The sequence below is a fragment of the Periophthalmus magnuspinnatus genome, chromosome 1 (genome assembly GCF_009829125.3).
Source record: "Periophthalmus magnuspinnatus isolate fPerMag1 chromosome 1, fPerMag1.2.pri, whole genome shotgun sequence".
NCBI classification, from domain to species: Eukaryota; Metazoa; Chordata; class Actinopteri; order Gobiiformes; family Gobiidae; genus Periophthalmus; species Periophthalmus magnuspinnatus.
In genome coordinates, this window is record NC_047126.1 from 33,647,358 (window position 1) to 33,935,715 (window position 288,358).

The following is a 288,358-nucleotide window of genomic DNA, read 5'->3' on the forward strand; positions in this document are numbered from 1 at the left end:
GAATTAAGACCTATTCATTCTCTCAATCTGAGGGGAAATTACAACCAGTTAGGGACTCGGTAATAACTTGACTATAGTCAAAAGTCTTTGTGGTGGTTTATTAAAACAGGCAGGTTAAAGCATTGAAATATAGTAGAAGCTCAAATTTCAACATTCACCCAAACAGCGATGTACAAAACTTAACCAGTGAGGTAGTTAAAATGGCATTCAACTTTACTCAGCCAAAACTATAACTTGCTATAGTGGTTCAAGATATCTACTTTCAACTGGCACGTGGGATGCAATTGTCAGTGTGCCAGCTTCAAATAAAGTTACTGTTGGTTCAGATCTTACTATGAAGATGTGTAGATTGTCTAGTCAGTGGGGTGATCAGCACCTTTGGGAATGGCTATAACGCAGGGCCCGGTTGATCCAAACAATGTGTAAGTGGAGTATCTCGTACCGTCCCTGGCAAGTTTCCGAGGGGCCGCTATACCGGACGAGGTCTCAGGCACTGCAGTCTCCACAGAGGGATGGTACTGGTATCTCGATTCCGATGCAGTGGTCTTCGCAGATGACGTTGGAGGTGCCCAGGCATCCGGCTGCCACCGGGTTCGCATCAGGACTCTGCAGTCTCTCCTGCAGTCTTTGAGGAGTTGGAAGACTGTTTGCTTGCGCTTAAGAAGGATTTTATTCCATGCTGAGGGCAACTCTCAGAATGGTTAACTCGCACGGTCTTCAGCAAAAAGAAAAGTAACTAGAGGTTTAGGGAAGTTCAGTGATTAAATATTTTGGATCCAAAGAAAAAATAAATATAAAAAATAAATATTACACTTTTGACTAGATGGTAAAAATCTGTGGCGTATGAAAAAGACAAGAATGGGAAGAAGACAAAAAACAATAGAGACCCATGGGCTGTTTGCGCAGTGGTTTTGCTGCTGCCTCTGTGGATGTAACGTACGCAAATTTGGTTGCGTTTGCGCTAATATTTTATTCTATGGCTTAAAGGTGAATCCCATCACATTTATACAACAATTAGGGGTTACACAGGAATCACCTGTGGTCATTGGTAAACCTTGGTTTACCAATAACTCTCCTGTAATGAAATCACAGCATTAACATGGAAGATACAACTGAGTGGGTGACGTATTCGACAAAATAGATATCATAAAGTGTGACAAGTGTATTATTGAAAAATTGTCCCATTTAGACATATCATGTTTGAATGATCCTCTATTTATCAGTCCAACAAGTAAGTAGGATTTTAAACCAGTTCATAGTTTTCTAAGATGTTCTAAGAAGATCCTTGGCGCCATTTCTCTGGCTGATAAGAAGAATTAGGACATGTGTGTGAATTATGGCTGTTTTACCTGACCAGAGAGGTAATGTACGAGCAGATTCATGGTGGCATCTGTCCTGCTGAGAATACACAAAATTCTGTTCATGTAGATCCCTTTAGTCCAGGGGTCTCAAACTTAAATTAAAGCCACAAGCGGCGATGATGGCCCTCGCCCCCCGCGCAACCGCCCCCCCATGCAACCGCCTGGGGTCAGCCACCGCCCCCCACGCACCACTCTCCCCACCCGGCCACCCCCCTGCCGCTATCCACCCCCCTTCACACAGTTTCTACATATGTGTGGACATCGCATTATAATGACGGTCCATGGCTTTGAACTGGCAACCTCGTGCACAATACAGGTATGATGTAATGGACTTTTTTTGCCCCTTGTGAGGTTCACAATTATCTCCCCAAGTTTCATGCCAATCGGACAAAGTTGTGTCTTTTACCTGGCCTGAAGGGAGCGCTATAGAGGTCACTGGCCACGTGCTCATTATGTTTCTCTTTTCACAGTTTTATTCTGTATCAGTGATTAGAATTTGAGCTTTTTAGGCTGATCAATGTGTCTGTGAGAGGGAATCAATTATGCAGGAAAGCAGTCATATTTTGACAGTGTGCTGTGCATAAACCAAAAAGAATATTCCCAAAAAGTGGATGTTTATTGACAATAATCATGTGTACATGCTGTATGTGGAGTTTGAGGTAATTTGGATGAAAAACCTAGGACTAGATAGGTTTCATTTGCACTTAAGGAAAAGTCGTGTAGGAATTTAAATCCAATGATGAAGTCATATTTTGAGGGCGTCCTACTCATGAACCATAAAGAATATCCCCAAAACGTGGATGATTATTGACAATTATTGTCAATAATCATCCACGTTGATTATTGGATGATTAATACAAACATGCTGTATGTGGAGTTTGATGTAATTCGGATGAAAAACCTAGGAGTAGATATGATTCATAGACATGCAAGTCAAAGTGCCAAGTGCCAATTTCTTTTCAATTCATTGCGCCCCTGGTGGCCAACAGTGGAAAATAACCCATGGCCATAATGTAATTTTTTGTTTCTTCTGAGACCATGAAAATTTTCACCAAGCCGGTCGATTCTATACCCCCATGTGAGACTTTTCGTGAATGTTCAGGGGGTGAAAAATGCAATTGTTTTGGCAGAAAAACGAAGAACAATGTTAATATGCAGTGTGGCCCTGGGCTGTGTGGCCCTGACTCCATATGAGAGGGGTCTGTGGCTTAGCACTGGCAACCACGTACATAATACAGGTATGGTGTAATTGACTTTTTTGCCCCTTTTAATGCCCACAATTATCTCCCCAAGTTTCATGCCAATCGGACAAAGTTGTGTCTTTTACCTGTACAGTGGGGGCGCTATGGAGGTCACTGGCCACATGTTTATTATGGTTCTCTATTCACAGTATTATTCCACATCAGTGATTAGAATTTGAGCTTTTTAGGATGGTCCATGTGTCTGTGAGAGGGAATCAAATATGCAGGAAAGCAGTCATATTTTGACAGTGTGCTGTGCATAAACCAGAAAGAATATTCCCAAACCGTAGATGTTTATTGACAATAATCATGTGTACATGCTGTATGTGCAGTTTGAGATAATTTGGATGAAAAACCTAGGACTAGATAGGTTTCATTTGCACTTAAGGAAAAGTCGTGTAGGAATTTAAATCCAATTAAAACTGCAAGCAGTGATAAAGGCCCTCGCCACCCCTTGCGACCGCGGGGTACATGCCACCGCGGAGATCCTACATTTCGTTCCCGCTTACTTCGCTCCTCCCCCCAAAATCAGCGACTGAATAATACTACTCCATTCATTCCAATGGGAACATTAATCACATTGTCACGCCTGAACGGTTGGAAATAGAGGTATGTCTTCATTGGCTTTTTTGTTCATTATGATGAGAGGAATATGTGTACCAAATTTCAATGGTCTATGACGGAGTAAATATTTTTCATCCTATTTAACCAAAACCCATGTATTTCAATGAGAACTGTCAGACGTTGCCATGGCAACACCTTTAAAAATAGAGGTATGGTGTCATTGACTTTTTTGTTCAGTATCCAAATAGGGATGTTCATGCCAAATTTCAAATGTTTGTGACAAAGTAATTTTTTTACATGCCATTTAAAAATTTCAAGGGGGCGCTGTGGAGCAATGTAATATTTGATATGTGTAAATTGCATATGTATGCAGTCAGATCAAAAATTTGAACAAAATGTATATTAATGCCGGGAAATAGGATACTGCATGTGTGAGTTATGCTCACTTTAGCACGTCAAAATATAGCTTTTTTCTTTGATTGGTGGCCACACCCATATTTTATGATGTAGAAAAATCCAAGATAGTTTCCTGTAATCCCACATGTGTCTAGTTCATTTTCACCAATTTGCAAGTTTCTTGAATGAAAATCCAAGGCGCAAAAAATCCAAATGTGAGAGGTAAAATGTTGGAAAAATGAGGTTCCGCCCACAATGGCCGATTTCCTGTAGGGTTTAGGGTGGGGTCATAATATTTATTTATTTATTTATTTAGAAAAGGGACAGTGCATATTAATGAACATAAGATACATATGTAAATATGCCAGATTTTAGCCACAGGCTAGTTTCCATCTGTTGTCCCTGGACAGGTTGATGGTCACATTTAACATAAAATACCACATACACAAAATACAGTCAAATACAGAAAAAGGACAGAAGCCAAGTCAAAAACATAAACTCAGGAGGGTTACTACAACTTTTAAAGTGCTATGTGTATTGCACAAGTCCTAAAGTGCTGTGTTTATTGCACGAGTTCTAAAGTGCTAAGTGTATTGCACGAGTTCTAAAGTGCTAAGTGTATTGCACGAGTTCTAAAGTGCTAAGTGTATTGCACGAGTTCTAAAGTGCTAAGTGTATTGCACGAGTTCTAAAGTGCTAGGTGTATTGCACAAGTTCTAAAGTGCAAAGTGTATTGCACATAACCTAAAGTGCTATGTGTATTGCACAAGTCCTAAAGTGCTGTGTTTATTGCACGAGTTCTAAAGTGCTAAGTGTATTGCACGAGTTCTAAAGTGCTAAGTGTATTGCACGAGTTCTAAAGTGCTAAGTGTATTGCACGAGTTCTAAAGTGCTAAGTGTATTGCACGAGTTCTAAAGTGCTAGGTGTATTGCACAAGTTCTAAAGTGCAAAGTGTATTGCACATAACCTAAAGTGCAAGGTGTATTGTACAAGTCCTATAAGTCGAGTATTTTATGTAAAGCTAAAACTGAGTAACTATGAATTGTGTTCACATGTTTGTGTTGATCTAAGCCACTCCTTTAAATACCTTTTAAATGTAGTAAAAGTGGGTGCCTCCCTTACAAAAGTGGGAAGACTGTTCCACTGTACACAACCTTTAAATGACAGAACATTTTGACCAAAAGTAGTTCTTCTCACAGGAACCTCACAGTCACCCCTGCTTGTGGCTCTGGTTGTTCGTGATGCAGTTTTGTATTTAATGTGTTCTTTTAGATAATATAATTTTTTACTTGTCTTGACATGTTCTATGTTTGTACCAAATTTAATTTGTCTACGATGAAAAAGGTCTCTCATTGCCGTAATGTATTTCAAATTTTGAGGTGGCGCTATTGAGTCATTTTGACACGTTAATTTTTTTTTCACATGAAAATACAACTTGTTTTGCCAATCTTGAATTTTAGGCCATAGTTTGATGAGTGTAGAGCATCTATTTAGTCTACAACAAAGTGCAGTACTCTGAACTCCATTCATTCCAATGACACATTTATTATGTTACCACGGTAACATAGTTGAAAATAGAGGTATGTTCTCATTGGCTTTTTTGTTCCGTAAGATGAGAGGAATATGTGTACCAAATTTCAAATGTTTATGTCAAAGTAATTTTTTTGGTCCAATTCAAAAGTTCAAGGGGGCGCTGTGGAGCAATTTATTGTCTGACCTGTGTAAATTGTATATCTATGTGTTCAGATCAACTGTTTGAATAAAAAAGTATATTCATGCCGGAACGTAGGACACTAACTGTGTGAGTTACATGCAATTAAAAACTTTACAAAATGGCTTTTTTCTTTGCAGGCTGGCCACACCCACATTTTATAACTTAGAAAATTCCAAAAGAGTTGCTTATAATCCCACATGTGTATAGTTCATTTTGACCAATTTTCATGTTTCTCGAATGAAAATTCGAGGTGTAAAAAATTCAAATGTGAGAGGTAAAATTTTGGAAAAATGGGGTTCTGCCCATAATGGCCGACTTCCTGTAGGGTTTAGGGTGGGGTCATAATATAATTTTTTACTTGTCTTGACATGTTCTATGTTTGTACCAAATTTCATTTGTCTACAATGAAAAAGGTCTCTCATTGCCGTAATGTATTTCAAATTTTGAGGTGGCGCTATTGAGTCATTTTGATACGTTAATTTTTTGGAACATCAAAATACAAAATTCTTTGCCAACCTTGGATTTTAGGCCATAGTTTGATGAGTGTAGAGCATCTATTTAGTCTACAACAAAGTCCAGTACTCTGAACCCCATTCATTTCAATGACACATTTATTATGTTACCACGGTAACATAGTTTTAGACAGAGGTATGTTCTCATTGGCTTTTTTGTTCAGTTTGCCAAGTCAAATGTCCATGCCGAATTTCAAATGTTTATGTCAAAGTAATTTTTTTGGTCCAATTCAAAATTTCAAGGGGGCGCTGTGGAGCAATATAATGTCTGACCTATGCAAATTCTATATGTATGTGTTCAGATCCACGTTTTGAAAGAAATGTATATTAATAATAATGGAAACGCATTTTCCACCCATTATTTTTCTCCTAAACCATAACAGCTACAGTCATGTGACTTTCTCACATTGTGTCCCATCACAAATAAGGCCCCTGTGAATTTTTTCACACGTCCACGACAAATCGCTTGTCTTCTACGAATTTTTGAAAGTGCCTTGATTTGCATACCATTGCGTTCAGCTCACAAATGTGCAATAAACACTGTATTAGCGTTTTCCCAAAAAAAAATGTGTGAAAGATAAATATTTTATTGAAATATTGCAAAAATTGTGATTTTGTTGAAAATTCACCCTGACCACACCCAAAGTCATAATCAAAATATAATTGTTCATCTTTAATCACACATGGGTTTAGTGGGATAGCGGGGCCATAATATCATTTTTGTCATGTCCCGACATGTACTATTTTTTTATGTGAGTTTCGGATTTTTACGTCGACTTTTTTCCGAGTCGGGCTCCCATTGGCCCCATGAAAATCAAAGTTTGAGGTGGCGCTACCGAGTCATCTTTCGTTATTTTTTCTCGGGGTCTTTTGTGACAATTAGAGCTCGTCGAGTTTTTGACACCACTCACTGCCATGTCGGGGCGTGTTTACTACTTTGCCATTTTCCAGGTTTCGGACGCGGTTTTAATGAGTCCCTCGACGGGACGGAGTCTCAGGCTTCGGGCCTAATAATGGAAATTTTTTTTCCACCCATTATTTTTCTCCTAAACAATAACAGCTACAGTCATGTGACTTTCTCACATTGTGCCCCATCACAAATAAGGCCCCTGTGATTTTTTTCACACGTCCACGTCAAAGCGTTTGTCTTCTATGAATTTTTGAAAATGAAATTTGAAGAGGGCGCTAGAGAGCCATTTTTTGAGAGAGTGCCTTGATTTGCATATCACTGCGTTCAGCTCACAAATGTGCATAAACGCTGTATTAGCGTTTTCCTAACAAAAAATGTGTGAAAGAGAAATAGTTTTTTGAAATATTCCAAAATTTGCGATTTTGTTGAAAATTCACCCTGACCACACCCAAAGTCATAATCAAAATGTAATTGATAATCTTTAATCACACATGGGTTTAGTGGGATTTGGCCAAATTTGACGTGTTTCTGATGAAAACTGTACGAGAAAATGTCCTGAATGTGAGGGTATGCACTTTTGTCATTCCCGGGTTTGATCCAATATGGCCGACTTCCTGTACATTTTAGGGCGGGGCCATAATATCATTTTTGTTATGTCCCGACATGTTCTATTTTTTGATGTGAGTTTCGGATTTTTACGTCGACTTTTTTCCGAGTCGGGCTCCCATTGGCCCCATGAAAATCAAAGTTTGAGGTGGCGCTACCGAGTCGTCTTTCGTTATTATTTCTCGGGGTCTTTTGTGACAATTAGAGCTCGTCGAGTTCTAATTTTTGATACCACTCACTGCCATGTCGGGGCGTGTTTACTACTTGATTTTTGCCATTTTCCACGCTCCGGACGCGGTTTTAATGAGTCCCTCGCCGGGACGGAGTCCCACGCTCGGGCCTAATAATAATAATAATAATAATGGAAACGCATTTTCCAACCATTATTTTTCTCCTAAACCATAACAGCTACAGTCATGTGACTTTCTCACATTGTGCCCCATCACAAATAAGGCCCCTGTGAATTTTTTTACAAGTCCACGACAAATCGATTGTCTTCTACGAATTTTTGAAAATGAAATTTGAAGAGGGCGCTAAAGAGCCAGACGTTGCCATGCGTTCAGCTCACAAATGTGCATAAACGCTGTATTAGCATTTTCCCAACAAAAGATGTGTGAAAGAGAAATATTTTATTGAAATATTGCAAAAATTGCGATTTTGTTTAAAATTCACCCTGACCACACCCAAAGTCATAATCAAAATGTAATTGATAATCTTTAATCACACATGGGTTTAGAGGGATTTGGCCAAATTTGAAGTGTTTGTGATGAAAACTGGGCGAGAAAATGTCCTCAATGCGAGGGTGTGCACTTTTGTCGTTCCCGGGTTTCATCCAATATGGCCGGCGTCCTGTACATTTTAGGGCGGGGCCATAATATCATTTTTGTCATGTCCCGACATGTACTATTTTTTGATGTGAGTTTCGGATTTTTACATCGACTTTTTTCCGAGTCGGGCTCCCATTGGCCCCATGAAAATGAAAGTTTGAGGTGGCGCTACCGAGTCGTCTTTCGTTATTTTTTCTCGGGGTCTTTTGTGACAATTAGAGCTCGTGGAGTTCTAATTTTTGACACCACTCACTGCCATGTCGGGGCGTGTTTACTACTTGATTTTTGCCATTTTCCACGCTCCGGACGCGGTTTTAATGAGTCCCTCGCCGGGACGGAGTCCCACGCTCGGGCCTAATAATAATAATAATAATAATGGAAACGCATTTTCCAACCATTATTTTTCTCCTAAACCATAACAGCTACAGTCATGTGACTTTCTCACATTGTGCCCCATCACAAATAAGGCCCATGTGAATTTTTTCACAATTCCACAACAAATCGTTTGTCTACTACGAATTTTTGAAAATGAAATTTCAAGAGGGCGCTAGAGAGCCATTTTGTGAGAGAGTGCCTTGATTTGCATATCATTGCGTTCAGCTCACAAATGTGCATAAACGCTGTATTAGCGTTTTCCCAACAAAAAATGTGTGAAAGAGAAATATTTTTTTGAAATATTCCAAAAATTGAGATTTTGTTGAAAATTCACCCTGACCACACCCAAAGTCATAATCAACATGTAATTGATAATCTTTAATCACACATGGGTTTAGTGGGATTTGGCCAAATTTGAAGTGTTTGTGATGAAAACTGTGCAAGAAAATGTCCTGATTGTGAGAGTGTGCACTTTTGTCATTCCCGGGTTTGATCCAATATGGCCAACTTCCTGTACATTTTAGGGCGGGGCCATAATATCATTTTTGTCATGTCCCGACATGTACTATTTTTTGATGTGAGTATCAGATTTTTAAGTTGACTTTTTTCCGAGTCGGGCTCCCATTGGCCCCATAAAATCAAAGTTTGAGGGGGCGCTTTGGACCGATATAAAGTCTGACCTGTGTAAATTGTATATCTATGTGTTCAGATCAACATTTTCAATAAAAAAGTATAGTCATGCCGGGACGTAGGACACTAACTGTGTGAGTTACATGCAATTAAAAACTTTTAAAAATGGCTTTTTTTCTTTGCAGGCTGGCCACACCCACATTTTATTACTTAGAAAATTCCAAAAGAGTTGCCTATAATCCCACATTGGTCTAGTTCATTTTGACCAATTTGCAAGTTTTTTGAATGAAAATCCAAGGCGCAAAAAATCCAAATGTGAGAGGTAAAATTTTGAAAAAATGAGGTTACGCCCACAATGGCCGACTTCCTGTAGGGTTTAGGGTGGGGTCATCATGTAATTTTTTACTTGTCTTGGTATGTTCTATGTTTATACCAAATTTCATTTGTCTACGATGAAAAAGGTCTCTCATTGCCGTAATGTATTTCAAATTTTGAGGTGGCGCTATTGAGTCATTTTGATACATTAATTTTTTTCCACATGAAAATACAACTTGTTTTGCCAATCTTGAATTTTAGGCCATAGTTTGATGAGTGTAGAGCATCTATTTAGTCTATAACAAAGTCCAGTACTCTGAACCCCATTCATTTCAATGACACATTTATTATGTTACCACGGTAACATAGTTGAAAATAGAGGTATGTTCTCATTGACTTTTTTGTTCAGTATAGCAATAGGGATGTCCATGCAAAATTTCAAATGTTTATGTCAAAGTAATTTTTTTGGTCCAATTCAAAAGTTCAAGGGGGCGCTGTGGAGCAATTTATTGTCTGACCTGTGTAAATTGTATATCTATGTGTTCAGATCAACAATTTGAATAAAAAAGTATATTCCCGCCGGGACATTGGACACTAACTGTGTGAGTTACACGCATTTAAATCCTTAAAAAAACATCTTTTTTCTTTGCAGGTTGGCCACACCCACATTTTATAACTTAGAAAATTCCAAAAGAGTAGCTTATAATCCCACATGGGTCTAGTACATTTTGACCAATTTACATGTTTCTTGAATGAAAATCCGAGGCGCAAAAAATTCAAATGTGAGAGGTAAAATTTTGAAAAAATGAGGTTCTGCCCACAATGGCCGACTTCCTGTAGGGTTTAGGGTGGGGTCATAATCTAATTTTTTACTTGTATTGACATGTTCTATGTATGTACTAAATTTCATTTGTCTACGATGAAAAAGGTCTCTCATTGCCGCAATGTATTTCAAATTTTGAGGTGGCGCTATTGAGTCATTTTCATACGTTAATTTTTTTTAACATTAAAATAATAAATTTTTCACCAACCTTAAATTTTGGGTCCAATAAAATTGTCTTTTCGTTAACGTTCAGGGGGTCAAAAGTGGATTCAAAGTCGCGAGCAAAATAATAATGATAATAATAATGGAAACGCATTTTCCACCCATTATTTTTCTCCTAAACAATAACAGCTACAGTCATGTGACTTTCTCACATTGTGCCCCATCACAAATAAGGCCCCTGTGAATTTTTTCACAAATCTACGACAAATCGTTTGTCTTCGACGAATTTTTGAAAATGAAATTTGAAGAGGGCGCTAGAGAGCCATTTTGTGAGAGAGTGCCTTGATTTGCATATCATTGCGTTCAGCTTACAAATGTGCATAAACGCTGTATTAGCGTTTTCCCAACACAAAATGTGTGAAAGAGAAATATTTTTTTTAATATTCAAAAAATTGCAATTTTGTTGAAAATTCACCCTGACCACACCCAAAGTCATAATCAAAATGTAATTGATAATCTTGAATCACACATGGGTTTAGTGGGATTTGACCAAATTTGAAGTGTTTGTGATGAAAACTGTGCAAGAAAATGTCCTGATTGTGAGAGTGTGCACTTTTGTCATTCCCGGGTTTGATCCAATATGGCCAACTTCCTGTACATTTTAGGGCGGGGTCATAATATCATTTTTGTCATGTCCCGACATGTTCTATTTTTGGATGTGAGTATCAGATTTTTACGTTGACTTTTTTCCGAGTCGGGCTCCCATTGGCCCCATGAAAATCAAAGTTTGAGGTGACGCTACCGAGTCGTCTTTCGTTATTTTTTCTCGGGGTCTTTTGTGACAATTAGAGCTCATCGAGTTCTAATTTTTGACACCACTCACTGCCATGTCGGGGCGTGTTTACTACTTGATTTTTGCCATTTTCCATGCTCCGGACACGGTTTTAATGAGTCCCTCGCTGGGACGGAGTCCCAGGCTCGGGCCTAATAAGAAGAAGAAACCAAGGAAGAACAATGCCCCTCGCCATCACTTCGTGAGTGGAGAGGGCCAATAATAATAAGAAGAAACCGAGGAAGAACAATGCCCCTCGCCATCACTTCGTGAGTGGCGAGGGGCATTGTTCTTCCTGTTCTTCCTCACTTTGTGAGTGGCGAGGGCCAATAATAATAAGAAAAAGAAACCCAACAAGAACAATGCCCCTAATGCCAATTATCTGGGGGCCGCAGGAGTGTTTGAGGTTTACCAATTTGGCAGATCCTTCTACATGGAACATGGTAATGCCACACTAACATTAAACTTTCATATTGTCCTGCAGGTCAAAAATATCGTCTTGTGGGCCGCAATTGGCTCCTGGGCCACGAGTTTGAGACTCCTGCTTTAGTCCATCTGTGAGAAACAGGGTTTTATGACCAAGTATTCAGGCTCTCTTCCCCTACATCCTACTATTGCAAAAACTACAGTATACTTATGTTATGACAGTTTTTGTTCTCAAAGCTGTGATAAATCTGGCAGCACCCGCTAGACAACTTCTTGCATTTCCCCGACCTTTTCTTTTGCTCATGTTTGTGAAAATGCTATGTTTTGCATAGTCGTTCACTCATAGGAGCAAAACTGCACTGCAATCTATCAAGGGTTAGCTCATGTGCTAAAAATGGAGCAAAAACCTTTTCTCACACACACTGAAGAAGATTTGCTCCTGTGAGAGAATTAATATGCAAAACATAGCATTTTCACCAACATGCGCAAAATAAAGAGAAAGAAATGCAAAAATGCAAATGAAGTTTTTTAGTGGGTGCTGACAGATTTTTTGCAACTATGAGAGCAAAAATTGCATGATAACATAGCACATTGGAGAGATGGGGACAATTTTTTTTTTTTACAAAGGAGCTAATGCAATTTCTGCATCAGTAAGGCTTGATTTTAAAGGCTTTAAAACTACCCAAAGCATTTACATGTTATTTTCAAAGTAGCAGAAATAAAATAAACTCTTTACCTTCACCACTTTGGCCCTGTCCACTGACCCAGAGCATTCCACAGCTGCTGTCCATCAAACTGGGCTTTCACACTTGTGAAAATGTCCTAAAAACTCCTCCATGTCCGGGAGACTGTGGGGTCTATTCATCCTGTATGAGGCACAATGTGCGTCCCTGTCCCTGCACCGCTCGATCATTCGTACATGGATTTCTGCAACCCGTCATCAGGCATTTAAGTCCAAACATAGACTGAATAAAGAAGTGGACTAGGCATTTGGATACAGTCAAAGATCATCGAGGCTAGCAGTTATAGTGGACAATCCATATTTGGAATTGCGACCACAAGTATCTTAGCAACCAAAGAGCCAATCCGGAGCCAGGATGTTGAAGGTAACACCTCTTCCCTTCCACACTGCTGGTTTAGTCAGGAGCAGGTGCTGTCAATCAAACCTGTTGCTAACACTAGCAAAAGCCACCTCAGGAAGAGAATGCGCCTGATTTGTGTCCTATTAATGCTCATATCTTGATTTAACGACACAATAGCGAAATAAAAATGTCAGGATCATGTAGGGCTGGTTAAAACAAACATTTTTAAGACCAAAATGACGGGTCTGGCCACAGCAATTACAAAGAGAGGGGTTTCTCAATACAAAGTGAATTGGAGCCTTAAAATCTTTGGGTAAATTTTCTACAAGCAGTTGAGAATGTACACTGCCATCTCAGTCACACTGTGTGAATTATTTATGGAAATGGGTCTCATATTTCAGATTATGTGTTCATGTTTTTTTTCTAAATTCTATGAAATTTAACCAATGAAAGTCAGACATTGCTTTTCAACTATGCTTCAGCAGATTTTTTTTTTTTTTTTTTAACTCATGAAACAGGCCTGGACAAAAATGATGGTACCCTTAACTTAATATTTTGTTGCACAACCCTCTGAGGCAACCACTGCCATCAAACAATTCCTATAACTGTCCATGAGACTTCTGCACCTCTCAGCAAGTATTTTGGCCCACTCCTCAAGAGCAAACTGCTCCAGTTGTCTCAGGTTTGAAGGGTGCCTTTTCCAGACAGCATGTTTAAGCTCATTCCAAAGATGCTCAATAGGATTTAGGTCGAGGCTCATAGAAAGCCACTTTAGAATAGTCCAATGTTTCCCTCTTAACCATTCTTGGGTGTTTTTAGCTGTGTGTCTGGGGTCATTACTCAAGTAATTGTCACTGTTTTTAACAGTGACAGTTACTTGAGTAAAATTTATAGTTACTCTTCCCAACTACATTAAGTTCATAAATTAGTTACATACACAGGACTTCAGAAGTAGTTCCAAATACTCAAGTAATTGTACTTTTTTTAATGTCATTCAAAAACATAGGAGTCCCAGTTGTCCCCATCCATGGTTCTCACTGCTGTGTCTGTTCTATTCTACAGCTATATACAGTACAGCGGCACTGTATGGCTTGCTCTGATTGCTTTTAGTTCTGAGAGTATAGTGGATTACAACTGAAGTTTTTTGTGGAAAAGACTGATCTAAAATACTACTAAAATTGCATTATAAAGTAATTTGTATTTTTCAAGCATACATATACATGTTTGAACCAAAATCACCATGTGATGCTGCTGAATCCTACATGTGTCAGTGATTAAGAAAATAAAATTGGAGAACAAAGTAAGTACAGAGAAATGGACATGTATCAGGGGATGGTGAAAACGGGGATTGACTGGCAAAATGGTGTCTTGAAAATAAGCAATTATGACTCCAGTTACAACTTTGAGCTGGTAAATGAGAATAAAAAACAACTATGACATGTTTAAAAGCTCTTAAAAAAAGTTTTACATGAGTAAATATGTTCTTCTCTTTCCAATGCTAATTTTAATCTATTGGACCTCTTGTTTTTACTTTATGGAAATATATGAAAGATTTTTACTTTAAATTCCATAAACATGACCTATCTGTGTCCCCAGATATTATGAGGTAAATATGTTCAAATCAAATATAACTTTTATTGATTGCAATCATAATTCTGATTTATTCTTAATTACAAAAACATTGGACATGATTGCTGATTTACTGTTTAGGTCCTCAAGATGATTATCTAGTCAGAAAGCAGAATGAGCGTCACATTTGCTGTGTGTATGAGAATGGGGAAAAACTTGTATATGTTTTCTATCTTCAGATTAGGGCACTGGCACCAGGTTGACTTGTGATAACACCCTTTTTAAAACAGGCCACAGGCCACACCCACTCTACCAAGTCACGCTCACTCTGACAAGCCACACCCACTTTTTTTTCATACACAAACTGCAGGTGACAGCCACTCTCTCAGGCAACACCCACTTTGCCATGTCACGCCCACTCTATGCCACTCATAGTAAAGTCTGTGGCTGAGATAGCTTCCGTTTTTCTCAATATGTGCCTATTTTGCACACAGATTAAGTTCAAAAATAGGTAACAAATAAGTAACATAATAAACTATATGTAACCACTGAGCCACATAGCTTCTGCTCTTATGCTGTGTGTTTAGTTGGTAATGTATGGAGGACACAGAGAGGGTGCACAAACTTGAACATTAGTTTTATTCAATAAATATTTCTAATATTTTCACGGGGGACCTGCACTTCCACTCAAATGTTGGGTGATTTGTGACAGACCTTGCTGTTCTAGGCTTGTGAACTGTTTGGCTTAAATATTGATATGTTTTCTACACTCTTTGTCCATCACTCAGGCAAAGCGCAATTTATCTAGAATGAGCCACACCCACCCTGCCACTTCATCCACACTATATGATTGTGTTAGTATGCTAGTGCTATTGCCTGAGTACATTTTTGGTTACTTTTTTACTTCTGCAAATGCCCAAGTCCCTCCTCAAATGTTGAGATAGCGCAGCCAGCTGTTTGGGGAAATGCTGTTTCCTCTGTTGTAACAGTCAAACTTCCTGACTGTGCTATCACTTCAGTGCTAGCAACAACATGTCTGTGCCCCAGCAGCTCCGTGATGAGAGGTACGTTCACTTCAAATGTGACTCTAGCTTATGTCTTTGGTCATTTCTGTGTAATGTTGTCATGATAGAAAAAATGTTAAACTCCGTTTTGATACTAAGGAATATGCTCGATACCAATTTTGATACCACAATGATATTAAAAACAAACTTTCCTTACACAGTATAATGTTATTTTTAACATTAAAAGTCCCATATCAATTTTCTGATCTATGTTATAATGTTATCACAAACATACCCGGAGTTCACGCAAACTCTGCCTCAAACAGAAAACATCTCTGTTCCATCTTGTGATATCATGTGGTTATACAGGAAGTGTTGCACTTTGTTTTTAAACTACATACACTTTCACCAGAATAATTTGGAGAATTTCAGACCTGGAATTGCCAATCTCTACTAAACTAAAGGTAAAAGGTAGCTGATAACTTGAAAACTACTGCTTCATACATCATAAGGTGGAACATTTTGGGCTTTGGAGACAGACTAATAATAAAGGGTTAAATTAAACAATCACAATTCTAGGTATTTTTAGGATGAGGTAACAACATTCTTAAAGTTCAGAAGAGTGAGCAAGTGTAGGAGATATGGTCATACCCCACAGACGTACCCCCTTTGGTCAGATGGTCCTGTCTGTCCGAGGTGGGAACCTGTGGAATAGCCTCCCTTTAACTCTGAGGGAGTGCCCAACATATAATTCATTTAAGGCTCAACTGAAAAACTGGCTCTGGGCAAACCAAACTTGCACACACTAAGTGCCAGGCTGTTTATTATATACTGTGTATCCTTTATGGACCGTTTTAGTATTGTATGCTGCATGTGGGTCTGGATAATGAGCTGAGTGAATGTTAGTGGAGTTTTGTGCAAAGTGACTAAGATTGTAATATTGTATGGTTGGAAAATTGTATTTAAGGCCTGATCATTGTTTAATGTAAATTTTATTGTTGTTGTATTTTTGATCCCTGTGACCATGACCCGTAGGACTATGGATGGAAATTAGCCGTATGGTTACAATCCGGTGTGTTTACATTCGTGCTTTTGTCATGTATGTTCATTAACATGCACTGTCCCAATCAAATAAACAAATAAATAAATAAATAAAATAAATAAATAAAAGTAATATAGCAAGTGTAATATAGGCCCTTTAAATAATAGTACTTTCTTTTATATTGCCATGTAGTGTTATGTCTATGTAATCCCTGTCATCCCAGTTGTCCATGGGTGTATACAAGTCAATGTGTCTTATACTTGTTCTGATACAGCTCAAAATCATTCTAAAACTATTCAGGAAAGGTTCATTTCTGTTCTGTGAATGAGACTTTTTTAAATATCTATACCTGCTCAAATGAGTATCTAGTTTCAATACTAGCTTTAGCATTGATTAGTTTCTGATTTTTGATACTTTTGTCAACCTTAGTTTGGTGTTTTAAACTTTGTGGTTTCTAGTGACTTTGAGCAGCTCCCTGATGATGTCCCTGTCACAGCCACCATAGCTGACATTGAGGAGAAAAAGGGCTTCATTGACTATTATGTAAGTTACTAAATTGTGTGTGTGTTATGTGTTTATGCTCATAAGTATAGTTTCTGTTCAGTACCATTTGATGATGTCACAATTTCAAATGGTGGGTCTATGTAACTCTATGGCAGATTCACTGTTTTTGAAAGAAATATCCAAAATAAAAAGCCATAAACATTTAACCTTATCATTATTTGTTTGGGATTGGCTCCACAAACGTGTCATATCAGTCTTGTGGCTTTTGCAATCTCTCCCAGGCCCTATTCAAATTTTCCATATGATTAGCTGTAAAATTCTGTGCCTATGCGCAAACACGACAATTCTCCATAGATATACAAAAGCCTGATACAAATCTGTGCACAACAACTTGAACATGTACACTGATTGTGCACTTGGAGTGGAGAGAAAAAGGGTAGGGAGATTCACAGCGTCAAAAGCAAAAGTGAAACTTGTAAAACATGTTAATATGTTGTTTTTGTAGATTAAAGCATTTATAAGAATATCTGTGTAAACCCTCAGTCATCCAGGTCTGATCCATATCAAAAGATCAAAAGAGTGAAGACGTTTTGCTGCTCATCCAAGCCGCTTCTTCAGTTCCGGTCAGAATGCTGGTGACTACTGACTTATATCTATCTGAAGGGAGGGGCTAACTACACTGAAACACCTGTTGTCTCCAGTTTCAGCTGTAACTACCTTATTCAACCCTTAACGACCCTGCTATTGGTCTCATTGTTCTGGGTCTGAGGATGGAGTTATAGATGGGGGAGAGATTGGTACATCTTTTGGAATAGCTGTTTAGTTTAGTCAGACCTGTTCCCGGTGCATGTTGGACTCCACCAGGGCTGCCCTTTGTCACCAGTTCTGTTCATTATATTTATGGACAGAATTTCTAGGCGCAGCCAGGGGCTGGAGGGGGTCTGGTTTGGGAACCACAGGATTTCATCTCTGCTGTTTGCAGATGATGTTGTCCTGATGGCTTCTTCGAGCCAGGACCTGCAGCAGGTACTGGGGCGGTTTGCAACCGAGTGTGAAGTGGCTGGGATGAGAATCAGCTCCTCCAAATCCGAGGTCATGGTTCTCGACCGGAAAAAGGTGGTTTGCCCTCTCCAGGTGGGTGGTGAGTCTCTGCCTCAAGTGGAGGAGTTCAAGTATCTCAGGGTCTTGTTCACGAGTGAGGGAAGGATGGAGCGTGAGATTGACAAGCGGATCGGTGCAGCGTCTGCAGTGATGCGGTCGCTGTATCGGACTGTTGTGGTGAAGAAGGAGCTGAGTCCAAAGGCGAAGCTCTTGATTTACCGGTCAATCTACGTTCCTACCCTCACCTATGGTCATGAGCTCTGGGTAATGACCGAAAGGACAAGGTCGCCGATACAAGCGGCTGAAATGGGCTTCCTCCGTAGGGTGGCCGCGCACCCTTAGGGATAGGGTGAGGAGCTCGGTCACACGGGAGGAGCTCGGAGTAGAGCCACTGCTCCTACATGTCGAGAGGAACCTGTTGAGGTGGCTCGGGCATCTGCTCAGGATGCCTCCTGGACGCCTCCCTAGGGAGGTGTTCTGGGCATGTCCCACCGGGAGGAGGCCCCGGGAAGACCTAGGACACGCTGGAGGGACTATGTCTCTCGGCTGGCCTGGGAACACCTTGGGGTCCCACCGGAGGAGCTGGAGGACCTGTCCGGAGTGAGGGAAGTCTGGGAGTCCCTGCTTAGACTGCTGCCCCCGTGACCCGGCCCCGGATAAGTGGAAGAAAATGGATGGATGGATGTTTTAGTTTCTCCAATATAACGCTCACTGCACTCTTCACTACACTGAATGGAGTAGACTACATTACTTTGTACCAACACTGGTGTGAGAGTTCCTCTGGACCCCAGTCCTTGCTGAACTTGAAGAAATAATGCTGTACTGTATGGCCATCAGGGACTGTGCAATACTACATACACATAGGCTTTGGGAATATGCAACACTGCTCATAGGTAGGCTCCAGCGAAGGTACAATATCTTTGGGCACTTACAGTGAGTAGGCTTCAGGGAATGTGCAATATATATATATATATATATATATATATATATATATATATATATATATATATTGGCACAGACAGTTATAGGCTTCAGGGAGTGCAAAATTATCAAATGTTGAATGGTTGTTTTTCTTATGAACTGCAATAATTGATGTGTCCACTGTGTGTGTACTGTATGTCATATCTCTCTATATGTGGCATGAGTTCCCTTGTCCCAAGACAAATTTCTCCCAAGGGAGACAGTAAAGGCTAATCTAAGCCAATCAGTCGGCCGTACATCTTCATCTCAAAGCCACTAACCACTCCTTCGAAGATAGTGACGTTCATTTCTTAACCAGAGAAAAGAAATGGTTTGAGAGGAGAGTTAAATAAGCTATTTTTGTTAGGAAAGAGAATCCTTCCTTAAACAGGACACAGAACAATGAGAACAATAGCAGGGTCATTAAGGGCTGAATAAGGTAGTTTCATCTGAAACTGGAAACAATAGACGTTTACAGTTTCAGTGTAGTTAGCCCCCCCTTCAGATACATATAAGGCAGTGGCCACCAGCAATCTGACCAGAACTTGAATTTGCTATTTATAAAAATAAAAGGTGATAAATAAATATGGTGATCTAAATATGTTATGTGTTAGCCCCCATAGAAGTTAAACAACCTCTTTAAAAAGCACATTCCACCAGATTTACTGATTCTATCCTAATAACGGATATGGTGCTTGCAAAATAAAACTCCTTTATACTCAGTAGCATAGAAACAATTAAAATTTGAATTATTTAAAATGAAAATCCACACAAATAATTTAATAAATTATTGTTTCCAGATATTTGTGATTGAGGTGAAGACTAAAGGAGGCAGCAAGTACCTGATCTACAGGAGGTACAGGGAGTTCTTGCAGCTTCACCAGATCTTGGAGTCCAAGTACTCTGCAGACGGCTCAGAAAGTCCAGCCCCGGGCACGTGGAGCCTGCCCACTCTGCCAGGTCACACCCACTCTGACAGGCCACACCCACTATCTCAGGCCACACCCACTCTACCAGGTCACACTCACTGTGACAGGCCACACCCTCTCGTTTTTCATACACAAACTGCAGGTGACAGCCACTCTCTCTGGCCACAACCATGCCATTGCCATGTCACGCCCACTCTATGCCACTCATAACACGTTCTGTGGCTGAGATAGCTTCCCTGTTTTGCACACAGATCAGGTTAAAAAATAGGTAACATAAAAAACTATATGCAACCACTGAGCCACATAGCTTCTGTGTGTTTAGTTGGTGATGTATGGAGGACACAGAGAGGGTGCACAAACTTGAACATTAGTTTTATTCAACAAATATTTCAAATATTTTCATGGGGGACCTGCACTTCCACTCAAATGTTGGGCAATTTGTGGCAGACCTTGCTGTTCTAGGCTCGTGAACTGTTTGGCTTAAATATTGACATGTTTTCTACACTCTTTGTCCATCACTCAGGCAAAGCGCAATTTATCTAGAATGAGCCACACCCACCTCGCCACTTCATCCACACTATTGCCCCCCCCCCCATTATTATTAAATAATTACATTATTATTATTATTATTATTATTATTATTATTATTATTATTATTATTATTATTATTATTATTAATTGTATCCTTATTTGAACTATACATATTGTTGGAACAACTGATTGAACCATTTGATACTGAAAAAATAAAATAAAATAATGAAATTTAATTAAATATCAAATAAAAAAATAAAATTAAATAAACTGGTTGCTGGTTTAAGTGACATTCACAAAGCGGGATGATTGTTGGCAATATTTGGCACGTTTATGCTGAAAAAACTCCAGCGTCTTATCAGCGTAACTGAGGTGTAATGAGGTGGCGCCTTAATTTATTTGGCTTCATACTGTTCGCTGCCAACTTTTTCAGACACAGCAGACACCAGTCTGTCCTCGTTTCCCACCGGAGTCACGGTGAAGCCAAGTGCTAAATATGCTTCATCAGACTTCCTCGTCTTACTTTTCGGGTGACTTTCTTGCGTCTTATTACCTCCGTCTGTCTTCGCCTTTCTTTTCATCCCTGTAAAAATGTTTTCCATAGTGACTCTTTGGCAAAACTGTTTCTTGTTCACTGCCCTGTCACGATCTGTTCGCTCTCTCCTGTTCTTTGCTGTGTGCACGCTGTGTATGCGTTATCTACAGTACCTACAGCAGGGGTCACCAACCTTTTTTAACCTGAGAGCTACTTTATGGCACTGAGTCGTACGAAGGGCGACCAGTTTGAGACGCTCTTCTGAAATAACACATTTTCTCAGTTTGCCTTTAGTTATACATTATTAATAATGATAAATGATAATCATCTATGTGAACACACTGATCACGTTACAAGACACTGATCACATTAATGATTTCTCAAAATAATTATCAACAATGAGCAAGGAGGGAAACAGATATCAGTATTCAGCACTTTAACTTTACTGATCTTAGTAATTGTTAAATTTCCAGATGACACTTACATCACTACATCTCATAGGAAAAGTGTCCCATTTTCACTATCCACTGAAAAACCTTTTTAACAAAACATAAATAATATACATTGCACCATGTTTCATAAAGTTATCAATTATGTAATGTTAAAGAAAAATAAGCTTACATATTTTTAAATAACTCTAACTTTAAGTGACTTTTTCACCGGTGTCGTGAAAAAAGCCTGTTGTTTCCACAAAGCTGCGTTTAGCTCTGGGCTTGTTCTGCCCATAGTGCGCGTCCCAGTGGGGAGTGCGCGTCCCCGTGGGGAGTGCGTGTCCCCGTGGGGAGTTAGTGTGGATTTTGTGAGACGTAGGCTGTGTCCCAATTCACCCACCTGGCCTTAGAATCACCATTGGAAGGGCGGTTCGAAGGGCAGTGACGTAATTTCCGGCACGACAAGGGCTGTCCCATTTCAACCCACCCTACTGAATGCGGCCGACAAACCTGCCCTTCCCTTTGCACCGTTTCCATGGAGATCAGACGTGATCTCCATGGATCTCCGTGCACACTTCACGCACTTCTATATCCCGTCATGCACCGCGCCTACGCAAAAAAGAGAAGAAAATGGAGTCCGTTGCGCAATATACGTTCAAATGTTCGTACTGGTTTACCTCATCTACAACAGTGTGACATGAAACTGTTAAATCTGAATAAAGATCTGTACAGTGTGTTTGATGATTAAAAGGAGTTACATGGAATAAAGGAATGTGCAGTTATTGCTAGACAATAAGAAGACATTATTATCATAAAAAATTATTACTGCAATAAGAATAATGTAAGAATCTTCGTTTCTATTGTAAGCGTCAAAGACCAAGAGACTGAAACATAAAGTCAGAAGGATTTGATGAGTTGCACACAGGTAATGTGAACAATGAAGCAACGGACTCTGAGGAAAGGACAGAAGAGAGTCCTGAGACATGCACAAAATCTTCATGTGTTCCGGTACATTCCATATGTCTGTGCCCCTCGTGGGCACGTGTCATTTACTTTCGTGTTAGTAAATCAAGACCTAGTGATGTAGCGCTGCACTGATAGAAAATACCTTATAATAATCAGATGAAAAGAACTGGCACGGCATAGAAGGGAAACAGTGCCCTCTACTGTTATTAAAGTGGTGTAGCCACTGGCCAAGATACCGAACCATTAAACTGCAATATCCCACTATATGTACAACTAATCAGTGTTCTCTGGTTTATAGACTATGAATGTAGAAATGATATTGTTACCTCTGTCTCTGTTATTACGTTTTCACAAGGTATATTTTGTTTAAGTTATGAAGTAGCTACAATTGAGTAAAAAAATCACCTCGAACGTTATATTTGCCTATTGATATTCAATCTAAACAGAAAGAAACGGCTGTGACGACGATATCTTGACTTTTTTTCTATTAAATAATAAATCATTAAAAACAACGTACGTAATGTACGTATCGTACGTTCAAAGACAGCGGTGGAAGTGCGGTCCGTGGTGTGGGCCTGTCCCACTTCAGCAAGATGGAGACTACACTGAGGAGGGCAGATTCTCGACCGGAACCTTGAAACTACACTTTTGAAGAGTACTTCGTAAGGACCCTTGAAGGGTGCATTTGGCGAATTGAGACACAGCCGTAGTGAAGTGTCCCTCCACATTGTGTCTTTGCCGTCACCACAGTCGCTCCGCAGATGAGAGACGCACAGGTTTCTTTTACTGTCTTAAATCGTTGGGAAAGTGATGTCTTTATTTTCTACCATGTTTTGGAGTAAGAAACTGCATTCAGCGCATCCTCACAGCGCTCGCGAGGGGAGCACTGGTTTTGTCACACGCACAATACTGACCTTTGAAGTGAGTAGGTCAAAGTTCACTTTAACTTATCTAAACTTCACGTATAATGAACATATGTTTAAAATATTGTCATTTTTAAATCTATATAAACGCAAGAGTGATAAAAAAAAATAGCAACAGAATAAAATTAAATTTTAGATGCAGCTCATTAGTGAGTTGTGCTATTTTTAGAACCGTCTGCGGGCGACTCATGTGGGGCTTGGGGGCAACATGGCGCCCGCGGGCACAGGGTTGGTGACCCCTGACCTACAGTGTCATAAGCGCCCCCCTCCCCCCGCCCCACTATTTGAGAAGCACTGATCTAGAGTGAGCTACGCCCACCCTGCCACTTTATCCACGCTATATGACTGTGTTGGTATGCCAGTGCTTTTATTGGGAATGACCAACTGAAGACGTTGGTGATGTGACATGTGTGAATGAGTTGGCTCTTTTGAACGGTTCCTTAAGGTGAACAGTTGAATCCGGATCTCATTTTTAAAACAGCTGAATCTTTTTCTGATATGTGTACATTTTTATATTGATTTACATAGAACATAGAACCAACACAAGATTCAGCACAGAAGCAGAGCAGGTGGCTCAAGTAAGTCGTTTGAATGGCTTTTTGAAACGAATGGATCGGATAGATTCAAATCCCAAATTACTAAATTCTAAATAATAAACTAAGACTCTTATAATATAATATATATAATCTGTTCTCTCTACATAACAATGTTTGAGGTAATAACTCATACAGAAGGTACTAACAACTAAACCTTTTGCTATTCAACAAGGCACATTGTTACTTGGAATCATGGGAAATCAACTGCCTTTTACTATCCCAGATACTTTATTTTCTGTCATGGTGTAATTTCAAGACTAACAGAAAAGCAAACAGTAGGGAGAGATTGGAGAACTAAAAGGAAACAACTGACACTTTCCCACACGTAATTTTTCAGTCATGCTACAATGGAGCTCCACAGTTTCATCCAATTCCAAGTCTGCCCTGGTTCCGGAAGTAAACTTTCCATTCATTATTTCTATAGATTTTTCACAAATTCAAATATTAAGAGTTCATCGTGGAGGCTAAACAGCTACGTGCCAACTAATATCCATAATGTGGTTGTTTGAAGTTCAAAAAGCACATTTAAAACAAAAAAAATGGTGAAATGCTTTAATAACTTGATGGTTTAAAAAGTTTCAGAAACAGATTTTAAATACAATTATACATTTTGTGGCCATATACTTACACTTCTAAGTTCAAACTAAAACATATTTCCTCACTCATGGTTAATCTGGTACAGACCCTTTAATAGGCTTTGCATGTTTGTTTGTTTTTTCCTTCAAGCCACTTTGAAATGCTACTTTACAAATCATAAGTGATGCAACTAAAATTTTGAATTTGCCTTTAGGTAAAATATATATTGGCAACAAGAGAGATATTGCAGAAAACAGAATTCCTGAACTCAACGTGTACATGAAGGTAGGTCTATCTTGGCCACAGAAGCTCACACTACAGCAAACATACGCAAACACATATACATGCACACACACACACACACACACACACACACCCCGACACACCCCCACACCCCCACAGATGTCTGATGATCCTGGGATCCATTGTAACCACTCCTCCAGTTTGGGGATCACTGCTCTGATGACCACGGGCACCACTGATACCTTCACCTTCCAGGCCTTCTTCAGCTCTTCTATGAGCCCCTGGCATTTCTCTAGTTTCTCATGTTCCTTTTTCCTGATATTCCCATCACTTTGTACTGCGATACCACAACGGCTTTGCTCTGTTTATCCACCACCACAATGTCCGGTTGGTTTGCCATCACCATTCTGTCAGTATGTATCTGGAAGTCCTACAGGATCTTGGCTCGATCATTCTCCACTACCTTTGGAGGTGTTTCCCACCTTGATCTTAGGATTTCCAGTCCGTACTCTGCATAGATGTTTCTGTACACTATGCCCGCCACTTGGTTATGCCGCTCCATGTATGCTTTCCCTGCCAGCATCTTACACCCTGCAGTTATGTGCTGAATTGTCTCAGGGGCCTCTTTGCACAGCCTACACCTTGGGTCTTGTCTGGTGTGGTAGCTCTGGGCCTCTATTGCCCTGGTGCTCAAGGCCTGCTCCTGTGCAGCCAGGATGAGTGCCTCTGTGCTGTCCTTCAGACCAGCTCTCTCAAGTCATTGGTAGGATTTCTTGATGTCAGCCACTTCAGTTATGTTCCAGTGGTACATCCCATATATATATATATATATATATATATATATATATATATATATATATATATATATATATATATATGTGGCGGCTCGCTGGGAGGTGGGAAAGCAGTATAATAATACTGGCCGACACAGAGATTTACTTTTTAGAGGCTGATGCAATATATTGAAAGTGACCAGATATACAAACAAATACCCAATATTTACAAATCTACAGAACAAATAGAATGTCAAGCTTGAAATGAATTTTGTCTTTTTTTTTGCAATACACTGGCTTCATTCTTCACCACAAAAATCCAACTTATCCACCAACAGTTAACCCCGTCCTCTGCTATAACTTTACCTTTCACTGTATCTCCTCCTGCCTTTATCTCTCCTTTGTCTTCATTCACTCTGCCCTCTGTCAATCAAATCTCCATCCTTATTCAAAAATCCGAAACTTCCTCCTGTCAGCTTGACCCTCTACCCACAGTCCTCGTTAAAGCTACTCTTCCATCTCTGGCTCCTCTCATCACTAACATAATCCATGCTTCCCTCACCTCTGGAACTGTTCCCTCTCCTCTGAAAACTGCTGCTGTCACTCCTATCCTCAAAAAACCTGGATCTGATCCCACTGACCTCAATAATTTCCGTCCCATTTCTAATCTCCCATTCATCTCAAAAATCCTTGAAAAAAACAATTTCTGCTCAACTTCACTCTCACCTGTCCTCCAATAACCTGTATGAACAATTCCAATCTGGCTTCCGTCCTCTCCACAGCACTGAAACGACTCTACTCAAAATCACTAATGACCTTCTTCTCTCTGCTGACTCTGGTTTAGTATCCATCCTCCTTCTGCTTGACCTAAGCTCAGCCTTTGACACCATTTCTCATTCCATCCTTCTGAACAGACTCTCTTCTATTGGCATCACTGGCACAGCCCTCACATGGTTTCACTCTTATCTTTCTGACCGCACTCAGTTTATTCAGCTCAAATCTTTCACTCCTCATCCAGTCTCTATCTCCACAGGTGTTCCCCAGGGTTCTGTCCTCGGTCCCCTCCTATTCATCATCTATCTCCTCCCCCTTGGCCACATTTTCCAGAAACACCACATCCACTTCCACTGCTATGCAGATGACACCCAGCTCTACCTCTCTGGCAAACCAAACTCATCACTCCCACCATCAACCCTTCTTATCTGTATCAATGAAGTCAAATCCTGGTTCACCTCCAATTTTCTTAAACTCAATAGCAATAAAACTGAACTTCTCCTTGTCGGCACCAAATCCACCCTAAACAAAATCAACAATTTCTCCATACCCATTGACGGCTCCTCCATCTCTCCTTCCCCTCAGGTTAAGAGTCTGGGTGTCATCCTCGATAGCACTCTCTCCTTCACTTCTCACATTAATAACATCACCCGCTCCGCCTGTTTTCACCTACGCAACATTAATCGTCTCCGGCCCTCCCTCACACCACAGTCCACAGCCGTACTTGTACACAGCCTCGTCACTTCTCGCCTAGATTACTGCAATTCTCTTCTCTTTGGTCTCCCACAAAAAACACTCCATAAACTTCAGCTGGTTCAGAATTCAGCAGCTCGCATCATCACACGCACCTCTTCCATCAACCACATCACACCCATCATACAGCAACTTCATTGGCTCCCTATCTCACACCGCATCCAATATAAAATCCTGCTCCACACATTCAAAGGCATCCATAACCTTGCACCTCCATACCTCTCAGACCTCCTCCATATTGCCACACCCGCTCGCTCTCTCCGCTCCTCTTCCTCTCTCCATCTCTCTGTTCCCTCAGCCCGGCTTGTCACCGTGGGGAGCAGGGCCTTCAGCCGCTCTGCTCCCCAGCTCTGGAACTCTCTCCCCCCTGACCTCCGCAATACTGACACACTCTCACACTTCAAATCCAACCTCAAAACCCACTTGTTCAGACTGGCATATTCTTTATAATCCACACCTGCCCTTTCCTTTTTCAATGTTTTTTATCTGAATGCTTTTAACTGTATGTTCTTAAATGTTGATTTTAACTGTCTGTATATGTATATATTGTATGTAAGGTGACCTTGAGTGCCCAGAAAGGCACCCTATAAATAAAAAGTATTATTATTATTATTATTATTATTATTATTATTATTAATATTTAACCTTTGAGTTAAGTTAAATTAAGTGCACTTCTTGGATTAGAGCTCATTTTACAATAAACACAATGCAACAATTGAAGTAACAACTCCCCAAAACAAGAGGCACACAACGGAAAAAGATTCACAATAAACAAAAATGATTTGCCACTGATGTGGGCTTAATTGTCCATAGGATAATCCAGATTGTCTATGTGTTGATAAAGGTCCTTGAGGCTATGGATGTGTGAGTGTGATTGAGTCTTTGGGAGTGACAGGCTTCAACAGTCTCCTATCAGACCGCAGAGGGATATAGAGTTGAATGTGTGATGTTCAGGTTCTTTGTAGGACTCCTAGGTCACCATCGGATATGGTACCCAACTCGGGCACACTCGGCCTATATTAGACAGACAGGACCAACGTTTAGCAAAATGCTATCGCTATTATTTAGCATTAGCTAGCTTAGTTTAGGTGAGCAGTCAGTGTGCACAAAGTTTCAAGTAAAGATACTGTTTGCATAAATACAACGATAGGCAGTTTACAACTGGCTCAACTAAAGTGCACTGAAAAAAACAGACAACCTCTTGGCTTTAAGTTGCTTTGGCCAAGGAACAAAAGGGTACATTATCTTAAAATTAACTTAAATTGGCTACATTAGCACAACAATGCACCTGTCAATGATATATTGACAGGTGAAACAAGGTGCAAGATTGTGATGCTAATGCTCCATAGGAAACAACCAAGCAGACAGACTCACCAAATCCTCCGTTTATATTGGCCATAGCGGTCTATACCCAGCGTCTGTGGTGGTGGTAAGGGCTCCTCCAAGTTGTAGCAAGGGATTTAGAACACGGATGGCATTATTTATGGCAAAAATGGTGAATATCTGTGCAGCTGTCCTGTTGCGCTTTCCTCCCTATTCTGGCAGGAGAGGAACACAGCTACATTGTATGGAGGGCTACTACCACACGATTGGTCGAGATGGTCACATCAGTGAAACAAAGTCATGTGGCGTTTTCACTGACACATAGAAAATGGGGATTTATATATTTCACTGCAGGTTAATGTATTTTACACCTGGGTTACATACAGGGGTAGGGAGTATTATCTATGTCATAAGGTCAGTTGTTGTACAGGTGTAGGGAGTATTATCTATGACATAAGTTGAGTTGTTGTACAGGTGTATGGAGTATTATCTGTGACATAAGATGAGTTGTTATACAATAGTAGGCAGTATTATTTATGGCATAAAGTGTATTGTTGTACAGTTGTATGGGTTATAAGGTTATATATTAAATAAGGTGGGTTGTTGTGGGGAGTATTATCTAAGACATAAGGAGAGTTGTTGTACAGTTGTAGAGCATATTATCTATGACATAGGATGAGTTGTTGTACAGGTGTAGGGAATATTATTTATGACATAAGGCAGGGGTCGGCAACCCCCGGCTCTGGTGCCGCATGCGGCTCTTTCATCCGTATATTGCGGCTCTGCGTGGCTTGGGAAAATAAATTTTAAATATTTAATTGAAGTGCATTTTATTTGTGTTAGTTATTTTTTATTGTAGTTTAAATTATATTTTCTTATTTTTCGTTGATCAAAATAATCGTCACACTCGCGGAACAATCTTAAAAACTAACACCGTTCACGCCTCACAGACACAGTTCACAGCCCAGCGTAAAGACACAGCCCTGATTTTCAGACACTGTGCAGAGGTTCAGGAGCAGGAGAATCTTCTCTGATGTAACTTTCGCCCGTCCCTAATGACGCACTAATAAACTCATTCGTAGATACATCATGAAAATCCTGAGAGGAAATCGCCACAGAAATCTATTTGATGTAGTGGCAAGTTTATTATCTGCTCTTGTCTCCGCAATGACGTATCACGTGTAACACATCAGACACGATGCACAAAAGTAGAGCCACAAGCGAGTGAAAATGAGCCAAAACAAAAGTCTTTGGAGAGCTTTTTAACAAAGGGGAAAAGGCCAACTGAGGAACCAGAAGAGGAGCCTACAACCTCCAAGAAAAAGAAAGATAAATTTAACAGACAACACCAGGAGTCCTACTTAAAATATGGGTTTGTCGCTACAGGTGACTCTCACGCGCAGAGTCCATCCATCCATTTTCTTCTGCTTATTCGGAGCCGGGTCGTGGGGGCAGCAGTCTAAGCAGGGACTTCCAGACTTCCCTCACCCCAGACACGTCCTCCAGCTCCTCCGGTGGGACCCCAAGGCATTCCCAGGCCAGCCGAGAGACATAGTCCCTCCAGCGTGTCCTGGGTCTTCCCCGGGGCCTCCTCCCGGTGGGACATGCCCAGAACACCTCCCTAGGGAGGCATCCTGAGCAGATGCCCGAGCCACCTCAGCTGGCTTCTCTCAATGTGTAGGAGCAGCGGCTCTACTCCGAGCTCCTTCCGTGTGACTGAGCTCCTCACCCTATCCCTAAGGGTGCGCCCGGCCACTCTGCGGAGGAAACCCATTTCGGCCGCTTGTATCCGCGATCTTGTCCTTTCGGTCATTACCCAGAGCTCATGACCATAGGTGAGGGTAGGAACGTAGATTGACCGGTATATCGAGAGCTTTGCCTTCCGGCTCAGCTCTTTCTTCACCACAACGGACCGATACAGCGACCGCATCACTGCAGATTCTGCACCGATCCGCCTGTCAATCTCACGCTCCATCCTTCCCTCACTCGTGAACAAGACCCCGAGATACTTGAACTCCTCCACTTGGGGCAGAGACTCACCACCCAACCGGAGAGGGCAAAACACCTTTTTCCAGTCGAGAACCATGGCCTCGGATTTAGAGGAGCTGATTCTCATCCCAGCCACTTCACACTCGGCTGCAAACCGCCCCAGTGCCTGCTGCAGGTCCTGGCTCGATGAAGCCATCAGGACGACATCATCCGCAAACAGCAGAGATGAAATCCTGTGGTTCCCGAACCAGACCCCCTCCGGCCCCTGGCTGCGCCTAGAAATTCTGTCCATAAATATAATGAACAGAACCGGTGACAAAGGGCAGCCCTGGCGGAGTCCAACATGCAACGGGAACAGGTCTGACGCAGAGTCCGCTCTGCGTAATATGCGGAGGAAAAGCGAATTAGGCAATGAAACCTTCAAAACTGCTTTGGCACATGGAGACAAAGCACCTGGGAAGACTAAAAGATAAGATTTAGAGTTTTTGCGTGTTAAAGGTTGCCAACCCCTGACATAAGGTGTGTTGTTGTACAGTTGTATGGATTATAAAGCTATCTATGAAATAAGGTGGGTTGTGGGGAGCATTATCTATGACATGAGGTGAGTTGTTGTATAGTTGTATGGATTATAAGTTATCTATGACATAAGGTGGGTGGTTTTACAGTTGTAGGGAGTATTACGTATGAAATAAGGTTAGTTGTAGGGATTATTCCATCCATCCATTTTCTTCTGCTTATCAGAATCAGAATCAGAAGACTTTTATTGCCATAGTCTGTGAACACAGTTCACAAACTAGGAACTTGATACGGTGAAAAAGTGCAACATAAACACACTGAATAAATACAAATACAAATAAGGGCATGCACAAAGGTAAAAAGATATGCTTAAAAAATCAAATGAAATACTTAAAGGGAGAAAATATGTACAATAGCAGCATCAGAACAACAGTGCAAAGTGGCTTATTAAAGTGACCGGTGTTATAAAGTGTCCAGTATAGTGCAGATATTATAAAGTGTTCATGAGACAAACAGCAGAGGGGAAGAAACTGTTCTTATGGCGAGAGGTTCTGGTCCCAATAGACCATAGCCTCCTGCCAGAGGGAAGTGGCTCAAATAGTCCATGTCCAGGGTGAGAGGTGTCAGTTGCTATACGGCCTGCTCGCCCCCGAGTCCTGGAGACGTACAGGTCCTGTATAGATGGAAGGCTGCAGCCAATCACCTTCTCAGCAGAGCGCACAATGCGCTGCAGTCTCTGTCTGTCCCTGGCAGTGGCCCCAGCGAACCACACAGTGATGGAGGAGGTGAGGATGGACTCAATGATGGAAGTGTAAAACTGCACCATCATCTGGACTGGCAGCTTGCGTTTCCTCAGCTGCCGCAGGTGGAACATCCTCTGCTGGGCTTTCTTGATGAGGGAGCTGATGGTCGGCTCCCACTTGAGATCCTGGGTGATGCAGGTGCCCAGGAAGCGGAAAGAGTCCACAGTGGTGATGGGGGAGTCCGTCAGGGTGAGGGGAGGCAGGGGGGCTGTGACTTTCCTGAAGTCCACGATCATCTCCACTGTCTTCTGGGCGTTGAGCTCCAGGTTGTTGCTGCTGCACCAGGACACCAGCCGGTCCACCTCCCTCCTGTAGGCAGACTCGTCGCTGTCCGAGATGAGTCCGATGAGGGTGGTGTCATCCGCAAACTTAACCAGTTTGACGGAGTCGTTGTTGGAGGTGCAGCAGTTGGTGTACAGGGAGAAGAGCAGGGGAGAAAGTACACAGCCCTGTGGAGTTCCTGTGCTGATAGTCCGAGTGTCCCAGACATTCTTCCCCAGCCGCACGCGCTGTCTCCTGTCTGTCAGGATGTCAGTGATCCACCTGCAGGTGGAGTCAGGCACGTTGAGCTGAGCGAGCTTGTCCTGGAGCAGAGCAGGGAGGATGGTGTTGAATGCAGAGCTGAAGTCCACAAACAGGATCCTGGCGTAGGTTCCCGGGGAGTCCAGATGCTGGAGGATAAAGTGAAGGGCCAGGTTAATGGCGTCGTCCACAGACCGATTGGCTCTGTAGGCAAACTGCAGAGGGTCCAGGAGGGGGGAGGTGAAGGACTTGAGGTGGTGCAGGACCAGGCGCTCAAATGACTTCATGACTACAGACGTCAGCGCCACAGGTCTGTAGTCATTAAGTCCAGTGATCCTGGGCTTCTTGGGGACGGGGACAATGGTGGACAGCTTGAAGCAGGCTGGGACGTGACATGACTCCAGGAAGGTGTTAAAAATGTCCGTGAAGACAGGAGCCAGTTCCTCAGCACAGTGTCTAAGGGTGGAAGGAGAGACACCGTCTGGGCCCGCGGCCTTACGGGGATTCTGCTTCCTGAAAAGCTTAGTCACGTCCTGCTCCACAACTGTGAGGGCAGTGGGGGAGGAGGGGGGGTCCGAGGTGGGTTTGGAGGTAATGTCCATGATGGTGGGGGAGGAGGGGGAGGGGTGTGAAACTTCAAACCTTGCATAAAAAGCCGTTTAACTTTTCTGCTAGTTGTTTGTTGTCCACGGCGGGAGGGGCTTTGGGCCTGTAGTTGGTGATTTGCCTAAGCCCTCTCCAGACAGAAGCAGAGTCGTTGGTAGGAGAATTGCTGCTCCAGACGTGTATTGTATTTCGCTTTAGCCTTTTCCACCTCTTTGCTAAACGCATACTTGCAACGCCTGTAGCCTTCACGATCTCCTGCCCTGAAAGCCATCTCCTTTTCCCTCCTCAAATGTCTAAGTCTGGGTGTGAACCAGGGTTTGTCGTTGTTAAAAGTCACCCTGGTGCATGATGGAATGATGCTGTCCTCACAGAACTGAATGTATGACGTCACAGTGTCTGTGTACTCATCCAAACTGTCTGTGGCAGCCTTGAACACATCCCAGTCTGTAGTGTCCAAACACGTGCGAAGCTCCTCCACAGCCTCACTGGTCCACTTCTTAGAAGTCCTCACAGCAGGTTTGGAGAGTTTCAGCCGTTGTTTGTAAGCAGGGATGAGGTGAACCATGACGTGATCAGAGAATCCTAGAGGAGCGCGGGGCACGGCTCTGTAGGCTCCACTGACTGTTGTGTAACAGTGATCTAGCGTCTTCTGCTCTCTCGTCGGGCAATTAATAAACTGTTTATATTTGGGCAGTTCCTGGCTCAGATTTCCTTTATTAAATCCCCAGGATGATCAGTAAAGAGTCCGGGAAGGTTCGCTCCACATCCAGAATCTGCTCCGTGAGCACGCGCTGAGCCTCGTGCGTGTCCGCGCACGGAGGGATGTAACAGCAGCAAGAATGAATGAAGTGAACTCACGTGGAGAATAGAAAGGCCTACAGTTAATGAAAAGATATTCCACGGCGGGGAGAGCAGTGTTGGGAGATCACAGTCACATCCGTACACCAGGCGTTGTTGATGAAGAAACAGACACCTCCACCTTTCGTCTTTCCCCCGGAGAGTCCCCGTTGTCTGTCCGCGCGGAGGAGTTGGAATCCCTCCAGTTGAAGCGCACAGTCCGGGATACGCTCATTGAGCCATGTCCTCCGTGAAGCATAAGACGCAAGAGGAAGAGAAGTCTTGTTTCTCCTCATCAGCAGCGCCAGTTCGTCCGTCTTGTTGCTGAGTGACGCGAACATTAGACAGGAAAATTCCAGGTAGGGGCGTGCGAGCGCCGCGTCTCCGGAGGCGCACCAAGGGCCCCCTGCCCGCTTTCCTCGTCTTCGGCGTCTCACTCTTTTGGCCAAAGAGGTGAACAAAATCTACTGCAGGAACTAAAAAGACCGGCAGTAGATCGACAGGAGTGGTAGTTCTGATGGATAAGAGCTCTTCACGGGTGTAAGAGCACGCGAACACAGGACAAACGCACAAAAACAAAAAAACACACAGCGCACCAAATCACCAGGGCGACCGTACGTGGCGCCATCTTGGATCAATATCCGGGGCTGGTTGCAGGGCAACAGCCTAAGTAGGGACTCCCAGATTTCCCTCAACCCAGACACATCCTCCAGCTCCTCCAGTGGGACCCCCAAGGCCCTGGAGCCTCCTTCTGTGGGCACGTCCCACCAGAAGGAGGCTCAGGGCCTTGGGGTCCCACTGATGAGGGCTGGAGGATGTGTCTGGGTTGAGGGAAATCTGGGAGTCCCTACTTAGGCTGTTGCCCTGCAACCAGCCCCGGATATTGATCCAAGATGGCGCCACGTACGGTCGCCCTGGTGATTTGGTGCGCTGTGTGTTTTTTTGTTTTTGTGCGTTTGTCCTGTGTTCGCGTGCTCTTACACCCGTGAAGAGCTCTTATCCATCAGAACTACCACTCCTGTCGATCTACTGCCGGTCTTTTTAGTTCCTGCAGTAGATTTTGTTCACTCTTTGGCCAAAAGAGTGAGACGCCGAAGACGAGGAAAGCGGGCAGGGGCCTTGGTGCGCCTCCGGAGACGCGGCGCTCGCACGCCCCCTACTGGAATTTCCTGTCTAATGTTCGCTCACTCAGGCAACAAGACGGACGAACTGGCGCTGCTGATGAGGAGAAACAAAGACTTCTCTTCCTCTTGCGTCTTATGCTTCACGGAGACATGGCTCAATGAGCGTATCCCGGACTGTGCGCTTCAACTGGAGGGATTCCAACTCCTCCGCGCGGACAGACAACGGGGACTCTCCGGGGGAAAGACGAAAGGTGGAGGTGTCTGTTTCTTCATCAACAACGCCTGGTGTACGGATGTGACTGTGATCTCCCAACACTGCTCTCCCGCCGTGGAATATCTTTTCATTAACTGTAGGCCTTTCTATTCTCCACGTGAGTTCACTTCATTCATTCTTGCTGCTGTTTACATCCCTCCGTGCGCGGACACGCACGAGGCTCAGCGCGTGCTCACGGAGCAGATTCTGGATGTGGAGCGAACCTTCCCGGACTCTTTACTGATCATCCTGGGGGATTTAATAAAGGAAATCTGAGCCAGGAACTGCCCAAATATAAACAGTTTATTAATTGCCCGACGAGAGAGCAGAAGACGCTAGATCACTGTTACACAACAGTCAGTGGAGCCTACAGAGCCGTGCCCCGCGCTCCTCTAGGATTCTCTGATCACGTCATGGTTCACCTCATCCCTGCTTACAAACAACGGCTGAAACTCTCCAAACCTGCTGTGAGGACTTCTAAGAAGTGGACCAGTGAGGCTGTGGAGGAGCTTCGCACGTGTTTGGACACTACAGACTGGGATGTGTTCAAGGCTGCCACAGACAGTTTGGATGAGTACACAGACACTGTGACGTCATACATTCAGTTCTGTGAGGACAGCATCATCCATCATGCACCAGGGTGACTTTTAACAACGACAAACCCTGGTTCACACCCAGACTTAGACATTTGAGGAGGGAAAAGGAGATGGCTTTCAGGGCAGGAGATCGTGAAGGCTACAGGCGTTGCAAGTATGCGTTTAGCAAAGAGGTGGAAAAGGCTAAAGCGAAATACAATACACGTCTGGAGCAGCAATTCTCCACCAACGACTCTGCTTCTGTCTGGAGAGGGCTTAGGCAAATCACCAACTACAGGCCCAAAGCCCCTCCCGCCGTGGGACAACAAACAACTAGCAGAAAAGTTAAACGGCTTTTATGCAAGGTTTGAAGTTTCACACCCCTCCCCCTCCTCCCCCACCATCATGGACATTACCTCCAAACCCACCTCGGACCCCCCCTCCTCCCCACTGCCCTCACAGTTGTGGAGCAGGACGTGACTAAGCTTTTCAGGAAGCAGAATCCCGTAAGGCCGCGGGCCCAGACGGTGTCTCTCCTTCCACCCTTAGACACTGTGCTGAGGAACTGGCTCCTGTCTTCACGGACATTTTTAACACCTTCCTGGAGTCATGTCACGTCCCAGCCTGCTTCAAGCTGTCCACCATTGTCCCCGTCCCCAAGAAGCCCAGGATCACTGGACTTAATGACTACAGACCTGTGGCGCTGACGTCTGTAGTCATGAAGTCATTTGAGCGCCTGGTCCTGCACCACCTCAAGTCCTTCACCTCCCCCCTCCTGGACCCTCTGCAGTTTGCCTACAGAGCCAATCGGTCTGTGGACGACGCCATTAACCTGGCCCTTCACTTTATCCTCCAGCATCTGGACTCCCCGGGAACCTACGCCAGGATCCTGTTTGTGGACTTCAGCTCTGCATTCAACACCATCCTCCCTGCTCTGCTCCAGGACAAGCTCGCTCAGCTCAACGTGCCTGACTCCACCTGCAGGTGGATCACTGACATCCTGACAGACAGGAGACAGCGCGTGCGGCTGGGGAAGAATGTCTGGGACACTCGGACTATCAGCACAGGAACTCCACAGGGCTGTGTACTTTCTCCCCTGCTCTTCTCCCTGTACACCAACTGCTGCACCTCCAACAACGACTCCGTCAAACTGGTTAAGTTTGCGGATGACACCACCCCTCATCGGACTCATCTCGGACAGCGACGAGTCTGCCTACAGGAGGGAGGTGGACCGGCTGGTGTCCTGGTGCAGCAGCAACAACCTGGAGCTCACCGCCCAGAAGACAGTGGAGATGATCGTGGACTTCAGGAAAGTCACAGCCCCCCTGCCTCCCCTCACCCTGACGGACTCCCCCATCACCACTGTGGACTCTTTCCGCTTCCTGGGCACCTGCATCACCCAGGATCTCAAGTGGGAGCCGACCATCAGCTCCCTCATCAAGAAAGCCCAGCAGAGGATGTTCCACCTGCGGCAGCTGAGGAAACGCAAGCTGCCAGTCCAGATGATGGTGCAGTTTTACACTTCCATCATTGAGTCCATCCTCACCTCCTCCATCACTGTGTGGTTCGCTGGGGCCACTGCCAGGGACAGACAGAGACTGCAGCGCATTGTGCGCTCTGCTGAGAAGGTGATTGGCTGCAAGCCTTCCATCTATACAGGACCTGTACGTCTCCAGGACTCGGGGGCGAGCAGGCCGTATAGCAACTGACACCTCTCACCCTGGACATGGACTATTTGAGCCACTTCCCTCTGGCAGGAGGCTATGGTCTATTGGGACCAGAACCTCTCGCCATAAGAACAGTTTCTTCCCCTCTGCTGTTTGTCTCATGAACACTTTATAATATCTGCACTATACTGGACACTTTATAACACCGGTCACTTTAATAAGCCACTTTGCACTGTTGTTCTGATGCTGCTATTGTACATATTTTCTCCCTTTAAGTATTTCATTTGATTTTTTAAGCATATCTTTTTACCTTTGTGCATGCCCTTATTTGTATTTGTATTTATTCAGTGTGTTTATGTTGCACTTTTTCACCGTATCAAGTTCCTAGTTTGTGAACTGTGTCACAGACTATGGCAATAAAAGTCTTCTGATTCTGATTCTGATAAGCAGAAGAAAATGGATGGATGGAATAATCCCTACAACTAACCTTATTTCATACGTAATACTCCCTACAACTGTAAAACCACCCACCTTATGTCATAGATAACTTATAATCCATACAACTATACAACAACTCACCTCATGTCATAGATAATGCTCCCCACAACCCACCTTATTTCATAGATAGCTTTATAATCCATACAACTGTACAACAACACACCTTATGTCAGGGGTTGGCAACCTTTAACACGCAAAAACTCTAAATCTTATCTTTTAGTCTTCCCAGGTGCTTTGTCTCCATGTGCCAAAGCAGTTTTGAAGGTTTCATTGCCTAATTCGCTTTTCCTCCGCATATTACGCAGAGCGGACTCTGCGTCAGACCTGTTCCCGTTGCATGTTGGACTCCGCCAGGGCTGCCCTTTGTCACCGGTTCTGTTCATTATATTTATGGACAGAATTTCTAGGCGCAGCCAGGGGCCGGAGGGGGTCTGGTTCGGGAACCACAGGATTTCATCTCTGCTGTTTGCGGATGATGTCGTCCTGATGGCTTCATCGAGCCAGGACCTGCAGCAGGCACTGGGGCGGTTTGCAGCCGAGTGTGAAGTGGCTGGGATGAGAATCAGCTCCTCTAATCCGAGGCCATGGTTCTCGACTGGAAAAAGGTGTTTTGCCCTCTCCGGTTGGGTGGTGAGTCTCTGCCCCAAGTGGAGGAGTTCAAGTATCTCGGGGTCTTGTTCACGAGTGAGGGAAGGATGGAGCGTGAGATTGACAGGCGGATCGGTGCAGAATCTGCAGTGATGCGGTCGCTGTATCGGTCCGTTGTGGTGAAGAAAGAGCTGAGCCGGAAGGCAAAGCTCTCGATATACCGGTCAATCTACGTTCCTACCCTCACTTATGGTCATGAGCTCTGGGTAATGACCGAAAGGACAAGATCGCGGATACAAGCGGCCGAAATGGGTTTCCTCCGCAGAGTGGCCGGGCGCACCCTTAGGGATAGGGTGAGGAGCTCAGTCACACGGAAGGAGCTCGGAGTAGAGCCGCTGCTCCTACACATTGAGAGAAGCCAGCTGAGGTGGCTCGGGCATCTGCTCAGGATGCCTCCCTAGGGAGGTGTTCTGGGCATGTCCCACCGGGAGGAGGCCCCGGGGAAGACCCAGGACACGCTGGAGGGACTATGTCTCTCGGCTGCCTGGGAATGCCTTGGGGTCCCACCGGAGGAGCTGGAGGACGTGTCTGGGGTGAGGGAAGTCTGGAAGTCCCTGCTTAGACTGCTGCCCCCACGACCCGGCTCCGAATAAGCAGAAGAAAATGGATGGATGGACTCTGCGCGTGAGAGTCACCTGTAGCGACAAACCCATATTTTAAGTAGGACTCCTGGTGTTGTCTGTTAAATTTATCTTTCTTTTTCTTGGAGGTTGTAGGCTCCTCTTCTGGTTCCTCAGTTGGCCTTTTCCCCTTTGTTAAAAAGCTCTCCAAAGACTTTTGTTTTGGCTCATTTTCACTCGCTTGTGGCTCTACTTTTGTGCATCGTGTCTGATGTGTTACACGTGATACGTCATTGCGGAGACAAGAGCAGATAATAAACTTGCCACTACATCAAATAGATTTCTGTGGCGATTTCCTCTCAGGATTTTTCATGATGTATCTACGAATGAGTTTATTAGTGCGTCATTAGGGACGGGCGAAAGTTACATCAGAGAAGATTCTCCTGCTCCTGACCTCTGCACAGTGTCTGAAAATCAGGGCTGTGTCTTTACGCTGGGCTGTGAACTGTGTCTGTGAGGCGTGAACGGTGTTAGTTTTTAAGATTGTTCCGCGAGTGTGACGATTATTTTGATCAACGAAAAATAAGAAAATATAATTTAAACTACAATAAAAATAACTAACACAAATAAAATGCACTTCAATTAAATATTTAAAATTTATTTTCCCAAGCCACGCAGAGCCGCAATATACGGATGAAAGAGCCGCATGCGGCACCAGAGCCGGGGGTTGCCGACCCCTGCCTTATGTCATAAATAATATTCCCTACACCTGTACAACAACTCATCCTATGTCATAGATAATATGCTCTACAACTGTACAACAACTCTCCTTATGTCTTAGATAATACTCCCACAACAACCCACCTTATTTAATATATAACCTTATAACCCATACAACTGTACAACAATACACTTTATGCCATAAATAATACTGCCTACTATTGTATAACAACTCATCTTATGTCACAGATAATACTCCATACACCTGTACAACAACTCAACTTATGTCATAGATAATACTCCCTACACCTGTACAACAACTGACCTTATGACATAGATAATACTCCCTACCCCTGTATGTAACCCAGGTGTAAAATACATTAACCTGCAGTGAAATATATAAATCCCCATTTTCTATGTGTCAGTGAAAACGCCACATGACTTTGTTTCACTGATGTGACCATCTCGACCAATCGTGTGGTAGTAGCCCTCCATACAATGTAGCTGTGTTCCTCTCCTGCCAGAATAGGGAGGAAAGCGCAACAGGACAGCTGCACAGATATTCACCATTTTTGCCATAAATAATGCCATCGTGTTCTAAATCCCTTGCTACAACTTGGAGGAGCCCTTACCACCACCACAGACGCTGGGTATAGACCGCTATGGCCAATATAAACGGAGGATTTGGTGAGTCTGTCTGCTTGGTTGTTTCCTATGGAGCATTAGCATCACAATCTTGCACCTTGTTTCACCTGTCAATATATCATTGACAGGTGCATTGTTGTGCTAATGTAGCCAATTTAAGTTAATTTTAAGATAATGTACCCTTTGTTCCTTGGCCAAAGCAACTTAAAGCCAAGAGGTTGTCTGTTTTTTTCAGTGCACTTTAGTTGAGCCAGTTGTAAACTGCCTATCGTTGTATTTATGCAAACAGTATCTTTACTTGAAACTTTGTGCACACTGACTGCTCACCTAAACTAAGCTAGCTAATGCTAAATAATAGCGATAGCATTTTGCTAAACGTTGGTCCTGTCTGTCTAATATAGGCCGAGTGTGCCCGAGTTGGGTACCATATCCGATGGTGACCTAGGAGTCCTACAAAGAACCTGAACATCACACATTCAACTCTATATCCCTCTGCGGTCTGATAGGAGACTGTTGAAGCCTGTCACTCCCAAAGACTCAATCACACTCACACATCCATAGCCTCAAGGACCTTTATCAACACATAGACAATCTGGATTATCCTATGGACAATTAAGCCCACATCAGTGGCAAATCATTTTTGTTTATTGTGAATCTTTTTCCGTTGTGTGCCTCTTGTTTTGGGAGTTGTTACTTCAATTGTTGCATTGTGTTTATTGTAAATGAGCTCTAATCCAAGAAGTGCACTTAATTTAACTTAACTCAAAGGTTAAATATTAATAATAATAATAATAATAATAATAATAATAATACTTTTTATTTATAGGGTGCCTTTCTGGGCACTCAAGGTCACCTTACATACAATATATACATATACAGACAGTTAAAATCAACATTTAAGAACATACAGTTAAAAGCATTCAGATAAAAACATTGAAAAAGGAAAGGGCAGGTGTGGATTATAAAGAATATGCCAGTCTGAACAAGTGGGTTTTGAGGTTGGATTTGAAGTGTGAGAGTGTGTCAGTATTGCGGAGGTCAGGGGGGAGAGAGTTCCAGAGCTGGGGAGCAGAGCGGCTGAAGGCCCTGCTCCCCACGGTGACAAGCCGGGCTGAGGGAACAGAGAGATGGAGAGAGGAAGAGGAGCGGAGAGAGCGAGCGGGTGTGGCAATATGGAGGAGGTCTGAGAGGTATGGAGGTGCAAGGTTATGGATGCCTTTGAATGTGTGGAGCAGGATTTTATATTGGATGCGGTGTGAGATAGGGAGCCAATGAAGTTGCTGTATGATGGGTGTGATGTGGTTGATGGAAGAGGTGCGTGTGATGATGCGAGCTGCTGAATTCTGAACCAGCTGAAGTTTATGGAGTGTTTTTTGTGGGGAGACCAAAGAGAAGAGAATTGCAGTAATCTAGGCGAGAAGTGACGAGGCTGTGTACAAGTACGGCTGTGGACTGTGGTGTGAGGGAGGGCCGGAGACGATTAATGTTGCGTAGGTGAAAACAGGCGGAGCGGGTGATGTTATTAATGTGAGAAGTGAAGGAGAGAGTGCTATCGAGGATGACACCCAGACTCTTAACCTGAGGGGAAGGAGAGATGGAGGAGCCGTCAATGGGTATGGAGAAATTGTTGATTTTGTTTAGGGTGGATTTGGTGCCGACAAGGAGAAGTTCAGTTTTATTGCTATTGAGTTTAAGAAAATTGGAGGTGAACCAGGATTTGACTTCATTGATACAGATAAGAAGGGTTGATGGTGGGAGTGATGAGTTTGGTTTGCCAGAGAGGTAGAGCTGGGTGTCATCTGCATAGCAGTGGAAGTGGATGTGGTGTTTCTGGAAAATGTGGCCAAGGGGGAGGAGATAGATGATGAATAGGAGGGGACCGAGGACAGAACCCTGGGGAACACCTGTGGAGATAGAGACTGGATGAGGAGTGAAAGATTTGAGCTGAATAAACTGAGTGCGGTCAGAAAGATAAGAGTGAAACCATGTGAGGGCTGTGCCAGTGATGCCAATAGAAGAGAGTCTGTTCAGAAGGATGGAATGAGAAATGGTGTCAAAGGCTGAGCTTAGGTCAAGCAGAAGGAGGATGGATACTAAACCAGAGTCAGCAGAGAGAAGAAGGTCATTAGTGATTTTGAGTAGAGTCGTTTCAGTGCTGTGGAGAGGACGGAAGCCAGATTGGAATTGTTCATACAGGTTATTGGAGGACAGGTGAGAGTGAAGTTGAGCAGAAATTGTTTTTTTCAAGGATTTTTGAGATGAATGGGAGATTAGAAATGGGACGGAAATTATTGAGGTCAGTGGGATCAGATCCAGGTTTTTTGAGGATAGGAGTGACAGCAGCAGTTTTCAGAGGAGAGGGAACAGTTCCAGAGGTGAGGGAAGCATGGATTATGTTAGTGATGAGAGGAGCCAGAGATGGAAGAGTAGCTTTAACGAGGACTGTGGGTAGAGGGTCAAGCTGACAGGAGGAAGTTTCGGATTTTTGAATAAGGATGGAGATTTGATTGACAGAGGGCAGAGTGAATGAAGACAAAGGAGAGATAAAGGCAGGAGGAGATACAGTGAAAGGTAAAGTTATAGCAGAGGACGGGGTTAACTGTTGGTGGATAAGTTGGATTTTTGTGGTGAAGAATGAAGCCAGTGTATTGCAAAAAAAAAGACAAAATTCATTTCAAGCTTGACATTCTATTTGTTCTGTAGATTTGTAAATATTGGGTATTTGTTTGTATATCTGGTCACTTTCAATATATTGCATCAGCCTCTAAAAGTAAATCTCTGTGTCGGCCAGTATTATTATACTGCTTTCCCACCTCCCAGCGAGCCGCCACATATATATATATATATATATATATATATATATATATATATATATATATATATATATATATATATATGGGATGTACCACTGGAACATAACTGAAGTGGCTGACATCAAGAAATCCTACCAATGACTTGAGAGAGCTGGTCTGAAGGACAGCACAGAGGCACTCATCCTGGCTGCACAGGAGCAGGCCTTGAGCACCAGGGCAATAGAGGCCCAGAGCTACCACACCAGACAAGACCCAAGGTGTAGGCTGTGCAAAGAGGCCCCTGAGACAATTCAGCACATAACTGCAGGGTGTAAGATGCTGGCAGGGAAAGCATACATGGAGCGGCATAACCAAGTGGCGGGCATAGTGTACAGAAACATCTATGCAGAGTACGGACTGGAAATCCTAAGATCAAGGTGGGAAACACCTCCAAAGGTAGTGGAGAATGATCGAGCCAAGATCCTGTAGGACTTCCAGATACATACTGACAGAATGGTGATGGCAAACCAACCGGACATTGTGGTGGTGGATAAACAGAGCAAAGCCGTTGTGGTATCGCAGTACAAAGTGATGGGAATATCAGGAAAAAGGAACATGAGAAACTAGAGAAATTGCCAGGGGCTCATAGAAGAGCTGAAGAAGGCCTGGAAGGTGAAGGTATCAGTGGTGCCGTGGTCATCAGAGCAGTGATCCCCAAACTGGAGGAGTGGTTACAATGGATCCCAGGATCATCAGACATCTGTGGGGGTGTGGGGGTGTGTCGGGGTGTGTGTGTGTGTGTGTGTGTGTGTGTGCATGTATATGTGTTTGCGTATGTTTGCTGTAGTGTGAGCTTCTGTGGCCAAGATAGACCTACCTTCATGTACACGTTGAGTTCAGGAATTCTGTTTTCTGCAATATCTCTCTTGTTGCCAATATATATTTTACCTAAAGGCAAATTCAAAATTTTAGTTGCATCACTTATGATTTGTAAAGTAGCATTTCAAAGTGGCTTGAAGGAAAAAACAAACAAACATGCAAAGCCTATTAAAGGGTCTGTACCAGATTAACCATGAGTGAGGAAATATGTTTTAGTTTGAACTTAGAAGTGTAAGTATATGGCCACAAAATGTATAATTGTATTTAAAATCTGTTTCTGAAACTTTTTAAACCATCAAGTTATTAAAGCATTTCACCATTTTTTTGTTTTAAATGTGCTTTTTGAACTTCAAACAACCACATTATGGATATTAGTTGGCACGTAGCTGTTTAGCCTCCACGATGAACTCTTAATATTTGAATTTGTGAAAAATCTATAGAAATAATGAATGGAAAGTTTACTTCCGGAACCAGGGCAGACTTGGAATTGGATGAAACTGTGGAGCTCCATTGTAGCATGACTGAAAAATTACGTGTGGGAAAGTGTCAGTTGTTTCCTTTTAGTTCTCCAATCTCTCCCTACTGTTTGCTTTTCTGTTAGTCTTGAAATTACACCATGACAGAAAATAAAGTATCTGGGATAGTAAAAGGCAGTTGATTTCCATGATTCCAAGTAACAATGTGCCTTGTTGAATAGCAAAAGGTTTAGTTGTTAGTACCTTCTGTATGAGTTATTACCTCAAACATTGTTATGTAGAGAGAACAGATTATATATATTATATTATAAGAGTCTTAGTTTATTATTTAGAATTTAGTAATTTGGGATTTGAATCTATCCGATCCATTCGTTTCAAAAAGCCATTCAAACGACTTACTTGAGCCACCTGCTCTGCTTCTGTGCTGAATCTTGTGTTGGTTCTATGTTCTATGTAAATCAATATAAAAATGTACACATATCAGAAAAAGATTCAGCTGTTTTAAAAATGAGATCCGGATTCAACTGTTCACCTTAAGGAACCGTTCAAAAGAGCCAACTCATTCACACATGTCACATCACCAACGTCTTCAGTTGGTCATTCCCAATAAAAGCACTGGCATACCAACACAGTCATATAGCGTGGATAAAGTGGCAGGGTGGGCGTAGCTCACTCTAGATCAGTGCTTCTCAAATAGTGGGGCGGGGGGAGGGGGGCGCTTATGACACTGTAGGTCAGGGGTCACCAACCCTGTGCCCGCGGGCGCCATGTTGCCCCCAAGCCCCACATGAGTCGCCCGCAGACGGTTCTAAAATAGCACAACTCACTAATGAGCTGCATCTAAAATTTAATTTTATTCTGTTGCTATTTTTTTTTATCACTCTTGCGTTTATATAGATTTAAAAATGACAATATTTTAAACATATGTTCATTATACGTGAAGTTTAGATAAGTTAAAGTGAACTTTGACCTACTCACTTCAAAGGTCAGTATTGTGCGTGTGACAAAACCAGTGCTCCCCTCGCGAGCGCTGTGAGGATGCGCTGAATGCAGTTTCTTACTCCAAAACATGGTAGAAAATAAAGACATCACTTTCCCAACGATTTAAGACAGTAAAAGAAACCTGTGCGTCTCTCATCTGCGGAGCGACTGTGGTGACGGCAAAGACACAATGTGGAGGGACACTTCACTACGGCTGTGTCTCAATTCGCCAAATGCACCCTTCAAGGGTCCTTACGAAGTACTCTTCAAAAGTGTAGTTTCAAGGTTCCGGTCGAGAATCTGCCCTCCTCAGTGTAGTCTCCATCTTGCTGAAGTGGGACAGGCCCACACCACGGACCGCACTTCCACCGCTGTCTTTGAACGTACGATACGTACATTACGTACGTTGTTTTTAATGATTTATTATTTAATAGAAAAAAAGTCAAGATATCGTCGTCACAGCCGTTTCTTTCTGTTTAGATTGAATATCAATAGGCAAATATAACGTTCGAGGTGATTTTTTTACTCAATTGTAGCTACTTCATAACTTAAACAAATATACCTTGTGAAAACGTAATAACAGAGACAGAGGTAACAATATCATTTCTACATTCATAGTCTATAAACCAGAGAACACTGATTAGTTGTACATATAGTGGGATATTGCAGTTTAATGGTTCGGTATCTTGGCCAGTGGCTACACCACTTTAATAACAGTAGAGGGCACTGTTTCCCTTCTATGCCGTGCCAGTTCTTTTCATCTGATTATTATAAGGTATTTTCTATCAGTGCAGCGCTACATCACTAGGTCTTGATTTACTAACACGAAAGTAAATGACACGTGCCCACGAGGGGCACAGACATATGGAATGTACCGGAACACATGAAGATTTTGTGCATGTCTCAGGACTCTCTTCTGTCCTTTCCTCAGAGTCCGTTGCTTCATTGTTCACATTACCTGTGTGCAACTCATCAAATCCTTCTGACTTTATGTTTCAGTCTCTTGGTCTTTGACGCTTACAATAGAAACGAAGATTCTTACATTATTCTTATTGCAGTAATAATTTTTTATGATAATAATGTCTTCTTATTGTCTAGCAATAACTGCACATTCCTTTATTCCATGTAACTCCTTTTAATCATCAAACACACTGTACAGATCTTTATTCAGATTTAACAGTTTCATGTCACACTGTTGTAGATGAGGTAAACCAGTACGAACATTTGAACGTATATTGCGCAAACGGACTCCATTTTCTTCTCTTTTTTGCGTAGGCGCGGTGCATGACGGGATATAGAAGTGCGTGAAGTGGTGCACGGCGATCCATGGAGATCACGTCTGATCTCCATGGAAACGGTGCAAAGGGAAGGGCAGGTTTGTCGGCCGCATTCAGTAGGGTGGGTTGAAATGGGACAGCCCTTGTCGTGCCGGAAATTACGTCACTGCCCTTCGAACCGCCCTTCCAATGGTGATTCTAAGGCCAGGTGGGTGAATTGGGACACAGCCTACGTCTCACAAAATCCACACTAACTCCCCACGGGGACACGCACTCCCCACGGGGACGCGCACTCCCCACTGGGACGCGCACTATGGGCAGAACAAGCCCAGAGCTAAACGCAGCTTTGTGGAAACAACAGGCTTTTTTCACGACACCGGTGAAAAAGTCACTTAAAGTTAGAGTTATTTAAAAATATGTAAGCTTATTTTTCTTTAACATTACATAATTGATAACTTTATGAAACATGGTGCAATGTATATTATTTATGTTTTGTTAAAAAGGTTTTTTCAGTGGATAGTGAAAATGGGACACTTTTCCTATGAGATGTAGTGATGTAAGTGTCATCTGGAAATTTAACAATTACTAAGATCAGTAAAGTTAAAGTGCTGAATACTGATATCTGTTTCCCTCCTTGCTCATTGTTGATAATTATTTTGAGAAATCATTAATGTGATCAGTGTCTTGTAACGTGATCAGTGTGTTCACATAGATGATTATCATTTATCATTATTAATAATGTATAACTAAAGGCAAACTGAGAAAATGTGTTATTTCAGAAGAGCGTCTCAAACTGGTCGCCCTTCGTACGACTCAGTGCCATAAAGTAGCTCTCAGGTTAAAAAAGGTTGGTGACCCCTGCTGTAGGTACTGTAGATAACGCATACACAGCGTGCACACAGCAAAGAACAGGAGAGAGCGAACAGATCGTGACAGGGCAGTGAACAAGAAACAGTTTTGCCAAAGAGTCACTATGGAAAACATTTTTACAGGGATGAAAAGAAAGGCGAAGACAGACGGAGGTAATAAGACGCAAGAAAGTCACCCGAAAGTAAGACGAGGAAGTCTGATGAAGCATATTTAGCACTTGGCTTCACCGTGACTCCGGTGGGAAACGAGGACAGACTGGTGTCTGCTGTGTCTGAAAAGTTGGCAGCGAACAGTATGAAGCCAAATAAATTAAGGCGCCACCTCATTACACCTCAGTTACGCTGATAAGACGCTGGAGTTTTTTCAGCATAAACGTGCCAAATATTGCCAACAATCATCCCGCTTTGTGAATGTCACTTAAACCAGCAACCAGTTTATTTAATTTTATTTTTTTATTTGATATTTAATTAAATTTCATTATTTTATTTTATTTTTTCAGTATCAAATGGTTCAATCAGTTGTTCCAACAATATGTATAGTTCAAATAAGGATACAATTAATAATAATAATAATAATAATAATAATAATAATAATAATAATAATAATAATAATAATAATGTAATTATTTAATAATAATGGGGGGGGGGGGCAATAGTGTGGATGAAGTGGCGAGGTGGGTGTGGCTCATTCTAGATAAATTGCGCTTTGCCTGAGTGATGGACAAAGAGTGTAGAAAACATGTCAATATTTAAGCCAAACAGTTCACGAGCCTAGAACAGCAAGGTCTGCCACAAATTGCCCAACATTTGAGTGGAAGTGCAGGTCCCCCATGAAAATATTTGAAATATTTGTTGAATAAAACTAATGTTCAAGTTTGTGCACCCTCTCTGTGTCCTCCATACATCACCAACTAAACACACAGAAGCTATGTGGCTCAGTGGTTGCATATAGTTTTTTATGTTACCTATTTTTTAACCTGATCTGTGTGCAAAACAGGGAAGCTATCTCAGCCACAGAACGTGTTATGAGTGGCATAGAGTGGGCGTGACATGGCAATGGCATGGTTGTGGCCAGAGAGAGTGGCTGTCACCTGCAGTTTGTGTATGAAAAACGAGAGGGTGTGGCCTGTCACAGTGAGTGTGACCTGGTAGAGTGGGTGTGGCCTGAGATAGTGGGTGTGGCCTGTCAGAGTGGGTGTGACCTGGCAGAGTGGGCAGGCTCCACGTGCCCGGGGCTGGACTTTCTGAGCCGTCTGCAGAGTACTTGGACTCCAAGATCTGGTGAAGCTGCAAGAACTCCCTGTACCTCCTGTAGATCAGGTACTTGCTGCCTCCTTTAGTCTTCACCTCAATCACAAATATCTGGAAACAATAATTTATTAAATTATTTGTGTGGATTTTCATTTTAAATAATTCAAATTTTAATTGTTTCTATGCTACTGAGTATAAAGGAGTTTTATTTTGCAAGCACCATATCCGTTATTAGGATAGAATCAGTAAATCTGGTGGAATGTGCTTTTTAAAGAGGTTGTTTAACTTCTATGGGGGCTAACACATAACATATTTAGATCACCATATTTATTTATCACCTTTTATTTTTATAATAGCAAATTCAAGTTCTGGTCAGATTGCTGGTGGCCACTGCCTTATATGTATCTGAAGGGGGGGCTAACTACACTGAAACTGTAACGTCTATTGTTTCCAGTTTCAGATGAAACTACCTTATTCAGCCCTTAATGACCCTGCTATTGTTCTCATTGTTCTGTGTCCTGTTTAAGGAAGGATTCTCTTTCCTAACAAAAATAGCTTATTTAACTCTCCTCTCAAACCATTTCTTTTCTCTGGTTAAGAAATGAACGTCACTATCTTCGAAGGAGTGGTTAGTGGCTTTGAGATGAAGATGTACGGCCGACTGATTGGCTTAGATTAGCCTTTACTGTCTCCCTTGGGAGAAATTTGTCTTGGGACAAGGGAACTCATGCCACATATAGAGAGATATGACATACAGTACACACACAGTGGACACATCAATTATTGCAGTTCATAAGAAAAACAACCATTCAACATTTGATAATTTTGCACTCCCTGAAGCCTATAACTGTCTGTGCCAATATATATATATATATATATATATATATATATATATATATATATATATTGGCACAGACAGTTATAGGCTTCAGGGAGTGCAAAATTATCAAATGTTGAATGGTTGTTTTTCTTATGAACTGCAATAATTGATGTGTCCACTGTGTGTGTACTGTATGTCATATCTCTCTATATGTGGCATGAGTTCCCTTGTCCCAAGACAAATTTCTCCCAAGGGAGACAGTAAAGGCTAATCTAAGCCAATCAGTCGGCCGTACATCTTCATCTCAAAGCCACTAACCACTCCTTCGAAGATAGTGACGTTCATTTCTTAACCAGAGAAAAGAAATGGTTTGAGAGGAGAGTTAAATAAGCTATTTTTGTTAGGAAAGAGAATCCTTCCTTAAACAGGACACAGAACAATGAGAACAATAGCAGGGTCATTAAGGGCTGAATAAGGTAGTTTCATCTGAAACTGGAAACAATAGACGTTTACAGTTTCAGTGTAGTTAGCCCCCCCTTCAGATACATATAAGGCAGTGGCCACCAGCAATCTGACCAGAACTTGAATTTGCTATTTATAAAAATAAAAGGTGATAAATAAATATGGTGATCTAAATATGTTATGTGTTAGCCCCCATAGAAGTTAAACAACCTCTTTAAAAAGCACATTCCACCAGATTTACTGATTCTATCCTAATAACGGATATGGTGCTTGCAAAATAAAACTCCTTTATACTCAGTAGCATAGAAACAATTAAAATTTGAATTATTTAAAATGAAAATCCACACAAATAATTTAATAAATTATTGTTTCCAGATATTTGTGATTGAGGTGAAGACTAAAGGAGGCAGCAAGTACCTGATCTACAGGAGGTACAGGGAGTTCTTGCAGCTTCACCAGATCTTGGAGTCCAAGTACTCTGCAGACGGCTCAGAAAGTCCAGCCCCGGGCACGTGGAGCCTGCCCACTCTGCCAGGTCACACCCACTCTGACAGGCCACACCCACTATCTCAGGCCACACCCACTCTACCAGGTCACACTCACTGTGACAGGCCACACCCTCTCGTTTTTCATACACAAACTGCAGGTGACAGCCACTCTCTCTGGCCACAACCATGCCATTGCCATGTCACGCCCACTCTATGCCACTCATAACACGTTCTGTGGCTGAGATAGCTTCCCTGTTTTGCACACAGATCAGGTTAAAAAATAGGTAACATAAAAAACTATATGCAACCACTGAGCCACATAGCTTCTGTGTGTTTAGTTGGTGATGTATGGAGGACACAGAGAGGGTGCACAAACTTGAACATTAGTTTTATTCAACAAATATTTCAAATATTTTCATGGGGGACCTGCACTTCCACTCAAATGTTGGGCAATTTGTGGCAGACCTTGCTGTTCTAGGCTCGTGAACTGTTTGGCTTAAATATTGACATGTTTTCTACACTCTTTGTCCATCACTCAGGCAAAGCGCAATTTATCTAGAATGAGCCACACCCACCTCGCCACTTCATCCACACTATTGCCCCCCCCCCCATTATTATTAAATAATTACATTATTATTATTATTATTATTATTATTATTATTATTATTATTATTATTATTATTATTATTATTAATTGTATCCTTATTTGAACTATACATATTGTTGGAACAACTGATTGAACCATTTGATACTGAAAAAATAAAATAAAATAATGAAATTTAATTAAATATCAAATAAAAAAATAAAATTAAATAAACTGGTTGCTGGTTTAAGTGACATTCACAAAGCGGGATGATTGTTGGCAATATTTGGCACGTTTATGCTGAAAAAACTCCAGCGTCTTATCAGCGTAACTGAGGTGTAATGAGGTGGCGCCTTAATTTATTTGGCTTCATACTGTTCGCTGCCAACTTTTTCAGACACAGCAGACACCAGTCTGTCCTCGTTTCCCACCGGAGTCACGGTGAAGCCAAGTGCTAAATATGCTTCATCAGACTTCCTCGTCTTACTTTTCGGGTGACTTTCTTGCGTCTTATTACCTCCGTCTGTCTTCGCCTTTCTTTTCATCCCTGTAAAAATGTTTTCCATAGTGACTCTTTGGCAAAACTGTTTCTTGTTCACTGCCCTGTCACGATCTGTTCGCTCTCTCCTGTTCTTTGCTGTGTGCACGCTGTGTATGCGTTATCTACAGTACCTACAGCAGGGGTCACCAACCTTTTTTAACCTGAGAGCTACTTTATGGCACTGAGTCGTACGAAGGGCGACCAGTTTGAGACGCTCTTCTGAAATAACACATTTTCTCAGTTTGCCTTTAGTTATACATTATTAATAATGATAAATGATAATCATCTATGTGAACACACTGATCACGTTACAAGACACTGATCACATTAATGATTTCTCAAAATAATTATCAACAATGAGCAAGGAGGGAAACAGATATCAGTATTCAGCACTTTAACTTTACTGATCTTAGTAATTGTTAAATTTCCAGATGACACTTACATCACTACATCTCATAGGAAAAGTGTCCCATTTTCACTATCCACTGAAAAACCTTTTTAACAAAACATAAATAATATACATTGCACCATGTTTCATAAAGTTATCAATTATGTAATGTTAAAGAAAAATAAGCTTACATATTTTTAAATAACTCTAACTTTAAGTGACTTTTTCACCGGTGTCGTGAAAAAAGCCTGTTGTTTCCACAAAGCTGCGTTTAGCTCTGGGCTTGTTCTGCCCATAGTGCGCGTCCCAGTGGGGAGTGCGCGTCCCCGTGGGGAGTGCGTGTCCCCGTGGGGAGTTAGTGTGGATTTTGTGAGACGTAGGCTGTGTCCCAATTCACCCACCTGGCCTTAGAATCACCATTGGAAGGGCGGTTCGAAGGGCAGTGACGTAATTTCCGGCACGACAAGGGCTGTCCCATTTCAACCCACCCTACTGAATGCGGCCGACAAACCTGCCCTTCCCTTTGCACCGTTTCCATGGAGATCAGACGTGATCTCCATGGATCTCCGTGCACACTTCACGCACTTCTATATCCCGTCATGCACCGCGCCTACGCAAAAAAGAGAAGAAAATGGAGTCCGTTGCGCAATATACGTTCAAATGTTCGTACTGGTTTACCTCATCTACAACAGTGTGACATGAAACTGTTAAATCTGAATAAAGATCTGTACAGTGTGTTTGATGATTAAAAGGAGTTACATGGAATAAAGGAATGTGCAGTTATTGCTAGACAATAAGAAGACATTATTATCATAAAAAATTATTACTGCAATAAGAATAATGTAAGAATCTTCGTTTCTATTGTAAGCGTCAAAGACCAAGAGACTGAAACATAAAGTCAGAAGGATTTGATGAGTTGCACACAGGTAATGTGAACAATGAAGCAACGGACTCTGAGGAAAGGACAGAAGAGAGTCCTGAGACATGCACAAAATCTTCATGTGTTCCGGTACATTCCATATGTCTGTGCCCCTCGTGGGCACGTGTCATTTACTTTCGTGTTAGTAAATCAAGACCTAGTGATGTAGCGCTGCACTGATAGAAAATACCTTATAATAATCAGATGAAAAGAACTGGCACGGCATAGAAGGGAAACAGTGCCCTCTACTGTTATTAAAGTGGTGTAGCCACTGGCCAAGATACCGAACCATTAAACTGCAATATCCCACTATATGTACAACTAATCAGTGTTCTCTGGTTTATAGACTATGAATGTAGAAATGATATTGTTACCTCTGTCTCTGTTATTACGTTTTCACAAGGTATATTTTGTTTAAGTTATGAAGTAGCTACAATTGAGTAAAAAAATCACCTCGAACGTTATATTTGCCTATTGATATTCAATCTAAACAGAAAGAAACGGCTGTGACGACGATATCTTGACTTTTTTTCTATTAAATAATAAATCATTAAAAACAACGTACGTAATGTACGTATCGTACGTTCAAAGACAGCGGTGGAAGTGCGGTCCGTGGTGTGGGCCTGTCCCACTTCAGCAAGATGGAGACTACACTGAGGAGGGCAGATTCTCGACCGGAACCTTGAAACTACACTTTTGAAGAGTACTTCGTAAGGACCCTTGAAGGGTGCATTTGGCGAATTGAGACACAGCCGTAGTGAAGTGTCCCTCCACATTGTGTCTTTGCCGTCACCACAGTCGCTCCGCAGATGAGAGACGCACAGGTTTCTTTTACTGTCTTAAATCGTTGGGAAAGTGATGTCTTTATTTTCTACCATGTTTTGGAGTAAGAAACTGCATTCAGCGCATCCTCACAGCGCTCGCGAGGGGAGCACTGGTTTTGTCACACGCACAATACTGACCTTTGAAGTGAGTAGGTCAAAGTTCACTTTAACTTATCTAAACTTCACGTATAATGAACATATGTTTAAAATATTGTCATTTTTAAATCTATATAAACGCAAGAGTGATAAAAAAAAATAGCAACAGAATAAAATTAAATTTTAGATGCAGCTCATTAGTGAGTTGTGCTATTTTTAGAACCGTCTGCGGGCGACTCATGTGGGGCTTGGGGGCAACATGGCGCCCGCGGGCACAGGGTTGGTGACCCCTGACCTACAGTGTCATAAGCGCCCCCCTCCCCCCGCCCCACTATTTGAGAAGCACTGATCTAGAGTGAGCTACGCCCACCCTGCCACTTTATCCACGCTATATGACTGTGTTGGTATGCCAGTGCTTTTATTGGGAATGACCAACTGAAGACGTTGGTGATGTGACATGTGTGAATGAGTTGGCTCTTTTGAACGGTTCCTTAAGGTGAACAGTTGAATCCGGATCTCATTTTTAAAACAGCTGAATCTTTTTCTGATATGTGTACATTTTTATATTGATTTACATAGAACATAGAACCAACACAAGATTCAGCACAGAAGCAGAGCAGGTGGCTCAAGTAAGTCGTTTGAATGGCTTTTTGAAACGAATGGATCGGATAGATTCAAATCCCAAATTACTAAATTCTAAATAATAAACTAAGACTCTTATAATATAATATATATAATCTGTTCTCTCTACATAACAATGTTTGAGGTAATAACTCATACAGAAGGTACTAACAACTAAACCTTTTGCTATTCAACAAGGCACATTGTTACTTGGAATCATGGGAAATCAACTGCCTTTTACTATCCCAGATACTTTATTTTCTGTCATGGTGTAATTTCAAGACTAACAGAAAAGCAAACAGTAGGGAGAGATTGGAGAACTAAAAGGAAACAACTGACACTTTCCCACACGTAATTTTTCAGTCATGCTACAATGGAGCTCCACAGTTTCATCCAATTCCAAGTCTGCCCTGGTTCCGGAAGTAAACTTTCCATTCATTATTTCTATAGATTTTTCACAAATTCAAATATTAAGAGTTCATCGTGGAGGCTAAACAGCTACGTGCCAACTAATATCCATAATGTGGTTGTTTGAAGTTCAAAAAGCACATTTAAAACAAAAAAAATGGTGAAATGCTTTAATAACTTGATGGTTTAAAAAGTTTCAGAAACAGATTTTAAATACAATTATACATTTTGTGGCCATATACTTACACTTCTAAGTTCAAACTAAAACATATTTCCTCACTCATGGTTAATCTGGTACAGACCCTTTAATAGGCTTTGCATGTTTGTTTGTTTTTTCCTTCAAGCCACTTTGAAATGCTACTTTACAAATCATAAGTGATGCAACTAAAATTTTGAATTTGCCTTTAGGTAAAATATATATTGGCAACAAGAGAGATATTGCAGAAAACAGAATTCCTGAACTCAACGTGTACATGAAGGTAGGTCTATCTTGGCCACAGAAGCTCACACTACAGCAAACATACGCAAACACATATACATGCACACACACACACACACACACACACACACACCCCGACACACCCCCACACCCCCACAGATGTCTGATGATCCTGGGATCCATTGTAACCACTCCTCCAGTTTGGGGATCACTGCTCTGATGACCACGGGCACCACTGATACCTTCACCTTCCAGGCCTTCTTCAGCTCTTCTATGAGCCCCTGGCATTTCTCTAGTTTCTCATGTTCCTTTTTCCTGATATTCCCATCACTTTGTACTGCGATACCACAACGGCTTTGCTCTGTTTATCCACCACCACAATGTCCGGTTGGTTTGCCATCACCATTCTGTCAGTATGTATCTGGAAGTCCTACAGGATCTTGGCTCGATCATTCTCCACTACCTTTGGAGGTGTTTCCCACCTTGATCTTAGGATTTCCAGTCCGTACTCTGCATAGATGTTTCTGTACACTATGCCCGCCACTTGGTTATGCCGCTCCATGTATGCTTTCCCTGCCAGCATCTTACACCCTGCAGTTATGTGCTGAATTGTCTCAGGGGCCTCTTTGCACAGCCTACACCTTGGGTCTTGTCTGGTGTGGTAGCTCTGGGCCTCTATTGCCCTGGTGCTCAAGGCCTGCTCCTGTGCAGCCAGGATGAGTGCCTCTGTGCTGTCCTTCAGACCAGCTCTCTCAAGTCATTGGTAGGATTTCTTGATGTCAGCCACTTCAGTTATGTTCCAGTGGTACATCCCATATATATATATATATATATATATATATATATATATATATATATATATATATATATATATATATGTGGCGGCTCGCTGGGAGGTGGGAAAGCAGTATAATAATACTGGCCGACACAGAGATTTACTTTTTAGAGGCTGATGCAATATATTGAAAGTGACCAGATATACAAACAAATACCCAATATTTACAAATCTACAGAACAAATAGAATGTCAAGCTTGAAATGAATTTTGTCTTTTTTTTTGCAATACACTGGCTTCATTCTTCACCACAAAAATCCAACTTATCCACCAACAGTTAACCCCGTCCTCTGCTATAACTTTACCTTTCACTGTATCTCCTCCTGCCTTTATCTCTCCTTTGTCTTCATTCACTCTGCCCTCTGTCAATCAAATCTCCATCCTTATTCAAAAATCCGAAACTTCCTCCTGTCAGCTTGACCCTCTACCCACAGTCCTCGTTAAAGCTACTCTTCCATCTCTGGCTCCTCTCATCACTAACATAATCCATGCTTCCCTCACCTCTGGAACTGTTCCCTCTCCTCTGAAAACTGCTGCTGTCACTCCTATCCTCAAAAAACCTGGATCTGATCCCACTGACCTCAATAATTTCCGTCCCATTTCTAATCTCCCATTCATCTCAAAAATCCTTGAAAAAACAATTTCTGCTCAACTTCACTCTCACCTGTCCTCCAATAACCTGTATGAACAATTCCAATCTGGCTTCCGTCCTCTCCACAGCACTGAAACGACTCTACTCAAAATCACTAATGACCTTCTTCTCTCTGCTGACTCTGGTTTAGTATCCATCCTCCTTCTGCTTGACCTAAGCTCAGCCTTTGACACCATTTCTCATTCCATCCTTCTGAACAGACTCTCTTCTATTGGCATCACTGGCACAGCCCTCACATGGTTTCACTCTTATCTTTCTGACCGCACTCAGTTTATTCAGCTCAAATCTTTCACTCCTCATCCAGTCTCTATCTCCACAGGTGTTCCCCAGGGTTCTGTCCTCGGTCCCCTCCTATTCATCATCTATCTCCTCCCCCTTGGCCACATTTTCCAGAAACACCACATCCACTTCCACTGCTATGCAGATGACACCCAGCTCTACCTCTCTGGCAAACCAAACTCATCACTCCCACCATCAACCCTTCTTATCTGTATCAATGAAGTCAAATCCTGGTTCACCTCCAATTTTCTTAAACTCAATAGCAATAAAACTGAACTTCTCCTTGTCGGCACCAAATCCACCCTAAACAAAATCAACAATTTCTCCATACCCATTGACGGCTCCTCCATCTCTCCTTCCCCTCAGGTTAAGAGTCTGGGTGTCATCCTCGATAGCACTCTCTCCTTCACTTCTCACATTAATAACATCACCCGCTCCGCCTGTTTTCACCTACGCAACATTAATCGTCTCCGGCCCTCCCTCACACCACAGTCCACAGCCGTACTTGTACACAGCCTCGTCACTTCTCGCCTAGATTACTGCAATTCTCTTCTCTTTGGTCTCCCACAAAAAACACTCCATAAACTTCAGCTGGTTCAGAATTCAGCAGCTCGCATCATCACACGCACCTCTTCCATCAACCACATCACACCCATCATACAGCAACTTCATTGGCTCCCTATCTCACACCGCATCCAATATAAAATCCTGCTCCACACATTCAAAGGCATCCATAACCTTGCACCTCCATACCTCTCAGACCTCCTCCATATTGCCACACCCGCTCGCTCTCTCCGCTCCTCTTCCTCTCTCCATCTCTCTGTTCCCTCAGCCCGGCTTGTCACCGTGGGGAGCAGGGCCTTCAGCCGCTCTGCTCCCCAGCTCTGGAACTCTCTCCCCCCTGACCTCCGCAATACTGACACACTCTCACACTTCAAATCCAACCTCAAAACCCACTTGTTCAGACTGGCATATTCTTTATAATCCACACCTGCCCTTTCCTTTTTCAATGTTTTTTATCTGAATGCTTTTAACTGTATGTTCTTAAATGTTGATTTTAACTGTCTGTATATGTATATATTGTATGTAAGGTGACCTTGAGTGCCCAGAAAGGCACCCTATAAATAAAAAGTATTATTATTATTATTATTATTATTATTATTATTAATATTTAACCTTTGAGTTAAGTTAAATTAAGTGCACTTCTTGGATTAGAGCTCATTTTACAATAAACACAATGCAACAATTGAAGTAACAACTCCCCAAAACAAGAGGCACACAACGGAAAAAGATTCACAATAAACAAAAATGATTTGCCACTGATGTGGGCTTAATTGTCCATAGGATAATCCAGATTGTCTATGTGTTGATAAAGGTCCTTGAGGCTATGGATGTGTGAGTGTGATTGAGTCTTTGGGAGTGACAGGCTTCAACAGTCTCCTATCAGACCGCAGAGGGATATAGAGTTGAATGTGTGATGTTCAGGTTCTTTGTAGGACTCCTAGGTCACCATCGGATATGGTACCCAACTCGGGCACACTCGGCCTATATTAGACAGACAGGACCAACGTTTAGCAAAATGCTATCGCTATTATTTAGCATTAGCTAGCTTAGTTTAGGTGAGCAGTCAGTGTGCACAAAGTTTCAAGTAAAGATACTGTTTGCATAAATACAACGATAGGCAGTTTACAACTGGCTCAACTAAAGTGCACTGAAAAAAACAGACAACCTCTTGGCTTTAAGTTGCTTTGGCCAAGGAACAAAAGGGTACATTATCTTAAAATTAACTTAAATTGGCTACATTAGCACAACAATGCACCTGTCAATGATATATTGACAGGTGAAACAAGGTGCAAGATTGTGATGCTAATGCTCCATAGGAAACAACCAAGCAGACAGACTCACCAAATCCTCCGTTTATATTGGCCATAGCGGTCTATACCCAGCGTCTGTGGTGGTGGTAAGGGCTCCTCCAAGTTGTAGCAAGGGATTTAGAACACGGATGGCATTATTTATGGCAAAAATGGTGAATATCTGTGCAGCTGTCCTGTTGCGCTTTCCTCCCTATTCTGGCAGGAGAGGAACACAGCTACATTGTATGGAGGGCTACTACCACACGATTGGTCGAGATGGTCACATCAGTGAAACAAAGTCATGTGGCGTTTTCACTGACACATAGAAAATGGGGATTTATATATTTCACTGCAGGTTAATGTATTTTACACCTGGGTTACATACAGGGGTAGGGAGTATTATCTATGTCATAAGGTCAGTTGTTGTACAGGTGTAGGGAGTATTATCTATGACATAAGTTGAGTTGTTGTACAGGTGTATGGAGTATTATCTGTGACATAAGATGAGTTGTTATACAATAGTAGGCAGTATTATTTATGGCATAAAGTGTATTGTTGTACAGTTGTATGGGTTATAAGGTTATATATTAAATAAGGTGGGTTGTTGTGGGGAGTATTATCTAAGACATAAGGAGAGTTGTTGTACAGTTGTAGAGCATATTATCTATGACATAGGATGAGTTGTTGTACAGGTGTAGGGAATATTATTTATGACATAAGGCAGGGGTCGGCAACCCCCGGCTCTGGTGCCGCATGCGGCTCTTTCATCCGTATATTGCGGCTCTGCGTGGCTTGGGAAAATAAATTTTAAATATTTAATTGAAGTGCATTTTATTTGTGTTAGTTATTTTTTATTGTAGTTTAAATTATATTTTCTTATTTTTCGTTGATCAAAATAATCGTCACACTCGCGGAACAATCTTAAAAACTAACACCGTTCACGCCTCACAGACACAGTTCACAGCCCAGCGTAAAGACACAGCCCTGATTTTCAGACACTGTGCAGAGGTTCAGGAGCAGGAGAATCTTCTCTGATGTAACTTTCGCCCGTCCCTAATGACGCACTAATAAACTCATTCGTAGATACATCATGAAAATCCTGAGAGGAAATCGCCACAGAAATCTATTTGATGTAGTGGCAAGTTTATTATCTGCTCTTGTCTCCGCAATGACGTATCACGTGTAACACATCAGACACGATGCACAAAAGTAGAGCCACAAGCGAGTGAAAATGAGCCAAAACAAAAGTCTTTGGAGAGCTTTTTAACAAAGGGGAAAAGGCCAACTGAGGAACCAGAAGAGGAGCCTACAACCTCCAAGAAAAAGAAAGATAAATTTAACAGACAACACCAGGAGTCCTACTTAAAATATGGGTTTGTCGCTACAGGTGACTCTCACGCGCAGAGTCCATCCATCCATTTTCTTCTGCTTATTCGGAGCCGGGTCGTGGGGGCAGCAGTCTAAGCAGGGACTTCCAGACTTCCCTCACCCCAGACACGTCCTCCAGCTCCTCCGGTGGGACCCCAAGGCATTCCCAGGCCAGCCGAGAGACATAGTCCCTCCAGCGTGTCCTGGGTCTTCCCCGGGGCCTCCTCCCGGTGGGACATGCCCAGAACACCTCCCTAGGGAGGCATCCTGAGCAGATGCCCGAGCCACCTCAGCTGGCTTCTCTCAATGTGTAGGAGCAGCGGCTCTACTCCGAGCTCCTTCCGTGTGACTGAGCTCCTCACCCTATCCCTAAGGGTGCGCCCGGCCACTCTGCGGAGGAAACCCATTTCGGCCGCTTGTATCCGCGATCTTGTCCTTTCGGTCATTACCCAGAGCTCATGACCATAGGTGAGGGTAGGAACGTAGATTGACCGGTATATCGAGAGCTTTGCCTTCCGGCTCAGCTCTTTCTTCACCACAACGGACCGATACAGCGACCGCATCACTGCAGATTCTGCACCGATCCGCCTGTCAATCTCACGCTCCATCCTTCCCTCACTCGTGAACAAGACCCCGAGATACTTGAACTCCTCCACTTGGGGCAGAGACTCACCACCCAACCGGAGAGGGCAAAACACCTTTTTCCAGTCGAGAACCATGGCCTCGGATTTAGAGGAGCTGATTCTCATCCCAGCCACTTCACACTCGGCTGCAAACCGCCCCAGTGCCTGCTGCAGGTCCTGGCTCGATGAAGCCATCAGGACGACATCATCCGCAAACAGCAGAGATGAAATCCTGTGGTTCCCGAACCAGACCCCCTCCGGCCCCTGGCTGCGCCTAGAAATTCTGTCCATAAATATAATGAACAGAACCGGTGACAAAGGGCAGCCCTGGCGGAGTCCAACATGCAACGGGAACAGGTCTGACGCAGAGTCCGCTCTGCGTAATATGCGGAGGAAAAGCGAATTAGGCAATGAAACCTTCAAAACTGCTTTGGCACATGGAGACAAAGCACCTGGGAAGACTAAAAGATAAGATTTAGAGTTTTTGCGTGTTAAAGGTTGCCAACCCCTGACATAAGGTGTGTTGTTGTACAGTTGTATGGATTATAAAGCTATCTATGAAATAAGGTGGGTTGTGGGGAGCATTATCTATGACATGAGGTGAGTTGTTGTATAGTTGTATGGATTATAAGTTATCTATGACATAAGGTGGGTGGTTTTACAGTTGTAGGGAGTATTACGTATGAAATAAGGTTAGTTGTAGGGATTATTCCATCCATCCATTTTCTTCTGCTTATCAGAATCAGAATCAGAAGACTTTTATTGCCATAGTCTGTGAACACAGTTCACAAACTAGGAACTTGATACGGTGAAAAAGTGCAACATAAACACACTGAATAAATACAAATACAAATAAGGGCATGCACAAAGGTAAAAAGATATGCTTAAAAAATCAAATGAAATACTTAAAGGGAGAAAATATGTACAATAGCAGCATCAGAACAACAGTGCAAAGTGGCTTATTAAAGTGACCGGTGTTATAAAGTGTCCAGTATAGTGCAGATATTATAAAGTGTTCATGAGACAAACAGCAGAGGGGAAGAAACTGTTCTTATGGCGAGAGGTTCTGGTCCCAATAGACCATAGCCTCCTGCCAGAGGGAAGTGGCTCAAATAGTCCATGTCCAGGGTGAGAGGTGTCAGTTGCTATACGGCCTGCTCGCCCCCGAGTCCTGGAGACGTACAGGTCCTGTATAGATGGAAGGCTGCAGCCAATCACCTTCTCAGCAGAGCGCACAATGCGCTGCAGTCTCTGTCTGTCCCTGGCAGTGGCCCCAGCGAACCACACAGTGATGGAGGAGGTGAGGATGGACTCAATGATGGAAGTGTAAAACTGCACCATCATCTGGACTGGCAGCTTGCGTTTCCTCAGCTGCCGCAGGTGGAACATCCTCTGCTGGGCTTTCTTGATGAGGGAGCTGATGGTCGGCTCCCACTTGAGATCCTGGGTGATGCAGGTGCCCAGGAAGCGGAAAGAGTCCACAGTGGTGATGGGGGAGTCCGTCAGGGTGAGGGGAGGCAGGGGGGCTGTGACTTTCCTGAAGTCCACGATCATCTCCACTGTCTTCTGGGCGTTGAGCTCCAGGTTGTTGCTGCTGCACCAGGACACCAGCCGGTCCACCTCCCTCCTGTAGGCAGACTCGTCGCTGTCCGAGATGAGTCCGATGAGGGTGGTGTCATCCGCAAACTTAACCAGTTTGACGGAGTCGTTGTTGGAGGTGCAGCAGTTGGTGTACAGGGAGAAGAGCAGGGGAGAAAGTACACAGCCCTGTGGAGTTCCTGTGCTGATAGTCCGAGTGTCCCAGACATTCTTCCCCAGCCGCACGCGCTGTCTCCTGTCTGTCAGGATGTCAGTGATCCACCTGCAGGTGGAGTCAGGCACGTTGAGCTGAGCGAGCTTGTCCTGGAGCAGAGCAGGGAGGATGGTGTTGAATGCAGAGCTGAAGTCCACAAACAGGATCCTGGCGTAGGTTCCCGGGGAGTCCAGATGCTGGAGGATAAAGTGAAGGGCCAGGTTAATGGCGTCGTCCACAGACCGATTGGCTCTGTAGGCAAACTGCAGAGGGTCCAGGAGGGGGGAGGTGAAGGACTTGAGGTGGTGCAGGACCAGGCGCTCAAATGACTTCATGACTACAGACGTCAGCGCCACAGGTCTGTAGTCATTAAGTCCAGTGATCCTGGGCTTCTTGGGGACGGGGACAATGGTGGACAGCTTGAAGCAGGCTGGGACGTGACATGACTCCAGGAAGGTGTTAAAAATGTCCGTGAAGACAGGAGCCAGTTCCTCAGCACAGTGTCTAAGGGTGGAAGGAGAGACACCGTCTGGGCCCGCGGCCTTACGGGGATTCTGCTTCCTGAAAAGCTTAGTCACGTCCTGCTCCACAACTGTGAGGGCAGTGGGGGAGGAGGGGGGGTCCGAGGTGGGTTTGGAGGTAATGTCCATGATGGTGGGGGAGGAGGGGGAGGGGTGTGAAACTTCAAACCTTGCATAAAAGCCGTTTAACTTTTCTGCTAGTTGTTTGTTGTCCACGGCGGGAGGGGCTTTGGGCCTGTAGTTGGTGATTTGCCTAAGCCCTCTCCAGACAGAAGCAGAGTCGTTGGTGGAGAATTGCTGCTCCAGACGTGTATTGTATTTCGCTTTAGCCTTTTCCACCTCTTTGCTAAACGCATACTTGCAACGCCTGTAGCCTTCACGATCTCCTGCCCTGAAAGCCATCTCCTTTTCCCTCCTCAAATGTCTAAGTCTGGGTGTGAACCAGGGTTTGTCGTTGTTAAAAGTCACCCTGGTGCATGATGGAATGATGCTGTCCTCACAGAACTGAATGTATGACGTCACAGTGTCTGTGTACTCATCCAAACTGTCTGTGGCAGCCTTGAACACATCCCAGTCTGTAGTGTCCAAACACGTGCGAAGCTCCTCCACAGCCTCACTGGTCCACTTCTTAGAAGTCCTCACAGCAGGTTTGGAGAGTTTCAGCCGTTGTTTGTAAGCAGGGATGAGGTGAACCATGACGTGATCAGAGAATCCTAGAGGAGCGCGGGGCACGGCTCTGTAGGCTCCACTGACTGTTGTGTAACAGTGATCTAGCGTCTTCTGCTCTCTCGTCGGGCAATTAATAAACTGTTTATATTTGGGCAGTTCCTGGCTCAGATTTCCTTTATTAAAATCCCCCAGGATGATCAGTAAAGAGTCCGGGAAGGTTCGCTCCACATCCAGAATCTGCTCCGTGAGCACGCGCTGAGCCTCGTGCGTGTCCGCGCACGGAGGGATGTAAACAGCAGCAAGAATGAATGAAGTGAACTCACGTGGAGAATAGAAAGGCCTACAGTTAATGAAAAGATATTCCACGGCGGGAGAGCAGTGTTGGGAGATCACAGTCACATCCGTACACCAGGCGTTGTTGATGAAGAAACAGACACCTCCACCTTTCGTCTTTCCCCCGGAGAGTCCCCGTTGTCTGTCCGCGCGGAGGAGTTGGAATCCCTCCAGTTGAAGCGCACAGTCCGGGATACGCTCATTGAGCCATGTCTCCGTGAAGCATAAGACGCAAGAGGAAGAGAAGTCTTTGTTTCTCCTCATCAGCAGCGCCAGTTCGTCCGTCTTGTTGCTGAGTGAGCGAACATTAGACAGGAAAATTCCAGGTAGGGGCGTGCGAGCGCCGCGTCTCCGGAGGCGCACCAAGGCCCCTGCCCGCTTTCCTCGTCTTCGGCGTCTCACTCTTTTGGCCAAAGAGTGAACAAAATCTACTGCAGGAACTAAAAAGACCGGCAGTAGATCGACAGGAGTGGTAGTTCTGATGGATAAGAGCTCTTCACGGGTGTAAGAGCACGCGAACACAGGACAAACGCACAAAAACAAAAAAACACACAGCGCACCAAATCACCAGGGCGACCGTACGTGGCGCCATCTTGGATCAATATCCGGGGCTGGGTTGCAGGGCAACAGCCTAAGTAGGGACTCCCAGATTTCCCTCAACCCAGACACATCCTCCAGCTCCTCCAGTGGGACCCCAAGGCCCTGAGCCTCCTTCTGGTGGGACGTGCCCACCAGAAGGAGGCCCAAGGCCCCTGGGACATGTCACCTCCCCAGGGAGGCGTCCAGGATAGCCGGTATTATCTATGACAAGGTGAGTTGTTGTTCAGTTGTAGGGAGTATTATCTATGACATAAGGTTGAGTCATTGTATAGTTGCATAGATGGAGTATGGTATAATGTAGTCCTGTATCTTTTACTGTCTGTGTCGAGCTGTAGGAGTCAGGATGCAAACACATGGATTTCTGGTCCATAGCAAAAGACAAAGTTTAAATCTACCAACTGGACAAATCGTTGTAAGAGTGAAGACATTTCGCTGCTCATCCGAGCTGCTTCTTCAGTTCTGGTTAGATTGCTGGTGGCCACTGCCTTATATGTATCTGAAGGGAGGGGTTAGCTACACTGAAACTCTAAACATCTATTGTCTCCAGTTTCATCTGAAACTATCCTATTCAGCCTTTAATGACCCTGCTATTGTTCTCATTGTTCTGGGTTATATATGGGGGAGAGATTATGTCTCAGGCCCTCATTCCTGTTTGTGTCCTGGTATTAAAATTTCAAACTCAATTCCAATACTAAGGCTACTTAATTCAGATTCTGATACCACAATGATAGAAAAAAAAATAAAATTTTACAATAGAAGGTGATTTTCAACATTAAATGGTAATGTTGTTTGTTTTTTTTTACAACATGACTTTATATCTGTGTAATCCCTCAATAGCCCAGGTAGGTTCCATAGTAGACCATGGGTGGACCCTGGTCTATATTGGTTCAGGTTCATTTCTCTCCTATGAATGCGACTCAAATGAGTATTTAGTTTTGATATAACTATAAGTATCTTTTGACAACCCGTGTAAATCTTTGCAGAAGTTGCTGGCTCTTCAGTGGCTGCTTTTGGATGAAGCACTGCGCATGTTCTTCTATCAGAGTGAAGTGGACCGTATGCAACAGCCACGGGCCCTCAGGAGACTGCGTCCACCAACACGCAAAGTGTAATACTACCAGTCCTCCCTCTGTACCACATACAGGTTTACCTCTTGGTTTATGGTTAATACCTGTGTAATTAGTGGGCCTACCCATATGAAGCAAAAACTGGCACAATCAGATTAATATGTCAACTTTGTGAACCACATCCCTAACAAATGATAATTTGGCTCGGATGACAATAGGAACTGGCCCTTAGGTTGTAATTTTACTGGACAAATCTAATCAATATCACTTTATTTGTCCCCAAGGGGCAATTTAAGCACATTTAGTAGTAAAATACAATAATAGAAAAGGTAAAAGAAAAGTCTCAGTGCAGCTCCACAGGCAGGGTCATCAGGTACAGTGTTAGGGCAGTTTGAGGAGACCTCACTCATCCCTCAGGACAAAAATGTCCCTGTTCTGTATCCTGGAGCATCACAGCAGCCTCCAAGGGGAGGCAGGTGGACTCTGGAGACACAACAGAAAAGCCCTCTCTCCTTCTCTTTCACTCTGTTCTGTTGTTTCAGTCAGTGATGAGAAGGGACATTCCTTTGAAGTGTTTCCTCTGGAACAAAAAGACCTGCCATATTCGGTGTACAAAGCTTGTAAAAAGTCTGTAGCATTTCAGAACTAGCAGGCTAGCATAGCTATCTACAAGTAGGGTCACCATGGATACAGGAAAAAAACACTCAAATAATACAATTCAATCATTTTTTATATCCATGTATTTCCCTTGTCTGGAAAATGGTCAAATTGCTTTCCAAGTTTTCAGGACATGTGGACTCACCTTCACTCTGTGTGCAATGTTTGTAGGAGAACTGTCAAAGACAAGATGGATCTGTTATCTTCCCCAAGAGCTGAGGTAAAACACATGCACACTGGTACACACATAGCTGTAGATCACTCTGGTTATATATATATATATATATATATATATATATATATATATATATATATATATATATATATATATATATGATAAAAAAAGAGGCTACATTTACATCTGTTTAATTAAAAAATGTTTGAGTAGCCAGTGTAGCTTCTGTTTTTTCCTTTTTACCTAATAGTGGTCATACAATAGTGAAACGTCTAAGTATACACATGAAATGTACAGGACCTTTGGCATTGTTCTTTCCTACATTATCTGCTGCGCCTTAGTAAACTGTGGCCCCTCTCCCAATAACTGTCACTGCTGCTGTCAGGCTTGTCATTTCGGTCTTAAAATGTTCGGATTAACCCGCTCTACATAAGCCTGGTATTTTTTTATTTTGCTATTGTACCCGTAAATCAAGAAATGAACATAAATAACAGACAAGTCAGGCGACACAATGGGAAGCAATCACCAAATCCAAGCAAAGGTGTAGTATGTAACCTTTCTAGTCGAATGTCTGCCAGCTGCTTGTGTCTTCATGCAGATGTCATTACTTTGCTTTGAATGTACCACAGCACAACCACAGCACAACATTTAACTTTCCATGGTGATCAGTAAGTGATGCCAATAGGTCGAGTAATTGATCCAATCTGTGTAGAGGTGGGCCCACTTAAAAAAAAAAGTGTATGCTTTTCAAGGCATTTTTAAGCTATAAAACTCAAGTAATTGAATTCATGTTAAGTATAAAAAGAGATATTATGCAGATATAACTTTCAGACAAGTTTGATAACATTGCTCAGATGGCATTTATTGGGGCCCCACTCTGAAGTCAGGCCTGGGGTGGGTGCTCAACATTGAGCATCTGGTGACTGGGCCTTACTCCACAGGGCCCGGCCAGGGACAGCCCAAAGGAGCGACGTGGGGGTCGTCCTCTGGTGGACCCTCCAGCTGCAATAGGATCCATAGGGGGCCGGTGTAGAGAGAGCTAGGCAGCAGTTGAAGGCTAGGACCTCGTGGACTAGATCTCTAAACAGTTCTCCGGATAAGGAGAGCTCTCTGTCTTTAACTTGTTGCGGCAGCAACCCCCAAAGCCGATGGACTCTTGACGAGTACTTCTCGTCGCCGAAGCAAAAACTTGGGGTTGGGAGGAATTCGGGGAGGCCATGGAGGAGGACCATCGGTCAGACTCAACGAAATTCTGGCAAAGCATATGACACCTCAGGAGAGGGAAACAGTGTTTCACCAACACTGTTTAGAGAGCTACTGACCTCAAGTGGAGGAGTTCAAGTATTTCGGGGTCTTGTTCACGAGTGAGGGACGGATGGAGCATGAGATTGACAGGCGGATTGGTGCAGCGTCTGCAGTGATGTGGTCGCTGTAACGGACCGTTGTGGTAAAGAAGGAGCTGAGCCGGAAGGCAAAGCTCTTGACTGACCAGTCTACGTTCCTACCCTCACCTATGTCATGAGCTTTGGGTGATGACCAAAAGGACAAGATCGCGGATACAAGCAGCCGAAATGAGTTTCCTCCGCAGGGTGGCTGGGCGCTCCCATAGAGATAGGGTGAGGAGCTCAGTCACACAAGAGGAGCTCAGAGTAGAGCCGCTGCTCCTCCACGTTGAGAGGAGCCAGTTGAAGTGGCTTGGGCATCTATTCCGGAGACGAAGTGTTCAGGGCTAATACAGTTTGGAGTACATAGTTCACCAGAGCAGGCCAGAGTGTAGGAGACAGAAAAGGGTGCACTTTATGTGCTGCATGTGCGCTTCTGGTCGAGCCGAAGTGGGCGGTGCTAACATGGGCAGGTGTGCGTGCACATATGTGTGTAAAGGCGACACTCACCTCAGGCACAGGTGCTAAGAGTCAGGCCCGGATAATCATAATTTTTGTTGACTGCCAGTTTTACCATCAGTTTTACCTCCATTTACTCATCTTACCATAGTCTGTTGTATCCATCCAGGTCCATTTTCTCTGTTGCGCTACTGATAACTCTGTGTGTTCGCCAAATAAATCACCACAAAACACATGTTGTATCTCAGCGTATTTATTTGCAATAATCTACCAGCCACAAAGCTACAACTCACTCTGGCTCTCAACGCTCTTCTCTCTTATATATATACTCTTATCTATATAAGAGTATATATATAAGAGAGAAGAGCGTTGAGAGCCAGGTGTGTGGCCTTCCTAATCAAGTCCAGTCAGTATAATTAAACACAGCTGGACTCCATTGAAGGTGTAGAACCATCTCAGGGATAATCAGAAGACACAGACAGCACCCGAGTTAGATATATGAGGGTCACAGCAAAGGGTCTGAATACTTACGGCCATGTGATATTTCAGTTTTTCTTTTTTAATAAATCTGCAAAAATGTCAACAATTTCATGTTTCTCTTTCAGTATGGGGTGATGTGTGTATATTAATGAGGAAAAATTAACTTAAATGATTTTAGCAAATGGCTGCAATATAAAAAAGAGTGAAAAATTCAAGTGGGTCTGAACACTTTCCATACCCACTGTAGGTGGCATACCATCTCCAGAAAGTTTTGTACTGTACATTAAATGAAATATTGTGCAACTATTCCGGTAAAGACATATTTTCCACAGAGAAAAGCAGATATCTCCACAGCAGTGCAAAGGTGTAGTCCATCTTAGATTTTGAAGCAATCCTGTATCCCCGTGGCTATTTGCAGCTCACTGGTCTCATGGATCTCATACTGGTGGTTCTGTGCTGCAGGTTCTGTTTGATTTCCGGGGAAGTGGAAACGCTGAGCTTAACCTACAAAGGGGCCAACTGGTGTTCCTGCTGCGCCAGGTTAATGCAGACTGGCTGGAGGTGAGACAGATACAAATCATCCCCTTTGGACCTGAATAGTCAAGTACTGAGGGTCAATACATACAACAGTTTAAAATATAGTTGTATCAAGTTCCAGTCAAGTTTGGGGAAAAAAGAAGAAAAATTGTTGAAAATCTCAGGAAGTAGCACTGAGTCCTGAAAAGGAATCCCTCTTTCTATGTCATCAATACAGCAGATTATACAGTTTACACTATTCACTTTACTAAAGCATAGTTAGCATAATTAGAATTAAATCAGACCTATTCTCTATCAAGCTTTTAAGCATGTTATAGTTGTTTCTTCATTTATTTTCAAGGAGTCATATTGCCAATGAACTCACTGGCATATGCCCACTATGATGTACATTTTATGAATGATTGTGTGAAGGATTTGGCAGCATTGCATAATCATTTTGGTTCAAATGAAAAAAAGCTTCTTTTTATACTTTATTTTAATTAATTGTTAAAATGTGTATATTTAATTAATTAATGTGCAAATTATAACACAGTGATCATGGACTGTATAAAGAAGTGCGCTAAATGAGTGTGACATCACCCATAGCTTTCAGCTTCAGTCAAATGAAGTTTATCGAGGCTAGCAGTTATAGGGGCAAATTTAGAGCCAAGTTCCACATTTCCACAACCAACCAAAGAGCCAATCCGGAGTGAGGCTTTTGAAGGAAACGCCCACCCGCACCGCTGGTTTAGCAGGGAACAGGCACTTGGCAGCGCTGACCTGTTGCTAAGGCTAGTGGGAGTGATCTCGGGGAAAGAAAGTGTCTGATTTGTCTCATATTAATGTTCATATCTTGATATACAGATAAAATAGGAAAATAAAAACCCCAGGATCATGTAGAGTGTGTTAATACGAACATTTTAAGACCAAAATGATTAGGCTTCTGCAGCAATTAGAGTCAGGGGTGACAATTTTTCAATGTAAAGTGATTTTCCATGAGTCAATGGAGCTGGAAGTGCACCCATGATCACTTCCTATTTGGAAAGCTATGGCTAGTGCATCAGCTATATCCATTTATATGTACAGTCTATGATAATGATCCATGGGTGTCATAGATTGTAAGTATATAGCAGACAAAAGCACAATAAGTCTTCTTTAAGATCCGTTTTTAGTCACGTTTATTGTTTGACTTCCTGGTTGAGCAGAGGCAGCAGATGTTAAGAAGGGTGAAAACCTGTCTATATTGCACAAAAGTTATATTTAATATTATATTTAGCAAATGAGAACACTTTGATTCCTTGTGTGTAAATGCATGCATGTTTCTGCATTTTGGAATGAGTTTTCCATGTTGATGACATAAGGTAGAGCAGGTATTTCATTTTAGAACTCAGCGCCTCTTCCTTCCTCTTCCTCTTCCACTTAACTGATGTAAAACTATGATAAATATTGCCCACAGGTACTATCCCACCGAACCAAGTCAGAACTGTTCAAAACATGTTTTTTGCTTTTTGGCCCCATTTGAGTCTTCTTTTGTAATGAATATACTATTTGGTGGACTGATACTTGTGATAAATATTCACCAGTGTAAGTAGTGAAGTAAGATTTGAAAATGAGACAAAGTAGCACTGAGTTCTAAAACATATGACCTCACACTAGAATTTTCATGTAATTTGCAGGTCCCTCCTTCAGGCCAAATAAGAGTCAGGTTTGTGGAGATGCAAGCTCACTCGCAGTAAAGATGCATGTTCTTCAGTGCAATAAACAACCAAAATGAAAAAACATGCATTTATTTTTTGGCCATAAAAGTGTACTTTGCTACTTGAAAGACATCCACAGTGAGGCGGTGTCTTAAAGAGAGGGTATTTTACTTCTATGGGGTATTACCTGCTAACAGATAACCTATTTAGATCACCATGTTATCTTTTACTGTTTTTGAAAATGCTATATTCAAAAACAATGCATTAACATGTTTTATAAGTTTCACTTTCATTTTTGATGCTCTGAGTCCCTCTCTCTTTGCTTTGAGCTTTAAGTCACTCCCCCTTCAGAGCCCTATCACAACACAATGAGCATCCATCTAATGAAACTTCTGCACAAAGTATCAGTTGTATCAGTAAAGTATCAGTTGCAGTTGTTATAAAGATTTTGTATATTTATGGAGAATTGTCATGTGGGAGCATGGATGTGCATTGAGCATTTTACAGAATCTTATAGCTAACCATAAGGAGGGTTCAAATAGGGGACAGGAGCGATCACTAAAATACTCAAACATACGTGGACAGCATCTAAAACCTCTTCAGGCATGTTTTTGATGAGGGAACAATTTTATAACATGGTAGAAAGCTAAAACAAATATTTTTTATTACCCACCTGAGTTTATGTTTTGTCTGAGTAGGGCACGGTGAATGAGCAGACCGGCATCTTCCCACAATCCTTTGTTCAGATCATCAAGCCCCTCTCCCCCTCGGACTGTGACGGTGAGGGAGGCCACGCCTACAGCTGCCTCCGCTGTTTCCTCCTCCGACCCGATGCCACAGATGCAAGGTCAGTATTGGAGTGTTGTGGAACATTTATGGTGGTGTACCTGATTTTTACTGTCTTAAACATGAAAAAAATAGTACAAGTTCCTTTTTAAACAGTTTACAGTTCTCCAAAGTTATTCCTCACTAACCTTATGTATTCCGAGCATCCAAATTTTTCACTGTGATGAGTTTTTTAAGCACTTTACACAACTCTTAGAGAACGGAGTGGAGTTTTGCTGCTAACATCTAGCATGCTAGCGCACACTTGGAAAATGGGCACATTTTTATATAGTGCTTTTACACTTCCGAGGCACTTTACAGCTTTTTACAGCAAGGAACCACTCAACACCATACATCACTGGAGTAGAGGTAGGTTAAGCATCTTGTCCAATGACACAACAACAGTCTTCATCTGTGGGAGTTGGAATTGCACCACCAGCCTGTGGGTCAATGGATCTGACTGTTCTATTAGTGACATTTATGTCAAGATCAAAATTCGAACCGCCAACCTCCCGGATCAGTGAACACTCTACTAACAGAGGTACTGCTGCCCTCTCACCTTAATCACTCAATCACTGACTAGATACAGATAGCACATATCTGTACTGTAGCAAGTCACATTTCGCTCAAATACAAGAAAATGTAATTAATTTATATATGAACTTAAATACACCCAAATTCTGCATACTTAGGCTGAGTTTTTTTCTCAAACTGAAAAAAATACTCATTTGGATTATTTCAGACCTGGAATAGCCAATCTCTACTGGAGTAAAGGTAAACGGAGCTGTCAACTTGAAAACTACGGTTTCATGGCATCACAAGGTAGAACAAAGCATTCTGAGCTTTAGAGACATAGACAGACTAAAAATAACATGTCAATAAAACAAAACACAACTCCAGTGTTTTTGAGGAGGTAATAACATTATATCATGTCTTAAAGCTCACAAACATCCATTTTGTGTAATACAGTATCGGACCTTTAAAGGGTCCATATGCTGAGAAAACCAGAGATACAGGATACAGTTAAAAACTATTTGGGAACTTCCTTTCCAAATACTGACTACTAACTGTATGGATGCAGCATGTTGGAATTGGCAGCCAAACAGATTTTGGTATTTCCAAAGAATATATACAATATAAAAAACGCTGAAGTTATTTAATTTGAGCCATCTTTAACTTGAACTATTTTGACATTGAGACTTAAAGTGTGAAGCATAAACAAAACTTGAGTCACAATACTCACTTTTTCTATTATATTACTCAAGTATCAGTGTTATACATTATTTATCAAAAGGACGTAAAAGTACGTTACTCGCTCACAGCAGCTCACAAATTACACAACGCACAACCAGTCAAATGTTGGACACTCTTTTTCATTTGTTTCTTTTTTTTATTATTATTATTCTGTACACTGTAGATTCTCAGTGAAACATCAAAACTATGAATGACACGTGTGGAATGTAGAGAACAAACAACTTAAAAAAAACAAACAAAAAAAACCTCAAAACTTGTTCTAGATTTTTATCTTTTACCCTTTGCTTTGATCACTGCATTGCACTTTTGGCATTTCTTGACCCTGACAATGCATACCAGTGAAGTGAAAACCATTTCTGGAGACTTCATCATGAAATCATTGACAGAAAGCTAAAAGTTTATAGCGCTGTTGCAGGATAGCTACTTTGAGCATTTCAATCTAAATATTCATTGTCAAATAATTCCATGCATCTTGCATCATATGTCTGATGTCTTCTGAATGTATCTAAAATGTAGAAAGTAGTAATAAATATTGAGATTTTGGCTGGTAGTGTAAGCCAGTGTTTTCCAACCAGGGGTACTATGGGGTACCTATGGGGTAAATCAAGAGCTTTGGTTTTCGATTCAGCTTCCTCTTTACCACAACAGACCGATGCAGCAACCGCATTACTCCAGACACTGCACCGATCTGCTTGTCAATGTCACGCTCCATCCTTCCCTCACTCGTGAACAAGACTCCAAAATACTTGAACTCCTCCACTTGAAACAGGGACTCTCCACTCACCCAGAGAGGGCAAGCCACGTTTTTCTGGTTGAGAACCATGGCCTTGGATTTAGAGGAGCTGTTTTTCATCCCAGCCGTTTCATACCTGCATACAGCACCAGCGCCTGCTGCAGGTCCTGGTTCGATGAAGCGATCAGGACAACATCATCTGCAAACTGCAGAGATAAGATCCTGTGGTTCCCAAATCGGACCCCTTCCAGCCTCTGGCTGCACCTAGAAATTCTGTCCATAAAAACAATGAACAGAACCAGTGAAAAAGGGAAAAGGTCCGGGAACAGGTCTGGCTCATTGTCAGCAATGTGAACGCAGCTCCTGCTCCGGTCACACAGGGACCGGACGGCCCTTAGCAAAGGGCCCCAAACCCCATATTCCAGGAGCATTCCCCACAGGGTATCCCGAGGGACATGGTCGTATGCCTTCTCCAGGATCCACAAAGCACATGTGGATTGGTTGGGTAAACTCCTATGAACCGTCAAGTACCCGATGATGAATATAGAGCTGGTAAAGTGTTCTGCGACCTGGGCGAAAACAACACTGCTCCTCCTGATTCTGAGGTTTGACACTGGCACTGAATGTTATTTGAATATAAAATATTTGTTGTAGTACATTTTACATCCTTATTTAAATAAGAAAATATAACAGTTATGACTGGCATTGTGCGTGTAAAGAGATTTAGAATTACTAAAGAAACTCTGGTACTGTTAATAGGGGGTATTCAGAGTGTGAGACAACTCTAAGGGTGTACACAAGACATAAATGATGGGACCCACTGGTGTAAGAAGTACTTTCAACAAAATGTGAATAAATTGGTAATAACACAAAATAAACTGAAAAATATTTATGTACAAATTCTTGTTTGACAGCACTTGAACTGGCTTTGGGAGATCATTAGCCTCGATAGCCCCTTTATCAACTTATCGTTCAATATATGACAGCTGGAACAATATATTTTTGTGCTCAGTATTTATCGTGTGTACATTTTATTTACATTAATGGGGAGATTTTTGTTTTAGTTGTAATACAATAAGATTTTAACTTTACAGAGTTGAATAAGTCACTTATATCTGTTTATGTTGTAACTCAGGCTTTGAAATATACTCTCTATTTTTTTAATGGTTTACTAGGATTATCCCCCTTTATTGTTATTGTGTCAAAGGCATAAAATAGTTTCAGTATTATTGTTTATCATTATATTTTTCTGTAGCAATATATTGTGCTTCAAAATGTGTTGTTGTAACAGGCCTAAAGAACCATGCACACGAGAGAGTGGAGACAGTGCAGTACTATGTAACTGCCTGCACCTTAACTTGATTTGTCTCATTTGTATGTGACAGATGTGATTGTGTGTCCTACAGAGACGTGTGTGTGCAGGAGGCCCTGGGGAGTCAGCCCACCTTCAAGGAGCTGCTGTCCCGCATGAGGTGGGCACACTCACGCAGGTCACCCTTACACCGACCATGATAATGCTGTGTTTGCATTCTAGAATATGGTGATGTTATAATCTCGGAGGGCAGGGCCCTGTATAACTTTATGGGTGATTCTTTTTTTTTTTAAAGAAATATGCAAACTCCTAATCCGCAAATGTTGAACCTCTTTGGTATTCATTCGGGATTTTTGTCTTGTCACTTGCATGGCACCACTTTCTGAATCCATTGTGGGCAAATAATTTAGGTTTAGTTTATACCAAACTTTGTGCCGGTTTTTGTTTCATGTGGATAGTGGCCCAGTAATTGCAAAGATATTAAACGGCCTATATTACGCTATTTTCTGATCTATGTTATAATGTGGTTTCCTCATCAGAAACATACCTGGAGTTGTGTTTTGTTTCATTCACACGTTTAACAGACAAACCCTATATATTAAAACTCCAACTTTATGACATAAGCTCCAGAGATATAGACAGACTAATAAACAAAGATTATTCAAAAATGTGTGAATGAAGCAAAACACTAGTCCAGGTATGTTTTTGACATGCTAACAGCATTATAACATGGCTTAAACCCAACAAGAAACCATTTTATGTAATATAGGACCTTTAACATAAACAAGGTAAACAAATCTGCAATCTGTCAGTTAAACAGCAAATACCACCATATAATGCTGGCCTGTCTCCAGCTCATTGTAAACTATAGGGATTCTACTGTTTCTCTGTGTTGTCAACCTATTCACATCCACATAGTCAGCACATTTACATGAGAAAAATCAGACCCCTAGAATAATCAGTTAACTCAATAATTAGATCAGAATCAGAATCAGAATCAGAAGACTTTTATTGCCATAGTCTGTGAACACAGTTCACAAACTAGGAACTTGATACGGTGAAAAAGTGCAACATAAACACACTGAATAAATACAAATACAAATAAGAGCATGCACAAAGTTAAAAAGATATGCTTAGAAAAATCAAATGAAATACTTAAAGGGAAAAAATATGTACAATAGCAGCATCAGAACAACAGTGCAAAGTGGCTTATTAAAGTGACCGGTGTTATAAAGTGTCCAGTTTAGTGCAGATATTATAGAGTGTTCATGAGACAAACAGCAGAGGGGAAGAAACTGTTCTTATGGCGAGAGGTTCTGGTCCCAATGGACCGTAGCCTCCTGCCAGAGGGAAGTGGCTCAAATAGTCCATGTCCAGGGTGAGAGGTGTCAGCTGCTATACGGCCTGCTCGCCCCCGAGTCCTGGAGACGTACAGGTCCTGTATAGATGGAAGGCTGCAGCCAATCACCTTCTCAGCAGAGCGCACAATGCGCTGCAGTCTCTGTCTGTCCCTGGCAGTGGCCCCAGCGAACCACACAGATGTGGTTCTAATGCGTGATCTAATGCGTGGTGAGTTTCCATGTACTAGGGTCAGAAAATAAATACATTTTAGAATAACTATTGTATCTTTACTTTACAAAGTTTGCCACACAAACTTTTTTGCATAATTTCAATAATCTGATAACACCAGAAAGTCAGTTAAAGGTCCTATGTTATGTAAAATTGACTCTTCTGAGCTTTAAGCTAAGTTAGAATGTTGTTACCTCCTCAAAAACATACTCAGAGTTGTGTTTGTTTTATTCACACATGTTTGAGTAATCCTGGTTTAATTGTCTGTCTACATCTCAAAAACTCAATATTCTCCATTTCACTTTGTGATGTCATGAAGATAACTCTTTTTACCTTAAGTCAGGGGTCTCAAGTAAGTTGAGTAACTTACCTGGCGGCCACTGTCTAGAGTCTAAGACTCACTGTCTTGAGTCTAGGTGAGGGTAGGCTGTATCAGGTTTTCCACAAGAAAAGAAAAAAAATCCAATCTTCTCAAATCTCTATAATAATAATAATAATAATAATAATAATAATAATAATAATAATAATAATAATAATAATAATAATAAAAACTGCAAGCAGTGATAAAGGCTCTCGCCACCCCTTGCGACCTCTCGTTCCCACTTACATCGCCCCTCCCCCCAAAAGCTTTTTCACACCTGCAGGGTTTGAAATAGCATGGCATTTTTGTTCAGTATGATGAATGGAAATTTCAGTGGTCTATGACACACTTTTTTTTTTTTTTCATCCCAGTTAACCAAAACCCATGTATTTCAAAGAGAAATGTCAGATGTTGCCATGGCAACACGCTTCCAAATAGAAGTATGTTCCCATTGGCTTTTTTGTTAATGGGAATAGGGATGTCTATGTCAAATTTCAAATGTTTTTGACAAACACATTTTTTGGGTCCCATTCAAAATTTCAAGGTGGCGCTGTAGAGCAATGTATTGTATATCATATACATATGTATATCATTACATTCAGATCATCATTGTGACCAAAATGTATATTAATGCAGGGCAATAGGACACTGCGAGATTGAGTTACATGCAATTTAATACTTTAAAAAAATGGCATTTTTGTTTAAAGGTTGGCCACACCCACAAATTTAGCAAAATTCAAGAGAGTAGCCTATAATCCCACATGGGTCTAGGTCATTGTGATGAATTTGTGAGGGTTAAAATTTAGAAGAAAAAAAAAGGGTTCCATCCACAATGGCTGACTTCCTGTAGGGTTTTTTGATTTTGATATTTCAGGTGGCGCTATTGAGGGATTTTACAACACGTTTATTTGGGGGGGGGGGGGGGGGGGGGTTCATGAAAAAAAAAAATTGTCAACCATGAATTCTAGGCCATAGTTGGATTAGTGTAGAGTATCTGTTTAGTCTACACAAAAGTCCAGTTCTCTGAACCCCATGTATTTCAATGACAGATTTCTTATGTTACCATGGTAACATGGTTGCAGACAGAGGTATGTCCTTATTGGCTTTTTTATTCAGTATCGCAAGATGGATGTACACACTAAATTTCAAATGTTTGTGACAAATTTTTGTGGGTTCCATTCAAAGTTTCAAGGGGGTGTTGTAGAACAATGTAATGTCTGACCTATGGAAATTGTATATAAATGTGTTCAGATAACCATTTTGAACAAAATGTATATTAAAGCCAGACAATAGGACACTGCATGTTTGAGTTATGTGCAATGTAATACTTCAAAAAAGGGCTTTTTTCTTTGCAGGCTAGCCACACCCACATTTTCTGACTATGGCAAAATTCAAGAGAGTGGCCAATAATCCCACATTCATTTTGACCAATTTGCAAGTTTCTTGAATGAAATCCATGACGTAAAAAATTCAAATGTGAGAGTTAAAATTTTGCAAAAATGGGGTTCCGCCCACAATGGCCTACTTCCTGTAGGGTTTAGGGTGGGTCTATATAATTTTTTACTTGTCTTGACATGTTCTATGGTTTTACCAAATTTCATTTGTCTACAATGAAAAAGGTCTCTCATTGCTGTGATGTATTTTGATTTTTGAGGTGGCGCTACTGAGTCATTTTAAAACATAATTTTTTTATTTAAAAAATACATTTTTCACCAACCTTGAATTTTGGTTCCAGTAAAATTTACTTTTCATTAACGTTCAGGGGGTCAAAAATAGCCTCAAGGCAGAAAGAAAAATAATAAAGAGGAAGAATAATAATTAAAACTGCAAGGCCCTTGCCACCCGTTGCGACCGTGGGGTACGCGCCACCGCGAAGATCCTACCTTTCACCGCTTACATCGCCCCTCCTCCCAAAATCAGCGTCTCAGTAATACTACTCCATTCATTCGAATGAGACCATTTATGACATTGTCACGCCTGAACGGTTGGAAATAGAGGTCTATCTTTATTGGCTTTTTTGTTCAGTATGAACAAAAAAGCCAATGAAGTACCAAATTTCAATGGTCTATGACAAAGTAATAATTTTTCATCCCAGTTATCCAAAACTCATGTATTTCAATGAGAAATGTTAGACGTTGCCATGGCAACACCTTTGAAAATAGAGGTATATTCTCATTGGCTTTCAAAAGTTTGTGACAAAGTAATTTTTTGTGTGCCATTAAAAAGTTCAAGGGGGCGCTGTGGAGCAATGTAATGTTTGACATATGTAAATTGCATATCTATGCACTCAGATCAAGATTTTGAACAAAACGTATATTAATGCCGGGAAATAAGAGAACTGCATGTCTGAGTTACGGGCCATTTAAAACAAAAAAACCCCGTCCTTTTTCTTTGCAGGCTGGCCACATCCACATTTTATAACTTAAAAAAATTCAGGAGAGTAGCCTATAATCCCACATGGATCTCATTCATTTTGACCAATTTGCAAGTTTCTTGAATGAAAATCCGAGGCACAAAAAATGCAAATGTGAGATGTAAAATGCGTGTTTGCTACTTGATTTTTGCCATTTTCCATGCTCCGGGCATGGTTTTAATGAGTCCCTCGCCGGGCCATTTTCCCAGGCTCGGGTCTAATAATAATGGAAATTTTTTCCACCCATTATTTTTCTCCTAAACTATAAGAGATAGGCCCCTGTGAATTTTTTACAAGTCCACGACAAATAGATTGTCTTCTATGAATTTTTGAAAATGAAATTTGAAGAGGGCACTAGAGAGCCATTTTATGAAATAGTGCCACGATTTGCATATCATTGCGTTCAGCTCACAAATGTGCATAAATGCTGTATTAGCGATTTCCCAACAAAAAATGTGTGAAAGAGAAATATTTTATTGAATTATTCAAAAAATTGCAATTTTGTTGAAAATTCACCCTGACCACAGCCAAAGTCAAATTCAAAATGTAATTGATAATCTTTAATGACACATGCGTTTAGTGGGATTTGACTAAATTTGAAGTGTTTGCGATGAAAACTGCACGAGGAGATGTCCTGAATGCGAGGGTGTGCACTTTTGTCATTCCCAGGTTTGATCCAATATGGCCGACTTCCTGTACATTTTAGGGCGGGGCCATAATATCATTTTTGTCATGTCCCCATGTTCTATTTTTTGATGTGAGTTTCAGGTTTTTACATTGACTTTTTTCTGAGTCGGCCCCATGAAAATCAAAGTTTGAGGTGGTGCTACCAAGTCGTCTTTCGTTATTTTTTTTTCAAATCTTTTGTGACAATTAGAGCTTGTCAAGTTCTAATTTTTGACACCACTCACTGGCATGTCGGGGCATGTTTACTACTTGATTTTTGCCATTTTCCATGCTCCGGACGCGGTTTTAATGAGTCCCTCGCCAGGACGCTTTCCTGGGCTTGAGCCTAATAATAATAATGGAAACGCATTTTCCACCCATTATTTTTCTCCTAAGCCATAACAGCTACAGTCATGTGACTTTCTCACATTGTGCCCCATCACAAATAAGGCCTCTGTGAATTCATAAGTTCATAAGTCCACGACAAATCGGTTGTCTTCTACGAAATTTTGAAAATGAAATTTGAAGAGGGCACTAGAGAGCCATTTTGTGAGATAATAATATGATTTGCATATCATTGTGTTCAGCTCACAAATATACATAAACGCTGTATTAGCGTTTTCCCAACAAAAAATGTGTGAAAGAGATTTTTTTTTTTTTTTTTTTGAAATATTCCAAAAATTGCGATTTTGTTGAAAATTCACCATGACCACACCCAAAGTCATATTCAAAATGTAATTGATAATCTTTAATTACACAAGGGTTTAGTGGGATTAGGCCAAATTTGAAGTGTTTGTGATGAAAATTGTGTGAGGCGATGTCCTGAATGTCAGGGTGTGCACTTTTGTCATTCCCGGGTTTGATCCTGTACATTTTAGGGCGGGGCCATAATATCATTTTTGTCACGTCCTGACATGTTCTATTTTTTTATGTGAGTTTCAGATTTTTACGTTGACTTTTTTCCGAGTCGTGCTCCCATTGGCCCCATGAAAATCAAAGTTTGTGGTGGCGCTACCCAGTCGCCTTTCGTTATTTTTTCTCGGGGTCTTTTGTGACAATTAGAGCTCTTCGAGTTCTAATTTTTGACACCATTCACTGCAAATGTCAGGGCGTGTTTACTACTTGATTTTTGCCATTTTCCATGCTCCTGAATGCGGTTTTAATGAGTCCCTCGCCATTGTCCCAGGCTTGGGCCTAATAATGGAATTTTTTTTCTCACCCATTATTTTTGTCTTAAACATAAAAGCTATAGTCATGTGACTTTCTCACATTGTGCCCCATCACAAATGAGGCCCCTGTGAATTTGTTTGTATGTCCACAACAAATTGATTGTTGTATATGAATTTTTGAAAATGAAATTTGAAGAGGGAGTTAGAGAGCCACTTTGGGAGATATTACCATGATTTGCATATCATTACGTTCAGCACGCAAATCTGCATAAATACTGTATTAGCTTTTTCCCAACAAAAAAATGCATGAAAGAGAAATATTTTTTCTGAAATATTAAAAAAAATTTGATTTTATTGAAAATTACCCATGACCACACTCAAAGTCATATTGAAAATGTAATTGATAATCTTTAACTGCACAAGGATGATTCAAAATATATATTCAAGTTATATTATGTTATCTCACTGTTCATTTTAAAGGTACTGTAGGTACTGTAATGTTCACTCTTATTATAATCATTATATTCATTTCAACTATGTAAACTATGTAATCTGCACTAATGTTTGTTCTTGAGTCTTGCAGAAAATGTCTTTTGAAAGTTGCAGGATCCCACAGGAAGAAGGTTACTCTGAAACAGAAACATCTTGGGAATGACCTTTGGAAATGCAAAAACAAAATATATTTCTCTGTGAATTTCGTCATATGTTTTTATACTGCTGGCAAAGTATGTAAAGTATGTCCCCCATCCCTTGAGAACGCATTTGTAACTAGGGTCCCTAACTAAATAAAAGGAGGAGAAAGACGGTCGAGACTTCAGAAAGGAGTGAGGTTGTAAACTGAAGGTTTTGCTTCCCCGCTCTTTCTCCTCAGTATTGAGACAACATTTTTGACCATTATTAGTCAAATTTTTCTTTATGTTATTTATTGTTACCAGTAGATTGGATTCGGTTTTGGCTAAGGTTAGGAGCTCTGCCTGCCTACCTGCCCATATATTTGACCTATATGCTTTACCATCCCCACTGTTGATACATGTGAGACACCATGTGTCAAAATTGCTGCATATTTATTGTCACATCATACATCATCTTACTCAATGGATGGGTGATTTCAGCATAATTAGCTATCCATTGTCTACAGTAATTAGTTAATCCTAGAAATGACATCATTTGTCTCTTTGTTTGAGGTTTTGGTGCTTTAAGTATAGCCTCTTTACGTCCTGCTACTATTGTACGGCCTCCAGCACTCAAACTATGTCCTAAATACTTCACTGTATTTTTGCAAAGTTGAAGCTTATTTTTACTCACTTTATGGCCATTTTCTGCTAGGAATTTTAGTAGAGCAATTGAATCAATTTCACATGATTTTCTATCTGGAGAAGCCAAAAGTATGTCATCCACATACAGAAGTACTTGGCTTCCTTTAGGTGGGTTAAATTTTGCTAGGTTAGCCGACATTGCCTGTGAGTATATTGTTCCTCAAAAGTAAATGCAAACCAGAATTGACTATCTTTATCTATAGGGACAGAGAAGAAAGCATTACTAATGTCTACAACTGTAAATACCTCAGCATCTGATCTGAGTGAATTCAATAGTGTGTGTGCATCTGGCACACACCGTGCTCGCTGAATTACTGCATTATTTACAGCTTGTAGGTCCTGTACCATTCTCCATCCTGTAGATGGTGCTTGTTTTTTCACAGGAAATATTGGACTATTACAAGGTGAATCATCACACTCCACTATTACCCCTGCTTGTTTTAAGCTTTCTATTTCTGGTCTAATCCCCTCTATAGCATCAGGTTTTAATTTATACTGTTTCACACAAGGTCAGTATTCAGATTTGGGTCTAATTGTTACCGGTATTACCCCTTTAATCAGACCTACATCAGATGGCCCTTTTGACCACAAACACTGTGGTACATCACTTAATATGGCCTCTTCCTCTTGTGTAAGTTCTAATGCATGTCAGGGAAACAGTTCTTCCTCATCATCTGGGTGAATAACATATAAGTTGTTGGTCTGAACTTCATCAAGACCCAACAAATTTAACGGGCAATCAGGGAAATACAATACAGCAAGTTTTATTGTCTTTCCCTTCGGATCTTGTATCATGACAGGTTTTGTCAGTGAAACATGTGTAATTTCTCCATTTGCTGCTCTTCCCACTGTGTATCATATGTGGGACTTTAGTTTTCATGGTGGTTTTGCACGCACCAGTATCACACAAGAAAGAAATTTGTACCCCATTAACTAGTAGAGTAACTTTTGGTAAGGTGCGTCTGCACCCTAATGCAGCTTGTAAATCAACTAGTATTTTTCCTTCCTGTGGTTTTTCTTTGTCATAAGCCTGTTGATCTTTTGACTAGGGACTCTAACCCCATCAGCAGGACTCTAACCTGCTTCACTATCAGGACTTTAACCTGATATAGCCGTTAACCTTTTGCCTTACTTCTAGTTTGTGTAGTTCTCATCTGGTGTAATAGCTCTGTTGCCTCTTGATACGGGTGATACGGGGGCGGGGGCGCTTGTTGCTCCCCTCCCGCTACTGCTCCCTCTATCTCGGCTTGACCTTGCTGTACCGGTGTTTCTGGCTGAGCCGCTATTACAGTGGTGAAATCATCTTCCTCCTTTATATTAAGCATAATTTGTTGCTTACGTTTTGCCTCTGTTTGGCCTTTTTCTCTGGCTTGTGCCAATTCCAACCATCTTTCCAAATGATAGTATAGTATAGTATAGTATAGTATAGTATAGTATAGTATAGTATAGTATAGTATAGTATAGTATAGTATAGTATAGTATAGTATAGTATAGTATGATAGATAGTTTACACATATCATATTCTTTATTTTTGCAGTTTTCCTGTATTTTATTTTGTATTTTATTTTGGAGCTCCATTATTTTAGAAGATTTTAACTCACCTTCAAATTTATATTTTGTTACCCACAAATCAAACTGTGTACATTTTTCTGGATATTTTGCGTGCACGGCTTTTCAGTCTTTTACCTTCAGTCTATCTTTTGGCATCAATTTTGTAGTTTTATTTCCCATTTTTATTTCCTCAAATTTAGTCCAGCTTTTAACTCCTAGGGAGGTCTCTATCGCTGGAATACAACAACAGGTTGGTATGAGTGATTAGTGTGGTATCTCTCACTTTAGCCTCAGCAGGCGGAGAAATCTTGCCTCTGCATCCACAGAAATACACCGTATTTCCCCAACCTTTTTGGTATGAGATTCGTCACCTAGTGGTTCAGAATCTCCACTCACACGTCTCTCTCTCACACACCCTTGCTTTTTTATTTACTTCCCACGGTTTTGTACCGGCCAGTAAAATGTCACTATTTTACTCGGTAACGGGACTCCGCATCCGTCCCTCTTGTCACGGTTTTGTACCAGCCAGTAAAATATCACTATTTTACTCGGTAACGGGACTCCGTATCCGTCCCTCTTAGTACTACTACTACTATTAGTATTAGTAGGTTTTAGTACCTAATTGGAGCCTAGGATAATTAGGGTCATACCGTTTTTTAAAGTCTTGTCTCTCTCTCCCTCGGTATCCCGTCAACCTTTAGACTTCAAAAGATATCGAGAGAGCCAGTCCTGGAAAAGGTCTCGAATGCTGTGGCCACAGTCTCTCCTGGGTCTCCGACATCCGCTGGAGTCCTCCGGTATATTGGGATCCGGCTCGAAGGACCAAGTTGATAGGTTCACAACCTATATTACTGTTCAAAAGAGAAGAGAAGACAAGAGAGATTATTTTGCCTCCCCGCTCTTTCTCCTCAATATTGAGACAAAATAATCTCTCTTGTCTTCTCTTCTCTTTTGAACAGTAATATAGGTTGTGAACCTATGAAAGGGTTTTATGGGATATAGCCAAATTTGAAGTGTTTGTGATGAAAATTATGTGAGGAGATGTCCTGAATGCGAGGGTTCACTTTTGTTGTTCCCGGATTTGATCCAACAAGGCTGACTTCCGGTACATTTGAGGGCGGGGCCATAATATAATTTTTGTCATGTCCTGACATGTTGTATTTTTGGATGCAAGTTTCAGATTTTTACCATGACTTACCTGGTGTTTGATATGCATTGGGCCAATGCAGATCAAAGATTGAGGTGGCTACTCTTCTTCTATTAAATAATAAATAATTAAAAATAAAACTGTAATTATTTCAGCAACGTAACGTAACAAAAGCTACGTAATGTAAGAGCACAGACAGTGGTTGAAGTACGCACCGTGTCTCATTTCAGAACATAGGTGGCTACACCTACTAGGGACTGTTAGTGCTGATGGACAGGTGTGGCTATGTGACCGCAGACTACATTAGACTGCACTGAGCCCCTTACTTTTCTTCTATCCCACTGTGTGATTTATTTTGTCAGAGAGAGAGAGAGAGAGATACTTCATATTAACTCTGATGTGTTACTCATTGAGAAATATTTCTCTGCTTGCGTCAAGCCTGGTGTTTTCTATTTAGTGAGTAGAATTTAGCCAAAATCTGCAAAGTTTGTGTGTTAAACGTGTGAATGAAACAAAGACAACTCCAGGCATGTTTGTGATGAGGGAACAACATTAGAGCAGATCAGAAAATGCCATAATATTGGCTCTTTAATGATCAGATTGTTGTGTGCATGTAAAAATATCCACTGTCACTGTCACCATCTCAAGAGAGTAATACAACGAAATGCCAGAGCCAATAAATTAGATTTTGTATTTATCAAAATGCACATAATGCACACAGAAACATTGGCTTAGTGTACATGTACACCAAAATCTAATACTTTGCAGCTGATCAACATCCCCTGGGGGTGTGATGCTAACTATACTCTCTGCTCTGTTTGAGCCCTGTTCAATTTTATCCTGAGCTTTATTTTAACACAATCTGAGCAGAAAAGGCTGGTTTAATTGGAACTGCAAAAGGTGAGATGATTTGTGCTCTTTAAAAAGTCTCTCACATATAAAATTACAGTAAAAGTTGGTAATTTTATGTGTTAGCACATACAATTAGCGCATAATTTTATGTGCTAACTAGCTTTTTAGTTAGCTAATACTAACTAAAAGCTAGTTAGCATTAGCCAACAGTTTTTCAGTTAGTCACTCTCAACTTTTGTTGAAAATTAGGACCATAAAAGCTTGTATTGATCACAGGCTCCTGAAAATGTGTTTTTTTAGAGACAATCTTCAATGTTTTTTGGGAGTATTTGCTACTGTGTCTTCATGGTGACTGCTGAACATTCTACCATAGAGATACATGTAGAACATCCCCAGCATGATGTCACTGCAAAGTATCAATTATTTGATTTCTGGACTTTCATGATTATCTAAATGAAAAATGAAAAATCATATGTGAGTAATCAGAGGAACTATGATCAGAGAAGAGACTTTAAAACTTGAAATAATCCGGTTTGGAGTGTGCATGTAAGCACAGCCATTGATTCTGCCTTCTGTTGTTCATTTCAGTTCAATTCAATACATTTTTGTAAAGCCCAAAATCACAGCAGCAGTTGCCTCTTAGGGCTTTACAGGATCATTGATTTAACCAGCAGAGTTTGTGGTCTGTAGGGCAGTGTCTAACCCTGCACTGGTCTGTAGGACAGTGTAGGACAGTGTCTAAGCCTGCCTTGGTCTGTAGGACTGTGTAGGACAGTGTCCAACCCTTCGCTAGCCTGTAGGACAGTGTAGGTCAGTGTCTACCCCTGTAGGACAGTGTCTAACCCTGGCAGTGGTCTGTAGGATAGTGTTGGACAGTGTCTAACCCTGCTGTGGTCTGTAGGACAGTGTTCCAGGAGGAGGACATCTCTCTGAACTACAGGGATGAAGACAAGGAGCTGGTGAGGATTCTGGACGATGAGGACGTTCGGCTGATGATCCGACAGAGCAGAATGCACCCGAGCTCAGAGCACCGGCCTGTCAACCAATTCCCCTGGGAGCTGCATGTGACCCTGACCTCTGACCTCTCCATGTACGCCCCCTACAGACAGGAGGGGGAGCAGGTGTGTGCCTGAGGTCATGAGGGTTATGCATATACATGTCACATTTTACATTTTACAATTCATTTCATATTAAAGCACACCTATTGTGCAAAATCAACTTTTTAGAGCTTTTAACCTTGTTTCCTTCTCATTTACTCTCTCGAAGTTGTATTAAGCATGTTTTGTGCATGTTTGAGTAATCTTTATTCTTTTGTATTTAAGATGTCACTGCTCCAATCAATTTTGACTACCACCGGCACACGCAACTATTTTTTAGATGAATATTGCAATTTCAAATGTTCATATTACAACATAATGACACACAGTTGTTAGAAATGATGACTGTATAGCAGATAGCACTATATGTCTTCATCTGAATAAATGTTTGTACAATCTTGTATGAAATATATCAGATTCCCTCTCACCCTTTGTATCCAATGTTTGAAATAGTATGGGATAATAAAAATAGTAATAAATGAATAATGGCTTGTTTGTTTGGGGCGTAAATGTGGTTCAAACAAGAAATAAAGGCATAGTAAATGTGTTCACTAACCCTCATTTTTTGTTATAAGTGCGTAATTATGAGCATGTTTATTAGATTTTGATTTAGAAAAAAGGAATTAAACATAACCCATTATTCACTTGGTCACCCTATAGTAGTATAACAAGGCAGCTTATCCATGCTCTTACAAATGTATTAACACTCACATGGTTCCTTGTTAATTAAGGTATTTAAACTTATCTACATGCCTTGTAAGCTCAAAAGTGACCACCGACCACGCGGTTCCGGAACAAAATTATATATATATATATATATATATATATATATATATATATATATATATATATATATATATATATATATATATATATATATATATGAAGTTGGAAAGCTTGCTCGGGATAGAATCTGTCAATTCTGTCAATCCATCAAATTATCAAAGCATTTCGTCTAATCTTGCATTTTAAACGGCATTTGTGTACTTAAAGAAGAGCATTACGGCTTATCGTTAAGGAGACTGTGGTTAAGGAGATGAAAACATGTGGAACAATTGTATTTCAACATTTATACTTTTTTATGACTGCAATTTGGCGCCCTCTCCACCAGATGGCGCCCAAGCGATCACCTGGTTCGCCTGTGCCCAGAGCCGACCCTGTGTCTAAATGAAACAAAACAGGTATGTTTTTATGAGGTAATAACATTATAGCATGGCTTAAAGCTCACCAAAGTAAATGTTGCGTACTATAGGAGCGTTCTCAGACAGTACCATAGCCGAGTCTTGGCCCTTCCCTTCCCACTCGCCGGAACATTTCGGAAAACAGCCGCGATTAGACAGTTGGGTTGTTGCGTTGGAGGTCAGACCGGTGCGTGGCTACGAAGCGGCTCTCTCGCGCAAACTCTCTTTAGGAACATTCCTGGGTCCCGCTGCGGAGAGCTGGAGCGCTAATGTTTGTTCAGGTGCAGGAGACACGGGGACGCGCTCTACTCAGGGGCGCGCACCGTGGCCGTGTTACCGCCCGCTCCCGCAACTGTGTTTATTCTGTCCGTTTTTTCAACGCTGCTGTGGGCTGCAGTGGGCCGCTCCACGGGCTTACAACGCGACGTCCCGCACCGTGACCTCGCGTGGACCAAGGTGAACCGCGCGAGGAGCACACTTTGAATCAGATCTGGTGCGCGCGCTGTCTGGATACTCCACTTTCTGTAGGACGCGCACAAAAGCTGCCTGATGCGAGCTTTGGACGAACCCTCTCCATGAAGGTAACTTCTTAACTACCCCACAAATGCGATCATAAAGTCTTTGAATAACAGATAAGATGGTGATTTTATTAGATAAGAATCATTTGCTGTCCATATTAAGCCTAGATCTGCGTGTTTCTTGTTATCACTACCAGCTAAAGTACACACTGCAATGGTTACTGTGTAGAGGACTGCTTTAGATTTGAGCAGACACTGATGCTGTATAATTTCATAGTAATGGGCTCGACACACAGGAAGCGACTAACGACAGCGTGCAGCGACACTCATCGCATAGGCTTTAAAATCGAACACACGGGCAGCGACAAACTGCAGCAACTAGCGGCAGCTTGTCACGTCGCGCTCTGCTCCAGAGCAGATCGCGAGCCTCCTACACGTCTGATTGGCTGTTTATTTGGAGGGAATTTTGAGGTTAATAGCGGTAGATGGGAAAAAGACGCTAAAAAGAAATCTGTAAAGTTTTGCTTCATTTCACTAAAATATTACAATTGGTTGCACTCTACAAAACTAAAAAAAAGCGATCCTGGGTCCACCCTATTCTGCAGCTAATTCTGTTTAATGTAAAACCCTTAAATAAATATATAGATTTTTTAATGTTGAATCAGTCTTTAATGCATTTGGTTATTAGCCTCCATAAATTTATCTGAATTAACAAATTTGCGCATGTTAACTTGCCACTCATATTCACCCTGGCACCAACGAGTTCCCAGGCAGCTGCTTTGTTTGATATATCTCAGTAGTCTCTTTGCGATATGTCAAAAAGAATTGGGAAATCCGACACCGTGAGTATAATTTTCTCCTCCATGATGTTTCTGAAGTGGACAGTGCATTGGCTCGTCGATCAAACTCTCGCTGATTGGCTGTTGTGCAGGCGACAGCGATAAAAGTAGAACATTTTTCAACTTTCATTAGTCGCATCGCAGGCCCGCGTGTGCACGTCGACATGCACGAGCGCGAGGTTTTCACGTGCATGACTTTCGCTTGTCGTGGAGGTGGGAGAGACGAGCGATTTTCGCAGTGTTGCACAGGTACCATTGAAAATAAATGGAGAGCGAGCGACGTTGCTCCCCGTGTGTCGAGCCCATAAGACTGCAGCATTTGCTTTCATGCACATGTATATGGTTGATATCTCTGTAATATCCTCACAAAACAAAAGATGGCATATATTTCATGCCCAGCAAATAATACATAAAATCGTAAATCAGTCAAAATGGGTGGAGGGCTGATCATGACAAATATATACACCTTTATATTTCTGGATCATCCCGGTAGCAGTCATTGGAAATGTGCTTAAATTGGGCTAAATTTGATCTGTAAGTGGTAGTTGAGGTTCAAAAAGCGAAATTAATCTAAAGTGCAGATATGTAACTTCATACACCTGCAGAACCTCTCCTTCACATAGCAAGGCCCCGGACCCTCCTGTCCCTCACCTGCACAGAGTCTAGAGGACAGCCCAGGACCCCCTGTCCCTCACCTCCTGCACAGAGTCTAGAGGACAGCCCAGGACCCTCTGCCCCTAACTTTTCTTCTCATCTTTACATGATTCCAGCCAGATCACTGAAGATGGCTGATTCCACCACAGGAAAAGGTCAGGAAGTCGACCTCTAGTTCCACCTGTGCGTAAAGTCCAGAGTAGTAATAGAAAGAAGACAATCTGATCCGATTCAGCATTTTTATGCTTGTAGATTTCAGACAGCAATGCTGCACTCAGAGTAAGACTGGAACCTAGTTTCCCTCTCACAATGTTAGCAGGATATTCTATAAGTAATGCACACACTTGTTTACTTGTTTTTGGCTCAGAATCTTGTAATTTTGAGAGCTGCCAGTGCCACGTCTCCTTCAGCTCTGCATTCCTGCTCCTCACTCTTCTCTCTTCTGCTGAGTCAGATCTGTCCTCTCCCGGCTTTATTCTCACTCCTGGCTGTGTGACATTATTACCTACAGTTTTCACTTTGTGCTTTGACCCATTCTGTGCTTCAGCTTGTGCTTTGACCCATTCTTCACTGAGGCAACCTTTCTGGCACAGTGGGATCTTGGGTAGAGCCCTCGAACATCTTGCTGTGAGGGGACATGCTAACCAAGTCTCTAAAGTTAGGCTGCACAATTTTGGGGAAAAATCTAACATGAAGTATTGCAGTTGCAAGGTTTATATTCACAAAGTAAGATTCTGTTCAGAGTACACATTATAAACAACTCTAGGAGCATTGACATTTGTTAAAGAGGGGGTATTTTACTTCTATGGGGTAATAACTGCTAACACATAACATATTTAGATCACTATGTTACCTTTTAATTTTTTGAAAATGCTATATTCGCCGAATAAAAAATATTAACATATTAAATAAGTTTCTCTTGTGTTTTTGATGCTCTGAGTCCCCCCTCCCTTTGCTCCACGCACTAAGTCACTCCCCCCCAGAGCCCTATCACAACACAATCAGCTGCATCCCACTAATGAAACTGCTGCACATTGCATCAGGTTTGTCAAGTTGCAGGGTAGAGTTTTGTATCATGTTTTTGTATGTTTATGGATATTTTTTTGTGTGGGAGCATGGAACCACTTCAGGCATGTTTTTTGATGACATTTTAACAAGGTGGAGGCATTAAAAAAAAAAAAAATCAATTTTTCCATAATACTTTGAAGAGAAGAATCCCTTGCATTTCAGAACATGTTTGTAGAGGTCTAAACTACAGGTACATGATTTTAATTTAAAAAGACAGGATATTGTGTTCTTTGCAGAGAACATTCTATTATCTAAATAAATTCAGCCTTTGTGATCAGCTATCTAAAATAGTGATTTAAATAGTGGGTATTTTGCGGAATCATTGTTTTTTGTTTTTGTTTTTTTTTTTAGCTTTCTGCTATGTTGTAATATTCCCTTATCAAAAACTTGCCTGAGAAGGTTTTATATGTCATCCATGCATGTTTGAGTATGTTGAGTATGCATATTTTAGCGATCTCTCCCTGGCCCTATTTGACCCCTCCTTACAGTTAGCTGTAAGATTGTGCAGTGCTCCACCCACAAGCTTACATCATCCGTGCTCCCACATGACAATTCTCCATTAACATACAAAAACATGATACAAAACTATACACAACAACTTGACAAACCTGATGTGATGTGCAGTACTTTCATTAGCGGAATGCACACTGATTGTGTTCTGGTAGCTCTCTGAAGGGGGAGTCTCAAAAATAAAAGCAAAATTTATAAAACATGTCAATACGTTGTTTTCATTGAATATAACATTTTGAAAACAAAAGCTGTGTGTTATGTTATGTGTTAGCACTTAGTACCCCATAGAAGTAAAATACCCTCTTTAATTTTGATTTTGAATATTGTGCAGGCCTACACCGAGCCACATTGGCCCCTCTAGTTGTGATGATGTCACGTCCCCTCCTCCGCACACTTGAGTCTATGTTTGTTTAAATCACTCTGGCTTGAGTCGGGGAAGCTCCAGACACCTCTGCACCAGCAGCTTGCCCATTCCTCATGTCTCACACTCATTTGACCTGCTTTCATGTGTTTGACAAGAGAGAAGGAAGAGTACCTTTAGTAAAAATTACTCAACGTGCAGAGGTGAGTAGAATAGCCAAAAATTGTACTGAAGTAAGAGTAACTTTAATCCAAAATAATTTTACTTAAGTAGAAGTACAAAGTAGTAGTCCAAGAAATTAAAGAAAGAAAGTAAGAGTAAAAAAATTGAGAAAACTACTACTTAAATACTTAAAGAGTAACTGTTGGAACATAACATCTGATTTATAATTTGAAGTTAATGTGAAGGACAAAACATTAAACGCACAACATCTGGTGTTTTCAAAGGATAGACTCCTGTGCTCCTGGCTGTCTTTGCGCTGCAGGTAGACATCTAGACTGTTGCTCTAGCCTTGTGTGGACATGGTGTTGGAACACTTTTCTCTGGGCCTAGTACGAAATATGGCGTCTCTCACCGGAGTGACGCACTGTGACAGTTGTCTACTCTTAGAAGCGTGGATGACAGAACATCTCCATACTGACTCAAATCCAGCCAGCCAGTCTCATGAGCAACTCCTTGACTCAGTGGTGACTGTGAAAAAAATCTAACTCTGCGTCTATCGCAGGGCCCAACTTCTTCTACTCCTTCACACATCTGATCCCTTATTACATATAGCAAACAAAAGGGAAAGCACTCACATCAACATGCAAGTCCTAATCAGAGGCAGCCATTGGAGCTGTCCAATAGATTTAACATTTTATCAAGTCACAAGGAGTTACTATCCCCTCTTAGATCCTCACGGGACATCCCACTGTACCCACTGCATTACGAAAAAATCTGAGTAATTCCCATGTCCATAAAATTACTCAAAAGTTGGAAAAGACGAGAAAAAGTCCTTGATGTGTGAGGTACAAATCCTTATACACTAAATGGTACATTGAATGAAAGAGAGAACCACCTAAAATATCCTGAGTTTTGGCTTGACAAAAACTTATCCTTTAAAAACATATCTCAGAATGATGTAACAGTTTAAAATCTAAATGATCATGGTATTACAGAAACATACATTGTATCCCATTCAATTACAGAAAATAATTAGTGCAAGCAGCCTTTCTTTCTGCACTGGATCATGGAGATATAATATACAAGGCAAGGCAAGGCAAGGCAAGTTTATTTGTATAGCACAATTCGTACACAAGGTAATTCAAAGTGCTTTACAGAATAAGAAAGACATTAAAATCACACAAATCAAACATACATAATCACAAATAATCATCATAAAATCAACATTAAAAGAGAAGAGTGCAGAATAAAAACCTGTCAGTCATATGCACAGCTAAACAGAACTGTTTTGAGTCTGGATTTAAACATTGTCAAAGTAGAGGCCTGTCTCACATCTTCAGGAAGACTGTTCCAAGTTTTAGCTGCATAAAATTTAAACGCTGATTCCCCATGTTTAGTCCTGACTCTGGGCACCAGCAGGAGGCCGATCCCTGAAGTCCTCAAATTGCGAGATGGTTCATATGGCACTAACATGTCGGAGATATACTTTGGACTTAGGCCATGGAGAGACTTATACACAAGCAGAGCTGCTTTAAAGTCTATTCTTTGAGCTACAGGAAGCCAGTGCAGAGACCTGAGCACAGGACTTATGTGCTCATACTTCCTGGTTCTAGTCAGGACCCGAGCAGCAGCATTCTGGATGTACTGCAGCTGTGTTAAGGCTCGTTTGGAGAGGCCAGTGAGCAGGCCGTTACAGTAGTCTAACCTACTGGAGACAAATGCATGGATAAGTCTCTCTAAGTCTGGCTTTGACAGTATACCTTTGATTTTTGCAATGTTTTTTAGGTGGTAAAAAGCTGCAGATGTTATTGATTTGGATGTTATTGATTTGATGTGGCTGTTACATGCAGATCTCTGTACATTAAAACCTTTAGATCCACTCTTTCTCTCAGCCCTTCTTTTCCTAATAGGTGAGAAATTTAAACCCATCACTGTTCACTCTATGAAAAAGTAGGTTGGCCATTGCTCTGTCAGAAGAGACCAACACTGTATAAAATGTATATCTAAGCAAATATGACTATAGACTGCCTGAATATCTCACTTGTGTGTTGAACTTTATTACGGGATTACAAGATCTTATGATTGTCTATGTCTAAAAACTGACAGCACAATAACTGGGATGGGGAATTTTTTTTTTAATTTTGATCTAATACATTTGAAGGACACGCAAAACTGGATGGATTGATGCCACAAATGCACTTTAATAATCTGGTGATAAACATTTATAATCGCACCTGTGCTATTTACATGGACCTATGGAGTTGTTCATTTGTTTGTATTGTTCTGTACTTTAACAGGGTGCTCATGAAAAAGAGTCTTGTGCTCTCATTGGGTCATCAATAAAAATAATACTCAAGTAGGAGTAAAAGTATGCTGCTAGAAGAGTACAGTTTCTTTAAAAGTTACACAGGTAAATGTAACTGAGTACTACCCGCCTCTAACAACGTGTGTACTATCTTGTTAGTTTTCAAGCAGACCTTTTCTGCAAAATGGACTTTTCAGAGCTTTTAACCATAGTTGGTTACCTTCTCATTTACCCTCTGAATTCGTTTTTGAAGTGAGCATTGGGAGCATTTTTGAGTAATCTTTATTTTCCTGTATTCAAGACATCATTGCTGTGATCTACCCCCACTGGCCCACTGCTCTGTACGTACTATGTTCTCTAACTGTATTTTCTTAATCACTGATACATGTAGGGTTCTACAGCATTGCGTAGTCATTTTTGTACAAATGAAAATAAAATCTGCTGCTCACTAATGTGATGTACAGCTGTCCATCAGAGATGCCAACAACATCACAGCTCTTTGTTTTGATGATGTAATGACAATATTGTGATTTAAAATGTGCAAATTGTAAATAATGATCCAAATGTGTCATAGATTATAACTATATAGCAGTGACAGCACAATATGTCCTCTTTAAGTGATTATACTTACTTTTCTTTGGATTTCGATATTAAGGAAGAGACTCGATACTCAATACCGATTCCGATAACTCAATGATAGACGATTAAATGTGATTTACAACATTAAATAGTAATACTTTCTTTTATATTATCATGTCGCCTGTAATCCCTCAGTGGTCCAGGTATGTTCCACAGCGGTCCATGGGTATATACTAGACCAGTGTTTTTCAACCACTGTGCCGCGGCACACTAGTGTGCCGTGAGATATTGTCTGGTGTGCCGTAGGAAATTATCCAATTACACCTAACTGGTCTAAAAAATATTTTTTGAAAACAAATTAATTATTATCCGCAAATAATGTGCCGTTGTCGAATGTCTGCGCTGTCTAGCGATTGGCAGAGTAACCATGTAATACTCTTTCATATCAGTAGGTGGCAGCAGGTAGCTAATAAGTAGCTGCTAATTGATTTCAATTTGAGACAAGAGAATTAGTGATACGTGGATGCGTCAGGTGACAGTGGCATTGCGGCTAGCGAGACGATATGGTGAGAGTGATGGAGAAGTTTTTGAAAAGGAAAGATGCTAACTCCGAACCGGACCCTGGGCAAAACTCAGACCCAGATGAAGGCCCAAGTATGAGTGGAGATCAAAAGAAAGCAAAGACGGTTAGCTCAAGCAAAATCTCTGGCGCACGGCAATACAGCGAAACCTATATTTCATTTGGATTTACTTTCACTGGAAATCCAATGAAACTGACTCCGTTGTGCTTGGTGTGTGGTGAAAAGTTATCCAACAGTGCTATGGTTCCAAGTAACCTTAAATGGCATCTTCAAACGAAACACCCTTCACTTCAAAACAAGAATGCAGACTATTTTGTTCGCCTGCGTGAACACACGGAAAAACAGGCAACTATCATGAGAAAAACCACAAAGGTAAACGAGAGAGCCCTTAAAGCTAGCTACCACGTTGCTGAACTTGTAGCTAAGTCAAAAAGGTGCATACTGTGGCAGAGACATTAATACTTCCCCCCTGCAAAGCCATTGTAAATGAGATGCTCGGTTCTGAAGCAGCTAAAGAAATAGCCAAAGTTCCTCTCTCAGATAACACAATTTCCAGACGTATTGATGACATATCTGCAGATATCGAAAGTGTGGTTTTGGAAAAGATCCGTATCAGTAAGAAATTTGCATTGCAGCTTGATGAGTCTATTGATATTAGTGGGCACGCTAAACTCTTCGCCAATGTGCATTTTGTGGATGGAGACGCAATCAGAGAAAACTTCTTTTTTTGCAAGGCATTACCCGAAAAAACAACAGGAGGTGAAACTTTTCGGGTCACATCAGAATATCTTGAACAAGGAGGACTTAAGTGGGAAAACTGCACGAGTGTTTGCACTGATGGAGCTGCAGCTATGGTCGGGCGCACCAAAGGCTTTGTAAGCAGAGTGAAGGAAAGAAACCCAGATGTGATTGTTATGCACTGTTTTTTTACACCGTGAGGCCCTCGTAGCGAAGAATTTACCAGCAGACCTAGATCCTTGTGTGAGGAAATGGGAGCAGAGCATAAAGCCTTGCTGTTTCATACGGAGGTCCAGTGGTTGTCGCGCGGCAAGGTCTTGGCCTGTGTGTATGAGCTTACTTAACTTAAACTTAAAGTGTTTCTGACAAATCAGAGGTCCGATTACACAAAGCTGCTTGCAAGTGATGAGTGGTGTGCAAGACTGGCATACCTGGCAGATATTTTTCTTCATCTGAATGAACTGAATACACGAATGCAAGGCCGAAATGAAAACCTGCTTACAAGTACAGATAAAATAAATGGATTCCGATCAAAGGTAAAACTCTGGCAACAACATGTGGAAAATGGCAATCTTGAAATGTTTACACTCACCAAGCAATGGCTTTTTTTGTGTTTATTTGATTCCTGTTCAAAATACTTTGATGAGAATTACTTTATATTGTAAATATAGGATGCAGAGTTTCATTTTTTAACATTTTCTGCTGAGGGTGTGCCTCGTGACTTTTTTTTCAATGAAAAAATGTGCCTTGGCTCAAAAAAGGTTGAAATACACTATACTAGACTATGTGGTGTTATACTTGCTCTGATACAGCTCAAGATCATTCTAAAGCTATTCAGGAAAGGCTAATTTCTGTATAGTGAATATGACATTTTAGTAGCAGTACTTGAGTATCTAGTTTTAGTATCAATTAGAATCTGATTTTTGATATTTTTGGCAACTCTAGTCTCAATTAGTTAAAATGCTAAAGCAAATTCCAGTGCTCTCAATGAATATTTACTTCTTCCGTTTTCAATATGATGATAATGAAGGGGTCAAAACCTTAGATCAAGTCTGTAGAGTTCAAGGTCATATATTACACAGAATGGATTCTTATGTGATTTTTATTATAATGCTGCTACCTCCTCAAAAGCATACCCAGAGTTGTGTTTGTATCACTAAAACATGTTTAAGTAAGCCCGGTTTATTAGCCTGTCTACATCTCCAAAGTCATGTATTGGTCATTTTCAACTTCCTTTTACCTTTAGTTCAGTAGAAAATGGCGATTCCAGGGCAGAAATCAATTATTTCAATGAATGATTCAACCAAAGGTGTATGAAGTTTGAAAATACAGTGGAGACATCACAAGGTACAGAGTGTTTTTATTTTGAGCGAAGAACTCTGCCTGCATGCCTCAATTTTGTGTTTATCCTTTGAAATACCACATCTTGTGCATTATTTAATATTTTGCCCTTAACTTCAAATTATAAATATGATGATATTTCCCAACAGTTACTCTTTAAGTTGAGTTGTAGTTTTCCCAAATACTTGTTTTTACTCTTTTTCTTGAACCACTAGTTTGTACTTCTACTTCAGTAATATTATTTTGAAGCAACATTAATCTTACTTAAGTAATTTTTTTGGCTACTCTACCCACCTCTGCTCTGCATTCTAGAATATTTTGATGCCACATGAACCTAATCTCCTCAAATACATCTGTTCTTCTTTCATGTAGTCAGTGATTTTTTTTTCTTTCCCAGTCCCTTTTCCCCTACCTCCCGCCCCTTCCCTCCCTCCCACGCTTCGAGGCGCTGCAGTGCATCATGGGTAAACAGTTCCAGCTGTGCAGGAGGAATGTGCAGGGCCAACTTCAGGGCGTATTGTCTCTGACGCACAATCTATGGAAGAAGATTTGGGTTTTTCCCCTTTTTAAAAATGTTATTCATTTTTTTTAGCTAAGAAGGGTACAGTAGGCAATAATTGTACTCAGAATTGTACCTGGAATTGGAGTGGCATTATTAAAATAATGCTACTCCAATAGAAGGTCAAAGCAGTGGAAATTATTTAAATAAGAGTGAAAAAACTTTTTGTATATCTGTCAATGATACAGGGGCAGAGGCATTTGACTATGAAATGATGGAGATTTTGTTGTTTGTGGAGGAAATCCCTCAAAAACTATGACCTTTGCAATTGCTCAACTGTGGCCATTCAAATAGTGATTTTGATTTGATTGCGATTAATCTTGCAGCCCTAGTTTAGACCTGACCTTGTGTTAATTTCCTGATGTGGTCTGAGGTTTAGTCCTGATGTAGACCTGGCATGCTCCCTGTTTAAACAGGTTTTGACTGATTGAGTACAGTGGTTAGCCAACAAGTTGTCATTTTAATGGGACACACTACAGGCAACTACACTACACAACATTTTTCCTGCTGATTTTGCTCCCTCAATACTTATAAGCTTTTACATAGAAACAACAACATTGTTGATTCTGCTCTTCAAGGAATTTAATTTAATCAAATTGCATTCATAAATGTATCATATAACTCTATGAATTATAGAACATTGTAACTTCAAAGGCCCTCCCTGAACCACCACCTTAACGTGGTGGAGGGGTTTGAGTGCCCGAATGATCCTGGGAGCTATGTTGTCGGGGGCTTCATGCCCCTGGTAGGATCACCCATGGCAAACAGGTCCAGGGGGACGGGTCAGACGAAGAGCGATTCAGAAGCCCCTTATGACGAGTGTTCAATCAAGGCAAGCTACGTCGCCCGGACCGGCGTTACTGGGGCCCCACCCTGGAGCCAGGCCTGGGGTGGGTGCTCGACAGCGATCGCCTGGTGGCTCAGTCCGAAGGAGTGACGTGGGGCCGTCCTCATGTGGACCCACCACCCGCAAGAGGATCCGTAAGGGGCCGGTGCATGAAGATCTGGGCGGCAGTCGAAGGCGGGGGCCTCGATGACCGGATCTCTGGACATGGAGACTGGCTCTGGGGACATGGAATGTCAGCTTGTGCGGGAGGTTGAGCGTTACCGACTAGATATAGTCAGCCTCGCCTCCACGCACAGTTTGGGCTCTGGAACCCAACTTCTTGTGAGGGGCTGGACTCTCCATTTCTCTGGCGTTGCCCGCGGGGAGTGGCGGCGAGCTGGTGTGGGCTTGCTCATTGCCCCACAGCTCAGCCGCTTCGTGTTGGGGTTCACTCCGGTGAACGAGAGGGTCGCGTCCCTGCGCCTTCGGGTTGGGGACAGGTCTCTCACTGTTGTGTCGGCCTACGGGCCAAACAGCAGTGCAGAGTACCCGGCCTTCTTGGAGTCCCTGGGAGGGGTACTAGACAGTGCACCGACCGGGGACTCCGTTGTTCTCCTGGGGGACTTCAACGCCCATGTGGGTAACGACAGTGACACCTGGAGGGGCGTGATTGGGAAGAACGACCTCCCTGATTTGAACCCGAGTGGTGTTTTGTTATTGGTCTTCTGTGCTAGTCACAGTTTGTCCATAACGAACACCATGTTTGAGCACAAGGGTGTCCATCGGTGCACGTGGCACCAGGACACTCTAGGTCGGAGGTCGATGATCGACTTTGTTGTCGTGTCATCTGATCTCTGACCGCGTGTCTTGGACACTCGGGTGAAGAGAGGGGCTGAGCCGATCACCACCTGGTGGTGAGTTTGATCCGCTGGTGGAGGAGGAAGCCGGACAGACCTGGCAGACCCAAGCGTATTGTAAGGGTCTGTTGGGAACGCCTGGCAGAGCCTTCTGTCAGAGGGGTCTTCAACTCACACCTCCGGGAGAACTTCTCCCTGATCCCAGGGGAGGTTGGAGACATGGACTCTGAGTGGGCCATGTTCTCCACCTCTATTGTCGATGCGGCCGCTCGTAGCTGTGGTCGTAAGGTCTGCGGTGCTTGTCGTAAGGTCTGCGGTGTTTGTCGCGGCGGCAATCCCCGAACCTGGTGGTGGACACCGGAAGTAAGGGATGCCGTCAAGCTGAAGAAGGAGTCCTATCGAGCCTTGTTGGCTCGTGGGACTCCTGAGGCAGCCGATGAGTACAGGCGGGCCAAGCGTGCCGCGGCTTGTGCGGTTGCGTCTGACACCTCAGGAGGGGGAAGCAGTGCTTCACCAACACTGTTTACAGTGCGGGTGGAGAGCTGCTGACCTCAACTGGGGATGTTGTCGGGCGGTGGAAGGAATACTTTGAGGATCTCCTCAATCCCCCCGTCATGTCTTCCGAGGAGGAAGCAGAGACTGGGGACCCGGAGGCGGACTCGTCCATCACCCTGGCTGAAGTCACCGATAAATAGTGATTTTGATTTGATTGCGATTAATCTTGCAGCCCTAGTTTAGACCTGACTTTGTGTTAATTTCCTGATGTGGTCTGAGGTTTAGTCCTGATGTAGACCTGGCATGCTCCCTGTTTAAACAGGTTTTGACTGATTGAGTACAGTGGTTAGCCAACAGGTTGTCATTTTAATGGGACACACTACAGGCAACTACACTACACAACATTTTTCCTGCTGATTTTGCTCCCTCAATACTTATAAGCTTTTACATAGAAACAACAACATTGTTGATTCTGCTCTTCAAGGAATTCAATTTAATCAAATTACATCCATAAATGTATCATATAAATCTATGAATTATAGAACATTGTAACTTCAAAGGCCCTCCCTGAACCACCACCTTAACGTGGTGGAGGGGTTTGAGTGCCCGAATGATCCTGGGAGCTATGTTGTCGGGGGCTTCATGCCCCTGGTAGGGTCACCCATGGCAAACAGGTGGTTAGCAAGCTCCTCTGTGGCAAGGCTCCGGGGGTGGACGAGATCCGTCTCGAGTACCTCAAGTCTCTGGATGTTGTGTCTTGGCTGACACATCTTTGCAACATCGCGTGGCAGTTGGGGACAGTACCACTGGAATGGCAGACCGGGGTGGTGGTATAAGAAGGGGGACCGGAGGGTGTGTTCCAATTACAGGCGAATCGCACTCCTCAGCCTTCCTGGTAAGGTCTACTCCAGGGTACTGGAGAGGAGAATCCGACCAATAGTCGAATCAGATTCAGGAGGAGGAGTGTGGTTTTCCTCCCGGTCGTGGAACACTGGACCAGCTTTATACTCTCCATTGGGTCCTCGAGGGTTCATGGGAGTTTGCCCAACCAGTCCACATGTGTTTTGTGGATTTGGAGAAGGCATTCGACCATGTCCCTTGTGGTGTCCTTTGGGGGGTGCTCCGGGAGTATGGGGTCCGGGGCCCTTTGCTAAGGGCTGTCCGGTCCCTGTATGACCGGAGCAGGAGCTGTGTTCGCATTGCCGGCAGTAAGTCAGACCTGTTCCCGGTACATGTTGGTCTCCGCCAGGGCTGCTCTTTGTCAACGGTTCTGTTCATTATATTTATGGACTGAATTTCTAGGCGCAGCCAGGGGCCGGAGGGGGTCTGGTTCGGGAACCACAGGATCTCATCTCTGCTGTTTGCGGATGATGTTGTCCTGATGGCTTCATCGAGCCAGGACCTGCAGCAGGCACTGGGGCGGTTTGCAGCCGAGTGTGAAGTGGCTGGGATGAGAATCAGCTCCTCCAAATCCGAGGCCATGGTTCTCGACCGGAAAAGGTGGTTTGCCCTCTCCGGGTGGGTGGTGAGTCTCTGCCCCAAGTGGAGGAGTTCAAGTATCTCGGGGTCTTGTTCACGAGTGAGGGAAGGATGGAGCGTGAGATTGATAGGCGGATCGGTGCAGCGTCTGCAGTGATGCGGTCGCTGTATCAGTCCGTTGTGGTGAAGAAGGAGCTGAGCCGGAAGGCGAAGCTTTCGATTTACCGGTCAATCTACGTTCCTACCCTCACCTATGGTCATGAGCTCTGGGTAATGACCGAAAGGACAAGATCGCGGATACAAGCGGCCGAAATGGGTTTCCTCTGCAGAGTGGCTGGGTGCACCCTTAGGGATAGGGTGAGGAGCTCAGTCACACGGGAGGAGCTCGGAGTAAAGCCGCTGCTCCTACACGTTGAGAGGAGCCAGCTGAGGTGGCTCGGGCATCTGCTCAGGAGGCCTCCTGGACGCCTCCCTAGGGAGGTGTTCTGGGCATGTCCTACCGGGAGGAGGCCCCGGGGAAGACTCAGGACACGCTGGAGGGACTATGTCTCTCGGCTGGCCTGGGAACGCCTTGGGATCCCACCGGAGGAGCTGGAGGATGTGTCCGGGGTGAGGGAAGTTTGGGAGTCCCTGCTTAGACTGCTGCTCCCGCGACCCAGCTCCGGATAAGTGGAAGAAAATGGATGGATGTAACTTCAAAGGTTGTTTTCTCCCATAGAGAGGATTTAACATTTTGACAGAAGGATTTGTTTACACCTGTCTAAGCCTGATTTATTAAAGTTTTAACTTTGGTCTGACAAATTTTCAGATCTATATATGCCGCACACTGTCTCACTCTCCACTGTCTCACTCTCCACCTGAAGAAGGTCAGAGCGACCGAAACGTTGTATGGAATAAAATTGCATTAAGAGTGAGACAGTGTGCGGGAGTTTTTCTTTAATTTTTAGACAAGTGCTTCACCTCCTATGCACCTGTCGCCCAGTCGGGTGTGCGGAGTTTACACAGAAACCAGATCTATATATCCTAAATATGACCATTTTATCACATAAAATTCAGTATTTTTATGAAAACAAACTGATGAAAAACTTTTTTTAGTAGACTAAACTACAGAAGAAGTTTTATTAATACCCCATAACTAAAGATTTTTTCCTGTGTTGTGTCTCATCACAGGAGCTGTGTCACGATGCTGTCCTCTGTGCTGCTACCCCTGCTCCTTTGTGTCCAGGCCCTGTCCTCAGATTGTCCAGAAAACTGCTCGTGTCCCTCACCCAACTCAGTCTTTTGCTTCACGCGCCGCTCCAGCACTGTCCCTCCTGTACCCCCCAGAACGGAGGAGCTCTACATCTTCAGCAATGGCATCTCCACTTTGAGTGCAGAGGACTTCCAGCACCTGAGACAGCTGCAGATGTTAGACCTGAGTCAGAACCAGCTGACCGAGCTTCCTGATGGGGCCTTTGAGATGCTCCTAAAACTGAAGAATCTGGACTTGTCCTCCAACCAGATCAGTCACATTTCCAAAGGCAGCTTCTCTGGGCTAGTTCAGCTCGAGCGCCTTTACCTGTATGGAAACAAGATTCAGATCATTCAAATGGGAGCCTTTGAAAGTTTGCAAAACCTACTAGAACTTAAACTCCATGAGAATCTGCTCACATCTCTACCAGCTCTTTCCTTTCCCCGACTCCTGCTTCTGGACCTCAGTTACAACAACATTCCTACTCTGGGACCATCAGAGCTGCAGATTCCTCACATTGAGGCCCTGAAGGTCACCTCTTTGGGCCTGACCTCTTTGGACACAAACCTGATTGCGTCACTGAAAAACTTGCATTACTTGGACATCTCTATGAACCAGTTAGTTGAGGTTCCTCCGGCCTTAAGGCAGGACAGCCTCAGGGGGCTTATTAGGCTGAGTCTGGCTGGTAATCCCCTCAGAGAGCTAAAGGTAGAGGACTTCCACAAACTCAATGGACTTCAGGAGTTGGACCTAAGTGGACTGAACCTTCAGAGTATCCCTCAGGGACTCCTGGACAACTTCCCCCGGTTGGTGCACCTCACAGCAGCAGAGAACCCCTTCAACTGCCTCTGTCCTCTAGCCTGGTTCTCTGTGTGGCTCAAAGAGAAGGCATTAACCCTTAGAAGGCCAGAGGAAACTAGGTGCCACTTCCCTCTGGTTAATGCAGGGAAAATGCTCTCCGAACTGGAATATAAGGACTTTGGTTGTCTGCACACTAGTACAGTAGTAGCCAGAGCATTTTCTCAAAGTACTTTGGTTGGTCACATTACTACATATCCAGACACAACACACACAAATGCCACCTCCAGCCCCTCACTCGAGGTGAGTAACCCCTCGTCCATAGCCCCCTCTCTGTCTCCTCAAACCAGTGACCTGCACCAGTGTCCTGGGCCCTGTCAGAATGGTGGACGGTGCCAGGTGGACCCACTGGGTCAGAGGGGCTGCCAGTGTCCGCCTGGGACCGCTGGCCTTTACTGTGAGACCAGAGAGGACCCTCTAAAGTCCTGGTCCACAGACGTCCCTGTGGTGGTCCCCATCAGCTCGCGTCATGTGACTGCCACCTCCATCTTGCTGGACTTACACCACTTCATCCAGACTCAGCCTCACATCCGGGGCATCAGGCTCACCTACCGCAACCTGTCAGGCCCTGACCATCGACCCATTATCCTGCGAGTGCCCGCCTCCTACCCTGAGTACACACTGAGAGGCCTGCGTCCTAACTGCACCTACTCCGTCTGTGCCAGCCCGCTGGTGGAGAAGGTCCAGCGCTGGAACTCCTCAGGGGAGATGGTGTCATGCACAGAGGCACGCACGGCTGGGGCACCTCTCAGCCCTCAGGAGCCCCGCTTCACCACACCGGGCCCACAGTCGGGCAGCCTGGAGCCCGCACTGGCTGCTCTGGCCCTGCTGCTGGGGCTAGCTGTGCTCACTGGGACAGTAGTGTGTGTGAGGAGGAGAAGGACCAAACCTGGCCTGGAGCTGGAAGGGGGGCCCTGTGAAGCCGCCTCCCCAGACCCTCACACTCCAGAGCAGGCCACCGGTCCACACACAAAGCCTGACAGTGACAGTGTTCCGGGCACACCACACAACCAGTCATTAAATTCCTCTGACGGGAGAACTCTACCTCTCAAATGACCTTGTGTGTCATCTAAAGCCCTCACATTGCTGATAATTATTAGAGAAATAGGTTGAATATTGGATAAGCAGCTGATGAAGAAATGTCAGAAACTCCTAGCCTGGACTAAAGGAGCTCAGCTGAAGAAACTGCACAATGTACCTGGTGAGGTGATGAAACTGATCCTATATCATCTTGGCACTGACTATTTTTAAATACAGAAAAATGCATTATATGTCTTGAAGTCTGTGTGAAGGTCCTGATCCCCATGAAGTTTCCATGAGGTCTCCATGAGCTCTCACCAGCAGTGGTGAAAGAAGTGCTCAACGACTTTACTTACAAAAGTACAGATTTAGGATTAGGCGTTTATATGTGTCGCATGGCATGTCACTGGTGCCTTTCAAATGCACTGAATAAAAGTATTTTTGTGTAGATTTGACAACTAAACAAGGTTTAAACCACAACTCAACCAGTTTCAAGTTCTCAAATTCACTTTTCACTATTTTAAAAATAACAAAAAAATTCATTTATCTGGGATATAAAATAGTTTGCATGGTTGTGTAAACATACAGCCATACTTTTAGTCTGATTGTTTTTCTGTTCCATTTTACTCATTAATTTGTAAAAAAAAAAATGCAAATCTGATGCACTGAAGGAAACTTAGAAAAAGTACTGGTGCCAAATACTCTCTACATTTTCAATACCTGGCCTATATCGATATCTGGGAAGGTAACATGTTGATCTAAATATGTTATGTGTTGACAATTAAGCCCATAGACTTGTAATAGCCCTCTTTAAACAGAGCAGGCTTCAAGGTGAGTGGGGCAAGAATGTAATGAATGAATCATGTGTACTCTATTTGAAATTTGTGTTGTTACGATACTAAAATTTCAAACTCAATCTTGATACTAAGGTATAGACTCGATACTCACTATCGATTCTGATACCACAACAATAAAAAAAACACTCTTTCTTTAGACAATATAATATAATTTTAACATTAAATCATAGTACTTTCTTTTATATTACCATATTTGTGCCAGGGCCAGCTCTGGGCATAGGCGAACCAGGCAGTCTCCTAAGTAAATTTAGTCTGGTGGTTAATTTGAAATTGATACAACAACATTCCCTGGGGGTGTGACGTGTAGGCATGCTCTTTCTGTCTGAGGCTTTGTTAGACTTTAATCTGACACATAAAGAGCTGATTTAGCTGAACTACAACAGGTGATCTAATTTGTGCTCTTAAACAAGTCTCACACATAGAAATACAGTCACAAGCTAGCTAGCAGTAATCAACAGTTTTTCATTTAGTCACTCTCTCCTTTTTTGTAGAAAATCAAAGTCCGAAACAGGACCATGAACTGTGTATTGATCACAGGCTCCAGAAAATGTGTTGTTTAAATGTGCATTTGTGTATTTTTTCTTGAGCTTTCAAACCATCTGAATCATTTTGGGATGTGTTTGCATTGTGTGAGCATGGTAACTGAAAAATATTCCACCATACACATGAATGTAGAACACCCCCAGTAGGATGATAGTACAAAGTACTCAATCCTGGTCTGATACCGATACTAAAGACTGACCAATATGGATTTTTTTTTAAGGCCGATGCCAGTGCAGATGGTTTGGAATACAGGAAACTAATGGCCGATAAGCTCTGTTGATATTCTTAGGCCAATATTTTGGACCAGTTTTTATTGTTTTCACAAAGAGAGCGCTGTGGTGACATGATGTGGTGCAGTTATCTCTTCGCACTATAATGTAGATAAAGCTTTATGTCTATGTTTTAGGCAGCAGCCAAAAAAGAATATTGGCCTGTGCTGGAGATTTAAGGTTAAAAAGTGCAAATATTGGCCTGATACCTGGGGAAACCTTGCAATATCACCAATACTTATACTGTAACCGATATTTGTCTCATCCCATATAATGCTGTCAGATAGTACTTATGAAGAAGCATGAGCTGTTACTGAGCCAGTAGAGGGCGCTGCACACTCTGCCACAGGAGTTCATTGTTTTAGATGAAATCTGAGCCGAGCTGTGAACGAGAAAAGGCCGATGCAGTTTCTGTTGTTTTTATGTATTTTGAATGTGTTTAGTTTGCTTTCTTGTCATTAAATAATACATTGTTGATTTAAAATGAGCTCAATACTGTAAACTCATTGCACTTAGAAATTGTGGAAATTAGTTCTAATGACAGCGGGGCTGGAGGGTTTGTTAATCTGTTTACTGTTGCAAAGAGGACATGAGAGTTGTTACAACAACTTCCAGTAATGTCAGAAAAATACCCTTGTTCTACATAAAGTGTGGTTGTACATGTGCATCTTTTCTCTGTAAATCTCATAACGAACCCGTTGCTTTGACTTGAGCCATTCCCGCTTGGCCCTCCGGCAATTCCTTTTCTGTGCCCTGACCAAGTCATCATTCCTCCATGGTGCTTTCTGCTTATCTTTAACCATTGAAGGTTAACTTCATTGGGGCAATGGTGTCCAGAATATTCAAAACAACAAGTTACAGAGTTCAACAAATCATCAACATTAGACCATGAGGCATTTCCAAAGTGTATCATTTCCATAGATAGTGCACCTGTTTTATGTGTCTCCTTCGAACAACTGCAGGACCAGCCACTGGTTTGGGAATAGCAGACAGGTCAAAGAAGATATAAAAATGATCAGACAGAGCAGCATCCACCACGTTGACATTTGAAATATTTACTCCTTTTGTAATGAGCAGGTCCAGAGTGTGTCCCTGTGGGCTTGCTGACATGCTGAGTCAGAGCTCATTAGCGTTTCTGTCAAACATATTATCCACATGTACATTAAAATCACCTGTAATGACTAAACCATCATAGTCTGTGCATACGACTGAAAGCATCTCAGTAAAATCATCAATAAAACTCAGACAGTGCTGGGGAGGTTTGTATATGACTAAATATACTATACAGGGTGATGTTTTAGCTCCATTTTAGGAAACATACTCAAAAGATGAAAACACCCCAAATGACAACCTGTGAGTGACCAAATTTTCTCTAAAAACTGCACACACACCTCCATCCTTTTTGTTAACTCATGTTTCAGATTCAAATTTGAAGTTCAGTGGAGCTGATTCCACTAGAATTGCATTACATGTGTTTTTGTCAAGCCATGTTTCGTTTAAAAACATAAAATTAGATAAGATTAAAAGAAGAGATAAAATAATTAAAAATCAAAAATAACTTGTTACATAAAGATCTGACATTGAGCACAACAAGTTTCAGATTAGTTTCAGTAGAGCTGGGTGTTATCTTCTTACAGTGAATGGGAACTAAATGTCTCTGATTGGACAGTCTAACTGTCCTTCTGTTAATCAGTCTACATGGTGTAATTGTAGATACAGCTCCATCACAGGGCCTCAGCATGATATTTCATGACTGTATGTCCTAGCTCTTGGTGATAACAGCTTTGGGGGAAGGCAGTGAAGGGCGAGAAGGGCGAAGTTTAGGTGAGGGACCTGGTGAGGGCCGAGGAGGTGGAGCAGGGGGCAGCCTGGGTGAAGAACCAGGTGAGGGCCGAGGAGCTGGAGCAGGGGGGAGTTTGGGTGAGGGACCAGGTGAAAGGCGAGGGGGGATAGGCGGGTACGGGGAAGCAATCAGCATAGTTGATACCAGAACTCTTGATCGCACTATATTAGGTGTGAAGGCAGCCGTCTTAATTCTTAATCTGATGAGGCTTTTTTAGATGATTGGGAAGGGCCGTGGGTGAAGGTGGGGAGGAAAAGGAGAGTGAGGAGTCCCTAGAGGGAATAGAGTAGCAAAGGGGACACAGGGCTGGTCTGTGGGCAGGGGAGGTGATGGGGGTGAAACCTCTATTGGGGCTGTCTGTTCAAGGCCTGTGACGAGGGCCCTGGGGGAAGTGGTGCTGGAGATGGATCTTTCACCTGGGAGGGTGGTGCTGCTGCTGACTTGTTCTCTGGGGTAGGAGACGGTGCTGCTGAATCCCTTGCTGGGGAGATGGTTGTGGAGCTGGTGATGACTCCTTTTCGCTGGAGGAGATGGTTGTACTGCTGGTGGTGACTCCTTTGCTGGGGGAGGTGGTTGTGGTAGTTGTGGGGCTGCTGGTGATGCCGACACATTGGCTCGGACTCTGGTTGGTGCAGCAGGAATGCGTCTCTCATTCCTCTTTTCTCTCACTGGCCCAGGACCCTGTCCAGGCCGGTGAATCAGAACGTGGAGGAGGCTATCCGTCAGCAGTCTCACTCCACCTCTGCTCAGGTGTGGGCCATTTCCCTTGAACATGTCCTCTCTTTTCCAGAACAGATCAAAGTTCTCAATGTAGTGCAGTCCTCTGGCTACACATGCGTTGAACAGCCATGTGTTCACCTGAAACAGCCTTGTCAATTTGTTCATCTTCCTTTTGTCTATGCTAGGAAGAGGTCCACTGATGAATGTCTTAATGTCCACTTTATCAAGCTCTTCGAATAATTCAATGAAATCATCTTTTCAAGATTTCAGTCTGATTCATTCGGGTGTCAACTTCACCCACGTGGACAATCAGCTGTTTAACTCCTCGGTGTGTTGACAAAACTTTTGGAAGGAGTTTTGTAATCTCAGAAACAGTGTGATTGGGATACGAGCAAGTTTGGATTCCTCTCTGGTTCACATTTCTGATAGCACCATCTCCTAACAGCAGCGTATCTCTGACCTTGACTTTTGGCACAGATCGCATGCTGTTTTTCCAACTTCATTGCTCTTGTTTTGTGACAAAAATCCATTTTCTGTTTGTATATTAACATCAACATCAGTCTGTGACAATGGTAAAAATGTGTTTGTAAGCTGTATTTTGGGTGAGGTAACTATATTAACATTGTCTTTTATCACTTGTTGCGTTGGCATGGCATTCTTGTCTTTACAAAGTTTTGAACAAGACACCGTATCACTCAGATTTAAGTTGAAAGTAGCAGTTTTTTCAGCCTCTTCTCTGAAAGTAACTGTGGGCTGCTTACCACTGTAAGTCACAGGGAGTGTCCGGTGAAGTCCTTTTTCAGATTCTACCAACAAATATCCGTGCTTGTAGCTCATTCATTTGTTGTTGATAGTTCCGACAGCATTCGCAGAAAGAATTCCTTTGGTTTCTTCCCCCAGTCTTGTCGCTGGCTCGTTAAAAATTTTGTTAAAAAATGTAAAAATGGTTTAAGTCTTATCAAGCAAGGTTTGCGTCTGCACTCTTCAGAAGCACAAAGCGAAACCTCAAGTATTGTTACTTCAAAATAATATTACTCAAGTAGAAGTGCAAAGTAGTGGCTCAAGTAGTAATTTTCCCAAATACACTGCCTGCCCAAAAAAAAGTCACACACTCTAATATTTGGTTGGACCGCCTTTAGCTTTGATTGCGACTTTGTTTTGATAAGCTTCTGCAATGTGACAAGATTTATTTCCATCCAGTGTTGCATAAATTTTTCACCAAGATCTTTTCTTGATGATTACGGTAGAGTGTGACCGCTGGACAAAGCCTTCTCCAGCACATCCCAAAGATTCTCAATGGGGTTAAGGTCTGGACTCTGAGACATCATTTTCACACATGGATTGACCACCATATACTCCCTGAACCACTACTTCACAATCTGAGCCCGATGAATCCTGGCATTGTCATTGTCTTGGAATATGCCAGTATATTCAGGTAGTCAGCTGACCTCATTCTTTGAGCACATACAGTTGCTGAACCTAGACCTGACCAACTGGAGGAGGCTCCTACCTATTTGCTTGGTTAAATCCAGGTGGTTCAATTCATAATTCTTCTGATTCATAATTTGAATATGGAATATTTTCAAAAATAAAGAAAAACTATATCGGAAGGAGTGCTGCAAGAAACACAAATGTTAAAATAATTTCATATTGTTGACATAAAGCTTTGGCACTTGAAGACTTTCAGTGGGAAGAGGAACCAAAACCCTTACTCAAGTAGGAGTAAAAGTATGTTGCTTGAAAAGTACTCTAAAAAGTACAATTTCTTTAAAGTTAGTCATGTAAATGACTAACTTAAAAGACTAATAACTGAGTACTGCCCACATCTGCTGAACATGGTGTATTAAATGTACTCTAGCTTGTACGGACCAAAGTGCGTGGAAGCATTTATTGGGTTTACCAGTGATGCTTACATTGTTGCTTATGGCTTCACATAGCAGCATTAGAACAGGTCAGTAATGTTCTACTTCATTTCTGTGGAAAAATGTAATGCATAAAATCCAAAAACAGCGAAACATCAGCACTGCAAAAAAAAAAAAAAAAAAAGGAAAAAAAAGACATGGACAAGAGTTAAAATGACACAATATGGTATCTTTGCTCAGACTACTTTTGACTAGTGTGGTTTATTTATTTAGCTATTGTTTAACATAATTTCAGTATAATTTTATTTTTCTTAATTTAAATTACATCCTGGTGGAGTGAAAAAAATTACACATTTAAAACAAAAAACAAAAAAACAATGAACAAAATTTGTGTTGACATTCAAGATTTGTGTGATGTCAGAATTTCAGATGGAGGGCATGGGCCTGTAAAACTCTGTGGGAGATTTGCTGTTTAGTTTTTTTAGTTTTTTGTCATTTTTTTTGTCAGTCCTTTCACCTGACAACAATCATGTCTTTGGGGTTGAATAACGACACCTCTTTCTGAAGCTACAGCGGGGAAAACTTTTTTTTTTTTTTTTTGAGTGCAGACAATACCCCTGTTTGTGTTTCATATTAATAGTCCCAGTAATTACCAGTGGTCAAATGAAGCAAAAGTATTAAAGTACTGTCATTAAGTATACATTTTAAGTATAGATACTTTACTTAAGTACATTTTAAAGTTGATACTTTTTACTTTTACTCCACAACATTTGAGAGCAGTATCTGTACTTCCACTACATTTTTGAACTGGACTGAAAAGTAAAAGATTTTTTAATTATTGTGTGACACCTGCTGAAAAGGTTGAGGAGTTTAAACACAATCATAATTTGAACAAACAAAAACAACTCAATCTGTTTTTGTTTTTTTTCTAGCCATTTATGTAGAACAAAATTCAGCACAAATCTGTATCAAAAGCACTACATTTGACATTTTATAAGGCCTCAAAACGTGTATGAAATACTTTTACATTTTACCCTTTAAGTACATTTTAAAGGGGTACTTTAATACTTTTAAGTCGATTTTTTATGTGATACTATTACTTCCTGCACCAGTATTTGTACTTTTACATAAATAACAATAGTACTTCCTCCATCACTGGTGATTACAGAGATATTAACCAGAAACCAGGTCAACAAAGCAGCAATCTGACAGTTAAACAGCAAATTCCACCTGAGGATTCAAACCTGTCTTCCAGCTCAGGTTAAACTATAAGGATTCTAGTTGTGATGTCATGTTAACACAGCTGATTGGTTAAAGGTGTACTTCACAACTTGCTGCAACACAAAGCTCACAGTACTGATAATATCCTGATATGGCAGTACATAGTATGTTCATCAATATATTGCACATCATAGCCAATTAAACCATATATAATTTATACAGGAAAAAATAAACAAAATTACATTGTAAAACCATCACATTAACAATATGTTAAGAGCACCAGTATTAAAGAAAATGTGCACTACAAAATAAAGAAGTCGCATCCCTGTTAGTTAACATGACTAGAACTTAGAACTTATATTTTAAAGTGGAACTAAACAATAAATCAAATTTTTCACAACAAAATTCTGTATATGGTGATTTAATAGCATTACCTACTACTTTTGTAATATTAGTGCAAATTTGTGGTTTTCTGGTCAAGTCTGTGCTGCCTCTAGTGGCCCCTGCAATTTCCAGTAGTTGGTGACATCACACAGGACTGTTCTGATTACAGCCACGTGTTTCTGATTACAAACACCTGGCTGCAGGGGCAGAGTTTGAAATGTGGATACCTGTTAGACCGGTTCCTTATAACCCCAGACACTGCACCTCGTCCCCCTCACTCTCTCATTTAGTCCCCCAGACCTCACCCCTCCTGCCTATCACTCTCCCCTTTAGTCCCCCAGACCCCGCCCCTCCTCACTCTCTCCTTTAGTCTTCCAGGTACTGCCCCGTTTAGCAGCTCTATTTGAATTCTGGCTGTGGGTGGAGTTTAGGTGTTCAGTTTCACTTTAAACTTTAAAGGGCAAAAACTCTGCCGAAAGAAAAAGATTTCTTCCTATTTCGAGTGCAATAAAAGTTTTTTTTGTTGTCGTTTCAGTGCAGTAAGACTTGGCAGATAATTTTACTTAAGTCAGAGCTCCTTAATCAAGACTAAATATCCTTAATTCAAGTCATGTTAAGTTGTCTAGGTGGAAAAAAGTATCTACTCAAATCAAGATTAGGGACTGTATTTAATCTTTTTCCATAGTCAAACAATGGCAGAGAACGAAATGCATTCTTCATCTTCAATTTTCACATTGGTCTGTATGTTTCACCACTATTTGGGGGAAAGGATAGTTAAGGGACCACATAATAATTGCTAACTAATAGTAAAATGTATAAAGTGCCTATTCATGTAGTTTTTTGGGGGGATTTTAAGCAGGCCCTTCATTCAGTCATGAACTATTTTCTTCTCTAATCTTAATTAATTTGTCTGGCCGAAGTACAGATATATCGTGAAAATGGCTCTTGAGGTCAAAATAAGTCCGCTCTTATTGTCAGATGATCAGGAAGTAGGCGGTTACCATGCTTGTAGTTGATAGTAGTCTGCTCTGGTCTCTGAGAGTCATGAAAAGTACTTAGGGATGCAAAAGGTAAATGAAGAATAACTTTGAACCATTGCAAACCGTTTAAAATGAACTAATAGTTTTTTCACGCATTTAAGTAAATAAATAACCATTAACTACATACCAATTCCCCCTTAGTTAGCGACCAGTATGCAGTCCATAAACTAATGTTACAAGGGCTTTTACATTTTTCATTTTGTTAACTTAGTTCAAGTAGACACACAGGCTTTGGTCAGTGGTGTGGTCAGTGGTCCAGCAGCTCCAGGGCCAGTGCCTGCAGGACATCCCGCTTCTCGTACAAGTACATTTGAGTGTCCCACAACATGTCCACCAGCACCCCGTCCCCCACCTCATCCAGCATCACTTCCTGGGACAACTGTGGACTCAGCCTGATCAGAGGACAACAGAGGGGAAAACGTTAAAGCACGACAGGTTTGAACTGGTTTTCTAATTATTACTACTTATCAGTTCAGTGTCAGTTTTTAATATAGACTGTATAGAGAAGTGAGAGAGGAAGGAAGGAGTGTGACGTCACCCACAATGTTCGGCTCCAAATGAAGCCAATCAAGGCTAGCAGTTATAGTGGTTAATTTGGAGCCGAGTTCCATATTTGGAATTCCGAGTGCTTGTATTATAGCAACCAAAGAGCCAATCAGGAGCAAGAGTGCTGAAGCCTTTTCCCCAACATACTGCTGGTTTGGTAGAGGGGGTGGACACTTAGCACTTCTTTCAATCACCTGTTATTAATGATCTGATATGTTTATATCTTGATTTATGGACAAAATGGCAACATAAAAACACCACCGTCATGTAGAGCAGCAATACAAACATTTTCAGGTCAGAATGACAAGCAGCAGTGACAGAGAGAGGGGCCACGATTTTTCAAAGGAAAGTGAATCGATGGAGCCGAAAAGTGCCCAGCTAGCTAAGTCCATTTATATATTGGTAATTCTTGAGAGTCGTCGGGACAAAGGAGGTTTTTGAAAATAATTTTTGTTCAAAAATATTCTGCAATTATGAACTCTATATATGTATGCATTTCTGTACAGCTCAGGTCTTACTTTACAAAGGAATAGGTTCTGATTAAAAACATTTTTCTTTTTTTTTTTCAAAAAAATGGCATATGTCCCGATATAACGCAGTTATTGTCAACTCCATCAGACACACAAAAACACATACAATTTGATTTATTGCATTACAGTTTTTTGTGTTTTTTTTTATTTTTTTATTTCCGATCTGTTATAATAAGGATTATTTACCATTGTGGCCAATTAAAGTAGATTAGAAAACTTAAATGTTCAAAAAAGTATAAAATAGCAAATTGGGTTTCAAAATATCTCAATAACAAAAAATATTTGTCTATTTTAATTTTATAAAATACATTTCTGGAAATAATCAACACACATTAGGCTGTAGATTTCAGTGCCATTTAATACTTAAACCACAAACTGAATTGCAATAGAAAATACAAAAATGACAAAAACACTCACCAGATACATGGTGGAGTTGACAAAAATGTATGAACACTGCTGAAATTTGAAGAAATATGTTTTAGATGAAAATGCTACAAGTTTAACACTGGCCATAATTCACAACACTGACAATTATTTGACTTCCTACCAATAAAACTAAGTATTGGAGAGGAAAGTCCACTCTCCCTCCTCCCGTGAAATTGCTGTGAAATGACCGTTTCTAGGTTCACAGCTGATTTAGAGGCTCCGCCAGTGACTGGAGTTGACAAAAATGCAGGTTTTTTTCATATTCGACATATATGCAGCTAGTTTCTTGGAACACCATTTGTTAACTGCCATGATGTAATGTTTAAATTTATGGATCAGAATCGACTGATGGAGTTGACAGTTTCCAGCTGTGACATCAGAAATTTCAACAGTGTTGGCCATAAATATATTTAAAAAAAAGTCAAAGTTACCTGACTGTGTGTGGCAGTGCTGGATTCAGTAGAAGGGTAACAAATAGGGCCCTCAGAGATTTAATTAATAATAATAATAATAATAATACTGCCTGATTTAATGAGGTTTTTGAAAATGTCTGACAGAGCTAAAATAAGATGGGACACTACTTTGACAAATTGAATTGTTAAAAAAAAAATATATATTTTCACAAGTTTACCACAGGCATGCCCAGGTGAACACTCAAAATTTTTTAAAAACATCCAGTATACAGAGATCCCTTAGATTTAACTTTATAAGTATGCTAATTATGATATTTTGAAAATATTTTTCTACAAATTGCTGTGTTTTAGAGAGGACCATTTTTGTCCAGCTCTCAAAAATCACCAATATACAATAAAACAATACAATACAATACAACTACTGAGGTATAACTGAGTTCTAAAAAAACAAACAAACATCAATTAAACATCCATTTAATAAGCTAAACATGTTGTCATGTATTTTTATTTGTCAAAGTTTGTCAAATAATTACTATTCTGCTTGTTAGTTTGTTATATTTAGTTTGTTATATTTGCTAGCTACCAGTTATGGAATTGCCTCTAGAGAATACTTTGCAATATCTGTAGTATTTTTAGTACAGTACAGAAGAGAGACTTTGGGTTAAGCAGGGGCACTGCAGATATGTGTAATAATTACATGGCTCTTAATAATAGGTAATTCCTTTCCACTCTAACCGTAACCCTATTGCCATGTTATTAAAATAAAATGGGAAATACTCATTTACAGAGCTTGTCTGACACTGAAAGCTGACACTGAAAACTTGGCTTTGACTTCTGGCTGTTGTACCTGTGGTAATGCAATCTTTGTGGGTGTTTTTGTACCATGTGCAATATACGGTGGTACCAGAACTGGAAGGGTCTATTAGTATCTTGTTTATGTGTGTCTATCAATTAAAAATTTTCATCACATTTGCCCTGACTTAACTCACATCATCTCTAAGTTCACATTGTATATTTGAATAATACTTTTAGATTTTTGATGACATATTCTAGATGGATTTTTCTTATTGCCAACTCTACTAATTAGTTATTTGTAGGCTAATACTATATAGAAATGCATTTTGAAAAAATATCTCATATAAGCCTAACTATAATAATGTTGAAGCAGTGACATGATACGTTTTTTTTTATTTATTAGCATCCTTTCATTAAAACACTGCTGTGGCTCTACTGTTGTATTAATGTACAACAATAATGTGGTATGTCGTTGTCTGACTCTTTTTGCATATTGTGTGAGATTCACAGGAAATGTTGATTATAACTAGCGGAGCCTTGACATCTTAAAAGTTGTAGAAGTCATCATTGGATATTTGCAAAGACATGAGGGGACAATTACAGACCTGTGGTAGAGTGTGTCGGTCATCTCACACCAGGCTCGGGCCCTGTCCACTGCACAGCCGTCTGAATCTGTGCACTGAAAACACAAGCATCATCAGCCAGCTCTACAGCCCTCTGCACTCTGGACATGCAGCAGGGCATGCTAGTACTCACACAGTCCACCAGCATCTTGCCCAGCTCCTTGGCTCCAACGATGCTCTTAGCCAGTTCCAGAGGGTTGGAGGGTCTGAACACGTCCACAGAGCTCACCATCACTTGAGGAGGTTTACCTGTCACACACAGTCCCATACAAGAAATATATTGGATCATGGTGTCAATTACTGAACAATTTAGATATTACATTTTAGAACTGAATCAACACATTCTAAACTGTCCTTAGTTTGAAACAGGCTGCGTTGTAGAATTCAGTCATAATCTCACACGGTCAAGGGCCTACATATCTTGCTCTTATGCGGACATTTTTCATAAATATACAAGAGCAGGATACAAAACAATACACTACAACTTCCAGTGTGCATTGTCAAGTTTGTGTTGGCTTATCACTATGTTGTGTGCCAGTATTCTTTGCAGGTAGTAAATTCCCAAACTATGTTATAGCTTTCTCATAAATGGAAAGTGAAATCTTACCTGTGCCAAGGGAGACTACCAGCCCCACCTTTCTCACTTTCACATCCTGGCCCTAAAAATGCAATACAATAAAACTGCTGTAAGCTGGTTTACACATGTATTTCCAATAAGACAGACTTTGTTAAAGAGGTGGTATTATGTATAAAACAATTCAAATCTACCAACAGGTGCAAATAAAGTTAAACTGAACAGATCTGAACTACCTAAATCCATTTAAGTGCATATGGCAGGCTAGACTACTCACTTAAAACATAGTTATATTTAAGATTTTGCTAGAAATACTATACATATAGTATAAGCACTATAATTCCCTATAACTATATTTTTTCTAGTTTTATTTTGTCGAAGTTTATAAGTTAACTTTAAATTCTGCTTGGAAATGTGCAGCAGATGTGCCATATGTAAAGGCAATTCTGTCACTGTTTCCTAACAACCATAATGTTAAGGTCCAAAATGTGTCTAAATTGCAAAATAGTTATGATTAGACAAAAAAAAAATGATGACAATACTATTATTTTGTTAAATGAAGGTTTAAAAAAATAAAATTAAAAATTAAAATAAGTTTTTTTTTTAATGCACATGCCTTTATTTACTACCGTAGTTAAACTGGGTCAAAATAAAAACTAACAATGACCAACTCAAGTCTAATGTAGGACCTAATGAGGACTTATTAACTTAATCATAAATAAAATCTGCCTTTTTGTCCATTTTACTTTGCAAAAACAGAAAATTTCTGTAAAATGAAAAAGTTTGTATGTATATATTTTCTTGGATATTGATTATTGAATCAGCCAATATTGCAATACTGATATTTTATATTTTCAATATATTGTGCAGCTCTAGTACTTGCTTACTTACAGAAGCCTTCAGGGATTTATTGTATTGGTGGATTTCAGCCAGGGCATCTAGTGTGGGGTTATTGGCTAGCAGCCCTCCATCCAGAAAGCGCCCCATTGGTCGAAAGTACGTAGGGGCAGCCCCACTGGAGCGCGCCGCTCTCCACACCAATTGTTCTGATGACAACAAGACACAATGTTACCCCTACTACAATAGAGCACAGTATAAACACAGTACCAGTCAAATGTTTGGACACACCCTCTCATTTCACAATTCTTTTCATTGTTTACCATTTTCTACATTTTACATACATACTGAAATGTATATGAAGAAAAATATATAAAATTATGTAGTAAGGAAAAAAGTGACAATTTGAATATAAAAAAAACATTCACATTAAAAAGCATTCACCCTTGCTCTGCAAGAACTATGAACCCCTGGCCTTCTCTCGGTGAGCTTCTTGATTAAGTCTCATTAAATGGTTTTAACTTTATTTATTATCTATTATTTATTCATTTATTTTTTATCTAAAACAAGTTTTGAATTATTTTTATTTTATTTTTTGTCTTCTAAATTCCATATGTGTCCATTCATAGTTTAGATGCATTCAGTTAGAATTTACAATGTAAATAATTATGGAGATAAAAAAAAAAAAAAAAAAAAAGTAGTGTATGTCTTCTTCCCTGACCTATATGCCTTTGCTACTAGTTTAAACATGGCAGTTAGGGCGAGGCAATATGGTCTAAAATTTCTATTACAATATAAATTAGAGTATTTGCAATAACAATATAATAAAGAATAGAAATTACATTATGCAATTTTGCAAACATGGCCTTTACTCTTGTGCCAACTTCTAAAGATTTGTAAGTTAAAACAGTACATTTTAAAATAAGATTGTGTGGGTTTGAGCTGATTATGATGTGACATATGGATGGATTAATGCATTTTAGGAGCAGACAACATGGCTTTTGTATAATAATCAACTTCTATAAATTTGCTTTGTAAGTCAGCTGTTAGAAGAGGTTTGTCAGCCAGTGCTTAAATTTAGCCAAAGTTAACCTTTCACTCGACAACTCATTTTTTTGCATCTGCAGAGCCTATGTGACGGGTACATTGCTATAAGATGTTACCCTCGTGGGTATCATCTGATGGCCCCCAGATTGCCAACCTATAGTGTTACTACATTACATTACATAACATTACACTACATTATATTACATTACATTACATCACATATTGCACTTTTAACTTATATTTACTTTACTGTATATTTGTATATTGTTCCTGTGTTATATTGCTCACATTTTATATTGTATTGTATTATATTGCTTATATTTTATATTGTATTGTATTTTTCACCTGTTCAGGGACTACAGACGGAAACTAGCTTCGGCTATAATCTGGTGTAAAGCATCTATTAATGTTTTTTTGCACACTGTCCCTTCAAATAAACTAATAAACTAAACTAAACTGTGTTTAAGCTGCCTACTGTTAGCATTTAGCTGTGCTCTATTCTCAACACATCCTCATCCTTCCATCCTGGAACACAAACACGCCGGAGAGAAGGATGCTCTACACAGCATGGCAATAAGCCTCAGGGATGGTTTATAAAAATGGGAAGGTGTCATGATCCCGGTTTGTCCTGCTTTGTTGTCCTTTCCCCAACCCTCACGTGTCTGAGTCTGGAGCTGGGTGGAGATCTTGGCTCCTCCCGTGCACACCTGGAGGCAATCGCAATCAGCTGCACCTCGGACCACGGCTATCTCCCCGCTCCCGACACACCGTCTGATCTACCATCATTTGCCTATCTACACTTTGTAAATAAACACTGTTAAAACTTCCCCAAGTTCTGTATTTTTGGTCCCTCATGCCAAATGTTACGACAGAAGGACATATCCGTTAGAGTGCATTTGACAGGTTCAACTACTGCTTTTACTAAAATAAAGTTACCAGAAATGCCATAATTGTCACTTAGTAATCATGTTAGCATCACTCTGGGCCAAAACGTAAACACCATAATTGAATGGAGGTCAAGAGTCCCGCCCACTTTGATGTCCTCTCTTGTTCCGGAAGTAAAAATTTCAAATATTAAGAGTTCAGAGGCATTGTGGAGGGTAACCAGCGATGTTGCAACTAATATCCATAATTCTATTGTTTTAGTAACTTTGCAGTTTATGAAGTTTCAGAAACAGACTTTTAATAGAGTTATAGGTCTTCTGGTCATAAATTACTACAGAACTGATTAGCCCCCAAACATCTCTATTGAGACCACCCAATGTCACAGAAAAGTTCAACAGGGAACCTTTAAAAATCTAGAGCCTACATCAGACTACATCAATCTAAACTTTTCATAACTTAAAAGACAGTCTGAACCCAAGATATTTGAGTTCTTTTCTGTTAGTGAGGAGTTTAGGAGGAGGCAGATGTCTGGGCTTACCCTGTGGGACTGTCAGGGGCTTCAAGGTAGCCGTGGTAGCGTATGGGGCTTCTTTGGGCGGAGAAGGTGGGTCGTAGTTTCGGAACATGTGCAGCTCCCCTGGGTGTCTGTCCGCCAGCACGCTGGTCACCATCACCCTGGCAATGTGGACATGATCAAGAGAAACACCCAACTGTACTAATAGCTGTTTTTGAAAGAACACAAACATAGAATATTCATTTTCTTAAAAGAAAACTATGTGGTTCTCCCTGAGGTTTCTCTTTTGTTCTTTTGTTTCACAGAAGCAGGATCTGGGGACAGGGGACACTGGGACAGTTCTCCATGTGCATGTTTCCTGTGAATATTGATCAATCTGCCTGTTTCTTATTGACTATTGACTGTTTCATTGTTTGATTTTCAACTTTCTGTTGGATAAGTCAACTATTTTGTGAGAACCTGCAAGGTGACTGCCATTGTATATACATATATACACGTTATACACACACACACACATATATATATGTATATATATACATACACACACATACATATACAACCCCAATTCCAATGAAGTTGGGACGCTGTATAAAAGTACAATACATCCATCCATCCATTTTCTTCCGCTTATCCGGGGCCGGGTCGCAGGGGCAGTAGTCTAAGCAGGGACTCCCAAACTTCCCTCACCCCAGACACGTCCTCCAGCTTCTCCGGTGGGATCCCAAGGCATTCCCAGGCCAGCCGAGAGACATAGTCCCTCCAGCGTCCCTCCCGGTGGGACATGCCCAGAACACCTCCCTAGAGAGGCGTCCAGGAGGCATCCTGAGCAGATGCCTGAGCCACCTCAGCTGGCTCCTCTCAACATGTAGGAGCAGTGGCTCTACTCCGAGCTCCTCCCGTGTGACTGAGCTCCTCACCCTATCCCTAAGGGTGCGCCCAGCCACTCTGCAGAGGAAACCCATTTCAGCCGCTTGTATCTTGTCCTTTCGGTCATTACCCAGAGCTCATGACCATAGGTGAGGGTAGGAATGTAGATTGACCGGTAAATCGAGAGCTTCGCCTTCCGGCTCAGCTGCTTCTTCACCACAAGAGACCGATACAGTGACCGAATCACTGCAGACGCTGCACCGATCCGCCTGTCAATCTCATGCTCCATCCTTACCTCACTCGTGAACAAGACCCCGAGATACTTGAAATCCTCCACTTGGGGCAGAGACTCACCACCCACCGGAGAGGGCAAACCACCTTTTTCCGGTCGAGAACCATGGCCTCGGATTTAGAGGAGCTGATTCTCATCCCAGCCACTTCACACTCGGCTGCAAACCGCCCAAGTGCCTGCTGCAGGTCCTGGCTCGATGAAGCCATCAGGACAACATCATCCGCAAACAGCAGAGATGAAATCCTGTGGTTCCCGAACCAGACCTCCTCCGGCCCCTGGCTGCGCCTAGAAATTCTGTCCATAAATATAATTAACAGAACCGGTGACAAAGGGCAGCCCTGGTGGAGACCAACATGCACCGGGAACAGGTCTGACTTACTGCCGGCAATGCGAACACAGCTCCTGCTCCGGTCATACAGGGACCGGACAGCCCTTAGCAAAGGGCCCCGAACCCCATACTCCCGGAGCACCCCCCAAAGGACACCACGAGGGACACGGTCGAATGCCTTCTCCAAATCCACAAAACACATGTGGACTGGTTGGGCATACTCCCATAAACCCTCGAGGACCCGATGGAGAGTATAAAGCTGGTCCAGTCTTCCACGACCGGGACGAAAACCATACTGCTCCTCCTGAATCCGAGATTCTCCTCTCCAGTACCCTGGAGTAGACCTTACCAGAAAGGCTGAGGAGTGTGATTCCCCTGTAATTGGAACACACCCTCTGGTCCCCCTTCTTATACAGAGGGACCACCACCCCGGTCTGCCATTCCACAGGTACTGTCCCCGACCGCCACGCGATATTGCAGAGACGTGTCAGCCAAGATATTCCCACAACATCCAGAGACTTGAGGTACTCGGGGCGGATCTCGTCCACCCCCGGAGCCTTGCCACTCTGCACTGCTGTTTGGCCCGTAGGCCAACACAACAGTGAGAGACCTGTCCCCGACCCGAAGGCGCAGGGACGCAACCCTCTCGTTCACCGGAATGAACCCCAACACGAAGCGGCTGAGTTGTGGGGCAATGAGCAAGCCCACACCAGCTCGCCGCCTCTCCCCGCGGGCAACACCAGAGAAATGGAGAGTCCAGCCTCTCTCAAGAAGTTGGGTTCCAGAGCCCAAACTGTGCGTGGAGGTGAGGCCGACTATATCTAGTCGGTAACGCTCAACTTCCCGCACAAGCTCAGGCTCCTTGCTCCCCAGCGAGGTGACATTCCATGTCCCCAGAGCCAGTCTCCATGTCCAGAGATCCGGTCGTCGAGGCCCCCGCCTTCGACTGCCGGCCAGATCTTCAAGCACCGACCCCTTATGGATCCTCTTGCGGGTGGTGGGTCCACATGAGGACGGCCCCATGTCACTCCTTTGGGCTGAGCCCGAACAACCCCAATTCCAATGAAGTTAGGACGCTGTATAAAAGTACAATACAATGATTTGCAAATCCTTTTCAACCTACACTGAACTAAGTACACTACAAAACATGATATTTAATGTTCAAACTGATAAACTTTATTGTTTTTTGCAAATATTCACTCATTTTCAATTTGATGTCTGCAACACATTCCAATAAAGCTGGGACAGGGGTATGTTTATCACTGTGTTACATCAGCTTTCCTTTTAACAACAATCAATAAGCATTTGGGAACTGAGGACACTATTTTTTTAAGCTTTGCAAGAGGAATCTTTTCTCATTCTTGCTGAATGTACAACTTCAGTTGCTCAGCAATCTGGGGTCTCCATTGTCGTATTTTGAGCTTCATAATGCTCCACATATTTTCAATGGGAGACAGATCTGGACTACATGCAAGCCAGTCTAGTACCCGCACTCTTTTACTATGAAGCCACACTGTTGTAACACATGCAGAATGTGGCTTGGCATTGTCTTGTTGAAATAACCAAGGACGTCCCTGAAAAAGACATTGCTTGGATGGCAGCATATGTTGCTCCAAAACCTGCATGTACCTTTCAGCATTAATGGTGCCTTCACAGATGTGCAAGTTACCCTTGCCATGGGTACTAACACACCCCCATACATCACAGATGCTGGCTTACATCTGGCTTCCATGATTTCCAAAAACAATTTTGCCCCAGCACGCTTTTCCACTTTGAGTCAGTCCATCTCAGGTGAGCTCTGGCCCAGAAAAATCGGCAGCATTTCTGGCTTTCACTGTGCATAGTACAGTTTTAAATGACGAACTGTGTTAACTGACAATGGTTTCCTGAAGTGTTCCTGAGCCCATGTGGTAATATCCTTTACACATTCATGTCTGTTTTTCATATTGGCATTCAATGTTTGTTTTCAGCCTTGCCGCTTAGGTGCAGAGATTTCTCCAGATTCTCTGAATCTTTTGATGATATTATGGACCATAGATGATGAAATCCCTAAATTCCTTGCAATTGTACATTGAGAAACGTTGTTCTTAGACTGTTGGAGTATTTGCTCACGCGGTTGTTCACAAGCAAGGATGGGGCAACGTTCACCACTTTGTGAATGACTGAACCCTTCGAGGATGATCCTTTTAAACCCAATCATGACACTCATGTATTTCCAATTAACCTGTTCACCTGTGGATAGTTCCAAACAGGTGTATTTTAAGTATTCCTCAACTTTCCCATTCTTTTGTTGTCCATCACAACTTTATTGGAAAGTGTTGCAGGCATCAGATTGAAAATTTGTGAATATTTGCACAAAAACAATACATTTTAAAAGTGTTTGAACATTAAATATTATGTCTTTGTAGTTTATTCAGTTCAATATAGGTTGAAAAGGATTTGCAAATCATTGTAATTCATATTGTTTTTTAAGTTTTACATAGCGTACCAACTTCATTGGAAGTTCGATTGTATATACACCATATTTTCTAGATTTTAATTTGCACTTCTTTTCATAGTTTGGTCGGGGATGGGACTTATACTCAGATGCGACTTATATGTGAAATTATTAAAACTTATAATTTCATATCTTCATTATTGTTACACTGACAACTGCGCGAGGGTACTCAAGACTTATGTACCAGTATGGCAGCCATCTACTTCCGGAGTTGGTTCTGAAGTGACACTGAGGATGAAGAATTCAATGGGTGATTTGGAGTGAGATCAAGAGTAAACTTGTTAGCTTGGTTACTTATGCTTTAGTTATCTGATTAACTAATAATATCTTACGTTAACATACCAGACACTTTTGCTTTCTATGCTTCATGTATGTGTTTACGTATGTGTTAGGTAACAATTGATTATACATGTTACAATTCACTTGTTTGACCACTAGATGTGGTGTGTTTGTAATACCTGTAAGAAAATCTACTTGACTTGTTTTCTTTTATACATTTCATATTTAATTCCCCCTTTATGTCCCCTTCATTTATATGATCCTAAAGGTGACATTTTTTCATTTGGAAGCAGGGGTGAAACTCTCACTTTGGTCTGGGGGGAGACAAAAAAATCGATGGAATTTTTAACTATCCTTTGAAGCCTGCTGTAACGATACCTAATCATAAATTCAACAACTATGTTATTATGATGAGGCTATTATTATAATACTATTTGCCAGCTGGAGCTCACTTTTGTGACAATTATGGTGATTAATAACAAAGGCAATGATGCAGAGCAGCGGATATTTTGGATATAAGATTTCACTCACAGTTTCCGAAATGAAGGAGGATGATTATGGCGCTTTACGTGAACTCATTTGGCTGCATCTTGACACACGTACGCTCCACATGGCCATACTACATCACATTTACTTGGGAATTATGCTTTTACCAGGACCGAGGAGAAGTTTTTTGGCGGAGTTTGGTTCATATTTTGTGTTTGGTTTCAAATTTACGCGGACGCTGCAGACTGCGACTGAATGTAGATATGATTAAGCACAACACTTTGACTGTGAGTAGGGGTGGGCCAAAAATAAAATTTAGACTCACAATTATTATGACCAAAATAATCACGACTAAAGATGATATCACGATAATTATTAACCTATCTACAGCAATGTACATATACTTCCGCACCACCCGCATAAACAATCCACACATCAAATGAAAGCTACAGCGCTCGTCTTTCTGAATATGCAAACCATTTTCACCTGCAATCATCACAGTCCTGACAGGAAAGCTGTTTTTTACAGAAAAGCCAAACAATTTGATTTGGACTTCACTTCTGGTTCTATCAAAAATCAACATATTCCCAGAAAGTTGGTCTCATTTGTTCCGTACAGGTCCAGAGAATATAATTCAGTGAAGAAATCATGTCCACAAAATTAATTTTGTCCAATGTCCAATGTGCTGCAGGAAAGTATTCCAAATGTGAAATTTGCTCCATCACTTTTTTGCATTTGTTTTGTCAATTTCAGGCATAAAAATACATTTCTGACAGTGCCAACTTTGTTCCTCAGTCCTAAACAAATGTGTTTGTGATTGACACCAAGGTTGGCCAATAAGGTGTGTAGGTTACTGGAGTCCCAGACAGCGAATTAATGCTACAGATGACTGAAAGTTTATGCTCCACTCTCCCCCTTGTAGAATCAACCAAATACATTACACATGTTTAGTGACATTTTCCCCTGCCAATGAGCAACGGAACACGGCAATTTATGGCATGCCATGGTTTTCCGTAAACAGACGGAGCTTGACAAGTGCGTAAACAAAGTCGAGTGGATACAACAGTGCCTAATACGCGTGCATTTTACGCACTGTTGTTTTAGGTTCTAAACATGACGAAATTGACAAAACAAAGGAAGTACGCGATTGAGAACACTGTGGATGTTTGTAGAAGTTATTCTAGAGGCATCTTTGTCCTGGAGCAGTTCGTGGTAAACAGTGAAGATGGCTGTGGACTCAGGAGTAGAGGATCTTATTTTTGATGGATTGGATGCTGTTCTCGATCGGTAAGCATGGTTTATTTTGCTATTGACATAATTGTAGGTAAAATATATCTTGTTTAATCACTAGCCTGGCATATAATGCGCATTCGAACCATGCGCTCTGGCACATTTGTGTTTTGCTGTATGAATTAGACTTTGTCTTTGTTCATTTGTCCCCCTGCCCTGACTCCAGTATCCTAGCAACCTAGGATACTGCTGTAGGCATGGGATATGCATATTTGTTCCTGCTAGCATGTCAGCGTCAACATCGCCCATTGACTCAATGTTGACAGAGGCAGCATGAAGCGCTCATGTCCCCCAAACACACTCCTGGCATCGAGCCCTCTCCAAGCACCCATGCCACATGCATGGGCAATATGTATTACTGCTAAAATGAAAGGAAATCTATGGGAGTCAATGAGCAACCCCGACTTGACGACCACTGACCCCACGGTGACGTAGGGAATATTGAGAGCTTTCAAAAAACTTATTATATGTCATTGTAATGTTAACGGATATATTGTTTTCGCAAAAAAATATTATTATTAGGCCCGAGCCGCTAAAGGGCGTAGGGCCTATTGCTTCCGCAACAATGATTGCATGGGCGATCGTTATAGCCTGTTTTCAAGCACTCAAGCAAGCACCCAAGCACCCATGCCGCAGCGCTTTTGCCAATGTTTCATCAACTCCTCTGAGGGGGCTTCACCAGCAGGGCTGAAAATCACATCATCTAGACAAGTGGGGCATCCAAAGTTATTCAATTTTTGTTGATACCTATCATGGTTGGCAAAATTTTGGCAATTTTCAAATGACAAATTTACTCCCGTTTGTGCATACAGAGTCCAATTTGGCTCAAATTCGAATCAGTTGTAAAACCTTCCTGGTTAATTCTACTGTTTGTGAAAGAAATAAAATTGGCACAATAGCACCCCCTACAGAATATCAAATAATATATATAAAAAAAAAGTTACTAAATTTGAAATAAAATTAGATTGTGTCATCCTAATCAATAAAGTCAATCATGCATATATATATATACATACATATATACACATATATATACGTATATATGTGAATGAAATCATGCTTTTAGTTTTATCATTAATGAATGTGTGCTTGTATTGTGTTACAGTGTGATTGGGGAAACTACAAGTCTGTTTAATCAAGTCTGTTTAATCAAGTCGTAAAGTAATTGAACTGTGAACTGAGTGAATAGTTGAATGTTCAACAAATGAGTAACCTAAAATAACAGAAAGGCCATGTGAATGTGGGGAGGGGACTGAGATATTGTTCTAGTGACAGATAAGGAAATTGTTGGAATGTCAAGCTGTTAATAAAAAGCCTGGTCTGAGAAGGAGACGAAGAAGGCAGAGGAGACCACATGGAAGCATGTGTAGTATCCTCTCTGTGCTCCTTCCCTCTGATCCCCTCTGATCAGAGTAAGAAGTCTAATACCTGTTTTGAGTCTTTATTGGTAAAACAGCATGTCGAGAACAGAGTTTTCTTGACAATATAAAACCCCCCAGCGATAAACAAGGGGCCTCTGTATGTATGTATGTATGTATGTATGCATGCATGCATGCATGCATGCATGCATGTATGCATGTATGCATGTATGTATGTATGTATATATATATATATAGTGGTCCATCATTTACCGCGGGGTTTCTAAAAATAACCCGCAATAGGCAAAATTTAATTTACAATTATTATATATGTTTTAAGGCTATAAAACGCTTCACCACACACTGTAGACAATTTTCTCGGACAGGCATTAACATTTTCTCACATTTACTACACATTACAAAGTTACCTAGGGTACTGGACATCGGTCATCTTAGTATCGTCTCCAAACTCTTTCTTGAGGAAGTCCTCCAGTGGTGCAGACTCATACGGCCGTGAGCCTTTGAAGACCTGCTCCTTCATGCGGAAGTACAGGCACCTCAGGTACTCCATGGACTTCCCTATAAAAGAGCACAGAACATGGACTGTCTTGAGTCCTCCAGAGCAAAAATATAGTCGTCCATTCGAAAAACAGCCAAAAAGCAACCGAGACAGCTATCCAGATGAACAACAAGAGAAGCACTCATCTGGTGTCCCAATAGCCTAGCTACTTTCAGTGTCGAACAAAACAAAGGCGACCCGGTAAGAAAGGCAGATGCTAGCAAAGTCCTTGAAGGGGGAGATGTAAACCGCTGCTCCAACAAGAGTTGCAAGGCTGAATCTAGCGAGCAGTAGAGTAGAAAATAAAACTAACTAACTGACTAAAATTGAAACCAAAAGTTAACATACACTATATAAAAACAGCTTTTTTCTTTACTCTCTGACTTGAAATCAGACAGACTTTAATTTTTCCTGTTTTAAGCCAATTAGGATTACTAAAATAATTTCTGTTTGCTGTCTCTGGAAGCTTCTGATTTATTCACACCTGAGTTAATTAAAGACACACCTGTGGATGTATTTGAAACACACAGCTTCTTTGTATAACATCATGGGAAAGTCAAAAGAAATCAGCCAAGATATTAGGAAGAGATCTGTAGGTGCCACATTCATCTGTTCAAACAATTGTATGCAAGTATAAATACCATGAGAATGTCCAGCCATCACACTGCTGATCCCAGAGATGAGCGTGCTTTGGTAACACAGGGACAAAGACCTTAAATTTTTGGAGACATGTCCTGTGGTCTAACAAAACAAAAGCTGTTTGGCCATAATGAGCATCGTTATGTTTGAAGGAAAAAGGAAAGCTTTCAAACCCGAGAACAACATCCCAACTGTGAAATATGGGGGTGAAATCAGCATGCTGTGGGTTTGTTTTGCTGCAGGAGGGACTGGTGCATTTCACAAAACAGATGGCATCATGAGGACAGAACATTATGTGAAAATACTGAAGCAACATCTCAAGACATCTGCCAACAAGTTTTGGGCACAAATGGGTCTTCCAAATGGACACTGACCCAAAGCATACTGCCAAACTGGTTACAAAGTGGCTTAAGGATAACAAAGTCAATGTTTTTGTGGCCATTACAAAGTCCTTATCTCAATCTTATTGAAAATTTATGGGCAGACCTGAAAAGGCATGTGTGAGCAAGGCAGCCTACAAACTTGGCAGAACGTTTGGCTCAGTTATACCAGGAATGGGCCAGCTATTGTTGGCTAATCCTAACTGACCTAAAACAGGAAAAGTTTAGTTTGATATCATGTCAGACAGTGAGAAAAAAGTGTATGTGTCACTTATGCCACATACATGTCGTCATTAGATTCTCAACCTGCGCATTTGTAAAGAGGATCATTCAGTGCTTGAAGCACTGCCTCTAGCGGTCAGAAGGTATGAAATATAACTTTAAATAACATCATTTGAGGAAAATAATTCAAATTGGCCCTTCATATCAGTCCCAAAATATCAGACGTTAAGTATTGGTGCCTAAGCTTATTGGCCATTTGTTTCTCTGGATTTCAAAAATTCATATCGGCATCAGCCATGAAATAAAACATATCTCTAGTGAGGATCATCTCCTGAAGTGCAGCAAGTCCTCTAAACCATAGCAGACCCACGTCTGAAACACAAAATCAGGATTGTGTGTTTACCATGTATGATGGCCAGGGCCAGGATACCCCCGGTGCTGGTACCAGCCACCCACTCGAAGAGCTCTCTGGTAGGCCGCCCTGTCTCCTTCTCTAACGCGATGAGCATCTGGATCAGAACCAGGCCCTTGATCCCTCCCCCATCGAGACACAGCAGCCGCTCCAGCCTGAGGGACACATACACACAGGGTTCCAAAGCCAATGTGTTTTATTAGATCCAATAAACAGACAAAGGGTATGTGGGAATGTTGGAATATTTACGTGCCAAATTTAAACCATGTGTCTTAAATTAGAATGACTATATTTATGATAAGTTTGATTTTTATTGTTTGAATATGATATAATATAACACTATGAGCAACATGGTAGACATTTTGCAGAATTACATGGTTCTACTTCTGAGGTGATTTTAAACTTGTGACCATGACACCTTACTCGAAAGCAGTCATGCTTGTTTTGACCCAAACAAACCATGCGTTTCTGATTGGTTTATCCACCTGTACATCTAAAATTGCTCCACACTGATGTTCATGTGTCAACTATTTACTTTTCAAGTTTCACACCTTCATCACCGTGAAAAATTGCTCACCTGTATTCACTACAATACTTAAAAAATAACTATAGAATGTAAGAATATTTACCGACTTCACCTATACATCACCAGCAGTAGTTAAGCAGTGTAGCTTTAAGTTTGGAGTCTTTTATTTGCACTTTTGTCTGTAATTCTCTCGATAGTCTTTTCTCACTTTCACAGCTATCCTTTCTCTCTGTGTTTAACTCACAGAGTAATAAAAGCAGCCACATGACTTCGCAAAAGGTACATTTCTTTACAAATAAAAGATGTTAAAATAATAAAATAATGACAGTAGCAGTAAGTTACTCTGCTTAATTTGAACAAATATTAGAAAAAATCATTTCAACATCATCAACTTCTCCGTTACCATGGAAACGAACAGACTGACATGTAAGCTACAGAGGATACGGTTCCAGGCCCACATGTCCTTGTAAAGTTTTGTCAAAGTGTGTAGTTCTGGATGGGCAGGTAAGTCTCTCTTTCACTCATTGACTCACCCTTACCTTCTTTTGCTGGATATGGCTGGGTCACCTCGACAGTTGTGACTTTCTCCAGCGGTCTGCTGCAGAAACATGTTCTCAAACCCTGAAACCCAGCAGACACATCTCATGCACAAAAGTGCTCTCAGGCCCAAACAACTGCCATTATATTATTCAAAAGCATGTGCTTATTGCAATTAAGTTTGTAAAATGAATCAAAATCCAGATACTAATCGTTACAGTAGTATGACCATCTAGAGTATAGAGCTTTCCTTAGTAGCATCAAGTTTAGCAACACGACTGCACTAGTCCTTAATAGTACTTAAAACAGGTCAAGTCCACGTCCAATTGGTAACTAGAAGAAGAAATATTGTAAACAAAGAAAGGTCACCATTTGTCTTTTCTGTTGAAGATTTATGAAAAATTGCCATGACGTAAGCCCGTGGGCTGAGTCTTGGGTAGGACTGTACTGCTAACCATAAGGAGGGTTGAAATAGGGCCTAGGAGAGATCACTAGATCACTCAATCATGCATGGATGACTTATAAAACGTCAGGCATGTTTTTGATGAAGGAACAATATTTTAACATGGTAGAAAGTAGGGTTCTTATGATACCAATACCGGTATTGGCAAAAGTGCAGATATCGCAAATTTTTCAGGTATCAGCAAGTACGCAGATCAAATAAGTGATCCAATACCACTCTATATTTTCCAGAATGAGGACCTGCATATGCGAGGACTGCCGCTGTTACTGTCTGTGGCTAATGTTACCGATAACACGCAGAGCAGGCGCTGGCTTTGCAGACACTTAAAGAGGTAACAAAAATGTATTTTTTGATATTATTATGTTTTGATACCTTCATTTACCCTTTAGAGTGGACGCTGAACTAACGAAATAACTGACAACAGCGCTAACACAGGCTTTGTTTACTCTGCATAATTCATGTGTCATGTGCTCCGAGGATGAACGTCTTTTTACAGGCTTCGCTGCTGTTTTTGTCAACACTCTGTGGGAGAAAGTGAACAAGTAGAAAAGTAACTGCTTAAATCAGCAGTAAGTGCTTAAACTCATCATCAAGAACATTCTACATCTGACTAACACTTTACTCCTCAAAATCTCACCTTTTCTTGTAGATTTTCTTTAGAGACAGCCTTATATTTTTTTCTCTTGTACAGTAACATTTAGAAGTCTTAGTCTGCTTCACACTATGCAGTATCAGATTGGTATTATTAAAGTACAGTAAGGCCAATATCGGATCGGATCAGATTTTTTATTTTTACTTTTTTAAATGGTATCAGAACACCACTGGTAGAAAGCGTCAAAAAGCTGATTTTGCATAATATCCCATCTTTAATTTCTATCAATAGTTAGTTGAGTTTCAAAATGCAAATATACATATAAGTACCTTATTAGCATGTTATAGCAATATATGAAGATAAATGCAAGTACACTGTACCTATGCCAGGAGGCTGCTTGGAGGAGGGGTTGGGGCTGGAGTGTGCAGGGGGTGGGGCATGAGCAGGGGGGTGGCAGCGCTGCACTCCCACACTACACAGCATGTCCAGCAAGATCTTCCTGTTGGCACCTGAGCACAGGCTAACATTAGCACACGGTGTGCACACTTCTGCATCAAGCAAACACAGCATTCCATTTCACATCGAATACAGAGATATTCCCCTGTCACATGTAGTGGGCTGGAAATGTAATCACATGTCATTGCTAATAATAATAATTATATCATCGCACTGGAGCATTCTAAAATAATAACCTTGAATTTCCATTCCATTTACCATTAAATGCTGAGACCATTTATATTACTTGCTTGGAAATTTAGATACTGAATTTTCATAATGGACTTCATATTATAACACTTTCATAAGATTTTGCAGCATCTATAGCATTTTTGAATTTCCAAAGCTTTATATTTTTATGACTTGTTTGCTTTAATTATTTGAACGCTACTCTTTTTTTACCCATCTATTTGAGCAAACTTTGCCTTGCCCAAATACAAATATTATATAAGCTATTATTATTATTATAGCTCTCGAGGCCAGAAAATGTCTGCTGTGTACTGTGTGCATTGTTTGTCCCTTATTCAAGGAAATGCATGTTAGCATGCTAATTGTCTCTAAGAATTGTCAAAAGTGCTTAAAAAGTCATCGTGGTTATTAGTTAAGATGCCTGGAATACATCTGGTAAGCAAGGAATAACTTTGGGCCATGTTTAAAATGAAGTAGTTAAAAAAATAAGTACATTTTAAAAAATCAACACAGCGGCCGAAATGGGTTTCCTCCGCAGGGTAGCTGGGCACTTAGAGATAGGGTGAGGGGCTCAGTCACATGGGGAAGCTAGGAGTAGAGCCCCTGCTCCTCCACATCATGAGGAGTCAGCTGATGTGACTTGGGCATCTGTTCAGGATGCCTCCTCTGTGTTCCAGGCATGTACCACTGGGAGGAGGCCCTGGGGAAGAAAAAGGACACACTGGAGGGACTATGTCTCTCTGCTGGCCTGGGAACAGCTTGTGTCCCACCAGAGGAGCTGGAGAAGGTGTCTGGGGTGAGCGAAGTCTGGGAGTCCCTGTTTAAACTGCTGCCCCCGTGACCCGGCCCGGATAAGCGGAGGAAAATGGATGGATGGACGGATGGATAGTTTAAAAATCAGGTACACCACCTTTAATCCTATGGATGTATTTAAGTTGGTTGTTAACAATTCTCTGCCATTCATTATCTACCGCCTCAATGTACTTTGTATTAACTGCAATTTAGCAAGTCTTTAATCTATGTAAACATTATGCGCACACATTACATGCATGCACATGCACACCTGGTGTGTATGTGCATGTGTTTGAATGATACACACATACACTTTACTTGCATACACATGCACACGCACACCCGGTGTGTGTGGGCATGTGTATGGATGTTATACACATACACACTACATACATACACACACACATACACACGCACAGATGGTGAAGGAATGTATCTATGTTTGCTACTGCGATCAAATCTTAATGGTGTGACTTAGTTAAATATGGGGGGTAAGCTCTCACAAGTATTTTACTTCTGCTTACTCCTTTTGAGCATTGTACAAAATTTGGGATTTGGATGTACACTGTTTTGTTTTTGTTTTTTATTATGTCTGCTCAAATAAACAATATTCATTCATTCATTCAACATTCCAACGGCCCGCGCTCAGGCCGTCACCTTTACGTTACAACTTTACAGCAATGTACGTATATTTCTACATCACCCACACAAACAATCTACACATCAAATGAAAGCTACGGCACTCATCTTTCTGAATATGTAAACCATTTTCACCTGTAATTATCACAGTGCTGACAGGAAAGCCGTTTTTACTAAGAAGTTGGAAATGTGGATTTGGACTTCACTTACGGTTGAGCGGTTCTGTCAAAACATCAACATAAAGTTGGTCACATTCGTTCCGTAAAGGTCCAGAGAATATAATGCAGTCAAGAAATTACCAAATCCACAAAAGAAGTTAGATCCGCCATGTCCAATCTGCAGCAGGAAAGTGAAATCTGCTCCACTTCTTCACTTTCACTTTTTTGCATTTCTTTTGTCGATTTCAAGCATAATAAACTTCTGACAGCGCCAACTTTGTTCCTCAGTGCGCAACAAACTTGTTAGCTTGTGATTGACACCAAAGTTGGCCAATAAGGTGGGGGTTGTGGGTTACTGGAGCCCCGGATAGTAAATGAGTGCTACAGATTACTGAAAGAGTACGCCCCACTCTCCCCCTTGTAGAATCAAGCAGTTACATTACACATGTTTAGTGATGTTTTCCCCTTACAGCCAATGAGCAGCGGAACACGACGATGTATGACATAGAATGGTTTCTCGCAAACAGACGGAGTACGCTGCGTGTAAAAGGAGGAGACTGGATGCAAAGATCCGCGTGTAATTGCGTAATTTTACGCACTGTTTTGCAGCAGTTTTGCATTTTAAACATGACGAAATGGACAAAACAAAGGAAGTACGCGACCGAGGACACTGTGGATGTTTGTACAAGTTAAACTAGAGACATCTCAGACCTGGAGCGGTTCGTGGAACCGAGTGACGATCTCATGGTGTGATTCAGGAGTAGAGGACCTTATGTTTTGATGGATTGGATGCTGTTCCTGATCGCTAAGCATGGTTTATTCTGCTATTGACTTAATTGTGGGTCAAATATATCATGTATAATCATTAGCGTTAGCTAATGCCAATCTGAGCCCCCCCGACCACCACCAATCATTCACACACACACCACTTGGGTGAAGTGACACAATGACAGACCTCTAACCACTGAGCCACACAGTGTGTTTTTAGATTCCAGTGTGTGTTTGTTTACATTTTGAAGTGTGTGTTTGTTCACTGTTTGCAGTGTGTGGTTTGTAAATATATATTTATTTTGACCCATACCACTTGTTTTGACTATATTTTATATACAAATATACATTTTATATTGTGTTTTGATATGATATATAAATGTACATTAATAGATCAGCTGGGTGTGCAGATACAGATTCCTCTCAGTGTGAGTTTTCAGTAGAGCCCTCACTGATGTCTGTGGGTTGAAACATTCAAAAGTTATTGCACTTTTTCCAAACGTTCTTCAAATGTCTCCATTTAGATAGGCTTGGAGAGTCCTGGACTTACCAATGATAAAATGATTGTAAAACTCTCATTTTTATAGGTATTGTCCTCAAATTTGAATTGTGAGTGGTCAACAAGATTTTCAGTTGAGATATAGTGTATTTTTGTCCCCAGCTACCTACTGCAGCTTTCAACACCTTCATTTTAATAAAAACATTTAGGCGAGGATGAGAAAAATTATTTTTTATGTGTGTTCCAAAATGTATAAATGCTCAGCAGACAAACTTACCTTATAGTTTTACCCACAGGCGTCAGAATCATTGTGTTACCCTTACAAAGACCCCAAACTTGTGTATTTACTACTGAGGTTTCAATAATGGTGATCATTTTAATTTGGAGAGGTCAGACCAAAGGCAATTTCACCAAAATGACCCGGAATACTAAGTACTAATACTAACCAGTGGCTGCAATCCCAGCCTAGCCAGGGCTTTTAACCATCTCATGGATTTATCTTTATGAAATGCTCAGTCTCTGCTCCTCAAAATAAGATATGTTTCTGTGTGGAGTCTGCATGTTCTCTCTGTGCTCTGCTTTCCCCATCAAACTAGAACATGCAGAGTAATCCTCCAGCTAGGTACTCCCAGCAAAGGCCCACCCCAATGTGAGGGTCAGTTACCGAGGTTAGTCTCCATGCAGTCAGCGATACACAGGTTCTGAGCTCTCACCTTTGCTGGAGCGTGCAGCCAAGAGCCCAGGCGTCTCACCCAGATCATTGTGGATCTCCACATCAGCTCCAAACACGATAAGAGCTTTGATCAGGTCGATATGGTCCATCTGCTCAAAGCACAGAATGTCATCTACGAAAAGGGTTTGTGAACACCTCAATTCAATCAAAATAGCAGAGGGATATAAATTAAAGCTGAACCTGCTTAGAAAAATATCCATTTGCAATTTCTTTCTGACCAACATTGAACTGAATGCTTAGCTCAATTTCAAAGTTCACATTTTAAACATGCCTAGAAGCATCGCCATTTGAGAGTGTACCGAAAGATGATCTAATTTCAGAACATGCTTGTAGAGGTCTAAATTACAGTGTTACAAGTTTTGAAGAGAAAATGTGTTGCAGTCTTTGGACTTGATAATTGTGAACATTGTAGCTGCAGTTGAGATGTGTGTTGTTGTTTTTTTTGAAATAATAACCCTACTAAGTAAAGATTTATTATTATGCTTCCCTCTTAACCCAAATACTAGAGAGAATAACAATGGGCAGCAAGCATGTCTGTCAAACTATTGAAAATCAGATGCTAATCGATGCTAAAACTAGCATTGAAAATATTAGATACTCATTTGAGAAGGTACTGATACTAAAAAGTCACATTCACAGAACAGAAATGAACCTTTCCTCACGATATAGACTAGTATATGCCCATGGACCACTGTTGAACCTACTCAGACAACTGAGGGATTACACAGATATAAGGCCCCATGGGAATAGAAAAGAAAGTATTACCACTTCATGTTGAAAATCACATTCTATTATCTAAAGAAAGAATGTTTTTATTATCATCATGATATCAGAATCGGTACTGAGTATCGAATCTATTCCTTAGTATCGAGACTGAGTTTGAAATTTTAGTATCGTGACAACACCAGCAGCATGTACCTCTGTGCTAAAAGATGGCAGATCTAAAGCCATCGAATTCTGGTACTGTCCCCTGCTTTGTATATTAAAATAGCTTTTGGAATAGTTTTTCAGGCCACAAAATTGTACATCAGCCTTTGGTAGGGGCACAAAGCTCATTTCAAATCTACATTTTCCTGAAAAAATGTTAGATTGCCATTTATCCATCCGTCTTTGTGCTCAGAAAGGCAGAGATAGACTGGTGGGTGGGTGTACCTTCATGGCAAGGTGCAGGGCTGTGTCTCCGTTCTGACCCTTCAGGTTTGGGTTGGCCCCATGGGTAAGCAGGACCATGGAGGCCTCCAAGCGCCCTCTCTTGGTCATAATGTGCAGTGGGCTCTCTCCGGTTTTACTGAGGTAGTTCAAAGCACTGCCATTCTCCAGCAACAGACGGCACATCTACACCAAGAAGCACAGTTAGATAGTCAGCTGGACGTTCGTACTTTAAAACCAAAAGTGGAAGACAGTGTGCGGTCAACAAACTATATGCTGGCACTTGTAAATCCTGTATTAAACTGCACCATATCTGTAAGTATTATCGCATCATACGTAGACATGGATAGATATACAAAAAAGTTAGTTACACCTCTGCGTTCTTGGACCAGTGCAGAGGGGTGCCACCGTAAATGGGATCCTCTGCCTGCAGTTGTCCACCGTCTGCCTTCAGGATTTCCACCACACATCTGACATACACAAGACACACAGGATATTTCTGAGTTTATTTTTTTGTCACCCTTTTAACAAGCGTGACAAAACACCAAACCTCACTAAAGTAGAACGTGAGAGGGGAGAAACGGCAGGGTCTGGAGGGCTAAAGGGGAGAATGAGGGGGTCTGGACTAAGGGGTAAAAGATCATAAAATGGTAAAATCAATGGAATACGAAAAACAGCCAATAGCTAAAACGGCATGTACACATTTTGAAAAAAAAGTTGATTCAGTGTTCCCACTTTAAGAACACATTGAATGCTCACATGTAGTGGGATGAGGATTTGCTGAAACATACTCTTTCTCACTGTACTTCATGGCGGTGTGGATGGGGTAGCCGGTGCCTCCAATGACATCACTCTTGGCCCCTCCCTCCAGCAGGGCCCTGACAGCCTGGATCCTACCCAGGCGACAGGCCACATGGAGTGGAGACTCTCCATCAGAATTGAGCTCATTCACTCCCGGGCACAGCTGAGAGCACAGCACCTGAGAGAGGATAAAAGCATATCTTAAGCCTGCTACAAACTATGGGATTTTTTAGTTTTTCCAATTTTTTCCGATTTTTTTACTTGAGACAAAAAGCGCAGACCATAGAAACGAGGAAAAATGGATGAGATTTTAAATATCCGAGTGCAAAGACTGCAGCCGAATATGGCAGCGGGAAGTGCTCAACAGATAAGAACATTCCACTTTTAATTTAAATGCAAGTCAAAACTGTCTTATTATTAGAGAAATGTGGTGTAATTGTTCAGATAAATGATTTTAAAACAATCTGCAGCAGCCTGCTCTTTGCTGCGTGAATGTAAAGGAAATGTACTCTTGCCTTTTTTCCTCAAAATTGATTAATAGTGCCGGTTTGAGGAGTGGGTGCCATTATATAAATAAAGATGAGAATGCTGCTTTTAACTTTACAACTTTATGACAGGTGCGGAATAAAGTGGTAGTTTGTATTTTGCACCTCTTTGTGTCCATCACTCCGCCTGCCCCTCACACTGTTTTATTGGCCATTGGCGTGTTAACGTTTTGTGGTTACGATATGAATGAGCAGTTCAGAGTTGCACTGACACCACATATGAGGAGTGCAGCGGATTCAAAAGTGCATACAAAGACCCACAGTTCAAAATCGGGGAAAAAGGAAATGTGGGCTTAAATTGTGCAAAATATTTGGCTGGCTTTAGACTTACATTTTGCTTATAAAGTAGCTTAGAGTATCCAAAAAAATCTAATTGACTCAAGAATCAGAACTGTTACTGTATTTTCCGCACTATAAGGCGCATCGGAATATAAGGCGCACCTTCAATGAATGGCCTATTTTAAAACAAATTTCATATATAGGGCGCACCGCATTATAAGAATATAAACTACTGTAGTAGCTGGGGTTGTGTTACGCATCCACGAGATGGAGCTGCGCTGAAGGGAATGTCAGATAAGTCAGTCAAACTCACAAAACAAGTTAATGCATTCACAATATAGTAACTCTCGAAATAGTGCAACGTAATAACAATAACTCAACGTTGTTCAAACGTTAATGTCCATATTCACAATATCTCCCAGCCTTGTTTAGTTGTAAACACGTGAAAGAAACACGTAAAGCCTCGCTTTTTCAGTTCATTCCTCATTCACGAATCTGTTGAATTCTTCCTCCTCAGTGTCTGAGTTGAACAGTTGCGCGAGCTCATTCAAAGTGCCCGATTCCATCTCGTCAAAATCGCCATTATCCGTGTCGCTGCTGTTGTTTTAACAGTTCAGTGACAATTCCTCCCTCCGTGAAACTCGGACCGCAGTTGAGACTGATATATCAGCCCAGGCATCCGCGATCCATTGGCAGATTGTGGCGTATGTCGCCCGACGCTGTCTCCCCATTATCCCTATAGCGTCGGCTCCTATCGTCGCAGATACAGCGGGTTGCGGACTTTCCAGCAGCGTAACTCCGCGCCCAGTCGTGCTCTCATGTAAATTCGAACGGCGTCTCAAAGCGGAGACACAAGGCTATCTAAATATTTTACTGTCATTACGGCAATCTGCCTCTGTTGTCCTGAAGGTGTTGAATGAGAGCGCGGGGCTGCAGGGATTTTCACTCATTTATGCGACGCGTAAAAGAAAAAATACGGATGGATGCGTAAAATAGAAGTAGTTGTGTGGAAAAAAATGCAGCAAATGCTGATACTTCGTTTAACATGATTTTTATGGCTAAAAAAGAATAAAAGTCTAGGTCTAGGTGAGCTGTACTGGCCCATAGTGTGCTCAGTCCTTAAAGGGTTATTACCGCTATTACTTCAGCGACGCCTCCTGACTACGAGTGTCATAATTGACCAATATTGATCCATATATAAGGCGCATCGGATTATAAGGCGCACTGTGGGTTTTTGAGAAAATTAAAGGCTTTTAGGTGCGCCTTATAGTGCGGAAAATACGGTACTTCAAAAGTAAAAAGTATTTGGGCAAGCTACTTCTCAAGCAAGGACAACTGTAAGAATAGTCGGACATAAAAATCTGGTATTTCATTTAATGTTAATGTAATTGAAAGGAAAAATGGGGGAAAAGGGAAGAGAAATCAAAACTTTTACTCAAGTAAGGTTACTGTTACTAAGAGTGAAGTAAAGTATGGCATAAATGTAATTCTGCAAGCAAGTCATGTGGTGTAGGGCTGAGGGTTCTAACTGTCAAACAGTAATTTAAAATATACATCTTTTTAGTCCAAGTTCCAAAAGCGCATAGAGGACGTTTGTGTGTATTGTATGGTGGTGTACCTGGATGACAGTGGGTGAGTCCAGTTTGGCTGCATAATGCATAGCTGTGTCTCCGCTCTGATCTTTGATGTCTGTGCGGGCCTGGCTCTCCTCTAGCAGCTCTCGCACACAGCCCACCTCCTCTCGCTCACAAGCCAGGTGCAGAGGGGTGCGGCCTGAGTTGTCTTGGGAGTTTATCTCACTGCAACACAACCACAACATTACCACAAAATCGTGGTCAGGCAGCATGATCGGGCAGTGCTGCACTTTTTTGTGATGTCGCTTCTGCCTACAGTAAAGGGGCAGGTGAAAATCAGCACAGCAGTTTTCAATGGCAATGCACTGGAACAAACATTATATCTAGTATCTAGATCTAGATCTAGTATCTAGTTTCGATGGATGACAAAACGAGTTGTAGCTCAAATTCTGACCGATATATATGGGTGTTCAGAGAAATATCGGTTATCATCCAAAATCTAGCCAATATTTCATGTGGGCATGTTATACCTCATTATGAAGCTTGTGAACCATTTAATTCAATTTACAGACAAATAAATGCAATGCAGCGCAAATATGTGGCGTTGCATTGATATTATCTGCTGCAGTTTGTCTGTGTGTCTGTGATGCCAACTGCACCTGAAAGCAGTCCCAGAGTCACAGGCTCCAGTTTATGCCAGTGTACTCTGCTGCTCTGGCTATTCATGGCTATGACTGAGAGGCAGCACTGGTTTTAAAACTCTGAACTAAACTACTAAATCTAAAATAAAGGTGAACCTTGAGCAGATCACACCATCAAGAAAATAAGCCTGATTTTTATCAAACTGTCAGTGTGGAGAAGAGAAAGGACTAAACCAGGGGTGTTCATTACGTCGATCGCGATCTACCAGTCGATCGCGATCTACCAGTCGATCGCGAAGGCATTTTGGGTAGATCAAGTCCCGTCATCCATCCAGTCACATGACTAATATACAGGACAACCAGTCAGATTACACCTGACCCTAGGTCACATCATGGGCGCTGCACACGCATAAACAAGCGCGAATTAGCTTAACCCTATAGCGTCGGATCCTATCGTCGCCGATAGATAGGTTGCGGACATTCCAGCAGCGTAACTCCGCAACTAGTCGTGCTCTCATGTAAATTCAAACGGCTTCTCAAAGTGGAGACATGGGGCTATCTCAATATTTTACCATCATTACAGTAATGTGCCTCTGTTGTCCCTCGAAGGTGACGAATGAGAGCCCGGGGCTGCGGGGATTTTCCCAGTCATTTATTCGACGCGTAAAAGAAAAAATATGGATGGATGTGTAAAATAGAAGTAGTTGTGTGGAAAAAATGCAGTAAATTCTGATACTTCGTTTAACATGATTTTTATGGCTATAAAAAAAAAAGACAAAACTGTAATCAACATGATTAGCTCTGTTATCGCTTTCAAATGAAAAATGCAATTTTACAGTCCAAGTCATCAGAGCAGTAATCATCATTCAAGTAATTATGAACATGTAAGAAGGTCAATTGTGTTGTGTGGTATTATCTCATCAAAATGCACTGTACATGTAAGACTTCATAATACATTTACAAATAAATATTTGTTTAACATTTTTGTATTAGGTGGTAGATCTTTCAGACACGATCATTTTAAAAGTACCTCACATACTGAAAAAGTCTGAGCACCCCTGGACTAAACAGAGGGCACACTGACCAATGCCTGCTGTATGACTGACACCATCCACTGCAGCACAAACTCTGAGTTATCCGTAGTCTACAACACAGAGCTCAAGTGGTGCCCACAAACACAAAGGGAAATGTGAAGGAGGAACAACACGTGGAGAAAGCCATCTCTGCTTGTGAATATCCAAAATGGGCCTTCAATAGATCTAAGAGAGCTAAAATAGGGAAACTGAACCTAGAAGGAAAGGTGTAACTATTCCTTACACAGTGGGTGTGTTTGACAAACTTTAGAGAATTTTCAGACAGTACGAGATTCCTGTCTTTTTCAAACCTACAAACACTTTAAGACAGAAACTGGTCCACCCTAAGGACAAAACCCCGAGCCACAAACAGAGTAATGTAGTCTACTCCATTCAGTATAGTGAAGAGTGCACTGGAGAAACTAAACAGCCACTCTGTAATAGAATGTACCAACACCGGCGCAAAAGCTCCTCTGGAGCATGATGTACATCTTCATCTCAAAGACACTAATCACTCCTTTGAAGATAGTGAGGTTCAAATCTTAGCCAGAGAAAATAAATGGTTTAGGAGGGGAGTTAAAGAAGCTATTTTTGTTAGGAACAATAGCTGTTTACACTTTCAGTGTAGTTAGCCCCTCACTTCAGATTGATATAAGGCAGTGTCCACCAGCTATCTGACCAGAACTGAAGAAGCGGCTTGGATGAGCAGCGAAACATCTTCACTCCTACAACAATTTGTCCAGTTGACAGATTTAAACTTTGTCTTTTGCTATGGATCAGACCTGGATGACTGAGGGATTACACAAACACATTACCACAGTACACAGCAAACCAGCATGAGACCACCGGAGGCAGACAATACGTGTATGTGAGGTTGGGAATGAGTGCAGACCTCTGCACATGGTTGTGCTTGAGACAGTCCCTCTGGCCCGTCTCTATGGCGATGTGTGCGGTGCTCCACTCGGGGTGGTTCCTGATGCAGTCCACAATGAGCTGAGTGCTTTCGGCCTTCAGAGCCTCCGTCTCATAGAAGGGCCGCAGCTTCACAGAGTACTGTAGGAAGTAGGCCAGGGCATCTTCCTCATTGGACACCTGGAATAGCCTGGGGACACAAAGAAGTGGTCATGAGCATGAGTTCCTGTTCAAGCCCTAACAAGGAATATGGAGTACAAAATATAACAAATTTCAACCTTATTATTTGTTTGGGATTCGCTCCACAAACGTGTCATATTAATACTATGGCTTAAAGCAGACCTCCATCAATTTTCTTCCACTTTATCCGGGACCAGGTCGCGGAGGCAACAGTTTCAGCAGGGAGGCCCAGACCTCCCTCTCCACTCACACTTCCTCCAGCTCTTCCGGGAAGATCCCGAGGCGTTCCCAGGCCAGCCAAGAGACATAGTATAGATGCCCGAGCCACCTCAACTGGCTCCTCTTGACGTGGAGGAGCGGCGGCTCTACTCCTCCCATGTGACTGAGCTCCTCACCCTATCTCTAAGGGAGCGCCCAGCCACCCTGTGGAGGAAACTCATTTCGGCCGCTTGTATCCGCGATCTTGTCCTTTCATTCATTACCCAAAGCTCATGACCATAGGTGAGGGAAGGAATGTAGATTGACCGGTAAATTGAGAGCTTTGCCTTCCAGCTCAGCTCATTTACCACAACGGACCGATACAGTGACCGCATCACTGCATACGCTGCACCAATCCGCCAGTCAATCTCACGCTCCATCCGTCCCTCACTCGTGAACAAGACCCCAAGATACTTGAACTCCCCCACTTGAGGCAGGCACTCTCCACCCACCCTACAGAGGGCAAACCACCTTTTTCCAGTCGAGAACAGTGGCCTCAGATTTGGAGGTGCTGATTTTCATACCAGCCGCTTCACACTCGGCTGCAAACCGCCCCAGTGCCTGTTGCAGGTCCTGGCTCGACGAAGCCATCAAGACAACATCATCTGCAAACAGCAGAGACGAGATCCTGTGGTTCCCGAACCAGACCCCCTCCGGCTCCTGGCTGTGCCTAGAAATTCCGTCCATAAATATAATGAACAGAACTGGTGACAAAGGGCAGCCCTGGTGGAGTCCAACATGCACCGGGAACAGGTCTGACTTACTGCCAGAAATGCGAACACAGCTCCAGCTCCGGTCAGACAGGGACCAGACAGCCCTTAGCAAAGGGCCCCAGACCCAATACTCCCAGAGCACCCCCCAAAGGACACCACGAGGGATGCTGTCGAATGCCTTTTCCAGGTCCACAAAACACACATGGACTGGTTGGGCAAACTCCCATGAGCCCTCAAGCACCCGATGGAGAGTAAAGAGTTGGTCCAGTGTTCCGCCACCGGGACGAAAATCACACTGCTCCTCCTGGATCCGAGGTTCAACTATCAGTCGGATTCTCCTCTCCAGTACCCTGGAATAGACCTTACCGGGAAGGCTGAGGAATGGTATTCCCTTGTAGTTGGAACACACCCTCGATTCCCCCTTCTTAAACAGAGGGACCACCACCCCGGTCTGCCAATCCACAGGTACTGTCCCCGACTGCCACGCGATGTTGCAAAGGCGTGTCAGCCAAGGCAGCCCCACAACATCCAGAGATTTAAGATACTCAGGAAGGATCTCATCCATCCCCGGAGCTTTGCCACCAAGGAGCTTACCAACCACCTCAGTGACTTCAGCCAGGGTGATGGACGAGTCCACCCTTGAGTCCTCAGACTCAGCTTCTTCCTCAGAAGACATGACAGTGGGATAGAGGAGATCCCCAAAGTATTCTTTCCACCGTCCAACTACCCCAGTTGAGGTCAGCAGCTCTCTACCGGCACTGTAAACAGTGTTGGTGAAGCATTGCTTCCCCCTCCTGAGGCGTTGGACAGTTTGTCAGAATTTCTTCGAGGCCAATCGATAGTCCTCCTCCATGGCCTCCCTGAACTCCTCCCAGCCCTGAGTTTTTGCCTCTGTAACTGCATGGGCTGCGGCACGCTAGGCCTTCAGGAGTCCCACAAGCCAGACGGCATCCCTTACTTCCGGTGTCCACCACTGGGTTCGGGGACTGCCGCTGCGACAATCACCGCAGACCTTGCCACCACAGCTACGTTCAGCCGCATCGACAATGGAGGTGAAGAACATGGTCCACTCGGAGTCCATATCTCCAACCTCCCTAGGGATATGGGAGAAGGTCTCCCGGAGGCGTTGAGTTGAAGACCCTGCTGATAGAGGGTTCCACCAGACGTTCCCAACAAACCCTCGCGATATACTTGGGTCTGCCAGGTCTGTCCGGCTTCCTCCTCTGCCAGCGGATCCAACTCACAACCAGGTGGTGATCGGTTGACAGCGCTGTCCCTCTCTTCACCCGACTATCCAAGACACGAGGCCGAAGGTCAGATGACACGACGACAAAGTCGATTATCGACCTCTGACCTAGAGTGTCCTGGTGCCATGTGCACTGATGGACACTCTTGTGTTCAAACATGGTGTTTGTTATGGACAAACTGTGACTAGCACAGAAGTCCAATTTGGACTGATTAGTGCATGTTTGAGTAATCTTGAATCGCTTGTTTTTAAGATGCTGTATTGCCGATCAAGAGTCAAAAATATGCCTAATGTCAAAAACATGCCTAGTCAAACGGTTACTTCTAAAATAAATCATTAGTTGCAGTCCTATTAAACATAAACCAACTCAACAAATCGGCAATTGGCTGTAAACAGCAAATTTCACCATAGAATTCTATATTCCAGCTCCAGATGTCATCAATATACTCTGGGGATGTGATCCTAACTGTAGGCACTACTCTGTCTGAAGCTCTGTTATTCATATCCCTCTTAAACAATTCCCTCTCAAGTAATATTACTGTCATAAGCTAGCTAGCATTAGCCAACAGTTTTTCAGTTCGTCACTATCACCTATTTGTTGAAAATCAAACACCTTAACATGACCATGAACACTCGTATTGATCAGCGTTTTCATTTTTGTGAACAATATACAAATATTTTACATTACTTACAAAACATTATGTTTCCTATATAAAAGTTGTCATTTCTCATAATCACAGAAAACTCAAACAAAACCACATTTCATTTCTTCACAATTCCTTCACTCCGGGAGCCGCTGCATTCCAGCTCCATCGACAAATATTACTATTAACCCCACTATACATGATCCTGGTTTAATTTGCTATTGTGTCTGTAAATCAAAATACGAACATTAATAATAGACAAATCAAGTGCCTTGTTTTCCTGAGGTTGCTCCCACTAGCATTAACAACAGGTTTGTCTGATAGCCTTTGCTAAGCGCCTGTTCCCTGCTAAACCAGCAGTGCAGGCGAGAAGGATTGCTCTGGATTGGCTCTTTTTTTGCTATGATACTGACAGTTGGAATTCCGAATATAGAACTTGGCTCCAAGTTCACTGGAATAACTGCTAGCGCACAATGAGCTTCAGTTGGCTGGAGCTGAACGCTATGGGTGACGCTCCACTCCGCTTCTTTATACAGTCTACAGTGGTCCCTGGGTTACTTCCTAAAAATAACCTGCAATAGGTGGAATCCGTAAAGTAGTCAGCCTAATTTTTTACAATTCTTATATGTTTTAAGGCTGTAAAACACCTCACCACTTTATACACTTTTCTCAGACAGGCATTCATATTTTTTCACATTTTTCTATTGTTTAAACACTCTCAAAGTTCAAACTTTTGTAGATTTAAAAAAATAGGTGTCTTTGTCAGTGCAGAACGTTTCATTGTCATTGTGGGTTTTGTCGGGGAGAAAACTTGCAAACATACAGCACTTCAGAGTCACACTGTGATCGAACATTTATGGAAATTTGGCAAGCTGAATGCACTTTATACATTTTATGCCCTTTTCTCAGACAAACATTAACATTTTCTTACATTTCCCTCTTGTTTTAACACTCTCAAAGCTCAAACCTTCGTAGGTTTAAAAAATAAATAGGTGCCTTTGTCGGTGCAAACATACAGTACTTCAGAGTTACACTGCTAGCGATTAAGTAAATTTGGCAAGCTGAATGTGTTCTGTACTGTACAGGAGACTCGGCACAGAGATTGATTGACAGTGGTCTACAGTATCTTAGCCAATCAAGATACAGAACACAATGCACTGGACTGCACTCTGTTGGACTGCTGTTGGTTGACTGGCATGTCTTGTATTGTAAATATTGTAAAGTTGGGATGCTGTGTAAAACCTATATTGAAATGAATAAACTACAAAGACATGTCATTTAATGTTGAAACTGATAAACTTTGTTTTTATGCAAATATTCACAAATTTTCAATTAGATGCCTGCAATATGTTCCAATAAAACTGGAATAGGGGCAACAAAAGAATGGGAAAGTTGAGGAATGCTTAAAATACACCTGTTTGGAACAGGTGAACAGGTTAATTGGAAACAGGTGAGCGTCATGATTGGGTATAAAAGTATCATCCCCTCAGTTATTCACAAGCAAGGATGGAGCGAGGTTTACCACTTTGTGAACAACTGCGTGAGCAAATACTCCAACAGTCTAAGAACAACGCTTCTCAACGTACAATTGCAAGGAATTTAGGGATTTCTTCATCTATGGTCCATAATACCATCAAAAGATTCAAAGAATCTGGAGAAATCTCTGTACGTAAGCGGCAAGGCCAAACCAACATTGAATGCCCGTGAGCTTTGATCCCTCAGGCGGTACTGTATTAAAAACAGACATGAATGTGTAAAGGATATTACTACATGGGCGCAGGACCACTTCAGGAAACCATTGTCAGTTAACACAGTTCATCAGTACATCTCCAAGTGAAAGTTAAAACTGTACCATGCAAAGCGAAAGCCATACATCAACAACACCCAGAAATGACGCCAGCTTTTCTGGGCCCGAGCCCTTTGCGTCAGTACAAGTGTTAAAGTGCGCTATGGTCTGACGAGTCTACATTTCAAATTGTTTTTGGAAATCATGGACATTGTGTCTTCTGGGCCAAAGAGGAAAAGGACCATCCAGATTGTTATCAGCGTAAAGTTCAAAAGTCAGCATCTGTGATGGTATGGGGGTGTGTTAGTGCCATGGCATGGGTAACTTGCACATCTGTGAAGGCATGTAACAAACAGCCCATTTGTTACCAAGTTAACAGCACCTTTCACTATATGCACTTTAAATTGCACACACACTTTAATAGCACAGCACTTTGCATTTTTTTTTAAGTACAAAAAATGTTCAATCAATCAAAAGCACCAAAAGATGCTGTGGACAATTACACCTCTAGGCCCCAGCGGAACCAAAGCTGTTGCCACTGACCGCAGAGAATGACATTGAGCATTTCCTCATCACGCTCGAGAGAATGGCCCGAGTGTCACGTTGGCCATCTGAGGAGTGGGCCGTTCGTCTAGTCCCTCTTCTCACAGGCAAAGCCAGAAATGCCTATGTTTTAATGGACTTTGCAGACGCCAAAGACTACCACAAGGTGAAAGAAGCCATCCTGGCAAAGTATGAGATCACGGCTGAGACTTACCGGCATCGTTTCAGATCTCTGAATATTGAACCAGATGAGATGCCTCGAGAACTTTATGTGCGGCTAAAGGAACATTTCTACAGATGGATACAGCCGGAGAAGTCATACATCTGAACCATCTCAGAGACACTTGGAGCAGTTCCTTTGGATGGTTAATCCTGAGCTGGAAGTTTTGATTCGGGAGCGCAACACAACCACCGCTGAGGAAGCTGTCCGTCTAGCCGAGGTCTTTACAGCAACTCAGAAAGGGACCAGATCCATGCGTTTCAGACGAGAATTTCCAGAGAAAGTCCAGCCAAGTAAGTCCTTTGGGGCTGATAGGAGGTTTGGTCCTGGTCAGGGTAATGGCAGTGGTAGGCAATCTCCATTTCACCAACAGTCCCATCCAGCTAAAAAGCCTTTCTCTAAAACACCAGCACAGGAAGTAAAGTGTTGTAACTGCAATGAGCTAGGTCATACATAGCATTTCTGTCCAGCACTTAAAACAAAGCCATCTTTGCTATGTTCCGTACCCAGACCAGCAGTAGTGCAGACAGGGGAGCAAAAGGGGTGTTTAACACCAGTCCTTCTAAATGGCCACCAGCAAGAAGCTGTTAGATTCAGGCTGTTTTCAGACAGTAGTTTTGTCTAGTTTGGTTCCACCCGAACTTTTAAAAACACATTGAGACCTCGCAGGTCTAAAACTGGACAGAGGTTGCCAGTTTTCTTCGGGACAAGAAAGTATCTTGAATAAAAAAAACCCGGATCCTGCCGAGGGTCTACGTGTACAATTGCACCCTTTTCCAGCAAGGTTGCTATTTCCAGATTGAGTGCCACGGATTTTGCCGGGTCCGAAATGGCAGTCATTCGGACCTGGCCGAAAACAGGAGGCCAGCGTCGGAACTGTAGGCGGTATCCTCGTGATAAGGTGGTCAAACACCCACATGTCTGGGGTGTTGGCAGCCCAGTACTGGAGCTGTTCCGGGGTGAAACAACGGACTGCCGGCCTGAGGGGTTCACCTACGGCCCCCCCAGCCTCTCGAAGGCCTGGAGGGCTGGTGACCAGACTGTGATGACCGAGGCACATGTGAAGCCCTGGGCCAATCACTCTGTGAGCGCCCAGACCTTGGGAGTCAAAAATGGGCTTGATGGTACAGCATATGTCTGCTGGTGTGTAGTAGATGACCCAGGAGCAATAGGAGGAGGGGCTCGTCGGTGAAGGCCCGCCAGCTGATGTCTAGTCTGAGAGGCCTGGGCTGTCCGTTGCAAAGCTTCCAACGCTGCCTCTCCAAGAAGTTCACCCGGAACCACAGGTAATCCCCTCAAGGTTTGCCTACACGTCTCGGTTAAGGGAGGTTGTGCCAACCAAACCTGCCGACGCGCCTGGGTCAGGATGGACAGCAGGCGGCCCAGCTCACTTGACATAAAAGCAAATGCTTGTAGGGACGTGTCGACCAAGCCTTGCGTAGCCGCATCGACATTAGAGGCCTCTAGTGAAGTCGCTAAACCTAAAAGTAAATGGGACACGGAATTGCCGATACGACCCATGCGCGCCCCAGAGTCGTAAGCTTTACACAGCAATTCGTCAATAACCCGGCACTGAGGTCGCGGGCACCTGGCATTGGGTCTCAGAGCCTCGTCTGGAGCCACAATAAGGGAGGCCACAGCTGGTTCAATCGCTGGCATATGTCCCAATCCAAACTTGGGCGCCTCCTGCATGGCAGCAAGGATCCTTCCATCAGACGTCGGTTTAGAAAACGCTTTTGTATCTGACCAGCAGGCATGAAGTTCCTTAATATACTCCGTAGAGGGAGGAACCAAAAAGGAAGACGCAGAGCTCTGTCGTCTAAAAAATGCACTAGAAGCCATAGGCTGCGCCGTCGGTGCCTCCAGTTGTAACCGTGCAAAAGCCACGCGTAAAGAGGAGGCAGCTGAGTCATCGTCACCTCCCTGAGAGCAGGTGGAGTTGTGTGAGCTCAACTCTGATATGTCAGAACACGCATCCAAACCGTCTCCAGTATGCGGGTCAGTGTTGTGAAAGTGCGTATCTGACGCCACCACAGACAAGGCATCGTCTTCACAAACAGAAACCACATCCCGCTGGGCAGCTCGCTGGTCGCTATCCCAGGTCTGCATGGACTCAATGAGAGCTCTCATTCTAGTGAGCTCTGAAGTAAGGCTATCCACCTTCGAGAATAATCCCGCAGAGCGATCCCCTTTGCTGCGCTTATGCGGAGTAGGTGAAGCGTCGACAGCAGAGCGCTTTATCCTCACCTTCCCACTCGCCGGCAACTGGGTGTCCTGTATATCAGAGGGCTCCTCCAAACGCGGCCAGGCGGTCAGCACGCAGGGATCTCGGCATAATGCTGCAACTCATGCAAGCATTCTCCGTCAAGCCCTCCTTAAGGTGGTCCACACCCAAACATAAGGGGCATAAATCATGTCCATCCTCCGGTTGAAGCGGGGCCATGCAAGCTCTACAGCACATGGACTCCATCACAACAGACGCTAGATCAGGTCGAGCTGAAAACGCCACTCTTGATCCGCACGCTGGGATTAAAAAATACCACGTCGAGCCGAAAACGCCACTGGTGGTAGACTCAAAAACTCAAAGCGAACAGTAACACTGCTGATAAGAATGAACTAAAGAACCGAGCACGGTTCCAAAATAACAGATATTTTAGCCGAATGCGGCAATAGTTTACACAAAAAGTCGACCTGAACCGAACACGGCAACAAATACAAACCAGCTCCACCGACCCGGTGTCGCTTCCAATAAAAAATGCAGTAACTACTTACCATACGGTCCTTGTGAAACGTGCACCTCACCGGCGTCAGGGAAACACCCGCTTCAGGTGAGGCACTCCACCCCGCGCAGCTTACGCAGCCCCTGAGGGGCGAGTCGCACTAGCTACCCCGACTGTGATAGACTGCAATCAATTCACAAGTCACGGGACTCTGAGCAGTAAGCTGTCACCAAAGGGAGAAACAATTGTGGTACGAAGCAGTATTCGCGAGTAGCCACAACACACTCGACCTAAGCGCAAGAAGAAAAAAGGGACTGTGTTTCCGGAGTCACGTGACTATATAGCCTCACGTGGGTCACCGGAAGGTCATAGGTGAATTTGTTGTTATTAAATCTCGACCTGCGCATACGCAAGAGTGATCATCCAGTGCTTGAAGCACCGCCTCTGGCGGTCAGAAGGGATGAAATAGAACTGTAAGTCTCTGCTTCGCAAATTTAGAAAATAGTTTAATTTGGGTGGCCTATATAGTGGCATATAAAGTTAAATGAAGCACAATTACTAACTAGGGACTGGGCCACTGTTCCCTCTAAGCTGCATGCCTGCGCAATTGCGCACTGCTGACACTGTCTCTGTGCACAGAAAATCTGTGCTGCGCACAAAAAAATCGAACCAGAGTTGAAAATAAAATAAACACCCAACAATTTATTCTGCGTTATTTTTCAATGTGAGTCAGTGAGTGTGACCGGGGACGAGCTGCTCCAGCCAATTATGTGATTCACATACGTATTTGCGCATCTTATTAATGTCATTGACAGGCGTCCTCATGTCCCGCTCCCAGAGGTTTAGCTTAGCCGATGTGGCCGATGTGGAGTGAAGACTCGCTCATGATGCTAAGTGATGCACCTTAACGTTCCGATGGCCCGCCCTCGGGCGCACTGTTACGCACTGTTTTGCAGCAGTTTTGCGTTTCAAACATGACGAAACAGACAAAATAAAAGGAAGAACGCGACCGAGAACACTGTGGATGTTTGTACAAGATTAACTAGAGGCATCTCTGACCCGGAGCGGTTCGTGGAACCAAGTGAAGATCTCATGGTGGACTGAGGAGCAGAGGACCTGATGTTTTGATGGACTGGATGCTGTTCCTGATCGGTAAGCGTGGTATTCTGCTATTGACTTAATTGTGGGTCAAATATATCATGCGTAATCATTAGCATTAGCTAATGCCAATCTGCGCCGAGCGGGTCCGAGTTGGTCCGAGCGGGACTCGATCCTCCAACCTCTAACCACTGAGCCACTGTAGCAGAATGACTGTCACACTGTACAATCATGTACAGTGTGTTCTTAGTTTCCAGTGTGTGCTTGTTTACATTTTGAAGTGTGTGTGTTTGTTCACTGTTTGCAGTGTGTGGTTTGTAAATATATATTTATTTTGACCCATACCACTCGTTTTGACTATATTTTATATACAAATATACATTTTATAATGTGTTTTGATATGATATGTAAATGTACAGTAATAGAGCAGCTGGGTGTGCAGATACAGATTCCTCTCAGTGTGTATTGGTCATTGAATACTGTCACTAGTTTATGAGTTGTAAAAATCAAATGATCGTATCACATACTGAAAAAGAGTTACCGGACTGTCTCCCAGACCACAGTAGGACAATCTCACTCAGTGCACAGCAAAATCTTCACACAATGGCTTATACTCATAATACAAGTCAGAGCGTTATAATAAAAATGTTAAGTGTGTTTTCAACATTGGAGTTTACAGTTGACTTGGTTTGGTTGGAAGCTCATGTTTTCCCGTAGTTAAAATTAAATATTTATACTTCCAATAGCATTAACATACTACACAGGTCATGAGCAAGATTTTTGTCATTTTCATTGTATAAGTGGCTGAAGCACTTAATTAAAAGTCTTATAACAGAAATGTAAATGTGGTAATTTGATTCCTTTTATACACCATTTAACTTGGATGGATGCGATGCAGTATGACCACCGTGCACAGGTCTGATGTCGCTCACAGTGGTCCATGGGACCGCTCAGGGAATTTGTGTGTTTGCTCAGACTCGTGAAAAATTAGAGGGAACATTGGACTGGACGATATTAAAATTTAGACTCATGATTATTGTGGCCAAAAAAATCGCGATTAACGATATTATCACGATAATTAGATAACCTGTACATGTTCCGACAGCCCGGGACAACTTTACAATTTTACAACAATGTACATATACTTCTGCATCACCCACACAAACAATCTACACATCAAATGAAAGCTACAGCGCTTGTACAGAAAAGTCAAAAATGTGGATTTGGACTTCACTTACCTTTGAGGGCTCTGGTTCTGTCAAACATCAACATATTCCCACAAAGTTGGTCTCATTCATTCCGTACAGGTCCAGAGAATATAATACAGTCAATAAATTATGTCCACAAAATAAGTTAGATCCTCCATGTCCAATCAGCTGCAGGAAAGTATTCCAAATGTGAAATCTGCTCCGTCACTTTTTTGCATTTCTTTGGTCAATTTCAGGCATAATAAACTTCTGACAGTGCCAGCTTTGTTCCTCAGTGCTAAACACACGTGTTAGCTTCTGATTGACGCCAATGTTGGCCAATAAGGTGAGTCAATAATGGTTGGGCAATAAGGGTTACTGGTCAACCTATTACATTACACACATTTTGTGACTTTTTTCCTTTACAGCCAATGAGCAGCGGAACACGATGTATCACATGCCACGCTTTTCCGCACCCGGCCGAAAATGTGTGCTCCTCAATGTAGCCAACTTGTCGAAATGGGACAGCCCTTGTCGCGCCGGAAGTGATGCAAGTGCAAAAAAGTGCAAAATTGGGACATGGCTGAAGCCAAGTGGATGCAGAAATCTGTGTATGATGGCACATTCGACGCACTGTTGTTTTGTGTTTTAAACATGATGAAACAGAAAAAACAAAGGAGATATGCGATCGTGGACACTGTGGATGTTATACTAGAGCAGGGGAGGCGGACACGTGGCTCTCGAGCCGCATGCAGCTCTCTGCCAATAGGAATGCGGCTCTTTGCCTCGTATAATATTTTCTATATACTGCAGCTCTTTGCATTGTCTCATGTTTCACTTATTTTTTTCTGTCTGAAAACACATTCAAATCCACCAGGGCTTATTAAAACAAATAATAAACAATATATAAAAACTGATTTATCAGCTTTTTTTTACGCTGCGTCTGACAAGTGACCGCTCGTCATCTGCGCGGGTTACGTCTAATGGTGGGAAAATAAGTAAACATTTCATGTGCGTGCAGACTGTTACCCTCGTTGGCAAAATGATGAACACAAAAGGATGAACACAGCACATTTCTGGAAGAATGGGAAGATGCTTACTTTTTTATTGAACAGAATGGCAAATCACTCTGTTTAATTTGCAATACTACAATATCACATTTCAAGGCTTCAAATCTTTAGCCTGATTTGAGCACTCTCCAGGTTAATATGGACAAGGAATTCCCCAAAGGTTCTGAACTACGCGAGCACAAACTGAGCACCTTGAAAAGCCAGGTAAAAAGACAGCCTCAAATGTTTCAGCAATTGAACAAGCATGGAGAAACTGTGACACTTGCATCCTATAAAATGGCGTGGAAGATTGCTTCTCGGTCCTGGAGCGGTTCGTGGCAAAGAGTGAAGACCTCACAGTGGACTCAGGAGTAGAGGACCTTATGTTTTGATGGACTGGATGCTGTTCTTGATCGGTAAGCATAGTTTATTCTGCTATTGACATAATTGTAGAAAATATATCGTATGTAATCGTAAGCACTCAAATTCACAGAGAAAAAAGCTTAAAGAGGAACTGAATGTAGACACGCACATATAGCGCGGACATGCGACACGGCGCGGTCAGCAGCTGAGCAATTGCAGAGCCTGAGTTTTTCTAAACTCATCATAAATGTTGTTAAGGAGGTCCGACCGGTTCCTCAACAAATATTACGTAAAGCAGTTGCTTTAAATTACGTTTGTGGAATATATTTTGTGTGGAAACAATCAAATAAAAATGGTAGATACAATAAATTTTAAATGACTGCAATTCATTGTAAAAGTTGTATTATGAAGTAACTGTGTAACTGTAATTGTGTATCCTTTTAAAATGTAAAAACTTTATTTATTTACACTAAAATGTATATGTATAATTTTACCAATTTTCTCACCTGCAATGTATTTAGAACACATGTTTTTTTTCCTTGTTGAATTTACATGAAGCCCATTCCCCACCCAAGCACTTGGACAGGAACTCAACGCAAACACTTGAGTCCCTGTCAATTCTCAGGAGGTAAGTGTCACAGTTACGGCAAAACATTAGTTTGCACCTAAGGTTGTTTAATTTCTAAGACAACATGCACATGGCATCAATGTGACATGTGTTTTACCATTAGATGAGACAATACAAATCAATCAATATTGCCACTATGACAATGCAATGCTTTCCAGAGAATCAAATCAAGAAGAAGGTTTGTGAGTGTGAGAAAGAGGAGTTAGAAAGGTTTAAATTCAAATATATTTTTAGCAGTTTGAAAATTAGGTGTCCCAGCTTTAGATATCTATTTTTCAAGCCACAAATCGTTCAGAAATGGTAACAGTAAAATTTTAATTGTATTCAGTTTAATGTTATTACATTGAGTTTTTGAGGGAGTTTATTTTGAGCGGACAAATATCAGAATCAGAAGACTTTTATTGCCATCATTTGTGAACACAGTTCACAAACTAGGAACTTACTTTGGTAATAAAGTGCAACTTAAAACACACTGAATAAATACAAATACATATGGGTGCGTTGTTGACCAAGTTGACATACATTAGTTGAAATCTGACTTTCTCTGAGTTGTTGTTGGATTATTTCAGGCAAAATAATATATCCCTTAAGAATATAAGATTTCACATACTTCATCAGAAAATTACATAGTGAAACTTTAAAATCGTGTTTGATCTAGATTTGAATCATTATAGCTGCTATTTAAAACCACTTAGCCTTTATGTTACAACTTTACAGCAATGTACGTGTATTTCTCCGTCACCCACACAAACAATCTACACATCAAATGAAAACTACGGCATTCATCTTTCTGAATATGTAAACCATTTACACCTCTAATCACCACAGTGCTGACAGGAAAGCCGTTTTTACAGAGAAGTCAGAAATGTGGATTTGGACTTCACTTACCATTGAGCGCTCTGGTTCTGTCAAACATCAACATATTCACACAAAGTTGGTCTCATTCGTTCCGTAAAGGTCCAGAGAATATAATCCAGTCAAGAAATTATGTCCACAAAGGAAGTTAGAGCCTCCATGTCCAATCTGCAGCAGGAAAGTGAAATCTGTTCCGTCACTTCTTTGCATTTCTTTTGTCAGTTTCAGGCATAATAAACTTCTGACAGCGCCAACTTTGTTCCTCAGCGCAAAACAAATTTGTTAACTGGTGATTGACACCAAAGTTGGGCAATAAGGTGGGGGCTGTGGGTTACTGGAGCCGCGGACAGTGAATGAGAGCTACAGATGACTGGAAGAGTACGCCCCACTCTCCCCCTTGTAGAATCAAGCTGTTACATTACACATGTTTAGTGATGTTTTCCTCTTAAAGCCCATGAACTGCGGAACACGCTGATGCGTGACATGCAGTGGTCTACTGTAAACAGACGGCGTTTGCTGCGTGCGTAAAAAGACGAGACTGGATATAAAGATCCATTTTAAACATGACGAAACGGACAAAACAAAGGAAGTACGCGACCGCGGATACTGTGGATGTTTGTACAAGTAAAACTAGAGGCATCTCGGACACAGAGCGGTTCGTGGAACCGAGTGAAGATCTCATGGTGGACTGAGGAGTAGAGGAACCTTATGTTTTGATGGACTGGATGCTGTTCCTGATCGGTAAGCGTGGGTTATTCTGCTATTACCTTAATTGTGGGTCAAATGTGTATCATGTGTAATCATTAGCATTAGCTAATGCCAATCTGCGCCCCCCGACCACCACCAATCATCACGTACCCACCACTTGGGTGAAGTGTCTTGCCTAAGGACACAATGACAGAACAAAGGACACAATGACAGAAATTGGTCCGAGTGGGACTCGACCCTCCAACCTTCGGGTTGCGGGACCAGAGCTCTAACTACTGAGTGACTGTCTCACTGTATAATCATGTACAGTGTGTTCTTAGTTTCCAGTGTGTGTTTGTTTACATTTTGAAGTGTGTGTGTGTTTGTTGATTGTTTGCAGTGTGTGGTTTGTAAATATATATTTATTTTGACCCATAGCAATTGTTTTGACTGTATTTTATATACAAATATACATTTTATATTGTGTTTTGATATGATATATAAATGTACAGTAATAGAGCAGCTGGGTGTGCAGATACAGATTCCTCTCAGTGTGAGTTTTCAGTAGAGCCCTCACTGATGTCTGTGGGTTGAAACATTCAAAAGTTATTGCACTTTTTCCAAACATTCTCCAAATGTCTTCATTCGGATAGGTTTGAAGAGGCCTGGACTTACTCATGATAAAATGATTGTAAAACTCTCATTTTTATAGGTATTGACCTCAAATTTGAAATGTAAGTGGTCAGCAATCTTGTCAGTTGAGATATAGTGTATTTTTGGCCCCAGCTCCCTACTGCAGCTTTCTACACCTTCATTTTCACATTTTTTTGGTGAGGATGAGAAAAAAAAAATGTATGTGTGTTCCAAAGTGTATAAATGCTCAGCAGACAAACTTACAGTGATTCTGACGCCTGTGGGTAAAACTATAGGGTGTTTCACCAAAATGACACGGAATGCTAAATTAAGGCAGAACAATAATCTTGTTTGAAAGTTCTAGTGAAGTTGGCTTCACAAAATGCAATTACCCTCCAGCTCAATTTTAACTACAGGTATTCTGTAGTGACAGCACATGAATCCAGCCAATTCTATGCTAAATTAGGTTGGGTCCATGTTGTATGTGACAAAAAATAACCTATAGGTATATTCACCAATGTTGAACCTGATGATTTCTGACTGACTAGACCGAAGAACTCCTTGTATTACAACAAAAGTCTTAATTTTAGCTATATTAATTTTATTATTGTTTTTTTTTTTTTTTTATTAATTTTAACCATCTACATTACCGCTATGTTATTACCCCATAGAATGTTGTTATTTCACGTGAGCACAACCTTGTGTAGCAAGATGTGTAAAATGTTCACAGAGTTACATTTTCATAAACAATAAAACAAAAAAGTGCTGGAACAATAAACTGCTGGGTCACTATTGTAAATACTAAAATGTTTTGATTAATGCAAAGTTCTGTATTTACCTTCAGAAAATCTCAAGGGATGGAAAAAAAAGATGCTAATGACTGAACTTAATGTTCATTTAATTTGTCTACTAACACTTTTGGGACAGGTTTTTTTTTTTTTTTTACAGTAGTGACACAGCAGATTGATATTTGATAGTTCCACAGCTTTTTTAGATTGTTACTAATGTAGCTTCACCATTGGGCATGGCTTGCTAGGACATAGTTCGATTTACTATTTAAAAAATTGCATTATGTGTGAATTATATTTTATGCTAATACTCATCTATTGCAGGTACAGCAAGATGGTGACGTCAAGGTGACTACAGCAGTCATTGCAACATCTACAGATGTCAAAATAATTCTGGAAGGTGAAATGGTCATGACTAATCTCCAGTCGCCGATTAAAGGGTTCGGCATGCTCTTTGGACTGATCTACGCCCTTAATATGAGATATCCTAAAAAGTGCGAATGCACATGTGAGTTTATCCAAAAAGTGCTTCTTGACTGGATGGAAAAAGAATGAGTACAGAAGTGCCAAACTCAGCATCTTGGTACATAGGAAGTAGTTCATTCATCTGCTTTCATACATTTTTACACATTTTACAGTTTTGTAGTTTAACTCTGTTAAGCTGTTTGTTCAAAGTTACAGCAGACAAAATGTGAATGTTATTTGTTTTGTTTTAATAGTTTGTAAAGCTCCTGCACCCATTACACTGGTCAACACCAAATTAATTGTTTAAGATTTTTTAGCTGATTTATGATAATTTTGATGTGCTGAATCCAAAAATCACATTGGTTTTGCTCTATCAGGTCAACATTCTGAACTAAGCTACATATTTGTTTTTTGACGATTTTGTTTCCGTACGGGTATTTTCATGTCATATGATGCAAAATTCTTTTATATTTCTCGCAATAAACAAATTCTGAATATTTTGCATGTGCCAACGTATGACTAATTGGTTTTTTTGTTTTTTTTACATTGCAAGTGAATGAAATGGCTTCAACTAGAAGATCTTGCAAAAATAAGCCTGACATATTCTGCTACATCTGCAGTGAAAACACCATTGTTCCTAACAGGAATCAAGTCACAAGTTTCATAAAGCATGCTTACCATGCTTATTTTGGTATTAAACTTGATAACCAGGATAAAGCTTGGGCGGAACACAGCGTACGCAAGTCATGCACTAAGTATCTGCCTCAGTGGATGAGGAGAGAGAGGGAGAGAGAAAGGGAGAGGGTGAGAGAGAGAGAGAGAGAGAAACCAGTAGATTCTCATGGTTTCCTGAGAATCTGGGATCAATGAGTGATGAGCAGGGGGAGAGATTCCTTCAGGACATAAAAGAGATGAAGACCAGGTATCAGGGACGCTGGGATGCAGTCATGATGGTTGATTACTGTTGGATTCTGAAGAGAGACATCCCTGCTGCTGAGCATTCGAGGGGTTTGAAGAAATGGACGTTCATGCCCTGAATTTTGTACAATGATAACGTAACGTTCAATTTACATGTACTTACCTTTATCAATTAACATAATGTAACATTTAATTAATACATTCTGTTAGAAAAAAACATTTTTTTCTCCTAAAACATTTTCTGGATGAAAAATATTAATGAAAATCAACTGATCATGTCACAAAAATGTAATTAATTTAGTCAGAAGATCTGATTTTTTTAAAAGCAAATTAGCATAAAAACCTGACCTGATTGAGGAAAAATGGATGTCATTTTCAGATTCAGCGGTGCAAAATGGCCCTAAATCAGTTGAAAAAAACATAGACAACTTTCAAAAATGTTTTTTTTTGTAACGCAGTGTTATCTTTGTTGCGGCTACCGGGATGGCAGGGAAGAAACTGTCGTAACTAATAGCAATAAGCCTGAAATTTGGATTTTATTTGTGTGATTAAAAGAAGACATAAATAACAATACAAATTAAAATTGAATAAATTTAAAATCATACAGGCCAGTATTTAATATTCATTAAAAAAGGAATCGCCATTACACAATCTGAGTAAAGATTTTAAATCATCATGAGATGATGGTTAAATCTTTCCCAAATAAAATGATTGCCAAAGTGCATTTAGCTTTGTTAACGTAAGGCTTGACTCACTTCTAGTCCATTCATCTCCATAAATCCACTTCTTTCGTCAATATAGAGCAGGCCTCAAAGACTCATAGCTTTCATTTTATATGTTGTACAGTGTCAATTTCATGCATGCACTGTTGATAAAAAACAAAAATATTAACGTGTTATGTATTTACTAAGAGTATAGGACAACAATACTGAGGGTTGAAATGTGTTATAAAGGACTTATATTGTTTTAAATTTGCTCAGTTAACCTTGAATATTAAGGTAACATAATTGTGATCTTGAACCAATTCTTCTTTCTTAGAATGAGGATCAGAATCTGTTAGACCAACGCAATAGGTATCATTATGAACAACAAAGACTTTTTAGATGTAAACGGATTACAATATAAATTGTAAATTGAACCAATGAACCTCATTAATCCATTAAATGTACATTCATTTAATTTGTAAAGTTGTATTAATCTATTACAAATATGTTCATTTAATTTATTATTTTTAAATTGGCCCATTGTGGGGAAGCTGGCCCGAGTGATCAAAATAGGAGGCAGACTCAAAAGACGTCCCATTAGACACAATTTATTCCCGTGCAGTGGTACACCATGAACACAAAAAATAATCCATATTTACAAAAATTAACGGTGCTCAACGAAAAACTTAAGCAACCAAACTTAAACAACTGAGACAAAAGCCACAAATACCCTGGCTACACTGGTGTTCTTCATCTGTCTAATTACCCAGACTAAAATACTTTCCTGTACCGGAAGCTCCGCCCCCGGTCTACTCCATCTCTTGTCCAGGGGGGCTGTGGGAGTAACATAAGCACTATGTTCACTATAAAAGCATCTCTCGGGCCCAAGTTCCTTTACTAAAAGTGTTTAACTAAATAAACTATAAACACTTAGTTCATGAAACGAAAATACACAAGACATTAACGCAAAGAAATAAACAAACTTAAACCAGTTTTCCCCCTCCACATGGTCCGGCCCACGACCCCGCTCAAGCCTATAAAATGGCCGACATAGGGCACGCCCCCTCTTTGGACTTGGAACAACAGGCACGGTGGGTGTGATCATCACGACGGAGTGTTGGGTTGGCTCGTGGTTTGTTTCTCTTTGGTTGACACTGGTTCCTTTAAAAACTCTTTGGGGGAGAGGCTTGGATAGTAAGGTAAGTTGCTGTAAGTTTGTCCCTGTCAGGCTAAGAGCGCTTTCCTGGTGGAAATCGCCGGGGTGGGAGTGGGGAGGAAAGTGGCTGAAGCTCTGCTTGGGAGCACTCCGAGGCTGCAGGTGGGTCGCCGCTTCGGTTGCCTTACCGGGCTTACGGGCTATTGTGCATAACAACCCGCCACAAGTACTTCTCTGAAGACTAGGGGGGGAGATTAGTTAGATAATTGGACAGGTAGTTAGAGGGACACAGCTGCAGTGACTCCTTGCTATTAGATAGCTAGCAGTTAGCCTGCCACTCCCACCGGCTAGGTGGCGTCAGTTGCCATAGAGGTGGAGGAAGGGAGGATGCCCAGGAAAATAAAGGGAAGCCATGGGGGTAATGCTGCTCATGGAAATCTTAGTGATGGCAATAAGGGGGGAGCTCCTACAGTTAAAATTCAGAGAGTGGATGGAAATAAAGACCTTCGAATCTTCCTTAAGTTTGTGAATGGACATAGCTTCAGCTCAGTTAACCCCATCCGTCTTGCTAAGACACTGAAAGAGGTTTTGGGGGAGATCGTGAGTGTCCAGATTTTGGCAGATGGGAAGTTACTTGTTGTTTGCTCTTCAGAGTCCCAGAGGAAGAAAGCTGCCTCGCTTAAAATGTTGTGTGAAAAGCAGATTGAAAGTTTTGTGCCTGCGAGTAAAGGAGGGCTGAAAGGAGTTGTGTATGGGGTGTCGCTTGAGATGACAATGGAAGATCTAGTGAGAGGAGTTGAAAGGGCTAAGGTTGTAGAGGCTTCCCGCATTCGGGTGTTTAGTGAGGGCGTCAGGAAGGATACGACCACGGTGGTCTTGACTTTTCAAGAGGAGTCATTGCCTGAGAGAATCTATGTGGGCTGTTTGGCGTTTAGAGTGCAGCCATATAGAAAACCCCCACTCAGGTGTTTTAAATGTCAGCGCTACGGGCATGTTGCCGCAGTGTGTCGGGGGGAGCGCAAGTGCGGAAAGTGTGGGGGTAACCATGAGTTTGTTGAGTGTAAGGAGGCGACGCTCAAGTGTGGTACTTGTGGAGGTGGGCATATCACTGGCAGTAGGGAGTGTGAACACTACAAGCAAGCTGCTAAAGTGCAGAGTTACAAGGAGGCTAATAAAGGAGCGACTTATGCTGATGCTCTTAAACATGTGAAGCGGCAGAGTGCCCCCACTACTACGACAGCTGTAGCGGGGGACTCTGTAGTTGTGAATACAGTGAACTTTCTGGCTTTTATTGCCGAAGTGATGTGCGGCCTTAAAAAAGCAAAAAACAATTCTGATATTGTGCGAGCTGTGGCTGATAGTGCTCAAAAAATCTTGGGGACTCCCCAGGTAGACCCAGAGTATCTGTACAATTTGGTTTTTGGAAAAGATAAAACACAGACTGGCTCTGCCAGTGGTGGTGGGGGACCTACTTAATCTTGTGATGATATTCCACATCTTTCAATGGAATGCACGGAGTCTCATAGCTAATGGGCAAGAGTTAAAAGGGTTTATTGGGGCATTTAAAGAGTCACATGTGCCGAAAATTATCTGTATACAAGAGACTTGGCTAAGGCCGTGCTTAGATTTTGTAATTCCTGGTTATGTCTGCCTGCGTAAAGACCGAAATTCCTCTGGTGGGGGATGTGCTATGTTCATAGCAGAAGAGGTCCAATACCGCAGAGTAAATATTGAGCTAGAGCTTGAATGTGTGGTGGCTGAGATCTGGATGACCACTGGAAAGCTGACAGTTATAAACTTCTACAACCCTTGTCTAGCTTTGAACATAGCTCAATTAGAACAGGTAATGGAACAAGTGCGACCCCCAGTGGTCTGGACCGGAGATTTTAATGCGCATAATCCATTGTGGGGTAGTGGAAGAAGGGACTCAAATGGGTCAATACTAGAAGAGTTTATGGACAGATTTGACTTGGTAGTTATGAATGACAGGAGGCCAACAAGGTTTGACATAAGGAATAAATCTACATCCTGTATTGACTTGACGTTTGCTTCAGCTGAACTTGCAAGGTGTGGGGAGTGGGATGTACTTGGTAGTTATACCATGGGCAGTGACCACTATCCAATCTTAAGCAGATTTAGTAAAGGACTTCAGGTGGAGGAAGGGGTGATAGCTAGTGGGTTTAATTTTAAAAGGGCTGATTGGGATAAGTTTAATGAGTGCCTGGTAGAAAGGGCAGATGATTTTAACAGTGAGGGAAGTGCTGAGGAGTATTGTGAATCATTTTGCAATATCCTTAAAGAAGCAGCTAGAAAAGCAATTCCAAAGAAATCACAAAGGAAAAAGAAAAAAATGGTGCCTTGGTGGGATCAAGCATGCAGCAATGCTATCAGAGCTCGAAATAGAGCATATAGGAAGCTAAAGAAGTATCCAACTGATTATTATGCAATAGAATACAAGCGATGCAGAGCTCAGGCAAGAAGAACTATTAAGAGAACCAGGAAAGAGAGCTGGCAACAGTATTGTAGCACATTGGGGGCCCAAACTCCAATTAAGAAGGTGTGGGGAATGATACATAGGATGGCAGGTATTCATAAAGGAGTGTCCATTCCTGTGTTGAAGGAGGATGTCACAGTAGCTGTAGATAATGAGGCAAAGGCTGAGCTTTTGGGGAAAACTTTCCAGAAAATTCATAGTAAAAACAATATAAGTGAGCAAGCAATGTTAAGAAGGAGTGCCAGCTTAGATCAGCTACAAATTAAGGCTTAGCTATAATAATAGTGATGCAATTAACCTCTTTTTTTTCTATGAAAGAGCTGAAGAGGGCGATAAAACAAGGGAGGCACACGTCGCCTGGGAAGGACGGCCTGGGGTACGAGGTATTTCAGCACTTGAGTAATGATATGCTGGACGAGCTACTGTGTCTGATTAATACCATATGGGAGGTGGGGCAGCTGCCCAAAGACTGGAGGCATGCAGTCATTGTGCCTATTCTGAAACCAGGTAAAGACTCAGCGTGTCCCTTGTCTTATAGGCCAATAGCTCTGACAACTGTATTGTGTAAAATCATGGAGAGGATGGTAACAGATCGGTTGGTTTATAGATTGGGAAAAAAAGGGTATTTAACACCTGCCCAAAATGGTTTCAGAAAAGGCAGGGCCACAATGGACTCCGTGATAGTACTTGATGAAATCAAAAAAGCACTTATAAACCGTGAAGTCGTGGTGACTGTTTTTCTGGATGTCGAAAAAGCCTATGATATGCTCTGGAAGGAAGGCTTGCTTATTAAACTGTATGACGCAGGAATTGGGGGCAGAATGTTTAACTGGATTAAGAGCTTCCTGAGTGGACGGAGTATACAGGTCCGAGTTGGGGGATGTTTTTCTGGAATTTATAGTGTGGATAATGGGACCCCATAGGGTAGTGTAATTAGTCCTATCTTATTTAATATAATGATAAATGACATGTTTAGTGCTTTGGGAGGCGGGTTTGGGAGGTCCCTGTTTGCCGATGACTGTGCCCTTTGGAAGAGGGGAAGGAACACAAAGTTTCTCTTTAGTCAGATGCAGTCAGCACTTGATAAAGTCCAGGGATGGGCAGATAGATGGGGGTTTAGACTGTCAGTTGCTAAGTCCAAATTTGTCATTTTTGGAAGGAAAAAGAATATTGGGTGCCATAATTTGAAATTGTATGGGGAGCCTGTTGAGAGAGTGCGAGTGTTTAAATTTCTTGGTGTATGGATGGATGAAAAATTGACATATGGGGAACATATTCAGAGAACGGTGGATAAATGCTGCAAGGTGATAAACATAATGAGGTGCCTTACCGGCACAACCTGGGGTGCAGGAAGGGATGCGCTTTTAATGATCTATAAGGCAATGATTCGGCCTGTGTTTGATTATGGATGTGTAGTATATGGGTCTGCAGCCCAGTCGACATTGGCAAAGTTGGATGTAGTGCAGGCAAGAGCACTTCGATTGTGCACCGGGGCCATGAGAACGACATCAATTTCTGCACTGTTGGTGGAGGCAGGTGAAATACCTTTGACCCTGCGACGCAAAAAACTGGCCCTCAATTATTTAGTGAAATTAAAAGGGGCTGAAAAATCACTGCTGTCCACCCGAGTGCTGGAAGAAAGCTGGGAGTTTAGCCAGAGTGCAAGCAGAATTAATAGACATAGCTTTATACAACGTGTAGAGGGAGGTTTTAGGGAACTAGGAGTTAAAAGCAGTGAAATTGTGGCTCTGGTGCAGTGGCCTGTGATTCCACCGTGGCTGTGGCATGAGCCTATAATTGACCTATCAATAAAGAAGCTAGCCAAAAGTGGATGCAAGGGAAATCTGGCGCCCTATGTGAGAGATTATCTTGGGAACCAGTGGGAGGGGGTCACCCAAATATACACAGATGGGTCTAGAGACCCCGAACATAGTAAAGCGGGGTTTGGCTTCTGGGTTCCCCAGTTCCTTATCCAGCAAAGTCATCGGCTCCCAGATGATATGTCTATTTTTTCTGCTGAACTGATCGCAATCCTGTGGGCACTGTGGTAGCTGGAGGAAGCAGGAGTTAAGAGGTCAGTAGTATGCACTGATTCACTGTCAGCGTTGATGGCCTTGGAAGGGGGCGAAGGAAGTAAGGGATGTCCGGATGTGGTGAATGAAATTTTAATAATGGTGTATAAACTTGAGCTAGCTGGATATGATGTAGGGTTTTTATGGGTCCCAGCTCATGCTGGTCTTGAGGGAAACGATGTTGCAGACAGTCTTGCCAAGGCTAGTCTAAAGAAGCCAGAAATACACCTCAGAGTACCTCTTGGCAGGATGGAGTGTCGATCTATTATACAGGCCAGTATTAAAAAGCAGTGGCAACAAAAGTGGGATGATGAAACAAAGGGGAGACAGATGCACAGCATAGTTCCAACAGTTAATGACCCTTCTAGGCCTGCTCTCTCACGCCAGGATGACACTAAACTAACACGCCTCCGATTAGGCCACTGTGGGTTGGCTAATGGGCTATTCCTCATTGGGAAACACGACGATGGCTGTTGTGAGTGGTGTGGAGTCTCTGAGACCGTGGTGCATGTTATGCTGCACTGTCCAGTATATAGTGCTCAGAGAAGTGACATGTTTAGGGGGTTATCTAAGATAGGACTCAACAACTTTTCCCTGACGACAATACTAGGACATGGAGCTTACCCCAAGGAGAGGGCTCAGTTGGTGACCCGATTTCTAATTCAAACAGGGGTGTATTATAGAGTTTAGGGAAGAGCAGCTGTAACGTTCTTTTCCTTAGGCGAGCACTTGCCACGCAGTAAAATCCACATGAAATCTCCTGACCAGTGGAGGGCAGCAATGCACTAACTGTGCCCAGTCTGCCGGAAACAACCACAACAACAACAACGCCCCCTCTTTGTCTGGACCATGTGGGGATGCAGGTAAGATGATTATTTGATTGAACTGAATAAACACATTTAACTAAATAAAATATATTTAACTAACAAATGTGTGGTGATTTAACTGATTACAACTAAACAAAACAAACCCGGGATAGTTCTATTTCATTGAGTATTGAAGTTATTGAAAATGAACAGACATGTGCAAAAAAACAAATCATAATACTATTAAAAGGGACAAAGGCCCACTTTGTCACACCCATAATGCCAATTTTTATTTTTTTTTTATTGACCATAAAAATTTAATTTTAAACATTGAACCAATATATAATGTATTAATGTTATACATTAAACTAATTTAGGTTGACCAATTTAATATATATCATGATGATGATCAATTAAGAATATTTAGATCTAAATGTACTCTGTGCACAGGAACATGCTAGCTAGCTCACAGTGTCTCAAAGCTAATGCTAAGTTTTATTAAAAGCATAAAAAATAAAACAACCTATTAAAGTTACAAGTTAATGTAAAGACTATTCAATTGTTTGTATGTAGATTATTTCAGTTTGTGGTGTAATTGTAATATTTTGTATGCCTCAAAACTAGCATTAGCATTTTCTAAACATAAAGTGTCCACCGGCGAAGTTCTCACTGCATTTGCTTTGTCTTTAACATGTTGTCAGAGACGCACACCCTCAAATCACTGCCCACAGCTTTACCTTTAAATATTTATTCTTTTTAGAGTGACTTTGCAACACTAAACACTGAGGCTGCCAGGTGCTGTTGTTGGCACAGAGCCAATTAACTCTCACAAGAGATGTCACTACAGATGAAAAATAACCTTACATGTCTAATTCTGGCATATTTACAGAAATGTTCATTAATATGTACTGACCCTGAAAAAAATACATAAAATGAAAATACAGACCTGAGTGCAAGTGTGGGCGTCTCGGGGCACAGCAGCACACAGTCCCAGGACTGGCTGGGGCTGTTCTTGTATAGGACCAATTGCCCCTCCTGTCTGAGTTGGACTCGGCCTGTGCCACTGTAGTCCCCCAGGGGCACTTCCTTCACCCTGTATGGGTTTGTGAAGAGAGTGGACACTGAGGACACTGTGTCGAGCAAACGGCCCAGGAACTGCATTCTCTGTGAAGACATGCAAGGTTTAGCTATGTAAAGGTTCAAGCTATTTAAAGGTCCCAGACACATTTTCATCACACCTTCTCAAAAAATACACATTGTCTTTTGTTTCATTTACACACGTTTGAGTAATCCTGGATTATTAGGTCTGCATCCCAAAAACTCAAAGCTCTGTTCCACCGTGTATCACAAGGCTGTAGTTTTCAAGTTAACAGCTACCCATTACCTTTTGTTCAGTAGAGATTGGCAACTCCAGGGCTGAAGTTATTCAAATGATTCTAGTGACTGAAACAATACTCAACTCCGGGTATGTTTTCATGAGGAAACATTACAACAGATCACAAAATAGAGTCAAGGCTAGCCAGACAGCAAAACAAAGTCCATTAGAGAATTGACCAAAACGTATGAAATAGAGCAATAAACAAACAAGGGGGCGTCCTTGGTCATTTTTATCTGTTGGAAAAGAGCCACAAAAAAAAATAGGTGAGGCATTTTTTTTTTTTATTTTGCAGTTGGTTATAGTCACTTTTTAAATTTAGCTTTCACTATTGAGCTGTGTTCACTGCTGTCCCCAGCAGTCATTTTATGTACTCCATTGCCAAGATTCCACAGGCTCAACAGACACGGACCAGATTACGCACAGAACAATGAAGGATGAACTTCATGCGTATCCATATGCCTATAGAACAGAGGTGTCCAAACTTTTTGCAAATAGGGTCAGATTTGGTGAGGTGAAAATGTGTGGGGGCTGACCATTCGGCCTGATCATTCTTTGAACCATTAATATTAAATGTAAATGACTTATTTAATAACTTTTTACTTTTTTATTGCAAATGGCTTTATTTATTTATTTATTTATTTCAAGCACATGTATCAGGTGCACTTGAAGCACATTTCACAAATTAATCCTTATACAGCTAAAAAAGGAGTGGGAAAAAGAACACTTATTAAATCCCACCCCTATCTTCATTTAAGACATAAATTCAATGCTTTGTTTAAGCTTCCTATTCAGTTCAAAAAGAAAAAAAAAGCATATGTATATGTAAAACACCGTCACGCAAAACGTCATGCAAAACGTCACACAGGTGAGCGTCTGTTAGTCTTGTCCTCGCACGGTTCTTGTTAAAGTTCATAACCGAGAATGTCTTGTCACACAAATATGTCGAACCAAAAACACTCAGCATTTTCTTAGCACAATAAAGACAGGTTTAAAGAAATTCGCTAAGAATTTTTTCTTAGCGAATTTCTTTAAACCTGTCTTTATTGTGCTCCAAGCTCGGATCTGCTGCCATCTTCTGGTGAAATATAATATTGCTTGTACATGTTTATTTTACACTTGTTAGCAGTGCTGATGGGCCACACGTAATTATTTTTATGTGGGCCAGTGGAAATTTGTACACGGGCCGGACTTTGGGTATGCTTGCTCTAGAACAGGGGTCTCAAACTTGCAGCCCGGGGGCCAATTGCGGCCCACGAGAAGATATTTTGTGGCCCGCAGGACAATATGAAAGTTTAATGTTAGTGTGGCTTTACCATGTGTCACTCACGCTGTGTCCCCCCCCCCTCACAAAAGATTCAACAAATACCGATGTATATCCATAAAATCCACAAGAATTAGAATATTTCCTCATGTATGTTGAAAACAGCAATTACGTTTGAGAAAAATTTTAAATACTTGATAAGCCCAGCCTCACCCAGACTCTGCCTCCTGCAGCCCCCCGGCTAATTTGAGTTTGAGACCCCTGCTCTAGAATGTAAAGCATAAATGACCCTGAAAGGTAAAAAGGCCGCTTTTAATTTTGAAAATTACCACTTCATGACATCACAAGGTGGATCAGAGCAATTTGAGCTTTGGAGATGTAAACAGACTAATAATAGAGGGTTACTCAAACATGTGTGAATGAAACAAAACACAACTCCAGATCACTGTTCCCTCTAAGCTGCGCGCGTGCGCAATTGCCCACTGCTGACTTGGTCTCCGCGCACAGAAAATCTGTGCTGCGCACAAAAAAATCAAACCGGAATTGAAAATAAAATAAACACACAACAATTCATTCTGACCGGCGACCAGCTGCTCCAGCCAATTATGTGATTCACATAGGTATTTGCGCAGCTTATCTACGTCATTGACAGGCATCCTCATGCGCCGCTACCAGTGTTTTAGCTGATGTGGCTGACATGGACTGAAAACTCGCTAATGATGCTAAGCGTTTAACCCCTTAACATTCCGACGGCCCGCCCTCGGGCAAAGATTTGCGCGTAAAATTACGGACACGTAATTGCGTAATTTCACGCACTGTTTTGCAGCAGTTTTGCGTTTTAAACATGACAAAACGGACAAAACAAAGGAAGTACGCGACCGAGGACACTGCGGAAGTTTGTACAAGTTAAACTAACATCAGACAGAAGTTCGCTCGGACTAACAGAAGTTAGCCCGAGCGGGACTCGATCCTCCAACCTCTAACCACTGAGCCACTGTCACAGAATGACTGTCACATGTACAGTGTATTTTTAGTTTGCAGTGTGTGTTTGTTTACATTTTGAAGTGTGTGTGTTTGTTCACTGTTTGCAGTGTGTGGTTTGTAAATATATATTTATTTTGACCCATACCACTTGTTTTGAATATATTTTATATACAAATACACATTATATATTTTCTTTTGATATGGTATGTAAATGTACAGTAATAGAGCAGCTGGGTGTGCAGATACAGATTCCTCTCAGTGTGTATTGGTCATTGAATACTGTCACTAGTTTATGAGTTGTAAAAATCAAATGATCGTGTCATATATTGAAAAACAGTTACCGGACTGTCTCCCAGACCACAGTAGGACAATCTCACTCAGTGCACAGCAAAAGCTTCACACAATGGCTTATACTCATAATACAAGTCAGAGCTTTATAATAAAAATGTTAAGTGTGTTTTCAACATTGGAGTTTACAGTTGTCTTGGTTTGGTTGAAAGCTCATGTTTTGCCATAGTTAAAATAAAATATTTATACTTCCAATAGCATTAACATACTACACAGGTCATGAGCAAGATTTTTGTCATTTTCATTGTATAAGTGGCTAAAGCACTTAATTAAAAGTCTTATAACAGAAATGTAAATGCGGTAATTTGATTCTTTTAATACACCATTTAACTTGGATGGATGCGATGCAGCATGACCACAGTGCGCACGTCTGATGTCGCTCACAGTGGTCCATGGGACCGCTCAGGGAGTTTGTGTGTTTGCTCAGACTCGTGAAAAATTAGAGGGAACATTGCTCCAGATCTGTTTTTGAGGAGGTAACGGCATTAGAACATGGATTAAAGCTCACAAGAGTGATTTTGGGGTAATATAAGACTTTTACTCTAAACGTGGGTCTTTGGGGGGATAAAAACACATGACAGACTTCATCTACTGTAGTTTAGACAAAGTAAGTTATATAGACTTGTATAAATAAGTAAAATGTTCCACTTCTTAAGTTTGTGGTCACTGTAATACGCTGCTCGTCTCCCACCCAATATCCGTGCAAGTACAGCTGAATTACTCTCTCGCACGTAATCATTCCCCATTTGTTGACAGTCTTAACACAAAACTTGACCGTTGTCCCACTCGAAAATCCTGTAATAAAGTGATATCAGTGTCCCGTTACCTACTGTTAGCGTAGCGTCTGACTTTTGACAGCGACCTCAACCATCAACCGCCATCAATCCACCGCCACGCCGCTACAACCAAACATGAATCGTGACGTAACCGAATAGAGAGCAATCATCCAATCAGGTTTGAGGATAGAGAATATGACAGTCCAATACTCCAATCAGATTCCTTAAGCAGTCAGAGGGTGGGTCTAAAGGCGGGAATAACAAACGTCCCTCTGTTTACCGTAAATTATTGGCAAAATTGAATTATATATTTTTTAAGCTATTTTAGGCATAACTGCTAATGCTGAATTCATGGGTATATTTATAAGTTGCGACATTATATTATATTTTTAAATGTGTTTTAAATGTGTTTTATTATATTTTAAAATATGCTTTCCTCATCACAAACAGACCCGGAGTTGTGTTTTGTTTCATTCACACGTTTAACACGCAAACACTGCGTTCGTTCTTCTCTCAAACAGAAAACGCTCTGTTCCACCTTGTGATGTCATGGTTCCCACTGAGTATTTAAACTCCATATACCAGAGTTTCCCAAACTTGTTTTACTGAGGGCCACAAATTAAAATATTTTTGATGCCGAGGGCCACAGAGCGGTGTAGATACAGTGAGTCATTCAGACTTAATTGCATTTTACATAGGCGCCTTTTAATAATGAGTGGAACAATCATTTTTGGGTCTCTATGCAATGTAATGTGCATGTGTGTAATGTGTGGGTCTATGAGGTAATAGGGGTAGGATTAATTGCATCTGTAGTAAAATGTTCTGCCTATGATCAGTTGGACCAGTTCAACAGGGGGCCAATAAAAAACGGTCTGAGGGCTACATTTGGCCCCTGAGTCATGGTTTGGACAACCCTGCCATATACCCTCACTAGAATCATTTGGATGTTAACTTGAAACCTACAAACCTTGTGACATCACAAGGTGGAACGGAGCAATTTGAGATTTAGACAGACTAATAATGCAGGATTACTCAACAATGTGTAAATGAAACAAAACATCACTCCAGATATGTTTTTGATGAGGTAAAAACGTTGTAACATGACTTACATCTCACAAGAGTCCGTTTTGCGTAATGTAAGACCTTTAACTGAGGTTGTAACCGGGGTCATCAGTGACCATGAAGCAAAGGTAGTGGATCATCTGCTTTGGGCTCCACTATCCACCACCATCACTTTGGCTTTCCAGTGATCACCTGATCTTCTCTCCAGAGAAGCCTTCGGTTACCAGGGAGACACGTGACCAGCGGGTTCGTGTGGCGCGCTGTCCTGTCCTGCATAGCCGTGTTGCACAGCGGACTCCTGTGCGCACGGGTGCATGCGTGTGGATTGATGCTCTCTCTGCACTCCGATACAGTGTTCTCGTGTGCTGGCTCTAAACTTCAACTACACAAAGCTACAATAGACATACGCCTAGTTGTGAGATGAAAGATGGAGCTCTCAGCGGCGGGGGATCGTATTTTCGCCGCTGAAGCAATTCTCAAGCGGCGCGTCCGTAAGGTGAGCTCCGGAGCGGGGCATTGTTCCAAGGTTAGATCTGGAGATACCTGTGCCCGGGGCTGATGCTGATACGTGTCATTAGTTTTAAGAGGAGCTCATTCAGGGGCTCTGGCCTAGGTCTGCTCGGCTAGCTGCAGTTAGCTACAGGCTAGAGACAGGGTAATAAAATAGGCACAAAGACGGGCTGTGCAGCGCTGTCCACCTAGAGGCCCGCGACAGATCGCTTCGTCCGCTGTGAAACTAAAATAAGACACATTTTCATTAACGTTATGGTAGCTATGGTAGCTGCATGATAGAATATGCAGAAATTACTTGTGCAGCATTGTAAGGAAGTGTGCCGGGCAAATGGCAGTGTGCATGGGGACCCTGGTTTACAGTGTTGACTATGTGCCGCCGGTGTAAGAATAATATTTGACTTTTTGATGAAAAGTCTGTTAAGGTCATTATATAAAGAGCCCAGTGCAATGGTAACAGGTGGTAACAGTTCTGTTTTGTCCATAGGGAAGACTGGAATACCTGGTCAAATGGAAGGGCTGGGCAATGAAGTAAGTGGTGACTTTGACTTTGTTACTGCACTAGGGTGACCAGAACTCACAATTAAAAACTGGGACACACCTGGGTTAGGGTGTCATCTGGTCATTTTCAAGCACAATTTTCTGTATCAAATTGGTCAAAATGTATTTCTTGTTTAAAACTGGGATTAATCAATGGTTTTGGATAAATCTACTGGGAAATGGAACACAGGGCTCAAAACTAGGACTGCCCCAGGTAAAACTGGCACTGTCTCATGTAAATAGGGATATGATCACCCTATACTTCACAAATAATAGATTACTGACTTCCTTTATGTAATAATAATACATTTCCTGTTAATATTTAAACAGTATTTCTTAACGCCTGTAATGATCACTTGTGGCTTATCTTTTATCTTTAACAAATTTTGACGTACGATATATCGCTACAGAGAAATATTCAATTAATAGTAATATTGAAACTACTTTAGTTTAATTAAAATGCATGAGCTGCAATGAATAAATAGCAGAATTAACTAATATCGCAATAGAAATTACAGCTCAGGTCTTGCGTTAACATAAAAATGGCAGAAATCTCCCCATTATTGCAAAGAAATTGTGCGCACAATAAATATTGAGCCCCGATATATATTGTCACAGCTTTCATGTATTGAACGATAAGTAGATATAGTTTTTATCGTGACAGGCCAACTTATCTTAATAGTCCATGTTGCATAAACAGTATGTGAAGTGACTCTGCTGTGCTTGTGTACAGACACAGCACGTGGGAGCCAGAGGAGAACATCCTGGACGACAGACTCATCCTGGGCTTTGAGCAGAAGTATGTCACATCACAGTCTGCTCTGTACTCCTGTATGGCTGTAGCTGCAGCAGGGACACACATGTTTTATTTTACCATCAAGCAATTCTCATTGACCTATTACTGATGTAATGGCACATGTATGCATACTGTGTACAAATCACCCACCCTCTGTCTCTGTCCTGTGCCGCTTCTTAGGGAACGTGAGCGGGATATGAATGGACCCAAGAAACGTGGTCCAAAACCCAAGAATGTTGTTTTGAAGGTAATTATTGTTTCTTTGTAGCAATATATAAATGCTGTTATTAGTCAATGGAGGTAAATATGTTGAACTGACTTAGTTTATGTCGTTAGACTCGTGCTCCAAGAGGAGAGGCCAGTGGGTGCTCTACCCCTCCCACTGCACCCTCTGGGCCCACACCCTCTCCTAAACTGCACTCCCTGGCTGCCACTCACAAGCTGAAGAAGGACATCCACCGTTGCCACCGCATGTCTCGCCGCCCACTGCCTTCCATGTCTCCAGCCCTGTCCTCCGCCGGGGGGGTACGCTCACGCCCTCATGTGTCCCCCTTTTCTGAGACTGTTCGCATCCTCAACCGCAGAGTCAAGCCCCGTGAGGTCAAGAGGGGCCGCATTATTCTCAACCTGAAGGTCATCGATAAGGCCGGCCGTGGGGGTGGGGCTGCAGGCTCCAGGGGCCTCTCCACTGGACGCCACAACATCCCATCCCGCAACCGCATCATCAAGAAGGGAGACGCTCCCTACAAGCCTTTCCAGTCGCCCTTTAAAATGCTCGGATTCCCAATGTATGGGAAGCCTTTTGGGCTGCAGTGTGGAGGTTCTTTCCCATCTGAGCCAGGGCCCTTCTCCTACTCCACCATACCGAGCCAGGCCACACCAAGTCAGTCCATACCGAGCCAGGCTACACTGAGCCAGGATGCTCCCAGCCAGGCTCTTTTACAAAGAGGCTCTGAGAAGCAGGTTTTCCCAGCACAGTGCTCTGAGGACCAGGCAGAGGATGTTACCTTGTCAGCAGGACTTGTCCCAGCCAAGGGATCAGAGCAGGGGAGTGAGGGCCCACCCAAGGGTGCTTCTAGATGGCACCCTCAATTGGCTCCAAGCTGCAAAGACGTAGTAGTAACAGATGTGACCACTAACTTAGTCACAGTTACCATTAAAGAGTTCCCCTCCCCCTCCGACAGTCCCGACAGCAGCGCTGACACACCCCAGCCCAAGCAATAGAACTGAAGGATCACTCCAAATGTCCACATCATGAAGTCCTTTAACTTAATGTTATTGTTGTGTCTGGACTCAGATAGAATAAAGCAACAACATAAAGTCAGACGTAAACTTAAAATATGCCTTAAGGCTGCACAATGTGATGAAAATATCTATTTTTTCCTAAATAATAATTCATATTATCACCAGGACAACCATGTCTCAGAGGCTTAACTATGGTCTATTTGACAACATGAGTCTGGAGATGACTTGGTTCACTAATGTTAGGACATTAGCTTTAGAGAATGCCCCTTGGCAGAAACCACATTTGGCCATTTCAAATCTGAGTACAATTGTGGGAAGGTTATCCATATCAAAACCATTAAAATAATGTTGGTGAAGTAGTAATAAATGCCACTGTAATGCATATGTTTGGTGCCTGGATATTTGTGTTTTGAACTGAATGGGTACTGTCATGTTATGTCTGTGCTGTTGAACACAGCCTGTATCGTCATTAAGAATGTTTTTGGCCACAGCAACTCAACAAGATAGACTGATGCACTGACATTTCAATAATGAATTTGTTTTTGAAGACTTTTTATATATTTTGAAGCTCCTCTGTGATCTGAATGTGCAGCTGAGTGTGCTCACTTAACTGTTTACAGAAATGTTTTAGCTGATATGAATTCCCAATATCTCGGCTTGACATTGATACAGGCTAAAGGTGTAGAATGGTGGTTCTCAAGACTTTTCACAAGAAGCACTCCAAGGAAAAAGAATATCTGATTTATTTTTCCAAGTGCCAAACAGATTTAAACCAGGTCTGTAACAGATTATTCCAGCAAAAACAGTAGTTATAACCAAGTACAAACCCAAAGAAGGACAAAAATGTGGGTGCAATGGCACACTGTACCCAATTCTTACTAAACATGAAAAATAGGACTAGTTCATTTTAAACGCTGTGGTTGGTTCAAAGTTATTACTCACTTACCTTATGCATTTTGAACATCCTAATTATTCACCATAATGAGTTTATAAGTGCTTTTTACAACGCTAAGAGACCAGTACATACTGGACTTATTTTGACCTCAAGAGCTGCTTATACAATATATCTGTACTAGGGCAAGACACATTTTGCTCAAATACACTGAGTAAAATCAAGTCCAGGGTCTTTAAGCAAACAATAGAGCTTATTTACCACAGTTTGAGAAACACAGCTATAGATTTATATTATTACAATGTCCACATCATTACATCAGATCTGTTGTAAATGGTTACTAATACCTGCCACATTGAGGCACCAGTGAGCTAAAGAATTAAGGTCAAGCCTGGATTGGTTATTCATTATTGTTATATGAATTATGAATATGCATCAGATGATAAAGTGTGTATTGTACAAACTGCAGTGCTTTATGTGTGCTTCATGTGGCTTTCATTTTAAAGCTCTTAAGAAATACATGAAACCAAAATGTCTCGTATTTGATTTTCAAATTAAATAAAAAAGATGAAAATGTGTTTTTGTAATGGCAATGCTCAGTACCACGCAGAAAGGGGCTGGGGGGTCAGGATGTAAGTGAAATGTCAGCATTTACAGCACTGAAGGGCCCCTGTTTATTTGACTATAGTCAACTAATTCTAAATCCAAAGATAGGGCAGGGAATTGTGCGTAAATATCTGATCTCTTACAAAATTACAAAAATACAAAAGAGTTGAGAATGTATTTTGTGTCAGATTATATTTATGGAAATGTTTTGCTGGTGGCACATGGCACATGAGTGTTTTTTGTTGTTGTTGTGTTTTTGTTTTTTGTCTCCTGAAGTAGGCTACTGTCTTTGTTAAGCCACAGTGTCCAAATCATTTCTTTCAATTATAGATTTAAAAAAAAAAGTTTGTCTGAGACTAGGTGAATAACCCATCACTCATTACATTAAAGAGGGGGTATTTTACTTCTATGGGGTATTAACTGCTAACATAACATATTTAGACAATTTTGTTGTTTTGAAAATGCTGTATTCGCTTAAACAACGTATTAACATATTTTATAAGTTTCAGTTATAAAAGTGTCCTCCCTCCCTTTACTCCGATTGCTAGGTCACTCTCCCTTCAGAGTACTTTCAAAACACACTAACCACACATCTCTAATGAAACAACTGCACATTGCATCAGGTTTGTGAAGTTAAGTTGCTGTGTACAGTTTTGTATCATGCTTTTATATATTTATAGATATTGTCATGTGGAAGCCTCCTCCTTGAATCGCCATCTTAATGAGGTGGAGTGGTTTGAGCACCCGAATGATCCTGGGAGCTATGTTGTCAGAGGCTTCATGCCTCTAGTAGGGTCACCCATGGCAAACAGGTCCTGGGGGACGGGTCAGACCAAGAGCGGTTCAAATGCCTTTCATGATGAGAAGAGAAGCAAGCCATGTGTTGGAGTTCACCCTTCTTCAGCCTTCTTGGAGTCATTGGAGGGGTAATAGACAGTGCACCAACCTCAGACTCTACTACTTCTACTGAGGGACTTCAGTGCCCACGTGGGTGTTATCGGGAAGAATGGCCACCCTGATCTGAACCCGAGTGGCGTTTTGTTAGTGGACTTCTGTGCTAGTCGCAGTTTGTCCATAACGAGCACCATGTTCACAAGAGTGTCCATCAGTGCATGTGGCACCAGAACACCCTAGGTCGGTGGTCAATGATTAACTTTGTTGTCGTGTCATCTGATCTCCCCCTGCGTGTCATGGACACTTGGGTGAAGAGAGGGGCAGAGCTGTCAACTGATCACAACCTGGTGGTGAGTTGTATCTGCTAGTAGAGGAGGAAGCTGGACAGACTTGGTAGGCCCAAGTGCACTGTGAGGGTCTGTTGGGAATGTCTGGCGGAGCTCTCTGTAAGTGGCTTTCAACTCACACCTCCAGTGAAGCTTCTCCAGGATCCTGGGGGAGGCTGGCTTGTCGATGCGGATGCTCGTAGCTGTCATCATAAGGCCTGCAATGCTTGTCGTGGCAGCAACCCCCGAACTCGGTGGTGGACACCTGACGTAAGGGATGTCGTCAGGGTGAAGAAGGAGTCTTATCAAGCCTTTTGTGCTTGAGGGACTCCTGAGGCAGCTGACGAGTACCGGCCAGCCAAGTGTGCCACAGGTCGGGTGGTCATAGAGGCAAAAAATTGGGGTTGGCAGGAGTTCAGGGAGGTCATGGAGGAGGACTATCGGACAGCCTCAAAGAGATTCTGACAAACAATCTGGTGCCTCAGGAGGGGGAAGCAGTGCTTCACCAATATTGTTTACAGTGTGGTTGTAGAGCTGTTGACCACGACTGGGAATGTCGTAGGACAGTGGAAGGAATACTTTGACATGGTTGTGGTTTTTGTCCCAGTCGTAGAACACTGGACCAACTCTACACTCTCCATCGGTCCTCGAGGGTTCATGGGAGTTTGCTCAACCAGTCCACATATGTTTTTGTGGATCAGGAGAAGGCCTTTGACTGTGTTCTTGTCCATGCTACCTCCACATGGTGTCCTTTGGGGGTGCTCTGAGAGTATGGGTTCCGGGGCCCTGCTAAGGGCTGTCTGGTCCCTGTATGACAGGAGCAGGAGCTGTGTTCGCATTGCCGAGAGTAAGTCAGACCTGTTCCCAGTGCATATTGGACTCCGGCAGGGCTTCCCTTTGTCACCGGTTCTTTTCATTGTATTTATCGAAGAATTTCTATGCACAGTCAGAGGCTGGAGGGCATCCAGTTCAGGAACCATAGAATCTCATCTCTGCTGTTTGCAGATGATGTTGTCCTGATGGCTTCAGGACTTGCAGCAGGCACTGGGGCGGGGATGAGAGATGAGATGAGGGATGAGAGACCATGGTTCTCGACTGGAAAAAGGTTGTTTGCCTTCTCCTTGCCTCAAGTGGAGGAGTTCAAGTATCTCAGGGTCTTGTTCATGAGTGAGGGAAAGATAGAGCATGAGATTGACAGGTGGATCGGTGCAGTGTCCACTGTGATGCTGTTGTGGTAAAGAGGGAGCTGAGTCGAAAGGCAAAGCTCTTGATTTATCGGTCAATCTACGTTCCTACCCTCACTTATGGTCATGAGCTTTGGGTAATGACCTAAAGGACAATATCTTGGATACAAGTGGCCGAAATGGGTTTCCTCCGCAAGGTGGCTAGGTTAGGGTTAGGAGATTGGTCATACGGGAGGTCCTCGGAGTAGAGCCGCTGCTGGTGCGGACCGGTTGAATTTGGGGAAGAAGGGGGACTGTCCAGTGGGGCAACAACGGTCCGGGCAAAGGGCGGACGACACAACGAGGTCCCTGGACAGAAAGCTTTGTCCAGCGGAGCTGTGAGGGTCCCACCAAGGGGGCAGAGGACACAAGGAGGTCCCTGGACGGAGAACAGTGTCCAGCAGAGCTGCATCAGTCCAGGCGAGGGGCAGATGACACGAGGAGGTCCCTGGATGGAAAACGGTGTCCAGCGGAGCTACAACGGTCCAGGCGAGGGGCAGATGACACGAGGAGGTCCCTGGACAGAAAACGGTGTCCAGCAGAGCTACAACGGTCCAGGCAAGGGGCAGATGACACATAGGGAGTGGACCGGTTGGGACAGGACAGCAAGCGGGGAACAGGCCCGTGAATCGGAGACAGACAGGTAAGCAGGGTTGGCAGATCGTGTAGTCTGATGAATTGTCCGTGGTGGGGGAATGCCGGGTGGAGCGAGGAATTCGGTCCCAAGTCTGCTTGGTCCATTGTGGCGAGATCGTTCTGTCGTAACGGTGGGTGTAGCGGACCAAAGAATGCAGACTCGGGGCAGATTTAAAGTGTTTATTGTACAGATTGAGACAAAATACAAAACTGAGGGTTGATCTGATGGTGAGCAGGAAGCCAGGTGCGGGCCAGGATCCAGGAGCATGGAGTGCAGGGAAAAACCAAGACAGTACCAGGGCTGAGAAGCAGGGTAGAAGCAGGGTCGGAGCAGGGTCGGAGCAGGGTCAAAGCAGGGTCGAAGCGGGGCTGAAGGCACACATAGGATCCGGCACCAAACACAGATAATCCAGTACGGAACAGGGTGAAGCAACACAGAGCAACGCAGGCACGACAGGGACACAGGAACACAGGGAACGACAGGAATGAAGGGACGACGGCACAGAACAGGGAGAAGAACGCAGACGATCTCGCCCTAAGTGTCTGGCCCCAGCTCCTCTTATGCTCTATGCTCTTATCCTCTATGCAGGTGGAGGTAATTGCGCTGATGAGCTGCAGGTGCGTGCAGGAGGAGCCAGGAGCTCAGCCCAGCTCCGGCAGGTGAGGGAAGGAAGGAGCAGGACAGGAGGTAAAACGTGGAGCGGACGGTGCGGATCATGACAATGACAAAATGTATTAGCCTACAAGTTTTTACATCATGTAATGTTTTCATATATAAATATGACATTTTATGTGTAAAAATGGCAAAAATTGATCATATTTGAGACATTTAAAACATTGATACAGCCAGGTTTCCATTCCTTGCTTCTCTTATTAGAGACAAAAAAAAAATAAAAAATTACAGAGGGGATTTTGGATGTCTTATAAAATATTGAAGAAAATGAAGAAAATTCGCCTAAAAAATTCTAACTTCATCTCCTTTTTTGTGTGTTTTGTATCTAAAATTAGATATCACAATCTTTCTACATACGTTTGGTCAAAATTTTGAGACTGTAAAGTTTGGTGTGTCGGCACTACTTTAAGGGATCATTTTTATATCCTTATGAAATAAAAGTCTAAAAAAGTTTAAATTTATGTAAGCATAGTGATTATATGAAATATTAAAATGTATTTTGATGCACCAAAATTGGAGACCAAACTGACCAATAAACACTTTTTTTTTTTTTTTTTTTTTTTTTTGAGCTTTGCTTGTAGTGCCCCCACCCCCCTAGACCTAACCTGCCCTATGGACTTTAAAGTGCTAATGATAAGTTGGTCAATTCATTTTACTAAAACATGGTTAAGATGATTATATTTAAGATTATATTAAAGATGTAAAACTTTTTTTTGTTTTTTCCCCAATTTGGCAATCAGCGTTTTAGAACATTTTACTGCCTATAATTATCAACAGATTTTTCAACTTTTCTTTGCAAATTGCTTCTTGATTGGTTTTACAGCTATCATTTATATTTATAACAGGATTATTATCCCCCCAAATTAAGTCAAAATTTGAGAATCATAAAAACCTGTCACATGCAAATTTTAATAAAAAATTAGTTCAACGTTGTTGTCTGATGGTATATGCACTTTATTGTCTTTGAATTTCACACATGACAAAACTGGTGGCAGACAGTCACAGTGTAAACAGTGTCCAGGCCACTTCAGTGCGTTTTACCTCCTCAAGTCTCCCAATGTCATTTAAAAGTGTTAAAGCAAGACAGGGTCCAATCTGCTGTGTTCAGTTACCTTTACCATTATCTATTTCTATTGATAATATATGACAAGATCACTTTATAGGGCCCATGTTACACAAAATGCAATGCTGTTACCTCCCCAAAACATACCTGGAGTTGTGTTTTGTTTCATTCGCACATGTTTGAAGAATCTTGCATTTATATGCCGTCTGCATCTCCAAACCTCAAAATGCTCTTTTCCACCTTGTGATGTCATAATTTAAATTTCACAGCTATTTCAGCCAATTTAACTGATTTACTCTACAATACACTATATGTACCATACACTATACTGTACTGCATAACCATAAGTTGTTGCCTTTTTAAAAAAAAATCATTTTACCTTTTGTTCAGTTGCGATTGAAAGTCTACAATATCTTCTGATGACCCGAGGAGTGAAGAAGTCTCAAAACAATAGCTGTAAAGGTTTGGCAATTCCAGGGCTGCAAATCAAATGAATCTAGTGAAGGCACATGGAGATAAAAAATATAGTGGAGTGTTTTCTGTATTCACTGAAACGCGTGAATGAAACAAAACATAGCTCGAGTTATATTTTGGTGAGGATACAGCATTAGAACATAAATAACAAAATGCCTGTAATACAGGCCTTTAAGAATGCTCTGCTTAGACTAAACCCGCGTATAGTTTGGCCTAAGACAGTTTATCCATGGGGTATACATGGTTTTGAGGACTCTTTTCCATCCATATGATGTAATATTTTGCTTTATGATGGCAATTTGTTTTGACACCCCATGGATACTCTGAATAATTAATATTTTTGGAACGCATTTCTGGAGGACAACCAGATAACTGCCATCTCAGATGTTAAAGATTTTTTTTTTCTTGTAATTTGGCAAGATATAAACCAATGAATGATCAAAGTTTTAAAATATGTTGAAAATGACAGGAAGTAGAGAAGAATTCTAAAACATACACATATAACATGATGATGACATTACTCTAGGGAGACTCAGAATTCCATCCAAAAGTTACAGGAAGAAACACTTTTTAGTAACTCTGAAACATTTTTCCAACCACGACTTTTTCACATTTTTTATTGGTCAAATGCTAGAATGTCAGGTCGGGAGGGATGGTCTGCTGTGATTGGTCAGCTGTGTTTACGTCTGCCTACAGTTGTACCTGCACATGCTGCTCTCATTTGGCTTCAGTAGCTCTGGGACCCTACGACTCACAACAAATATCAAACATATCTGATATCCCTGTGAACACACGATCAGCTGTTATATGTTCATCGTGAGCAGGTAATCGCAGCTAACCTCTGGACACTGCACTGCATGAATTTTTGTGTGGCTAAAGTCTGTGTCAAAATCATCCTGAAAATTGAGTGTAAAGCCAATCAAGGCTAGCAGTTACAGGGGAAAATTTGGAGCCAAGCTCCATATTTGGAATGCCGACCACGAGCCAATCAGTAACAAGACTGTTGAAGGTAATGTCATTCCCATCCGCACCGCTGGTTTACCAGGAAGCAGGCACTTAGCAACTCTGTCAATTAAACCTGTTGCTAACACTAGCGGGAGCAACCTCATTGGTCTGTTATTAATGTCCATATCCTGATTTACGAACAAAATGGCAAAATAAAAACACCAGGATCATGTAGAGTGGGTTAATATGAATATTTTAAGACCAAAATGATAAGTCTGACAGCAGCATTTACAGAGAGAGAGGGGTGAGTTTTTCAGCAGTAAATGAATTGGAGCCAGAGACAAAGGAACCAGAAGCACAGCCATGTTCACTTCCTATGTGGAATGTAGCAGTTAGCAGGCTAGCTTTGTCCATTTATATATACAGTCTATGCTCCGGACCCAACTATTTATCGCTAACATTTTGAGCCAGTCTGCTACATGGTTGCTACATGATAACCGTAATGGAATTCCCTAGCGTGATGTCATCATTTCCTATAAGAATAAAATTTGTTTTTCAACCTCTAATAGGTACTTTAAATTGAAACAGATGTGCGACCAGATAATTTTGTATCCAGTTCTTAGGAATGAGGAGATGTCCAAACTGCAGTGTACAGCTGGTTTAGAAGTCCTATATTACACAAAACTCACTCGTGTGACCTTTAAACCATGTTAGAATATTGTTACCTCATCACAAACACAGCTGAAGGTGTGTTTTGTCTCATTCACACAAATTTGAGTATTGAATAGAATTATTATAGGCTGTCTACATCCCCAAAGCTGAGTGGTGAAGTGGTAGTGTTCAAGTAAACAGCTCCTTTTACCTTTAGTTTAGTAGAAACTGTCAATTCCTGGGCTGAAATCATCCATATGATTCCAGTGAAGGTGTGTGGAGTTTAAAAACACAGTGGAGCACTTCCTGTATTACCACATGATGACAGCACAAGGTGGAACAAAATGTTTTCCATTTCAGCCTAAATATGCAGGGTTTGTTTGTTAAACATGTGTGAATGAAACAAACCAAAACTCCAGATATGTTTTTGATGAGGAAACAACATTATAACAATGATCACAAAACAGTGCAATATGGGCCCTTTAAGGAGCATGTGGAAACTTTTATAGTGCAATCAAAACCATAACAGGGCAAGAGCCAGAATTCATGTATGTATTAATATGACTTTTTCAAGAAACATCATGATCCACTGATGCTGAACCTCCATGTGATATATGCATCCAATCACACCACAACACTGGTACATCAACAATATCATCATTTTTCCTGTGTTGTCTTGTTTAACATTATAACTCTATCAAATGTAATGTTATCTGAAACCTGCCAATACAAGACACAACACAGTCATATGTGGAGAGGTTGGTTGGTTGGGCCCCTCACTGGTTGGGCACCTCTCACTGATTGGGACTGGGGTGCTTGTGTGCCCCATGGCAGGGCTCGGTAGACTCTTTGGTGGCCCCTCCATACACATCCACATCCAGGTCTGTCCAGGGAGCGATGTTCCCCAGAGCAGAGGAGCTGCAGTCAGCCAGAGCCGACACCTCAGCAGGCTTGAGAACACGGTCCCACAGGTTAAACTGGGACAGCTCACCCACCAGAGCCTGAGATGCATCAAAACGTCCCCCCACAGTGTCCTACAAAACAGCACAACATCACATCAGTATTTAGACCTATACAACAAACAGTGTTGGAAAAGTAAGTTATTTAATATATTGCAGTGTATAAAGTATTGTAAATATGCAATACAGTAGCTTACTCTGATTGGATCATGTAATGGAATATGTAATGTATTGGAAGTTATCAGTGCTTAGTATCAATTCGCATTGGGTTGTAATATTTTGAATTAATGTTGACACTTTTGAATGGTTATTACTGATATAAAGAGCTGATTTAAAAGGTAAAAGGAGCTATTAACTTGAAAACTAGCACTTTATAACATCACAAGGTGGAATAGAGCATTTTTATCTTTGAAAATGTAGAAAGCCCAATAATCTAGGATAACTCAAACATGTGTGAATGAAACAAAACACAACTCCATGTCTGTTTTTGATGATGTAACAACATTCTAACATGGCTTAAAGCTCACAAGAGTCCATTTTGTTTAATATAGGACTTTAATTGAAAGGAATTATCATCAACACTATGATGGCTGCTGTGTGCCTCTCCAGTGTCCCACACTGACCTGCTCCTGGCCCAGGATCAGGACTCCTCCGGGCTTGATGGGGTGCCAGGCTGCCAGCCCCTCCCCTCTGCCCTTCAGCCGGCCCCCCTGGTAGGCCTTCCACACACCATCCCGGAGTGTCCAGCTCACACACACATGTTGCCACTGGCCTCGGAGCAGGTCCAGGGGCAGCTGGGCCACCTGCACACATGGGACTCATGTTCACATTTTACATTTTTACAAACCAAATTAAACAAAATAAGAAAATCATTAGTGAAAACTATACCTTCAACAAAACAGAATACTTTGAATGGTAAATAATTCAATAACAGGTCACTAAAACACTTAATACTGAGAGTAATGGTGCATTCCAGGCAACTGGTAACTGGGATATTTCTTAACTGAAACTAATGATTCCAACTTGTGAGCTCCAGCTTAATTAAACTGTGTTACAACACTAATCACCAAAAACAGTGGATCTGAGATTAAACATCACATAAACCATGTCAAAATTTGTTACAGGTTAAATCTGACAGAATCCTTTTTAAGAGATCTATATAATACTTAAATATCTTTAGCCTACAGTTTAGCATTAGTCATATAGTTTACATTCATTCCATTCAGCTGCCTCATAATATTCAACTGGGAAATATCCGATTTCTCAGTAGCCTGGAATGCAGCATAAACCTGTAGCTTCAAACGACCTTGGTAAGTGTAACCTGGCCTGAACCTGTACCACCAAATGACCAGGTCTGAATCAGTCCTGTTCCAAAATAAAGCCAATCTCAAGACTGAGGCTATGAAAGATAAGATCTATCCAAGATGGCGCCACGTACGGTCGCCCTGGTGATTTGGTGTGCTGTGTGTTTTTTGTTTTTGTGCGTTTGTCCTGTGTTCGCGTGCTCTTACACCCGTGAAGAGCTCTTATCTATCAGAACTACCACTCCTGTCGATCTACTGCCGGTCTTTTTAGTTCCTGCAGTAGATTTTGTTCACTCTTTGGCCAAAAGAGTGCCGAAGACGAGGAAAGCGGGCAGGGGCCTTGGTGCGCCTCCGGAGACGCGGCGCTCGCACGCCCCTACCTGGAATTTTCCTGTCTAACGTTCGCTCACTCAGCAACAAGACGGACGAACTGGCGCTGCTGATGACGAGAAACAAAGACTTCTCTTCCTCTTGCGTCTTATGCTTCACGGAGACATGGCTCAATGAGCGTATCCCGGACTGTGCGCTTCAACTGGAGGGATTCCAGCTCCTCCGCGCGGACAGACAACGGGGACTCTCCGGGGGAAAGACGAAAGGTGGAGGTGTCTGTTTCTTCATCAACAACCCCTGGTGTACGGATGTGACTGTGATCTCCCAACACTGCTCTCCCGCCGTGGAATATCTGTTCATTAACTGTAGGCCTTTCTATTCTCCACGTGAGTTCACTTCTTTCATTCTGGCCGCTGTTTACATCCCTCCGTGCGCGGACACGCACGAGGCCCAGCACGTGCTCGCGGAGCAGATTCTGGATGTGGAGCGAACCTTCCCGGACTCTTTACTGATCATCCTGGGGGATTTTAATAAAGGAAATCTGAGCCAGGAACTGCCCAAATATAAACAGTTTATTAATTGCCCGACGAGAGAGCAGAAGACGCTGGATCACTGTTACACAATGGTCAGTGGAGCCTACAGAGCCGTGACCCGCACTGCTCTAGGATACTCTGATCACGTCATGGTCCACCTCATCCCTGCTTACAAACAACGGCTGAAACTCTCCAAACCTGCTGTGAGGACTTCTAAGAAGTGGACCAGTGAGGCTGTGGAGGAGCTTCGCACGTGTTTGGACACTACAGACTGGGATGTGTTCAAGGCTGCCACAGACAGTTTGGATGAGTACACAGACACTGTGACGTCATACATTCAGTTCTGTGAGGACAGCATCATTCCATCATGCACCAGGGTGACTTTTAACAACGACAAACCCTGGTTCACACCCAGACTTAGACATTTGAGGAGGGAAAAGGAGATGGCTTTCAGGGCAGGAGATCGTGAAGGCTACAGGCGTTGCAAGTATGCGTTTAGCAAAGAGGTGGAAAAGGCTAAAGCGAAATACAATACACGTCTGGAGCAGCAATTCCCCACCAACGACTCTGCTTCTGTCTGGAGAGGGCTTAGGCAAATCACCAACTACAGGCCCAAAGCCCCTCCCGCCGTGGACAACAAACAACTAGCAGAAAAGTTAAAAGGCTTTTATGCGAGGTTTGAAGTTTCACACCCCTCCCCCTCCTCCCCCACCATCATGGACATTACCTCCAAACCCACCTCGGACCCTCCCTCCTCCCCCACTGCCCTCACAGTTGTGGAGCAGGACGTGACTAAGCTTTTCAGGAAGCAGAATCCCCGTAAGGCCGCGGGCCCAGACGGTGTCTCTCCTTCCACCCTTAAGACACTGTGCTGAGGAACTGGCTCCTGTCTTCACGGACATTTTTAACACCTCCCTGGAGTCATGTCACGTCCCAGCCTGCTTCAAGCTGTCCACCATTGTCCCCGTCCCCAAGAAGCCCAGGATCACTGGACTTAATGACTACAGAGCTGTGGCGCTGACGTCTGTAGTCATGAAGTCATTTGAGCGCCTGGTCCTGCACCACCTCAAGTCCTTCACCTCCCCCCTCCTGGACCCTCTGCAGTTTGCCTACAGAGCCAATCGGTCTGTGGACGACGCCATTAACCTGGCCCTTCACTTCATCCTCCAGCATCTGGACTCCCCGGGAACCTACGCCAGGATCCTGTTTGTGGACTTCAGCTCTGCATTCAACACCATCCTCCCTGCTCTGCTCCAGGACAAGCTCGCTCAGCTCAACGTGCCTGACTCCACCTGCAGGTGGATCACTGACTTCCTGACAGACAGGAGACAGCGCGTGCGGCTGGGGAAGAATGTCTGGGACACTCGGACTATCAGCACAGGAACTCCACAGGGCTGTGTACTCTCTCCCCTGCTCTTCTCCCTGTACACCAACTGCTGCACCTCCAGCCACGACTCCGTCAAACTGGTTAAGTTTGCGGATGACACCACCCTCATCGGACTCATCTCGGACGGCGATGAGTCTGCCTACAGGAGGGAGGTGGACCGGCTGGTGTCCTGGTGCAGCAGCAACAACCTGGAGCTCAACGCCCAGAAGACAGTGGAGATGATCGTAGACTTCAGGAAAGTCACAGCCCCCCTGCCTCCCCTCACCCTGACGGACTCCCCCATCACCACTGTGGACTCTTTCCGCTTCCTGGGCACCTGCATCACCCAGGATCTCAAGTGGGAGCCGACCATCAGCTCCCTCATCAAGAAAGCCCAGCAGAGGATGTTCCACCTGCGGCAGCTGAGGAAACGCAAGCTGCCAGTCCAGATGATGGTGCAGTTTTACACTTCCATCATTGAGTCCATCCTCACCTCCTCCATCACTGTGTGGTTCGCTGGGGCCACTGCCAGGGACAGACAGAGACTGCAGCGCATTGTGCGCTCTGCTGAGAAGGTGATTGGCTGCAGCCTTCCATCTATACAGGACCTGTACGTCTCCAGGACTCGGGGGCGAGCAGGCCGTATAGCAGCTGACACCTCTCACCCTGGACATGAACTATTTGAGCCACTTCCCTCTGGCAGGAGGCTACGGTCCATTGGGACCAGAACCTCTCGCCATAAGAACAGTTTCTTCCCCTCTGCTGTTTGTCTCATGAACACTTTATAATATCTGCACTATACTGGACACTTTATAACACCGGTCACTTTAATAAGCCACTTTGCACTGTTGTTCTGATGCTGCTATTGTGCATATTTTCTCCCTTTAAGTATTTCATTAGATTTTTTTAAGCATATCTTTTTAACTTTGTGCATACCCTTATTTGTATTTGTATTTGTATTTATTCAGTGTGTTTATGTTGCACTTTTTCACCGTATCAAGTTCCTAGTTTGTGAACTGTGTTCACAGACTATGGCAATAAAAGTCTTCTGATTCTGATTCTGATTCTGATGAACAGACTCAAGTCAATGGCTATTTCTAAGTAGACCACCTAAACAAGGTGTAAAGTCAAGTCCTGTTTAAGACCTGGTTAAGTTCAGGTCTAAAGTTTGACTTTAGAGTCCTACTTTAGACCTGGTTAAATCTTGGTCTAGTCCTACTTCAGACCTGTTTAAGTTGTGGCAAAGCTCCAGTAAAGCATTTGCACAATCTTCACCTTGTCGTTGATAAGGAGCTCCACTGGGTTGTGTGCCCCCTGTAGGAGCACCAGCTCATTGGGCTGTCCCGGGACAGAGTAGGAGAAGGGCGTTCCGATGCCCCCTTCTGTGGGGCGCAGCCATAGGCAGGCCGTGAAGGCGTACATCTCTGTCACCTCTCGTCGCACCACGCCATACATGTAGTTAGTGCGTATGGGGAAGGAGAGCACGAAACCATCAGGGAACGAAGGTTCGCCCATGCCTGGACAAGACGAGACATAGCTGCTAATCTAAGACTGTAGACTCTTCATATTGATATTTTGCAGTGACATCACTGGGGATGCTCTGCATGTATGCATATGGTGGAATGTTGAGCAGCCACCATGGTGACATGATGCACACATAAGCAAACACAGCCAAAACATTTCTAAGACAGTCTGAAAACTCAAGAAAAAAAAAATTAAATATATTTAAACAGAAGACAAGCAGAAGACAAGCATAGGTGATTTCACACAAAAAAATATTGACTAACTGAAAAAATGCTGGCTATATTAGATAGCTTGTAAGTGTGATGTTATTTGTGAGAGACTTGTTTAACAGCACAAATCAACTCACATGTTGTACTTTCAGCTAAGTCAGTTCTTTATGGTCAGATTGTGTTAAATTAAAGATAGTGTCTTAATTGACGAAACATATAAATCTACAACTCTGCTAAATATTTAGCTTCTGAGTCACAAGGAATAATTATTGTGGCGTGGAAACAACAGCTTCATTGACAAAAACAAGGAAATAAAATGCATAGAAACATATTTTGTTTGAGCATTTTTCAAATAAAATGATGCCAGTGAATAACCGCCATAAGACCATAGTATATAGTATACACCCATAGACCATTATGGAACCTACGTGGGCGACTGAGGAATTACACAGGTAAGGCCACATGGCAATATAAAAGAGAGTATTTAACGTTCAAAATCGCATTCAAAGTTGTTCTTGCAATATGTGTGTTGTAAATCTATGTAGTATTTCTTCACTAAAACATAATGCAACTTTGTGTTAAAGTGTTCATAGTATTCAGAATACAGTACTCTGATTGGCCCATGTAACAGAATACATTACAAAATACATTTTAATGCAGATATTCTGTATTCAGTAACTAAATAATTTTCAAAATATTCTTCCCAACACTGTCTACTGCATGTAAGAAGCAGGCCAGACCGTGCTGTGGCGGGCTCACACTCTCCCCTCCGGAGCTCATCTTGTCTTGGGGCCCCTGTGTCTCCTTCCTCATCGCCTGACGCTCCCTCTCCAACATTTTGATCTTCCTCTCCAGCTCGCCCTCTAGGTCTTCCACTCTCCAGGGGCCCTTGGGTCGAGTCGCGGGGCCCTTAGATGCGGGTTTGGATGGGTGAACTGGTCTGTGGGGCTTCGGGGACCCTGGTGCCGGTGGAGGCGGGGTGGAGGGCCTTCCCCTGGGACTGGCCCCAGAAAAGGAATCAGAGCGGTTGAGAGCTGGAGGCCCGATCTCCGCCTGAGATCACACAAGGCAGTAGGTTATAGAGCTATAACGGTACATGGACAGGTGTATGGATGTACATGACGCACAGTTACGTAGAGCACAGAGTATATTTATGAATGTATATCTTTATGAATCGTAATTGCTGTTATGCTGCATTAATATCTTTAAAAAATGTGCTTTCGATGAGTGTTTATGAAGTCATTCTAACAACGTCAGATCAGTGGATCCATGTGGGTCTGTGAAGAGGTGCTGAGCGCGCCTCCTCATCTAGCTCCGCGCTCGGCTCATAAACAGAGAGCTGTGTCTTTAATATGGCAGAAGCCCATACATTTGTATTCCAGAACACTGTCTATATCCTAGACCAAGAGGCACGAGCTTTGTGCGTTCGGGGGATAGGAGGCAAACTCAAGTGTGCGCCTGGGGGCTTGGCTGAACACGTGCACACAGTGTCCTCGTGAATTATTGATCACACTGAAGGTGTATAGGAGGGCACGCGGCAGGCGGTGTCACGCGCATGTAACCAGCTCACGCGTCGTGGAGAGATGTGGCGATGGCGTGAAAGTGCACGAGCACTCAGATTGTATTGTTTAAAACACTTTCTAACCCTACCCACCTCCAATTTCTCGATGCGGTCTTTCAGGTCCATGATAGCCCGGGCCAGCTCCTCCACTGCCCGTGCCGTCTGTAGCTGCGCGGCCGTGGAGCCCATCTCATCCCCCGCCATAATGCGGCGATGGCCACTCCACACGTCGATACTCCGCTCGGGGGCAGGCAGCTCCTCCAGGCCGCTCTCACACTCGCTAAGTTTCCCCGTGAGCTCACGGATGGTTCTCTGGTCCATGAGGATCTGCTGGTTCTGCTGAAGAATCACCTGCTGCAACTCATCCGCGGTGGCGCGCAGACTGCTCCATTCTTCATCCGCGGCTCCGGGCAGAGGCTCGTCGGCCTGTACACGCCCACCGCAGTCTCCGAACGGCAGCGGAGTGCAGACTAGGCGGCTGAAGCTCAGCCCGGGATTCTGGCCCAGCTCGTTCAGACTTGGGAGGTCCAAATCCAGCCCGCCCAGTCCGTTGCCCCCGTCATATGAGGACCCTCCATGGAGTGCGCCGAGCGGCCCCGCCTGAGCCACGGCCGCGGACTCCAGGGGCCGTAACAGGCCTTCCGAGGATGTGCTGTTGTCCCCGTCTGGAGCGATCCGTTTCCGCGGATAAACGCTGGCGATGATGCAGATGACCGCACCGAGGAAGGCGAGGCTGCCCGCGGCCACGAGCACCACCATAAACTTCATGTTGTGAGATAGAGCGTGGATCCGAGCAGTGTAGTCTGATCACGGTTCAGCGATGCTCTGAGGGATGCTGGGAGTCCGCGCGGTGCCAAGCTCCGCTCAGTAGTTTCCATGGAGACACTGGGGTCCGTGCGCATGCGCCAAACGTCAAACATCCTCATTTCTGAAGCTCCTATCGAGGTGTTTGTGAAAAATGCCAAGGTGAAGGTGCCTGTGTTTGCGATGACTGGCTGTGGCTGTGTCAGACCTCTGCTTTCACAAGTCAGCCTCCTCTTAAAGCACATCATCCACAGGAGCCATGTGTGGATGTGAGGACTACACCTGGAGTATACTGAGAATAATCCAGAGCTAGGACCAAATCAGCAACTATAGGGAAAAAAAAATGACTTGAGCAACAGTAGCTCTAAATCAAAATTTAAAGGGCCCCTATTACTCAATTTTCTGATCATGTTGCTTCCTCATTAAAAACATTCCTGGGGGTTTGTTTTGTTTCATTCAAACGTGATCAACACACAAACCCTGCATATTTAGGCCGAGTTTTCTCAAATAAAACATTTTGTTTCACCTTGTGATGTCATGTGCACAGGAAGTGCTCCACTGTGTATTTTTTTTTTTTTTAAATTCATACCCCTTCACTAGGATCAGTTGGATGGTTTCAGCCCTTGAATTGCCCATCTCTGCTGAACTAAAGGCATAAGAAGCTGTTAACTTGTAAACTACCACGTTCATCAAGAGGTGGAACAGAGCATTTTGAGCTTTTGAGATGCAGACAATACAGGGTTATGCAAATGTGTGAATGAAAAAAAAACATAAGGAGGTAATAACATTCTAACATCTCTTAAAGCTCAGCAGAGTCAATTACACGTAATATAAGACTTTTAAAATCAGAATAAATGAGATGTTGAAACCCAAAGCCCTACTCATGCTTTCCTCCCTCTTCTTCTGTGAGTGTTTTCTCTGAATCTTGTCTCTGAATCTTGTCTTTGAGTGTTATTTCTGCATGTTGTCTCTGACTGTCTTCTCTCTCTCTCTCTCTCTCTCTCTCTCTCTCTCTCTCTCTCTCTCTCTCTCTCTCTCTCTCTCTCTCTCTCTCTCTCTCTATATATATATATATATATATATATATATATATATATATATATATATATATATATATATATATATATATATATACCTTTAACATTTACCTTAATAAGTGTTGTCCCTGAGTGTGTGAGTGTTGTATGAGTGTTGTCTCTGAATATTATCTCTGAGTGCTGTGTCTGCATGTTATGAGGGAGGTCTGCTCACTGAAGGGGGTAATTAGGCCTTATGTATAATTGAGCAGCATAGCAGGAGATCAGGAAGTAACCCAGGAAGAGACCTGCGTGCAGCAGTCAATAGGAAAGACCATGAGCTTCACAGTACCAGTGAATACTGTTATCTGTAATAAATACTTAATTTAGCTAGAATTTTAGGGCATTTGACCAGTTTTTGTTCTGTTGCATGAAGAAGAGGCAAAGGGATCGTTCTGTAGATCTTTATTGTTGGTTACAGCTAAGTCTAAAGAAGATGAGCTTACACCAATGTTTTATATAACTCGAAGAGTGAGAGTTAATCAATTCCATAAATAAGAAATTTTAAGCACAGTCAAACAATGTGATCACATCAGAAAGTCGAACAATGTGATTGCATCAGTGTTCTATAATACCCAGAGTGGAGTGATATATGGCCACTGCTGCATGGAAAACAGAATGTTTTACACTATTGTAAGAACGTAAGCAATATTACATTTATATATTGTCCACAACCACTACAGTTTGGAACCAATAAACATGGCAGAACTCATGATAAAATGTGCCACAGACATGTCTAAGGTAATCTCTTCAAGTGTTTTATCTTTGAAATATATGAGTCAGTTCCAAAAGTCACACTGGGCCTTTCAACTCCACACTTATCTCTGATTATTGTCACTATGGGGCACTATTACTTCTACTGCCAATCCAGGGCTACAGCATGATTAAACCCGGACTAGGACAGGACTAAACCAGGACTGAAACCAGGATTAAACCAGGACTGAACCAGGGCTAAACCAGGACTAAAGAAAGATTGAACCAGGACTGAACCAGGACTAGGCCAGAACTAGACCAGAGCTAAAGAAGGACTGTACCAGGACTGAACCAGGACAAGCCTGTGAACAATACGGGTGTTCATGGTCATGTTTAGTGGTTTGAGTTTCAACAAAAAAGTGAGAGTTACTAACTGAAAAATTCTAGCTAGGTTGTGATTATAATTTTATGTGTAAGTGATTTGCCTAACAGCACAAATCACGTCACCTGTTGTAGTTCCAACTAAGTCAGTTCTTTATGATCAGATGGTGTTGTAAAATAAAACTCAGATTAAATTGTAACAAAGCCTAAAACAGATCAGCACCTGCACCCCCAGGGAATGTTGAATATCAATACAAATTACAATACATGAACACATATTTAAATAGCAGTAGTCCCTGTCCCACATGGAGGAGTTCAAATAACTTGGGGTCTTGCTCACTCATGAGGATAGGATGGAGTATGAGACTGACAGGCTGCAGTGATGCCGTCACTGTATCAGACTGTTGTGGTGAAGAAGCAGCAGAGTCCACAGACAAAACTGTCCATTTATTGCTCAATCTATGTTTCTACTCCCACCTAGGGTTTCTAGTTTAGTCCTGGTTTATATCTGTGTTCCTACTCTCACAAATGGTCATGAGCTTTGGTTAACCTAATGATGGAGTAGAGCTATTCCTCCTCCATATTACAGACACAGAGTAAAGTAGGAGAAACCATTGTCTGTGCATGTTGTAATTACACATATTCTCTCATTTCCGAGCTCAAATGTATTCCACTCTAACCCACACCTTGCTGCCTTTAGCAGACCTACTCATCAGATTAAACTTGCTTTTTCAAAACTTTCAGATTTAATAATATCAGTTGCATTGATGAAGAAGACATTGAACTTTCTGCTGCAGCTTTTTGTTTTATGTGGATATTTACCAAGTAATTGCAGAGATATCAACCTTAAACTAAAACAAAACTGTATTTTCATGGTTAAAAGCAAAATTGTGCCCTACACAGAATGGATACTTTGCAGCTGATGTCATCTACTTTCCCTGGAGATGTGAAGCTAACTGTGGCCACTGCTGTGTCTGAAGCTCTGTTAGACTTTAATCTGATTTTTTTTTTCATAATCTGACCATAAATAACTGACTTTGTTGGAGCTAAAGGTGAGCTGATTTGTGCTGTTAAACAGGTCTCTCATACATAAAATTACAGTCACAAGTTAGCTAGCATTAGCCAACAGTTTTTTTAGATAGTCACTCTCACCTTTTTGTTGAAAATCAAACACCGCAGAAATGGTGTGAAACTGTCCCTCTGACTGGAACTAGAGCTGTTACGCTCAAGCCTCTCAGCTCAACACTGTACCAAGCCTATGAAGCGGAAGTGTTGCCGAGCATTGTTTCGATACGTGCTTCACCACACCAAAAATCACGTGACCAGTCAAACCGAGGCTTTGTTACGTCAAAAGTGTCAGAGATAGGTGTCGCGCTACGGTTTCAAGCTGCTTCGCAGTAATTTTGATGGGGGTGGCTTGTAATTGTGTCATAGCTTTAAAAGTGGTCTGAATCCCCCCAAGAATTGTAGGTTTTGAGAGGAGGAGATTTTATTGACGGCATTTCTAACACTATACTAGTTATTCAATAAGGGAACGTTTATATTAAAGCAGGTAAGATACAACAGGTAAGAATAGATTACACCTAGTACAGATATATTTATATACACTTGGTGACATTACATAACACTTACAAGATACACTCCACCACATACACAGATTCACATCAATATACACCTAGGCCTAAATAATACACAGTCATAGTTTTAGGTAAGTGATATAGGTAAGTGGTAGATAAGTCTTGAGAGTGAGTTTGAGTGGTTGAAAGAGAGGGTGAGTGACACAATAAGGAAGAGATATGGAGGGACAGCTATTGCCACCAAAAAGAGCACGGTCACCAGGGTGACTTTTAACAACGACAAACCCTGGTTCACACCCAGACTGAGACATCTGAGGAGGGAAAAGGAGATGGCTTTCAGGGCAGAAGATCGTGAAGGCTACGGGCGTTGCAAGTATGCGTTTGGCAAAGAGGTGGAAAAGGCTAAAGCAAAGTACAATACACGTCTGGAGCAGCATTTCTCCACCAACGACTCTGCTTCTGTCTGGAGAGGGCTTAGGCAAATCACCAACTACAGGCCCAAAGCCCCTCTCGCCGTGGACAATAAACAACTAGCAGAAAAGTTAAACAGCTTTTATGCGAGGTTTGAAGTTTCACACCCCTCCCCCTCCTCCCTCACCATCATGGACATTACCTCCAAACCCACCTCGGACCCCCCTCCTCCCCCACTGCCCTCACAGTTTTAGAGCAGGACGTGACTAAGCTTTTCAGGAAGCAGAACCCCCGTAAGGCCACGGGACCAGATGGTGTCTCTCCTTCCACCCTTAGACACTGTGCTGAGGAACTGGCTCCTGTCTTCACAGACATTTTTAACACCTCCCTGGAGTCATGTCACGTCCCAGACTGCTTCAAGCTGTCCACCATCGTTCCTGTCCCCAAGAAGCCCAGGATCACTGGACTTAATGACTACAGACCTGTGGCGCTGACGTCCGTAGTCATGAAGTCATTTGAGCGCCTGGTCCTGCCCCACCTCAAGTCCTTCAACTCCCCCCTCCTGGACCCTCTGCAGTTTGCCTACAGAGCCAATCGGTCTGTAGATGACGCCATCAACCTGGTCCGTCACTTCATCCTCCAGCATCTGGACTCCCCGGAAACCTACACCAGGATCCTGTTTGTGGACTCCAGCTCTGCGTTCAACACCATCCTCCCTGCTCTGCTCCAGGACAAGCTCGCTCAGCTCAACGTGCCCGACTCCACCTGCAGGTGGATCACTGACTTCCTGACGGACAGGAGACAGCGCGTGCGGCTGGGGAAGAATGTCTGGGACACTCGGACTATCAGCACAGGAACTCCACAGGGCTGTGTACTTTCTCCCCTGCTCTTCTCCCTGTACACCAACTGGTGCACCTCCAGCCATGACTCTGTCAAACTGGTTAAGTTTGCGGATGACACCACCCTCATTGGACTCATCTCAGACGGCGACGAGTCTGCCTACAGGAGTGAGGTGGACTGGCTGGTGTCCTGGTGCAGCAGCAACAACCTGGAGCTCAATGCCCAGAAGACAGTGGAGATGATCGTGGACTTCAGGAAAGTCACAGTCCCCCTGCTTCCCCTCACCCTGATGGACTCCCCCATCACCACTGTGGACTCTTTCTGTTTCCTGGGCACCTGCATCACCCAGGATCTCAAGTGGGAGCCAACCATCAGCTCCCTCATCAAGAAAGCCCAGCACAGGATGTTATACCTGCGGCAGCTGAGGAAACGCAAGCTGCCGGTCCAGATGATGGTGCAGTTTTACACGGCCATCATTGAGTCCATCCTCACCTCCTCCATCACTGTGTGGTTCGCTGGGGCCACTGCCAGGGGCAGACAGAGACTGCAGCGCATTGTGCGCTCTGCTGAGAAGGTGATTGGCTGCAGCCTTCCATCGCTACAGGACCTGTACATCTCCAGGACTCGGGGGCGAGCAGGCTGTATAGCAGCTGACACTTCTCACCCTGGACATGGACTATTTGAGCCACGTCCCTCTGGCAGGAGGCTACGGTCCATTGGGATTAGAACCTCTCGTCATAAGAACAGTTTCTTCCCCTCTGCCATTTGTCTCATGAACACTTTATAATATCTGCACAAAACTGGACACTTTATAACACCGGTCACTTTAATAAGTCATGTTTGCACTGTTGTTCTGATGCTGCTGTTGTATATATTTTCTACCTTTAAGTATTTTATTTGAACGTGTTCACAAACGATGGCAATAAAAGGATTCTGATTCTGATGGGAGCACTTTGACTTAATAAGCCAGAATAAAGTCAAGTGTTTGATTTGTGCTCAAGAGCTGACATACAGCAGCAACACTTCATCAATGCTGCAACATTTGTGCACCAAACACCCGGAGACAACTCCAACTGCAGTGGCTGCTGCTGTTGGTCCTGCTCCTGGTGGTGTAGCAAACCAGCAAGGTAAGCCTGTTCATTTATATGAGTAATAACATGCTTCAGTATACACACAGACAAAATGTTACATCATTTTAATGTCCAATTCATTTCTATATTATTATTTTTAAGGTCGCCAGTCTGAGTTGAACGAGTCACTCATTGAAATGATCGTCACAGATGTTTAGCCTTGCAAAATGGTGGAAAATAAAGGCTTCAGGACCTTTGTCAAAAAACTTGACCCATGCTATGTCCTGCCCACTCGTCAGGGTGTAAGGGCAACGATTGAAAAGAAATATAAAGAGGCCAAAGAGCAGACCATAAAGGACCTTGAGAAGGCACAATCCGTCAGTATAACTGCAGACATGTGGACCTCTATTAACATGGATGCCTATCTTGGGATCACCTGCCACTATGTGGCTGATAGCATGAAGCTTTCTGCTTGGTGTGGGCCATTTTGGTCAAGCTCACACTGCAGAAAACTTAAAAGATGCAATGGCATTACAGCTGGACACATGGGGTTTAAGACACAAGGTTCATTGTCTTATAACAGACAATGCTTCCAATATGCTCCTTGGGGTCAGAAATGTGCCATGTTTTGCCCACAGTTTCAATTTAGTAGTAAAAAAGGCACTAGAGCAAACCCCAGCACTGGCCGATATACGACTCAAAGCCAGGAAAACTGTGACTTTCTTCAAAAAAAAACTGTCAAAGCAAAAGAAAAACTTGGTGAACTCCAGACACAGCTAAACAAGCCACCACACAAATTAATTCAAGAAGTTGAAACAAGGTGGAATTCAACTTTTTTAATGCTACAACGACTGTATGAACAGCGTGAGCCAGTTGGAGCAGCACTCGCTTCTCTTGAGACTGATTTACCGCCCCTCTCTCGCAGTGACTATGAGATCATGAATGAATGCTTAGAAGTTCTTGGACCAGTTAATCTTGGATCAGAGAAAACTGTATCGGCTTCAAAAGTTATACCAATAATAAGAATGGTTCAGCACAAACCTTCGGCCAAGTCCGCCATTCTGAAAAGCCCAACTGCTGCAACATTGACACAACACCTGCAACACTTTGTCAGCACAAGATGCAATGTTGAAAATGTGCATGTTTTCGCCATGGCTACTGTGCTGGACCCAAGATGTTTGGGAGTCAAACATGCGCACAAGATGCTGTTGCCAAAATAACATCTTGAATGTGCCAGACTTATGAGGACTGAGAGACCAAAACCATCAACTTCACAAAAGACTATTTGCACATGCCTGCAACATCAGTGCCATGTGAGCGGGGCTCCTCCAAAGCTCGAGAGGTAGTGAATCAGAAGAGGAGCAGATTAAAACCAAACAAAGTTGAAATGATTCTTTTTTTGAATAAAAATCCCTAAAACTTTACAAATACCTCATCTCACATTTCCCCCACTCACACTCCCGACACCTTTTCCAAAAATGTTCCAATTTCAGAAAAACTACAGTTGCACCATCACTATCCCAGTTGTTTAACCACATTATTTTATTCTCCAATTTTTCCAAAATGCCTCTGTAGCTGCAAACTCTTTAGTTGGCCAAGTCAGAGTACAACTAATACATACATATAAGTATAGGACACAAAGACACCAGTTTGAAAAGTTGTTTTTTTTTATTAGAAAGTAGCCATTTTATTGATGTAGCACATTTAAAAACATGAGTTGCGCCAAAGTGGGAAAAGCAACTTAATTTAAACACAAGTTGACATAAAATAATGTAAAACAATTTCATAATAAACATAAGTTATAAGAGAATAAAAATAAAATGGAACTGATAAAATTCATCCAGATAAAAGTCACAGAAAAGGGGAGTGAGGGTTAGAGGAAGCAGCCTCAGTCATCCCTGCAGGTGCAAGCGAGGTTCACAAAAGCTTTACGTCACATCCACACAAGTGCATTACACAGACAAATCCAGCAGATGTCGCTCTTCTGACTGTGTCAAATGATTCGAAGCAGTGTGTCATTTTCAGTGCAGTTGTTTCAAAGTGGTTCAAAATTTCTTGAGGTTTCGGTTTCACCATCACTAACTGGAACTAGCCAGCTACATCACGGACATTCATAAAAGAAGTCAACAAAGACTATCAGTAATAAAAAAAACTCAAAGGACTCTATGTTTCTCCACACCTCTTATTACTGTTGTATAAATGTTTGGTGTTTATCTGTGTATATGTCAGACGTGCTCTGTGGAAAGGAATCTCCCCCCGGGGACAATAAAGTAAAGTCTAAAGTCTACCATTGTGCATAGACCCAATTGTATAGAATTCTGTCAAGATCCCAGTCTGTCCCGCCTTTTGTTGTGCTGTTTTCCCCGTTCCTTCTGTGTCAGAGCCTGGAGCTGGGCGGAGATTCGGGCTCCTCCCATGCACACCTGCATCTAAACATTAATCAAGCTGCACCTAGGCAGGGCAAAGGGAGCCAAGACCTGACACTCAGCACCAGATCGTCCACGTATCCACAGTGGTACAACTCTTACCATCAGTTATATCATGATATAATATAATAATATAACAATATATAGTAATATAATAATATTTTGCCCTAACAAACCTCCTATCTGCAACTCTCTCACCCACTTTCTTGCACACTTTAAAAACTCTCTCTCACACTCTTTAAAAACAGTCTTGCTGTCATGATGCCTGCATTGTCTGTCTCCCTGTGTGCTCTCCCCATCTCCTACCTGTCTGAATCCGGAGCTGGGCGGAGTTCCTACTCCTCCTGTGCGCACCTGGAGCGCATTAGCACAATCATCACCACCTGCTGTCGAGTATATGAGGGCTCGACAGATGACACTTGGAGCCAGACCGTCCACGTGTAAATATTCCTGCTCCCTCGCTCGCTCCTGCTCCTGACCCTGCGCTCCAGCTCCAGTACAGTCCACCTCTCGTCTTCACCTCCTGTCCTGTCTTGGTCTCCAGCCTGCTTCTCGTCTCCTGCCCTGGTCCTCGCTCTGTGGATTACTCCTGCCCGGTTACCCCTGGTCTCGTCTCCGGTCCTGTCTCACTCCGGCCCTGGCTGTCTCCGTGTCTGCTCCGGACTACCCTCACTTGGCTTGCTCTGTTCCTGAGTTCGATCCTGTCTTCGTCTGGTCCTGGTGTTCCCCGTTTGCTCAACACTCCGCGCGCCTGGTTCGCCTCCCGTGTGTTTAATGAACTATTGACTCATATTATTTCACAAACTGTTAATAAACACTGTAAAATTGCCCCAAGTCTGCATTCCTTGGTCCGCTCCTGTACCTGCCGTTACGACAGAACGGTCTGGCCGAAACATGGACCAAGCGGACTCGGGCCCAGACCAGTCACTACGACAAGCGTGTTCCCACCAGGGTGTGATTATTGGACAACATGAACAATCCATCCGGACCTTGCTGTATTTTAATCAGACTTTAACTCAACAAGTGGCCCAGCTTACCAATCAAGTTGCCGTGCTGCTCGCTGCCCCATCTGCTGCGTCCGGAGCAACGCTGCGCCCTCCGGAGTCGAGAGGCACGGACCCGGAGCCATATTCAGGTCAGCCCAGCCTCTGCCGGGGGTTTTTGTTCCAATGCATGTTCCTGTTTCAGCAGTGCCCCACTCGTTTTAATTCAGAGGCCTCCAAGGTCCGTTACATTTGTGGATTACTCCGGGGAAGGGCTCTCAAGTGGGCAGAGGCACGATTGGCAAACACACCGATAGACAATTTGAACTTTAATGACTTTATTTCCACCTTCAAACTGGTTTTTGATCACCTGCACTATCAGGCCAATGCTGCGTCCCGGCTGCTGAGTCTTGACCAGGGGTCCCAGACGGTGGCGGACTACACCATCGAGTTCTGAACGCACGCCGCGGAAGTGGACTGGACGGATAGTGCGCTTCGTGCCGCCTTTTTACGGGGGCTTAACGAGCACCTGAAGGACGAATTGGTGTCTCGCGACGAATCCCCTGACTTACGCGCCCTTATTACTCTGACCCACCGGATTGACAACCGGCTGCGGGCGCGCCAGAGAGAGAGAAGCCGGCCACTGACCCGACTGGAGCCGCGCACCACCCCGCCTCTCCCCGAGGAGCCTATGCAAGTGGACCGGACGCTCCTATCGGCCGAGGAACGTTGACGGAGGCGCCACTTGGCTGGAGCGTGCCTCTATTGCGACAAGCACGGACATTTTGTGGCCACCTGCCCTGCTCGGCCAAAAGGGGGCACCCACCAGTAGCACTGGGAGTACTGGACTCTCCAATTCTCCTGGTCACCTGAGGCGCACTCAGCCTTCAACCGGCTTAAGAAAATGTTTATGGCCGCCCCCATCCTTCGCCAGCCTGACCCTTCACGCCAATTCGTGGTGGCACGTCCGACACGGGAGTGGGGGCCGTGCTGTCCCAAAGGTTTGACCCCCATAACCGCCTCTGCCCCTGCGCCTTCTTCTCATGTCGGTTGTCCCCGGCCGAGGCCAACTATGATGTGGGGGACCGGGAACTCCTCGCCGTGAAGCTCGCCCTGGAGGAGTGGCGCCACTGGCTAGAGGGGGCAGAACATCCGTTTGTGGTGTGGACGGACCACAAAAATTTGGAATATATACAGTCCGCCAAATGGCTCAACTCACGTCAGGCACGCTGGTCCCTGTTTTTCAGCCGTTTCAACTTCATTCTCACCTACCGTCCTGGATCACGGAATGTCAAGCCTGACGCCCTTTCCCGCAAGTTCACCCTAGAGGACGGCCCCTCTCCGACCAAAACCATCATCCCTCCTATTGACTCATATGATTTCACAAACTGTTAATAAACACTGAAAAATTGCCCCGAGTCTGCATTCCTTGGTCCGCTCCTGTACCTGCCGTTACGACACTTGCACAGTCTAAAAACTTCCCTGTTACTTTCCTACATGGGAGGGACTGTGAGATTAATGTTTTATTTAATACTTCATATTACGAATACTGTACCATTACTTGTTTTGCCTCCTGTGAGCTCTACTGTGATATGTTTGCTATAAGAAGTTTGAACTGTTATGTGTATGTCTGAACTCAGAGAACTAGCTAAGTACACATGATATGTTTGTGCTGTTCTGATGTAAACCAAAGAGACCTGTTTATGTTGAGACATACTGAGTTAATCATTAAGAGGATGTTACGTGATATGCCAGTATAAGAGCTCACTGAGGAGAGGTGATTTCGAGGAGATCGTGTCAAATCAGTATGAATGATGCCTGTACCGAAATAAAAGAAACTGGTTTATGGATCTACTTGAGCCTACTGGACTTTTGTTTGCGGTGTGCCTCCGGGAAAAGTTGACAGTTTGGTGACCCCCGACGTGATACTTTGAATCCTGGAGGCACAGGCAAATCATCTCCTCCACAGAACGCCTGAGAAAGACATCGCAAAAAGAACACGAGCGCTCCAGAAAAGATGGTATGACAGAAGCCTTTTTCCTAGAATTTCTGTCAATTGGCTTAATGCTAAATTAATGTGATGTGCTCTTGGGACGTTGTGTGTAGATTAATTGTGTTATAATTATAACATATATAAATAAGTAATTAAAAGTGTTTATGCTTTCGCACCATAGGAAAGCACCAAAATATGTATTATTACTAACAAAGTGTTTATGCTTTCGCACCATAGGAAAGCACCAAAATTCGAATTAATACTAACAAAGTGTTTATGCTTTCGCACCATAGGAAAGCACCAAAATAGATGTTTATAATTTAGTACAAGAAACGAAGTAAAAGGGTTTTATAAAAAAAATATACTTAGTGGTTAGACTTTACACTAAGAAAGAAAACGAAACTTTTAATCAAGTTTAATATAAAAATGTGGTACCCAAAAAACTATATGTAAAGCTAGCAACAATTTTCATAAAAAAAACAAAAAAGGGAAGACAGTTAAGATGATTAACTAGGATATAACTGGATAACATCTTTTAGTGGCTGTATCTTGTTTGGACAGATGGGGTATAGTTATTATAGAATGTTATTCATAGTCGTATAAAGTATATAAATATATATTTAGTATAAATAAATTGACTAAATAAATAAGAATTTAGAAAAAGTTAATATCATTAGATGTTATTAGAAAATGTAGATAATTACTTAATAAATGTGAAATAAAACTGTTATTAAGAAAATACCAAGATTGTTAAAATAAATTTAAAATAAATAATCTCAATTAAGAACTATAATAAGGCAATGCTGACTCCTAGATAGATTTTGAACTCTAATTAAGTTAAACTGTTTATTAAATAGTGACTCATTGTATAAAAATTATAAACTTGACGTCTTGAATACAATCAAAACAATATCCAAATTATTATACAGCAACGGAGAAGGTAGTTTAACAAAATACTACAATGTCACAATGTCCCAACTTAATCACATTAAACCAATTAATAGAGTTCTGGAAAAATAAGGCACTTCACGAAGAAGCAGATCCAAATGAAGCTCAAGAAAACCAGTCTATCATTCAAGACATAATCAAAAAATGTGTTAAAAAAGGAATGATACATGGAATGTACCAATGGGCAAAGGAGGTGAAAGAAGCGAGAGAACTGTCTTCCATCTCAGCTCTCACGCCAAAGGAGAAGGAAAAGAACATAAAGGTGATGAATGTACAGTTAGACTCTGCTGAAGGAGACATGTCATTTGTCATAAAACAACTAACAATCAAGATGGTGATGAATGCTCAACAACCACAAGCAACAACAATGCCACCCAATGTCCAACCAGGTCAACTCATGCCAACACCGAATGTGCTGATGGTGATCTACCACGGTCCACAAACAAGAAATCAAGAAGGTTTTAGAAACCCCGGCAGAAACCAAAAGCCAAACTACATAAACAAGTCAAATCAAAACGATCAATGTTTCAAATGTCAAAGAATGGGACACTGGAAGAGAGACTGTCCCCTAACATCTCAGAGACGAAGACAAGAGCCAAATAATTTTCGACAATATATGCAACCAACACAGAATTACAACCAACAAGAATCCATGCCACCAATGATGCCAACATACCATGCACAGGTCAGGATGCCACAACAAACAGTCGTTAAGATGCCCCCAGCTCCAAATGGAAGCCTCATGAATGTCGGAACTTACAACCAAGGAGGAAGAGATGTTCATGAATCCTTGGATGAACACTGTGACTACATGTAAAACCACAGAGATCCTGTACCTCTCTCCAGATGCTGCCCAAGACTCAAAGTCACAAGTCACAATCTATTGGACAGAAATATTCACAGATCCAGAAAAAGGAAATACTGCATCAGCATTATGGCAAAACTACAAGACATGCGCCAGATCACTATATCCACTCAGTGAACCTTTTGACCCCTTGCATGTCTCTATATTACTCCACTCTCGATGACGACACGTATGACGAATTATGGCAAAAGAGGATGGACAAACTTTTCGAGTAAACTACTCATGTCTCTATTTGGGTCCTCAAGGAATGGCCCTCGCTGTCTCCCCCCAGAAGAACTGAAACCGTATTTCATGGGGAGTGAAGAAAGGACACCACACGTATCGCTGGCCATATCCAAACATCATACACCAAGACAACTTGGTCCAATGGTCAAGCTGGCTTCAAGTCTTCAGTATGAAGCTACAACTCACAACATCAGATGTTCAGAATTGTGCTACCTCAGGGCTCTGAAGATAACAGAAGAACATCTGTGCAGCATGTAGCCTATGTGCTCCAAACTCTGTACGTGAGAGCAGATCTACATACTACACCACTTTCAGACCCAGAGATGACCATTTTCTGTGACGGCTGTGCATACAGAGCAAAAAAAGCCAAAGAATTCGTGAACAAATGCATGCTACTGTCAAGAGAAAACTTGCGAAGGATGAAGAAAGTCGATCAAATCCGGACATCGCTGGAAACAGTGACCCTGAGGAGCAACCCCGACCACCTGCTACCATTGGGGCTCTGGAGAGGAAAGAGAGGAGAGAGGAGAGGAAAGAGAGGACAGAGGAGAAGAAGAGAGAAAAGGAACGTAGACGAAGGAAAAGGAACGTCGATGAAGGAAAAGGAGAGTATAGGCCATATTTTTTGAAAAATGTTTTGAAACTTGTCCATGTGTATTCTTGATTATGCTAATTATGCTAATTTCTATTGTTCTAGTGTGTTGGTACATTCCCCTTATCCATGGAAGTATTGAGAATGGCCTCGGACAGCCAACAATCAAAACGACAAGCTACAACCAAGTTGGCAAACCAACAATACAGGTAAGAGACAATGGGCACTGAAAAGAGTAAACAGAGGGACACCAAAACTTGTAAAATATTGTTATAAAGGGACAAACTTGCAACACTATTTGATCAATATGAAGTGCTAGATTGTATGCGAGATGTACCCGCTATAGATCATGCATTAAATGTACAAATTGTCTGTAAGGAGACATGTCTGACAAAAATAATGTTTAATGTTAAAGTTATAGAGATTGCCAGAGTTATAACCAGCACCAATGGACTGGAATATAATAAAGAGAAAGTTACTTTTGAAATTGACTTAACAACAGAGAATTACTTTAACAAAAAATAGGAAATTATGCTTCTTATCAAGCGAACCTAAAACATTGTAGAGGGCGCAAATCAATTACTCAATGATGTAATCCCTTAATGTTATCTATTAAAAATCCAACATTTATGACTCTGGAATATTCCATAGGATTCCAGTGTTCCAAAATTGATTCTGTACCCTGTAATAGAAAATAAAGTTAAATTTTGAAGGCTACATCCAAACAACAATTTTGAACCTAATAAACCTGCTCCAGAAAATGATTTAACCAGAGAAATAAAAATGGAAACAAATTGAAACAAACCCAATTGCAATACAGAGGTAACTTAAGAAATAACCATGTGTACAAGAGATCATTGTAGGACCAATCTAAGCCCAAACTTCAAGGATCATTTAATGAGGACATTTACCTCAGTGCAATAGGTACACCGGTCGGTGTTCCCAATGAATTCAAGGCACAAGATGTAGTAGCAGCTGGATTCACTTCAGCATTCTTTGCTGGAGTAACGGCTACTAAAAATGTAGTTTGGATCAATTATCTCTATTACAATCAACAGATATTCATAAATTATACAATTGAGGCAATAGAAGGCATTGTTGAGCAATTGGGCCCCACATCACTCATGGCCTGGCAAAATCGGATCGCTCTAGATATGATACTTGCCAAAGAATCCTCTGTGTGCAGCATGTTTGGATCTGAATGTTGCACTTATATACCAAATGATGGAAGTATTTCTAAAGCTCTAAACAAACTTAAGTCTTTGTCTGCGGAATTTGCCAAAAATTCGGGTGTTCCTGAAGACACTTGGTCAAATTGGCTCTATAAAAGCTTTGGTCCTTGGTCCGCCACTATAATATCTGTAATTACCACTATAGTGACTGTAATCGCTGTCCTAGTCATAGTAGGATGCTGCGTCATCCCGTGTCTTAGATCGCTGTTAGAGCGATTAATTGCCACAGCCCTACAAAAGGCTCCCCCATCCCAAATATTATTGCTTTCTATGGGGTCTCAATCCTCAGATCCCGAATTGACTGATTAAGTTAGGTCAAAATGCTCTGATCTGATTTAAAAAATAGCATCTAAATTCTGGGTCCCAGTAAGTGCTCCTTGTTTCTTATCTGCTGTCCGAGAGTCATGTATTGATTTATGTTAACATAAGGGTTGGGATATGTTATAATTATGGTGACTAAAGATAATATTCTACTCATATATGGTAATTTTAAGTTGTGTATTATTATGTAGTAGTAGCATTTTGCTCTTTGATTTGGTTTTAATTTTGGTGTGATCACATGTTTTTAATGTGATCAAAAGGGGGAATTGTGAGATTAATGTTTTATTTAATACTTCATATTACGAATACTGTACCATTACTTGTTTTGCCTCCTGTGAGCTCTACTGTGATATGTTTGCTATAAGAAGTTTGAACTGTTATGTGTATGTCTGAACTCAGAGAACTAGCTAAGTACACATGATATGTTTGTGCTGTCCTGATGTAAACCAAAGGGACCTATTTATGTTGAGACATACTGAGTTAATCATTAAGAGGATGTTACGTGATATGCCAGTATAAGAGCTCACTGAGGAGAGGTGATTTTGAGGAGATCGTGTCGAATCAGTATGAATGATGCCTGTACCGAAATAAAAGAAACTGACTTTTGTTTGCGGTGTGCCTCCGGGAAAAGCTGACAGGACCATGAGCCTCCCCCAAAGCAGCCTTAGAGAGGGGGTCCATGGGCAGCACCGGTTGGCCTCTGGGGCCCCTCCATAGGCCATCTCTGTCCCTGACAGCTCCCTTATCATGCCACAAAGACTTTTCCTGTGGAGAAGTAACTTCCTAAGCACCTAATAGTGCATACAACATGATAGCAGGTAATAAATCTGTGGGTGAGTGGTTGTCCCTGACGACAAAGGCTACCTGAGCCTGTAGCTGATACCCAACGGCAGCTTTATCTGCGCGGTCCGCTGCATCATTAACCCTGGCAATGATAGAATCTTCTTTAAAGTGCCCTGCACATTTTAATAAACTACTTTTCTCTGCTCTTCGTATTTCTCAGCTTCCCTTTTCAATTGTTTCCTTACCTTCCTTACACTGGGCCAACTTCTCCTCTGTCTCTTTTTTTCTCTTCAAAGCTCCAACTTCCTCTTCCATCAACAAACCTGACAATTTCATCCATGACGTCATCTGCTCAGGTTCCAAGACTTTCTATTGCAAACACAGCTACTGCTCCAGTCATACAGGGACCAGACAGCTCTTAGCAAAGTGCCCTGGACCCCATACTCCCGGAGCACCCCCAAAGGACGCCACGAGGGACACGGTTGAATGCCTCCTCCAGATGCACAAAACACATGTGGACTGGTTGGGCAAACTCCCATGAACCAATGGAGAGTGATCCAGTCCCTGGTCCAGTGTTCTACAACCGGGACGAAAACCACACTGCTGCTCCTGAGTCCGAGGTTCAACTATTGGTTGAATTCTCCTCTCCAGTACCCTGGAGTAGACCTTACCGGGAAAGTTGAGGAGTGTGATTCCCCTATAATTGGAACACACCCTCTGGTACCCCTTCTTATACAGAGGGATCACCATCCCGGTCTGCCAGTCCAGCATTACTATCCCCGAAATGTGCATGCTCTTATTTGTATTTGTATTTATTCAGTGTGTTTATGTTGCACTTTTTCACCGTATCAAGTTCCTAGTTTGTGAACTGTGTTCACAGACTATGGCAATAAAAGTCTTCTGATTCTGATCTGATTCTGATTCTGAAAGCCACATGATGTTGTAGAGACGTGTCAGCCAAGACAGCCCCACAACATTCAGAAATGTAAGGTACTCGGGACGGATCTCATCCACCCCCTGAGCCTTGACACAGAGGAGCTTGCAAACCACCTCAGTGCCTTCAGCCAGGGTGATGGCCAAGTCCGCCTCTGGGTTCCCAGTCTCTGCTTCCTCCTTGGAAGGTGGGACTAAGGAGATCCTCAAAATATTCCTTCCACCGCCTGACAACATCCCCAGTTGAGGTTAGCAGCTCTCCACCCACAATGTAAACAGTGTTGGAGGAATCTCTTTGAGGCTGTCCTCCTCCATGGTCTCCTAGAACTCCTCTCAACCCCGAGTTTTTGCCTCCGTGACTGCACGAGCCGTGGCATGCTTGGCCTGGCGGTACTCGTCAGCTGCCTCAGGAGTCCCACGAGTCAACAAGGCCCGATAGGACTCCTTCACCGGGTTCGGGGATTGCCGCCGCGACAAGCACGACAGACCTTACAGCCACAGCTCCGAGCAGCTCTAACATGGTGTTCGTTATGGACAAACTGTGGCAAGCACAGAAGTCCAATAACAAAACACCAATGGGGTTCAGATCAGGGAGATGGTTCTTCCCGATCACGCCGCTCCAGTGGTCAACCCAAGAGAATTCAGAAAACATGGCTGCAAAAGCTGTCAGTCAACAATGGTGACCAGTGTGACCACTGCTTCAAGTGTGGGATGAGTGGTCACTTGTCACAGGACTGCAGAACTGGGAAAAAAAAAAACAGGTAAAAAGACAAATTGACATGGCTGCTAGTACTGTCACAACCACACCCACACAAGTTGACACCCAAGAATTGTACAAGCTAGTCACTGACAGCATTCAAAAGTTAGAGGACAAACTAGCAGCTAAAACAGAGATGCCACAGGAACAAGAAACAGTCAATATTACTTTACTGTCCCCTAATCGTAGAACACAGCTGAGCCATCTCATTGGAAAAAAATGCCATTAGCTGCTTTCTTAATGATGTAGCGACCAAAGCTTTGTGGGACACTGGGTCACAGGTCTGCCTAATGACTGAGGCCTGGAGACAAGATAACATGCCAAACAAAACAGTTAGTGCAGCCTACTCATTTTAGTGTAAAAAGACAGAGGTTTTTCTGAAGGTGATGCAAAGTGGAGATGATGGATTGGGGGAAGGCACAGTAAAAATAGGCAGTGAGACAGTTACCTTTCCAGTGGGCAAAACCAAAGCAGTTAAGTGTTCCATCAGGGCAGGTACACTCACAGACATGCAAGACGTACTGTTTGAGCCAAACCAGTACACTCGACAACCAGATGGTTTACAGATGCAGACTGGGGTTGTGCAGTTAAAGAAGGGGAGCCGGTCCATGCTCACCATCCCCATTACAAACAGTACCAGTCATGACATTCAGCTGCAAGCTAAAACATTTTTGGGACAGAGAGCCAAAACTATCTATCCTGCTAATATGAGAACTGCTTCTGTCAGCCAGGTAGTAACAGACCTAGACATGAAAAAACAAAATAAAAAAATGGTTAATATTGAAACAAAAGAAATGGACATTAATGATGCTATGGACATTTGGGAGCCTCCAGTTGCCCTCGACCATCTCCCTCAAACAGCACAGGAAAAAGTTGGACAACTATTGACGGAAGAAAATACATGCATGGGATGAGTATGATGTTGGGACAATTTCCTCTTTGCAGTTAAAAATAAGACTGAATGATCCTATTTCAGTTAAAAAGACATATATCTCAGTTCCCAGGCGACTTCATAAAGAAGTAAAATAATATCTGGAGGATTTGTTAAGCAGGGGCTGGATAACCAAATCAAGTTATCCTACTCTAGTCCCATTGTCTATGTGCGAAAAAAGATGGTTGCCTTTGCTTGTGCTGTGACTTTAGAGAGCTCAACAAAAAGTCAATACCAGACCGGCACCCAATTCAGCGCATAAAGGATATGTTGAACAGTCTGAAGGGAAGTGCCTGGTTTTCAGTCCTCGACCAAGGGAAGGCATATCAACAGGGATTCCTGGAGGAGTCAAGCCAGCCCCTCACTGCTTTTATCACCCCCTGGGGTCTCTTTGAATGGGTAAGAATTCAATTTGGTTTGTCCTCAGCACCCTCAGCATTCCAAAGATCTATGGAGGAGTGTTTGTGGGGATTGAGGGGTGATATTTGTCTGCCTTACCTTGATGATAACCTTGTTCATTCACAGACATTTGAACCACATTTGACATTTGACCACCTGCGTGACTTGAGGAATGTCCTGCACCATTACAAAAGCCACGGAGTAAAGCTGACTCCTCGTAAATGTGAGCTATTCAAGCGGCAGGTATGTTTTCTTGGTAAATTAGTCACAGAGGAGGGCTATACTATGGACCCTGCCGACATTGCCCCAGTGCAGGCCCTAAGACAGAACCAGCCCGCCACAGTAGGAAAGTTAAGAAAACTGTTAGGCTTTATCTCATACTATCGCAGCTATATACCGATCTTCTCCCGTATAGCAAAACCTCTTTATGACCTCCTTGCTAATGACAGAACAGACCTAGCAAAACAAATCCTGAAAAAAGAAAAAGAAACAGGGTGGGGTAGGCCAACTGCCCTTATCCCATAAAATCAAGTGGTCTCCTGAGCATCAGACAGTGTCATACCAACTTACTAACTTTAGCTCCCAGCCCTCAGTGCTACGTTACCCGAACATTGAGGAGCCCTTTATTTTGCATTATGACACTTCACAGGAACGGCTGTACCAGCGCCAAAATGGGAAAATTGTGGTGAATGCTTATGGCTCCAGAATGCTCACAAGCCCTGAGAAAAATTATCACCTTCATTCAGGGAAGCTGGAGTTCCTTGCCCTGAAGTGGGCCATATGTGAGAGGTTTGTACTGTAAGGTATTTTTTAACAATGTAATACTACCCCAGATGCCTGTAGCCCCATTCACCAAAGACCCCCACCCTGAGAGGGTCATAAAGCAATCTGCGAGCACTGGGGCCAAGAAGATAACATCTATGATCAGGGCCACTTCCTATCTGTAGCCCTATTCACCAAGGACTGAGTGCCCCCCATCCTGTGAGGGTCATAAAACAATGAGATTGATTGACTTAAAAACACACATTGTGGGATTTTGCCAAAAGGTTTTTAATGTGTAACCACATGTTGCCGAGAGGAAGACCCGCCTCACACACTGGGAGGCCTATAAAAGCTGGAAACACAAACATCTCAGGACTCTCTTCCTATCCTTTCCTGAGAGTCCGGTGCTTCATTGTTAACTTTACCTGTGATGAACTCATTAAACCCTTCTGACTTATATTTCAGTCTCTTAGTCCTCTTTGACGCTTGCATCAGAAACGAACATTTCTTACAACTATGGTGACCCTGACGTGATGGTGTCAAGTAATCTGGAGGACCTTTGGGCATATCAAGGTGAAGTCTGATGACTGTGTCGGTGACAACCAGGAGCCCCAAAATAAGGTAAGCAGAAAACCGTTTTAATAAAATTTCTGCATAGTTTAGTTTATCCTTTATTAGGGTTGTCACTGTCACATGAATCTGTAATTCTCTGTCTCGCAAATTTAGAATATAATTGGGTGGGCTATCTAGTCCAGTTTGTTCTTTCACATGTAAAGTTGCATGAAGCACATTTACTAACACATAGGGGCAGATCAATGAGCCGGTATTAGAAATCCTGGTCCGGGACCAGGTGGCGCTAGGCCCGGTTAAGAGACTGCCAGCAGACCAGGTTCTATTGGACAGCCAAAGTTCGCTGGTCCGGACTGGTTTGATCTGAGAAACGTGGAAGGTTGGGTGGATCCGGAGAGACGGGGGCAACTGGAGTCACACAGCAGACGGATTAATGATTTTTACAATCTTAAATGGTCCCAGGAAGCGGGGAGACAACTTGCGGGAGTTGGTCTTCAGCGGGATGGTCTTGGATGAGAGCCAAACCATTTGGCCAGGCTGGTATGTGGGCGCCGGGATGCGGTGGCGATAGGTGCGCGCCCCGGACCGAAGGAGGGCTGCCCTGGTCTTGCTCCAGACCCGATGGCAGCGCCGGAGGTGATGCTGGACGGATGGAACAGCAAGGTCCTTTTCCTCCATGGGGAAGAGCGGAGGCTGGTATCCCAAGGATGCTTGGAACGGAGACATCCCGGTGGCCGAGCTCACAAGAGAGTTGTGGGCGTACTCTATCCAGGGCAGGTAAGAACTCCAAGTTGTGGGATTAGCGGAGACGGTGCATCGCAGTGCAGATTCTAGGTCCTGGTTAGCCCGCTCCGTCTGCCCATTTGACTGCGGGTGAAAGCCGGACGTGAGACTCACCGTGGCCCCTAACCCGTCGCAAAAGGCCCGCCACACCTGGGACGTGAACTGGGTCCCCCTGTCGGAAACGATGTCCACCGGGATGCCGTGAAGGCGGAAGACATGGTTGGTGAGCTGGTCGGCGGTCTCCTTGGCAGTTGGGAGCTTGGGCAGGGCTATAAAGTGAGCGGCCTTGGAGAACCGGTCCACCACCGTGAGGATGACCGTGTTCCCCTGGGAGGTAGGTAGTCCTGTCACAAAGTCCACTGCGATATGGGACCAAGGCCGCCGAGGAACTGTAAGGGGATACAAGAGTCCAGAAGGGGGTGAATGGGAGGCCTTGGCCCGAGCACATACCTGGCAAGCCGAGACAAAGGCCCGGGTGTCCGTGTCCATGGTGGGCCACCAGAAGTGTCTCTTGAGCAGGGAGAGAGAGCGACTCGCACCGGGATGGCAGGCGAACCTAGAGGCGTGGACCCACTGGAGCACCTGGGATCGAACAGAGTCTGGGACAAACAATTTACCAGGTGGGCCGTTACCTGGGTCAGGGTCGTTGGTCTGGGCCTCACGGACGGTGTCCTCGATCTCCCAGTGGACCGTGGTGACAACGCATGAGGGAGGAATGATCGTCTCCGCGGGACCCGGGCTGTCCTCCAGGGTGAACTGGCGGGAAAGTGTGTCCGGTTTGACGTTCCGGGATCCGGGACTGTAGGTCAGGAGGAAATTAAAGCGACTGAAAAACAGGGACCAACGAGCCTGACGGCAATACCGATAATAATACTCTCATATATGTGCTGATCACCACAAAGTTAAATGCAACAACACAGAGGTGGATGGCGGAATTAGCAGACTTCCAGTTTGTGATTAAGTACTGCCCAGGGAAAGCCAATGGGGAGGCAGATGGCCTCTCACGTATGCCCTTAGATATGGAGGAGTACATGAGCAAATGCACACAAGATGTTCATCTTGAAATAATGCAAATTGTGGCTCAGGCAGTCATCTTAAAGTCACAAGAAAGTAAGGCAGATGAGGTAGTAAAGCAGATAAGGAAATCCGCTCAATCACTCAAATACCAAAAAATGTCTGAAATTCCAGACATTTTTACAGGTGTTGGATTATAGTAGTAAATCTAATTCATTTCATAGGATTTTTATAGTATAGCCTGCTTTTTCATCTTAGAATTCTTATCTTATCTACTGAAATCATTGTAGTTATGTATAATTCCATTATAATGTATTTAGATAAGCTTACCTATAGGCTTACCTATTTACCACTTCCTCTGCAGACTGCGCTCTGGGCTAACTGCTAGCTGCTGCTATCATAAACACAAGCTGCTTGTGTTTACAATAGTAGCAAGCTCTGTGAACTGTGAAAACCTTTATAGTCCTAAATATTTATATTTCATGTGGCAGTCACATATAATTACAGCTGTGCTTAATGTGCAGAACAATGTGCACCTCTATGATCACCTCTGTGCAGTGCTCAGCTCAGAGCTCAATGCTCTATTGAGAGATGACCTGTGCAGCTACAGTGGTCTTGGCTCTTGGTATCAGCAGCCCATTGACAAGTACTGGCACCCAATACTGGTATCAGTATATGTGCATCCCTACTCATTAATACGCGCATTTACACAAAATCACAAAATGTCCAGAATTTAAAAATGTCTTGGCAGACCCCCTTCCTTATAAGTTTTTATTCTGTTATCCTTGTGGTTATTGCTGATGTGAGCCTATAGAATTTGCAGTCTTTTTATAAGTAGTGCTGATGTCTTAATGTTGTCAAGTATGAATTTGGGGCACTAAAGTGGCAAGGGCCCCTGAGGGCAAATTCAGCTTGGGGCCCACTAAAGGCTAGGGCTGGCCTGAGGCAGGAGATCCTGAAAAGGAAGGAGGGGCAGACTGTTACAAAACTTTAACCACACTGGTGCCAGGCTCCTGTCAGGTAAGTTTAGAAGTTTTCGTTTAAACATTTAGGACAGGACAATACCAGAGGGAAACTTTGAGTATACACTTGATAGGTACAATATCTGAACACGTAAGAGGGTTCTGAACAGTCATTGTGATCAGGATGTTCTGAGATAAAACTTCAAATGCTGCCAACTGAATTAACAGCAGCGCAAGTCAGAACACAAGTCACAACAAATGGCACCACTCACGTTTTAGCAACTGGGTTTTATATGTGTGGCGTTACGCACCGTAGGCGGGCTTTGCCACTTGAGGCCCGGGTTCTCATTGACTGTTCGCACCAGCTGTCAAGCCATAAAATTGCCTGACTCTTTGCTGCTCTCCCTTTGGCTTCTAGTGCCCGCCCACTGGCACTTCCATTTTCTTTCATTTAAAAATTAAGTGGTCTGTCCAATAACTTCGTATTCTATGTTTAGCACGGACAATCGCGTATCTGCGCGCGGACAGATACTTCATTTGCAACTCATGACGGTAAGGGATCACAATTGTGTTTGGCTTTTTTAGGGTCCTGGCTAAGGTCATTCCTATGCTGGGCCATGAGTCTCATCCCCTGCAGGACGCTCTGTCTGCCCCGGAGAGCAGCTTCAGTGACAGACTGATTCACCCTCGCTGTGTGAAGGAGAGGTTTTGCAGGTCTTTCCTTCCTGCTGCTGTCAGACTGTACAATGAACACTGTTAACACTGAACATGTGTCATTCAACCATACCTATGTGCAATACTCACGTCACTTTACAGAGATGTTACATTAGAGTCTATTTATAGTTTACTTTTTAAGTCTATTTTTTAAATTATTTTAAGCTATTTATCTATTATCTTGTTTTATTGCATGTACCATTTTCCTTATGGTCTTTAACTGTGCGGTGCAATACTTGAATTTCCCCACTGTGGGACTAATAAATGCATATCTTTATCCTATCTTTAGCGGTCCCTTAGCTTTAGCCCTGTGTATTGTCTACAGGCACTGTAGCCTGCTTCCCTGTCTTCTCCCTCACAGGAGTTACAAGTTGTGCTCAAGTGGTGAGTATGTGCCTGTGTCACTGGTGCATGTATCCAGGCAGAAAGAATCCTAGCTTGCATTGAAAGGACATAATATTCTACATTAGGTAGGCCCCATCCTCCCTGTTTTTTGGGCAATTGAAATGTCTCTAGTTTGAGTTTTGGTTTCCTTCCTGCCCAGATGAAGTCCACCGTTGCTTTGTTAATTACTTTTATATCTTCAGACTTTAAAATCACAAAAAGCATGCAAGTAGAGTACAATATTTTGGGCAAGATAATCATTTTTATAAGATTGATTCGTCCCAGGAATGAGATTGGTAGAGCCTTCCATCTTGTCAACATCTCGCAAATACCCACAATCATTCCATTAATATTTTCCTTGTATAAAAGACTCCATGTTGGTGTGATCTTAACTCCCAGGTATATAAAACCCGACAGCTCCCAGCGAAAGGGCTTAACATACACAGGCTCAGCATTTCCCAAATCAGCCTAAGTCATAACAGATTTGTCAAAGTTCACTTTGTATCTGGATATAAGGCCAAACTCTCCAACACAGCTAATCAGTACTGGTAGAGATTTAGAAGGATCAGTCAATGTCAGAAGGATGTCATCTGGATCTTGCTAATCTTTCTTTTTTTCTTATTAACAGTGCTGTTTACTCTGTTATAAATTTCATAAGTTTATCATCTAAAAAAAGCAGTGTACTCCAGAGAGCTAATACAAGGCTCGCTCGTGACCACGGCATCCTCCAGGTCCGACACCCTCTGTTCCACCATATCCATCCTCTGTATTGGTAAATGGTCACATTTTTCTATAGCGCTTTTCCACCTTCAAGGTACTCAAAGCACTTTACAACAAGGAACCACTCACCCATACACACACCTTCATACACCAGTGTACATAGACACTGAGGTGGGTTAAGTGTCTTGCCCAAGGACACAACGATCTATGGATCAGTGGATCTGACCACTCATCCAATGATGTTTATGTCGAGAGCGGGATTTGAGCCGCCAACCTTCGGATCAGTGGACAAACACTCTACCAACTGAGCTACTGTCGCCCCCGTATTAAATTGTCGAATTTACCAGAGAGTTCATTCAAAGTCTTTAGCTTGTCATCCAGTATTCGGGATATATTAGCAGTAACCTTATCCACGATAGAATAGTTTTCATCTCGATGGTCACTCGTTAGGCCCACATCCTCGGTGTCGTCCATGATCTCGTCTGCTTAGCTGTTGCTAACGTTACAGATAGCTTTAGCCTTAGGTCCTCATTTGCCCATTTCTCTCTTGCTTGTGCCAGATTGTTTGAAAAAGTCATTTAACGACATCACACACCCACTGAGGCAGTTTATATTCAAAATTTGTCAAAAATACATATTTTATAAGACATCCGGTGCAGAGTCGAAAAACACGCGTCTACTCAGCTTGGCGCATCGCCCCCATCCCTAATTATGAGTTTTAATCTCCTAATTCTGAGTTTTTAAACTCCTAACTATGAGTTTATAAACAGGAGCCCATTATAAGTATTTACAAAATGGCTTACAAGTTGGCAGAGAAATACTTCAGAGACGGCTTTGCAACTAAAGAAATACTGCATTCACTTGAACATTCACATGGAATAACAGTGAGCAAATGCACCCTTGAGGGGTCTATGGTGCAGAAAAAATAAAACAAATGTGGCTGAAGTGGCAGCTTTTATTGAGCAACAACTGGAGACATCTGGTCAGTACCATGGTTATCGATGGATGCACCAAAGATGCTGGGTAAACAATATTTTGACAGAGAAATTATTCGTATTTTACTGCATTTATTGAACAGTGAAGGTGTTGATCTGCAGTCAAGACACAGACTATGAAGACGAATATACCCCAGTTGGGGCTCAAATTTTGTCTGGCATATAGATGGCTATGACAAACTCAAGCCATTTGGAATAGTGATCAGCGGGTGTATAGATGGTTTCTCCAGGAGTATCATTTGGCTTGAAGCCTATAAAACAAACAATGATCCAAAAGTTATTGTTGGGTATTTTATGGATGCTGTAATCACTGCAAATGGCTGTCCTGCAAGAGTGAGGCTTGATTTGGGAACAGGAAATGGACATATTGCAGAGCTTCAGCACTTTTTGCATCACTCAAATCAAGCTGAAACAAACCCAGGCCCAGTAACCTTTGGTCCTAGCACGGGAAATCAGTGAATTGAACGGCGGTGGCTCACGCTGCGAAGTGAATGTGTTCAGTACTAGATGGAGCTGTTTGAAAAACTTAAAGAAGATGGACATTTTTTGGACAACTTTCTGGATAAATCCTTGATCCAGTTCTGTTTCATGAAAATAATACAGGTAGGCTCTTTTAACTTTTTATAACTTCTGACACAAATATTTCAAAACTGGTCTAATTTAGTCTGATGTAGACCTGATTTTAAATTGAATGAAATTAATGAATTAAATGAATTGCAAAAAAGTTGGAGCCCACTGAGTTAGGGTAATGACCAATGTACTGAACATGCAATGATTATTTTCATATTTGTATTCTAGGGAAAATTTAATGAGGTCGTTTTGACTTGGAACAACCATCGCATCCATGCAGTAAACAATGCAAGATCTCCTTATGGAAGGCCTTCTATATTGTATGCTGTTCCACAACTATATGGTGGACAAAATTATTTACATCCCATAACCACTGTTCCCTCCAAGCTGCGTGCGTGCGCGATTGCGCACTGCTGACACGGTCTCCGCTCAAAAAAATCGAACCGGAGTTGAAAATAAAATAAACACACAACAATTCATTCTGCGCTATTTTTCCAGTGTGAGTCAGTGAGTGTGATTGGTGATGAGCTGCTCCAGCCAATTATGTGATTCACATACGTATTTGCGCATCTTATCAACGTCATTGACAGGCGTCCTCATGTTCCGCTCCCAGTGGCCGTGTCCCAAATGCACCTTTTGAAGGGTACTCTTCAAAGTGTAGTTTGAAGGTTCCGGACGAGAATCTGCCCTCCTCAGTGTAGCAGTGTAACTCATTAACCCCCCCCCCCCCCGACCACCTCCAATTATCACACACACACCACTTGGGTGAAGTGTCTTGCCTAAGGACACAATGACAGAACTAAGGACACAATGAAAGAAGTTGGTCTGAGCGGGACTCGATCCTCCAACCTCATTCTCAGAATGACTGTCATACTGTCACATGTACAGTGTATTTTTAGTTTCCAGCGTGTGTTTGTTTACATTTTGAAGTGTGTGTGTTTGTTCACTGTTTGCAGTGTGTGGTTTGTAAATATATATTTATTTTGACCCATACCACTTGTTTTGAATATATTTTATATACAAATACACATTATATATTGTGTTTTGATATGTAAATGTACAGTAATAGAGCAGCTGGGTGTGCAGATACAGATTCCTCTCAGTGTTTATTGGTCATTGAATACTGTCACTAGTTTATGAGTTGTAAAAATCAAATGATCGTGTCATATACTGAAAAAGACTTGGGACTGTCTCCCAGACCACAGTACGACAATCTCACTCAGTGCACAGCAAAAGCTTCACACAATGGCTTATACTCATAATACAAGTCAGAGCTTTATCATAAAAATGTTAAGTGTGTTTTCAACATTGGAGTTTACAGTTGTTTTGGTTTGGTTGGAAGCTCATGTTTTGCCATAGTTAAAATAAAATATTTATACTTCCAATAGCATTAACATACTACACAGGTCATGAGCAAGATTTTTGTCATTTTCATTGTATAAGTGGCTAAAGCACTTAATTAAAAGTCTTATAACAGAAATGTAAATGCGGTAATTTGATTCTTTTAATATACCATTTAACTTGGATGGATGCGATGCAGCATGACCACAGTGCGCATGTCTGATGTCGCTCACAGTGGTCCATGGGACCTCTCAGGGAGTTTGTGTGTTTGCTCAGACTCGTGAAAAATTAGAGGGAACATTGCCCATAACCATGGACAAGATGTCACTCTGCCTTGAGGATTGCAGCTTCAAACATTTTCCCTGTGACGAAGATGTGTTAATATCTGTGTGGACCTGATGTCTGCGCATAATTTGTCTTTTTCAAATGATGTGTATCAAACTATTGATCTGTACATTTTTTTTATGAGAGCTCATAAATGGTGAGTTGAAACAGCAATGAACAAACATATTGATCCTCAAAAAAGATTAAAAACAAATAATTAATGCTCATTTGTTTATTATTAGTCATGATCACATTTAATCTCCAAGTAGTTCTTTTGAGAAATTATAATTGATAAAAGTGGGAATGTAACATTTACAAAATGTGAACCTTATCAATTTTGATCAAATGAATTTGGTATTTTAATAATTTCCTCAATAAACCAGCAGGGATTGTGATCAAACTAGCACTCTGCTCAGACCACGGAACACGAGCACTCATAGACCCAGACCACAGCGAGCTCAAGAGTGGTCAGAATAGCGCTCACGGCACGAAACAGTGGTCAGAACAGTGCTCACAGTGCCCACTGACTTGTTCAAGACGCCAGAAACTTTACTGGAGCATAATTTAGACCTATTTGTTTATAAAAGTACATAGTAGGCCTCTTCTTCTCTGTACACTCACTTGAAATGTAAGCACTGGCTACAAGCTCAGCATGACCCCCGTGAGTCATTCTGGACACGGATTCTGGACTAATAGTATATATAAAGTATAAAAAGCAACTTTGATTGGTATGCAAAACGTGATGCATATTGGAGTCGGATGATGAGCGCTAGTTCCAGTGCACCCAGAGGCCTGAACAGGTCCAGGCCTGGACAGGTCCCGCTTGTGTTCAGAATGACTCGCGGAGGTTGTGCTAAGCTTGTAGCAAGTGACTGCTGTGTTTATCACCTACGTACTTTTATAAACAAATAGGTCTAAATTAAGCTCAAGTAAAGTTTCTGGAGAGTTGAACAAGTCAGTGTGCCATGAACGCTGTTCTGACCACTGTTTTGTGCCATGAGCGCTGGTCTGAGTCTGTGAGCGCTTGTCTTCCGTGGTCTGAGCGGAGCGCTAGTTTGGTCACAATATCCACTCATGCACGTGGAAGGCAAGGACAATTTAATTAATACAAATGAACCAGAAATAATACTTGAAACACAAAGTATTTTTTTATTTATGCTATCAAACATTAGATTTTACAAAAAAATAATTGTTCACATAAACACAACCATTTCTGCTCTATATAAGCAAACCAGTTGTTTAATACTTCAGTAAATAGCAACTTTTGCCTCAACAGATAGATGAACAGTCTCTTTACATTTTCAGATACTCCTATGGCAAATAATAGATAGTTTCAATTGAAGTGCAATATGTAAAATGTTGCAATAACAGTTCTAACAAGAACAAAACTATTTATAAAATAGTTTTATGTGTAACTTTGTGCCAAGAACTACACAATTGAACCTTTTTGTTGATTTAGGCAAAAAATCACACAATATCCCTCAACCAAATATTGCTCTCCAGTACTTTGTTCATTTTGTGCTGAAAATCTCGGTAACTCTCATAAGTAACTGGCAACTCCAAGTAACAACCACAAGTGTGAGCAATAGGTCTTCTCTGAAGGCCATTAATCATTGTGAATGAGACAGTGACGTGTTTTCCTGTAAATACATGAGACTCTGTGCAAAACCTAAGAAACCTGGAAAGATGAGACATGTCACACTCTCAAAGACACGTGTTGACATACTTAACGATCTGTTTTTCAGGAGTATTTTGATTTGTTGGATAAGTGAGCGATTGCATATTTTGCGTGATGTCGGCTGTAGTGCATCATAAACTGCTGCTATACCCTTCAGCTCTGACTTCATCTCCACAAGCACAGTACTCCACTGCTCAATGACAATACGTTTCTGGTGAGCAAGTTCTCTCATGATTTGCTCAGTGTTGTTTGATGTTGCTATGGAGATCTAGAACTTCTAATAACTCATTTTCATCAGTACAGTGTGGGTTTTTTTTTTCAGAAACGCGGTGTTTCTGTTTAGTTTAAATTTTTTTTCTGTTGTATTTCGCCAATTTCACCGGCGTGATGTGCATGGGACCGCGACCACCCATTGTTTACTCCAGAGAACAGCTGATGGCACTACGCGGGTCTGTAGTGCTCCCGCACGATCGACATGACATCCCAGCGGAGCTGCTACGGAGAACGCGGAGGGGCAGACGAGAGGGACGTAAACTCCGGGAAAAGAAGAGGCGCTGCAGACCTATGCTCCCTTCTGTCATCGCGGGAAACGTGCGGTCTATTTCGAAGAAGACGGCTCACGCGATATCAGCGGGAATACAGAGACAGCAGCATCATGCTTTTCACAGAGTCCTGGTTAACCCCGCAAATCCCGGATTCAGCTGTTGCTATGGACAACTTTCACCTCCTGCGTGCAGACAGGACGGCAGAGAGCGACAAGAGGAAAGGAGGAGGTTTGGCTCTGTTTGTGAATGAGAAGTGGTGCAAACTTGGACACTGTACAGTGAAGATGCAGCTGTGTAACAAAGACATTGAGCTGCTGGCTGTTAGCATGAGGCCATATTATCTGCCCTGGGAGTTCTCACATGTGATTGTGATTGCTGTGTATGTTCCTCCCTCTGATAATGCTGAGACGGCCTGTGACACGCTGCACTCCTGTACCAGCACACTCCAAACAAAGCACCCACAGGCTCTCTTCCTGATCTCTGGAGACTTTAATCATGCATCTCCTGCACCTGTCCTGCCTACATACACTCAGTATGTCACCTGCCCCACAAGAGACAATAAAACATTGGACTTATCTTTTGCCAATGCCAAGGGGGCTTATTCTTCATCCCCACTGCCTCCCCAGGGTAGAGCCTATGTACCAGCCCATTGTGCACAGACAGCCTGTGGTGTCCCGTGTGGTGAAGAAGTGTACTGCTGAGAGTGAGGATTCTTTGAGAGACTGCTTTGACACCACAGTGTGGACAGAGCTCTGTGACCCACATGGAGAGGACATCAACACAATGACTGATTGCATCACGGACTACATAAACTTATGTTCTGAAAACATTGTTCCCTCCCAGACAGTGCGGTGTTTTCCGAACAACAAGCCGTGGATTAACCCTGACATAAAAGCTCTGCTGAAGGAGAAGAAGAGAGTTTTTAGGTCAGGGACCAAGGAGGAGCTGAAGGCTGTACAGAAGAAGCTGAGGAGGAAAATCAGGACAAGCCAAGCCAGCCATAAGAGAAGGATGGAGCAACAGCTACAGGAGAAGAACATCCAGGGGGTGTGGAGAAGTCTAAAGACTATCTCAGGCTTCAAAGCACCTCCTGCCCAGACGGAGGGGGACCTGCTGTGGGTGAACGACCTCAATTCTCACTTCCTGAGATTTGATCAATCACCCACCCCACCCCCACCCAGCTGCCCGCTCTCCCCTCCCAGGCTGGACAATGGGGAACTCCTGCACCTCTTCACACCTCTGCCTCTGCTCTTCAGCCCACAAATGCACATGGACTCACCCATCCTCCCAGCCTGCCACTGTCATTTTCTACAGCCCAGATGAGACTGGAGCTCAAGAAGATCAGACCCAGGAAGGCAGCAGGACCAGACGGCATCAGCTCCAGGCTCCTTAAGTCCTGTGCAGATGAACTGTGCGGAGTTATGGAGCATGTCTTCAACATGAGCCTAAAGCTTAGGGTGGTACCACAACTCTGGAAGACCTCCTGTGTGGTACCAGTGCCCAAGACGCCACAGGCCAAGGAGCTCAGCAGCTTCAGGCTGGTGGCTCTAACATCTCACCTGATGAAGACACTGGAGAAACTGGTCCTTGGCCACCTCCATTCCACCGTGAGCTCAGCGATGGACTCACTGCAGTTTGCGTACCGGCCTGGCATCGGAGTGGAGGACGCCGTCATCTACCTGCTGCACCGCTCACTGTCTCACCTGGAGAACCCTGGCAGTACTGTGAGGATTCTCTTCTTTGACTTCTCCAGTGCTTTCAACACCATCCAGCCACTGCTCCTGAGGGACAAGCTGGAGCCCGCCAGGGTGGACTGTGACCTGGCAGACTGGATCCTGGACTATCTCACAAACCGGCCCCAGTTTGTGAGAGCCAAGAACTGCGTGTCTGATCGTGTGCGTGTCCTCGCGCCCTTTCTTTTCACCCTTTACACTGCAGACTTAAGACACAACACGGACAGCTGCATCCTGCAGAAGTTCTCTGATGACTCTGCCATCATTGGCCTCATCAAGGATGATGACGATGCGGAGTACAGAGGACTAACACAGGACTTTGTGGACTGGTGTCAGCAGAACCACCTCATCATCAAGGCAGAGAAGACCAAGGAGATGGTGGTGGACTTCCGCAGATGCCATTCTACTGCCCCCTCAGTGAAGTGTGATAGAAATTTAAGTATAGTCATGTTGTTTTATTTAAAAAAAACATTTGATCTGTGTCAGTCTGCCAGATCCAGACCAGACATTAACATGTGTGAAGCTCTGTCTCCATCCCACAGGAAACTCGCTGTTGTTCTACCTGTCTAAGTGTAAAAGTTCATTATCATATGGGTGTGAAACAAAAGTCACTCTGCTTTGAAACGTATGTAGCATTGTCATTCTGGTATAAAATAGTCAGAGCTCAGATGCTCAGGGTAGTTGGTTGGGTTGTTGAGACTGGGACTTAGAGGGAGAGGGGAAATGGGGGAGAGGCCGGGGGGCTACCAGTCTGTGGCCAGGGCCTGGGCCCTGTCCTGTCTGTATCTGCTGCAACAAACAATAAACCTTTTTTCCTGTATTGCAAAACTCACCGAGCTTTGTAAATGGATTACTTTTCAACTAGAACTGTAATTTTACCACAACAGAACATTCAGGGAAGGGACACTGAGAGAGTGACTCACCTGGGTGTTCATCTGAACAACAAACTGGACTGGACTCACAACACAGACGCACTGTACAGGAAGGGCCAGAGCAGGCTCTATCTCCTGAGGAGACTCAGGTCTTTTGGAGTGAGAGGGCCACTCCTGAAGACCTTCTATGACTCTGTGGTGGCATCAGCCATCCTGCACGGTGTGGTCTGCTGGAACAGCAGTGTGATAGAAATTTAAGTATAGTCATGTTGTGTATTTAAAAAGCATTTGATCTGTGTCAGTCTGCCAGACCCAGACCAGACATTAACATGTGTGAAGCTCTGTCTCCATCCCACAGGAAACTTGCTGTTGTTCTACCTGTCTAAGTTAAAAGTTCATTATCATATGGGTGTGAAACAAAAGTCACTCTGCTTTGAAATGTATGTAGCATTGTCATTCTGGTATAAAATAGTCAGAGCTCAGATGCTCAGGGTGGTTGGTTGGGTGGTTGGTTGGGTTGTTGAGACTTGGACTTAGGGGAGAGGGGAAATGGGGGAGAGGCTACCAGTCTGTGGCCAGGGCAGGCCTGGGCCCTGTCCTGTCTGTATCTGCTACAACAAACAATAAACCTTTTTTCCTGTATTGCAAAACTCACCGAGCTTCGTAAATGGATTACTTTTCATCTACAACTGTAATTTTTTCCACAACAGCAGCATCACAGAAAGGGAGAGGAAGAAGCTGGACAAGGTCATCAAGAAGTCCAGCTCCATCCTGGGCTGTCCTCTGGACTCAGTGCAGGAGGTGGGGGACAGGAGGGTCCTGGCTAAGGTAATTTCTATGCTGGGCCATGAGTTTCACCCCCTGCAGGACACTCTGTCTACCCTGGAGAGCAGCTTCAGTGACAGACTGATTCACCCTCGCTGTGTGAAGGAGAAGTTTCGCAGGTCTTTCCTTCCTGCTGCTGTCAGACTGTACAATGAACACTGTTAACACTGAACATGTGTCATTCATCCATACCTATGTGCAATACTTAAGTCACTTTACGAAGATGTTATATTAGAGTCTATTTTTAGTTTATTTTTAAGTATATTTTTTAAATTATTTTAAACTATTTATCTATTATCTTGTTTTATTGCATGTACCATTTTCCTTATGTTCTTTAACTGTGCGGTGCAATACTGGAATTTCCCCACTGTGGGACTAATAAAGGCATATCTTATCTTACTTTCAAAATCTGAAAAGCAAGTTTGAAACATGACTCACTCTGAGTGTGATACAAACTTGAGAAAACTATCCAAAAGATCGCTATCCACATCTCCAATAATCACTTGCTCAAGAATAACAGGAGCAAGTTTTATTGGAAGATGCTTTTCTTTATTTCCAGCCAAAAGCAATGATTCGACCTACACTTTCCCATTCCTCCTTTCCAAAGTCGTGTCTCAAGTATGGCACTTTGAAGTCACTTCCCAAGGTGCACTGTTCATAAAAGTCTTGCCAAAACTCTGACAGCACATCCCTTACTACACCTCCATCATCTAAAGCCTTTTCAAGTTTTCCATCAGGAAGAATTACTTTAAAGCGGACATTTTTCTTGTTCACCATCTCATTGTTATAGAACACTTGAATGAGCTGTTGAAGAATCTGGCCTCGATGAACCACAATAATGGTTTTGTTATTTTCAAGCATATTCAGAAAAATAGGCAACTCTTCCTCAATTAGTGGCAAGGTATCCTCAAGATGGGGCGCTTCCATTTCTAAGTGGTCCGCAGAAAGTATAGTCACAATACTGCTATCATCCAAATCATTCTAATTAAGTGTGCTTTCCTTTAAAATTAATATCTAAACTCAAATTACTTTCTAAAGGTTCAGTGTTGTAAAAAGTTGCAATATGAATAACATCCATATTGTTTAGGCTCAAAACTGTAGAACTGTTTGATGCCTCAAGGGTTACAAGAGAGTGACTAATCATATTTTCAGATTCAGCATTGCTCTCCTCAGGATTTCCTTCTATTTCCTGAAAGTCAGTTAAATCCACTTCAAAATCGCAGCTTTTGCCATGCACATTTTCTCCTCCAGGAAAAAAACAACTCCAATGCTTTTTTAATGAGGGTAATCTTTGTACTCTTTTTAGGCACACTTTCCCTCCTTTTTCCTCCTCCGTTTTTAGTGCGCATATGCACATATTGACTTTTTCCCTAAAATTTAACCATCCAAGCTCAACTTTTCTGTCACTTTTTCTTCCGATACTAGTTTTCACATGTTCTTTTTGCACTCCTACTGTAATGGAAATTTAAATATTGTGTCATTATTTTACCTTTTAGAAATCACATGGTCTCGTAACTAAAACTAATTTGGTTTGGTCGTCAAAGACAGTGTTAGAAAAACCTTTCATGTCAACCCTTTTGTTCCCTTTTGGTGGCTAGACTTGTTAAGATGTGTTGTAATGCAAAAAGTGAAAGTAGATGCAACCAGGCTGATGGATTCAAAATATATATTCAAGTATATTATGTTATCTCACTGTTCATTTTAAAGGTACTGTAGGTACTGTAATGTTCACTCTTATTATAATCATTATATTCATTTCAACTATGTAAACTATGTAATCTGCACTAATGTTTGTTCTTGAGTCTTGCAGAAAATGTCTTTTGAAAGTGCAGGATCCCACGGGAAGAAGGTCACGGTGAAACCTAAAACAGAAACATCATGGGAGGATGTTTTGTGACCTTCTGGAAATGCAAAACAGAATATATTTCTCTGTGAATTTCGTCATATGTTTTTACACTGCTTGCCCCCCCCCCCCCCCTTTTAGAGTATGTGTATGTAACTAGGGTTTCCTAACTTTAATAAAAGAGGTGAAAGACGCTCTGGGCCCCCAGAAAGGGTGGTGGTTTGTAACTGGGGTTTTTTGCCTCTCCACTCTTTCTCCTCAATATTGAGACAAAATAATCTCTCTTGTCTTCTCTCCTCTTTTGAACTGTAATATAGGTTGTGAACCTATCACAGACCATACAGTCGGCCTTCAATCCCTCCTTAGTGACCCCCTGAGGGGACCCAGCTCATGAATGTCTCCAGGAGCTAGAGGTAAGATCGGGCCTAAAAAATCCAGCCCGACCCGACCCAGGCCCGCGGGTATTAAAGCCCGACCAATTAACTTGATTTGCAGGCCCGAGCCCGAAGCAAACCCGAAATTTCATATTTTATTTGTGAGGATAAATTAAAAAAAAAAAAGAACCAAACAAAGTTAAACATGCGTAAAAATAAGCCTACTAATAAAAAACCTTCGCCACTAACTACTGAAAATGGTCTAAGGTCCTGACAGCAAAAGTCCACGCACTTGTCTGTGATGGTCTGCTTAGCGCGAAGAGGTGCGGCCTGTGGGACAAATGATAATATAGATGTTTGACGATCATCACTTTTGCCAGTACAGCTGTTTAAATGCCTGCTCAGCGTCGAGGTGCCAGTCTTTTTGCTCTCGTATGAAAGCAAAGTGCCACATTGACTACATTCAGCAAAGCCAACGCAAGTTTCTGTAGCATTTTCTACAATCAATTTGAAGCCACACCTCACTCTTGCCGGTGCGTGTTTGCCTTTTCAGTTCCCCTGTCTTTAGTTTATCCTTTACTTCTTGCTGCTCCATATCAGGGATACCAGGTCAAAATAGATGCGGACTTGCGGAGGGGAAGAGGGGGCGTTCACGTGCGCAGAGTATGTTCTGGCTCTGCGGCTCCTGTTTAGTAGTTAAATAGCAGTTACCTTACAGCGCCTTCTCTGTTTTATCCAAATTATTTTTTTTTATAACAAGTATTCGTAAGTTTAGTATCCACACATCGTTTTAGTATACATTTTTATAAACATATATTTATTTTAAAAAAAAGTCAGCTAGAGAGAAGCCCGAGCCCGACCCGACCCGAACGTAATGATTGACATTTTAGGCTCGGGCTTAAGATCTTACCTCTACCAGGAGCTAGTCTGACCACACCTCAGCAGAAGTACCACACTCCCTCCCCTGAAGTGTTCCACATCTAGTATTGTTTCTACTCCACATGCTACTTCACACCTTGTATTGTCTGTACTCCAAATGTTACCTCCTGAGGAGAACCGGCTCCAGGAGCTGGTCTGACCACCCCTCAATGGGAGTGTCACATGCTTACTTTGAAATGTATGTCCTCTGGTCATCTCAACCTATATAAACTGGGTGCTTTCCAGCATTCGGGGGCTAACATAAGGGGGAGATGCTGTCGGACCTATTTCTTGCAAGAAATAAACTCTTGTCTATGCTTCAACATTCACCAGAGCCTGCAAAAGGAGTCTTATTTCCACGACACCTATTTTATCTTTTTGATTCTTGCTAAGCTTTAATTTAAGTCTTTCAAAAATGTTTGACTTCCGATTTGGTTCTTCTTGTTGTCTACAGTGTCCAAATACAACAAATACAATAGTCCTTCAGCTCCTCATCGCTCATCAGCTTTATTACACTGGAATCAATCTATAAACAAAAAAAATAAATAAATGTGTCATTATTATTACTGATCTGCATAGAGTCATAATAGTTAAAGCATTTTACTACCTTGTCTTGTTCCATTCGTTGTATAGCTTCTTCATCCACATGCCTGGATCTCAAATATTCTGCTAGCTCATCCATCTTCACATTTTTTCCACTGTAATGAGGATAATAACATGTTAAATTAAAACTGTATTTTTATAGTGTACATGACTTTAAGATGTTTTGCAATTATTATTGAAAATTTTAATACTTTTGGCAACAAATGACTATATTGACTACTTATATATATATAAAAAAAACAAAAATCAAATGCTTATTATAAAACAAGGCATAAATAGGACAATAAGGAATTTAATGATATACATGATTGTTAGATTGTATTGTATATGTAATGATTGTTAAATTACAACAATAAATATAACAATTCAAGGTAATTCTGAATTCATGTAAAGATAATAATTAATACCTAATAATTAACTTGAAGGTCATTCTAAATTTAAAATAAAATCTACTAAATGTTATAAGAATAAAGGTAAAGGTAGTTTAAGAAGTTCACTTCTATTGCTAGAGTGAAAAGGCGTATGTACAAAAAAGACCATTTTGATTTTGCCCAGTAATGTGCTGCTTGGGTATTGTTTGGCTCCACTCCACTTTTTCCCAGGGTGCACCTTAAATAAGGAGCCATAGATCACAAAATAATCCAAACAATAAATATTACTGAGGTAAAACTTATGATTAACATTGGCAATAATAAATAAAGGGAAATGTAAATAAATCAAATGATTTTAGTCACCAAATAGTCACCACTATTTGGTGACTATTTGGTGACTAAATGGTTGATCATCTTAGCCATAGAAAATACATCATGTTAACCATAAAAAAAACAAAACAACCCCAAATTATGTACTTCAAGTAAATATTAAATGAAGCAAAAATAATAATAATTATCTCAATAATGAAAATACGAAAATTACGCACAGTCTAAGAGTTTTGCCAGTTTTCAATACAGAAGGGTGTCAAAGCGATTGAAAAGAAACCGTAAAAGAAAAATATTTTTTAGCTCCACAGTCCGCAGCGGGCAGTAGTGCACCTTCGAGCGTTCTGCCCAGTGCAGAAGAAGACCCCGATGCGGAAGCGTTGTCGTGTGTGTGTTGTCGTGCGGGTTTGTGTACAAATGTTTCCTTAACGACCGCTGATCCGAGGCTCCAGTGCGCACAGCCAGCTCACGGTCCAGTGTGCGGGTCTGTCGGGACAAAGAGGGGGCAAAAGTGAAGAAAGAGCACGGCTTTAAAGGAGCGCGTTTGGACAAGAGGACGGTCAGTAGCGACGGCGGTACTAAAGTGCTAAAGCTAACGAACGCCTTTATGGAACATTATAGAATGTTTTTCTGATATGTTTTGTCCTATTCTCACGAGTGTATGTCCGGTATTCTTTAGAGTGGCTTTAGGAGGGAGGATCTGGTTTATGGTTTCTTTATTCAGACCGTCAGATCTAGATCTTGTGGTCTGATAGCATGATTGAGCTAACGTTGTTGTTGTTTGTATTTACCATTCTGTATTCTAGTTCATGTTGTAAAATCTCTGATTAAATGTGCGCAGGGGCCAGCAGCACGCCATAGACGAGTCACTTTTTTTGTATGTGACCTACTAACAAAAAATCCACAAATGTTCATCTCAGGTTTTAGGTTCTGAAGGCAGATTAAATATCCGTAAATGGACTAACCGTCCCAGTATATTAGTTTCAGCTTAGAATCGTTATAGTAAAACTAGTTAGATTTGGATGTACAGACTACATCTTTGTGCAAATTAACATTTGCACAGACTTGAATTCCACTGAATATTGAACAAGTGGATTTATAACATCATTTAACAGCCCCATACCCCAATCAGTACCACAGCTTTTTACAATAATAACATTATTATTATGATTATTATGATTATTATGATTTCATTTTTCATTTATTTTATTTTTTACCTTTATTTAAAGCAGACCTGTCGTGCTATATAGTTATTATCTCTGGCACCTATGGACCATTATGTTATGTTTTAAACATCATTGCGGCTGTCGGACCCTCTTATGGATAGCTGCAGATCACACTAGCGAGTTGCGTTTTTGTTTTTTTGTTTTTTTCGTTTGTACTTAGTAATTAGAGAAGGAAATGCAAAGCAGTGAGCATGTTCCAGTAGCGGTGAAAACAAATCACAATATGGCATCTTGAAAGTGAGTGATTAAAGATTGCTCAAACATGTCAAATAGAACTTCAAAAGTGTAAATGACATGGGGAAACAACTATGACGTGGTTAAAAGCTCTGAAAAGTTCATTTTGATGAATATCTGTGATTTAACTAAATAAATTCTTTCAATTCATTGAAGAATATTTATGTATTAAACCAGGTGACGCCAATGACGTGGTGCCTGCAGGTCCCCAGGTGATAGAAAAGTTCTTTTTGCAATCAGATTCTAGAAAATCCAGTGTTTTTTGTTATTGTGACTCACTATTAGTTTATTTGCTTGTGGTGCAGGGTCAATAATTATAGTGTCAGTGATCTTGAATAAGTATGATGGCTCTTCTCACAATAACTGTAATAAAAAAATGTGACATCCTATCCACAGCCTTGAGCAAGAAAAGCTGTGGATAGGATGTCACAGCTTTTCAAGTCAAGTGAAACTTGATTTTTGTAAGTCTAATTTTGCCTTTGACTTTGTTAATATGATTATGCACGATAATTACAGAGATATGAACCATAATCAGAGCCATAAGCACAGCCTCTTGTGTTTTTATAGTGCATCTTAACTCTCTATGTCATTACAGAGCTGGTGATGGCAGCGACAACCGAGGGGAAGAAGGAAGAGGCCGACTACAAGAGGCTGCACAGCTTCCCTCTCATCAGGGTCAGTCATCTACAGAGAAAACCACCACTTGCTGATACTTTTCACATGATGTCTGGAAGTAACAGGTAGCACTGCACTGTCTGAGGCTCAGTTAGACTTTGATATGAGGTTTGTTACACAATCTGATTGCAAAGAACCGACTTTGCTCAGGTGAGCTGATGATGTCAGTATCCTGGATAAGCCAATATCCTGGTTATGAGAAAGTGGGATACTTTCACTTGGATATTTTGTTAGTATCAATTCAATTCAATTCATTTATTTTTGTAACGCCCAAAATCACAACAACAGTTGTCTCGAAGGGCGTTCATGTTTTGGTTGATGGGGGAAACCGGAATACCCGGAGGAAACCCATCCAGACACGGGGAGAAACATGCAAAACTCCACACAGAAAGGCCTGGGCGACCCGGGGATCGAACCAAACCCTCTTGCTGTGAGGCATGAGTGTTGCCATGTGTTACCGTGCTGCCTACACACAAAAACAAAACAACAGGAAAAATCAGACAAAACAAGAAAAATCGGCCAGGCAAGGAGGATGAGAGCCAGGCGAGGAGGAGGGACAGGCGGGGAGGAGGAGAGGGTCCAGCTGTCATCGGGGCATCTGAAAGAGTTACACTCCACAGGGGGAGTGGGACAGGGGACAACATGTGAATAGCATTCCTGATGAGAAAATAGGACAAAGTAGATAGTGCTCAGGTTGCCATACTTCCCCCAGCTAGTTATCTCCTACTGCAGCCTGTCTTATCCCGGGTTTTAATGTCCCTAACTCCCTCACTAAGTAACCTGGTCATAAGCTATACCGAAGAGGAAGGTTTTAAGCCTGGTCTTAAATACAGAGACTGTGGGGGCCTGTTTAACATCAGCAGGGAGTTGGTTCCATAGCACAGGAGCTTGGTAACTGAATGGTCTCCCTCCCACTGTACTTTTGGACACTCTAGGAACCACTAATCGTCCTGCATTCTGAGAGCTGAGTGCTCTGTTTGGCTGGTACGGGACAATAACATCTTGCAGATAGGATGGGGCCATACCGTTTAGGGTTTTGTATGTTAGGAGGAGGACTTTGAATTTGATTCTAAGCTCGACAGGAAGCCAATGCAGATATTTTAGTACAGGACTGATGTGGTCTCTTCTTTTAGTTCCTGTGAGGACTCTGGCAGCTGCATTTTGGACCAACTGGAGGCTCCTTATAGTACTTTTGGGGCAGGCGGCGAGCAGAGAATTACAGTAATCAAGTCTGGAAGTAACAAATGCATGGATGAGTTTTTCAGCATCGTTTTTAGGTAAAATATTTCTAATTTTAGTTATATTTCGCAGATGAAAGTATGCGGTTTTACAAGCTAGGTTTATATGGGCTGTGAATGAGAGATTTTGATCAAATAGGACTCCAAGATTTTTTACAGTAGGGCTAGAAGCAATACTCACATTGTCGAGTGAGGTTATCTGGTCCGACAGAGAATCTCTTTGACCTTTGGGACCAATGACAATGACCTCTGTTTTTTCAGGATTTAAGAGCAGGTAATTCAAGGTCATCCAGGTTTTGATGTCCTTCACACAGGCACTGAGTTTATCTATTTGATCAGTCTGATTTGGTTTCATTGATAAGTACAGCTGAGTGTCATCAGCATATCAGTGAAAATTAATGCCATGTTTTCTGATAATGTTACCCAATGGCAACATATACAGAGTAAATAGGATTGGACCAAGCACAGATCCTTGTGGAACACCACAGGCTACTTTAGAACAGGGAGAGGTGCTCAAACTGGTACCTATCTGATAGATAGGATTTAAACCATTTGAGGGCGGTCCCTCTGATTCCAATGTCACATTCTAACCTCTGCAGTAGAATGTTGTGATCAATGGTGTCAAACGCTGCACTGAGGTCCAGTAGGACCAGGACTGAAGCCAGCCCCTTATCAGCAGCTAGTAGTAAGTCATTTGTTACTTTAAGCAGTGCAGTCTCTGTGCTGCGGTGAGCTCTGAATCCAGATTGAAATTTTTCAAATATATTATTGTCCTGCAGGTGGCGGCAGAGCTGTTTCACCACAACTCGTTCTAGAATTTTTGAGAGGAAGGGAAAATTAGAGATAGGTCTATAGTTGGCTAGTTCATCAGGATTTAGGTTAGGTTTTTTCAAAAGGGGTTTAATCACAGCATACTTAAAGGACTGAGGAATGTAGCCATTTTCTAACGACATATTTGTTATGTTATGGATGGAATCTATTATTAGGGGGAGGGCTTCTTTGAGGAGTCTGATTGGAATAGGAATAGTATCCAGTACTATGGCATGTTGACACTGTATTCTGATTTCTCACCACTGTTGCTGTACTGAGCATGTGCAAACTGAAGTAACAAAAATACGGTAGGGTTAGGGTAAGCAATTTTCCCCAAATAACTTAAACGTCTACCAGGACTTTTTAATTAATAATATTTTATACCTATAAACAAAATAAAGCAGTCTACGGTTTAACAGAATCACACTTTAACACCAGTAAAATCATATCTGGAATACCGTCATAACTGGGATAAGTATACTAGAGCACAATGTTACTTTTCTGGCGGAGGGTACATCACCAGTTTATCTCCATGGAAATTTTTTGCCTAAAATATCCACAGTATGGCATTGAACTCATCTATCGTACATTCATTAAATTAACCTCCTAAGACCTGAGCCCTTGCATGACATGCTTTATTGATTTCTCTTTGTTATTTAGGTTGATTGGGACCTGATTAGGCAAGGCAAGGCAAGTTTATTTGTATAGCACAATTCGTACACAAGACATTAAAATCCCACAAATCAAAACATAAATAATCACAAATAATCATCAGACAATTACCATTAAAACAGAAGAGTGCAGAATAAAAACCTTTCAGTCATATACACAGCTAAACAGAACCGTTTTGAGCCTGGATTTAAACATTGTCAAAGTAGAGGCCTGTCTCACATCTTCAGGAAGATTGTTCCAGGTTTTAGCTGCATAAAACTTAAACACTGATTCTTCATGTTTAGTCCTGACTCTGGGCACCAGCAGGAGGCCGGTCCCTGAAGTCCTCAGAGTGCGAGATGGTTCATATGGCACTAACATGTCAGAGATATACTTTGGACCTAGGCCATGGAGAGACTTATACACAAGCAGAGCTGCTTTAAAGTCTATTCTTTGAGCTACAGGAAGCCAGTGCAGAGACCTGAGCACAGGACTTATGTGCTCATATTTCCTGGTTCTAGTCAGGACCCGAGCAGCAGCATTCTGGATGTACTGCAGCTGTGTTAAGGCTCATTTGGAGAGGCCAGTGAGCAGGCCATTACAGTAGTCTAACCTACTGGAGACAAATGCATGGATAAGTCTCTCTAAGTCTGGCTTTGACAGTATACCTTTGATTTTTGCAATGTTTTTAGGTGGTAAAAAGCTGCAGATGTTACTGATTTGATGTGGCTGGTAAAGTTCAATTATTCATTCCATTATTACCCCTAGATTTCTAGCCTGATTCGAAGGTTTTAGAGAGAGACTGGAGGTGACTGCTGACACTTTTTCTATGTTTCTGTGGGCCAAAGATGATGACTTCAGTCTTATCTGAGTTTAGCAGAAGAAAGTTGTTCTGCATCCACACACTGATCTGTTGGAGGCAGTGGCAGAGTGAATCCACTGGTTCATATTCACCTGCTTCCAGTGAGACATAGATCTGAGTGTCATCTGCATAGTTGTGGCAAGACACATTATTGTAGCGTATTAACTGGCCTAACGGCAGCATGTAGAGATTGAACAGCCGGGGTCCCAGGATTGAACCCTGGGGCACTCCACAGGTCAGGGACATTTTATCTGATATACATTTTCCAATTTAAACAAAGTACTCCCTGTTTTCTAAATAGGACTTGAACCAGTTTAGTGCCGTACCAGAGATGCCCACCCAGTCCCCTAGTCTCTGTAAGAGGATCCCATGATCAACAGTGTCAAAGGCAGCACTCAGATCTAACAGGATCAAGACTGAGACTTTGCCTGCATCAGTGTTTAGGTGGATGTCATTTGTCACCTTGATAAGAGCAGTCTCAGTGCTGTGGTGGGGTCTAAAACCTGATTGGAAGACATCAAAGGAGTTGTTAATTTCAAGGAAGTTAATAAGCTGTTGGTAAGCAACTTTTTCGAGGATTCAAATCTGCCTAAAAACGGCAGATTGCCGGAGGGGGATTGCTTTAGGTCCATTTTGAATGAAACATACTCAAAAGATGAAAACACCCCAAATGACAACCTGTGAGTAACTAAATTATCTCTAAAAAATGCACACACACCTCCACCCTTTTTGTTTAGTTGCGTTTCAGATTCAAATTTGAAGTTGGGTGGAGTTGATTCCACCAGAATTGCATTAGCCATATTTCAGTTAAAAACATAAAGTCAAGACTAAAAGAAGTGAAATTATTAATTAAAAAGGATTTGTTACATAAAGATCTGATATTGAGCACAACAAGTTTCAGATTAGTTTCAGTAGGACTGGATGTTGTCGTCTTACAGGGAATGTGAACTAAATGTCTCTGATTGGACAATCCTGTTAATCAGTCTACGTGGTGTAACTGTAGATATAGCTCCATCACAGGGCCTCAGTCTGATATTATCTTTATCATGACTGTATGTCCTGAGAAGAGAAATCCAACAAGGCTAGTTACATCGCCCGGACTGGCGTTACCGGGGCCCCACCCCGGAGCCAGGCCTGGGGTGGGTGCTCGGCGGCGAAGGCCTGGTGGTCGGGCCTTTCCCCACGGGGCCCGGCCGAGCCCAGCCCGAAGGAACGACGTGGGGCCGTCCTCCCGTGGACCCACCACCTGCGGGAGGAGCCATGAGGGGCGGGTGCAGTCGAAGGCGGGGACCTCGACGACCAGATCTCCGGACATGGAGACTAGCTCTGGGGACATGGAATGTCACCTCGCTGGGAGGGAAGGAGCCTGAGCTTGTGCAGAAGGTTGAGCGCTACCAGCTAGATATAGTCGGCCTCACCTTGACGCACAGCTTGGGCTCTGGAACCCAACTCCTTGAGAGGGGTTGGACTCTCCATTTCTTTGGCGTTGCCCGCGGGGAGTGGCGGCAAGCTGGTGTGGGCTTGCTCATTGCCCTACAGCTCAGCCGCCACGTGTTGGAGTTCACCCCGGTGAACGAGAGGGTTGCGTCCCTGCGCCTTCGGGTCGGGGACAGGTCTGGGGGACTTCAATGCCCATGTGGGTAATGACAGTGACACTTGGAGGGGTGTGATTGGGAGGAATGGCCTCCCCTATCTGAACCCGAGTGGTGTTTTGTTATTGGACTTCTGTGATAGTCACAGTTTGTCCATAACAAACACCATGTTCGAGCACAAGTGTGTCCATCGGTGCACGTGGCAGCAGGACACTCTAGGTCAGAGGTCGATGATTGACTTTGTTGTCGTGTCATCTGATCTCCGGCCACGTGTCATGGACGCTCGGGTGAAGAGAGGGGCTGAGCTGTCAACTGATCACCACCTGGTGGTAAGTTGGATCTGCTGGCGGAGGAGGAAGCCGGACAGACCTGGCAGGCCCAAGTGCATCGTGAGGGTCTGCTGGGAACGTCTGGCGGAGCCCTCTGTCAGAGCCCTCTGTCGGGTGGACACCGGAAGTAAGAGATGCCGTCAGGCTGAAGAAGGAGTCCTATTGAGCCTTGTTGGCTTGTGGGACTCCTGAGGCAGCTGATGAGTACCGGCAGGCCAAGCGTGCCGAGGCTCGGGCAGTCGCAGAGGCAAAAACTCGGGGTTGGGAGGAGTTCGGGGAGGCCATGGAGGAGGACTATCAGATGGCCTCAAAGAGATTCTGGCAAACCGTCTGACGCCTCAGGAGGGGAAAGCAGTGCTTCACCAACACTGTTTACAGTGCGGGTGGAGAGCTGCTGACCTCAACTGGGGATGTTGTTGGGCGGTGGAAGGAATACTTTGAGGATCTCCTCAATCCCATTGTCACTTCTTCCGAGGAGGAAGCAGAAACTGGGGACCCGAAGGTGGACTCGTCCATCACCCTGGCTGAAGTCACCGAGGTGGTTGGCAAGCTCCTCGGTGGCAAGGCTCCGGGGGTGGAAGAGATCCGTCCTGAGTACCTCAAGTCTCTGGATGTTGTTGGGCTGTCTTGGCTGACACGTCTCTGCAACATTGCGTGGCGGTCGGGGACAGTGCCTGTGGAATGGCAGACCGGGGTGGTGGTCCTCTGCCTTCCCGGACTTCCCGGTAAGGTCTATTCCAGGGTACTGGAGAGGAGAATCAGACTGATAGTCGAACCTCGGTTTCAAGAGGAGCAGTGTGGTTTTCGTCCTGGTCGCGGAACACTGGACCAGTTCTGTACTCTCCATCGGGTCCTTGAGGGCTCATGGGAGTTTGCCCAACCAGTCCACATGTGTTTTGTGGATCTGGAGAAGGCATTCGACTGTGTCCCTCATGGTGTCCTTTGGGGGTGCTCCGGGAGCATGGGGTCCAGGGCTCTTTGCTAAGGGCTGTCTGGTCCCTGTATGACCGGAGCAGGAGCTGTGTTCGCATTGCCGGCAGTAAGTCAGACCTGTTCCCGGTACATGTTGGTCTCCGCCAGGGCTGCCCTTTGTCACTGGTTCTGTTCAATCCAATCCAATCCACTTTATTTATATAGCACATTTCATAAACAAATTGTTTCCAAAGTGCTGCACAGAGACAAAGTGACATAAAATAAAAAGGAACAACAATCAAAAATAAATAGGTGCTCATTTAATTTGACTAATAACTAACTGTACATAAAATCAATAAAACACATAAAAATAAATAAAAAAAACAGAGGACCACACAACTCACGCGGTGTTAAAAGCCAGAGAATAAAAGTGGGTCTTAAGACGAGACTTAAAACACTCTACAGTGGGAGCTGTTTGAACGTGGGGGGCAGGGCGTGCTACAGTTTAGGTCCAACCACAGAAAAGGCCCTGTCCCCTCTGGTCTGGTCTTAGGGACCATGAGCTGGAGCTGGCCCTCAGACCTCAGAGCGCGCACCGGGGTGTAAATTTTGATGAGGTCTGAGATATAATCTGGGGCCAGACCATTCAAAGCTTTAACAACAAACAATAAAATCTTAAAATCAACTCTAAAATTAACAGGAAGCCAGTGCAAAGACGCAAGAATTGGTGTGATATGATCGTGTTTTTTGGTTCCTGTTAAAAGTTGTGCAGCAGAGTTTTGGACTAACTGCAGTCGGTAAAGCGAGTTTTGCGAAATGCCAGAATAAAGTGCATTGCAGTAGTCCAGGCGCGAAGAAATAAAAGCGTGCACGACTTGTTCAAAAAGTTTAAAAGATAAAAATGGTTTGACTTTGGATAAAAGCCGCAGATGATAAAAACTAGATTTTAAAACGCCATTAATATGCTTGTCAAATTTAAAATCGCTGTCTATGGTGACGCCAAGGTTGGTGACTGTGGGACGCACATAATTTTGAAGAGGTCCCACATCCATGAGGGTACTGCCAGAGCCAAACAGTATAACCTCGGTCTTTGCTTCATTCAATTTTAAAAAGTTTTGGGCCAACCAAGCCTTGACGTCACATAGACAGTCGAGTAGGGGTGTCAGGGAGCAGTTGTCTTTTTTAGAAATCGGTAAATAAATCTGGCAATCATCTGCGTAAAAATGATATAAAAGGCCATGTCTTTTAAAAATGTCCGCAAGCGGGAGAAGATAAAGTGCAAAAAGAATAGGCCCCAGAATTGAACCTTGGGGGACTCCGCTCACAAGTGGGGTGAAGGATGAGGTAGAGTCCCCCAGCCTGATTGTGAAGGACCGCCCTGTTAGGTACGACCTAAACCAGTCCAGGGCAGACTGGGGGATGTATACTGTTAATTATATTTATGGACAGAATTTCTAGGCCCAGCCAGGGGCTGTTTGCAGATGATGTTGTCCTGATGGTTTCTTCGAGCCAGGACCTGCAGCAGGCACTGGGGCGGTTTGCAGCCGAGTGTGAAGCGGCTGGGATGAGAATCAGCTCCTCCAAATCCGAGGCCATGGTTCTCGACGGGAAAAAGGTGGTTTGCCCTCTCCGGGTGGGTGGTGAGTCCCTGCCTCAAGTGGAGGAGTTCAAGTATCTCGGGGTCTTGTTCACGAGTGAGGGAATGATGGAGCATGAGATTGACAGGCGGATCGGTGCAGCACCTGCAGTAATGCAGTCACTGTATCGGTCCGTTGTGGTAAAGAAGGAGCTGAGTCCAAAGGCAAAGCTCTCGATTTACCGGTCAATCTACGTTCCTATCCTCACCTATGGTCATGAGCTCTGGGTAATGACCGAAAGGACAAGATCGCGGATATAAGCGGCTGAAATGGGTTTCCTCCGTTATGGTGGCCGGGCGCACCCTTAGGGATAGGGTGAGGAGCTCGGTCACACAGGAGGAGCTCGGAGTACAGCCGCTGCTCCTACACGTCGAGAGGAACCAGTTGAGGTGTCTTGGGCATCTGCTCATCATGCCACCTGGACGCCTCCCTAGGGAGGTGTTCTGGGCATGTCCCACCGGGAGGAGGCCCTGGGGAAGACCCAGGAAACGCTGGAGGGACTATGTCTCTCGGCTGGCCTGGGAACGCCTTGGGGTCCCACCAGAGGAGCTGGAGGACGTGTCCGGGGTGAGGGAAATCTGGGAGTCCCCGCTTAGATTGCTGCTCCCGCGACCTGGCCTTGGATAAGCGGAAGAAAATGGATGGTATGTCCTGAGACAGCAGAGGCCCTGTGTGTCCTAGCTCTTTTTCATAACAGCTCTGGGAGAGGGCAGGAAAGGGCAAGCTGGGGGGAGTTTGGGTGAGGGACCAGGTGAGGGCCGAGGAGGCGGAGCAGGGGGTAGTCTGGGTGAAAGACGAGGGGGATAGGTGGGTACGGGGAAGAGTTCAGAATAATTGATGCCAGTCCTCTCGATCACACTATATTAGGTGTGAGGCGAGCCATCTTAAACTCCTGATCTGATGAGACTTTCTAGATGGTCGGGAAGGGCCATAGGTGAAGGTGGGGAGGAAAAGGAGAGTGAGGAGTCCCTAGAGGGAGTAGATGTAGCAAAGGGGACCCAGGGCTGGTGTGTGGGAAGGGGAGGTGATGTGGGTGCTGCTGTGACTGAAACCTCTGCTGGGGCTATCACAGACAGGTTCAAGGCCTGCGAGGTGGGCCCTGGGGGAAGTGACGCTGGAGATGCATCCTTCACTTTTGAAGGTGGTGGTGATGCTGATTTGTTCTCTTGGGGATGTGGTGGTGCTGCTGAATCCTTCGCTGGGGGAGATGGTTGTGGTGCTGGTGATGACTCCTTCGCTGGGGGAGATGGTTGTGTTGCTGGTGGTGGCTCCTTCGCTGGGGGAGGTGGTGGTTGTAGTTGTGGTGCTGCTGGTGGTGCTCGGTCTCTGGTTGGTACAGCAGAAATGCTTCTCTCATTCCTCTTTTCTCTCACTGGCCCAGGACCCTGTCCAGGCCGGTGCCTCAGAGCGTGGAGGAGGTTATCCGTCAACACTCTTACTCCACCTCTGCTCAGGTGCGGGCTATTTCCCTTGAACAGGTCCTCTCGTTTCCAGAATAGATCAAAGTTCTCAATGTAGTGCAGTCTTCTGACCGCACATGTGTTGAACAGCCATGTGTTCAGCTGAAGCAGCTGAGTAAATCTGTTCATCTTCCTTCTGTCTATGCTAGGAAGAGGTCCACTGATGAGTCTTAACCTCCACTTTATCAAGCTCCTCAAATAATTCAATGAAGTCCTTTTTCAAGATTTCAGTCTGATTCATTCCGGTGTCAACTGCACCCACGTGCACAATCAGCTGTTTAGCTCCTTGGTATGTTGACAAAACTTTTGGGAGGAGTTTTGTAATCTCAGGGACAGTGTGACTGGGGTACAAGCAAGTTTGGATTGCTCTGTGAGTCACATCTCTGATAGCACCGTCTCCTAGCAGCAGCGTATCTCTGACCTTGCCATTTGGCACAGACCGCCTGTCTGCCGCCGCTCTTTTGCCAACTTCATTGCTCTTGTTTTGCGACAAAAATCCATTTTCCGTTTGTATATTAACATCAACATCAGTCTGTGACAGTGGTAAAAATCAGTTTGTAAGCTGTATTTTGGGTGATGTAACTATAATAGCATTGCCTCTTATCACTTGTTGCGTTTGCTTGAAATTCTTGTCTTTACAAAGTTTTGGGAAAGACACCATATCACTCAGGTTTAAGTTGAAAGTAGCAGTTTTTTCACTCTCTTCTCTGAAAGAAGTTACAGGGAGCGTTCGGTGAATGAAGTCCTTTTTCAGATTCTAAAACAAATATCCGTGCTTGTAGCTCATTAATTTGTTGTTGATAGTTCCGACAACGTTCGCAGAAAGAATTCCTTTTGTTTCTTCCCCTGGACATGTTGCTGGCTCGTCGAAAATTTTGTTAAAAAATGTAAAAATGGTTTAAAAGTCTTGGTTGACTTAAGAGAAAATCATAACTAAACAAATCTCCCAGCAATGGAAGAGGTAAAATGATTAAAAAAGCAAAGTAAGAAGGAAGCACCAGGAGCAAGCAAGGTTTGTGTCTGCACTCTTCAGAAGCAGGAAGAATCTACTGTGATTAGTGTAAAAACAAAGAATTATTACACAGCAACATTTGTCCTGAATGTAAAAAAAAAAAAAAAAAAGAAGAAAAGAGAAACAACAATTGTGCCACTTAGAACATTGTGTCTCTCATGTGAAGTGCTGCTCACAGCAGCAGGGAGACATGTGCCTTTACAAAAAAAGAAAAAAATATTATGAACATTCTGAACTCTTAAAAATATTCTAAATTGAAAATATTTGCATTGTTCCTGTTCTTGTATGCTGTTAATCTTCTTCTAAAAATTTGCATTGTGGCCTAGACAACCCAAAATGTGTTGTGCACATATGTGGTCCTAGGAGGTTAAAGGTGGTTTTATTGCAAAAAATACATGCATTCTTACTGTGAATGGGGTTCACTCTCCAAAGATCTGTCCAGTAATTTGCCTGATCTTACCTGTCTTCATGGAGATTGCTAAGTCTAATGCAATACTGTAGAAGACGTCAGGCAAACAAATTTCAGTCACAAGCTAGCTAGCATTAGCCTATAGTTTTTCACTTGCTATACTTTGAAAAAAAAATCAAACACCTTATGGTATCATATTTGCTAATGTGTGCATACTGTGTTTGGAACTTTCTTCCATAGACATACATGCTGTCCTCCCAGTGTGATGTATCTCCCGTATCAATCCATGTTTTGCAGCTTCCTGTTATAGGCAACATTTTGTCTGTTTGAGACTTGTGATCGTGAACAGTCAACAAAAACATCATAACGGTCCAAATTTTTCATCATTCTGCAGTCCATTAATGATGATTAAATAACTGAGATGAGGGATAATCTACATATTGGAAGCTGTCGCACGTCTACAGTCTGCATACCCTGATGCCTGTGTTATCATATCAGGAGATTTCAATCATGTAGACTTAAGCTCACATTTAGCAGGTTTTACGCAGTATGTAAACTGTCCCACAAGGCATAACGATACTATAGATCTATGTTATGTCAACATCAAAGATGCCTACAGTGCAATGTCTAATGTCTGGATAAATCTGATCACAACCTGATTTACCTCAGACCCCTCTATAAACCTTGTGTGATAAGACTGCCTCCAACCAGTCGATCACTCCGAAAGTGGACTGCAGAGGTTGGTGAAGCTATGCAGGATTGCTTTGAGTCCACAGACTGGAAAACACTTACTGATGCACAGCGGTCGGATGATGACATAGATGGGGTAGTGAATCAAGTCACTGATTATACAAACGTCTGTACTGATGTGGTGGCGCCTATGAGAACAGTCCATTGCTTCTCGAACAATAAACCATGGATTACAAGCAACATTAAGGGTCTCTTGAACTTAAAAAAAGGAGGCATTTAAATCTGAGGATCGGAATAGGGTAAAGAGTGTGCAACATGATCTGAAGAAGAGATTAAGGAAGGCCAGAAGGGACTTCACAAGTGGTCTACAGAGGAACCTCCATCCATCCATCCATTTTCTTCCGCTTATCCGGGGCCGGGTCGTGGGGGCAGCAGTCTAAGCAGGGACTCCCAGACTTCCCTCACCCCGGACACGTCCTCCAGCTCCTCCGGTGGGACCCCAAGGCGTTCCCAGGCCAGCCGAGAGACATAGTCCCTCCAGCGTGTCCTGGGTCTTCCCCGGGGCCTCCTCCCGGTGGGACATGCCCAGAACACCTCCCTAGGGAGGCGTCCAGGAGGCATCCTGAGCAGATGCCCGAGCCACCTCAACTGGTTCCTCTCAACGTGTAGGAGCAGCGGCTCTACTCCGAGCTCCTCCCGTGTGACCGAGCTCCTCACCCTATCCCTAAGGGTGCGCCCGGCCAGTCTGCGGAGGAAGCCCATTTCAGCCGCTTGTATCCGCGATCTTGTCCTTTCGGTCATTACCCAAAGCTCATGACCATAGGTGAGGGTAGGAACGTAGATTGACCGGTAAATCGAGAGCTTCGCCTTCCGGCTCAGCTCCTTCTTTACCACAACGGACCGATACAGCGACCGCATCACTGCAGACGCTGCACCGATCCGCCTGTCAATCTCACGCTCCATCCTTCCCTCACTCGTGAACAAGACCCCGAGATACTTGAACTCCTCCACTTGGGGCAGAGACTCACCACCCACCCGGAGAGAGCAAACCACCTTTTTCCGGTCGAGAACCATGGCCTCGGATTTGGAGGAGCTGATTCTCATCCCAGCCGCTTCACACTCGGCTGCAAACCGCCCCAGTGCCTGCTGCAGGTCCTGGCTCGAAGAAGCCATCAGGACAACATCATCTGCAAACAGCAGAGATGAAATCCTGTGGTTCCCAAACCAGGCCCCCTCCGGCCCCTGGCTGCGCCTAGAAATTCTGTCCATAAATATAATGAACAGAACCGGTGACAAAGGGCAGCCCTGGCGGAGTCCAACATGCACCGGGAACAGGTCTGACTTACTGCCGGCAATGCGAACACAGCTCCTGCTCCGGTCATACAGGGACCGGACAGCCCTTAGCAAAGAGCCCCGGACCCCATACTCCCAGAGCACCCCCCAAAGGACACCACGAGGGACACGGTCGAATGCCTTCTCCAGATCCACAAAACACATGTGGACTGGTTGGGCATACTCCCATGAGCCCTCGAGGACCCGATGGAGAGTATAGAGCTGGTCCAGTGTTCCACGACCAGGACGAAAACCACACTGCTCCTCCTGAATCCGAGGTTTGACTATCGGTCGGATTCTCCTCTCCAGCACCCTGGAATAGACCTTACCGGGAAGGCTGAGGAGTGTGATTCCCCTGTAATTGGAACACACCCTCCGGTCCCCCTTCTTATACAGAGGGACCACCACCCCGGTCTGCCATTCCACAGGTACTGTCCCCGACCGCCACGCGATGTTGCAGAGACGTGTCAGCCAAGACAGTCCCACAACATCCAGAGACTTGAGGTACTCAGGACGGATCTCGTCCACCCCCGGAGCCTTGCCACCGAGGAGCTTGCCAAGCACCTCAGTGACTTCAGCCAGGGTGATGGACGAGTCCGCCTCTGGGTCCCCAGTTTCTGCTTCCTCCTCGGAAGACGTGACAGTGGGATTGAGGAGATCCTCAAAGTATTCCTTCCACCGCCCGACAACATCCCCAGTCGAGGTCAGCAGCTCTCCACCCGCACTGTAAACAGTGTTGGTGAAGCACTGCTTTCCCCTCCTGAGGCGTCGGACGGTTTGCCAGAATCTCTTTGAGGCCATCCGATAGTCCTCCTCCATGGCCTCCCCGAACTCCTCCCAACCCCGAGTTTTTGCCTCTGTGACTGCCCGAGCCGCGGCACGCTTGGCCTGCCGGTACTCATCAGCTGCCTCAGGAGTCCCACGAGCCAACAAGGCTCGATAGGACTCCTTCTTCAGCTTGACGGCATCCCTTACTTCCGGTGTCCACCACCGGGTTCGGGGATTGCCGCCGCGACAAGCACCACAGACCTTACGACCACAGCTACGAGCAGCCGCATCGACAATAGAGGTGGAGAACATGGCCCACTCGGAGTCCATGTCTCCAACCTCCCCCGGGATCAGGGAGAAGCTCTCCCGGAGGTGGGAGTTGAAGACCCCCCTGACAGAGGGCTCCGCCAGACGTTCCCAGCAGACCTTCACAATGCGCTTGGGCCTGCCAGGTCTGTCCGGCTTCCTCCTCCGCCAGCGGATCCAACACAGAGGAACCTGCGGTCTAATAATAATACGAGAGAAGTGTAGAAGGGCATGAAGACCATCACTGGCTACAAGCACAAAAGAGCTGAGACACTGGGCAATGCTAATATGGCCAATGAGTTTAATCACTTTTACAGTAGGTTTGACTCAGCCCCCTACTCTGCTCCACCTGGTGGCTACTCCACCTCTGCTGCTGTGCCCGGCTCTGCCCCACCCGGCGGCTGTTCCACCTCTGCTGCTGGGCCCTGCTCTGCTCCACCCGACGGCTGTTCCACCTCTGCTGCTGGGTCCTGCTCTGCTCCACCCGACAGCTGTTCCACCTCTATTGCTATTGGCTGTTCCACCTCTGCTGCTGGGCCCTGCTCTGCTCCACCCGGAGGCTGTTCCACTTCTGTTGCTGTGTCTGGATCTGCTCGACTCGGCAGTTGTTCCACCTCTGCTGTGCCCTGCTCTGCTCCACCCGGCGGCTGTTCCACCTCTGCTGCTGGGCCCTGCTCTCCTCCACCCGACGGCTGTTCCACCTCTGTTGCTATCTGCTGTTCCACCTCTGCTGCTGTGCCCTCCTCTGCTCCACCCGGTGGCTGTTCCACCTCTGCTGCTGCGCCCTCCTCTGCTCCACCCGGTGGCTGTTCCACCTATGCTGCTGCGCCCTGCTCTGCTCCACCCGGCGGCTGTTCCAACTCTGCTGCTGTGCTCCGCTCTGCTCCACCCGGCGGCTGCTCCACCTCTGCTGGTGTGCCCCGCTCTGCTCCAGTCGGCGGCTGCTCCACCTCTGCTGCTGTGCCCCGCTCTGCTCCACCCGGCGGCTGCTCCACCTCTGCTGCTGTGCCCCGCTCTGCTCCACCCGGCGGCTGTTCCACCTCTGCTGCTGTGCCCCGCTCTGCTCCACCCGGCGGCTGCTCCACCTCTGCTGCTGTGCCCCGCCCTGCTCCACCCGACGGCTGTTCCACCTCTGCTGCTGTGCCCGGCTCTGCTCCACCCGGCGGCTGCTCCACCTCTGCTGCTGTGCCCTGCTTTGCTCCACACGGTGGCTGTTACACCTCTGCTGCTCGTGGCTTCTCTGTTGATGAAGTGCGTGCTGAGCTACGCAGGCTGCGTCCCCGGAAGTCTGCTGGTCCTGATGGGGTAGCACCTAGGCTCCTCAAGGAGTGTGCGTCCGAGTTGGCCCTGCCTCTTAAAACTATTTTCAACCAGAGTCTTCGTACTGGGCAAGTCCCAGTCCGGTGGAAAACGTCATGCATTGTTCCGGTCCCTAAAGTAGGGAGGCCGACAGGGGTAAAGGACTACAGACCAGTGGCCTTGACGTCTGTCATTATAAAGACTTTTGAGAGGCTTTTACTTCGGATTCTCAAACCACAGGTGCAGCAAGCTGTGGACCCATTACAGTTTGCCTATCAGGAGGAAATGGGGGTGGATGATGCGCTCTTATACATGTTACACAAAACTCTCTCGTTCCTGGATGGGACAGGGGGGTATGTTAGACTCATGTTCTTTGACTTCACCAGTGCCTTCAATACAATTAAACCTCAAATTCTGAGAGGAAAGCTAGAGGTGATTGGAGTGGATCCCATCCCATCACTTGGATTCACAACTACCTCGCAGAACGTCCACAGTACGTCAGGGTGGGTGGCAATATCTCTGAGACAGTGGTGACAAACATTGGGGTCCCGCAGGGGACAGTACTGTCGCCGTTTCTCTTTACTCTATACACTGCTGACTTCACATATAAGTCTGAATCCTGTCACATCCAGAAATATTCAGATGATACAGCAGTGGTGGCATGTGTAAGAGGAGAGAACGAAATGGAGTATAGAGACCTTATTGCTGCCTTCACAGTCTGGAGTGAGAGAAACGGTCTTGTTCTAAATACATCTAAGACAAAGGAGATGATTGTAGACTTCCGTAGACCAAAACTCCCTCCCCATCATCCAGTTGTAATTGCTGGTGAGAGCATTGAGGTTGTCCAGTCTTATAAATATCTCGGAGTTCATCTTGACAACAAACTGAACTGGTCAGCGCACACAACTGCAGCTTACAAAACAGGACAAAGCAGACTCTTCTTTCTTAGGAAGCTTAAATCCTTTGATGTATGTAATGAGTCTCTGCATACTTTTTACCATTCTGTTGTAGCCAGTGCTGTGTTATTTGGAGTGGTGTGCTGGGGAAACAGCATTACTGTGCGGGACCGTAACAGGCTTGATAAGCTAATCAGGAAGTGTGTGTCAGTGATGGGTGGGAGGGTGGACTCTGTTGGGGAGCTGGTGGAGATGAGGAGTCTGATGCAGACCATCCTCAACAACAGCAGACACCCACTGCACGAGACTCTGTCAGCTCAGAGAAGCAGCCACAGTACCAGGCTTCTCTCGCTGCACTGTAGAACTGAGAGGTTCAGTAGATCAGCCATTCCTGCTGCTATAAGACTGTATAACAGCTCTTGTTGATCGGGTGCACTTTATTATCTTATCTTTGTATTCTTATCTTTGTATCCTTTGTGATTTAATACCTGTGTGCAATTTGTGTTGTGTGTCTGTGTTGCTGCTGGACAGGTGAATTTCCCTGGCTGGGGATTAATAAAGTATCCATCCATCCATCCATCCAAATTATACAGTGATTTGTAAATCCAAACTATTTAGGGATGGGATAAAATAGTTAAAAAACTGTGAAATATCTGAGACGCCCAAGAAAAAAACGTTAACGCTGCCGAGTTACACCTTTTGAGAAGCTTTATTTCCAAAATGACAGCAAAAATACTAAAGACCCTTTATTTTGCAAATTGTACTCTTGTGGGCTTTAAGCCATGTTGCTCTTCCCTCATCTAAAACATACCTGGAGTTGTGTTTTGTTTCATTCCCACATCCTGCATTATTAGTCTATCTATATATTCAAAGCTCAAAATGCTCTGATCCACCTTATGATGTCATGAAGTAGTAGTTGTCAAGTTAACAGATACTTTCTACCTTTTTTCAGTAGAAATGGGCAATTCCAGGTCTGGCCATTATCCAGATAATTTTTTTGAAGGTGTATGGAGTTTAAAAACACAATGGAGCACTTCCTGTATTACCACAAGACATCACATGGTGTCTTGTGGTAAGCCTAAATATGCAAAATGTGTGTGTTAAACATGTGTGAATGAAACAAAACACAACCCCAAGTATGTTTTTGATGAGGTAACAGCATTGTATCATAGATCAGAAAATAGTGTAATATGGGCCCTTTGAAGAAAGTCAAAATTGTGAACTAAACTGCAAAATTATATATTATGAATCTTATCCCTATAAACTATGCTAACAGTTGTATTTCCGCACCCTCCCCACAGCACACGGACATGTCGGAGGAAATGCGGGTGGAGACAATGGAGCTGTGTGTCACGGCCTGTGAAAAGTTTGCAACCAACAATGAGGTGGGAATCAGATGCTCCTCTTTTAAAGTGTGGTCATGTCAGAGGAGGGCTTGCATGTGTTCAGTGATCCCTCCCATGGTTGACCTTAAAGGCACAGTGTGTAACTTGGAGGAGACTTGTTACCTGCTGTCACTTGCATGATTCCATTGCTAGGTTTCAGATGACATCACAACATTCTATAGGCCAATATTATTTAATACCGGGCAGCTAAAATTAACATTGTTAAAATGCAGATTTTTCTTGCAATACAGTGAGTTCTGGGGTTTGGTCACTGATAGAAATAATCTGGTTCAACATTTGTGAATTTACCTTTTCCTTTCATGACCATGTCTAATGTAATCAATAGGATAAACTGGCTCTTGTCCCACATTTGGGAATATGACATCATCACATTCAAGAATCTGCTAGCCACCAATTGAACTACAGGCTGTGTCCGAATGTCCACCCTAGCCCCTAACCCTTCATTCAGTACACAGCCCTGCACTCTTAATGGACTTTGTAATGCACACATTCACAGAGCGATGCACGCGGCTCACTACCTTCAGGCCACATGACTAAACTGTGATCATTATTTATGAAACAAATCAAGTTTTATCAGATCGGATTGGCATAGACATATTTATGGACTAATAATAACCATAGGTTTTTGTCAAGCAGGATCTCGCACAAACAGATTAGATCTGAGATGTGGAAATGACAGCTCAAGTTAAGGTAACTGGCTAACGCTAGCAACTTTACGTGGTTTATTCATAATCAGCGATCAACAGTGCCATAAACCAGAGCTTTTATCTGATTTCATTCAGCCGTGTTGTGTCCTGTTAAAGACCTGCCACTGTTCGCTGTTGTTTTATCCAACTCTCACGATGCATTGTGGTCTATATTGACCAGTCTAGAGACCATGCACACTACTTTTCAAGGTGCATTGTAGGAAATTTTATGTGCAATACTTTTGCATCAGCTGGACATTCAGTCATCACAAAACAATGGTTTGACCCCTAAATAGTGCCCGAAGTGGGGAATAGTGTGGACATTTGGATACAGCCAGGAAGTTAAAAATCACACTTAAGAACCCTAAGAATATGGAGATGGATATGTTTTCTTCCATAGGATTGTTAAAGTGCATGTGGCTAGACTCCACATACACTACTCATTTATCTAAAACACAGTTAACATCATTATATTTAAGGAAAAAAAAGGACATCAGCTTTATTTTGTTAAATCATGTTTAATGTCATAAACATGTCTCTGCATTTTGGATGGAATAGGTTCTGTGCACACCAGCAAACTAGCTAGCTCTCTGTGTCTCAAAGCTAAAAGTCACTTTTATTACAATCAGAAAACATGAAATAAAGAACCTCTTAAAATTCAAATTAATTAAAATAAACATTACCCAATTATTTTTATATGTAGAATACCAGGAAGTAGTGATGTTAACAGTGAGGTTTCTAGGCACCGAACCAATTGAAGTCAGTTGGACATATTCCTTTGCGGACCTCACTGCTATTTCCTGTATTTTACAACTTTGTTTTCAACTTTTCTTCACAAATCACAGAGAAGCCACTTAACTGAAAATTATGATGAATATTTGCCTCAGATACTATCTGACCAGACCAAGTCATAATTAGACAAATATATGAATCTGTCAAATGTATGTGGTGGTGTCACTTCTGGGTCCAACCAGGAACTTTCAAAAATGTATGTTTAACCATCAAGCGTGTAAATAATGTAGAAATCTACATTATATATCACAATAGGATTACCAGTGTGTATATCTCACTAACTGCTTGTCACCACCAACACTAGCTTAGCCTAGCTTTTTATCTCAGCCTTGTACACTTTCGGTCACACTTATAATCTTGTTAGTTTTAATGACACATTGGCTTTATCTGAATGTCCACACTATTCCTTAGTTAGGGCACCATGTTGCATTCAACCGGAGTCAAAGAATGACTCCGGTGGAATGCAAAATAAGTCAAGGAACTAAAGTAACTGGTGTATGTGTGGTAACTGAAAGGTGGACTATAACTAAACAAAACAAATAATGTCTAAATAAATTATGTCTAACAGTTTACTTGAATATTGAAAAACTATAGGAAATTAAATTATGTGAAATTAAGGCCCACTTTGTCACAAATCCAATCTGTTTACATGAGATCCAGCTTGACAAAAACATGTATGGCTATTTTTAGTCCATAAATATTTCTGTGCTAGTCGAGTCTGATGATTATTTTTTATAGAAATCATGTTTTATCAGAGTTTAGCGAACGTTTTCACCCAGACACGTGACCTGAATGTAGTGAGCTGTGTGTCTGAATCCTTCTGAGTGAGGACACTGTATAGTAAGGGGTTAGGGTCTGGAGGAGACACTGACACATCCATTGTTTTCAACCAGCTGATGTGCCTCGGATGCAGAGGTGACATCAGTCCGGTTTGTGGAGATGTAAGTTTGGCCTGTCACAATAAATCGACTTACACCCTGGCCATGAATTCTAAGGCTAACTGCAGTGCATTATTTTGTATAACTGCGAAAGTAGTCTGGCAACAGTTAATCACTGTTTTATATTACTATGCTGTGAGCATCACCATAGCAACCGGCAGGGCCCAACTTCGAAGCAGACAGCTGCTTAGGGCCCCGAGGCCAGTAGAGGGCCCCCAAGAGCCCATATATTTTATATTGAAAAAATATAATATATACGTTTTATTGGACACAGGACTGGTGTGTTTACAGCAGCCTAAATATCCCACTCAAACAATGACATTTGTTTTATATCTATAGTAACAAAATATCTGCTGCTGCTATATTTGTTTTTGATGTTGTGAAATGTGAATCACCAATAGCTGAGCCAGGAGGCATCCATTGCTGGGGGCCCCTTAGACAAATCCAGCTTAAGGCCCCTTAAAGCTAGGGCTGGGCCAGGCAACAGGTAAACAAATGAACTATTGTTAGGAGGGACTAGCTTAAACTAAAAAAGAAATTACTAATGCTTTGAACTTCCCTGGACAGACAAATGGTTCATATTTAAAAGTGAACTATTTTCAGTTTGTGGAACCATGGTATAAATGGATTAAAGACTCCTGGCACTGCTGGTTGTTTAATCCTTACCTATTGTTCAATAAGTGACTGATGGAACAATAATTTTTGGGGGTGAATATTTATCATAGAGACTTTTTCTTTGCACTAGTGGGATAATTTTGGTAATTTTTCTGCTCTATGATAAGATTTGAGCAGTAGGACTTTGAGTTATGAACTTCTATGACTCATTATAGATAAAAACTAACCACCGTTGTAAGTGTTGCATTCTGTTATTTATGTACAGTGTTCCCTCGTTTATTGCGGGGGTTACAGTCCAAAAATAACCCGCAATAGGCGAAATCCGCCAAGTAGCCAGCTTTATTTTTTACAATTATTCTATACGTTTTAAGGCTGTAAATATAGTTATAATACTATTAATTATTAATTAATAATTATTATTAATTAATAGTGACTCATATGTATTTCACAGTTCCTCTGACCACACCTCTTTGTCCTGGCACCACTCCGCTGTAGTGTCGATCGAACATTTATGTAAATTTGGCTGAACACATTCTGTTCGGGTTGAGGCCTGGTTTTGTGTTGTCCATTGGTGTTACTTGTGTATTTTTATTGAAGAGAAAATAACTTCCACTGGACTCTGATTCACAGCTTTGCAAAATCCTTTTTTAAAGTAATCAAAGTAATCAAACCAAGTCATTCTCAAAAATAAATAATACTACGGTAAGAAAACTATTTGGCTTCGTCTTTATGTGCTGCCTCAACTCAGCACGCACAAGGAAAGGAGCACACACTTGGGAAACATGTTATCGCTCTTAAAGTGACGCTAACATATTTGCGTAAAATTTAAATAATAACAGGTCTAAGATATTTTAACATTAACATTGATGCAATAAAATAAATGTAGCTTATTTATATAAATCAAATTTTAAATCTTTCAATATGAAATTATTAATTCAAACATAAACAGGATTTATAACAAAATATCAACACTATAAATTTGCATACATTATTATATATGAATTAAACTTGGCTCCCACACATTCTGTGCTGTGCGCTAAACGCAGCACGGAGGAGATCGATTGATGGTGGTCTGCAGTGCCTTGGCCGGTCCAGACAGACGTTCATACACTGTAAAAAAGCATGTAGAATTGCACTGGAAAAATCTGTGAAACAGCGAGATCGCGAAGGGTGAACTGTGACAGTTTGGTTTTAATATTATTGTTTATCGTCTGTATTTACTTCAGCAATATTTTGTAAACACACACTAAAAATCAAATTTTTGAGTTCTCTGATTATTCTAGTCTGTGTAATCAAAACAATAGGTACAGTTATATGTCCAGTAAAAAACATTGCCAGTTTTGTGTATCTGTCCAGAGTGCCGCGAAGATGATCAAAGAGTCCATGGACAAGAAGTTCGGCAGCTCGTGGCATGTGGTCATCGGAGAGGGCTTTGGCTTCGAGGTGACCCATGAGGTGAAGAACTTGCTCTACATGTTCTTCGGAGGCAGCCTGGCAGTGTGCGTGTGGAAGTGCTCCTGATGCCCTCCCTCTGCGTCTGAGGCAGCGCACACAGACCTCCCAGCATCTCAGTCATTACCTTGTCTAACCCAAAGAGCGGAGGACATGCCGTATCGAGTATCAGGATCACCCATGGTACATGTGAGGACAGTTGAAATTGGTGTCAAACTGATGCCAAATTTAGTACTGCACAATTTATCACAAAGTCATTTCTCAGATTTTTTTTTTTTTCATAGTACTTAGAATTTAAAATAAAAATGTGTTGTGACTTAAAAAATTAATGAAGTTCCGTTTTAGTCATGATCCTCCGAATTATTCAAATTCTTACATTGTTTTGGATCTGGGTTAGTCATGGTTAATGCCCTATGGTGTAATATTTCAGCCAATAGTAGATTCTCCATAGAGGTACAGTTGTTAAAGCCCTACTATGAAACATTCCAGGCAAAGAGACAGCATATCCACGGTATGACTCAAGCCTGTGGAGAGGCAAGCTCACAATAAGCAAGCAGGTTTTGAAGCCATTTTTGCACAACACAAATGCCTATAATGAAAGCATTGCTGTCCTTTTAGTTTATTATTTTGATTTTAAGATTCTAATTATTAAACCTAACATAACTTTTTCACATTGTTTTTGCTACTGTATCTCTATGGACGCAAATTTATGACGTGCAATTCCAAGCTCTGTCGGCAGAAATATTACGCAGTGGGGCTTTAAAGAACACATATCCAAGACAGACTTTTTGACCTTTTAACCATGTTATACTGTTGCCTCCTCCTCAAAAGCATACCTGGAGTTGTATTGTTGCTTCATTCACTGATCTTCTTTGATTCTCACAAGTGTTCACTTTGTATTTTGCTCGTTTAGTTGCATCACAACTACTCCAGAATTCCCCTGTGCAGTTTTTAAGCCCATAAACCATCACCAGACTCATTCTATGATCAACTTGTGTTCACAGTGAACACACAGCTGTATTAGCAAAGCAGTTATGTTTCCTAAGTGCTTCATTAGTCCTTTCCCCAATTGTCAATTCCTGTTGTTGACAGCCGAGGGAGCTCCAGCACCTAAATGCCTCTATGGATACAGAGGTGAAGTTTATAATGTGTATTTTCCAAATGCAGACATTATCTAATCTGACCAGAACTTGCATGAGCAGCGTAACATCTTCACTCTTTTACAATGGATCACACTTAGACGACTGAGGCATTACACAGATGGCATTATTTAAGTTAGAAATGTGAAATACTAATCCTAAGATATCCAAAAGCATGTTTACAAGGGAATTCAAGCCAAAATAATGTATAATGTGTTCTTTAAAGACCCATATCGTGCTATTTTCTGATCTCTGTTCTAATATTGTTTCCTCATCACAAACAGACCTGGAGTTGTGTTTTGTTATTCACACTTTTAACACACAAATCCTACATATTTGGGCTGAGTTCTTCTCTCAAACAAAAAACACTCAGTTCTACCATTTGATGTCATCATGTGGGAATACAGGAAGTGCTCCACTGTGTTTTTAAACTTCATACACCTTCACTAGAATCTTTTGGATAATTTCAGCCCTGGAGTTTCAAATCTCTACTGAACGAAAGGTAAAAGGCAGCTGTTAACTTCAAAACTACCACTTCATAATATCGCACGATGAAACAGAGCATTTTGATGATAGACAAATAAACCAGGATTACTCAAACATGAATGAAACAAAACACGGGTTTGTTTTTGAGGTGGTGACAGCATTAGAACATGACTTAAAGCTCACAAGAGTCACTTTTATGTAATATAGGACCTTTTAAGGTTTAATGTTGACCCAGTTTTATAAATGACCATTTTACTTTGAAATTAATTAAACTAATAATAGTTAAATATAGAATTTTTATCTGAAATTGTGCAGCCCAATAATTGTGTTGACTGTGTGAGGTATGGACTCCTATGTTGGCTTTACTTGGAGTCTTATTTTTACTGTAAAAAGATTTGATTTGATTTAAAAAAATATATATATTATATTTCATCTCAGTGGAATAGTTGATAGAAACTTGGTAAGGCATGAAGGTTAGAATTTTTATTTATTTTTAAATAAACTACACACACAATTTAAGGAGTTATGTCTGCACAATTACATTAATATTGCCCACTTTCTTTCATTTGTCATTAAAGGTACACTATGTCACTTTTCTGGTAAAGGGTCCTGCTGGTCTCTATGGAACTGTTACTGTGTTGTGTGAAATGTTCCACAATTTATTTTATTGCACAAAAGTACAATATAACACATGTTGTGAGCAGATTTGCCTTTCCATAGATCTGACCCTCTAACTTGGCTTGGTGACGTTGGACAACCAAAAAAGTTACATAGTGAATCATTATTCTTCGAAAAGTGTTTTGTTTTTTTTTCCCCCTCTATTTTCAAAGTAAAGGTTGTGTTAAAGGCTCCATACCTGATTTTTACTGTTTGAAAAACAAAACTAGTTAATTGTAAACAATTTGCAGTGCTCCAAATTTATTCCTCAGAGGGTTGTCAAAAGTATAGAAAATCAGATACTAATCGCTATTTAAACTAGTATTGAAACTAGAGAGTTATTAGAGCAGGTATCCATACTAAAAAAGTCCCATTCACAGAACATAAATGAACCTTTCCTGTATAGCTTTAGAATGATATTAAGCTGTATCTTTCACAAGTATAAGACACATAGACTAATATACACCCATGGTCCACTAGGAACCTACTGGACACTGAGGGATTACACACACATAAGGCCACATGGGAATACAGTGGTCCCTGGTTTATTTCGGGGGTTATGTTCTAAAAATAACCCACAATAGGCGAAATCCGCAAAGTAGTGTTTTATTTTTAACAATTATTCTATATGTTTTACAGCTGTAAAACCCCTCACCACACACTTTATACACTTTTGTCACTGTCACTGTTAACAATAACTAAAATGCTAACCATGCACTTGATTCTGGGATGATAAACCGATGCATACACTACACAGCAGACCTATTTGAACCTCAAAATCTGTTTGTACAATATATCTGTACTGGGCCAAGACCCATTTTGCTTAAAGGTCCAATATTACACAAAATTGACTTTTGTGAGCTTTAAGCCATGTTCTAATGTTGTTACCTCCTCAAAAAATATACACGAAGTTGTGTTTTGTTTCATTCACATGTGTTTGAGTAACCCTTTATTATTAGTATGTCTACATCTTCGAAGCTTAAAATGTTCAGTTCCACCTTGTGATGTCATGCAGTGGTAGTTTTCAAGTCCTTTTACCTTTTGTTCAGTAGAGATCAGCAATCCCAGGGCATAAATTATCCAAATGATTCTAGTATTCTAGTAGTAGTAGTATGTGTAAGGAGTTTAATAACACAGTGGGGCACTTCCTGTATTTCCACATGATGTCATAATGTAGAATGTTTTCAGTTTGAGGAAGGAACAGTGTGAATATGCAGGGTTTGTGTGTTAAACATGTGTGAATGAAACAAAACACAACTCCAGGTCTCATTTGGATGAGGAAATAATGTTAGAACAGATCAGAAAATGGCATAATATGGGCCCTTTAAAAATCGGGTGTGGAGCCTTTAATAAAGCAGTATTTTCACCTAAATATGTGAATTCTGAACAGACTGGGATTTACCCTGCTCCTTGTGTTACCAGCAAAACTTTTAGGGTCAGCAGGGTCTCCTTTGTCCCCGGTCTCTGTCCAAACCCGGCGTCCTCTGTCCCCCCATGCCTCCCGTCCATTTTTCAGAACTCATCTGTCGTTGTCCCCTGCCTCCTCCGTCCCTGTCCCCTCTTTCGATTCTCATCTGTCACCTCTGTCTCCTGTCTTCTGTATCTGTGTGTCCTTTGTCCCGGTCCTCTCTTTTGGATCTTTTCTGTCTGTCTGTCTCTGTATTTCTCTCTTCTGCCTCCTGTGCCTGTCCCCTCTGTCCCTGTCTTCTGCCTCCCCTGTCCTCTGTCTCCTCTGTCCCCTGTCCTCTGTCTCCTCTGTCCCTGTCTTCTGTCCTCTATCCCTCCTCTCCTCATGAGTGTGTGCGGGACACACAGCTCTCTTTTACTACTCTTTGTACACAGTGTTTACTGTACAGGGACCAGCCTTCTTTGATTTGGTTACAGACACTCTGTTGTACAATGGATAATAAACTCCCAACACTTGAGTCCATTTGCCTCCGTCTCCTCTGTCTTTATACTTGATGTTGATCAGTTTCAGAATGAGGAGTGTGAACCATTGCCATAGCAATTAACAATTCAAAACAAAATGGAAAATCTTTTGAGTGATCAACCTAGTTTGAGACCAGGACCCATATCAAGAGACTTTGTCTGACCTCACTAAGTCTCAGGTGTTTAGTAGCAGACGTCCATCGGGTAGTGGTGGAAGAAGTACTCAATTTTGTTGCTTAAGTAAAAGTACAGATACTGGAACATAAAAAATACTCAAGTAAAAGTATCACTTTAAGAGTAAATAGTAAAAGTATTTTGTGCAGATGTTGAGATAATAAAGTTTCAAATGTAGTGATTTTGCCAAGACTTTATTCAACAGAAACAACTGAATTTTTTTTTTCTAGCTGTTTTTATTTGTATATTTCTCTTTGCTCAAATCAGTCTTTTTAGCAGGTCTCAGACAATAATAATAATAAAAAATAACAACAACAATAATAATAATAATACATACTTTTGCTCTTTGTCTTCAGTCTCTGTTCAAGTGGACACTGGTGAAGATTTGAACCAAAGATGCTGAGAGAATTTACTGTATCAAGACACTGGTATAAAAGAATATTGCAATATTCAGGGGTCTTTATATTTTATTTTAAGTCTGTGAAATACCTAACCAAATAAAAAGTCGGCACCAAAAAAAAAAAAAAGATAACACACTAATATTTGGTTGGACCGCCTTTAGCTTTGATAATGGCAAACAATGCTGTGGCATTGTTTCAATAAGCTTCTGCAATGTCACAAGATTTATTTACATCCAGTGTTGCATTAATTTTTTTTAACCAAGATCCTGCATTGGTGATGGTAGTGTCTGACAGCTGTGCAAAGCCTTCTCCAGCACATCCTAAAGACTGGGGTTAAGGTCTGGACTCTGTGGTGGCCAATCCATGTGTGAAAATTATGTCTCATACTCCCTGAACCACTCTTTCACAATTTGAGCCTGATTAATCCTGGCATTGTCATCTTGGAATATACCCGTGCCATCAGGGAAGAAAAAATCCATTGATGGAATAATCTGGTCATTCAGTATATTTGGGTAGTCAGTTTACCTAATTCTGTGGGAGTCCAGGACCTCATTCATTCTCTTAAACCTAGACCTGACCAACTGCAGGAGGTTCGTGCCTATTTGCTTAGTTAAATCCAGGTGATGACTTTTTTTTGGCCACGCAGTGCATAATCAAAATGGAATCCAAGTTGGCCAAGTTGTTTCTGGAGGGGAAGGCCAAAGATGTGTCTTTGAGATTTGTTAAACATGAAAAATATAATGCTATGAGCTGTGTGAATGAAATAAAAGCAGACTCACACTTCCTCAGACCTGGGACCATCCAGCGCTCTCCAGCAGGATTCAGCCTGAAACACACAAGTCCAGTTTAGACCAGACCAGGACCAGAGATCAGGACCAACCATGGACCAGAGACCAGAGATCAGGACCGACACCAGCAGAGCAGTGAGCGGTCTCACCTGACAGACAGCAGGGGGTGCTGGTCCCATAGAGCGGTGAGGAGCTCGGCTGAAGGTCCTGGATGGTTGTAGGTTAGGTCTAACTTTCTCAGGTGGGAGGGGGCGGAGCTCAGACCTGAGGCCAGAACAGCTTCGCCCCTCTGTGAGACCAGACATCCAGACAACCTAAAGACACAGCATTACCCTCATGTGGACACAAGGGGGCAGAGTGCATCATGGGAGAGTCTCACCTGAGCATCTCCAGTCTGCAGGGGGCTTCAATCCAGAACACAGCAGCTCCACTCCTGAGTCCTGGAAGTCATCGTGTCTAAGATCCAGGTGTGTGAGACTGGAGGAGCTGAGGACTGAGGCCAGAGGACTACAGCTGTGACGAGACAGTCCACAGCCAATCAGACTGAGGAGAGAGAGGGACATTAGAGACACGATTTCCTGTATTCTGGTGAGTCTTAGATGTACTTTCTTGCATGAAGGGGTTTTATTGTTGGTGCCAACAGCAAAAGGTGAAAACCTCAGTACTCAGAAAAGTGACTGCAGAATGACAGTGGGACTGATGTCTGCTATGCATCATCTGGAATGAATAAACACAGAGAAATTAGGTCAACACAGAATGCTGTTGGGACATGATGCTGTCCATGGGGGACATAATTATCAGAGGGGACAGCTCAACATTGGCCATGTCCACACCAGTCCTACCTAAAGTTCCGCGTCTGGATCGAAGCCCAGGACTTGTTTCTTTGTGTCGTTTTAGATCAACATGAGGCTTCACAAAATATAAAAACAATGTTCCTGTGGTTTCATAGGTTACATCTAAAGAGGAGACAAAAGCACAAGATGTCGTCTTGAAGCTTTTGAAATTTTCTGTTTGAGAACTTCATAAACTGTCAATTTGGGACTATTGACCTGTCTTACCTGAGAGTGTCCAGTCTGCAGGGGGTGCTCTTCAATCCAGAACACAGCAGCTCCACTCCTGAGTCCTGGAGGTGGTTGTGACTGAGGTTAAGGTGTGTGAGACTGGAGGAGCTGAGGACTGAGACCAGTCCACAGCCAATCAGACTGAGGAGAGAGATGGACATTAGAGACTAGAACAGACATGGGCAAACTGCGGCCCGTTGGGTTTATTAATCTGGCCCGCTGAACGTGACCAAATTATATTAAAATAGGTAAGGATAAACTTTGCTCAATTTACCTTTCTCCAGTAGTGCCAACATTTCCCCAAAAGATGGTGGACTTCAGCTACATCAACCTTTTTCACGTGTATTACTCTCTCAGCCCTTCTACAAAAATGAGTTTATCAAAGAAAAGAAAAGTGGATTGTGAGTGCCGAGTGTTTAACACAACAACAAAATATTTTTTCACTGAAGCCTGATCAAAGACTGTATGCCTAATATGCCAAGAAACTGTTGTGGTTTTCAAAGAGTACGATATCAACCGTGTCTTTGCCATGAAGCATGTCAACTACGCTAGCAAGCAATCAACGCAGGAACAGGCGGCTATGGCTAGTGATGTTCCCTCTGACACAGAGCTTCGAACCACGCTCCAAAACTCGGCAGGGTTTTTTTTCTGAAGCACTGCTCCGGAGCTTGCTTCAAGTCACGTGAGTGATGAGGTTTGAACCAATTCACTGCTTCATTCGGACTGAATCAGCTGACTGGTTTGGTTCAATGGGCGGGGGTTTGAAAATCTGACAGGTCTCAGTTGTGTTTAAAATGACTGAAACAAGGCGATGCGTTTCTTATCTGGTCAATACCATTTGGATTGATTTGATTAGTGTTCGTAGTTCTATCGGTTTGCTTTCTTATTGCTTTGCAATGGAACCAACCAGGAAGAGATCTCAAGTCTGGGAGCATTTTGAAATGGTGCCGCCGAATAAGGTTATTTGTTAAGATATTTTTCAACTCTTATTTACACAAAAGAATAAATAAAATAAAACACATCTCATTTTTAATTTGCAGGTGAAGTGTTTGCTTTGTTCCCAGCATCTGGCTTACAATAATAACACGTCATCAATGATGAGGCATTAACGTGCCAAACATGAGGATGGAGCCAGTAGTGCTGTGATAACGTGTCCAGCACCAGGTGAGTGGGCATAATGTTTTTAGTTTCAAGCAATATATATAGTGTCACTTTCATCCTTCACTGCACTTCTGTAAATGTTTATGAGCAACAAGTCCAGGTTTGTGTGTATAAAATGATTAAAATGTAATAGTGAGCCTGAATTATACATTGCAACTTTTTCACTGTGGTGTCTGATCCTGGCTTCCGTGCTCTGGTGGCTAAACTGGATCCGACATACACCCTTCCATCAAGGCAGGCAGTTAGACATGATAGACTTAGAAGAGGAGGATGAAATTACCCCAGGGCAGCAGAGGAATGGCAACAACATGCAAGCTAAATGCAAGAAGAGGGTGAGAAATGACAGCGGTGGAGAATCTGATAGTGATAGTGATGTTGGGTGAGAGACAAAGAACGAACAAGTTAGTTGCTATTGTGAGATTCAATGAAAAGACTCAAGTTAACATCAAGAGAATCAGTCCATTTATTTGACCACAGATCTAGCAAACAAGTTGGGGGATATAGTGTCAGTGAAAGTGCTTGGTGATGGAAAACTTCTTGTACATTGTGCAAGTGAAGAGCAGCTTAAGAAAGCACTTGATTTGAAAGAGCTAGGGAAGTACAAAGTTGAAAGTACAGGAGGAGTGGGAGCTCAGAGAAATGGTGGGACTAAGGGAGTTATTACAGGGGTTCCCATTATTGTCGGAATGGAGGAGCTAAAAAAGCATATTAAAGGAGGAAAATTGACAAATGTAATAAGAATGACTTCTAACAAAGATGTGTCAAAAAGGACAGTGAAACTATTGTAATCGAGTTTCAGGAAGAAAACCTGCCAAAGAAAGTATTTTTGGGGTTTATGAGCAGTGTTGAGCATCTTACTTCAAAAATGTAATTATAGTTACAAGTTACTTCTCCCAAAAAGTAACTGAGTTAGTAACTCAGTTATTTTTTGGGAGAAGTAACTAGTTACTAGGCAAAGTAACTACTCCGTGTTACTTTACTCCACATTACTTATTATGTTAAAACAATAAAAACACAACCGATGTGAACCTTTAACATTTATTTTACTTTAACAGATTGCAATTATTTTGCATTTGTTTCCAAGTAAATTATAGAATTTATCAAAAATAAAAAAATATATATAAAACATTTCATTTGAAGTGCAAATACATCAACATGTCACACAATTTCAGTCAACTGTACTTCAAGTATTTTCTTCATTAAAATAAACAATAACAATAAAGTGCTTTCAGTATAATACTGAAAAGATTCATTACCATGTTTTGCAAAACTAAGACATTCAAATGTAAACCATGTAAAATAAGACAAAACCTTTAACCTTCTCTGGCCACACACTGTAATTCTCTGCCCAGTATTCAAATATTAATCACCTCTGATCTGAGCCTGTTCCTCTTTGGAGAGAACACAGTCACGTTTCTGATCAAAACACAACTCGGACCCAATCAGCTGTCAATGCACGTGTGGACAGGACATCATTTCCTATCATGCATTACGCGTTTGTAGTCCATGCAGGCGGCCGCAGTCGGTGGAGAGCTGCTGCTCTCAAAAATTTCCCGTTACCGGCGCACAAGTTACGTCAGAGCAAGTCGGTGGCATCTTGGACACAAAACTAACCGGCATGCACCGCGCACCGATCGACGGCGTCGTATCTGCGCCCGCCTCATCTCAAACAAACCTTTTATCTCTGAGACTCTGATGAAGAGCAGAGTGAACTCAATTAAAAGTAATGTGCCACATTTTATTGTCAGTAACGGTAACGGCGTTACGACGCTGGGAAAAGTAATTAGTTAGATTACTCCGTTACTGAAAAAGTAACGCAGTTAGTAACGCCGTTATAGTTTAACGCCGTTACTCCCAACACTGTTTATGAGCTACTCAGTCAGGGCTTATGTACCAAAGCCATTGAGATGTTACAATTGTCAACGATTTGGCCACACAGCAAAGAATTGTAGTCAAAAGAGAAGATGTGCCAGGTGTGGTGGTGACCACAAATATGGGAAATGTGGGTCAGGCATACAACCCAAGTGTTGTAGCTGTGGGGGAGCTCATAGTGTGGCATATGCTGGATGTGAAGTTATGAAAAAGGAGCAACAGGTTCAGAAAGTGAGAGTGGAGAGGAAAATCTCCTATGCTGAAGCAGTGAGAGTGACAAGAGAGAATGTCCTGAGCAATGTACAGAACAATGTGAGCAGGCAGGGAGCACCAAATGTCCAGATACTTCCGCAGCCGGAGAATACTGGTATTTTTATTGACAAAATGGCACTAGTGACTTTTATTGCTGGAGTAATCAACAGTACAGCAGAGATCAAATCGCAGAGATCAAATCAAAGAATGAGAAAATTCAGGTTATAGTAAAAGCAGCAGCTAATCATCTAGGACTGGTAGGACTGACATGGGAAGAGGTGAGGGAGAACCTCGCCAAGCAGTCAAATAAGGAATCATAATTTTGTTTGTTATAATGGTGCTCTTTCTTCAATGGAATGCAAGGAGTCTGCTGGCCAATGGCCAGGAGTTTAAACATTTCATTAAAGAATTTACAGTTTTACCTGATGTGATCTGTGTCCAGGAGACTTGGCTTAAATCTTTTCTTGATTTTCAGATTTATGGATATTCGATTATCAGGAACGACAGGGACCATGGTGGAGGAGGAGGGTGTGCCATGTTCATAAAACAAGACATTCCACACAGGGTATTAGGTAAGGGAGATGATCAGGAGTACATAGTAGTGGAAATTTTGAACAATGAACAGGTTAGAGCTACAGAGTTTACTTTGTCTTCAAGGACATAATAATCGCAGAGTTATTTGGTGTGGGGATTTTAATGCCCACAGTACAGCCTGGGGAGGACTGCATACTGACTGCAATGGCAGGGTCACTGAGAATTTGATGGAGGAGCAAGAACTAGTGTGCCTCAATGATGGGAGTGGAACCAGGTTTAACGCGACTAATGGTACAGAGTCTGTGTTAGATTTAACCTTGGTGTCTAGTGTGTTTGCTGTAGTCAGTAGGTGGACTGTAAGATCAGGTACTACTTTGAGCAGTGATCATTACCCAATCTTGTGTTCGGTTAGGGGGAAAGTTCAGGGAACCCCCAGAGAAGATATGCGGAAATGGGTTTTCCGGAGGGCAGACTGGGACAAGTTCCAGAGTTTGTGTTTGTTGATAGCAGCTGAGAACTCTATACCTGTTAGGTATCTAAACAAAGCAGAGTGCTGGTACCCTGGTGGACAAAGGAGTGTCAGGAAGCTGTGAAGGACAGAAATAGAGCTTTCAGATTACTTAAAAGAACACATAATATGCAGCATTTTATCCAATATAAAAAGGCACAGGCAGTTGTGAGAAGAACAGTGAGACAGGCAAAGAGGGATAGTTGGAGGACGTTCTGTTCAAGGTTAGGAAGAACCACTCCTTTGGGAGAAGTTTGGGGAATAATAAAGAGGATGGGTGGAGACAGGCGGGAGTGGGAATATCCTGTCTTAATCTCAGAACAGGGGGCTGCAGTCTCAAAAACCGAGAAAGCAGAAGTCTTGGCCAAAAGTTTTGCCAAGGTCCACAGTTCTGAAAACTTGTCAGATGTAGCTATACTGTGGAAAGAACAAACAATGGCCCAGTATCCAGAAGTGCTAGCTAGACAGGTAGCCACTGACCATCATTTGGATGCACTGTTCACAATGGCAGAGATAGAGTAGGGCACTTAAAATGTCAAAACCGACATCCCTTGGTAAGGATGAGATTTGTTATTTAATGTTGGAAAACTTGGGTGACAGAGCACTCACAAAGCTGCTGTATAACAGAGTCTGGGTTGAGGGAAAGCTCCCATCTGCATGGAAGGAGGCGGTAATTGTGCCAATAAGGAAACCAGGGAAAGATCCAACTAAGCCTATGCCGGGGTGCCCACATACACGAGAGACACGAGTTCTTTTGACTGATGTTACTGCGTTTATTCTTCACAGTCCACACCGTAGAACTGTTAACATACAAAATAAAACATGGCTCACATTACAGATACAGTATACACAAAATTACATATAAACACATGAAAAATACATACCACTTTGGCCTGCAAGTGGAAAAACCGGTGAACTAAAACCTTTATTTTATTTCTTATGTATCTTAAATAGTGCTGCCGGGCAGGACTTCGCACGAGCGCTTAGGAAAAACTGACCCGGAAACAGGAAGTAGATTTACAACCCCAAAACTAAACTTACGATAAATTAAACATTTACAACACTGTTACAAAAGAAAAATTATCACCATTATGATCTCATAAATAATTAATACATACAAAAAATTAAACGTGAAATGCATAAAGAAAACAAGCCAAGTAAACTCTGAAGTATTATGAAACTGTAACAGCACCATCTAATGGTCAAAAGGTGAACTGCAACAGGGTTAAGTCAACCGTTACACTCCCACCATCACATTACTAACAGTATGTGATCTTGAACAGAAATCAATACAACATGAACTTAGCATTAGCAAACATTACATATTACTCAGCTTCAAGTAAAAGAACAGTCTTATGAATTGGTCTTTCTAAAACAGTCTTGGTTATACTTGTCCCTTTCTTAGCTTGAGTAGAGTCACTAAGAAGAAGCTTCACCTTTCTGACCTTGCCATCGGCTCCTGGGGTGACTTCTATGACTCTGGCGAGTTTCCAGTGGTTTCTCGGAAGACAATCGTCTTGTAGTAGAACAATGTCATTTACCTTGGTGTTTCTCCTGGTCTTGTTCCATTTGCTTCTCTGTTGTAAATTTAGCAGATATTCTTTTCTCCATCTGATCCAAAATACATTCGACAAATACTGCACTCTTCTCCATCTTTTCTGCAGGTACAGATCTTCTTTGACAAAGTTTCCAGGTGGTGGTATGATCACTGAGGATTTCATTGTCAAAATGTGATTGGGTGTCAGTGGCTCTGGTCCTACAGGGTCGCTGATACACTCTAAGGTTAGTGGTCGACTATTCACTATGGCCATGGTTTCATACATGAAGGTTCTCAATGATGAGGTGTCCAGTCTTGAGGCTGATTCATCAAGAATGGATCTCAAAACATTTCTTATAGTCCGAATTTGTCTCTCCCAGACACCTCCCATGTGACTGGAAGCAGGTGGATTGAAAATGAAACTTATGCCCATCTCCTTTACTTTCTCTTCAGTGACTTGTGCCAAGTTTATGAACTCATTCTTCGCACCAACAAAATTAGTGCCTTGATCGCAATGCAGTTGACTGACATTGCCACGTATGGAGATGAAGCAACGGAGTGCATTGAGAAAACAATCTGTACTGAGATCATCCAGTACTTCAATATGAATAGCTCTGGAGCACATGCATGTAAACAAGAGTCCATACCTCTTAATGTCTTTCCTTTCTTCTTTTACCATGAATGGCCCAAAGCAATCCATGCCACAGTATGTGAATGGAGGGGTAGCTTCCATTCTTTCTGATGGCAGGTCGGACATCTTTTGTTCTTGACCACTCTTCCTGTACCTTCTGCATTTGACACACTTGTATATGAATGATGACACTTCCTTACTGCAGCTGACAATCCAAATGCCATTATTTTCATTGCCATGCGTATTTCATTGACTGTCATCCCTCGTCCTTGATGATGAATCTTTTCATGAAAGTGCTTGATGAGAAGACGTGATGCGTGATGTTCTTTTGGAAGTATGGCGGGATGTTTGACATAAGGATGGAGTGATGCTCTTGTAAGTCTTCCTCCCACTCTCAGGATGTTGTGGTTATCAAGGAATGGACTTAGCAGATGAAGCTTGGAGTGAGAAACCTTGACTTCTTCCCTTTCTTTTAAAGACTTGATTTCCTCACTGAATGCCTCCCTTTGAACAGCTCATATTAAGAACTCTTCCGCTTCTTTTCTTTCTTCCAGCGTACTACTTTCATTTGACATCTCCTCTGGGTTTTTTGCATACTTGATACGTCGCTTTAGTCTTGCTATTGCTTTAACAAGTCTATTCCAATCAGAAAACTTTTGCAAACGATCTCCAATACACTTTTCTTCTCCTGCTTTAACTGTGAAAACTTGTGTGACTTTGTGTTCTGGATCTTCAGAACTGATCTCTTTCACCTTCACATCTTCCTTTGGCAATTCCTTTTGCCACAGGAAACTTGGTCTTGCGAACCAGTTGGACCCCTCAAGTTCTCTTGCCATGACTCCACGAGATGCATGGTCAGCAGGATTTTGTTCAGAGGCAACGTATTGCCATTGACTTGGTTCTGTGTTCCATCTGATTTGCTGTATTCGGTTGGCTACAAATACGTGGAATCGTCTCGCGTCATTGTTAATGTAACCAAGGACTACTTTGGAATCGGTCCAGTAGTATTCTGGTAGATCTTGAACTTCCAACTCTCTTTTCAAGAAGCTTGCAGTTCTGACAGCAACCACTGCAGCTGAGAGCTCCAATCTTGGGATAGTTGTCACCTTTGTGGGAGCAACTCTGGCCTTACCCATTACTAGCGTGCACTGCACTTCTCCTGACTTGGACACAGTTCTGAGGTATGAACACACACCATAGCCAGATGCACTAGCGTCAGAAAAAGTGTGTAACTCACAATGGTGGACTTGCTTGAACGTCGATGGGACATAACAGCGTGGTATCTTTATGTTGGACAGATTCAAGAGGTCTCTTAGCCAGGCTTCCCATTGTGGCTTGAGGTCTTCTGGACGCGGCTCGTCCCAACCTAGCTTTTCTTGACTCATTCTTTGTAGGACCTTTTTTCCAACTAGAATGAATGGGGCGACAAATCCGAGGGGGTCAAATATAGATGCCACTGTGGAGAGTACTCCTCTCCTGGTGAAGGGATTGTTCTTAACAACAACTCTGAAACGAAATGTGTCAGATGCTACGCACCACTGGACCCCTAATGCTCGTTCCATCTTCGGTTCTCCTAGTGCCAGATCCAGATTAGCAGCTCCTGCTGCACATCCCTCTTCTGGGATTGTAGCGATCACTTGTTTGTTGTTGCTGATGAACTTGTGCAGGTGCAGCTTTCCTGTGTCACAGAGTTCTCTGGCTTCTTTTACAAGCTGAATGGCTTCTTGCTCTGAATCCACAGCTGCCAACCCATCGTCCACATAGAAATTACGATGTATAAACTTTACTGCAGCTTGACTGAACTTGCTCTCACCTAGAGCAGCTAGATGCTTGAGTCCAAAGTTTGCACATCCAGGCAATGAGGCTGCGCCAAACAAGTGGACCTTCATACGAAACACTGATGGTGGCCGTTCCATGTTGCCATCCTCCCACCATAGGAAACGGAGGTAATCTTGGTCATGTGGGGCAACATGAAATTGGTGGAACATGCGTTCAACATCACACATGATGGCCACCTGTCCTTTCCTGAAGCGACACAGGACTCCTACTAGGGTATTTGTGAGGTCTTGTCCTGTCAGGAGATGCTCATTTAATGATGTATCTTGAAACCTTGCAGAGCAATCAAAAACAACTCTGATTTTATCTGGCTTCTGATGATGATATACGCCATGATGAGGGATATACCAGGCTGGTTGCTTGCTTATCTCATCCTCTGGCACCTTTTCAGCATCGCCTCTTGAGATATCTTGCATGAAAGCCACATAGTCACTACGATAGCGCTCATCTTTTCTTAAACGTCTTTCCAGGCACTTAAGCCTGTGTTCTGCATAAAGCCTGTTATTGGGCAAAACAGGTCTTTCTTCCTTAAAGGGTAGAGGCATTTCAAAATGTCCATCCTTCTTTAGTTTTATGCCTTCCTTAACTTTAGACAAAAACATGAGATCTTCTTGTCACATAGATTCTTCTTCAATGCTTCTTTCAACAAAGTCCATTTCCAACAAATTTAATATCTCTGCCGGTGTAATCACTTCTTTAACTTTGCTTCTGCTCACGAAGCAGACTTCATCTTTGATCTCTTGATATGGCTGAATAACTGGCAGGACTTGTTTTACAATAACACGATGACTTACTCCAATCTCATCTTCATACTCGTTCTCAGAGTGGCTGTAGCCAATGATGCTCCAATCAAGCAGAGATCTTTGTGCAAATGGCTGGTCTCTTTCACCACTGACCACTTCTAAAGGAAGTAGAGCTTGAGGACAGTTATATCCTATGAGTAGTCCAACCTCACAATCAAGTTTGGGAGACATTTCCTTTGATAAATGCTTTAGATGGGACCAGTTCTCTGCCGTCTTGTTTGTCGGAATGTGGGACCTGTTGGCAGGAATATAGTCTCTGGTATAGGTTGTTGGCAACTTGATTCTTGATTCAGAGTTCACGCCTCTTACTTGCAGATTCTTTAACTTGTGGATGGACACAATCTTAGTTTTGGATGTTATTGTGGAAATCTTGAGCTTGACTGGCACCGATGTGGTGCTGAGCAACTCAGCTGTATCCTTTAGGACAAATGTAGTGTCACTTTGAGTGTCGAGCAAGGCATACACCAGCTTCTCCTTTCCTGGATTGTCTAGAGTGGAGATATAGACTGGGATAACCAAGGAGGTACAACCCTTTTCTTTCTGTCGCACAACTCTGTTTGACGTGACTTGCTTGGATTCTTGTTCTTGTGGTTCAGACACCTTTCCTGTCTCTTCATTAGTTTTTGGAAGTTCTTGATTGGTCTTTGAGTTTAGTTCTTTGTCTCTTTTCTCTCTTTCTTGTTGGATGCGGCTTTTGGCATTTGTCACAGACACTTCTGGAAGAGCAGCTCTTGGAGTTATGGCAGGGCTTAAGACACCCAAAGCACAGCCTTTCAGACTGCACAAACTTTACTCTCTTCAACAGTTTTCTCCATTAATTTTCGACATTTGTGAAGTGTGTGACCAAGTTTCTTACAAAAGAGACATGCCATACTTGTCTTTTCATTACTGCTTGTGCTCAGTGTTTTAGCATTAAGAGCATGACTTCTTCTAGACTTGTCTTTCGTGAAATGCTTATGGTCCTGGTCAAATGGCTTTATTGCCTGTAGTGAGGTGATAGGATTGCAGACAATTCTCGCTTCTTTGTTTAGGAATTTGACAAAATGGCTAAAATCAGCCCCCGACAAAATAGCTCCCAGGATCATTCGGGTGCTCAAACCCCTCCACCACGTTAAGGTGGCGGTTTGGGGAGGGGCTTTATGGCCCTGGTAGGGTCACCCATGGCAAACAGGTCCTGGGAGACGGGTCTGACTAAGAGCGGTTCAGAAGCCCATCATGAAGAGAAATCCAACGAGGCCGTTTACGTCGCCCGGACTGGCGTTACCGGGGCCCCACCCTGGAGCCAGGCCTGGGGTGGGTGGGGAAAGGCGCTCGGCACTCGGCCACCAGGCGCTCGGCAGCGAGCGCCTGGTGGCCGGGCCTTTCCCCACGGGGCCCGGTCGGGCCCAGCCCGAAGGAACGACGTGGGGCCGTCCTCCCGTGGACCCACCACCTGCGGGAGGAGCCATGAGGGGCGGGTGCGGAGAGATCCGGGCGGCAGTCGAAGGCGGGGACCTCGACGACCGGATCTCCGGACATGGAGACTAGCTCTGGGGACGTGGAATGTCACCTCCCTGGGGGGGAAGGAGCCTGAGCTTGTGCGGGAGGTTGCGCGTTACCGGCTAGATATAGTCGGCCTCACCTCCACGCACAGCTTGGGCTCTGGAACCCAACTTCTTGAGAGGGGTTGGACTCTCCATTTCTCTGGCGTTGCCCGCGGGGAGCGGCGGCGAGCTGGTGTGGGCTTGCTCATTGCCCCACAGCTCAGCCGCTGCGTGTTGGGGTTCACTCCGGTGAACGAGAGGGTCGCGTCCCTGCGCCTTCGGGTCGGGGACAGGTCTCTCACTGTTGTGTCGGCCTACGGGCCAAACAGCAGTGCAGAGTACCCGGCCTTCTTGGAGTCCCTAGGAGGGGTACTAGACAGTGCACCAACCGGGGACTCCGTTGTTCTCCTGGGGGACTTCAACGCCCATGTGGGTAACGACAGTGACACTTGGAGGGGCGTGATTGGGAGGAACGGCCTCCCCGATCTGAACCCGAGCGGTGTTTTGTTATTGGACTTCTGTGCTAGTCACAGTTTGTCCATAACGAACACCATGTTCGAGCACAAGGGTGTCCATCGGTGCACGTGGCACCAGGACACTCTAGGTCGGAGGTCGATGATCGACTTTGTTGTCGTGTCATCTGACCTCCGACCGCGTGTCTTGGACACTCGGGTGAAGAGAGGGGCTGAGCTGTCAACCGATCACCACCTGGTGGTGAGTTGGATCCGCTGGCGGAGGAGGAAGCCGGACAGACCTGGCAGGCCCAAGCGCATTGTGAAGGTCTGCTGGGAACGTCTGGCGGAGCCCTCTGTCAGGGGGGTCTTCAACTCCCACCTCCGGGAGAGCTTCTCCCTGATCCCGGGGGAGGTTGGGGACATGGACTCCGAGTGGGCCATGTTCTCCACCTCTATTGTCGATGCGGCTGCTCGTAGCTGTGGTCGTAAGGTCTGTGGTGCTTGTCGCGGCGGCAATCCCCGAACCCGGTGGCGGACACCGGAAGTAAGGGATGCCGTCAAGCTGAAGAAGGAGTCCTATCGAGCCTTGTTGGCTCGTGGGACTCCTGAGGCAGCTGATGAGTACCGGCGGGCCAAGCGTGCCGCGGCTCGGGCAGTCACAGAGGCAAAAACTCGGGGTTGGGAGGAGTTCGGGGAGGCCATGGAGGAGGACTATCGGACGGCCTCAAAGAGATTCTGGCAAACCGTCCGACGCCTCAGGAGGGGGAAGCAGTGCTTCACCAACACTGTTTACAGTGCGGGTGGAGAGCTGCTGACTTCGACTGGGGATGTTGTCGGGCGGTGGAAGGAATACTTTGAGGATCTCCTCAATCCCACTGTCACGTCTTCCGAGGAGGAAGCAGAAACTGGGGTCCCAGAGGCGGACTCGTCCATCACCCTGGCTGAAGTCACTGAGGTGGTTGGCAAGCTCCTCGGTGGTAAGGCTCCGGGGGTGGACGAGATCCGTCCTGAGTACCTCAAGTCTCTGGATGTTGTGGGGCTGTCTTGGCTGACACGTCTCTGCAACATCGCGTGGCGGTTGGGGACAGTACCTGTGGAATGGCAGACCGGGGTGGTGGTCCCTCTGTATAAGAAGGGGGACCGGAGGGTGTGTTCCAGTTACAGGGGAATCACACTCCTCAGCCTTCCCGGTAAGGTCTATTCCAGGGTACTGGAGAGGAGAATCCGACCGATAGTCGAACCTCGGATTCAGGAGGAGCAGTGTGGTTTTCGTCCTGGTCGTGGAACACTGGACCAGCTCTATACTCTCCATCGGGTCCTCGAGAGCTCATGGGAGTATACCCAACCAGTCCACATGTGTTTTGTGGATCTGGAGAAGGCATTCAACCGTGTCCCTCGTGGTGTCCTTTGGGGGGTGCTCTGGGAGTATGGGGTCCGGGGCTCTTTGCTAAGGGCTGTCCGGTCCCTGTATGACCGGAGCAGGAGCTGTGTTCGCATTGCCGGCAGTAAGTCAGACCTGTTCCCGGTGCATGTTGGACTCCGCCAGGGCTGCCCTTTGTCACCGGTTCTGTTCATTATATTTATGGACAGAATTTCTAGGCGCAGCCAGGGGCCGGAGGGGGCCTGGTTTGGGAACCACAGGATTTCATCTCTGCTGTTTGCAGATGATGTTGTCCTGATGGCTTCTTCGAGCCAGGACCTGCAGCAGGCACTGGGGCGGTTTGCAGCCGAGTGTGAAGCGGCTGGGATGAGAATCAGCTCCTCCAAATCCGAGGCCATGGTTCTCGATCGGAAAAAGGTGGTTTGCTCTCTCCGGGTGGGTGGTGAGTCTCTGCCCCAAGTGGAGGAGTTCAAGTATCTCGGGGTCTTGTTCACGAGTGAGGGAAGGATGGAGCGGGAGATTGACAGGCGGATCGGTGCAGCGTCTGCAGTGATGCGGTCGCTGTATCGGTCCGTTGTGGTAAAGAAGGAGCTGAGCCGGAAGGCGAAGCTCTCGATTTACCGGTCAATCTACGTTCCTACCCTCACCTATGGTCATGAGCTCTGGGTCATGACCGAAAGGACAAGATCGCGGATACAAGCGGCTGAAATGGGCTTCCTCCGCAGAGTGGCCGGGCGCACCCTTAGGGATAGGGTGAGGAGCTCGGTCACACGGGAGGAGCTTGGAGTAGAGCCACTGCTCCTACACGTTGAGAGGAACCAGCTGAGGTGGCTCGGGCATCTGCTCAGGATGCCTCCTGGACGCCTCCCTAGGGAGGTGTTCTGGGCATGTCCCACCGGGAGGAGGCCCCGGGGAAGACCCAGGACACGCTGGAGGGACTATGTCTCTCGGCTGGCCTGGGAACGCCTTGGGGTCCCACCGGAGGAGCTGGAGGACGTGTCCGGGGTGAGGGAAGTCTGGGAGTCCCTGCTTAGACTGCTGCCCCCGTGACCCGGCCCCGGATAAAGCGGAAGAAGATGGATGGATGGATGGATGGCTAAAATCAAGAAACATTTTGTATTCGTCTTGAAACTCTGTCACTGTTCTGTTCCAGCGTGAACTTAACCAGTCTGGAAGCTTTGCAGCTATTCTCATGTTTTCAACAGTCATTTAATACTTGTAAGCCTTGTACATATGGCATCGCTGACTCAACACTACTTAGGAAGTCTACAAACTCATGTAGATATTTGCTGTCCTTCGTGGTGATCTTTGGCCACAGCTGTATCTTGTCACAATAGGACTTGCCTATCACAAAGGGATTTCCAAATCTATCCTCAAGTATTTCCCAGGCTGCAAGAAATGCTGCATCTGTTCCGACTAGAAAGTGACCTTCAATAGCCTTCCTTGCTGAACCTCCAACATACTTTCTCAAGAAGAAGAGCTGTATTGGCAGGTTTTTACGGTCTACTAATGTCTGAAAGGACAGCTTCCAATCATTATACTGCAGTGGATCACCTGTGAAGACTACAGGCTCCGGGATTGGGATTCTGTTAGCGGTTATAGCTTCAGCAAGTGCTTTCACCAGATCAATGGAGGCTGCTTGCTCTGTGGGGGATGCAGCTGTTTGAGCCACAGATGCTTGCAGAACAGCTTGGTGGTTTGTAAGAGCTATAGATTTAGAGGGAAAGAATGGTTTAGAATGCACATTTGGAAAACTTGGTGATAGTAGGGAATTATCTTCCTTTACTTGTGGGAGCAAGACAGGAGCCTTGTCTTCATCCTCACTGTTGATACTTTCAGCATAAACTTTTAGCCTTGCTTGTGCTACATTATGCCTTTGCATCTCCTTTAATAATTCCACTTCCTTTCTCTTTTCCTCCAACTTCGCTTTTATTGTTGTGCTTTCTGTTAGAAACTGTGCTCTTTTCTTTGCATCTTCTATTTCAAGGTCCCGGATTTCTTCCTCACATTGATGTTGTGTTTTCATTATTTTAATTACTTCTTCTGAGGCTGCTACTTCAGCTGCTGCTTCTTGTCTTTGTTGTGATGTGCCTGTAGATGACCGCTTAGACACACTGGAAATAGCGTTTGACCTGCAGGTAATCCCTAAAGAGACACTACTTGAACTGCTATCGAACACTGACTCAGATTCTGGCCATGGAATATCTTCTGGATTGCCATCTTGCTTAAGAAGGCACTGTGCCTTAGCCTTAGCAGCTTGACTAAGAGCCCAGCATACATCACATTTTCTTCTTATTTCCATGTCAGGACTGTCAATCTTTCTTATCTCATCATAAGTTTTGCAAATGTCAGCCTGAAATGTATCCAGTACACTCATACCTTCAGCAATTAGCTCAATGTCTTCACTTGTAATAAATTTCTTAAAACAGTTTATATGGTATTTCCATTTCTTGTACAGACGTTCGAAATCTTTGGTTAGTTCACTTAGCTTAGCCTCTTGTAGAGATTTTCCCTTGAGTGTGCGTACTCGCTGGCTCTTACGAACATCTTGTTGACATGTCATCAGCTGATGCAGAGAGTTGTGGAGCTGCTTCTCTATCTGTCTGCGCTGCACTATCATTATCTTGTGAATCAAGGTCTGCACAATCTTCTTCAGCGGGCTGCACTGTACCTTTATCTTCATCTGCCATTCTAACTTTATTTTGCAGCTTGAATCTTTCTCATGCTGTTTATGCTTTTACTTGTTTGGTCTATTTGACTTATTATTTTAGAGTTAGATGCAACTCACAAGTGCTTGAGCTACTTCCAGGACACAAACTTGGGTTCTTGCTAGCTTAGCATTCACTTAATATCTTTGTCTTGACTTTAGCGGTGCTTTGTTAGCGCACGTGGTACTTCCCTTGTATGTAGCATGCTGGTAGTAGCTTCGGTACCGCCCGTCTCGTTGACTTCTCAGGGGCAGTAAGTGTTCTACTATGCCGGGGTGCCCACATACACGAGAGACACGAGTTCTTTTGACTGATGTTACTGCGTTTATTCTTCACAGTCTACACCGTAGAACTGTTAACATACAAAATAAAACATGGCTCACATTACAGATACAGTATACACAAAATTACATATAAACACATGAAAAATATGTACCACTTTGGCCTGCAAGTGGACAAACCGGTGAACTAAAACCTTTATTTTATTTCTTATGTATCTTAAATAGTGCTGCCGGGCAGGACTTCGCACGAGCGCTTAGGAAAAACTGACCCGGAAACAGGAAGTAGATTTACGACCCCAAAACTAAACTTACGATAAATTAAACATTTACAACACTGTTACAAAAGAAAAATTATCACCATTATGATCTCATAAATAATTAATACATACAAAAAATTAAACGTGAAATGCATAAAGAAAACAAGCCAAGTAAACTCTGAAGTATTATGAAACTGTAACAGCACCATCTAATGGTCAAAAGGTGAACTGCATTCGGTTTAGTCAACCGTTACAAAGCCAATTAATTATCGGCCAATAGCTCTTACCTCTAATCTATGCAAAATAATGGAACGAATGAGCACAGAAAGGATGTGTTTTGATCTTGAAAGAAGAGGAGTGTTTCCAGCCAGTTTCCAGAGTGGGTTTAGGAGAGCAAGAAACACCACTGACTCCATTATCAGGCTGGAAAATGAAATCAGGAAAGCTCAGGCTAACAAAGAATCAGCAATTGCACTGTTCTTTGACATAGAAAAGGTGTATGAGATGACATGCGGAAGGAGGGCCTTTTAATTAAATCGCACAAACTGGAGGTTGGTGCAAGATTTTCTTTCTGGGAGGCAGATCCAGGTTCGGATAGGGTCAGCATTGTCCAGCCAATACAGAGTTGAGAATGGTACTCCGCAGGGAAATTGTATAAGCCCATTGCTCTTTATTATGGTCAATGATGTGTTTTCTGGTGTCCCAGTTGGTATTGGTCGATCTCTCTTCGCGGATGACGGTGCATTATGGAAGAGAGGGAGAAACCTTGGCTATCTATTGGATAAGGCCCAAGAAGCTGTAAATGATGTGGTTGAGTGGGGGTATGACTGGGGGTTCAGATTTTCAGTGGAGAAAACTAAATAAAATCTTCTTTACAAGGAGGAAAGTGAGCAAAAACCTTAAACTACAGATTTATGGACAGGAAATTGAGAGAGTCAGATCTTTCAAATTTTTGGGTGTAATGTTTGACTCTAGGTTGACATGGAAAGACCATATTGTCAAGGTCGAAGGAAAATGTAAAAAAGTGATCAATGTAATGAGATGTTTGACAGGAAGGGAGTGGGGAGCAAGCTGTTTAGCAATAAAAAGATTGTATCAGGTGCTGATTAAAGTTGTGATAAACTATGGGTGTGTAGCTTATGGATCAGCAGCTCCTTCTTTGCTGGAAAAGCTAGATGTTATTCAAGCTCAGGCTCAGACTGTGTTGTGGTGCTTTTAAAACTTCTCCAGTGAATGCTGTGCAGGTGGAGATGAGAGAAATGCTGAGGAGGAAAACAAATTAAAGCCGCAAGCGGCATCGAACGGCCCTCGCGGGCCGTGCTTCGCACTAGGCCGACCCGGCACTCCCTGTGGGTGGCGCTAACGCGCCACTTGTCCCTTTTTTATTGTGGCTTTGGGCTGCACTTGTCACCAAACAAGTCAAAACACATGTGAAGTGCTGATGCACAAAATGCAAAAACATGGGTTTTGCAGGCATCGCCATGGCAACACCGTGCAAAATACAAACTTGGCCCCCTGAACTTTTTTGACGGGCACGACCTGAAGAATCACTGTGCAAAATTTTATGTTCGTCGTTGACGATAATAAGTCGTTATAAGACTTTGAAATGTACGAAAATTTGGAAATTTTCCCATTAGGATAACATGGGCGCTTTCGCGCATCGCCATGGCAACCCGGTGAAAAATATGACTTGGGTCTGATTGACTTTTTTGATCAGGATGACATGAAGAGTCATGGTGCCAAATTTCACATTATTCCATGAAACTAATATTATTCCCATGAATGGGAAAAATTTGGAGATTTCCCATTAGGATAACATTGGCAGTTTGGCGCATCGCCATGGCAACACGGTGCAAAAAAAAGCATGGGTCTGATTGACTTTATTGATTGGGATGACTCAATGGAATTTTGTGTCAAATGTTATACATTTGGGAAAACAAAATTTTCGGACCTCCATACAAATATATTAGATGTTCTGTAGGGGGCGCTATCGCGCCAATTTAAATTCTGTCATAATGAGTAGCTTTAGGCCCGAAAGTTTTACAACTGATTTGACTTTGACCAAAATCGGACTTTGCATGCGCAAACGGGAGCAAATTTTGACTTTTGAAAATTGCAAAAATTCCGATGGAATTTTGCGGCTTCGCCGCACGGAAACCGTAAAAGGGATCATCATAAATTGGATAACTTTTGATGCCCCACTTGTCTAGATGATGTACAGTGAATTTCAGCCCTGCAGGTGAAGCGCCTTCAGAGGAGTTGACGAAAATGCGAGGTCAGCGAAAACGCTGACTCGGCATTTTGGAATTTTCAATCCAAGATGGCCGACTTCCTGTGCGTCAGGGGGCGTGGCCATAATAATCTTTTTTATTTGGCATCACTTGAAGAATGCGTGTACCAAATTTCGTGGCTCTACGCCAAACTTGACGTCGGGACGTCTCCCATTGACGCAATGTATTTTGACTTTTGCAGGGGGCGCTGTCGCGCCATTTTTTTATGCCTAATGATGCACCATATAAAAAAATAAATTTTTCGCCAGACCTGAATTTTGGGCAAAATTTGGTGAGTTTTTGAATATGTTCAGGGGGTCAAATTACTGCTCAAAGCGCAGAAGAAAGAATAAAAAAAATAAAAATAAATTAAAGCCGCAAGCGGCATCGAACGGCCCTCGCGGGCCGTGCTTCGCACTAGGCCGGCCCCGCACTCCCTGTGGGTGGCGCTGACGCGCCACTTGTCCCTTTTTTATTGGGAGTTTGGGCTGCACTTGTCACCAAACAAGTCAAAAAACACATTTGAAGTGCTGATGCACAAAATGCAAAAACATGGGTTTTCCAGGCATCGCCATGGCAACACCGTGCAAAATACAAACTTGGCCCGTTGGACTTTTTTGACGGGGACGACCTGAAGAATCACTGTGCCAAATTTTGTGTTCGTCGTTGACGGTAATATGTCGTTATAAGACTTTGAAATGTACGAAAATTTGGAAATTTTCCCATTAGGATAACATGGGCGCTTTCGCGCATCGCCATGGCAACCCAGTAAAAAATATGACATGGTTCTGATTGACTTTTTTGATCAGGATGACATGAAGAGTCATGGTGCCAAATTTCACATTATTCCATGAAACTAATATTTTTCCCATGAATGGGAAAAATTTGGAGATTTCCCATTAGGATAACATTGGCAGTTTGGCGCATCGCCATGGCAACACGGTGCAAAAAAAAGCATGGGTCTGATTGACTTTATTAATTGGGATGACCCAATGGAATTTTGTGTCAAATTTGGTAACATTTGGAAAAACTAAATTTTCAGCCTTCCATACAAATTTATTTGTTATTCTGTAGGGGGCGCTGTCGCGCCAAATTGATTTCTTTCACAAACATTAGAATTAGGCCGGAAAGTTTTACAACTGATTCGAATTTGAGCCAAATCGGACTTTGCATGCGCAAACGGGAGCAAATCTTGAAATTTGAAAATTGCAAAAATTCCAATGGAAATTTGCGGCTTCGCCGCATGGAAACCGTAAAAGGCATCATCATGAATTGGATAACTTTTGATGCCCCACATGTCTAGATGATGTACAGTGATTTTCAGCCCAGCCGGTGAAGCACCTTCAGAGGAGTTGACGAAAATGTGACGTCAGCGAAAACGCTGACTCAGCATTTTGGAATTTTCAATCCAAGATGGCCGACTTCCGGTATGTCAGGTGGCGTGGCCATAATAATCTTTTTTGTTTGGCATCATTTGAAGAATGCGTGTACCAAATTTCGTGGCTGTATGAGAAAGTTGACGTCGACGTCTCCCATTGACACCCGAAAATTTGACTTTTGCAGGGGGCGCTGTCGCGCCATTTTTTTATGCCCAATAATGCACCACATAAAAAAATAAAATTTTCGGCAGACCTGAATTGTGGGGAAAATTTGGTGAGTTTTTGAATATGTTCAGGGGGTCAAATTACTGCTCAAAGAGCAGATGAAAGAAGAAATAAAAATAATAATAATTAAAGCCGCAAGCGGCATCGAACGGCCCTCGCGGGCCGTGCTTCGCACTAGGCCGGCCCCGCACTCCCTGTGGGTGGCGCTAACGCGCCACTTGTCCCTTTTATATTTCGGCTTTTGGCTGCACTTGTCACCAAACAAGTCAAAACACATCGGAAGTGCTGATGCACAAAATGCAAAAACATGGGTTTTCCAGGCATCGCCATGGCAACACCGTGCAAAATACAAACTTGGCCCGTTGGACTTTTTTGACGGGGACGACCTGAAGAATCACTGTGCCAAATTTTGTGTTCGTCGTTGACGGTAATATGTCGTTATAAGACTTTGAAATGTACGAAAATTTGGAAATTTTCCCATTAGGATAACATGGGCGCTTTCGCGCATCGCCATGGCAACCCAGTGAAAAATATGACATGGGTCTGATTGACTTTTTTGATCAGGATGACAAGAAGAGTCATGGTGCCAAATTTCACATTATTCCATGAAACTAATATTTTTCCCATGAATGGGAAAAATTGGGAGGTTTCCCATTAGGATAACATTGGCAGTTTGGCGCATCGCCATGGCAACACGGTGCAAAAAAACGCATGGGTGTCATTGACTTTATTGATTGGGTTGACCCAATGGAATTTTGTGTCAAATCTGGTAACATTTGGGAAAACTAAATTTTCGGTCCTCCATACAAATGTATTAGATGTTCTGTAGGGGGCGCTATCGCGCCAATTTAGTTTCTGTGATAATGAGTAGCTTTAGGCCCGAAAGTTTTACAACTGATTCAAATTTGAGCCAAATCGGACTTTGCATGCGCAAACGGGAGCAAATTTTGACTTTTGAAAATTGCAAAAATTCCGATGGAAATTTGTGGCTTCGCCGCACGGAAACCGTAATAGGGATCATCATAAATTGGATAACTTTTGATGCCCCACTTGTCTAGATGATGTACAGTGAATTTCAGCCCTGCAGGTGAAGCGCCTTCAGAGGAGTTGACGAAAATGCGACGTCAGCGAAAACGCTGACTTTGCATTTTGGAATTTTCAATCCAAGATGGCCGACTTCCGGTGTGTCAGAGGGCGTGGCCATAATAATGTTTTTTTTTTTGGCATCACTTGAAGAATGCGTGTACCGAATTTCGTGGCTCTACGGCAAAGTTGACATCGGGACGTCTCCCATTGACGCAATGTATTTTGACTTTTGCAGGGGGCGCTGTCGCGCCATTTTTTTATGCCCAATGATGCACCACATAAAAAAATAAATTTTTCGCCAGACCTGAATTTTGGGCAAAATTTGGTGAGTTTTTGAAAATGTTCAGGGGGTCAAATTACTGCTCAAAGAGCAGAAGAATAAAAAATTAAAGCCGCAAGCGGCATCGAACGGCCCTCGCGGGCCGTGCTTCGCACTAGGCCGGCCCCGCACTCCCTGTGGGTGGCGCTAACGCGCCACTTGTCCCTTTTATATTTCGGCTTTTGGCTGCACTTGTCACCAAACAAGTCAAAACACATCGGAAGTGCTGATGCACAAAATGCAAAAACATGGGTTTTCCAGGCATCGCCATGGCAACACCGTGCAAAATACAAACTTGGCCTGCTGGACTTTTTTGACGGGGACGACCTGAAGAATCACTGTGCCAAATTTTGTGTTCGTCGTTGACGGTAATATGTCGTTATAAGACTTTGAAATGTACGAAAATTTGGAAATTTTCCCATTAGGATAACATGGGCGCTTTCGCGCATCGCCATGGCAACCCAGTGAAAAATATGACATGGGTCTGATTGACTTTTTTGATCAGGATGACAAGAAGAGTCATGGTGCCAAATTTCACATTATTCCATGAAACTAATATTTTTCCCATGAATGGGAAAAATTGGGAGGTTTCCCATTAGGATAACATTGGCAGTTTGGCGCATCGCCATGGCAACACGGTGCAAAAAAACGCATGGGTGTCATTGACTTTATTGATTGGGTTGACCCAATGGAATTTTGTGTCAAATTTGGTAACATTTGGGAAAACTAAATTTTCGGTCCTCCATACAAATGTATTAGATGTTCTGTAGGGGGCGCTATCGCGCCAATTTAGTTTCTGTGATAATGAGTAGCTTTAGGCCCGAAAGTTTTACAACTGATTCGAATTTGAGCCAAATCGGACTTTGCATGCGCAAACGGGAGCAAATTTTGACTTTTGAAAATTGCAAAAATTCCGATGGAAATTTGTGGCTTCGCCGCACGGAAACCGTAATAGGGATCATCATAAATTGGATAACTTTTGATGCCCCACTTGTCTAGATGATGTACAGTGAATTTCAGCCCTGCAGGTGAAGTGCCTTCAGAGGAGTTGACGAAAATGCGACGTCAGCGAAAACGCTGACTTTGCATTTTGGAATTTTCAATCCAAGATGGCCGACTTCCGGTGTGTCAGAGGGCGTGGCCATAATAATGTTTTTTTTTTGGCATCACTTGAAGAATGCGTGTACCGAATTTCGTGGCTCTACGGCAAAGTTGACATCGGGATGTCTCCCATTGACGCAATGTATTTTGACTTTTGCAGGGGGCGCTGTCGCGCCATTTTTTTATGCCCAATGATGCACCACCTAAAAAAATAAATTTTTCGCCAGACCTGAATTTTGGGCAAAATTTGGTGAGTTTTTGAAAATGTTCAGGGGGTCAAATTACTGCTCAAAGAGCAGAAGAATAAAAAAATAAATAAAAATAATAATATTTTTAGCAAAAACAATATATCCGATAACATTACAATGGCATATTATATGTTTTTTGAAAGCTCTCAACCTTCCCCACGTTACCGTGGGGTCAATGGCGAATGACGAGCGCTAACGCGCTCGTCATTCGCCATGGCGTCGGGGTCCGCCATTGACCTCCCATTGACTTCCATTCATTTTAGCAGTAACAAGTATGGCCCATGCCTGCGGCATGGGGGCTTGGATAGGGCTCGATGTCAGGAGTGTGTTTGGGGACATGAGCGCTTCGCGCTGCGTCAGCGTCAACATTGGAAGCCCATTGACTCAATGTTGACGCTGACATGCTAGCAAGAACAAATATGCATGTTGCTAGGACACAGGAGTCTGTGCAGGGGGCGATGGGGGACGACTCCTCCTATTGACTCCTGTTAACGCATGTCAGCGTCAACATCGAGTCAATGGGCTTCGCCCATTGACTCGATGTTGACGCTGACATGCTAGCAACAACAAATATGAAAAGGACACAGGAGTCTGTGCAAGGTTGCGGTGCTGCCACGAAGTTGCGCGCGAAGCCAATGGGCTTCGCCCATTGACTCGATGTTGACGCTGACATGCTAGCAACAACAAATATGAAAAGGACACAGGAGTCTGTGCAAGGTTGCGGTGCTGCCACGAAGTTGCGCGCTTCGCGCGCAACTTCGTGAAGACAGTCTGCAACGATGAGTGCTTCGCACTCATCGTTGCGGAAACAATAGGCCCTACGCCCTGTAGGGGCTCGGGCCTAAAAAAATAATATTTTTAGCAAAAACAATAGCGTTAGCGCTCGTCATTCGCCATGACGTCGGGGTCCGCCATTGACCTCCCATTGACTTCCATTCATTTTAGCAGTTATAAGTATGGCCCATGCCTGCGGCATGGGGGCTTGGATAGGGCTCGATGCCAGGAGTGTGTTTGGGGACATGAGCGCTTCGCGCTGACATGCTAGCAAGAACAAATATGTATGTCCCATGCCTACGGCATGGGTTGCTGGGATACAGGAGTCTGTGCAGGGGGCGACGGGGGACGACTCCTGCTATTCACTCCTGACATGCTAGCAACAACAAATATGCAAGGACACAGGAGTCTGTGCAGGGGGCGGTGCTGCCACGAAGTTGCGCGCTTTGCGCGCAACTTCATGAAGACAGTCTGCAACGATGAGTGCGGAAGCAATAGGCCCTACGCCCTGTAGGGGCTCGGGCCTAATCATGGTAAACTATCGGGTACATCTCAAAAGTCATTGCGAATCACACCCTAGCAAACATGTGCTTGTGGATTGCTGGGAGTATGGGAAGTGCAGGAAAGGCCACTTTGGGAAGGTAGGGAAGCAGTTGGCAAAGGACTGTCATATTGATGGTTTACAGATCGGTCCAGCAATGGTATACCCAGATGTGCTGCCTTGGTTACTAGTGTGCACTGTGGTTGTCTGGTGCCTTTTAGATCAAAAGAGGGATAGGAAAATAGATCTTGTCATGGCCTTTAACTATTATGTGGGGCTTAGGTATGCAGATTATGTTTGTATTTTCACTGATGGTTGGTTCCAGCGAGAAACATTGGCATTAATAGGTGCACTTCAGATGAGTTGGGGGTCTACACCATGGAGATGGTG

The 288,358-nt window shown here is 42.9% G+C and overlaps 7 protein-coding genes across 9 annotated transcripts; 5 read left to right on the plus strand and 2 right to left on the minus strand.

Annotated features, from left to right (window-relative positions):
* Positions 1-15,327: 15,327 nt before the first annotated feature.
* On the plus strand, positions 15,328-26,248 carry LOC117370510 (neutrophil cytosol factor 4-like). The gene is made up of 5 exons (XM_033965956.2): positions 15,328-15,410; positions 16,851-16,935; positions 19,758-19,917; positions 24,659-24,729; positions 26,243-26,248. Exons 1-5 carry the CDS (start codon positions 15,379-15,381, stop codon positions 26,246-26,248), a joined length of 354 nt encoding a protein of 117 aa, XP_033821847.1. The 5' UTR covers positions 15,328-15,378.
* Positions 26,249-49,399: 23,151 nt separating this feature from the next.
* Positions 49,400-88,033, plus strand: LOC117370518 (neutrophil cytosol factor 4-like). Its single transcript, XM_033965966.2, has 10 exons — positions 49,400-49,426; positions 50,456-50,615; positions 55,357-55,427; positions 65,895-66,019; positions 66,807-66,855; positions 69,594-69,692; positions 72,043-72,191; positions 75,563-75,628; positions 87,414-87,633; positions 87,835-88,033. Exons 1-10 carry the CDS (start codon positions 49,400-49,402, stop codon positions 87,943-87,945), a joined length of 1,077 nt encoding a protein of 358 aa, XP_033821857.2. The 3' UTR covers positions 87,946-88,033.
* Positions 88,034-89,040: 1,007 nt separating this feature from the next.
* Positions 89,041-107,851, plus strand: LOC117370529 (vasorin-like). Its single transcript, XM_033965977.2, has 2 exons — positions 89,041-89,371; positions 103,833-107,851. Exon 2 carries the CDS (start codon positions 103,846-103,848, stop codon positions 105,805-105,807), a length of 1,962 nt encoding a protein of 653 aa, XP_033821868.1. The 5' UTR covers positions 89,041-89,371; positions 103,833-103,845; the 3' UTR covers positions 105,808-107,851.
* Positions 107,852-111,866: 4,015 nt separating this feature from the next.
* pla2g6 (phospholipase A2, group VI (cytosolic, calcium-independent)) lies at positions 111,867-173,768 on the minus strand. Of its 2 annotated transcripts, none has more exons than XM_055224164.1 (18): positions 173,689-173,768; positions 169,834-170,051; positions 144,655-144,864; positions 142,093-142,273; positions 139,641-139,828; positions 139,223-139,319; positions 138,853-139,035; positions 137,681-137,789; positions 133,808-133,936; positions 132,375-132,456; positions 131,301-131,464; positions 129,526-129,676; positions 121,725-121,861; positions 119,309-119,463; positions 118,451-118,502; positions 117,977-118,092; positions 117,826-117,899; positions 111,867-114,902 (listed from the first exon to the last, which is right to left on the minus strand). In XM_055224164.1, exons 2-18 carry the CDS (start codon positions 170,046-170,048, stop codon positions 114,758-114,760), a joined length of 2,388 nt encoding a protein of 795 aa, XP_055080139.1. In that variant the 5' UTR covers positions 170,049-170,051; positions 173,689-173,768; the 3' UTR covers positions 111,867-114,757. The 2 variants fall into 2 exon arrangements, with proteins under 2 accessions (XP_055080139.1, XP_033821879.1); XM_033965988.2 differs by having other exon boundaries at positions 112,102-114,902; positions 173,685-173,761.
* Positions 173,769-174,929: 1,161 nt separating this feature from the next.
* Positions 174,930-178,511, plus strand: cbx6a (chromobox homolog 6a). Its single transcript, XM_033975453.2, has 5 exons — positions 174,930-175,192; positions 175,694-175,737; positions 176,480-176,545; positions 176,723-176,789; positions 176,879-178,511. Exons 1-5 carry the CDS (start codon positions 175,124-175,126, stop codon positions 177,764-177,766), a joined length of 1,134 nt encoding a protein of 377 aa, XP_033831344.1. The 5' UTR covers positions 174,930-175,123; the 3' UTR covers positions 177,767-178,511.
* Positions 178,512-186,589: 8,078 nt separating this feature from the next.
* On the minus strand, positions 186,590-194,724 carry LOC117374021 (neuronal pentraxin receptor). The gene is made up of 5 exons (XM_055222020.1): positions 194,050-194,724; positions 193,136-193,448; positions 191,938-192,179; positions 187,753-187,932; positions 186,590-187,204 (listed from the first exon to the last, which is right to left on the minus strand). The coding sequence occupies exons 1-5, from the start codon at positions 194,722-194,724 to the stop codon at positions 186,965-186,967; spliced, it is 1,650 nt and encodes a 549-aa protein (XP_055077995.1). The 3' UTR covers positions 186,590-186,964.
* Positions 194,725-233,782: 39,058 nt separating this feature from the next.
* LOC117373742 (dynein axonemal light chain 4) lies at positions 233,783-261,852 on the plus strand. Of its 2 annotated transcripts, none has more exons than XM_033969839.2 (4): positions 233,783-233,983; positions 235,480-235,559; positions 253,064-253,147; positions 257,556-261,852. In XM_033969839.2, the coding sequence occupies exons 2-4, from the start codon at positions 235,488-235,490 to the stop codon at positions 257,718-257,720; spliced, it is 321 nt and encodes a 106-aa protein (XP_033825730.1). In that variant the 5' UTR covers positions 233,783-233,983; positions 235,480-235,487; the 3' UTR covers positions 257,721-261,852. The 2 variants fall into 2 exon arrangements, with proteins under 2 accessions (XP_033825730.1, XP_055081177.1); XM_055225202.1 differs by having other exon boundaries at positions 233,789-233,999; positions 257,556-260,998.
* Positions 261,853-288,358: the final 26,506 nt, after the last annotated feature.

Bases quoted from the DNA above. Each gene is read 5' to 3' on its own strand.
- LOC117374021 (XM_055222020.1), bottom strand. From the start codon at position 194,724: ATGAAGTTTATGGTGGTGCTCGTGGCCGCGGGCAGCCTCGCCTTCCTC. The intron at 193,449-194,049 runs GTGGGTAGGGTT...GTGTGATCTCAG, and splicing joins ACCGCATCGAGAAATTGGAG to GCGGAGATCGGGCCTCCAGC. The intron at 192,180-193,135 runs GTCTGGCCTGCT...CGTCTTGTCCAG, and splicing joins TGTGAGCCCGCCACAGCACG to GCATGGGCGAACCTTCGTTC.
- LOC117370518 (XM_033965966.2), top strand. From the start codon at position 49,400: ATGAACGTCACTATCTTCGAAGGAGTG. The intron at 69,693-72,042 runs GTGAGACAGATA...TTGTCTGAGTAG, and splicing joins TTAATGCAGACTGGCTGGAG to GGCACGGTGAATGAGCAGAC. The intron at 75,629-87,413 runs GTGGGCACACTC...TGTGGTCTGTAG, and splicing joins GAGCTGCTGTCCCGCATGAG to GACAGTGTTCCAGGAGGAGG.
- LOC117373742 (XM_033969839.2), top strand. From the start codon at position 235,488: ATGGCAGCGACAACCGAGGGGAAGAAGGAAGAGGCCGACTACAAGAGG. The intron at 235,560-253,063 runs GTCAGTCATCTA...CCCTCCCCACAG, and splicing joins ACAGCTTCCCTCTCATCAGG to CACACGGACATGTCGGAGGA. The intron at 253,148-257,555 runs GTGGGAATCAGA...GTATCTGTCCAG, and splicing joins AGTTTGCAACCAACAATGAG to AGTGCCGCGAAGATGATCAA.
- cbx6a (XM_033975453.2), top strand. From the start codon at position 175,124: ATGGAGCTCTCAGCGGCGGGGGATCGTATTTTCGCCGCTGAAGCAATT. The intron at 175,193-175,693 runs GTGAGCTCCGGA...TTTTGTCCATAG, and splicing joins TCAAGCGGCGCGTCCGTAAG to GGAAGACTGGAATACCTGGT. The intron at 175,738-176,479 runs GTAAGTGGTGAC...GCTTGTGTACAG, and splicing joins TGGAAGGGCTGGGCAATGAA to ACACAGCACGTGGGAGCCAG.
- LOC117370510 (XM_033965956.2), top strand. From the start codon at position 15,379: ATGTCTGTGCCCCAGCAGCTCCGTGATGAGAG. The intron at 16,936-19,757 runs GTAAGTTACTAA...TATTGTTTCCAG, and splicing joins AGGGCTTCATTGACTATTAT to ATATTTGTGATTGAGGTGAA. The intron at 19,918-24,658 runs GTCACACCCACT...ATTTGCCTTTAG, and splicing joins GAGCCTGCCCACTCTGCCAG to GTAAAATATATATTGGCAAC.
- pla2g6 (XM_055224164.1), bottom strand. From the start codon at position 170,048: ATGCAGTTCCTGGGCCGTTTGCTCGACACAGTGTCCTCAGTGTCCACT. The intron at 129,677-131,300 runs GTAAACACACAA...GCTCTTTTATAG, and splicing joins GGCCCTGGCCATCATACATG to GGAAGTCCATGGAGTACCTG. The intron at 121,862-129,525 runs GTAACTTTGTAA...CCACATTGCCAG, and splicing joins ACCGATGTCCAGTACCCTAG to GGTGATGGTGACCAGCGTGC.
- LOC117370529 (XM_033965977.2), top strand. From the start codon at position 103,846: ATGCTGTCCTCTGTGCTGCTACCCCTGCTCCTTTGTGTCCAGGCCCTG.